Source organism: Catharus ustulatus, chromosome 3, assembly GCF_009819885.2.
Source record: "Catharus ustulatus isolate bCatUst1 chromosome 3, bCatUst1.pri.v2, whole genome shotgun sequence".
Taxonomy (NCBI): Eukaryota; Metazoa; Chordata; class Aves; order Passeriformes; family Turdidae; genus Catharus; species Catharus ustulatus.
This window is the reverse complement of record NC_046223.1, coordinates 24,748,403-25,025,032: the sequence shown is the minus strand read 5'-3', so window position 1 is coordinate 25,025,032 and position 276,630 is coordinate 24,748,403. Positions and strand designations below refer to the sequence as shown.

At 41.1% G+C, this 276,630-nt stretch overlaps 7 protein-coding genes across 13 annotated transcripts; 6 read left to right on the top strand and 1 right to left on the bottom strand.

Annotated features, from left to right (window-relative positions):
- The first annotated feature begins 25,253 nt into the window (after positions 1–25,253).
- TBCC (tubulin folding cofactor C) lies at positions 25,254–27,901 on the top strand. The gene is given in 6 exon segments (XM_033056705.2): positions 25,254–25,410; positions 25,412–25,693; positions 25,695–25,875; positions 25,878–25,945; positions 25,947–26,078; positions 26,080–27,901. Coding segments are annotated over 6 exon segments (1,026 nt in total). The 5' UTR covers positions 25,254–25,278; the 3' UTR covers positions 26,311–27,901.
- A 6,278-nt stretch (positions 27,902–34,179) lies between these two features.
- Positions 34,180–43,188, top strand: PRPH2 (peripherin 2). The gene is given in 5 exon segments (XM_033056036.1): positions 34,180–34,221; positions 34,223–34,666; positions 34,668–34,762; positions 37,480–37,726; positions 42,952–43,188. Coding segments are annotated over 5 exon segments (1,065 nt in total).
- Positions 43,189–54,586: 11,398 nt separating this feature from the next.
- UBR2 (ubiquitin protein ligase E3 component n-recognin 2) lies at positions 54,587–110,414 on the bottom strand. 2 transcript variants are annotated; one of them, XM_033055047.2, is made up of 47 exons: positions 110,265–110,414; positions 105,178–105,437; positions 101,893–101,971; positions 100,349–100,462; positions 97,438–97,565; positions 97,050–97,188; positions 95,306–95,368; positions 93,916–94,036; positions 91,324–91,431; positions 89,734–89,822; positions 88,969–89,067; positions 86,374–86,537; positions 86,184–86,283; positions 85,547–85,675; positions 84,587–84,770; positions 83,478–83,539; positions 82,603–82,713; positions 80,320–80,385; positions 78,881–79,003; positions 78,473–78,536; positions 78,055–78,179; positions 76,723–76,775; positions 76,361–76,463; positions 75,745–75,793; positions 75,185–75,339; positions 73,151–73,253; positions 72,348–72,457; positions 72,035–72,115; positions 71,093–71,274; positions 70,230–70,429; positions 69,266–69,359; positions 67,573–67,734; positions 67,154–67,251; positions 66,876–66,948; positions 65,938–66,086; positions 65,798–65,853; positions 65,273–65,369; positions 63,174–63,241; positions 62,542–62,677; positions 61,837–61,927; positions 60,921–61,051; positions 60,171–60,279; positions 59,866–59,922; positions 58,273–58,350; positions 57,827–57,997; positions 57,046–57,147; positions 54,587–56,268 (listed from the first exon to the last, which is right to left on the bottom strand). In XM_033055047.2, exons 1-47 carry the CDS (start codon positions 110,340–110,342, stop codon positions 56,127–56,129), a joined length of 5,256 nt encoding a protein of 1,751 aa, XP_032910938.1. In that variant the 5' UTR covers positions 110,343–110,414; the 3' UTR covers positions 54,587–56,126. The 2 variants fall into 2 exon arrangements, with proteins under 2 accessions (XP_032910938.1, XP_032910935.1); XM_033055044.2 differs by lacking the exon at positions 88,969–89,067 and adding an exon at positions 88,796–88,894.
- Positions 110,415–117,140: 6,726 nt separating this feature from the next.
- Positions 117,141–117,713, top strand: LOC116993370 (wiskott-Aldrich syndrome protein homolog 1-like). Its single transcript, XM_033053799.1, has one exon. The coding sequence runs from the start codon at positions 117,141–117,143 to the stop codon at positions 117,711–117,713; it is 573 nt and encodes a 190-aa protein (XP_032909690.1).
- An 11,760-nt stretch (positions 117,714–129,473) lies between these two features.
- TRERF1 (transcriptional regulating factor 1) lies at positions 129,474–229,363 on the top strand. 6 transcript variants are annotated; one of them, XM_033055363.1, is made up of 17 exons: positions 129,475–129,502; positions 157,312–157,367; positions 197,349–197,446; positions 206,641–208,276; positions 208,883–208,929; positions 209,670–209,820; positions 210,756–211,004; positions 214,433–214,802; positions 215,358–215,418; positions 216,148–216,287; positions 216,995–217,098; positions 218,280–218,355; positions 223,089–223,177; positions 223,962–224,075; positions 224,778–224,966; positions 225,416–225,624; positions 226,272–229,363. In XM_033055363.1, the coding sequence occupies exons 4-17, from the start codon at positions 206,903–206,905 to the stop codon at positions 226,591–226,593; spliced, it is 3,495 nt and encodes a 1,164-aa protein (XP_032911254.1). In that variant the 5' UTR covers positions 129,475–129,502; positions 157,312–157,367; positions 197,349–197,446; positions 206,641–206,902; the 3' UTR covers positions 226,594–229,363. The 6 variants fall into 6 exon arrangements, with proteins under 6 accessions (XP_032911256.1, XP_032911255.1, XP_032911254.1 ...); XM_033055361.2 differs by having other exon boundaries at positions 208,880–208,929; XM_033055362.1 differs by lacking the exon at positions 129,475–129,502 and adding an exon at positions 129,800–129,824 and having other exon boundaries at positions 208,880–208,929.
- A 660-nt stretch (positions 229,364–230,023) lies between these two features.
- MRPS10 (mitochondrial ribosomal protein S10) lies at positions 230,024–236,353 on the top strand. The gene is made up of 7 exons (XM_033056586.2): positions 230,024–230,098; positions 232,853–232,911; positions 233,012–233,084; positions 234,128–234,267; positions 234,633–234,741; positions 235,815–235,904; positions 236,162–236,353. Exons 1-7 carry the CDS (start codon positions 230,057–230,059, stop codon positions 236,246–236,248), a joined length of 600 nt encoding a protein of 199 aa, XP_032912477.1. The 5' UTR covers positions 230,024–230,056; the 3' UTR covers positions 236,249–236,353.
- A 3,525-nt stretch (positions 236,354–239,878) lies between these two features.
- Positions 239,879–255,088, top strand: UTP25 (UTP25 small subunit processor component). The gene is made up of 12 exons (XM_033055919.2): positions 239,879–240,012; positions 241,166–241,205; positions 242,393–242,642; positions 243,393–243,599; positions 245,696–245,784; positions 247,095–247,505; positions 248,559–248,778; positions 250,765–250,967; positions 252,203–252,385; positions 253,030–253,142; positions 253,551–253,796; positions 254,547–255,088. The coding sequence occupies exons 1-12, from the start codon at positions 239,912–239,914 to the stop codon at positions 254,791–254,793; spliced, it is 2,310 nt and encodes a 769-aa protein (XP_032911810.1). The 5' UTR covers positions 239,879–239,911; the 3' UTR covers positions 254,794–255,088.
- The last annotated feature ends 21,542 nt before the right edge of the window (positions 255,089–276,630 follow it).

Genomic DNA, 276,630 nt, shown 5'->3' with positions numbered 1-276,630 from the left:
AACAGTATGGAGTTCTGACAGTCCTTTTAGCAATGGGTAGGGAGGGAATTTAAGTGCACTGCCCAAGTGAGTGCAAGTATCCATGCAGAGCATTTAAGCCTCACAGTGTCACAACCACCAACTCCTCACACACTGCATACTCCAGCAGGGACTGCTACACCAAGAACTCTCATACTCACTCTCCCCTCCAACTGCTGTTCCTTCAAAGCTTCTGTTTGCATTTCTGGGCTCTCCTATTCATCTCAGAATATCATATCCCTTGTCCTTGTCAGTACCTTTGAGGACCATCCCTCTAACCAGCCAGTTTAATATCAACTGATGTCAGTGTTTCCAAAACCTCTTGATACCCTGCTTCCTTTAAGTTATCCAATCTCATCTTTACCTATTTTCTACTCACATCAAGTTGATCATTGCATTCCATGCTTGTTTTTTGATCAATTTCCCTTAAAAATTGTATTGTCATACTTATCACTCACATGTTTTAACACAGTTTTGGGTTTCAACACTCACATTCACTTAGCTCTTTCTTTCTTCTTGCAAATAGAAATTTATTCTCCCTGACCAGAGATCCAAGTGAATCACTCCTCATTCTGATCTCCATGATTAAAAATAGTGAAGGGACTGAAGCACTGCTATACAAGAGACTGAGAGCACACGACAGCTCTGCCTGAGGAACACAAAACTATGGGAAAATCTTTATCTTGTGTGCAAATACTTGATGGGAGAGTGTTAAGAATACTGAGCCAAACATTTCTTAGTGGTATCCAGTGAATGAACAAGAGGCAAGGGACAAATCAAAACAAACCAAAAGTCCATGCAGACTAAAGAAAAAAACTCTTATTTTCACAACTCTGAGGGTAGCCAAATACTGGTACAATTTTTTCAGCAAGTTTATGGAGTCTGCCTCCTTGGAGATACCCAGGACACAGCTGGACCACAGCCTTGACCTATCTGCTCTGACCCTGAGCAGTCTGCTCTGGTTGGGCCTGCTCTGGGCAGGACAGGGGATAACATGATCTCCAGATATTCGTTCCCACTTTGGCTGTCCTGTGATTCTGTAACCTCTTTGCTGGAATTTTTCTATACTCCACTGTGTCTGAAAATAGCCTATACTGTAGACTAGCAGAGGGTACTGTGTCCTCTATACTGCAGAGCCTTATTCAGGTTTTTTCTGTCTCTGTGGTTTAGTTTACAGTGAGTGTGAAGCAGAAATGGAACCCATGTAAGTGTGAGGATCATTCACTATCAACCTCTCAGGGAGGACAGAAAAACAAACACAGCTACAGAAAACTACCTCGATGTTGACAAACATGAGGTGATTATGCATCTTAAGAAAAGCAATTTCTCCCACAAATCAATGTTCCAGCTGCTTACTCTTGCATAGAGCCACCAGCTTGAGCACTGATATTGCAATTTAATGCTAAGCAAATGGTATGACAAGTATGATGTCATGAAATTTAAATGTAACTGTCTATTACTAAGAACAAATTAATAAGCACTCAGCATCCTGCTTTAATTGATAGTACTACTTACAGAAATTTATTTCCTCTAACTGCTGAGTGCATACTCATGTCTCAAGAACAAGGTTCCAAAGTCTCCCAGCTAACCAAAAGCAAAAATGTATAGAACATAAAAATTATCCTTGTTTTCACACTGCAAACCTACTTTTGAATATCCCAACCCATGAGTCTATGGCAATACTGATAGCATTATTTAAATACCATAAAATGTCTTTGCTTTACATAACCAACTATTCTGTGGGATTTTATTATAATAAGGGCTCACCATTAGCTGAAGTGACACCACAGAACTTCATTCAAATAATACTCCTGAAGGTATTAAAAAACTGACAAATCAAGATAAATTTGTCAAGTTCACTGAATTCTCCAAAACTTGCATAGAATGATCAGAAGGAAAATAAAATGCATGAATACTGGTGTGAGAAATCCTAATGGTAATACATAATCTTCACTATCCACCCATTACTGAACATACACTTGGCTTTACTAGCTAAATGTGATGCAAGAAAAATCTACCAACATACTGTAAACTCCTATGAGTTTACCACCGATAATAAAGTTTTATTGTTCCACATGATGCCATTGGTATGGCACTGCCCTTTGGCCAGCTGGGGTCTGACCTGCTGGCTGTTTCCCCTCCCAGCTTCGTTCACACCTCCAGCCTCCTCACCGGTGTGCTGTGAGAAGCTGGAAAGTCTCTGACCTGATGCAAACACTGCTCAGCAACAACAAGACATCAGTGTGCTATCAGTGACACTCATCCTAAGTCCAAAACACAGCTACTAGAAAGAAAATTAATTCTACCCCCAGTAAACACTAGGACAATATCCATCCCTTTTTCTATACAAACCTCATCATGCCCAGTCCCACACTTTCCAATGCATCCCACATAACCACAACCACCTTTGCTGTCTTTTGACATATATGCAGACATACAGGCCCATAATCTACAGATCATCCCTATAATATGTCCGTTGGGTTCATACAGTCAGCACTTTGGGCTCTGTCATATCAGTCCTTCAAAGTGAAGGAGAGGGTAAATTGGGGAAGCTGCTGGGATGAACATGCTGAAGTCTGGTTCCATCCCTGCTGTGCTTGTCTGGTTCTATCATCATGCACTTCGCTCCATTCATCAGCACTCAGTCTTCATGATCTGAGCAACTCTAACAGCAATACCATTGATATGGCATAAAGCAACCAGAGCAGTGACGAAATACAGTATTATACAGCAATTAACGTCCTCATTGGTTGTTCTACCCAAAATCAAATCCCCTCAAGTACATATCAGACTTAATCATCCTTCTGCATCACCCACTAAGTGCACCCAGGTCTTTGAGCAAGTAATCCCATGGATGGATCTGCATTGCCCAAGAAGGAACAACCCAAATTGCCTTCCACAACATTATTTGCACACTATAGGAACTTTATCCCCTTCTACAGTACGTGAAAGCTTTGATTGGGCAGGGCCAACACATTTAGTAGATTCCCTAGAGTTAACTAACCAGATGGTTTTGCTAAACAGATAACCCAATGCCTGAATGGTCCAGTACCCTTGCTCTCAGAGCAGCCTTTAACAGTCCATTGTATTGTTTGATTTTCCCAGAGCTGATGCACAATAGGGAAGATGATATATCCAACTTTTTGGCCTAGTGTCTATGAGGTTGCTGTGGAAATGGAGTCCTGTATGTCCTGTGGCTTTCATGTACCAAATCCACAGTCCAATAAACCTGGTAATCAAACCTGGTAGTCCCCTTCCTTCACCCAGCTGGAGGCAGGGTCCCTCTAGTCCTGGTCACAGTGTTACTACTTGCAAATACAAATCAGCCCCATACTGGTAGGGCAGTATGAGGAGGAGCTGAAAAGGCCTTGGCTTGGTGCAAGCACTGCTTTGGAACAACTAAAACAGTGTGTTATTCTCATCCTAAAGCCAAAACTGTTTCAGCCACTAGGAAGAAAACCAACTCTATCCCAGCTGAAACCAGGACACTGCAGGTTTAAATCTTTTTAACTGATGCCTATTTTCAACAAGGATTACCAAACGATTAGTGCCTTGCTGATTTCAAGAGAGCAACAGAGGCAGCAGCAGAGTACCTGCACACCCAAAAGCAAATTCACACAAAAGTAATCATCAGTCTACTTCGAAAAGAGGAATTGAGCAACATCTGACCTTGACACAGATGATCATTTAAAAGTGTGTTAAAAGCAAGCCTTTTCTACGGCACAAACAATAGAAAAGCTTACCACTTTTCTTGCCAACTATCTTTTCTAGTTTTCTGCCCTCCTCACTGTTTGCTAACACACAGTGGGCCAAAGTAATGAATGAAGTATGAAGTAGTAATAAACCATTTTACACCACAAGAGTGTGAAAATACAAGCTGCCACCATGAGTGGAGTTAGAGTTGTGAAGCCTAGACCAGCGGTCTTCAAAGTGGGGTGTGTGCAAGAAAATCCAGTGGGTGCAAGAAGAAAATACTCAAACTTCACTAGTGTATGAAGTTTTAATACATATATACCTGTGTAGGCAAATTAATACACATATATTAGGAGCGCATGCTCAAAAATCTTACCAATAGGGGTCTGCAATCAAAAAAATTGGAGACCGCTGACCTAGACCCTTAAACATTGACTCACTTCTGTATTTGGATCAGTCTTTGGAGACTTCAGCCAGTGGAGGCTTTAGGTGAGGCCTGGCTGGCCATTGGGACCCACCAATGCATCCAGGGCCCTGCCAAGAGCCCACACTAGAGACAGCTGGGGAAAATACACTTTGGGAAGAGTCACAGAGCCTGTTGGAGCACTGTTACAATGTAGCCTAACAAATATCTAATTATCAATACTGGTCTACAGTGTCTTTAAAAAAAAAAAAAAGCCACAAAAAAATCTGCTTGTAAGAAGTAGGCCAGATTCAGCCTGCTGGTGCATCCAACTAATTTACAGAGGGCAATCCTCACTAATTAGTCACAACCCAGCACAGATACTCCCTGCAGCTTATTAGCAAAGCCCCTACCATTCTATTTCATATCTCTGCTACCACACTGGTGAATATAGCACATATTTCATTGGATCACATGTACTTGTGCAAGAAGCCCTGCCTATCCCTTCTGGGAAATAACCCAAGTGCCCTTTAGCACATGCTCCCAAGCAGAATATAAAAGAAGTTGAAAGTAATAAAACTGACAAGGAAATCCCAGCTATGCAAGCCAATCCTTAGGGACACTTTTATTACTTGGCCTTAAGGCCTCTGCCTTCATTTCAACACTCTGACCTACTACAGAGCAAAGAGCAATAGAAAATGAATAGAGCAGTCCTGCCCTTCTCTCATCCACTTTCCCTGGGTCAGCTCAAGGCTTTGAAGAGTCATCTGAAAAAAAAAGCTGATCTGATAAAATACATTTGATCTGTTTCAACTTAGGATGAGCTTCTTGATTGGCTCTGGCTTGCCACAGGGCTACAGCAGTGCTAGTGCCAGCACAAGAGAGGGAATGAGCAGATGGGTAGTTAAACACGGGAAGGCAGCAGTGTTTCAGTCAGCTTAAAGCACGTGTGGGGCTGTAGCACACATGTGAAGACAACCACCACCCTCACATCAGCACAGTGCAGGCAGCAGTCCAGTGGAATAATTCTTCCCTTTCTATCAGCACTCAGGAGCTCCAGCTAAATCTGGCTTTCACAAATAGACATAGCTCTTAAAAGAAATACAAAACAACATGAAGGAGTCCAACAGAATGCAAGTAAAATCCTGTGGTCATGTAAAAGAACTGCCTTTCTTCAGCCTGGACAACAGAAGACAAACCCAGTGCTACCTGCAGCCTGCTAAAAGGGGCATTAAGATCTGCCAAGCAGGTATCTTCTCATCAACACAGCAAGACACAAAGCAAGAGCCAAAACATGTAACACAGAAAATCCCAACCTGATGCAAGGGAAAATGCTCACAAACAAGAATGTTCTGCAAGAGAGTGGAATCACCCTCTTTGGGAATTTTCAAAACTCAAATGGCCTTGGCCAATCTGCTCTAACTGTGAAGCTTGTTCTACTTGCAGCAGGGAACAGGGCTAGGTAACCTCCAGTGGTCCTTACCAGCCTACATTTTTAACCAACATGCTACACAATCCACAGTATCATGTAACACATGTAGGGTCGACAACCTGCAGTGTCATTAAAACCAGATTTGCCCAGAAGTAGTCCAACTATTCACACATGCTTCATATACTATCTGTATTCTAAGAACTGTAAATACTGGATTTTAAGTTTACTGAAGTTATATTCAAGCTTGCCAAAAAAAAAAAAAAAATCCTTTCCTCAAAGTGACTTATAATTTCATACAGCCTTAATAGATTGTTTCAGATAAAAAGCAACAAGCCACTATTTTCACTTTCTGGAAAAAGCACAAGCTAATGGATAGCTTAGAAGAGCAACATTTATAACAATATTTTCCAAAAAGTGTGTTATAACCAACATCAAAACTTGGTAAGTCACACATAAATAAATGTATTAAGTTGTTGGAAGAATCAAGACTTAAAGTTCTGTACAAATACATGGGATCAATCCCTGACTGGCAGCATGACTCCTGAGAGTGAACACTGACCTTTGGAAATCAATGCTTCAGAGCAAGGTAATGACTGCTGTAGCTAAACCTTTATAATGGGAGATAATCAAACTTGCACACAGTAACATACACAGCACTTGAAGCAATTACTGTTGGAGTTATGACATACACCCACTAACCCTCACCACTTCAGTATGCCTTTGTACACATCCTGTCAGCAGGAATTCTGACGAGATTTCTCTCATGCTCTATAATGAACCTGTCCTAGCAAATCTGCTGAATTGTTTTGTTGCTCTATCATTCCCCATTCAGAATTTTGATCTACAATCCCAACAGTAATAGTAACTTCACTATGGAATATCTGAAGAAATGCATTGCCACTGGAGCAACAATACAACAACAACAAAACCAGAACAAATCAGTTACTGCAACAGTCCCTGCAGAGAATAACACTGCTGTGAACTGAGCATGCTACACCAAATTCGTGACATTTTCATCCTTCACAACCTTTCTGAGCACGGATGTAAGATAACTCTATTTAACCCAACCCATCCCTTGCTAAATTACATAAAAGGATTGCAGCAGCATTAAGTGACTCCACACTGACTGCAGAGGTCGAACGCCCAGAACTGAAGTCCTTCCCACACAAATTTCCACCATAACTCTCATGAATTTCCGCAGTGCTAATATTTTGCTCCGTGTGCTTCTAGAGGGAAAAAGCCCAAGCTGGGTAACATACCATCTTAGTGTGCACTTCAGGTTGCTAAGGTGCTGTAACCACTGCCTGCCTTACCCTGTCAGTTCTCTCTCAGGTTCCTATCCAACAGGCAGCCTCGGATTCAGTGAAGGAAGCTCCTACACAGGAACAACCAGACCTCATTTGTTCTCTGCAACACAGAAGTGTAAGAAAGGACTATCAACTCAAACCCTTATTACCACATCGTTTATTTTTAAATTTCAAGGCAATACTTCTTTAGAGCAATCTAGTACCGTGCAAAGTGAATTTCAGATTCTTGTAAGTAACCAAGACTGTATCTTATAATCAACTTAAAGCTGCTCCCCATGTCAAGCCCTCTGTTTTCAAGAAATTCATTTTTACATGATGAAATACAAAAATTGATATTAAGAGGTATTTCTACTTTCCCCTCTCATTACTGTAAAAGAATTATATGCTGCAGAATAATGACACAGTACTCAAGGGAAAAAGAGGTAAATAGTGAAAATTCATTGCAAACTAAAACCTCACTCCAAAGTCAGAATTATCCAAAAATGATTTGAGGACAACAGGAGTAAGGAAACAAAATTAATTTGAAATTGCACTTTGTCAAACACAAGGACTTAACTATTCATTTATAAACTAGCTATGCTGTACTTATATTCTACAATATTAAATTACTCCTTATGAATATTTTCTTTTCCAGAGTAATCAAAAAAAAGGAACTACTACACTGTTGCACAATCTACCAGGAACTGTGCTCTAAAAAAGTTAACAAAGTAAGAAATCTGGGTGCTAATCTAGTAACACAATGCATTATGCAAGCATTAATTTCCTAATTATACAAAAATAAGTTTTCATTCCAAGAATTCAATCTGAACAGTATTTCTTAGATGAATTTACAATGCCTGAAATCAGCTGTAGAATTTAATCATCAATATTTCAAAGACAACAGTATGCAACAGTATGAGAAGAAACTGGTAATTTTAAATATCAAAATAATCATGTAGAACCTTTCTAAAAAAAAAACTACAGTAATTTCACACTATAAGCTGCACCATTTTGATTAAAATTTTGGTCTGAACCCAAAGTGCGGCTTATAATCAGGTGTGGCTTATATACGGACAAAGAACAAAAAGTTGCTGTTTTAGTTTGGAGGACAGGTGTCTGCTGAGAAAGGCGGAGCTTCTCTTTGAAATGGAGAAGGCAAACCCCTTACCTCCAAATTATTATAATTTTGAAATCAAGGGGCTTTCAGGCAAAGATATGGGAATTAGGAATAACAGTTCTTTTCTAGGGAAATTAAAATAGAAATACAGCACTACAAAGAAACAAACTCCAAACCCTGACAAAGTCAGAGTACAACCTGACACCCATCAGGCAGGGTGTTGGTAGCAGTCCCATTAAATGGTGGCTGCATCCTCCTGCAGTGACAGATGTGATTCAGTTGGAGCAGTGCTCCTGTAGAAGGTGCAGTTTCCCTCCGGAGCCCAGTGGTGATGTGGAGAAATCCGGTTTTCCTCTGGAGTCCAGTGAGAAAGGGCTTCCTAGTGTCCCAAAACTCTGTTTTTATCTTGGTAAGAAATGTTGGGCTCTTCCCCCTGGCTGCAGCAACTTCCAATGGGATGCAGTAATTTTATCAGTCCACAGTGGGACTCAATGGCCATTAGCAGAAAATGACTGGCTGGAGGAAGGATGGATTGTGAAAAGATAAAGAACAATGCCCTGCCTGGTTTCAATGGATGGCCCATTAGCAGAATATCTCCATGGAGATAAGAATCACTGCCCCACCCTCAACAGATGATAGAATAGATACCTTTTATCACATCCTGTATTGTAATGTGGGGTTTATGTATGGACAAAGAATGAAAAGTTGCTGGCACCCAGTGTGGTTTATACTCAGTCGGCTTACAATCATGAAATTGTTGTACTCTAAAAAATAGAAACTATTCAGGAATCAGAAAAACAGCAACAAGAAAAGGAACAGAAAAGTGGTTCCTCTCAGGCACTGCTAGGCACAACATTATACCTCTTCATGGTTTTTAAGATCTGGCAGAAGAACACCTAAGAGCACAGGCAGGATCCTCACACAATTGTGAAATACCAGCTCCACACACAGAAGGGCAAACCAAAACCACACACTAAAACATGGACAGCCTACAATAGGCTGTTTATCCAACTCCTACATTCTCCTTATTACAGCATTATAGAAAATACTGGTTTGAGTCTGCCAAATGTGGTAACTTATCAAGCTTCCAAAAACTACAGTGATATTTTAGCATGTTAAGAAAAAAAAGGAAATGTGTAGTTCAACTAACAGTATGTATGGTAGTAAAGGCTAATCCAGCAACAGTCAAGTACACATGTAAACCCCCAGTGTGGCTTTCTGCAGTCTGATTTCCCCTCAGACACACATGTTCAGTACAGAATTTCTAATTTATTCAATACAAGCTTCTTCCTGCTGCATCCAGAGCTGCTCTTGGCAATACCAAAATCTTGACAAATTTCATCAGGAAACAGATTTTTTTAAACCACACAGAGAAAATCCAGAGTAACCTCAGCCTGAAGGTCAGGATGCTTCCTTATCCCATGGGATTTCCCAGGCTGGGCTCAGTCAGACTTTCCCCCAGCAGTGACTACCCCCATCACTGTGCTATGGCCTATTTTGGGCTCTGTCTTCCAAGCTGCTCCACCATATACACAATTCCTCAGGAATTTCAACATTCATAAAACATTTTGAAAGGTCCTGGTTTCACCCCAAAAGATGCACAGGAGGTATGATCTCAGCAGTTCCTTAGGAAGGAAACATTCACCTGCCCAGAAGATATTAGATGGTCTTAAGCATTTCTACAAACTACTGTATGCTATTATGCTATAGTACAGACCGTTAGCATATGTTATTTGTGCAAAACAGTACTCCAAGGAATGTTGAGTCAGTCCCTCAGATGGTTTTTACCTTGTTTCTACTTGAGAATACTCAAGTTTGATACTTCTCATGATGAGCATATAGTTTTCAGAGATTTTGAAAAAATATTCTCCAGTCCCATAACTCTTTATGAACTGATCATTTCTCAGTTGATTTATAAACCAATGCCCAATTAGTACCTTTTCATTGCCACTCTAATCCACACTAGTCTAAAAATCAAACTTTGCCATAAGCATGGGTCAGATGAGCTACTATCTGCTACCAACAGCCAGTAATTAGCTGAACAGCCATTTATACTCCTTCCAGTTATTATGTTTGGGAAATCTATGAAAATTGAATAGGATGAATTGACAGATGTCTAACTACTTCAGCAGTGCATTTCATATGGACACCCCAAATCCAAGTGAAAATCCTCCATGCTGTCCTTCTTGAAGCCAATGCCTTGCTAAATGTCAATGGAGATTCTGCCACCAATTTCAGTGGGGCAAAAATAACTTCTGTAGTTGACTTATCTCAATAAATTCAAGTTCCAACACCAGATCTTGAAATTCCATGCTTGGATCAAGTTCACAGCAAAACTACTGCAAGTTCCACCTGAGACATAAGATCAGATTTTACAAAAATAATCAGTCTCTTGTAATGAAGTTAAATCCTCCTCTCCAGACCTTATCCCTCTTCACCATCCCTTCTCTGTACCTTCAATGAGAGAAAGGTTATTGCATTTCATTTTTACAGTGATTTAGCCTGCTTTCTATTCTTTCAGTAAGGATTCTCTTAACTCTGGGAAATTTTTTAACTAGTGCAAGAAAATAAAGAAATAATAAAACTCTCGATAGTCTCTCTGTGCTAGCTAATGATGGTAATCTTTATTTTGTCTAAAACATCAACAATTCTCAAACAAAGCCAAATAATACTGACAGAATAGTTGGGTTTTTTCCCCAACAATAAAAGCAGGAGCAAATTAACACTTGAAAATAAACATACATATATTCATTTAACTATGTGATGACCTGGAAAAAAAGGTATGTTCAGCTTGGTGCTCATGCATTTATGGTGGTATAACAAGGGCCTTCCCAAAACTGCTCACTCTGACTTTCAAACTAAAACAGTGGCAGGTCACAATGAATGTTAGAACAGTTTATTATTGTTACTGCTTTTCCTCTACCAGTAGAAAGGAAAACATACTTGTAGACAATCCCCATGTCTATGTGGAGTGGGTATATGACAATAAAAAAACCTTTCAACTACAGATGCAGCCTATTCCAGCAGAACCACTGCAAGGAATTCTGCCAGCTCTCTGAACAGTGACTGTATTATCAAAGAGGCTCTTACGCCTGCTCTATAGCCACTACTTAGACAGGAATTACACACTTTCACGCTCCCTGCTACATCTACCCTAAAAAGCACCAGCCATTAAGATTTACCACAAGCCTAATGCAGCATGAAGAGGCACAGTCATTGACCATTAGAGCCTCACTGTGAAACCCAACTGCAGTTAGGCACATACAGCTTCTCTGGAACCCATGTGGAAGTACACAAGCAAACTCTGGAAAGACACAGGCAGCACACCCAGGCATCCTTGACTGCAAAGCTCTTCAGCTCTAGATTGGATTTACATCTGTTGGAAAACGTCATGAATACAGAAAGGGACCTTGGAGGAAACTGGAAATGCAGCTTATACTAGCACAACTTTGGGGGTTTCCTCTCAGTATAACTAAATACGTAAACTGTAGTGGAAATGGATATGTGAAGGAGCTGGGGCAGGGGAGCTGCACATCCACATTAAGTGATGTAAATACTTAGTCACAGCACAACCATCTCTGCAGCACTGAACTGAGTCCACACATTTAGCGAGAGTATTTTCAATTCAAGGACACAGGTATCACATACAAAGCAAGCACTCAAACTATGACCAAAACAAGCACACACCTAAACACCCAAGTATCACACTAGTGAGTAAGCCAAGGTCTACGAATGGAAGCACAACCAGGCTACTGTATCAACATGGTGAGCTTTGCATTCCTCCCACAATGTAAACAAGTGAAACCCAAGGCAAAGTGCTACTCACAACAACAAGGACAAACTACTAAGCTCAGCCAGGCAAAAACACACCTAAAAATAACAGGTTGGCATACTTAAGTAGTAGCCAACAAAGATCTCAATGCAAAATGAGAATATACTGTGCTTTAATGCAAGCAGGCCAGTGTACAGATTATATGTAGTCATTTGGCAAGTATAGGCCCTGAGAGAATATAAACCAGTCATTTTTATCCTATTTCTGCCATTTCTTCACTATTTTCACCAATTAAGGAAGAAAACCACACACAGTCTTCCAGACATCAGGGCATAAGAGAGAAATTTTATTATTTAAAAAAAATAATTCACTACCTTGATCCCAAGATGCCTGTTAACAAAAACAATCACTTCAAGAAGCAGACTTTAATGAGGTAAGATTTCTGAAATACGTGAGCAAATCCTGTACTCCACATTAAAAATATTTGTAAACAATTAAAGTTTCATAGCTGGTGGTTTTTTCCAAAGCCAAAATGTTAACAAGTCCCTAGGAGCGTCTTTCAAATAGACGATTATATCCAGACAATTTTTCGGTATATTCCAAGCAATTAGTATTTCACAGAAATTACATTTAAAACCCTTCAATTTCAACAGGCAAAAAATTCAACGAGTCTTAAAATTATTCCTGCATATTAAAAAATCTCCCACTTCCATCTGGAACGAGCAATGACAATGGGGAAGCCCTCCTCTGATGTGTCAAAAAACATAAACCCAAGAACTATACAAGCATTTCACACTCCTTAGCAGGCACAGCATTAAATTGGTCTGGCAGCACACTTTGCTCTTCCCAGGTACAGGTGATAGTGCTAATTAAACTCAAGCCTCATGAGCTTGGAGTGGATGGTAAAGAAATGTTTTAAAAACAAAAACAAAAAAAATGTGGTTTTTATCTAAAAAAAAAAAAAAAAAGGTATTTGCAGTGCTCTTCCTAAAAACAGCACCAAAACAAAACTTTAAAAATACATTAAGGTGGACCTGCCAAATTAGGTGATTTGGAAGACAGCTTCATCTAAGACATAAAGAAGCAATAAAAATTTGAAAATATGCTAGCCCCTCCCCCCACCAAAAATTACAAAATAACAGCAACAAAACGGGCAACCCATCAGCCAAAAAATTACCTATGCTTTTATTTTTGCAAGGACTTGTACAGGTATTGAAGCCTCTCCAATGAAGAATACCTTGCCCTATGCACTACATCGGATCATTTTTAAAGGCGGATTTCTTTTTTAGTATCATGTTTTATTTTTTGGTCATCGTTCAGAAGATGTTCTTTCAAATGATTTTTTAATTCCTATACGCTGAATGACTATTTCAGAGGTAAGAAAGCAAGCTTAGAAGGGATGTTGGCAGGATTGAAGCTGCGCGCATGGGCCCGTGTGAGCCAAGCCCGTTTAACCGCTCCTCAAGACGGTGAGCCAGGACTAGGGCAGGAGTGGGGGGTACCGGAGGGAAGCAAGGCTTTTAGGATTTCGGGGAAAGGCTCCCAAAGCCCAAGGCAGGAACGCTTCCCAGCCAAGACACAGAAATATGGCCCGAGCTGGAGCGACGGCACCGCCCCACACGGCGCGGCGACAGCAGAAAGGACCTTAAAATGGCGCCCGTGGGGGAGGAGAGCGGTGAAACTGCGCAACAAACGCTGGCAGCGAGCCAGGCAGCGCCATCTTCCCGCTCCCCCGCGCAGCCCGGGCTGCCTGCCCGCCGAGCCCGGGCACGGCCGGGGCCCGCCGGAGCCGCTCTCCCGAGCCCCTGCAGCCCTCGGCCACCCCGCGCTGCCGAGCCCGGCCAAGGACACACAGGAGCGAGCAGGGAATGGCCAAAGGCAGAGGCCTCCCCATCTCATTCCTCCCCGCAGTGATTAGGAACAGCTCTAAGTACATATAAACGTGCTCTCTACACCGCCGTTCCATTTTTGCCCGGATTTTAACATCTCTATACTTATTTTCCGCCATCATCTATAACTGAATTTTGCAATTAATACAAAAAAGCAAAATATAATTTACATACTAAATACCACCCATGACTCAATAAATGTGAACAGTGACCATTTTAGAAAATCCCCTTCACAACCAACTACTGTTTTAAGCCACAAGTAAAAAAATCTATTTACAAAATATTGTTCTTTTTACGCAAAATAATCCCAGAAGCACAAAGGATCGGATTCACATCCACTCCACAGCGAAGCCAAAGGGGTCACTCCAGAAAGAGACGCTTTATTGTGTTTTAAAGAGGCGTTACAATTAAATATTTTCTCTCTCCAAAAGAAAAAGTAAAAATAAATAAAATAAAAGGCACATCGAAAAACTTGATCCCGAAAAGGCAAAAAAAAAAAAGCGCATTAGCCCAAACCTACCGCCCGAGCATTTCGCGCACCCACAAAAAGCGGCACCGTTTCCATTCCTCGGTTAAAAGCAGGAGGCACGGAGCGATTCGGAGAAAATTGCAAATAAAAAACCAAACAAATAAAATAAAATGTAGTGGCGACACCGAAAACGAGGAAATGAGTGAAAAATAAATCCCCAGAAGGTACAAATCTGAGACACAAGCTCAAAGAAAAGACACGATTAGGGTGGTGGCGAGTGGATGGGGGAAAGGAAAAAATCAAGCCATGAGCGAAAAAGGAAAAAAGAGAAGAAAAATCCTTCCCAGCTGCACAGCCAGGAGAGAGACGAAGTGTCTCCATTTTCCCGACGAGGAGGAAGAAAAGACTGTTTCACAGACCACAGAGCTTTAGAGAAAAGCAAAGAAACGAGGGGGGAAAAAAAGAGGGAGGAGATTTGAAAAGATTATTTTTCTTTCTCCCTCACACACTCTCTCTATCCCCCTCTCTCCCTCTCACTCTCTCACACTCACACATACACACACACACTCTCACTCTCTCTCCCATCCCTCCTCTTTCCATCCCTCTCACTCTCTCTACTCTCTCCCTCTCACTCTCTCCACTCTCCCTCTTTCCATCCCTCTCTTGATGGCCATCAAGGGGGCGGAAAATTAAAAAAAAAAAAAAGACAACAACAACAACAACTAATTTTAAACCGGCTCAATCAATGAGTCATTAAAAGAGATTTTTCTTCCCTCCTCTCCTGAATTTGCATGGCATCAGCAAGAAAAAAAAAAAAAAAAAAAAAAAAACCCACCCCAAACCTCTCCCCTCTCTGCAGCTATCAGCCTGGACCTGAAACCTTATCTCTCCCTTCAACCCCCCCCGCGCCTTTATTTTAAGAAACAACTTTTTTTTAAGTGCCCTCAGCAGCCACCACCACCAGCCTCGCGGAAAAAAAAAATTAATATATATAGTTCATTTCCATGTGAATCCACATCTGCCCAAACAACAGCCACCCACAAAATATCCCTCTTCTTCCTCCTCGTCTCCCCTCTCGCTCGCTCTCTCTCTAGATATATATTTATATACATAGCCCCAGAGCCAATAGCTCTCTGGGCTGAAACCTAATATCCTGGTTTTGGCAACTCCTGGTTGTTAATTTGCTCCTCTTTCTTTTCTGTCTGTCTGGAGATAGATTTCCCCCTCTCTTTTCCCTCCCCGAAGGAAGGGAGGAAGGAGGTTGTGTGTTTTTTTTTTCCTTGAAATTTTTATCACAAAATTATAATACACTCAAAGGGAAACTCACCGTCATGAAAAAGCAGTGCCTTGTCAACGGGGTTTCTTCGCCATCACATCAGGGGCTGGCAGTGTAGGAGAGAGAGAGGGAGAGCGAGAGAGCGAGGGAGGGAGGGGGGAGAGCGAGCGGGAGAGGGAGCGAGCGAGAGAGGGGGAAAGAGAAAGCGAGCGGGAGGAGAGCGCGGCTCCGCTCGGCTCCGCTCGGCGCCCGCACCGCCACCGGCACCGCACCGCACCGCCGGGCCCGGCTCGGTACGGCACGGCTCGGCACGGCACGGCCGCGCAGCCCCGCCGGGACACAACGCCGCAGACCGGCGCCCGGGCACACGCACCGCCGCCCTGGCATGATGAGTCCCCAGCCCCAGCGCGATCCTCGCTCCGCGTTTCAAGACAGGCCTTTCAATAAACTTGGGCTCCTTTTTCTTTTTAGGGTTGTGCTTTTCAGAAAGCCGAGGGCTGGAGACCTAGCCTGAGCTGCCGGCTTTAGGTTAAAAGTTGGGGTTTGTTTGGCGTTACAGGGAGGTAAAATTAAGTTTATATCCTATTAAATTAACGTTAAAGTCAACAGTTCGGTTAATCTCCTTCATATTGAAGCTGTAAACTACTATAAGCTTTGTGGGTGGGTGGGGGTCCCCAGAAAAATAAATGCAAGGGTAGGGGGCTCCCCAGAAAAATAAAGGCAAGGTCACCTTGAAAAATATAAGATTTGATCCCCTGACAAGCTAGAATATTTTAAATATTTTTAGATATGTTCTTATCAGCCTTGCTGGAAACAAATCGCATTAATTGCAACTGCTTTAAAAAGTTTTGGGTAAACTAAAAAATGTTAATTTGAAGTCAAAGGTTATAGCCGAGAGAGTTCATTGATGCTCTTCTACTTACAGTTTACTTCAACTAAAAGCATTAATAACTTTATTCAAAGCTTTTTCATTATAAAAAAACTAATCCAACTTACACTATTCACTCATTCATTAATTGAAAACAAATTAAGTCTAAAACATATTTTTGCAAATAATTCAGAGAAGCCTGGTTTATTAAAAAAATTATTGAAAACAGATTTTTAGCATGCAGAGATATGTATGGTAATGCTTTTAAAACAACAACAAAAAAATCTCTTTAAGACCCTTTTTCTGCTAGTAATGGTAATTCCCAAGGACTTTACTATTTTATTCCTAAGTAACTTTGTTAAAACTCCTTAGAGACAAGGATTTGAAGACTTTATTTAATAGCACATCCTTCTTTATTAGATTCACACAGCTCAAAAAAAACTCTTAAAATGTTTTCCTTTTTTTTAGCAACTGTATCAAAATGTTTATGGGCAGTACACTAAGTGAACCTTCTCAAAGCAGTTGCCCAGATCACTTATCTTTAAAAAAAATCTCAGCACTTCAGCATTGTTTTTCAATTAGAATCTGGTTATATTATTTTTTTAATTAATCAACCAATTCCAAGTTTCTGCCAAGGCCAAGACTCGCCTACAAACCTTATTTACATGCACACCCACAGTAGAAAACTGAGGTGAAGTTTCAAATCACTCCCTAAGTGGAAGGGCTGGGCCCAAGCAAACAAACCTTAGCACGAGTCCAGCAGATCCTTTGTGCAGCCATACTGAACCTGCACAAGGCCTCAGCCATCAGCCAATATTAGCTGCACTTTTCATGAATACAAGAGCCACAGTATGGACAGAAACATCACATGCCAAAGAGCTCTGGAAGAGATACAGGCCTATACCCTGACACCAGCATTAGAAAATCCAAAAGGCCAACACTTCAAGCTTCCTAACTTCAGTCAGTGCTTCGAGGCCAAACCCTGCCCTGAATTCAAACCTACTCAGCTTCACTGGCTTTGGAGAATATTGCCCAAGCGAGAACTTGTACGGAGGGACACCACCAGCATTCTGATTGGTTAACAGGAAGGAACTTTGCTTCAGAGGTTAAGGCCAAACATCTGATCAGTGTGTGTTGTTATTATTATTACTCTCCCAGTCCTACAGAAACCATAAATAGGAAGTAGGCAATACAATACAAAGAAGGAACTGGAGCAAGGAAGACAAATGATTTTGGATGAATTCTGTTATCATAAGAAACACAATGAATCCTACATAAATTTTCCATGATGGTGCTATAACTTACTTTCCCTGAAGAATGTTTCAAGGCAGCATTGACAATAGCATTGCTAAGCAGGTACAGTACAAAAAGGGAAGGAGAGCTAACATCATCTATACAATGAAGCACCATGCACTAATTAGATTTCTCCATATCTACACACATTTGCTATATTTGTTCACAGGTAGAAATGGTTACAAAAAAAAAAAAAATCAAGAGTTGCATGTAACTTTATATATTGAAGTGTACATTAATGTTACCTGCAATACTAAGAGGTGTGAATACAGTCATCAGCTGTAATGTTACCACTTTCAGGTGTACTACAGAATTTCCCAGACCATGTTTGTAAAGAACTACTGCTTTTTGTTGGCAGGTACTCATGCTGCTGTAAGAGCATCACGTGGTGTTTCAGAACTGGGTGTCACTGCCCCAAGAGGTTGCCCCTCTTCTCACTGCCTTACTGCTTTAATACAAAAGACCCTTGTATGTCAACATTCTTCTACCTCAAGGTCACCTGCTTAAAGCTGCCATCGTCAACCAGAGTCCTAGGTACAATGCACAATCAGTCACTGCCTTTCTTGAGCTTTCACAATCACATTAATACATTTTCCTGTAGCAGCTTTATAAGGAGCAAGGGGAAATAAGCACAAGAAGAAAGGAAAGGCCAGGGTCAAAAGGAATAAGAGAATTCTTTAGCTAGACAGAGAAGCATTGGTGTAAAAACAGCTACTGGGAACATCATGTGCACCCATCACACAACAAACTACTTGGCTGTATTTTGACACCAGCTGTCAAACTGTGACCATGCTGTTAACAAGTACCACTCTCATAGGTGTGCAAAGACACCAAGTGACATTTGGAGTGATCTGATGCATTGCCCTGAAATGACAGACTGTGAAGAACTGAAAACTATGCTTGGATATTGAGAGAGAGAAAATAAGGGGGTACAAAACACCCTCATTCATCTATCTCCAGGTTTCTCCTACATCAAGTCATTTTGTTGATATTCAGCCCATTTTTTCAGGCCTGCATCACATGCATTCCAATTCTTGTGCAATCATAAATTAGTACCCCAAAGAAGGTAAGGCATCAGTAAATTCATAATGAAGAATTTAAAACTAAGCTAATGCATTAAAGGAACTAATTCCACAGCCATCCCAAGATTCTTGCATGAATAGATGGTTTGTAACCTCATCTCACTGCATCCTTTCAAAGATGAATTGCATGGAAAAGAATGCCATTTGCTCCACTGCAGCCTTGCTTCCTCAGAATGAATCCTTCAGCTCTATTGATGCCACTTCTTCCTCCCATGCTTTCTCTTTTCATTCATTAACGTGTTTCTTATGTCAGCTCATCACCAGTCACACCTTCACCCATCTACATATGGCTTTATTAATTAATTATTTAAATAAGAATAAATAACTAAGCTTGGAGGCACAGAAACAAATAGGTCATCATTAAAGGGCACAAGCAATAGAGAGGCAGAGGTCACTTGAAAAGTAGGGCACCCAAATACAGTGGCATGGAGGCAGACAAGGACTTGAACTTGGAATACAAATGTAACATACCACATGAAAAATTCAGTTCAATATCCACATTAGCCACCAAATCTAAATAATTACCACCACTATTCTGATGACTCGCCAGTAAAAATCACCTAAACATTACAATGTTCAGCTTGATACCATGCCTTCCTTACCCAAAACAGTACTTACAAAGCCTGGGTCATAATTGCATGATGTAATTTGGAAAGCTGCATGACTCCAGTATCAATCATCATACCAAAGTCAGGACTACCTAACCAAAGGTATCTTAAGGGGTGCTTGGTAAGGATGTAGGTAAGAGGGGGTAATGAAGAATGAACCTCAGAACAAGAAATTTACACCAATTCCAGAAGACAGACAGGTTTCTATGACTGGAGATTGTGTGAAGGCCAACAGGACTGGTCTGTGATGAATCTAAAGAGCAGATTTTTGAGAACTGTGCTTCACTGAGATGGGAATCTGACATACAGCAGACAATTAAGTAAGGCCAATGAAAACATGGTGACTGGAAGTCCCATTTAAACAAATGGCAATTCAAAATTATTACAGGAACAGATCAAGAATTACTGTATCATTCTCTAGGTTATTTCAATATAGTCTCATTCTTCAGCTTAAAGTACCTTAAAAAGAAGAATTAAGTTTGAAAGATTAATAGCTCTCACTTCCAAGTTAAAATAATCCGAACATATTCAGCCACTGAAATGTATCAGAAAAAAAAAAATCACCTCTGGAGACATAGCTTTACTACAGAAGTAATGGAGAAGGAATCTTGCACAACTAACACTGCCAAAATTGATAGAAGAATTTAAACTAAAAAGGATGGCAGATTGGGACAACCTTCTATCATATTCATAGTTAATTTGGTAACACAGATGAATGGGGGAAAAAAATCAAGTAAGGATACAGAAATAACAGACAAGTATGTGTATTAATGAGTAGATGGACACAGGGGTTTGGGGTTTGTTTTTTTTTTTAAAACATAGTAGTAATTTAAAACAGCAGCCAGACAATGAAACTAACAAAAGAACTATTCCTAATATAACTGAGGTGTTGTAAAAAAAAAAAAATCAAACAAATAATAGGAGGAATTTAAGCAAAAAAGGAGGCCCAAAACATGAAATGAGATGATAAAGGGATATAGGAACAGTAAATTATACCAAAGGAATTTGTGTTCTTGAAAGAAACACAAGCATGCTGAGCTATACTTGTATAAGGACAAGACAAAATGGAGGAACAGAAGGACATTATGAATAAAGCACCACCTAAGTCAAAATTTGAGACAGAACAGCTTTACTTGGACATTTCTGAGTCCCTGCTATGAAATCAACTGGGTAAGGTTTGGATATGAATGAAGATTGCTGTACAAGAAGTCTTTATTTTATCACTAGAAAGGGTATCAATATGAATGGAATTTATTCTCAGATTTAGACTGAAGAACAAATGCTAATAATAGGAGGAGGAAGCCCTCATTCAAAATGATAGCTGACAGACTTTTTCATAAGATGAATAAATGGCAAAAAGTATAGTTTTATCCACTAGGGAATATACTACAGGAGAGCTAATAGGAAAACCTGGATATGACTTGGAGTTAATTCTATTTAAATTACTGAGAAACATAAATGGAATATGTTTTCAAGTAAGATTCACAACTCCAAAATAGAAAACTTTGATATGCTATTGAACCTAGGTGGTCCATTTAACTGGCTAGTCCAATAACCAGAGTTTTCTGAAATGCATTTTAAAAAATAATCGTAAAGTATCTGAAGTGTAAAGCAAGGCAATGAAAAAGATCTCTCAAGAAACTCCATAATGAATAGAATAATTGCCTCAAAGGGAGAGTCTAAAGCAGTATCTATAGCTAACATACTAGGTCTTCAGAATTTAACTAAAGTCAATTACCAAGGTAGGATTCTATACAGCAGTCAGCAGCTAGACCTGGACCAAACCTAAGTGATTTGCTGCTCCTGAGCTCTTGTGTTTAGCATATTTGGGTTTTGCTTTGTTAATCTGGAAGTACCTCTTGTCATAAAATTGCTATGCTTTGAAGTTCTCTGGTTTAGAAGGATAACTCATTTTTGTAGAAACTAATCTGTTTCTCCACCTTTGGCATTGGAAATACCAGGTTCTCAGAAGGGACCAGCTCAAACTAGTTTCAAAACAAGTGCACCTTGACTGGTTGGAATATAATTAGTGTCTTAAGCATTCCCAAGGATTACATTCAAAGCTTTGCATTACTCAGAGCAATTAAGTTTGCACCAAGTAAGTTTCATAGTTTTAGCTTTAACACTCTAATTAGGGATTTTAAAACACATGTATCTTACATTGTCCTGGCTTTCCATAGGGCCAGATACATAAAGCACACCATTTTAATGCAAACAAAAGGTTTTCAAAAAAGCAATCTGTTATCAAACATAACGTTCAAAGAATTTTTTTCCAAATGAACCCAAGATACAGTAACTCAGCATTCACTTTTAATGAAGCCCCATTGCAGCGTGAAAAATGTGCAGCCTACAGTATCTTAAATGAATCTAATATGGCTTACATCTTTAATGCCTGATCACAGTGCCAGAGGAGTTCAAAGAGCCCTTACTAAAACCATCAGTAGAATATGCTGGTTGCACAAGCCACTGAAGTACCTACTTTGTAGCCAGAAGTAATTACGTCGCTCTGCTAATCTCTGCTGCAGAAACTCAATCTAAGAGACAGAGATCACATCTATCAGATAAGAGCTCCACGAAAGGCACAGAGGCTGCTGCTTTTCTTGAAAACACACGCAGCCATTTTGTGTGTGTGATGGTGAAACACACATGCATCACACCCTTTGGAATAAAATTTGTTGGGAATACATGCTGATGATAAGGAATAACTACTTCCTTCCTCTGCTTGAGAGACTACAAATCTACATCTTGAGATCACACCACATCTATGAGGTTCCTGACTTCTTACAAGCACAGGAACCTCAGGTGTTAAAAATCCATTATGATTAAGCTGAACACACAGTTGCCTCTGTGGATCTCCCTTTTATTCCCCACCTTCTTAAAATAATGATGGAACGAGACAGGATCTTGAACCTTCAGCTGAACTACACAATAACATCTCACTTAAAAGGCTGTGAGGTAATGCTGTTGAGCTATAGCAAATCAGTACAAAATATTTCAGGTAGATAGCATTCATGACTGATAACCATGGGACACATATCTAAACCCGGAAGCATTTAAACCTGGAAACTCATGTTTTGGAGTTTCACAGCCCTAGATCAAAGCAAACAAGTGCAACCTGCAACTTCACATAAAGCAAACAACGCTGTACAGTCCAAACAATGGCATTAGGTCATACTGAAATGACTGGTCTCTGCTTTCCTAGCTAGAGAGGAATGAAAGCACGTCCAAGTGGGAAAAAATAGAAAAAAATATAACACAGAATTATGTACCTTACTTTTTTCTCATATCCTATAACAGCCAAACTACTTGTTACAGCTTACCAAAATGACTCCAAGCCTGAGATAGAAAGCTTACATTTTATTCAGGTGGTTACTGTTTGGCACACTAAGCAGCCTCAAAACATAGAAGCTGCTGCCAGCAAAGTCAGGAAGAAAATTGTCAGTCTTTGTATGACCACAAAAAAAAAGAAAAAAAGAAAAAAATAGCATATGCACATGCCAATATCAATTATACAAAAACCTCAAATTGCAGGTGTGGAAAAGTAGTATTGGAACATCAAGATCAAACAGCTGGAAAAATTTTACAGCTTCCCTTTTTAATTTTTCATTTCAGTCATACATTTCACCTCTTGTGTCTGGGTGTTTTTTTGCTTTTAACCAAAAAAACCAATTGTGTGCGTTAGTAAGGTGAAAAGATTCCAGTCTCTCCCTGAAGCTCCCTATTCACAAGGGTATTTGGTCCTTATTTATTTAAACCTCCAATCACCTATAGAAAAACAATTCAGAATACCTAACATTCTAAGTGCCCAGATATAATAAGGAGTAATTATACTACAGCATAAAATACTTAACATTTATTCAGTGCTGCGTACACTAATGTTTGCTTGCAGTCCTTCCTGTATATGAGGTTCTTTTACCCAGTGCACTTCATCTACTGGCTCACATCTGCATAACAATACCAAAGCCATACTCCAGGAACATTTGTGCATGTGAAAAACAGCAAAAACCTTTTTCTGTCACTATCCTCACATATGGGATAAGCACTTCCACTGTTGTCACTTGTATTAGCTAGACTCAGGAGCATAAGGCAAAAAGAGCTTGCTAGCTGAAATTAAACTTTTATATCTTTCAACAACATGGAATAAGGATTTTTTCCTTAGAGAGAATTTAATTGCACCCGTATTCTTGCCTAATGGAACAGTGCTGCAATAACTGCAGGAGTGGATTTGACTATTTATTAGGAAAAAATACCTAATACTTACTACTAAATATATCATTCAAACAAATTGGTAAGTAAAAATATCAAGTGAGAATATTTCAATCCCCTTTTTCATGACTGAGCATATTCACCTTATACAGAGTAAGAGGCTTTAATTTTTAAGGCTCAATCTAATTCTTCAGAATCAAAATTCTGAACATTGCAGTATTGCAACAGATGTAATGCAGCATTAAGAGCTGTAATGCATCAAACATTTCACCTATCCACTGCCCATCCAGTCTGCTCCAAAGCACTGCTGTTACATAACCATCCCTTGCAATCCCCTTGGTTTATATGTTAACACTGTTAAGGAAAGAATATTCTCTATTTTAGTGAGAGCCTTCTATCCTCTGCAAGGATTAAAGGCATTTCACTGCCTTTCCTCTATCATCTGAACCGGACTGACATTAAGGTAGGAAAGGTTCAGATATGTAGTCTAACCATATGATATCACTTCTAACACAGAAATTAAACCCCATTTCTCAGGAAACAGAAAACAACAGCTACTTTCAAGCTAAAGTTACTTTCAAGCACTAACCTTAAGGGACCTAACAACCTATACTTCCAAATGGGAACCATTAGGCAAAAAGCTCATGCCATTGCTAAACGGAATACAGAAAAATAAGCATTAACTACTTTGGGTTTACCACCTTTTTGTTTCAATGGATAGCCTTAGGTCCTGTGTTAATTTGATTACAAGTAACTTAGAAACTACAAGGGAAAGAAGATGGTATTTGTAGAAATGGGCAGGAGTTAAATTGGTTTTCATATTTCTAAAAGAGTGCTTAGTGTTAACTTCTTTGCACAAATTAAAACACAAATAATAGAAAAACCATTCTCAAGTGAATACAGCAAAACAATGGCCACTTTTTTTACTTTGCAGTGTATTTCGTTCCTGGTTCCTGCTGCAAATTTACTTAAAACACGTCTCCTAATTATACAAGCCTTCCTTCCCACGTTTCCATACAGGCCTCTGTGGATTGCTCATACAGCCCCCCTCTGGGGCACAGCAATCCACTGGCACTGCTCCCACTTGTCCCTCCAGAACCGAACTCTCTTCTGGAACAAAACACTCCAGGAACCAAATAAGCAGCGAGGAAGACATCGATCCGCCTGGCAGCACCTTGGCAGTTACCTGCAAGGCTCAGCAGCCCGTTCCGCAGCCGCTTGGCTGCGGAGAGGAGCCGGCAGGGAGGTTTGCCGGAGCAGGGCGCGCACGGAGCCGGCCGCAGCCGCCGGCCGTGCCAGGCTGCCAGGCCAGGGGACCCACCCGGGCAGGGGCCGGGACCGCCCGGCGCCGCCGCACCACGGGGGTGGCTCGGGACGGCCGGACCCGCTCGGGAGGGCAGGTGGAGCTCCGGGCTGCGGCCCCTCCGCCTCCCCCCGGGCCCGCACCGAGCGCCCTCGCCTCGCCCGCCCCGGCCCCCGCCGCCCGCGGGAGCCCCCGCGCCCAGGGCCAGCGGCGACTGGGCGCGGCCCGGGCGGGGAGGTGTGGGCGTAAGCACAGCAGCGGGAAGGAGCGAGCAGCTCCTCGCGGGCACTGCGGCGGGAGCGGCGCGGGGGCTTATTTATATCCCGGGCGCTAATTTGGGAAGCGGGATAACCCGCCCCGCACGGCACCTGCCGCCAACACTCACCCCATCCCGCGGAGAGGCGGCGGCCCTTTAAGACCGCGGGAGACCCCTCCCTCCGGCCCTCCCGCCCTCCCCCGCCGCGCGCCCTCCCGGGCCGCCAATCGGCGGCGGCGACGCAGCCAGGGCTGCGGGCAGCCAATCCGCGCGCCGCTTGGTGGCCGCAGGGGAGGCGAGCGCCAAGATGGCGACGCCGGGCGAGGCAGCGGCAGCGGTGGCTCCCTCACAGCCCGAGGTGGCGGCGGGCTCGGCCGTCTCCGCCGTGGTGCTGCCGGAGCGGCTGCAGCGGCGGGAAGCGGAGCGGCAGCAGGGCGTGGAAACGGCAGCGGCAGAAGAAGGAGGCGCAGGTAGTGAAGGAGGAACAGAGCGAGTTCTTCCTGGCCGCCTTCGCCCGGGAGCGGGAGGCCGTGGAGGCGCTGCTGGCGGAGGGCGCGCTGGAGGAGGCGGCCGCCCGCCTGCAGGCGCTGCAGAAGCTGCTGACGGGCAGCGTGCGGTTCCTGGCGCCCTACGAGGTGCGGCAAGGGCAGGAGACCGTGGCGCGGCTGCAGGGGGACCTGTCGGCGCGGCGGCAGCAGCTGCAGCCCAAGAAGAAATTCGCCCTTCCGCACCCTCAAGAAAGAAGCGGCCCCGGGCAGCGCCCCGCGCCCCGCCGAGCCCGCCCCGGCGGCCCCAGCCGCGCCCGGCCCCGGCCTCGCCGAGGGCGATTCGGGCGGGCCGCCGCTGTGCGGGTTCAGCGGGCGCCAGGACGAGGAGCTGGAGCTGGGCCCCGCGGAGCTGCTGCGCGGGACGTGCTGCTGTCGGAGCTGCGCGGCTGCCGGGTGCGGCTCCGCGGCAACCCCAACACGCTGCGGGGTGCGCGACTGCCGCGGCTGCACCGTGCTCTGCGGGCCCGTGTCCACCTCCGTGCTGGTGGACGGCTGCAGCGACTGCCTGCTGGCCATGGCCTGCCAGCAGCTCCGCACCCACCGCACCACCCACTGCCGGGTTCTACGTGCAAGTCACCAGCCGGGCTGTCATCGAGGCCTGCTCTGAGGTCTCCTTCGCCCCCTACTCCTGGAGCTACCCTGGTATCGAGAGAGATTTCGAGTCGTCTGGGCTCGACAGAAACAGTAACAACTGGAACCTGGTGGATGACTTGACTGGCTGGCGGCTGACAAGCCCTTCACCCAACTGGAGCCTGATCCCCGAGCAGGAAAGAATCACCTGCTGGGACTGACTGCTGCGGGCGGCCTGCTGTGCGGGAGATCCTTGTGTAAACGCACTGATCCACAAACCGTGGGACTTCATCCCGATATGCCATTAAATAATTCCATTCTGTATTCAAAATTTTGAAATATAATATATATGGCTGGATTTCTTAGTTGAAGAATACCAGTCAGATATTGTTTACTATTCTTGCACAAGTTGCTGCTATAATCTGTATGTATCACTGTGGGACTTGCCAATTTCTGAAGTACCTCATTGTGAGTTTTAACTTACCAAGGTGGGGCAGAGGCCACTGATACACAAAAAACAGTGAGCCTCCGTTAGAGCCGTTGTGCTGCTTTCACTCACCCAGGCAGACCCTGCATTAGCTGAGAGTAGTGCAAACTCTACTGGAATGAAAAGATCAAACACCAAATTTTCCATGTTTTTGTGGTTCTCACATTGCTGACAGCAGCACAGCGTATCTTGGGGGCAGTGCAGGGCAGTGAGGTAATGGGCAGAAAAAGGTTCGTTTAAGGAAGAGTTTGTAACAGACTTGAGATGCAGCCTAGGCTATGATACAATGATGAACCAGTTTCTGTCGATTCAGGTTAAATCTGTAAGTTGGCTTTAAGTGAGAGAAGTCTAAAGGAAAAAGCTGTTCTAATAAACATCTGATGCTCTCCTGATATATTGATACTCAAAATTAAGAAACCTATGGAGTCTTTATGAATACTAAAGCTTCACTGTCTTGAGTGCTATGTGAAAGGATGCTGCTTCTCTAAGCAGCTCAGAGGCATGCAGCAAGTGCTGATGAACGTCACAGAAGCTGGGTTAACTGTTCTCCTGCAAGCTGAAGCTTCAGGGGAGAGGAGTTCAGGGATAGTCCCACTAGTTTTCCAGACAACAGCTTTGTGTGCTGTGATCCTGATTTGCAGCACTCTGCTGCTGCCTAAGTGCAGTGTTGACAGAGAGTCAGGAGAACAGAAAGATGAGGTGCTGTAGTCCAAAATTGCATGTTATATTGCATAAAGTGCAGAATAATTCAAGTCTCTTCACTCCTGCTAAATAATAATTGAAAAGTAGCAGCACTGTGGAAAGCAATGTCTTTACAGTGCCCTGTTAGAGGTGCTGAAGTGACCATATATAAAGTATACATAGCAGTTTTAGGTTTCTAAAATATCTCCTTAACTCATGACATTTTTCAAGAAATAATTGTTTATCTTGCCTTAGCATAAAGCTTAATTTTAAAACTTCAAATTGTTTATGCTGTGCAGCCATCATCTGTGTGCCTCTAACAGACACTAAATCCTAGCTGAACCATCAAAACTGCACCTGTGCCAGGAGAAGTACCTGAAACTTCACTTAGGTCTTGACTGGTTTTTGAGCAGAAAATGTTTTTATATAAGTTGTTTTCAGCCTATTTAATTTAAAGGGGAGGGCAAAGGGATTTTTTTTTAATATTCCTGACAACTTTTCACTTTTGTTTACTTCTGTTATTGTATATTTTGACTGATTTGGATTTTTGCATTTCAAATATACTTGTTTTGAATTATTTCAGTTGTTCCTTTACTAATGAGTCTTTTTTGCACTGACAGCATCATAAAATGATTTAAAGAATACACCCTCAGTCTTACTTTAATGCACATAATGTATATCCTTTGTTAGAGGCATGTGATTAGTTGAGGCTCTCAAGTATCTTCGTTTTAACACATCCATCTTGGTACAGAACCTGATTGTGTAGTTAATTGTTCTCCACAGGTCCCAGTAGTGACAGATCAATCCCACTAGCATCCTCTGCCTTGAGGACAGCAAAATGTTCTGCCTGTAAGAAGTGCACTAATGCCTCTGTTCTACTTGCCCAAAGCTCTAAACATCTACCCCTCCTTCCTGTAGTGGATCCAGGCAGGGAGAGACACTCCAGGCTGTGGCAGGTGCCAGGGGTGCACTGAGGCTTCCCAGCACACTTCACATGGGAGTGCCATGTCCTGTTCCAGCTCCTGGCCCATGGCATGCAGTACTGCCTGAATAAACAGAGCAGGAGTCAAAACATGGAAGTTTAAACTTCGGTTTCTTGCTGAAATTGCTTCCTTGGGGATGTTTTTCACAAATCAGTTACTGACATCCCAGTTTCCTAATGTTTTCTTTCCTCCAAATACTTAACTTTGGTTCAAACCGCAGTTAGCAGCTAATACTCTTCAGGAACATGGTGCCAGACAATTGCCCTAAAGATTTAGTATTATCCTTGTAATACAAAACGTGTAACTGGCTCTTGGTCTCAGGCATGGCATGACACAAGGAAATTCAATTTGAGAGCAGCAAGTCCAGAAAAATGTGGTCAGGCAAATACCTAAATGTGATTTATAGTTCTAAAAATACAACTTCATATCTACCTACATATATATATATACATACACAGAGTTTCCACGTTTCCATACGCCTATTTTTAATTATACCTTCCTAATGTAGAATCATAACAGAAATTCAAGGCTGTTTTGAAACAGAAGTCTGTTAGTGTTGTATGAGAATTTAAGCACTAATAAAGGTTTACTAGCATGTCATGGGCCACTCAGTGTAGAAATTGCAACTTCTTGGGGTCTCTAAGAAGAAAAGCCAACTCCCTAAGTATTTCTAATCAGCTAGCAATCACCCTGCATATTGTGCAGATGAAGTGAATAAGTCTCTTCAAGAGCTCTAGCTCTGGTTTGCATCACAGTGCCACCAGTTGCAGAGGAACTTCTTTAAAAATCACATACTTTAAAGAAATTAATGATGCTAGACATCACAAGGGGCTGAAATATACGTGCCTGCCAGAGGCATGGTATAACAGAACATCAGCACCACAAACCTTGTGCAAATTTGCCCTGAAGAGAAGTTAACAGGCAGAAGGTTTGTAAAAACAGTGAGGGGCATTGAACTGCAGAACCATTTTCCACAGGGAGTCAGGAAAGCAGTCCTGTTTCAAACATTTTTGAAAGACAGTCTAGTTGGACAGCCCTCTCCCAGCCAGTGGCCCTCACCAAAATCTTTAAAGCCAGTGAAACTTCCTTAGTCCACCACAGGGCTGTTACTCGGTGTTTTAGAGCTCCCGTGTGTGTCTGTGGAGGAAATAAAACAGTTCCATGCACAGATACACAGCACTGAACCGTTGGGACAAAACTGAGGCCACACAGGGCTTTGAGCCTCGCCATTTGTTGAGGCACTGAGGGGTGGCACAGACCAAGACTTGCCTCCAGAGAAGCAGCCAGGAGCTTTGCTGCTGCTTCCCATGGGGCCATCACCTCTCCAGAGATCTGTCCTGAGAGGGATCAACCCATCCTCTGGTTCCCTTTGGAGTCCATCCAGACATTTCCCTCTGTCTGTCTGCCCGTCTGTCTGCCCCTGCTTCTCTGAGTAACAGGAACAGAAATTGAGTTACTTGCATTCTCTCTTTATCCAGGCCTCTTTCATTTAAATAGATTCTGATGTGAGCTGTAGTAGAATTGTTTTGTGAAAAAAACAGGTAAGAAATACATGCAGAAGACAATTTCCTTCACACTTTTATCCATTGTGTTTTTGAAGGCTTTTTTTTTCCCCTGAAGTTTCTTATTTAAGCAATAGCTGCATGTAGACAAGGTTCAAATCTCAGTGGTTTTGCCTGGAATTGCTTCAGGTTTTACTAAACAGCCAATTTCATCACCTACAAGGAAAGACAGGAATAGCAAAGAAAAAGAATCTATGCAGCTTGGGGAAACTTCAGCATTTCCATTCACATCATGATCTGATTTATCTGAGTGATGGGAGGATCCACCTGTTGTGCTGAGATGTTTTCCAGCAGTAATGACTATCATGAGCTTTTTGTAAGCTTCTTTTAATCCCCAACATATTTCTTTCCTGTTTTTGCAAATGTAAACTTTGATTTCTAACTTATTTTTTCAGCAGTGAATGCTACACCCCAGGCATCACAATAATACAAACACTCATAATGACTATCTTGGAGGTCAAAAAAAAGCTGTGTTTTCTGAATATTTTACACACCCCCACATGAATGATGGCTGAAATTCTGGGAATTACCCAGAGAAAAACCACACCAAAACCCCCACAGTGTGCCCCAGCCAAATCCAGGAGCCACAGAGTCCAGCAGGTCAAATCACCCTTCCCAGGATTTACAACAATCCCAGCAGCAAATTTAGAACTTGCCTCAATTTCCAGCCTCAGAACCTGCAGTCACCTCACATGCCACAAAAACAGTAGCCTACCAAGTTACCTGTGTAAGGAGGTAAAAAAAGGAGTCATAAATCAGACTTTTCTCCACCTGATAATCATACAGTGAGGTACAGCATTTTTATCACATTATTCCTCAGGAGTGCCCCTGTTCACACCACAGAGTTACAATTGAAACAAAACCCTAAGAGAGGGTGCATGAGCAAATCTTTCTATGCAATAGCTTCTCATCAAACCAGACATCATTATTCTTGCAGTGAAATATAACCCCTCCTAGGGAAAGGGAAGCTCAGAAAGGCACACATTTCATATCACAGAGCAGTGTGAAAGAAAGATTGGGCGTCCAGGACTGAGCACCAGACTAACAAATGCCAGATTAAATTGTTTACATTTCTCTCTCTTAACTGATAAATTTGTAGCTTGTATGTAAGTTAGCAGGCAAAGCTTTTTGGAAAAGTATCAATATAGTATTGTTATACATACACATTATAATTTTTAACTAGATTTTGAATTTGAACAGATTCATGGTGAGATCAATAATTCGAATATTTTATTCTACCTTCTTTTTTCTCCAATATTGGCATATGAATTATACAATTGAATTTAATAGACAACCTCTGAGGAGACCATTAACTCAAACATTCTCACAGCATTTAGCTTTTATCTGCTATGGATCAATTTCAGCATTTTCTCTTTGAAATAAAAAGCGGTAGTAAGTGCCAAACTAAAGACGGACTGCGGCCAAGAAGAAGCTTTTTAAGAAAAGCAGATGCCAGGCAAAAAGAGTGTTTCTTTTCCAAACTGTCCCCACCCCAAAACGCTTCTCAATGATTCCCCATCACCTTCCTCTCGCTTGGGTTGCTCTGCCAGAGACAGCCCTTGGTCTGTCGGCTCCGTGTCTGGAATAATGGGACAATTCATTCCCACTTTAAAAAGCGTGACCCAATCCCCTTTAAAACTCCCGAGCACGGCGAGTCAACTGGATGGGTGGGGTAGATTTTGCCACTTTTAAGTCCCCAGCCGGTACTGAGCTATTGCAAACTATTTAAATAAACAGCACTTTTCCTAATCCGGGCTGTTTTGGGGATGGTGATTGCTCTCCGTGATGACTTTAAAGGTACCACCACAAGTCTCACAGGTCTAGTCAGCAGGTGAGTGTCCCTTCCTGAACATCAGGTTCAGGATTTTTGCTGATCATCTCCCAGCTAACACTAGCAATTCAGCAGTGATTTATGAGGGCCGCTCCTGTGCCCTTTATTTTTAGGCAGAAGAGTAAATCTGGAGGGATCAGTGAGCCCTGAAGCACGTCCTGAATGTTCTACTTCAGTATTTTTATTCCTGAATTAGAGGGAACGCTGTAGTGTATACACTTACACGATTTTGCTGCATCAGATTTATCATGGGTATCTAAATGTTAAATTATAAGCTGACAAGTATTCAGATTCAGCTGTGCTCCTGAATACAAAATTACCCATGTCCAGAGCAGCACCAGGCTTACATCTGCTGTGGGCAGGAAGTATTTCACTGTGTATCCTCATGACCTGCAGACCTGGTACAGAATTCTTTTCCATTTTAATTACAGTTTCACTGTCATCACTGTCAAGAAAGGAAATGTTTTCAAGTTTTTTTGTCTAGAATTAACTCCAGGCTGTCAGATAAATACATTTTCCAAACTCAAGTCTCTTAGCTGAGCCCCGAAAGAGTCAGTGAAACACAGTATGTGCTACATGGGATGTGGGATATTTTGCCAGGGGAGATGCTATTTCGGCACCATGACTTATTGCACAAAAACACGAATAGGCTCTCAAGAAACAGCACTTCTCATCCACTTCATGGCAAGAGGAGAGAATAGACCCTGATGGATAATCACCTTCCCTCTCATCTTACACACTCGCTCTTCACCAGCAAGGGCAGCAGCAATGCAAACACCCAGGCTTGCTTTAGAAAACTCTCAATTACCTGCTGCTCTCCAGCACACTGCAATAGCACCAGCATGGGCTGGGAAAGGCCCTCCACAAACATCTATTGGGACCGGAAAAAGTAGTGAGTTGCCAGCCTTTGTCCTTCCTGAAGAAACCTTCAGCATTCCAGGATTCGAATGGTAACTCAGAAGTATCCGTGGTACCACAGAGCTGCATCAAAATGTTATTTTTCAGTGCGTGGGTTTTTTTAATTATTTGCATTATTATTTTTCACACTTGCCTTCCTCCTAGCAGATTCCTTCCCTCTCTGTCCCTGGGGGCTGGTGGCCATGCTGCTGGCAGCCACTAGAGGATGCCCCCAGGGCTCTGGGTGGTGGCAGCAGCAGGTCTGGCTCACAGAGAATCCTCCCAGTCCCTCTTCTGGGGCTGCTCCTTTCTCCCCCGCAGCATTAGCACCCATGCCCTCACACACCTGCAGGATAATATTCCACTGCTGGAGGGTGCCTGAGGTTAATTTTGCATTGTGGTGGCAGGGGTGAGGCGGTGTAGGAATTTCCAGTAGCTCCAAACCGCTGTGGGGTGAGTGGGAGATGATATTCCAAGGCAAGCAGAACTCCTCGAGCAGCGCAGCGAGTGAGAGCCCGGCTCCTCTGCTTGCCTGGCACAGCTGAGTGCTGCAAGGAGGAGACCTCTGCCACAGGAGGGGTCATGCCCCCCTTTCTGCCCACTCCAGCATGAGAGCAGAGCTGGCTCTGGTCCTTGAGCAGAGCCTGAGGACCCCTGGGATGCTCCCTTGCACTCAGATACAACATCCCCAGGGTCCCTCTCCAGCTGCTGAGCTGAATTCCTCCCTGGTGTAAACTCCTGGGTGGGTCTCCTTGGCAGCCCTGCTTGCCTCTCTGGTGATTATCCAGTAAGCTGCTCATGCCAGCTCACTTTTTATAAAAGCATCTCTAGATTTCAGCCCAGGGTTTATTTATTGAGTTTCTCTGCACTTTTCCTTTCTCCTGCTCTCCTGCCAAGACTCAGAGATGGTACAAGCCCTGGAAGTAAATAGAAAATGCCAAGCTTAGTTTTTTTAGGTCACCGTAAACGACACGCTTATCTGCTTTCAGAATACATAAGCCCCAGGATGTCATCTCAAGTCAACACAGAAGGATAAGGACTAGAAAGTGGGTTTGGCTGTGGATATGAATATATCAGGATCATGGTGGAGAAGAGTATGTTTATATACAAGCAGCCTTTTTTAAATCCAGAGCCCTCTTCCTTTTTCCTCAAAGGTTCCATATTCTTCTGGCAACAAAGATCTTTTTATATCTCTGGGGTTTCATATTCCACCCAGCAGCCTATCATAGGAGAGCACAAATCTACTAAATAGTAAAATGAGGGATTACTTCCACTCATCTGTTGACAGACATTTCTCCAAATTGGATCAAATGATTAAAGGTATTAGAATGACGTCTTGCAGATCCAGATCAAATCATTTGAAACCTTGAGAGTGTTTCTTCTTTGCTTGGAAGAAACCACCAGAAATAGTTCTAGGTGCTAATTGCCCATTATTCTCACTAATGTGAAATTGCTAATTGGGACCTTTGAATATTTTACTTACTTGAATCCTAACTGGGGGACTTCAAGATGGAAGGACTGTGTAGTGGCTCGCTTCCCGATATGCCGTTCGGGATCTCTTCCGACGCCTGAATGGTTCTTCCTCGAGTTGCTTACGCTGAGAAGAGGGGTCCAGGCTGTGAAATCTTCCAACAACTCCCACTACAAAGATGGCACTGCTGAAAGTCAAATTCAATCAGAAGAAACGGGTTAAAACTAGCGCAGGGACTATGGCTCATGAACTGGTTTTCGGTGTTTGCTGGAATCCTTGTTTTTAGCATGGGATTGTTCCTCAAAATTGAGCTCCGGAAGCGAAGCGAGGTGATGGACAATTCTGAAAGCCACTTTGTGCCCAATTCTTTGATATTGGTGGGTATATTATCCTGCGCCTTCAACGGTTTTGCTGGAAAGATTTGTTACGATTCTCTGGATCCCGCTAAATTTGCCAAGTGGAAGCCTATGCTGAAACCTTACCTGGCACTGTGCTGCGTCTTTAACATGCTCATTTTCTTCGTTGCTCTGATTTGCTTTCTCATGCGGGGCTCCCTGGAGAGCACCCTGGCCCAGGGGCTCAAGAACGGCATGAAGTTCTACCGGGACACGGACACCCCCGGGAGATGCTTCATGAAGAAGACCATCGACATGCTCCAGATTGAGTTTCAAGTGCTGTGGCAACAACGGCTACAAAGATTGGTTCGAAATCCAGTGGATCAGCAACAGATACCTGGACTTCAGCTCCAAAGAAGTGAAAGAGTAAGTGACTTGGTGGGGCTTGTGTCACGTAGCGTCCCTGTTTGATCAATGCTGTCCAACAGGCACTGACTGGGAGGGGGTTTGTGTAAAATGGGGTCTTGTGTAATAAAGCATCCCAAAAAAAACAGCTAGATTGCTTCGTCCCCTGACAAATTCCTCCAAAGTCATCCGTAATATAAAATAAAATAAACAGCACCAAACTACAATTCCCACTCTTACTCAGTGTGGTGGAAACAGACTTATGAGTTTTTCCTGTCTTTTACTGCTTTATAAACCCATTACCTTGAGCCACACTCCCAAAATCAACAGGAAAGTATCAGAACTTTACTAACCCTTAAGCAGATGTCAATGTTATTTATTAATTTCCTAAAAAAAGAATTCCCTGTAGATATACTGTTGATACCACTTTTAAAACTCCACTTAGATATTGGCAGCTAATCAGCTGTATGGAAATAAATAGAGGCAGTAACAGTTTGCCAATAACTCGTGTGGTTTAGATCCTTAAGATTTAGAATTTTATTTTTATATTCACTCAATGGATCACTTCAATGCTGTGATATCACTGAGCATCAATTGATGTTCCTAGCTTTACATAGTGGCCCTTGTAGCCATATGTATTTTAAGTTCTGTCCTGTGCCTAATTTTTTAAAACCTCATATGAAAGCAGCACTAGTTTATTGTTTCTGTACAAACCAGACCAGGTTGTTGACCAGAAACACCTTAATGGCTTTGATGTCAGTGCCCAAAGAGGCAGTAATCCCAAAATCAGGTTAGGTGCAGTAAGCTCAAGCAGAAAATAAACATGAGAACAAAATGAACCTCTGAAATTAAAAAAATAGCATTAGGCATAAATATCCACAAAACCTTTTAAAAAATTAAGCACTGGAGAAAGAGATGGTTCTTCCAGGTTCTTTGGGAACATCATTCATTAATGTTTATGCTCTGTGGTTGCATAATGGGTTCTGTAAACTGGAAGCAATCTGCCTTTTAAATATACTGCCTGTATTAAAAATGTCTGAAGTAATTTTGGAAAAAAGCTTTGTGTCTCTCTTGGGATCTCTTGGGATCCCTGCCTGACTGTGTAAATGGTATTTCACTTGTGTGTGTCTCTCTGCATGCTCTTTTGACTTGTTGGGTGGTCTGGTTGTTTTTGCAGTTCTGAATGAGGACTTTTTTAGTGAAAACTTTTACAGATTTACCCTGCTGCACTGCAGGGTGTTATAACAAATACATTCACTATTGAATAAGAGGGTGTTTCCATTGCTAAGGTATGCCCCCGGGTATAAATAACTACTTGAAAAAACCTTGCCAGCATTATACGGAGATTTGAGAGCTGTAACTTAATCCAGCAGCAGTGGAAGGGCAATGCACAGAGGGAAAACTGGGTTATACTGTCCTTAATAACTGATGCCTTGTTTGGGACAGAGACTCAAGGTAATTTCTTTGTACTACTGAGGCAGGAAATAGGGCATTAAAAATCTACAAACAGATTTTAATGAATTCAAGGTCTGTATGATGTGGTGGTGCACAATCTGCTCTCCCATTCCTGGTGGGATAGCCTGGCCCCTTTGAAGCCAATAATGAAGGTCTTATTTCCAAGGAAGGTGGGAGTCTGTCCCCCACAATGGGATTTTTATATTATTTGTAGAGCAAATATCCAAATGTTCCAATATTCAATCTCTCTGAAACTGGTGGAGCATTTACACATGAATGGGAATTAGACCCGATCCAAATCACACTTTACATTTAGAGAGAAAACCTCAACTGTGTTTGCTGCTTAGATATGTTAAGGTCATGACTGCAAAGTGGAACTGCTCTTCACCAGGTTGTTGGAATCACCTCTCTCTCGCTATGACACGATTTTAAAATATCCATACAGAAAGCTACAAGGGACACTCAGATTTTTTTTCACCTCTCTACACTACTGGGACTCTCAGTTCTGTGATTTTCTAAGCAAAATGGCCTGTTTTAAAACTTCAGTCTTTTAATTATAGTTTTTTTTGCAGTGTCAGTGGAACTGTTTGCCTTCTATGTTAACATGCATCTAAGTTAACTTAGAAGGCAAACCTCTCCTAAGACACCAGGCTAAATGATTATTTACAGAGAACAACCACAGTGGCAGATGAACAATAGTTGGGGAGCTCCTGCAAGGACTCTGGAAATTTTGCAACATCCTGTTGCTGAAGCATATTTCATGTTTTCAATACTGGCTGCCTTCCCAAGCCAAGAATAAATGCACAACCCCTCCCTGGAGCTATTATCATCAAAAGAAGCTATTAGGTTTGCTGGATCAATGCTCTAGCTGGGTATGGTGGGTCCTAAGGCTGTTCTGGGTTCTTTTCCAAGCTCAGGTCAACTCCAGCACCTCCCTTCCATCCTAACTATGCTGTGATCACTGTTCTCTGATAGCCTCTCCTGAATTCTCTCTGCCATTTACTTTTGTTAAAAATTAATTTATTTGAAGTGACCCGAGAGTGTGCATTTCCACCAGGAGGAGTTGATTACAGACTCAGTGCAGCCTGGACACAGGAAAGGATTTTGGGGAGAAAGGACACCCTGGACAAACACCACTCTGTGAACAAGGGGACACGGAGAAAAGGCATGGTGGAAAATGCTCCTTGCCTTTGCTTTCCTTCCTTGTGCAGATTTGCTGCTGGCTGTCTTTTTGTGTCTGTCTGTCTGTCTGTCTGTGCATTCACACTCCTTCTTGCCCGTAGCCGGATCAAGAGCAACGTGGACGGGAGGTACCTGGTGGATGGAGTCCCCTTCAGCTGCTGCAACCCCAGCTCCCCCAGGCCCTGCATCCAGTACCAGGTCACCAACAACTCTGCCCACTACAGCTACGACTACCAAACCGAGGAGCTCAACCTGTGGCGCCGCGGCTGCCGGGAAGCGCTGCTCAGCTACTACAGCGGCATGATGAGCTCCATGGGCGCCGTCATCCTCCTCGTCTGGCTCTTCGAGGTACCCCTCTCCCCTCTGACCCTCTGCACCGACAGCCAGCTCTGCAGGAGCACCGTGGTTTGCAGCCTGGGCTTCTCGGTCTGAAAATCAAGCCTGTTGAAAATAAATTTTCCCCTTCGTTTGGCTGAGAAAATATCTAAGAGCTGAGTAAGGGCTGAAAGGTCCCAGGCTGGAAATAGACGTGGAGTGGGATCACAGCCCCTCTTAGCAGAGCCTTGAGTACCCCAGCAAGGGGGGGAAAAGGGAGTCATTTTCTGCCAAAGGCAAGGTGCTGAGCAGGGAAGAGAGTGCAAGGGCTCTGCCGTCTGGATGCATTAACTTTACACCATTTGTGGGGAGCAAGAAATACAAAAAAAGCAGCACATGAGAAAGATTAGAAGGACAGTAATTAGTGGGACAGAAAGTGCAGTTACAGGGTTTACACACTGAACAAAATAAGGCTTTAAGCCACACACAGTGGACAATTTCAAGGCAGTGTGTGGACCTTCATCAGCTCCACCAAGGTTTTTGGTCAGAAAAAGTGGTTTAGGTGGAGCAGGTGGATTAAACTGATTTTATTCTGCTTCCTAAAACCACAACACAAACGCAAACAGGTGCCAACACTGCCCAGGGCAGGTGTCTGTGGGCACTATAACCCAAATTTGCAGCTTGGCTGATGAAATACTGTTCATCCAATGCAATGAACCTCCTGCCTCTGGAGATGGGCAGTTTTCAGCCAGGGTTTTTAATCAACACTAATGCTGGGGGAGCGTGGGCTGGCAGTGGCACGAGGGCTGGAACGTGAGGTGCTGATGTGGAGATCAGGCAGGACCTGCTGGTAAAAGGGAGGGTGCAGCTCCCTGGGATGCAGCAGATCCTTTTCTATCCATGGAATGGCTGCTGTAAATGGCATTGCTTATTTTAAATGATTCAGCTGCCTTTTAAAAAATTTAGATACATGCAAATTAAAAAAAGATGAGTTACATTTTGATACCAGCACTGGCCTGCAGCCTTCCAGGAATGAAGATGCTTTTTAGAAAATAAACACCTACCTAAATCTGTGAACTGAAAAAAAGAAAATACCATAAAGTTACTCCATGTTGCGTTGTCTTAAAAATAACTGCTCCAAACTGCAGAGAAATGTACTACCTCTTTGCACTGTTCTTCTAGTAAGAAAAAAAAAGATAAGGTCTTTATTTTAGCCCAGATTGAAGTGCAGAGCTCTTGAAGATAGGGGAATTTCAACTGTATTTGAAAGTCAAAGAAATTTAAAAACTCAGGGGAAAAATGCACAAAAATACCAATGCCAGCTGCAAAAAATCATGACTAGGAACCTGTAACATACCTCTGCTAACTTGCAAGAGATTAATGACAGTGATATGTTAACATTAATAGCAGTGATAAAAATGCAGTATTTTATGTCTAACTCTTCAAAGTACACCTGGGTATTTTTTTCAGCCTGTGGCATAATGAGAAATAAGATCTCTTCTTTTCTTTGTCTCTTTCAAAATAGAAGGCGATACTTTTTTCAGGCAAGAAGACTTTTAGGGCAAAACTTGAAAGAAACAACATGATCCTGGGTTACAATAACTTACCCTACTGAATATTTATGATTTGCCTGATATTCTACCATAAAGGGCCCAGATTTGGGTCTGAAATTCCCTTTAGTTTTAAAGCAAACTTTGAAGGGAGGAAGCAAAGCAGGGAACAGACATTAATTTAGTCTCCCTTGAAATATAACCACTTCCTTTAAATTCCAGTCAGGATAGGAAACAATTTTATGCTGAGTAGGAGGTTCCAGCTCCTGGCCAAGGTAAGTGTGGGTCTGAGCAGGGTGAGCCCGGGGACAGTGGCTGTGCTGGCTCTGTGCTTCTCATTTCCACTTTGACTGACTTCCTGGGAAGTCACAGAGAAGTGCAAAAGCAAAATCCTGGGTTGCTTTACACCTGCAGCCATCGTGGACTCAAACCAGGTACTTCTCCAGCAAAGCCCGTCTGGGGGCTGTGGGTGACTCTTCCTTCTGGGTGGCTGGAATTGAGGTGTGGGAAAGGGGAGAGAACATGGAGGGAAATACTAATCACAGCTGTTATTCTGAGCTGCAGAAAAAGGAAACTTGCCAAACAGGCACAGGGACCTCAGGGAAGGCCATTTCTGTTTCACCTTTCTATATTAGGCACAAGAAAGAACGAACTTATTTTGAAACCTCAAAACTTCTATTTGAAAAGAATGCTAATATCTAGAAGCTGCTTTTCCTAACAAAAGCTGTAGGCTTCCCATGTGTGACAACCAGTCATGAGGATGACAAAAAAAGATCACACCCTGCTCTGGCTAAGCCGCCTCAGGCTAAACCCTGGCAAACAGATGGGCTTCGCTGCAGAAGGTCAAGAAGAGCAAGCCTGGATGTCTTCTTGACCTGCCCCAGCCAGCAAAGAGGAAAAGAGGGGTTCAAGGGTGCCCTGAATAAAGCCCTGAAAAAGGAACAGAGGGCTGAGCCTGGTTCCTGAGATGCTCCAGGTCCTCCAGTTGTGCATGTGGATCTCAATAGGTCACAGCTGCCACAACAGCCAAGAGCCTGGGATTCCCCTCACATGTGGCACAGACTGGGCACAGGCTGAGCTCCAGGAGAGCACTGAGACATTCACAGGAGACACGTGGCATGTCCTGTGTTGGAGAGAAAGCTCTCTGATGCATAAGCAGTAGGGGTGAACTCCTGGTGATCTCCAAAAGCAGCCCACGGGCAGCAGGGACCCTCCAGATGGGCTCAGTTGGCTCTGTTGGTCCAGCTGGAGAATCTGCTGTGCTGCAGGGGATCCACAGCTCAACGTGCACAGCCCTAGCCCTTGAGAAACACCGTGGCTGTGTTCTTCGTGGCACTTTAAAGTTGCTGTAAACTGACAAGAGTTTCCATGAGAGGGAAATCATCCCTGAGCAAGCCTGGCCCTTTGCTGGGGCTCTGACACCCCAGCCTTCTGTGCTGGACTTGGTTAAGCTCACAGCTGCAGCTCACAGACTGGCCAGGGTTGGAGGTTTAGCTGTGGCCTCACCAGGGCTGAGCAGAAGGGAAGAAGGATCACATTCCTCATCCTGCTGGCAATTATTAGTCGAATGCAGCCAAGGATACCAATTTCCCCCTTTGCCACTAGGGCACATTGTTGGCTCAGGATCAGCTTGGGGTCATCCAGAGCCCTTTGCTGCCAAGCTGCTGTCAGCCAGTCACCCCCAGCACATACTGGTGCATGGGGTTATGCCTTCCCTGGTGCAAGACTTCAGCTGAACTGGTGATCCCAGATTCTCTGTGATCATACAGGAGATAGACTAATTTACCTGATACTTGTCTCACATTTCCTGGCCTCTCTTCTCATCTGGCAGAGAAGGCAGGCTCAGATCAGTGGAGGTGACAACAGCCCAGACATTTTGCATTGTTTTTAAGGAATTTCAGCTTCAGGGACTCAAGAAAAGAAAGTCTTAAACTGAGAGAAAATGTCACAAAATCTCATCCAAGGACAGGTCAGATGCTCAGAGCTGCACAAGCACCTTCTTTTTTAAAAGCATGATGATATTTAGTGGCTTAGAGCCATCCAGGGAGTCAGTCCACCTACTTTGGCTGTCAAATAGTGGCACTTGGCAAGTCAATCACAAAACAAACTCCTGCTGACATGCAGCAAGGCAGCACCAAGTAGAGAGCAACAGAGGCCATTTCCTGCACCCAGCCCTGCAATCTGCACCTGCAACAGCCTATGATTTCAAAGATAACAATCCCATGAGTGAGAGCAGCAGTGGAACTCGGAGTGGAAGGAAGATGTCAAAGGCTTTAAATCCCAAGACTAACATGATGGGATTTGTCACTTGTGACTTTTCTAGAATGGTGCTTTAACTGATTTAAGTCATCATATTATTATTGGCTAGATGAGACTATTTCCAGACTCAGAGCCACTAGAAACTTCCTTAGTGACCAAAGTGTGGCTAGACATACATTTCTGTGTTAAGCAGTATGAACATCTGCCTTTGGATATGGAAGTATTTGAGGAAACTTGTTTGTTTGACCAATGTTTTTCCCTTTCTGATCCTGAGTGAAGGCAGAGAAATACAAACATCTGCAAATTTTCAGAGTAGCCATGTGTAGCTTTAGTCTTTGAAGAGTTTGGAGACACTGATCATACACAAGTAGGGTGACCCCAGTAGACAGACTGAAGGATGGTCCATGGAAGCACATCCTTGGGCAGCCCCTTGACTCCAAAATCTAGATGTGAATTCTGCCATGGGCCTTGCCCTGTGGCTGAATCCCAACCTCAAATCTGCCAGCCTCTTTAGCCATCAGGGTTGAGGAGGACCAAAGTTCCTTGGGAAATTAGATAGGGTGATGGAGGCATCGTACTTTCCTTAGGGAACAAATCCTATGAGCTCCTGACAGCAGGAGGTGTTCTCCATCTGAGTTTTACCCAGCACATGCAGAACCAAACCATTCTTACTGCTGCCCCATCCCAACCACCAGCCCTACCATGGCAGCAGGCTGGCTCTTCTGGGAGCTGCTCTTCTTTCCTCCTCTACCTCACTCACCAATCACTTTCTCCATAAGCACCACAAGGGTGAGGTCAGATTGTTCTGAACGGTGTTAGAAGGCAGGAGACTGGCTGAAAACACACTTTCTCTCTGGAGGCAGGTGCTGGGTGTTGCCAGTGTCAGCAGTGTTACACACTACAGTAGAAAAAGTCTCAGGGCTGCTGGGACTAGGTAATATTTAATCAGAAATACAAATTTGTTTTAGGTGGAACCAGGGAGAGACCACCTGCTGCCTTGGTTTCCTTATTTGTACATACCTACATTAAAACATTATCATTAACACAAAATCAGAATCTGCAGCAGGCAAACTAATGGCTCAAATCCTAACGCTGCTCTGTTCTGCAGAGATGCTGATTCATTAATATCTCCTTGATCAGCTTAATATACTCAACAAGCATATTAAGGTCAATGCAAAGCCAAAATATTCAGCTAAAGCTAAGCGGGTGGTGCCCGAGGACGGTGTCTCATATCCAAACCTGGATGGCGGGACATGCAGCGCACAGCAGTCAGGGATGCACTAAAACCTCCTGGGAAGGCACCAACACTGATGGGGCACGCAGAGGGCACGTGGCCCCGCAGAGGTGCTGCTCACAGCCAGCCCAGGCTGGCCACAGCAGGGACAGTGAGGGTGGGACAGGAGCATCCAGGCCTGGCTGACCTCTCTGCCTCTCCATTGCCTGGCACAGATGTCGGTGATGGTCGGCTTGCGCCTCCTGCACACCTCCCTGGAAAGCATCGCCAATCCCGAAGACCCCGAGTGCGAAAGCGAAGGGTGGGTGCTGGAGAACAACCTGAAGGACACTTTCAAATCCGCGCTGGAGAATTTGAAAAAGCTGGGTAAGTTCAACCAGGTGGACGCAGGAGCCGAAGGGGCCGAAGGAGAGGAAGGTGGGAAGACGCCAGCCATCACAACAGTCAGTTGAGCTGCTCACTGAGGTGGACTTTTTCTCAGAGAAAAATAACACAAACTGAGAATTGTGAATATATCTACATTTTAAAAGCTATGTACCAACCACCAGAATACACATTTCTACGCATGTTCACTTTTGTACATGGGGGCATACAACATAGTGCACCTTGGGATAAAACACTTATCCACAATGTGAGTACACCATATCCATATCCTTTTGGGAATATGGCCCCAACTAGGACTTGCAATATTCATGTGTTCCCTTATCAGAGACAGTTAGTTTAAGAAAAAAAAAAATTAAAAAAAACCAAAAAAACCAAAAAAACAGATTGCTGGCATCACATGGCGATCCATTCCATCTTATTTTGAATTTGAAAAGTTAATTTTTTTTGCTCAAGTTGTTTCATCAGCATACTTTCTGTACTTCAGCTTTTAAGGACAAACAGATTGGCTTTCTGGAGCATAACATGATAGAATTCAAAGAAAGAAGGATTTCCAGAATTGTATATAACTTAGTATACAGGTATTTTGACAAACCTCTCATATGTGATTTTTGTTAATGTGCTAAGCAATGGTATTTTCTGCTGTATTCTTAAGATGTACATAGAACAAAATGCAAACTTATGCTGAAAATTTATGCACTAAGCAAAAATTGTAATTTAATGAAGCAGCCAAGCATCATAAAAACAACATTCAGGTAAGATTCAGGGGGTTGTTTCTCAGGGGTTTTTTGCAGGCTGTGTATCTTGGATGCATGTGTCGTAGACTTATGCTTCACCTTGTATTTAAATTCTTCGCAGAAGCTTAGAAGATTCATCTTTTAGTGGGTGGAATCCAGGCTATGAGCATGTGCCAGTTATGGTTACTCTGGACATTTTACAGAGTATGTCATCTCATAACTTGCTCCAGAATATTCAAGCCCAACTATTTTTAAGGCAAGAAAAAGACAAACCCAAATCCAGACAGGCCACTTAGAACTCACACTCTGAATGTTTTCCAGGGGCCTAGAAAGTGGATACTGTTCATCCACAAGTACATGAAGCCTCACCCCTTCAGGCCAGGGAAAATTAAGTTTAAATCAACTTACAATGTGCAAATTTTACTTTATCAGTGAGGGGCTATTCCTCATTATATCTTTTAAATCAAAGGGAAGGCACATTTTGCATATGCTGCATCTCTCCAAACATAATGTCATAGCTGGAGGATCCTGTTCTCAAGCTGGAATAAAATATGGAAAAGAGTTTGCTGTGGTGTGCAGCCTCTGATAAGGGAACAGAGCATCATCTTGAGCTTATTTTCAGCTGCCAGATAATTTCAGCTAAAGGGAAAGAAACCCGAGAGAACAAGCTCCAGCCCCTGCACCAACAATTGCAGACACCTCAGTCCCTCCCTGCAAGCCAGGCACCACACTTATTTTTCCCCTGGCAGTGCAAACCCTCTGCTTCTCGGGGGTGAACCTGGAAGAGTTTTCTCAGTGGGTCCCTTCTCCCTGGCTGGTGGCCAGCCCTCAAAGGGAGCAGTGTTTGCAGCTGCATCACCATTGCACAGCCCACTGGTTTTCCTTCTTAAGCACTTGTGCACTTGCCCCAGCAGCACTCAGCTCCCCCAGCTTCTGTCCAAATTCCTTCTAGGATGGACAGATCAGTTCAAGGCAGGACAAGTAGGGATGTGTCCGTACATCAAGCCGTAGTTTCCATCTCAGTGCCCAGGCTGTCTCAGGCCACCTGCACACGAGGTGTCTGTGGTGTCCTTTCACTTTCCCAAAGCTGGTCAAAGCTTTCAACTTCAGTTATGATCATGAATTCAGTTACAATAATGAATTAAAAAGTCGCTCTCCTCTTCTGTGCATACGACTAGGACAAGGGCACTGACAAAAGGCCAACTTGCTACTCACCACAGCCTATCGTCTCTTGCTCTGCTGAGGGACAGAACTGTACGAGCCAGGGCAGCTCCTCCCTGCTCAGTGGGACAGCACTGGGGCCAGCTGCCCCTCTCAGCTGGCCCATTAGAGAAGAACAGGATTGTGGATGGCACACAATGTGGCCACATGTACCAGAGAAGAGCTTTTCAGAGAGTCACTCCTATGTGGATAGGAGCTGCGTTACAAGGATTAATTACAGTCTTTCCTTGGGAGGCTTCAGCAAGCTGTGATCTATATCAGTTATGTGACTAGACTGACTTTTCAAAGAGATCTAGATTTATTGCTGCCCTAGAAATCTGGCTTAGGCCACTAATTTAGACAGGAGTCTCCAATTATTCGTGGTCTCTATTTTTTATCAGATTATTGCTAAAGCAAGGTAACAAATTTTCAAACCATTCTTTCAATGCCACACTGGAGAAGGCAGTTCCCAGAGCAATGATATCAGGCAGGTAAAGAGACCATCTGAGACAGGTTTATGAAGAACAGCACTGGAACCAGGGGACAAAGAGTATATGGGCTAATGCTGTCTAAAATAAAGCCTCCTGGTTGATGAAGATCTTTGTGATATCTTATGATTACCACAATATTGTAATACAACTGCTTTGTACAATATTACATGTAATATATCACTGGTCCAATCTTACACATACTTACTTGTGATACTGCAAATGCTGTTCTAGACAAACGTATTTCTGCTGACTGCAAATGTAAATTTAGGTATTAAAATGTTATTGCAAGTAAAGATCTCTTTAAAGAAAATGTTTAAATATATACAATTTAATACAGATTTCTTTAATTTGCATTACTGCTGACTTTTTCCTTCTGAATTCTTTTTTTTTTTTTTCTAATCTGTTTTATGTGTTCCTATATGTGGGAAGCTTTTCCCCACCTCTATATAAAGCTCTGAGAGAAAGCAAACCTTCCTCTTCTCATGCACCCAGCTAAACTCAGGCTGTGGAAGCAGACCCCCTAAATCACCTACCTCTTGCTAGAAACAGAATTTTCTGTGCTATTTTAATAGCATCCTCTTGTAGTACATAGGAATTAAAACATCTTCACTGCCATGAATGTGATGTTCTGGTCATGCTGAACCAGAGAAACCACTGGCATCCTCAGAGACTCTGACAATCAGTTGGGTTTATAACCTCTTTTTCTCCCCCTGTTTAACTCTAACTTGCAATGGACATTCAAAAGAGCACATTGTTCTTATTTTAAATTTAAGTCTAAAGCTCACAAAGTCAAATCTCCCTGCAGCAATCCGACGACTTCCAGAGCTGTGCCCTGATTTTCAAACTAATAAACTTCAGAAGGATGTGAACTTAATTCATGCAAACCAGGCCACTTCTTTTTAGGTACCTCCATATGGATTAGCGGCTTAAATCCAAGTACCCAGACCTCAGAGCCAGCCCAAGGCCTTGAAGTGTCAACTCTTAAGAAATATCACTTTTAAAAGAATGACAAAAAGTGCATTATTTTACCGATGACATTTATTTGAAGGGACACAGAACATAACTAAAGTGCTTTAAAGGAGGAAATATAAACAGCTTCCTTAAAGCTATTAGTTCCTAAGTAGCCTTAATACAATTGATAAGATTAGCCTCCATGCATTACATGAGCTTGGGCATTTGGTAATACCCCACAAACACAAGTGTGCAGCTTAGCAAAGAGCATGGGAATGCTATATTGGGCTCACAGGCACCACGGACCTCCTAGCCAATGAGCTGGGAAGAGTTTCAAGGCTGATATAAAAAAAAAGGGATCCCAGCAAAACAGGTACTGATTTACACCCAACTTGCTTGTTTTGTGAAAGAAACCAGTGCTGTTCTTAGCATAACCAATGGAAAATGGGGACGGATCACAAATGCTTATTAAAAAAAAAAAAAAAGAAAGAGCATTATTAGAGATTAGTCAATTAAGAGATAAGGCCAGAAAAATAGAATGGAACCATGTGATAACAGCCCCCTGTGGGGAAGACACAGGCTTAGGAAAATTTATTTCTGGCAACAGCAGTGCAGCTATCTCAAATCTGAAGTCATGTCTACGTGGAACATTTTCTGATTTATATCACACCTATAGTGTTCAGTCACTGACTGAAACATTGAAATAGTAAAAGGCCTCTCTCAAAGCACCTGCATTTGCTGCTCCCATGCCATTTCACAGGCATTTCTGAATCTGGATCCAAAGCACAGCTGGGAAGTGGGGAAGCTGGAAGAAACCCTGGCCTGGAGCTCAGCTCTGCAGTCTGTCCATCAGAGTCTCAGCAGCACCCTGCCCTGGGGAACACCCCTTTTTGCAGTTCCTCCCTAACATTTGGGAGGGCTGAGCAGGGCTCCCACCTCCCATCCCATCAGCCCTCCACAAAGCACATGCAAACAACCACTCTTGCCTGATTGTTTCTAAGAGGATAGTCCACAAACCATGAGGAAGTACATTACCATGGATTGTCCTCAAAGCTCCCCAGAGCAAAGGGTGCCGCAGGAATCAGGAACCAGTCAAACAGCGAAACAAGGACCAAAGGGCAGGTCTGCAGCCTGCCACCAGACTGATGCACATCCCCTGCACCAGGCAACCAAGCACCACATCCCCAGGCAAATCAGGGTCAAGCATTGCAAAGCAGAAGTGAGGAGATTTGGGCATGTGGAACTTGGAAAGGCACAACTGCAGCTGGAGGGTGAAGAAAGGAGGAGAACAAAGCACTAAATAAATCTCAGGCACACAATTTCCCAGACTGACTCCCTTGGTAATAGGGTGAAAATGTTTAGTTCTTGGGAAAAAAAACTCCACAGAAATCACTTTGAAGCCGGTGATGATACTGAATTTAATAGCAGCACCAATGAAATGCTGTCCTTCCCAGCTGGAGACACACAGAGCCCTCGCTCCAGCCACGCATCAGTGTCAGGATACCCAAGCCTGGAAGGAGACTCTGGCTGTGCTCATCAGTTCCAGGGCACACACAATCCCCAAACACAAAACTTTCCTTTTACAAATCACCCCTGCCTTTCCAGGCACCCAAATAACCTGTCCAGAGGGTGGCACTTAAACACTTAGCTCTGCCTTAGACAAATACTTTTTCAGATGGGTATGAGTTTTCCTATTTCACACGTTTTCTCCAGCATGAATAAAAAGGCTAAGGCTAAAAATTACAAAAACACACGGAGGACATACCAACAAGGTCAAGGTAAATTCACAACTTTGTATGAATTAATCTTTCATTAATTACATAAATTAATCAAGAGAATAAGTAAAATTGATTCTGTAATGTTGCTGTTGGAATATTTTAAGTAAATTCTGACAGCATTTCTTGTTTTCACCCCAGAATGTTAAATGCAATTAGGACTTAAAATTCAAATTTATTCTCTACTTCTCAAAGTTCTTTTTTTATTATTATTATGAGAATATTTTAGATTGTTTTTGAGATTAAGTAATATTAAAAATGGATAAAATGTATTTCAGGAAGTTTTTCATTCAGGGAAAAATTTGCAGTTCTATGTCTAGATTTCAAATAATTACTACCACATCATATCCCTGACTCCAGTGGGGGGAAAAAAACTTTCTGTCCCCTCCCTCTTTGCAAGGCAGCACTCCACCAGGAGTGCTACTTACACAGGTAGACATTCCCAGTGCCACACACCCTCCTCAAATACTTCACAGACAGGTCCAGGTCTCTGTCACTGGTGAAGGTGGATCAAGTGGATCAAGTGGATCCTGAATCTCTGACAGCAGGATTCAACCCCATCCTTTCTCACCACATCCACTGCTGCTGCAGCCCTGGGAACCACAGGAACTCAACAGCCATGCCTGGAGCAGGACATCCCACCCTGAGCACCCACTGTGCTCCAGGACAGTGAAGCAACCACATGTGGTCTTGGGTTTGCTGTCCTAAATGGATGTGACACCTTTCAATGCCTGGATAACTGCTCTTCCACATCTGCCCAACGATTTGCAGTGCTGCCCACGCAGAAATGTTTGTCTCACACATGTTGGCACTAGCAGCAGTTACCCCAGCCTCCCAGCTGAACACTCTGTGCTTCTGCATGCTCCAAGTGACACACATGTTGCTAGTGTAGAGCATTTACCACTCCATTAGAAAAAAACCCTCAAAATTCCTCGTTTTCAGCTCCATCCTGTTCAAACTGAGAGTGGAGCTTAAAGCCTGGATTACAAAGTAGTACACAGAAAAAAACCCAAACAACAACAACAACAACAACGAAGTTCTTTGTTTCAGAGTTCATGCTGTGCCCCAAGCTTTCAGCTATTAGACCACTTTATGAATTACCAAAACCTGACCTGGAAGGAGTTATTATACACAGATGAGAAGCCTGACTAGTTCAACAGCATTAACCAGATGCTAAGCAATTATTGCAGATTTTTTTTTCTTCTTCTAGAGTATTTTGTGCTAAATTGCACATTCGTTCCAAGACTCTGATACAATCATTGCAAGAAAACACAGGCTTCTTGGAGCTGTCTTTACAGAGAGCAAACAGAACCTTTCTAATGCAGGCGTCTCTAGTTAGAGGACACCAGTGAATTACATCAGTGAACACATTGCTGATCCCCTCACCCTCGTTATTTTTATATAATCTTCTCTCCTATTCATTAACACACTACCATCCTCCACATTTAAGAGTACTGCAAGTACAGAAATACGTTTCACACATTGTTCCTCAAATACATTATTGATTTCAAATCAACACTTTGGTTTTAGAAGTCACTAAAATATTCCGCAGTGGTCTGCACAGACACCATCCCTAACCTGAGCTCAGCTGTCCCACCCTGCCCGGGGCTCTCTACCCAGTCTGGCTTTTCTTGCAGGATCCCACGCAAAGGACAAGCTGGAAAACTTACCACCTCCGAGCTCACGCTGTCTGAAAAGAGACTGTGAAAATATATATTCACAAACTGATGAAAAAGTAACATTTAATCATTGCTGTCATGGAGACGAAGATCAGTACTTGCCATTTCGTAGCTCCTACACCTGGCGCACTGCGAAACTCCTCATACTCTCCCTCTTCTTTTTTCCTTCAAGAGAGGAGTGTTTGACAAATCTCTCCATCAAAGATGTAAGATTTGGGCATCTAATGTTTGCATGCCAGGAGAGGGGGAAAGGTGGCAGAAGAGCAGGAGCAAAAAAAAAAGAGGATGAATATGCAAAATACTCAAGATAAAAATATGCGAAGCAGTTTTTATCTGTGGAACAAAGATTTGTAGAAGAAATGTTAAAACTGCCACGAATGAAGTATGAATAGAAACACACATGTATGAAGCAGCAGAAGAAATAACTGAGCAAGCCTTTGAAGAGCAGCATGTATGGATAACAAGAGATGTGACTGACAGCAATAAAGTGGGAAGATGCTGAGAAATGTGTTGTTTCCACCCAGCCCAGGAAGCCTGAGCTCCAAATGGCCGTGGTACAGCTGCCTTCTCAGCAGCAGACCTGGGCTTTGGCAACAAGAGGCAGACGGTGTGGTGTGTGCCATTCCTCTTCCCGTTGTTATGTACCAGCCAAGGCACCCAAAACAGGAAAAGACAACGGGAAGCCTTACTTGAGATTTGGATGGGTGAAGCAGGATACTGAGGCAAAACACAGCCCCACAAGTCCTACTGAATCCCAAAAGAATATAAAAGACATTTCCAGAAGCCATTGCTCCTGTCCTCAGCAGCACCTAGTCCTGGCCAGACTGCTTGGACACACACACCTTGGTGTGTGTGGGTGGATACAGTGAACTTCAATGAGATGAAATCACCATGCCCTTCTATAGGGTCTCAAGCTGAAGTGAGAGGATGTTTTAGTACTGAGCTTTCATGAATAAATACAGCATTAACACTCAGCTACTTCTCAGGGACAGCTGCTGGTAAGGGGCACTGAGCAGCATCAAAACACTCCCAACACGAACTGAGGGGTACAAGGCATGCCCAAGTGTGGTAATCACAGGGCTCTGCTTTGTAAAAACCTGAACTATTTTACTGCAGCTTGTCACACATTTAACTAACACACCTTGACCAAGGTGACAAACAGTATTATCAAAAAAACCAGCTCAATGCTGTTGCATAAAAGTCACACCTGAATTAGTCATGAGAAAGCTGATTCTCCCAGAACAGAAGCAGGAATCACTATTTCTCCTGACCCTTAGCCTTGGAATAAAATGGATAATGAAATCCCTTCTTCCCCTTACTGGAAAAAGCTGTGTAACTGTTTGAAAAGCACAGTTCTGTGGGACTTTTAGTCAGGTCTCTTAAGAGTTTTCCAGTGGATGAACTTCTAGAACCTGGTGTGAGGGAAAGCACTAACAGATGGAGAGCCTCAGTCAAGACTGGGATCTCCAAGTTCTTCCCTGTCCCTGACCCAACAGTTCAAACTTCCACAACAGCAGAATTCCCAGATTCCATGAGCACTGTTGGCTGGCAGCAAGGAAAGGTAGGGAGGTTCCAGCTCCTCCTGGCCATGCCTCCAAGCTCCAGAGCAGTCTGTGGTGTGTGCTCTCCCTGCAGCCCCAACAGCCAAGTACACAAATTTATGTAGTTATCCCAGGCTTACAGAGATGCCCTTCCATCAGTCATTCCCAGTTTTCCAAAACAACAAGTGACACTCCCACAGGGTAAAGCTCACTCATAACTTGAAGTTATCAGCAACTGGAGATGAAAGTGTGCTATCCACATGGCTTCTATCAGTCCTTAGGAGATGGACAGCTTTTGTTTCAGCAATACTTATTTACTAAGTCCTTCCCAAGAGATTATTCCTACATTTGCATGAACACAGACCAAAATGAAACACCAACTGTAATTCCTCAACATTCAAATCCCAAGAGGAAAAAAAAAAAGCAAGAAGAATTCATGACAAGAGAGCCATTTCCCTAAAGACAACTTGCCTGTAAGACTTCCCATCGCTGCTAAGCAACCTTTTGTGTGCCTGTCCCTGAGGAGACACAAAGCCATTCCATGCAGCATGAACCAGCCACCCAGAGAAAGCAGAGTCAAACTGCAATGTGTTAGCTGTGTGTGCAGAGGGGTGGCTGGCAGGCTCCCTGGCTTGCACCACTCCTTCAGCACCTGGAAGCAGTCCTGCAGAAGGCAAGCCTGGATAATAACTGAATCCAGTGTTGTTCCCATGAAGTCTGCAACCTTCTCCGTGCAGCATCAAGAACTCTGGGACAATCACAGTATGGAGCTGAGGAACTGAACAGCTAAGGGTAGAGAAGGAGATGTCTCCCTGTGCAAGTTCCTTTAATGCCAGTTAAGATATGAAAAGCACCATTCCATCCCCACTGTGATGCAGGACTGGCTCAACAGAAGCTAAGCTGATTCTAATACAAAAAAACTCAGATCCCAAGACCCACAGAATTCCACAAAGATGAGCCCAGTATCTTTTGCTATTACCAAAAGTGTCTGTTTTTATATATTTTGCTGTTGTAAAAAACACTTTTCTCTGTGCAGCAGATGTCTTACTTTAGCAGAACTTTCAGTATGATTTCTGACATCCTCATGACCAATTTGGGGAGATGTAAACTAGACAGACTGCAAGGTGGACAGAATCTTGGCTGGATTTTCAGGCTCAGAGGGTGGCAATGAACAGTTGGAAGCAAACCAGTTACAAGCAGAAAGCCCCAGGGGCTGATATTCAAGCCCAGACTGTTTAATGCTGTCATATTTTACTTCTATAATCAATAATCTCAACAGCAGAATGGAAATTGAGGGTCACTACTTCCTGCTGGAGGCAATTCCTAGAAGGGAACAGAGAAGAGTCCAGGGCAGAAGGAAGGCTGATTGAAAACTCAGTTGATCATGACACGACACTACTGTGAAGAGATTCGAGATACAAGCCCCCTTGTACAATTTAATCTTCCAGAAAGGAAAACAGCTGGGATTTGATGCTGAAAGTGGGTTAAGCATCCAGTTTCTCCTCTGCACATTCAGGCCACAAAGAAAATTTTCATTACAGAGCTTCCGAACAGAACGCCGTCATTTAACATAAAATAAAAAATAGAATACACTTAAAATGAGATGCCAGGGCTCGAGCACGAGAGCTGGTAGGGGTTCATATTGAATGAGAAAGGACAGCAAAGGGTCTGTGCACACTCCATGTCCACCATCCTATGTAAAGGAGAGAACTGCACAGTGCAGGAACACACTGAACCTTTCAATTTCATGTGGTTCCAGTGCTAATAAAGTGGGAAGGCATAAAATTCACTTGCTTAGTCAGCACTGAAGACTAGTTTGAGGGACATGGGAGGCAGCTGTAGAGAAACAGAGGAGAGCTGAAAATGGAAACAGTCTTGAGAATCCATGAGCACTTCATCTTAGCCAAATTCCCTGTAACATCACATGAAGTGGTTAGAGAGCTGTGGGAGCACTGGTTCTTGGCACAAGTCAGAAGGTATCAGGAATTTGTTATCTTGCTTAAAGACTTCCAGCAGAGTAAAAATGAGCCTCCTGTGGCAGACTGGGGGGAATAAAAAGTGTTATCTTCTAGTATGAACAGAGTAAATAACATTACTGATGTGAACCTCAACCCTCATCCCTTTATAAAATATAACTTACAATCCTTTAAAAAGACGATTAGACTTTTTGGTAGAGGTCAAGAAAGCTTTAGCTGACTGAAGCAAGTGACACTAATAATATAATCATCTTACACTTATAGCCAGGGAATTGCAGATGTTGCACATCCAGGTATTTCTGTCAGCTTGTGATTAACAAGGGGCACACTTGAAGGAACAAGCTCAGCAAAATTCTAAAAACAACATTTAAAAAGTACTTATTGAATGTTGACATGAAAAGCTCATATTTGATGCTTTCAGCTTTGTTTTGTATTTTGTTATGACAGTTTTGTATTTAGGACTTTTTGTGGGTTTTGTTGGATTTTTTTTCCTCCCCCCATACATAATATATTCTAGATTGTACACATAATACATAAATATTAAAGTTATAGCCAATTTATTACAGACATTACTTCCCTGATACTGAAACATTGTTATATATAAATATTTCTACATTAATATAAACACATGCAAAACAAAACGGAAAATGGAAGTCTTGAGTAAAAAATTACCAAACAGCAAAAAAAAAGATAAATTGTGTACTTTGCAACTATTTGTGGTTGCAGTGTCCAACTCTGATCCCAGAGGAAAAACAAAAAATCCTCCTTGCTGTCAGCATTTTGGTTTGCACAGAGAAATCTGTCAGAACCATCAATTATCTTTTTAATATTATGATTACAGCAAAAGAGTTTTTCAATGCAGTTACACATTATTTGAAACTGTGGCACATAGCTTAAAAAGCAAAGGAATAGTAACATCACCAAAAAAGTGGGATTTCTAAGTACATGCATAGAAAATTGTTGGTATGTCAACCACCTTAAGTAGGGAAGGGCAAAGATAAAGCATTAAATGTCATTTTCCCCTGCAACTTCTCTGTGTCTCTTTGTAAAAAGTGACAGCAATATATAAATGATCCAATCTATGACAAGTAATAGAGACAAAAGCAGTCTGTACTGATGTTAAGAAAAGGAAATCCACATTGGCCAAGTTTCTTTATTTGATACTTCACATCTTCACTCAATACTATTACTGAATGTTTGAAAAATTGTCCTGTACACCATGAATATACAAAATTTATCTGAAGCATTAAATCTGTAAAAATAGGAACAATTCAGTCAGACCAAGTGTAACTGAAGACCTGGCAGAGAGTGAAGGGAATTGTTTATCCGGGCTGAGACGTAGTCAGAAATTAAGACTTAACTAAAAGAACCATAGACTATTAAGGAAACAGAACTATGTAAATTAAGATTTTACTATTTTTTCAGAAGATAGGAGAGGGAAAGGTAATTTATTTTATTTTAAATCAGTAAGCATAATGTGATTTTTAGAGACACCTTGGAGGTCTAATTACATACAACTAGAAAACTCACTGCCTTCAGGCACCCTCATATCAAGTGCAAATCTGCGCAGTTATAGAATATATTTATAAAATATACTATATGCAAACATCTTTACAGAGCTTTAAATCAAGCCAAAAAGTAAATATACTTGATGGGACAACAGGAAAAAAAAAATAAAATATGGGCAGTGTGATTGTGGCCCTTCAAAGCCAGAGAAAACCACTCAGCTTATCTGTGACAAAAAGAAGATGAGATTTGCACCTTAAAAGTTGACTGCTAACAAAAATGAAAAAAATGTCTTCTGTGCTTCTGAAAATTAACATAAAATTAGTTTTTGTGACTTTTACTTAGTATTGTTACCTTAAAATAACTTCTAAAGCACAATGTCAATCCTTGAATACCAATAATCCATCACGTAATCGAAAGTGAAAGGGTTTCCCAGCTAAATTCAAATTAAAAACTACATAATTCTAAGGAGTGCAGTGCTCTGGAAAAAGCTTTAAATTAAATTATTTTACTTGTAAAGCTAGTGTTAGGGGTTTTTTTTAGTTAAAAAACAACTGGAAGCAAGAAAGCTGCAAGAGTACAAATGACAGAATCCTTTTTAGATACACCAAGTGAAAGGGTGAATTATCCACTGATGCAGACAGAAACAACCATTTGCTACATTATTTGCTTCCTTACTTCATTCCATTGCATGTACACACAGCATAAGTATTAAAATGCAGAGTAATAAATAAACCGGCTCAGATTACTACTAGCAAGGGGCAAAACACAATCCGGAATTGTGCTCTATCTAGTTTCTGTTTCAGCAGTCTTTTTCTCTTCAGTTCATGAAAAATCATAGACTTCCAAAAAGAGTCGTTCTAATTTTTATCAGAAACTTAAGTTCATTTGCCCAGGTTTATAACCCAAGACATTTCTGTGAAGGAAGCACAGTGCAAATTATAGGACTAATAAAACCTGCTTACATAGAAAGAAGTTTACTTGATTAATGTTAACTGGTATCTTTATGAAATACATTGTAAAACAAAGATTAAGTAACAGGACCGAGTTTGTTGGGGGTTTTTTCCTTTGACATTTTTCCTCATCCCTCCTTTGAAAAGCTTACTGAATTACAAAAATCTTTAATAAAGTTCCAGTCTTCAGCAGATAATCACTATAAATGCTGCCAATCAATGCCAACTAGAGTCTGATTTGCTTCTTGTGCATGTCCAATTTCCTCTGTAATACTGTGCTGCTGCCAGAGTTTTTGAATCTTTTTAAATCGCTCTTTGCACAGATGTAAGGGATTCCCACGTCTGAAAAGGAGATAACACTTATCAGGAATGATAAAACACTGCAACTAAGCACAAACACTCAGGTGTGACATATTAAGTATTAGATAGCCCCATGAAATACTACAATATTTAGATAACCCTTTAACATTATTCTGTAATCAGAGCAAATCAATGGGTATTTGGATAAATAACCTGCAATGCTACCTTGTTTGGTGCCCCTTCCTTACTGCTCAACAGTTCCCTCCTGCCTCTGGGAACCTCAAATCTAGCCCACAGAACTTCACGTGCAGGTTTTTAGCAACCTTTCTTGGCTGAACCAGATCATACTCTCTGGTTTGGGCAGTTTCAGAAATAGCAAGCATTAACAATATCCAGTCCCTAAATTATCCTCAAATAAGAAGCAGAGATAGGAGTTAAGACAATGAACTACCACATTAAATAAAATAATATAATCTTATTCCCACTTGGTATTAAATTAACACAGGTTATAAAAATAAATGCGCTAGATACAAATGAAATTTTCAGCCTTAGTGTCAACTTCACAGATGCTAGAAAGATTTAAAACTTTTAGCATTTTTCAAGACAACTTTAACCTGGGGAAGATCTTTCATGAAATATTTGTGACTTAAACCCACATATTAATATTAAAACATCTGAAGATACTAGATGCAACAGCAATGTCAAAATACAATGTTATCTGTATAATTAAAACAGAAAGATAACATAAAGTTATTTCTCCTAATTACAGATACTTCTTTAATTCCTGTCTTTAAAAAACGTGGTTTTTAAAATATTTACCTGAGTCCCTGGTCTGTCTCTCCATAGTCATCAAGATAAGGAGGAGGATAAAAGCAGCCCTTTGTTTTCCCAGCTAAAAATAGCACCTGACATTCTCGTACTCTGGAGAGAAACAGAAGATTTTTAGGTGTTGATTTTTAGGCGAATACTTTCTCATACTTTCATAGAGACACTGTTTTTCCTGTTCTTACCTACTTTCACTGTGTATAATTTGCACATACAGATTTTTAAAGGCACAATTTTTAAAACTACATGTCTCATTCTCTTCCTGTTATAACTCCTCAGCAGCAGTTAAAAACAATGTCACTTCATGTCTTATTATTTGCAGTCTGTGTAAAATACTCAACAGAACCTCAAGAAAATAAAAATTTTGCTCCTCACTAATCTTTGCCAAAGTGAAAGTAGACATTATCTAACCCTTCCCTGTATGCAGGAGGACAACTAAAATGAATATTTATGTTTTCACCAGGAACTGCAGCAACAAAATCAAAGTATTTACCTTCACAATTTTGTAATACTTGAGTAGAAATAAATGCACAGGCAAAACAAATTCCCTTGAAAATGAAATTTGAACTTTCTTTGAAATTTCATCTTCAAAGAAGTAACCTCTGAACCTAACACCAAAGCATAGGAAGATGAATACACTTCAGTTTTTGGGCAACCCTGTTGTAAACAAAACACCGCCTTTACAAACCACCTCTGCAATCACATATATAGAACTATTAATTTAATGACTATACACACCCTCTAACCCAGCAATGAGAGATGTTCAGCTCCTTACCTAAGGAATATGCCCACTCCAGAACCACAGGTGTATGTATGTGCAGTACAGGCTCCAACATCTTCCCCTTCAAGTTCAGTCTGACAGCAGTAACTCTGAGAACACAGCATGGTCCCACACACAAGGCACAATGTTGGGGCTCTGCTTTTGTCACCACCTGATTTCGGACACCTTTTGTTAGGAAAAAAACAAAAAAGGAATAAGAAAACCATGTGTAAACTCTAGATAGTAAAAAGATTCAGAAGTACTTCTGAACATTTATATAGTTAACAGCTGAAATTACTACTTCACTGTTACACTGAAATACAGGGCAGTTTGGCTGATAAATGCTATGTGCCCTTTATGATTCCACACACAACTTTCTGAGACTTTCAGGTTAAAGGTTTCCCAGCTGATGGAAAGGAGCAGCAGACTTTGGGGTCTCACTGTAATTGCACACAACTTACGAGAAATTGGATGCTTGGTTAATGAGGCAGCTGTAGTCGTCCGGAAGGTCTATTAATTTGTTGGATTCTCTTGCATAGCTAGAACAAAGCAATCAAATCAGCACTCCTATTTCAGTGACTAATACACAAGCAACTTCAGACTCATTCATGTTTTCCTGACTCATCTAAACAGCATCTGTGAGTAATTATTTTTAAGTTTCACTCTTTCCTGCCATTCTTTGAGTAAAATGGTAGCACATGAAAAGACAAACACACAACATCTCTCAAATAAACCACCTCCCCTTTTATTAGTCTTATTCTTTATGAATTTGAGAAAATGCAGAGGTGGAAAATACATGTCATTTGTATGCTTTCAACAAACCTAATTATGAGGTCACTACAATTTAAATAATTTTTTTTCTCTCCTGTGCAAGTTTGTTTATATTTTCTTTTTGTCACTAATATTGAATGGAAAATAGTCTGACTTTCATGGTTAGGGAACTTGTATCCTGAAGAGAATAAAATATGCATGCCATGAAAAGGACCTATTTAATATCAAATACTTATATATTTGAAATATATTTAAAAGTAACAGATACTATACAAAATTAAAATAATCTTCAATAATAGAAATAATACAAATTAGACTGTGGAATGCAAATAGAAATTTGCAACAGAAGCAGTGTATAAGGACATGGTAAGAGGAAAAAGAAATCATCAATGTCAAATTAGACATAAGTTTGGGAAGAGCAGATAAGAATCAGCAAAAGGAACACATGGAAAAGATCCCAACAATCACATGTAGCAAGAAATCAATTACAGAACCAGAATATTCTTACTGTGTAAGAAATTCTGTTAATGGTCTGGTGTTTCACAGATGAAGTGATTAATTTTTGATTTTATCACAGGCTTATTGTATGCACAATGTTAAAAGATTGACTTTATGTATTAAGCACAGGAGACTAAAAAGCAGGGATATGTTTTTAATGATAGCACTGTGAACTTCCCATTCATTTCTTCTAATTACCAGGATAATTGTTAACCACTATTTTTACCCAGCCTTCAGCAAGAACAACACCCTAAATGCTTTTCTACACCTACTAAGTATTAAAAGCATTCTGAATTCAAAGTAATTGTGCTGCAAGAACAAATGTATGAAAAGCTGCTTTTCTTTTCAGCAACTGACTCTGTGTTGGCTTTACTGAAGGAACTGGATTCTTTAAAAATATAATTTAAAAAGCTCTTCAATGCCTGGTATTTTTAAAGAAAGGTTATACACACCTTTCAGCAACATCACATTTTTGGCATCAGAAGGTACAAAGTAATAGGAAACATGAGATGAAATTTTAAGACTTCTATGACTTTTATGACTTCCTGCACATCAGTCTAAATAAAACCCTAATATTAAACTTTGCCTTTAAAATCTACTCATTTAAGCAGTATCTCCTTTTCTTAAAAATTTTTAAAAATCAATTCTTCCTTAATAGCTTTATTACTCAATAAAGCAGAACAGATATTATCTTATTATAAACACCCATTAGAAAAAATATTTGGAGAAAGGTGCAACACTAAAGTTTTTCCCTTTGTCTCTGCTTAAAATCTCTTTATGTTTACCTGATAGCATGTCTCTTGCCTTCCAGGTATCTTTTTACTTCATTGTTACTGCACCAACTACAAAAAAAAAAAAAAATTGGCTTGTAATTTCAATAAAGGACAGAAAAACGAATAAGTAAAAAATTCACAGTACATCTATTAAAAAATTACAACAACCAAAATGGCTTCTTTCAAAACACTTCTTTCATAAACACTTTTCAAAATCTACTATTCACTTCCCTAGGTATTCCTGGGAGAATACTTACACTACTACCTTGTGCAGGATTCTGTATTATATTAAAACTGAGCACAAAAACACAACTTACCTTTCTATTAATGTGTTCAGAATCTCACTGTTTTCTTGAAAAAGGCAAGTGAGGTTGTTTGGCAAGGAAAGATAGCTACATAAGTGTTCAAACTGGTTTGCTCCATTTGCTGAAAAACAAAAAAAGGGATAATCCTCATAACTTCAAATTGAAAATGTTTATTATGACCACCTTCAGGTTTCCATTCTATCCCCACATATGCCACATGTGGAGGACAGTAAAGAATGTCACCAACATCAATTATCTGGGGTGTAACGTAACATAGTGAATTTACAGAGATATCTTAGAATGGTTTGGATTGGAGGGCACCTTAAAGACAATCTCATTCCATTCCCCCTGCCATGGCCAGGGACAGCCCCCACTATACCAGGCTGCTCAAAGCCTCATCCTACCTGGCCTTAATATGAATTATTAGCAGATGCTGATTGAATGAAACCAACGCAAGAAAAATCAGGTCTCATTTGAAAATAGCAATCCATAGGAGCTTTGAAACAATCAAAATTTCCCTTATTAATAGAAGGAATAAATTTCTGTTTTAAGTAATCTAGAATGGCATTTACCTCTATAATAAAAATACATTTTAAAAACAAACAATTTTTTTGCCCTTTTCACTATGCTGATATGATGCTGCACTGGTAACAAGCCCATATCAATGCAATCAGTTCTTCAGATAAGAGAGTTTAAATGTAATTTATTTTGACCATTAATGTTTACATCTTGAAAACTGACTTAATACAAAGCAGACAATACCTTGAATTTCTGAGGGTGCTGGGACTCCATTTAAGTAATGAAAAAACAAAGCAGAACATCTCAGGAAAGGCATGATTCCAGATTTTAGATTCCTCCATAGGTGCCAGCCTGAGGAAATTTCTTTCAAGGCACTTAAGAGAATAACAGAAAAAAAAAAGTTTGCTTTTATTTAATCATTTCAGTTTGAGAGCTATATTTAGTAAGTCTTCAGTTACACTGCATACTAAACTATTGACTTCAGCTGAAACAATCATTATGCAAAGTGTTTATTTCAAAGCAAACTCCAAGAAAAACAACAAACCAGAGATTCATAAAAATGTAACCGACTGGGGCAGTAATTTAAGGAGAATTCTGCATAAACATTTCAGATCACAGAATGGTTTGGGATGGAAGGGGCCTTACAGACCATGTCATTCCAATTCCCCTGCCAAGTGCAGAGACACCTTCCAGTAGACCAAGCTGCTCTGAGCCCCATCCAGCCTGGTTTTGAACATTGCCAGGGATGGGGCATCCACAACTCTGAGCAACCTGTTGCAGTGCCTCACTATGCTCACAGAAATCAACTCTTCCTAACACCTAATTTCACCTAAAACCTACTTTTTTTCCATTCAAAGCCATTCCCATCCTAATAAGTTTTTTGTACTCAAATACTGCCAATTCCAGATTCTGCAAACTGACTAAAAAAACTGTTTCTGAGCACAGTCTTCATGAGCAGGTATCTTCCAGATCACAGATGAATTTACAGGAATGGTTACTTAAATGAATCTAGAAGTGCTGGATAAGAAACAAGATGTAAGAGTTCCCAAGTTAAAAGTGTCATTTTTGACAGCACAGTATACAGAATTCAGTCAGTAGTTAATGTTCAGTTCAGGAGGGAGAAAAATAACAAAATTTTACCAAAAGATCATGGTTTTACCTTCCTGTACACTGGCAAAGAAATTTATACAGTGTAAGCACGGCTACTTCCTCTTCACTGTTAGTGTTTTCTTGGTCCATGCCATTCTCTTCTGAAGAAGAAATAAATAATTAACAAATTGTTTCATACATACATGTTTACACAACAAGAATGTATTTTATCAAGTTCTGATAAAAATGCCCATATGAAGAAGTATTGCACTGGGACAGAATATGATGTACTGCACATTTTATGTGGTAAGGTTTTGCTACTGTCAGCTCCAGTGAGGTGCTGGTTTAGTGGTTCAGGTGGTTGGGTTTCTTGACATACTTGCTTGGAGTTCTTCGCTTTTGGCAAACTATGCCTTATCCGGCTCCTGTTGCCAGGAGATGCCTTGATTCCTTACTTTGCTAACTGCAACTCATTCATCATGCAATGCCTAAGCCAAGCCTGCAATAAACACTCCCAGGCACTGCTACAGCAGCTGGAAAGCCAGGATTCGTTACTAGCTATGCTCTAAGAAACTCACAGAGTAGAGCCAGAAAGACAATGTGACTGAGTTTTGATGAGTACAATTTACCAATACTCTTTGTGGGCTCAAAGACAGCACCAACAATTCTATTTTGTAACTGTAAACTGCACACATTTACCAGCAGCACCATAGCTTTTTCCTAAGTAAAGACTGGAGGAATCTTTTCCATAAAAGTTGAGACAAAGTGGCATTACCTGTTGATGAGGTAAGTAAAATCTGTATTATGTGTGCCATAGTGACAAGATGAAACAGGTGAAGATCTCCAGTGCCAAGACTAACCCCTGAAAAATCCTGACAATGTATGGCAGGGAAAGAGAGCACCAAGCTAACCTGTGAAAGAAAACAAGAAAGTTGGTACATTGCTTTTCCTTTTGAATCTTCCCCTTTTCTCTGCTCATGCTGCAACTACACCCCTTGAAGGCAGCATACTACATAAGGCTAATTTTGAAGCTAATTACACAGATGTTACTTAAAAGAAGAGCAATTCTCTATCAGGAGAGTTTTGAGTCTGTTTGGTTTTTTGGGCTTGTTGTTTTGTTGGGAGGGTTGTTTTCATATATTTTGGGGTTTTTTAACAGACAAGGAGTAGGCATTGTCTCATCTTACCCCTTTTTAATTTATAGAATACTTCTATTCAATACTTTTATTAAGAATACTTATATTAAATTTTAAAAGTCTTCCAAATGTATTAAGTAGTGAAAAAATACTAAAATCCTGAACATTTTAAAGGCTCCTAACCCAGAGTAAAGAGAACATTTTCAATAGTTTTTACTCTCCAGTGCCTACTGGATCAAAACATTATTAACATATATTATGAAATACTTACCAATAAATGAAACATGTCAATATCAAGTATGCAAGGAAGATTCTCATTTTTTTCATTAGGCACCAGTGCTAAGTATTTTGGAGAGAAAAAAAAATATTAATTGAACATTTATACAAGAAAATATTTCTGTGTACTTCATTTAAAAAAATGAGAGCCATCTCCTTCATTAACACGCTTAAAGAACTTAAAATACAAATGTACCTGTTCTGGCCAGAGTCAATTCAGGAAGTGTCAAACATTATTGGGAAAGAGTTTTGCCTACTTTATTGTATTAAAACAAAACAAACTCAGGTAGACTTTCTTTCATTTCCTGGGTATCCAGGGGGAGACAAAATGAGAAAGTATCTCAAGCTCTGGCAGGAATAAGCTCAAACAATAGTGACTAAACAGAACACTGATTGTTGTCTCTTGGACAGCTGCTCAAAGAAAACTTCCGCAAATTGCTTAACTTCACAAGACTGCCTGAACATGCCTTATGTTTGCCTTACTGACTTAAAAATGCATTGCTCCAGTCTCTAGAATTCATCAATTTATCTCTGATTAAGGTAGAGCTAGGTGTTGGTCTCTCCCTCTCTGTAGTATTTACAGTAATCACAAAGTATTAACCAAATCACTCCAGCTGACAACAGAAATTCTCACACAATGAATTGCAAGCACCTTCATCTAAAAGCAAACACAAATTCATTGTTTTGAAAAATGTTACAAGATATTTTAGGTAACAATCAAGGAACAGTTGCTTACTTCATTACTCCAAGCAGTAAAATCTGATTGTAATAAAGCTGCAGCTCTGGGTATATTTTACAATGTAGCTATAAGTATTAAGCTGCCAAGTTTAAAAACACCACTACATTAAAAAATAGTCTCATCATGACAACTTGAAAATACTTCAGTTGAAGACTGCTGCCTTGGTGGCCAAAAAAACTGAGAGCTGAAGACATGTGACATTTGGTAGCTATTTCTATTAGCAAACATTTCACCACGACTCAGATTTCAAATGCTTTTCCTTTTGTCAGCATATAGCCACAGAACTCAACCCAAAAGTCTGAAAAACGTCTGTATTGAAAACACGACCAGAGCAAGGGACTTCCAAAACAAAACCTATTTTCCGTAAGTCATCTTTATGTATTGTTTACAGAATACAGACAGATCAAAGGCTCATAATTTTCATTCCTAGCCTGAAAAATTAAAATAGCAGAAACTTTTCCTTCATAAAAATAAAAGCAGTACAGTTGCTTCTGTCAGTCAGAAGGAAGGAGAGCTTTGAAGAAATACTGATTCAAGCTTTCAAGAAAACTCAAAACACTCAGAACACTATATATTGCAAAGTTCCAGTCAAACAGCCAGCAGCATTTTCTCTTCTGCTTCACATAGCAAACAGCTCAGTGATTACTGCTACAAACTGACGCCAATTAAGTTTTTCCCCATAAAACTGCCAACTGTTTGCTGAAGTAGCTGGTATCCATCTACTAGTAATTTCAGTATATCAATGCATTTTAAAAGTTTCTCTGCTCAACTGACTGGAGATATTAAAGTTATACCATTTTATAATACTCTTTCAGAACAGTCCTCTCATGGGCAATTACTTCGTTAGGCTGAACTTCAGACTTTTCATCTGTATGTACTAATGCTTCAAGCTTGGAACATTTTGGCTGTTCTCATTAAAATTCTCAATTAACATATGACATTACATAGTAAGTCCTGTCTTATCAGAGATCCTGCTTTTCAAAGAGAGAAAAGTTTGCAGATATATTACAGACTTCTGTAAATATCCTTTTCATACTACATTAATTTTAATTTCCTCATCTTTAAAGTTCCAGTGGATTATTTTTGTGAAGGACTGCATTTCCTTCTCCTTTGCTCTATGTATCTTTCTCTAATGAAGAATCAACAGAATTAATTCACAGCAAAATATCCATGCTTGGAGCTGAAGTCCAGAAGAAAATGTCTTCTTTCTTGAATAACACATATAGGTGGAAATAGCAGCTCTTGGCTTAGTACTTAAAACCACTACATAAAATAATCTTTTAATCAATTCTAAGTAATTCTGAAAGCACTTGTGTATCTTCACAAAAAAAACCAGCACAAGGTGGCAAACTTACATGCTAATAGAGTACAAAAGTGACCCTGTACTGCTGAAAGAGATGAAACTGTCCAGTGAGCTGCCGCAAATCTCGTTAGCGACGTAAGGCAGTCATCCTGCAAAAACAAAGAAAAAGAGACACTGCCACAGTTAATGAAGTTCCTCAACATGAAAAGGCCTTCGACTTAACAGCATTTTTTTCAGGCCTCTCAACTGCAGTTTATGGGGGCAGTTTGACTGTTAAGCATATGACAGATACTTATGTTTATGCAAATATGCAAGTTCCTTTTGACATTCTTATTTTGACTGTTACCATGAGAAACTGCAGCATTAACAAGTTACGTGTTTACAGGAACAAAAGTAACTGTTTTGCTAGATGTGATTTTTAAATAGTTTAATAATCAGATACAGATCAACTAAACAATAGCATCCAACAAATAAAACTATCCAATAACCGTAACTTAAAAATGTAGATATTCCTCATTAATGAAGCACAAGTCTCTCTTTGAAAAAATTCAGGGAGGAATTGCTACTTGTTCCTTACCTGTCGGCAAGGTAAATGGCCAAATAATGGCTTATCTTCATCAGCTAAAATTCGTTCTGGAAAAAAAAATAATTCATTGTTGTGAGTTTAACCAGATTGTGAAAATCTCCTATAAAGAAGCCAAATGAGCTGATCAGTACCTATAGTCTGTATTGTGTAAGCACAGCTGCCCCAGCACATTATAGGTACACGTGGGTCTTCCTCATTTGGATGAACCTTCAAGCCTACTTTGTAAGTTGCCGTACCGAAAGTTGTCAGCATCTCTTTTATGCTCTCAGAATAAGGATTCCTGAAACAAAGAAAACAGTATTACTAATTCATTCTTTTCTCCACTGGCAGCATAGTACCTCTAATGATAAGCATTCACCCCATAGATGAACAACTGGAGTTTTAAAATTTAAGTGACAACTCCAACATCCTTCTTTGGATTTAGTATTCTGTAACATCATTTTTTTGTGACAGATGCCCAATTATTTCTTGATTATCTGTTTGGTACCAATCTCATTTTTAGTGTTAAGAATACCTAGTCTTCAAAGACAAAGTCAAGGCTAAATAACAAGAAATATGTGTGACTGAAAGCTAAATCTGTTATGAGCTGGGGTAAGAGTACTGCATTTTGTGTGCAGATGGCAGACCAATGTGTGTACCACATAACAAGTTTTGTTACTTTCTCTTGAAGTGAAGAGAGTGTAGAACCAAACACAAATACACCTTTACAGCTGAAATTACATATTAACATACTCTCCATTTCATAGCCTTCCTTCATGTTTTACATGTTGTGCTGGCTATAATGATGAATCCTTTATCCAGCTACAAGTACAAGCCATAATTTATATAACTGCAGCATGTTTCTGCACAACGACTTAGCACATTCACTTCTGAAATTCTTCTGAATTACTTAGGACTTCTGGGCTGGACTTCAATGTCATTATCATAATAATATTAACTTTTCTAATTAAAGCAAAATTAATATATTTGCCCTAATTATTGAGGCCTTCTAGCAGAGAAGTTACAGTCTATTTTCACATTATGATTTCACGATTAATTTTTAATGATTTGTTAATATGTAAATACATACTTCAGTTTGAAATCTGGTCTAAATCCTTCAGGTAACTGCAGCTGATCCATTTTTTCTGAATGACCAGAATGGCCTGTACAAACAAAAAGTAATAAATCACTGATTATTCCCCTATATGTAATTTCTACATTATAGAAATTCCATCACCAGAAATGGAAATCCCAAACTATTTTTGCCAACATCTCTCAACTCCATTGTGGCAGAACCAAAGTGCTTGGTCTCTTCCATGAATATTGTCGTATTTTCACAAACAAATACACAGATTTCTTCAGACTTACTTGCAGAGTCTTCATTTCGAAGTAACTGTAGAGCTTTTACTTGCTGGGATAATGTTTTGATCCACTGAGTTAGGTTTGGTTGGCCTGAAAAGTCTAACCTGTCAAAAAAAACCCCAAAAAAATTGTTAAAACAATCTGTAGACAGTATTAGTATTCCAACATCATTTATCTGTTTCTCATTGGGCTCTTTTTCTGCTGCCCATGAATTTTTCTATGTTCAGCTCTTTTTCTGCAGGTCCTGTGCCTTCCTAATAAACAATAATAAAATAAAACCCAAAAACCTAAATAAGCATACAGGCAATCCACTTGAGTTTATCAGAGCAGAAGAAAACAACCATTCAATAAGGTGTTCTGAGGTGTAGCTGGTTTGGCATCTTATTTTTTTACATTTATTAAGGACATTTATAAACCAAACTGACCTGTTAAACAGAACTCTTGGTGGAGGAAGCAGAGGAATAACAGTGTTGCTCAAGCATTCACAAAGTGGGCAAAGGAATTCACCATTTTCTACATCATAACTTGTGTGTACTCGTAGTCTTTGTTGTCTTCGTTGCTCTTTTGCTTGGACTGCATCAAAATACCTTTAGAAAAGAGCAAGACATTAGTGGCAAATCATTACTACTTGAACACAGACATTAAAAAATTCTCAGGAAGACACAGTTTTGTCTTTCCCCAAATATAGATAAGAGTATTATCAGAACAAAAAAAACCTCTACCCTCTACTGATAAAGAAAGCATTAGTGCTTTTGGTTGCCAAACTCTACCCTAAAGTGCTGAAGCTCACTGAGCTGTTAAAATCATGGTTAAGTCTGAACATTACACTTAGGAAAAAAGGGGAAGAAGTAGAGTGAAAGTTAAAGCATTGAAAACCCAAAACCAAGCCAACAAACAAAAAACCTCAAACAAAACAAAACACCTCAAACGAAACAAAACACCACAAGCAAACAAAGACCCCAAACAAATAAAAACTACTATGCAACAAACAAACAAACAAAAACAACTAAAAGCCCAAACCAAACTCATTTTTACAGAAATTTTTAAGGAAAATGACACGAGCATTATCCTTGGGTTTTTTCTATTACAGGCCACAACCAAAAGAGCAGCAGCCGAAAAAGCTGTTGGCTGCAAAAGGAACTGAATTCACTGCTTTGCTGCATGTAACTGGCTATTCCAGAAGCTTCTGATGTGGTTTAAAGCATGCCCAGCAATGACCCCAAAATGATCAGAATACAAGCACCTAAGGGCACTTCCAGGAGATTATGGCAACCACAAAGGACTGTACACGAGCTACACAAGAAGATTAAAAACCTATCTTCAGTGAGCAGTGACATCAAAGACCACAAATGAAGCCTGTGCTATTACCTGTGTGGTAACAGCCACAGAATCCCTGGGAGCTCCTAACACTCTTCATACACAAGGCAGAATTTGAAATTAGGCATTTCAGAAGCCCATGCCAAGAAGCAAAGCAAGGGCCTAATTGAAGTCAGAGGCATGAATGGTTTGAATTTGTCATGTGGCATTACCACCACACAGCACTAAGCAAGTTTATATGCCTCCAAAAATCAAAGAATAAAAATAACAGCAAAAGGCTTTCTGCAAATGCTAAGAAACAAAGGATAAAATAAGAGCTTATGCTGAAGATGAACTTGAATTAGGTCATAGATGTTTCTGCTTCAAATTAAACCTGTTGGAGGAATTAAGAGTGCAAGGGATGCACTGTCATTTAAAACTTCAGTAGACAGCAGAAGCAGCAAAAGCATGTCTAGCAGTCAACTGCAAAAAAGCCAAAAAAAAATCTTGAGTTCTAGATACATGTACACCACAAGGAATTATGCATTAGGATAAACATGGAAAGGGAATGAAAGCTGCCATATATGGCTTTCGACTGTTACTTACCAAGATGACAATAAATGAAAATTATTTTGATTATGTTTACAGTATTTTATTTCTACTCCCTTTTTTTCCAACAGAAAAAAACTGTTTTAATCACTTCCTGAAATTCCTTTTCAAATTTAATACATTGTAGGAATTTTGCCATTAAAATTAGAGCCATTAGGCAAACTGCATACATAAATCATTATTTGAACTAAAATCTTAAATATTACTTTTTACCTTTGCCAACAATGAGCATGCATAATATGTCCACAGCTACCCGTGTGTGTTCCACATGACAGATCTGGGTGCATGAATAAGGGGTCATACTTTTCTGTATTTAAAAGAAAAAAAAACCAAACAAATTTGAAATAAATATTTATCAAAAGACTTGACTGCAGATAGATGTTACCACATTTACATTATTATTTAACTTAATCACAGAAGTGTAATTTATTTGATGAAGCATAAAACACATTATTTATCCATAACAATCTAAACTGTTTAAAAAATTCACAAGTATCACCTGACTTTGGTTTGAGTGTATGTACTGTACTTAAAGGCTTCAAACCACACTTTCAGAGGTGTTGGGCCCTTGTAAAAGTCCCCAGGATCGACCTGCAGTTTTGGTGGTTCAGCACCATCAAACAGTGAGTTCAAGGACATTCATCTTCAGAGTGAGAAAGCAAAACAATTCAGTGCAAAGATTTCTATGTGTTTACACACACAGAATTCAGAGAAACCTTAGTAACAATGGTCTTGCTCACTGTGATCTCTTTCAAAAGTACCTAACTCTGACATTTTTTTATTATCACAAAGAGGTATTTCAGGTGACATAACTGAGAGGAAGTAAATGTACATCTTGTGCTCTTAAAGCACTCCATTAACACCTCCTCTCTCTGATGTTACAGGCATGGTTTAAGAACAAACACTTCTGATTTTAAGGGTTTTTTCAACAGTTATAAATAATTTGTCACAAATGAAAGGCAGAACATTGAGCTCATGCCTCACAGTGATTTACATTATTCACTACACACATTTCTACCTCACCAAAAATATGGTAGTTTTGCCACTGATTACAACGAAGCCATTCAGAAACAGTTAACATAAGAAGGCTATGTCACTGTCTCAGATGAAAAAATGCTGTTGTCACAGTAACTCCAATATTCTTTAATATTTAAGAGAACTATGAACATTTACTTACCAGGATCTGGAGTAGTTTTGTTTCTATTTTTAGACAACACAGTTGATCGCTGAATAAATGCTGCCAAGACCATGGCCCTGCTGTCCACTTTAACTTCTTGCTCCTCCTGGCACAATATACACATAACAACCTGTCTGGGTTCAGCTACTCTTGTTTGCTCTGGACCCAAGGCTGTGAGTTTTGCATCTGAAATTACAGGGCTAGAATATTCAAAGAAAATTAGTAAGCAAATTATTTGAAAAACATTGTAATTCAGTTCATTATTTAACTGTGTTTAGTGAGTTCCCTAAATTTATGATAAATGCTCTCTTAAAAAAATAATTTTGGCATTTATATAACAATTCCTATGTGTCCAGAGGTAGCATGCATTTTCCAGAAAAAATTTATACCCTCCCAATAGTATAATCAACTCTAGTTTAATAAAGAAACTGAATCTGCAGCCCTCCATCATCACCATCTCTTAAGTGTCTGATATGAATTTTGAAAACACTCAACTTCCCCACAAAATCATTAGCACTCTAATTCATATTTTCAACTACCAAGCAGATTTTCTTCCAAATCTTCAACAGACATATAATCAGCCATTTCCAATTTACTATGTTTAATCGCATCGTCTCTTCAGTATCATTAATAATTTACTGGGTGATTTTTGTATAACAATTATTTGTTTATGTTTATATTTACCCCACAATTCTGACAGAGAGGGGGAGGGAAGCAGTCCATTTACTGCTGGTTTTCTGTCTCTGAAACTAATGAATAGTTTTCCATCAAGATAGGGGAAAAAAAAAAGAGCTTTTGAAAGCGGTAACAATAGGACAATCTGTAAACATTAATGGGAAAAAATTTAAACAAGATGTTTTTACCTATTTTCATGGACTCCGGAGGCTGAAGTATCCAGCTCCTCCAGAGTTTGCTGAAAGAGTTCTTTGTTTTCATTAATGAAGTGTCGTTGCATCTCAGACATCTGGGCCATGATCTTTTCCCTACGCAGTCTGGCAATCTCAGCTTTTCGCTTCCTTTCAGCTTTGTCTTTATCACGTGAACTCTGAAATTGTGTTGTTCACTCAGTCATTTTTCAAGTCTTGTTACAACAGATTATTTATTTTAGCTACTGCCATGTGTAACTTGTACTAACCTCCAAACAATGAAAAATCTCATAAAAGACAAAAGAAAAGTCTACTAAAGAGTAATTTTGTGCCCTCTTCAGCTTGCGTTCAATGCCAGGCAGAACTGCAGGTCTAGAAGGGGAACCTCTTCCCCTCAACCTTTAACTGTATTTTGTATTTCTGTTCCCTTCAAGCATTCATAGGATAGAAGGATAAGAGAGTGACATGTCTCTGGTGCTGCTCTCCCTCCCCAGCAGCTGCATTGCTAAATGCACTACAGTGCTCCAAGGTTTGCGTGCAGTACTTAGAATGTCATGCCAAGCTATACACATCAGCAGAGCTTATCTGGAATGACCTGCATGGTAAAAATATACAGACACCGTTTCTTTTAGCAACTTTCCATGGAGTCTGAAATTGTGGGAAGAGCAGAAACATTTAATACTGTGACTGTACTACAGACAATCCTATGGAGTAGAATTGCAAAAGAGTTGGGGACTGCAATATATGAAACAAAGAAAAAACATCTTAGGGACTTTACCAACAGGTTCTTCAAACAAATGAGTTTCATTTATAAACTGAGAGATTTTCAGAAATCACTGATGTTTCCCATATTTGATTTAGAGCTACAATTAGAAATACAGTCCTTTGCTAGTCACCACCCAGACCTGTTCCACATCAGCTGTTACAGACTGCTTTTACCTCCTCCATAATATTTCCTTCTGTCTCGGCCACAGGACTTGAAGAGGAGCTTTCTCTTAGCTTTTTAATAGTATTAAAAGTCTGTAAGAAAAAAAAAAAGACAACTTTCATTTGTTTGGAACATGAGAATGTAACTGTATATACTATAATCCTGACTACACAATGTGCAGTATTAAAATCCAGAAGAGTAAAACAACAAATCCACAGGTACAACAAATCCACATGGAAAATAAAGAAATCATCCCAATGTAATTAGGAAAGCTTCAAAAATCTTATTTCCATGATTTTCAGTGGCGATATAAAATATATTTACCTTCAATATCCATCTGATCATGTCCTTGTGCACTTCCAGATGAGGCGCATTTTGCAGTGTTTCTAGCATAGCTAATATGCTGGGGGAGTTATTGGGTGCTTCTCCTGGTTCTGAGAGAAAAATTACAATGAGGATTGATGATACTGTTACTGGCAAATTAATCACACACTAACATTAAAAACACGAAACCCCAATGCTTGTTCAGCAACTGAAGAATTCCTTCAACAAACAGGCACAATGTGTAATTTTTAATTCTCCCCCATTACAAACCTTTTCATGAATAACTTTTAAATTCTGGAAAGTTTTGCTCACTGACTATATTTTCTTACACAAGAAAAGCACTGTATGTGCTGCCTGGCTGTTTTCATCTTGGGAACCTCCAATATTTTATTTTCAACTACTTTAGAAGGAACTTTCATGTGTTAGCAAAAATAGAGGCATTAGTCAGAGAATACAAAGGAGAGTCAAGATTAAAAGAGTATTTAAGAATGCAACTATGATTTTTGCAATTGCATCTGATCATGTACAGCAATCTTTATGGAGATGTCACTTAAAGATATGAAGAATCAGATCTAGAGGGAATTATTCAACTTCTGGATTTCTCCTCTAGAAAATGCCTTTAGTATTGTACCATCATAGAATCTACACATGTAGAAAGCATTTATCTGTAGTCAACTTGATAACATTTGGATGGATAAGCAAATATACTTTTCTGGTAAATACAGTTTCAGAAGAATAAAATATGAGATCCTGGCATTTTCAGTTAATTCAAATTTGCTATACATTTGAAAAGAAAGGCATACTTGATATTTTCTGAGTGAAGGTAAATGTTACAACATTCTCCTCACTGAGATTCTCCAGATGTTGTTTTTCTTCTTGTAGTGCCATTCCAATCAAATGCAAAACCTAGGAAAAAATTACAAATGTTAGTTCTTTTCTTACATAATTCATATAATCTTGTTATATACTTTGAGTAATTCATTAAGAAAGAGGAAAACCATATAGTACAATTATATATTATGAATATATTTGAAATTATTTCTATACACAGAATTCCAAAGCTACATTACACAGGAACAACAGTGCTTGGTTTGAAACTTTGTCACATAAAATCTGCATTAAATACTTGCCTCTTTCTGTTTGCTGTCCTGACTAGTGAGTGGGAAGTCAGTACTTTTTATCTTTCTCCCTACCCCCTGCACGTTACTATTGTAAGTCTCTGGACAGAAGCATGAAGTAGACTTAAAGTTCTTTTCATACACAAAGTTCAGCAACAAAAAAACTAAAATTTTTAAGTTAGATTTATTTTCTCCAGAAACACATTTTAAAATAATGTCAATTTTTAGCTCAGTGTAGAGTTGTAATCTCCTTGAACTTAAAAAATGTAATTACCCTATTTAGCACGACGATAGTCTGAATGGCATTTTGAAGCTGAGATACTTTGCTCTTGGTGGCAAACTCTGTCATGTTCATCAGCCATTTCACAGCCCTACACAAATTGGCAGCATGCTCCAGACACAGAGGTTACTGATGCCTGGAATCAACACTGACACCCATGTAAGGAAAGGGTAATCACCTGAAAATTTGTAACAGAACTGGAACGCAACAGACCAAGTATCTATAGAAAAAGTGGCAAAACCTGATGAGAGTCTTGACTTTTTCATTTGTTTTAATAAACCACAGTAAATTTCTACTCAGTTATCACATCTATTTAACAAGATATCTCACTAGAATTGGGCTACCTTTTGCAGATATCTCATATCCACCTTTGCAAGTACTTCCAAGACAAAAATGGTTGAACTGGGAAAGATGCAGTACAACTGCATGGCACCATCACAGAGCAATGCCACAAGTTTCTGAGCAAGTGATAGGTCCCTAATGAATTTCATGCTTTTGAGAATGGCTGAAGACATTTTAACTCAGTCAAAAAAAACCAAACCAAAACAAAAAAAACCCCAACCAACTTATTTTAAACTTATTTTATTCAGTTACTCCAAAACATAGCATTCTTACATTACCTAAATATAACTACATCGTTGTGATTTATAGTACCAATATATCATTCCATTTTCAACTTTTTCTGTGTTATACAGAACTGCTTATGCTAATTTAAACTTAGCTGTAAAAGGTAATACATACTCAGTAAGACTGGATATCAAAAAAACAATACTCAGTTTCAAAACTGGGCTTTCAGTGCAAAATATTTGATCCATCAATATTTTTAAAAAGTTTGAGTTGGACCCTAAACCAACAACCCTGTCCAATATAAACAGACCCTGGATGGCAGTCCACCACTCACCTCTGCACACTCCAGGAAATGACCATCGTGACCAAAATCTACAATAACCCTCTAGGTTTCTAAAGATCATTATAAATTGCAAGGAACAAACAGCTCAGTTAAGTTTTCCAAAGTGGATACATTTTTCAAGTTAAAAAATTCTTCTGTGCACCTCCATGGTTTTTTTCTAAAGTGATTTAGCCTAAACTGAAAATAAGCGAAGGAACATCAAGAAAAAAAATCAGTTTCTGCTTAATATGCAACGCCTCAGATCAATGGGTTCTGTACCACTGATCCAAGCTGAATTCTTTTCCCTCTCATGTGCATCCCATTAGAAATTTTCCTGGGTCTTCCATTCACTTTTAGAAATAAACTTGAATCAGAGGCAGAGGGGTTTCCCTAGTTTTGCATATCAGAAAATACCACCTATTTCTCATTCACAGTATTCTGGATATTTCAGACACCAAACAAACAACTCAAATCTACAAAAACATGTTAAAATGCTCTAATGAACATTCCTCCATTAACATAAGCATTAGTTTAAATAAAAAGCCCATACCCTCTGCAGCATGGACTCTGACCAGGCATAGCCATTGTGCTCCACTGCCCACTGCAGTATAGTTCCCATGATGCACAGCATGACATCAGACTGCAGGATATTCACCAGGCTGGCAAAAAGCGGGCAGAAAGGAGGAAGAGCTGGCGGTGGAAGTGCTGAAAGGGAAATTGGTGTGTTTGACATTTCTCCAAAATTTGCAACACCCATTTAAAATGCCTGATTTAACTGCCCAGCCCAAGGCAGGGGGTTGGAACCAGATGACCTTTATGCTTTTTTCCAACCCAAACCCGTCTATGATCTTAAGGCAGAACACAGGTACTAGATAAACAGTGTTACCAATACAGGCTGCACCATTCAAGGTGGCTCGTGTGTAACAAAAAAGCCACAGGAATAAGCTCTTCAGAAGGCTGGTTCCTGATAAAACCAGATCAGGGGGACATAAGGGAAATTGCTTCATTTCTAACCAACTTCTACTCTAGCCCTGGAACAGACTGTTAGTCTAGACATCAGGGCAATACACGGCTTGATATGTGATTCCCTCTCCTCTCAAAAATAAATACCTGTATCTTCTCTGTTCTGTCTTTTCAGCTTTCTCTGTGCTTCCTCTGCCTGAAATAGAAGAACAATACCAGCATTATTCAAAATCTGTAGCAATATAAAACTAATAAAAAAAGCATTCAGACATTACTACATCATTACTGTTTTTTCCCAGCCTTAAATAAATATGAAAGCTTTCATGTCTTTTCAGTTTGTCTTATGTTCTACTTGCAAAGTAGGGCATACAACTTCAAAATTAATCTTCCCTCTTGAGCAAGCCTGGATTCTTTTCCTAGCATAAAACTGTAAGGCGAGTTTGAGCCAAAATGGCAACTTCCATATAGGTAAGGGAAAATACAGATTGTTTTAAACACTTTCAGTAAAATAAGATGCAAGGGAACCCACAGACAAGCTCCTGAATGCCCGCTGATTTCAACAGCTCTATATAGGGCACAGGATCCAGTGGCACACAAATCTCTGCAAAAACCTGGGCAAATTTTGTTAACATTCTCAAGTATCCAGTTGGTAATACTTCTTCACAGAAGCAAGTTTTGGAAAAAGGCAAACAAACAAACAAAAAAAGGCACAAACTACTAGTTACCAGGAACTAGTAGTCAAGGAAGTCAAACTACTAGTTACCTTTGATTGCTCTGCCCTTGAAAAGTGATAGAAATACAGATTGAAGTTCTTGGCACATTCTGGTTTTAACTCATACAGCCCTCTGCCTGTTAATCCAGGTTTTCTATTAAAAAAAGCAAAGCAAACAAAACACTTTATGTCAACTGGTTCTTGATACCTGAGAATAAATAGTTAACTAGAACAACTAACAAACGGTGCCTAACAGGCATTCTAGAAATGAAGTGACAGTATTAAGAATTTTGCACATGATTAAAGCCATGGGAAATCACCATGACTCAGCCCTCTTTCTTCCATTCTCTCATTTTCACTAATTTAAACATTCCATTTCTAAAACTGAACCATTAGAATAAAGGGAAACATACTTGAAACATGCCACTTCTTCAATCACACTTTCCATCCCTGTCTCTCTGTTCTCCTACATGAAGTGAAAAAAGTAAGACTGTGTTACTGGAGTTCTTGGAATAAACACATTCAAATATCATACAATACTAGCATAAGCATGCAAAATGAATCCAGTACAAAGTCATCTGTAGTCGAGATAACACTAAACCACATAACCTGAAATTACATTCAGGAATGCCATCTCTGCAAAAGGTTCTTTGAAAAAGTCAGGCCATTCTAAGTGCTTAATTTGTACTGCTTCTCCCTGTCATAATGAACTCGTATGTTACAGTAGCAGAAGGAAACTCTAAGTTAGCTTACTCAGCACATTTTTACAATACACAGTCAGTATTTCTGGTTTCTAGGCCTTTAAATTGAAATAAATACTGGAAAGCTAAAAAGACCAGTTACTGAAAATTGCTGAAACTACAAAAGGCAGCATTAGACATCAGCTCAAATAAGTAACAATAGTTCATACACCAATTATCTTTTATTATTCCCATCCCTTCCCTCCAACATATATTCATAGCAGTTACCAGGCCAGGGAAAAAGTTTTTAGAACTCACAATATAATTTAGAACTCCAGCTTAAATTGAATTTGCTCTTTCATGCAACCCTAAATTATTCTTAAATAATATTAAAATTTGACTTTTCAAATTGTTTCAGTTGAAAATATTTAGAAAAAAGAAAAAAAAAGTCATAATTTATAATTAAAATTATTACCAGTACACTAAAACATTGACTTCGGAATTTTGACTGTCTTCAGAAATAATTTTTAAAAGATTGCTTCAAAAATATTCAAAGGAGAAAGGAAAGCAAGCTTTGCTGTCCTACAGAAGTACTTATAATAGAATTCAGATAAATGATTCTGTTCATGTAAATGAAGCATTCATGTTACACAAGTCATAATACAGTGTCTGATTCCATGTCTTTTCACTTATTGTTAGGTTTTAAAATATAACAGCTTACATTTCTGGATAGTTCTAACAACTCACTTCCATACATCTAATTCAGCGTGTGCAAGCAGCCTGCAGAGACTGCTGGCCAGATGGCCTGATGAGAAACAGTATTAAAAAGAGAAAGGAGCTGAAGAAGCTCTCAGACTCCTGCCTCTTTCATAGGTTGTTCCTTCCTTACCTCTCCCCTACCCTTGCCACAAGAACTATTAACCTCTACTTGTGCTAACCTTGCTCGGAGCATAATCATGCTGCTGTCATTCCACATTAAGTGACACGGACTCATATAAGACAGTTTTTCAGCAATCAGCCTTATAAAGTGGAACTTCGTTCTCCCATCCACACCCAGTTACTTACATCTTCAGGGAGTGCCTTTACCAATTCACTGTGAGCCATTGGCCTGATGCTCAGCTGATGGATGATCTCTCGCTTGATTTCATCTGTTGCGTTTACCTGTCCTATTCCAGGGCTGAACCTTTCACCTGTAGACATAAAATACACTTTTTCTTTTTGCATTTTAAACATTTTTTTTTTAATCTTTGTCTCTAAATTAAAGGTTGGAAAATAAGGTGGCTTCTGAAATCCTGTGTTCACCCACCAGTGTTTCAAAATTCATCAAATTGATTTAAGCTAGTTTCAAGGTTTTTCTCCTAGGAAAGCAGTCAGAGCTACAGGAAGTTCACAACAGGACTGAACCTGAGATAGCAATAAAAAATTGCCCAAACCATTAAAGAGCCTAAATTTTAAAAATTAATTAAATATATTCTGAACTTACCGACAATCATTATAATGAGGTATAGCATCTCTTCTATAAGAGTGTTATTTTGTTGAACAACATCCTGAAGTAAAACAAGAAAAAAAAAATTACATTCCTCAATAATTATTCCATATGCTGAAAATACTTTTTCAGTGTTTCAGAACATTGCCTGTTTTCACCCTTAGTACTTCCAAACTGAGCTATGCTGAAACACAGTCATAAGTGCAAAAATTACGCAATATTTTCTGACATTTACCAGTTTGACAGGTAAAAACATTTATGAATACTTCAAACTGGTCAAATGAAATGAAAATAGGATAGGCTTTGCTTTTTTATCAAGAAACAGCTCTGTCTCAGTACAACAGCATCTGATACACTTTGAAAAACAAAACTGGAGATTTTCTATTGCAGTAGTGCATAAAATACCTTGTTAGTGTTTTCTGTGCTAAATCTTTTGCCATAGTCTGGAGTACTAAATATCTGGTAAAGTTCAAAGCGACTCAGCATTATCATCAGGAAGTGATTTGGATCCATCATAGACACACCTGTCTATTAAAGAAAAAGAAGATTATAAAGAGAACACAGATTGGGTGTTACCATAGCATGTGTGTATATTTATATACGATATTCATTGTATATTCTTTATAAAATTAATTCTTCTCTCAATCCTATGAATGAAGACTTAATATTAAAGTTTACTGTCTTAGGACACCAAAAACAGAAATGTAAACCCATTTGATAAGCAGAATCCTATGCTTTATCAAGAATTTCTGATGCCCTTTTAAGGGTATCATGCAAAATATTCAGGGTTACTCCTTCTATCTTAAGCAGTCAAAACAAACTTCAGTGAAAGACTTTCATTTGGTTGTTTTTATCTCAAAAATTTTGTTCCTGCTGGCTAATCTTACAGCAGGCATAATATTACTTAGTATATACCACTGAAGATTTTAGAAACAAATTCCAATCCTCTAAAGAAAGGCTGAAGATTGTAGAACACAGCTTCCAAAACCTTCTTGAGAAGAAAAATACTAAAGTTTCAATGCAGAACAAACACTGACTTTCAGAAATTTCCATTTCTGAAAACTACTGGTTGAAGTTTTTTCTGTTTATTAAACAAGGTATCCAAGTTTGCCAATTACAAATATTTGTTGTTAGTTTAATGTTGCTAATGGGACCGTCTTTAAAACAGAATAAATTTCCAAGAAATCTGTAAGATGTCTACCCAAATAGGCAGCTGAAAATGATCATCAGAAATTAGTGGCAGATCAAGCCTCAGGGAATTATGTTTGAAAGCAGAAGTAACTTGGGGCATGTTTATCCTATTGGGTATTGCTAACTCTAGTTAAGATTTGAGGGACTTCCTGAGAAAATATTTTGTTGTCCAGGTGAACTATGCACCCCAAGCTGCAAATTTTAGCTTATATTTCTCTCAAGGTAGAAGCATTGCATCTGTGATAAAGCTGAACAGACTGCAGCATTTGCAAAATCTATTCTGAAGGGGAAAACCAAAAAAACTAACACATACACTGAATGCATTTCTGACAACATGCAGACTCATGCTACTGCAAGTACAGCACCACTCATCAGTTAAAATATTACATTCTTGAACATGTGGTATATATACTCTAAACAGAAAAATCTGCACTTTATAAAGTGTAATTGAAAAACAAGTGTTACAACAATAGTTATTTCCTTTAAAAATTATTCCATAATTATGTAGATAAAATAATAAAACTTAAGTCCTTCCACAAAAAAATAGACTTTTTTTCCTTAAAAAAAGGAAATTTTATCTGATGAAGATAAAAATAAACACAGAGACATCCTGAAAATACTTGAAAAAAATGCAAATGGATATACATGGTTACCTGAAGCATTACTATGTCCTTGTCGAACATCTCCCTCCGGCACTTCACATTATGATAGTAATAAATCTGAAAAAAATACCCAAAATACTACATCACAATCATTAATAAAGACAATATTTCTAAATCTAAATCTAAAATTATTTTACTTCTGCAAAAAATATACTTTTCTATATTGTGTTCATAAACAAAAAATGAATGTGTAATTTGAAAAAAATTATACAACTACATCTGTATGCAAAAAGCTTTTTTATAAAGCACAAGACAATCATAGCTGCTGGCTGGGTTGGAGTGATGCAATGTCTGGATTGCATAAACTTACAAGCAAAACTCGTTTTGACCTCTTAGCTTGGTTTTAATATATTTGTTTAGCAATTAACTGAAATTCAGAGGAGAGGAAGCCCTTGCAGTTGGAGAAATGTTTTTTTTCCACTCCATTAATTGCTCTTTAATCATTTGAGATACCATCTTTCAGGAATTGCCAGTGTCAGCAAAATGTTAATATTGTGACAGAACTATATTTATCCCAAACCATCCCAGGAAGGAACTCAACAGGACTGACCCAGGCAGCAGCAACATCACAACCACTGCAGACACTGAAAGGTGGGAAAGTTTGATTCTACCACAATTGAAGAAAAATAAATAGGGCTGACAAGTTTCTACCTAGGCCTGGAAAGAACTTCAGCATGCTAGTGTGTCCTCTAGACATTTTCACCAGAATTACATGAAGACAGCTAGGTATGCCTTCCCTTTCTTCTCTATCCTAATAATCCATACACATAGATGCCCATTTCTATTATTTGGGAAATACCTAAAAGAAGCTGAACATGAGCTCTCCCCACAGCCAAAGTAAAGAGAGAGGACTTGTAGACTGTGGGAGTTATGTCATCTCAGCTAAAACAAGCTCTTCAAGATCTTGACAACCAGGGGAAACTAACACAGAGACTTATTTCATTACCAAAAGCTATGCTGAAATTCCAGATTTGATGTGTGTCTACAGCACTATGGGCACTGCTATAATTGTACATAACTAGAGTTCTTTTTGTGTAATGACAACAAGGACACCACCTTATGAAGATCCTTCAAGAGTCAAGAAGTGTCAAAATATAATATATTTGAGCAGTTTAATTCATACTCCTAGTAAATACACATTGCAATTATCTAATGGAGATGAGGGCTGATGGGACTGAAGGAATTTTCCTGTAAATAAATCAAGTTAACACCTCACAGAATTAAACCTTATTCCTGTTGTAATTTAAGTCTTGCTGAGAAAATCACTTGAGACAATCACCCTGGTGGGTGATACTGACACCACAGTATGCATTTTATAGCTGTTATGCTTGAAACACCTAATTTATACAAACACTGAGACCCTAAGTTTAGAAATTAAAGTCTCAAGAAACATTAGAGCTAAAAGCCAAGAAACACTTAATTCTACACTGCTTCAATGCTTCTGTGGGGTGTTCAGATTTAAATTACTTTATAAACAGCCATAATACCATAATGCTGCGTATTTTTATTTCTGAGACACTTTTATGTGGAGGTGATGAATGCATTACCACACATGCACAGATCTAATTCTGCACTTCCAGGACAGCACACAGTAAAAAGCTAGGAGTCATTTACTGCATTAGCTAAAACTCTACATGCCAAGCACTAAGTTCACTGGCTACTGTAGCAGTCCTGAAATAAAAAAGGAACTTCTGACTAAAAAAAAAAAATCAAAGATCAGTTTAAAAGCAAAAATACTCAGATGATGCCAGTGCTGTTAAAAACACCTATCTCACATTGCCTTCCATAAGACTGACAAAAGTAAAATTTCAAATCAATACAGGAAAAGAAGGTTTTGAGGTCTGAAAGACCAAGAGCTCCCTCTGCACTCAGAACTGGTGAGGTTCCACCTCAAGTGCTGTCTCCAGTTGTGGGCCCTTCACTTCAAGAAATACATTGAAGTTCTTCCAGGCAACCAGCAACAGGACAAGTGAACACAGCCTCAGGTTGTGCCAGGGGATATTCAGGTTGGACATTAGGGGAGAATTTCTTAATGGAAATGGCTGTTAAAAATTGAAATGGACTGTCCAGGGAGGTGGTGGAGTCACTGCCCCTGGAGGTAAGTGACTGGACATGGCCCTAGTGCTGCAGTCTAGCTCACAGGGTAATGTTGGCTCAAGGGCTGGACTCAACGACCTCAGAGGTCTTGTTCAACCCAATCGATTCTCTGATTCTGTGAAATTATCCTGAGGGAGTTCTCAGGAAAGAGTGATTCTACAGCTACTGTGCACTTACCTGATTAACAAGAGAGAAGCCATTCCTTCTCCACATCCCTGCATGCACTTGGGCACATAGGACTAGGCATCTTAGAGGATGTTCTATTAGCATGGGTGGGCTAAGTTCACTCTGCATCAAGAAAATGCAATATTTTGATGTATACAGAGAAAATAAAAGAAAATGGGACTGAAATGAAGGAGGATGATATTTGTGATCATTAAAATATTTGGGCACAACAGAAGACAAGCAAATCCAACAAAAAAGTTAGATGAGCCTATTCACAGTATTTCAAATCGTTGTTATTCACCCTTACATTGTCTTTGCTTCACACAGCTACTGCACGAGGGCTTTAGTTTATTCCTGAAGACAGCAGCTTTCATATTTTAAAACATCAACACCAGAAATTTAGTAATTTCCTTTCTTTCATTCAAAGGTTAAGTACTCTTTCTTTCCAAAGACACTGAGACTTCTTCTCCCAGTTAGGTCTTATCCTCTTTTATTTTACCTTTTTTGACTACCCCTTAAAGAAACAGCATATCAATAAGAAGAAGTAGAAAGCAAGAAACAGCTGGGGAAGAAAATTAGAACCCAGTCCGAGGAGAAGGAATCAGATCCTGCCTGGATACTATAAACAGTTTCTACTACAAAAAAGAGGTTATGCAACTTGAGTCTTAGTTATTTTAGAGAGCAATACTGACTGCCTATGCTCCGGTCATGAATATCTAGATATTAATCTTTTAAGAGGTAATTTTACATACTAAAGATATTCTCTCTGAGTAGAATTCACAGTACAAAGGCCCTTTGTTTTGTTTAATAATAGCCTACACTTACATGACCAATTTCTTGTTCAGCATTAATTATATTTAATGAATATACAACATTTAATTACATACCAGGGGTAGCAGCTCTGGAAACTTATATGCCACTTCAGTTTTACTCAGCAAAACATGCAAGCCTACATAAAGACATGAAAAAACCACACAGAATATTATATACAAATATTATATGCAATTAAAATAGGACAAAACAGGTCATGTAATTTAATCTCAGACCATTTTCTGGACACAGCTACAGGTCTGCAAATTCATCACCTTGAAGCTACACATCTATTTCCTGAAGAAACACATTACAAAGAATATATTTTAAGCTAATTGAAGTTTTCCCATTGTATCTGTATAAGCCTAGCAGTACAAGTGAGATTTTTGCGGGCTTTTTTTTTGACTCTGTCATGTCCCCACAGTGAGAGCCAAGAGTCCTTGGTCTGTCAGAATAAAAATCCATAGCAGATACCTCATCCTTTTTATCAGTCCTTGGAGGGGTCATAAAATACCTCAGGAACTAGAATAAGGCCCCTAAAAGCACATGAAGGTTTTCTGGTTTGCTTTCTTTTGAAGTTACAAGGACATTGCTCAAAGATTCAAATACATTCAAAGCTATTTGACACTGAGCTGCATGGCACTTTACCTATGAATTACCTTTTCCTTTGTATTATTTGTAAATTTTTTTTTATCACATTCTTTTTTGATTCTGTAAACTAGAAATCACAAAGCTTTTTTCAACACAACTGCCGAACAAGATAGACACAATATGAAGAGAAAGGCATAGTTCAATCTTCTGGTGACACATCTGTTTGATAAATCTGTTCTCTAGTAGAATGTTGATTAGTCTATACAATCTGACAGCTAAACATACTCCAAAACAGTCAACCACAGTCCGTATTTTGTCACAGTTCTTTTGCATCACTTCAGTGGTAAACGCAGCAGTAGCTGCCTATAATACAAATTCAGAGGCATGAGACGATCTCCACCAGACTGAATGATAACAAGTTCTCTGGTGCTTGAGAACATTTGGCCTAGAAGGTACCAATCAGCTAGAAAATGGCCAAAATTCATCCCATTCAGCCCTTAAACAATGCTTGTGCATGTCTTCATGTACACATAAACACAAATCACATTTATAGAACCATTTTTCATTTCCTGAAATATTTTCCAACTGTTCATACCTGCAAGTAAACGAGAAACTGGGAGATGAATGCTAACTTTTTCCTGAGAAACGCAGTATCTGATGGTCTCAACTGAATGTCCACACATACTGAGGACAATAGGCTGTTCTCCATCAGTAAATCCACTGTGACACTGCATCAACACAGTCAGGCATTTCTTGTAAGCTTCAATCAATACTTTTTCCTAAAAGAAAGATTGCAGTTTACAGAGATTATGAAAAAACCCACATCTCTGAAAAATAATACAGACAACGTAAAAAAGACCCTGAAGGCTTTGCAATTTTTACCTTTAACAACAGTCCTGCAAAATTAAGATAAGGAATCCAACAAAAGAGCCAAATTAAGGAGGGCACAAACTGCAAAACTTGTACTGGTATGTCTGATTAGAAAAATACCACTAGGATGTTGTTTGGGTTTGGGGTTTTTTTGTGACTGACATTATAGTAACTTTCTGAGCAATAATCATGCTAGGCCAATAAAACTTACACATTAACTATCAGTAACAGATTACAGTCAGTCTGAAGGTTCAGCTATTCCAGGATCACTTATTCCACAGACATATTCCCATGCTCAGGTTCTGAAATCCTGAACTTTGAAACACTTACGGAGCAGAAACATGATTTCTAATCAAGCAGCATTTGGTAGATTCGGGGCCCACCCCTCCATTCCCTCCTTTTTGAAAACTGGAATCTGATAGTGTTGTGATAATCACAACCTTCAGATGTGTGACAAACTCTCTGCAGTATTTGTAAAAGGCTTAACCATGTTCTTATGAATTGGTCAGTACAAACCACACTTGTGTTTAAATACAGAAAATATTTAAATACAGAAAAGATTTGCATTTGCTCATAGAAGATGTCCTTGGCTTATGGTGAAGTTGTGTTTAGGTCCACTTTTACATGTACTAATATTTGGGTTTTATCCCTTTTCACACAGAAAAACAATTCAGAAGGAACTTACATCTAATGCACACCAGTCCTGCATCATTGAAATAACAAGTGTTAATTTCATCTGCAGTGTAAAGGCTGCTTCCCACTCTGGTTCCATTTCAATGTGCTGTCCTACTTGACGAGTTATTGGATCCATACCCTAGAACAAGAAGAATTATACATTTCAACATGTATCACTGAAATACACTGACAGTATTAGCAGATGTGTGAGACAGTGGTTAGCTGTGCTTATAAACATTTTGTTGCTGCAACAGGTAAAAAGAACCTTGGAGAAATGAAAGGGAATGAAACCACAAGTGAAGAGGCCTATTTGTGTGTCAGGGACAATTTATTCCTCAATACATGGAGAAACTCTGCTGACACTTTGGATTAATCAGATTTTGCTCACAGAATTAATTGTCTTGTCTGCCTCCACAAGTGCAAAATAAGCCCCAAATTATACTTCTCATTTTGAACTGCTCTTCCTTTTCATTGTCCTCTACAACAAAATTTTTAAAAGTGAGGCAAGAAAATGCAATGGTTCCAAAAGTGATATTGCATTGAAGTTACAAAATGAAAAGTAGATCACATTACTTCTATTTTGACATCGTAATAGTTAACTTCCTGCTTAAATTTTGCCAAATTTTGTAATTCACAGATTTACATACCTGCATACATTTGAGTAATTCTAAGAAGGCATCAAAACCCTCCAGGAACTTGCGTCGCAAGTCATCTGACCATTCCGTGGGCTTACTTATCAACACATACCTGGGGAGATTAGGAAGATGCAAGTGTTCATTTTTTATTTTTTTTTAAACTCCTCAATTTCTCAAATCAGCACACAGTTAGTATACTTACTTGAGGTCCAAAATAAGGCTCTGGACTCGTCTGAATTTGAAAGCCTGCAGAGCAGTGTAACGTTCAAACTGAAACCTGCCTTGGATGTCACGGTGCCTTAAGTGGTCCATGAAAGTTTTGATGATAGTGGTCATGAGATTCTCTTCTGTTATTAGCATTCGAGCCTATGCCAAAGTACATTGAAATTTGCTGTAATTAACAGACACAGCTAACAAGATTTTCACACTGCACAATTAAGTTTATAAAATAGATTTTTTTAAAATCCAAAATAATTACATCAATAATTAGAACAGAACACTGAAAAGCACTCTATTCACAGAATCACAGAAGACAAAAAAAAGGAATCTAGTCAAAAATTATCACAAGCCAGATTTCTTTTTTCACATCCTTTGTGTACAGAAGTCTGTCTATGGTAAGGCTCCTGCTAACCTATATAATTGTGGCACAAGACATGTTATTATGTGTCTTAAAATTAACTTGTACCTCCCTTTAAGTATGTGTTGTCTCCTCTCAGGTAGTTTGAGCCCTTTAGGGGAGCAACAGCTCTTCTGTTTTCTGTTTACAAACTGTTAAGAGCTGTGGTGAGCAGAGCCTCCTCTGAACCAGTAAGGAACTGCACATGCAATTTCCACATGCAAATTTCATGAAATAACCTCTAATTTCCCTCAAAGTCTACTACATATATCCAGGTGTTGTATGGAACAAATCAGCCAAGTCTGACAAAGATTGTTTTCATCACCCAGCCTAACACAGCCCAACTTCACAACAGAGCAGGGGGCACTAAGTTACTGGCAGCCTAACATAGCCCAACTTCACAACAGAGCAGGGGGCACTAAGTTACTGGCAGCCTAACATAGCCCAACTTCACAACAGAGCAGGGGGCACTAAGTTACTGGCAGCCTAACATAGCCCAACTTCACAACAGAGCAGGGGGCACTAAGTTACTGGTAGCTCCTACTCATGAACACTTCCACAACTCCCCCATTCTGCTGGTTCTCCAGGTTAAATGGGATGAGCCTTGAAGTCCTTGGATCTTGCCAGTAGACCCAACAAGATTGGCCATTCTGATCTACCACAATGACATTGTGGCTCTTGACTAGAGCTTCCAGGTCCTACAACTGCTAATGATAATCCAAAATAGTTTCAAAAATGCTACTGCAGTGGGGGAAAATAATCTAATGATTAACATTTTCCCCCACAAAAATCATCACCAACAGAGCTCCCATCCACCCTCAAACTGAAAAACCACAGTTCCCTGAGAGCTCAAACTCTTAAATTACTAAGATCAGTTTGAAAATACTATTGCAGGATGGTGGGGTGGTTTAAATTCTTTAACTTATTCATTTAGTCAAGAATGCGTGGCTATAAATATCTTAAAAAATAATACTTAGTTCCTATGATAGAAGCTTATCATAATTACTTTCATGTCATCAATCTATTCTATCATTCTGCACAACAGTCAAAATGCATTTGCTTTGCTTTTTTTGCATGCTTTTAAAATAGAACACATATAAAAGAGGCACTTCAATTACTCTGCCCTGGGAAATGTTTGAAATTACTTTTTCAAAAAGTATGTACTGATTCACATATTGTACCACCCCATCTGCCAAAGGGAAAAATACCGTAACCATCTGAATAATATTAGTTGGTTAAATGTAATATAAGTCTGAATATTGGCAACATTCTTATTGAAAGCATCAAAATTAAAATAGGAATACAATATTGTCCTGAACCATGGTAACAAAATCCTGAGCTCCAAATTTTAGTTCATAATACAAGTCCAAATTTCTAGTTCATAATACAAGCAAAGACAGACTTAAATGGAGACTGGAACAAAAAAAAAAAGTTTTCCAAACAAGCTGGTGAAAGAGCTGGGAGAAATCACAGTGCTTGTAGCACTGAAACAAAAGTTAACTGGAAATCTAAAACAAGGCAGTCTTGAGACTCAAAGTACCAAAGGAAATAGGGTGTATCATGAGACAATTCTTGCTTGCACTTGTGTTGATTGGAAAATGAACATGAAATGGATCACTTATAAAACTGCACCAGAACGGTGCTCTGAAACCATGATATGCAAACCATAATACAGATTTCTACAAACAGTAAATGTGGCTCAGTATGATGAGGAATTTAAATGTTATGTGTATATATCTCTAAATAAATATGAAAGCATGTTTCTAAAAAAAAAGTAAAAGAAAAATGTAAAAAGAAAAAAGAAGAAGCACTCAACCCACTCTGGGAAACCAGATTGAAACTTCCCAGTGTTGAACGCTTTAACTTCTAAACCCATAGCAATGTATGCAAACAGTCTGACTGTTCTGCATTTCCACAGTAATGTAAAAGAAATCTGCAGCCTTGATTTATGAACCTTGAGAGGCTTTTAACAAATAAAGATTTCCTTTTTTGGTCTTTTAGTACTTACAAGAGAAGGCACTGTGAATATCTGTATCGAGAGGTCAGCAATTGAGAACTCTCTGTCGTGGTCATCTTTCATAAAATCACTCTGCAATCGCTCATAGTTCTATTAAGAAGGAGGCAAAAAAAGGCAAGGAGTGCCAACTATCAGTTTTTAAAAGAAAGACAGGCACTACTCACCAGAGTAGGTACAGTGAAGAGTTGGACAGACAGAGCAGCCACCGATACTGCCCGTTCGTGATCATCCTCCATATAATCTCTCTGCAACTGCCGGTAATTCTAAACAACAAGGGGAAATTCACCTCTAATCCACACTGACCTGATTTTTTAACTTAAATGTCTGCTCTGGGAAACTTTAATGCCACGAAAAAGAGAAGAGTAACTCTAAGGGATTATTATTATGGGTATTTTGTACAAAGAATATGACAACTTAATCAGCTCACATGCGAGATCTACTCACTCTCATTTTCACAATAAAGGCTAGTATTTTATTTTCTACTCAAGAGTCTGCAGCAGAGTGAGTAGAATTTTGCAGTGCTGATTTAAAGCATTTCAAATACCAGTTACTGCAGAAATACTAATCAGCATAACTGAATTTCAGCACTATTTCTGAGCAGTGCTGTAACAGCTTACACTTCAACAATGAGTAGCGATTAGCTCTGAAGAAGTGATAGCCTGCATAGCTGATGGTGAAGACAAAAACATCTGAACTGCTTTAATTCTGAGGTGTCTGAAAGGCCATTTCCTTCCCAAGAGATGAGATGCCATTATAACTAATACACCGAAGAGTAAAATAAGATTTCCAGCATTTCATTTCAAGTTTTCACTTCCATAAAAAGGCAAAAAAAATTAGGTAACAGTTCATTTAAATCACTGTATGCTAACTAGACTCTCTCCACTAGACAGTTTTAGCATTTAATGGCTCTTTGTAAGAAAGATACTTACTCTTGCAAAGCGGATAGCAAAAAGTTTCTTGTATTTCAAATCCATAAGAAGACTGCTCATGAATAACTGGTGATACACATTTCTAGCTCCTGTCAAGAAAAATGAATGAAATATTGCATGTCACTATTTTCTATCAATGCATAATGGATACATTTAGAAAAGTAAACTTCAACAGAAAGAGGTAAATGTGCATTTCAGAGTAGAAGCTGCTTTGATTACGTCTGTCAGGTGGCAGCAAAGGATGAAGAAGAATAATAAACCAAAATTCTTCAACAGGCATTATTTATTACTCCTGTAAAAGATAATGCTGTTGAAGGGGAATGTATATCATCAAATATAAGGGAAGTCAGCAAAACAGGAAGAGAACTCTTCCTCCTCAGTATAAGCTAGGGATTTAGATGGGAAAGAAGAGAACACTATCATGAGAAGTCTTGGGAACTGCAACAAATTTTCCTAGTTGTGAACATCTCCATAAAATAATCAGCTAAGCCATCTCTGAATTTCTAGTCTGTATGGACAGGCTCCCAGAAAGTATTATCAATACAAAATGATATTCATCTCTATGTAACTTGGAAACAAATGCACATAAGCATAATTTCTTACGTAGGTCACTTTTAAGTCAAAAGCCATGACATATTTCCTTAATGCAGAGAACTGTGGAATATAAGAAAATGTAGAGAAATATTGATGTGGAAATACTAATGCAAAAGTTACTCCTTGCTTACATGAAAGACATTATCCTAACAAAACCTGTATTAAACATGTTGTAATGCTCCACTAAAGCAGCACCTCTCAGATTACAAAATTTGCAGTACCAGGACTTCATTCTTAAGAGAAAGGTATTATATAAACAAAATTTAAAATAATAATTTTCTCCATACTACATCCACTTTCCACCTTATTTCTGACTTATTTTATTGGTACTCCAAGAAGTTCCCTAGGTGGACATATTGCATCATTCCCTACCTGTTCTTTGTGCTTCTCTTTCTTACACCTGGCCTTACACATCCTTTCAGGATATCAAATTAGACACAGAATCAATGAGGGAATAGAAATTAACTACCTCCCTTTCCTCAAAATTACAACTTTTCTAGCTAATTCCATTATATCAAACAGCCCTTCAAAGTTTCAAGAGCTCTAAAACAACAGAACAGTAATTTTCACTGAATGTTCTCAGAACCCTTAAGAACCTCATGAACAAACACAAGTCAAAGCAGAAATACTCTGTCCCTTAAAAATAGGTATTTTGGTAGATACGAAATGGATGCTGAGATCCTATAAAGCAGACAATTTCTCTATAGTTTACTCAATTTCCATTAACTATCATTATCATTTGCATATTCAAATCAGTTTTTATTTCACACCACTTTGAAAAATTAGACCTAAAACCAACTCCATATCCAAATGGTCTCTGTATGTTCTCATCTTAAATACACTTGGGAGTGTATCATGAAGGAAGAGATTGTAACAAATGAGGCAAAATTATCCATAATAACACCACAGTAAAAATGATCAAATGCACAGATAGAGAAAAAGGAAAACTTAGGCATAGCACTCTCCAGCATTTTCCAGGACTTTGAGAAAACTCACCTTTCCACAGTTTAGAATCATACAGCATCAGCTTATCTACAAGAGAAGAATTTTCACCATCTGGCCCTTCTTGCAATCCAACCTGACACAATATTCGGCGAAGGCCATCTTAACGAAGAGAAATGGTACAAGTTAGTTACAGCTCAAACACAAACGTGTGCTATTTTGATGTCCTGAATACAGAAGCCCTCACACTGCCCCCTTTTCCATGACAACTGAATAATAGTACTCCTATTTTGCCAATATAAACACAAATATTTCACACCTTGCAAGTTTCACACAGGCCTTATGGAACATAGTGAACGCAATGATTTGGTTGAAAGTTATCAAATAAATATGTGCTTCTTTAAAAATGGCTTACTAAAATAAGAAACAGTTATACAGCAGACTCATTTCCTAGGTTTAGTTCACCTGATTAGACTCCTATGAAAAGGAAAATATAATCTATATAAGAAATGACTCATATATTCATGCTATCATTTTAAGGCTTCTCTGCATATTTTTTTTCTAACGAAAAGAAGAAATAACTGTAACTATATGAACATATAAGTTATATGTTTGCAGACAAGCCTGCATCTGAAACAGAGCACAACCCAGACATGCTCCTGTTAAGACTGTTCAACCTGGCTTTGCACTGCAGGTAATGCATATTCCCTTGGAACCATGAGAACACAGAGCCCTTACTTCCACATCCTCCTTGGCATCTCAGCTCCTCAGGGAGAGGGGGTAGTGACTTAGTGCCATGTACACTTCACCATGTGCTGCACAGTACAGTAACACACTCTGAGAACCCCTACAGCAGTCTGAGATCATTCCTTTTTGCCTTGCAGAGTTCAATTCCAATTACTGTTATTACTGTTATGAAGGACAACAAATTAATGGAAACTACTGCATTGTTCAGTGATTGCCAAACAGAAACTCATTCTGGAGGAAGGGATATTTGCTAGGAAGGATAGTCAAACTTAAAGTTCCATAGCAAGGTTTTTTCCTTTTATTTCGAAATTTGTCATTCTTTCAACAGCCATCATCTAACCTAACTGGCACAGCAGAAGACCCCTCCACTCAGCCTTTGTTCAGGGACATTTCAGTGTCATCACCCAAGCAGTGCAACTCTATCACCCCAAGTTACAGATGAAGGGTAACAGACTGTTTAAAAGATTGAGCAGAATTCAGTTGTTTGGGTGTGTTTGTTAAAAAGGTAAGGGAAACCAAGTTCTTTCAGAAGTGCACTTCACAAAACCAGACTCAGAGCACAAGATTGCATCCCAAGACATGGAAGGCAGTTCAACTAATGAGCACGCTGGTCACAGACAAAAATGTTATGTGTGCTGTTTACAAACAAACATGCCTTTTGCCCTTCACTCAGAGCTGAACTCTTCAGAACTTCAGAAACACTACACAACTCAAAATTCAGTGCTTTCTTCTGTAATATGAGACACAATTGACATATGCAAGTTACTTTTTTGCAACTGTTATTTAGTGCTGAAAATTAACAAGCGTGGCAACTAGCACACATGACGTGGCACAAGACTGGGCTTAAAATGAGAAAGTGCCTGCCTATATGTCTTATTGAAAGGGACATTTAATCACAGAAAGAAACTATCTTCATAACTCCTTTCTATTAATACCTGCTGTTTACCAGCAACACTGGCAAATAGTTGAATAAATTACTACCATAAGTTTTGTTCAAGTTTGATTTACTTATCTTTAAAACTTAAACACGAACTACTTATGTTTCAAAAATGAGGACATATTTATAAAGACCCTGTGCAAGAAATCGTGGCTAGTTTTCCAACTATCAGTCTAATAAAACATACAGTCTCTGAAGAAATGTTGCACTTATGCAGAACATATGTGCAATATGACATCTGAGCGTACTTTGCTAATACTTCTTGCTAACATTTCCAGATGAAAAAAATACAGATTGCAAGGGGGTCTGTATCTACATTTCTCCATATCAGCAGTTTGTCACTTTTCCTTTTATTTCCCCTCATACCCTACATCTTCACAATCTTATGATTTACCAGGACAAAGTCAAAACAAAAACTGAGCATTCCTGTAAAATCTGATACTGTACATCTTGATTGCTTTGAAGAAACCTCTTTCAAAAAATCTGATTAAGACTTTTTCAGCTTTTATAGTTACCAAAATCCTCCACAATTCCTTGCATTTTCTCTGTTCTACTTAGCAAAAAATCTGAAGCAATCACTTTCATCATCATTCATCAAATTACTTCTGAATAATTTTGTTTTATCTAATCAGACAGGTTATTTTCAGCTTACTGCATTCATTTAAAAAGAAGTAGCGACTGAAAAAATAGCTTTTTGGCATACTGCATTTGACAGTGAGTCTCAGCTTCTGTTCAACAGCAGCTAAACAGAAAAGACTATGTGAGACTGGTAGCACTTTCACATGGAAGTTAGAATTCAGAACAGCACTCCAGTAAGAGAAAATAGAATGAAGTCTGACAAGTTATTAATAGCTTTGCCTTATACATTACATATCTGAAATAAGTAGACAAAATTGCTTTAGAAAATCAGCTCCTCTCACAAATATTCTCTAACTTATCTCAAGAAGGACAATTTTCCCCACCTGAATATCCAATAACACTGCCAAGCCAAGTTAGGAGCTTCAGACCAAAGCTCTGATGAGCAACAATAGATGAATGCATAACTTGCACTTTCAATGGCTTTGTCTGACGACTGGTATTTCTCTTAAAAAGAAAAGGAAAAAGGAGGCAATGCATATTTAAGTGAGGACTGGCACATACTTCTATACAGAAATGCAGCATTTCTATGATTAATTTTGACAATTTCGAATATTTATATGTATTATAATATTTATATATATTATAATATTTTGATAATTTATAATATTAATACATAAAACACCTACACAGCAAAACCCAAAAAAGTCTGAACTTTGTTTATCCTATTAGTATTTGAAGGACATTATCATGCAATATCAGCATATATAGGTCAATCCATTTTCCACTCTTGGACTGTTATCAATGCTCACACTGATCTGCTGCATTTTACTGATAAGCAATCCCACGTTCAACCCAAGACAGCTATGCATGTTTGTCCCTCTCAACATGACAGGAAAGTCACACAGTAGCCCATCATGGAAACTGACTGTCCACAGACTATTGCAAAAAAATACAAATTGAATACACAGTTAAAACAAGAAAGAATTTACCCTCATCTACGTGTCAGAAAGCATAATAGTTAGATGTTACACAGAAAGGCTGTTTGTTCTTGGCCTGCATAGGCAGCAAGTTAAAAATAAGCTAATGCTTTCAAAATAAAATAGTTAAAAAATAGGTAAAGAACATCTAGTTGCAGCATTTGTTTTTCAATGGTTGCAGTATCATACAAAAACTATATATTTCATGTGATTAAGTACTGCACTGCAGCAGTTAACAAAACCTTAAAAGAAAACATTATGTTCACATTTTTATATGGAAGAATCTTGCAATATATAGATATTTATATATACATACATAAATCTATAGATTCAAAATGAAAGTATTTGCAGTTTCACACTGGGATTCAATAAGTAATAATTTCCATAACTGTTGCTGTGAAAGACATAAGTAACTTCACATACCAGACAAACTATAATAATTTAACTTCACTAATCTGAACTAGCATGTAATTTTAAAAGATACATGCCAAGTTACAGGCCACATCTGTTTTACGAAGGAAAATATTGTCGACAAACTTCTTCTTAGAAATTTATTTTGTGTGTCTGGTAGGTCATAGTAGGGGAAGAAAACCCAGCAAAATACCAACATCAACAAAAACCCCATAAACCAATATTTTGATAGCTCTACTGTATTGTAAATAATATCTCCAATGCTTTGTATCCTTAAAATAGAATGAGTCATTATGATAACAGTATCACAAACTGGGTAATAAAGCCTCCTTTTGCTAAAGATGAAGCAAGAAAGCAGATAAGATCCCTTACCACCATTACTTACCACTATTACTGATTTTGCCTGATCACAGTATTGAAAATCTCCATATCGAACAGACCTACGGCCCTGCAAATTCAGAAGGATGGAACATTACCACCAGCTCCTAAAGAAGTCTCAATTCTGTGTTTTACATTAGTATAAAAAACACAGTAAAAGCTTCAGATGCATGCTAAGTACTCTGCCTTTCATGTTATTTTCACTTTAAGTACTGCATATAGTTAGATACTTGGATTTCCCAAATGCATCCTTGTACTTTTTAACAGATAAAATTGTGTCACATGTTCAGTTACCTGTTTCATTCAATTTTCTGCGTCTAACATTGTTCCTAAGATGAATAATGAAAAGAACTACACTTCTTTTATTAAAACACTGAAAACATTAGTACAAAGGCATTATTCATTAGTTTTGATATAACTTAAAGATATTTCAGATATTTCAGTGCCTTTTAAAAAGCAGACATTAAAGTTAATTGGTCTTTTAAACATACAATTGGAGCATTCGTTTTATTCCAAAAAGAAGGCTTTCAGTCTTTCTCTACTGTCAATCCATACATCAAAAAAGACAGTTGACTGAATTTTTAGTGCATTACAGACAAGAAAACTCACTGGAATTTTAGATCTGATGCCAAATCACTGTTTCAGGCATAACATTCTCATTTCTTTCACATACATGCTCATGTATATATGCATTCATATATGTATGCAGAAGTAAAAGGGATCAACAGTAGGGAAAAATCTGAGTGTATCCCACAAAACACAGCATGTGCTCAGGTCAGCTCATATTCAGGGATCAGATGTGAGTCTTTTGATTACTAGTATCACAAAAGATAAAGCAGTGATAGCACAAAACCAAATTCTAGTTCAGTGCTAAGTAATAAGAAGAGGTTATATTTCCTGCTCCACTGACCTCTTTGAAGTACTTTAACAACCCAAAATGGCGTTCCCATTGCCATTTTGGAAAAGATTTCCTCTCTACACCACCCCCCCCAAAAAAAGGCACAAGCTAATAAGCCAGGTAAAAAAGACATTCATTTCTCATGCCAGCTGCTTACAGGCTCATTGCAAAAATAACAAGGTGCAGTTACCCAATGAAGTATCCCTTTCTTCTAAAAAATGCATACGAGCCACACTACAAAAACAGCTGACAGATTGCTTCTGAAACTGAAATACTAGTTACAATTATATTGAGCATATAGTGACTCTGAACTCACTGTTCCTCCTAAAAACTATGTTAAATGCTTTTACCTCTTCCTGACACTATAATCTGACAATTATGAAAAAGAAAATTTAATTAAATTTTAAAAAGAAACCACAAACCATGAATAGTTCCACAAGTACCAGAACAAAAGCAGTCACTTTTGGATTTTATCCCTCACACTTAACTGGTGTTACTCTGAGAAGCATTTTCTATGTTTGGAGCATATTTAGGGGCTCCTTCAATGTCAGCTCCCTGGTTCAGTAATGGAAGGGCCAACGCTGCTGCCTGATCTTGACTTTACATTTACAAGACTTACTAGAATAGATTTACATTGAAACATATTCAGTATCAGGACTAGTTTGGACTGGCCAAATAGTATTTAGGCACTGAGACATTTAGTATTTAACATTAAGGCATTCTAGGGTATGACACACAGAACTCACAGACTCACATTAACCACATGCTTTGGGAAAACAGACTAAAGTAACTACAGTCATAAAGCAAACATTAGGTCAAGGTAATTAAAAGTTCTAACAATTAATTCACTTACATCTCTATCTACTGTTGTTGCAAAACCAATGGCTTCCTTCTGTGTGCAGTTGACAGCCTTCTGAAGAGTATAAATAACTTGTTCATAGGTATGGACTTCATCATTAAACAGCATGCAGTAGTAAGTGTCACTCTTCTCACTTCAAAGCAAGGATTGAATTTATGTCATTCAAAGCAAGGATTGAATTTATGTCATTTAAAGCAATGTTAAAAGTAAAAGCAAGAGCAAAGGAAAAATATGAGAAATATAAATCTATTTCAATTATTGTATACAAAATATTTCTGACAATTTTAAGAAGGGCAGAAAAGATTCTTAAAATCAGAACCCGCATTTACAGCTGTGAATATCTATAAGCTTTTAAAAGTCTGAAGACAAATATAATACTTACATCATTTCTAGTCCAGGCAATTCATTTTCCTTTTCCCATGTTAATATATCTACTGCATATTTAAATGTAATGGCAAAAATATTATAAGCTCTTGCTACCATATCTTCTGGTAAGTGCACAAGAGGATCCTGGAAAGTAAACATAAATAGCAAATGAGAAATTAAATGAGATTCAAAACAAACTGTCAGATTTGCACGTCTCTTTATCAAAAATGATGTAAGTATCTTTAATGATGTCTTTCTTTAAATGACTTTTCAGTTGAAAGGAACAGAGGCAATAATCATCCCATTTTCTTCTTCCAGTTCTATACTGACAGTCACCAAACTCTAATCTAACATTCAGTACCTGAATGTTAACTTGCCTCTGATCACCCATTTACATTTTCACACATTATTCCATTCTCACTCTCCTTGTTCTCACTCCTGCACACCTTTTAAGATAGTTCTTTGGAAGACCTTTAACCTCAGCTGTATTAAAATCTGCTTCATCCGCTATGCCTTCAAAACCATAATTTCAAATCCCTGTATCTTTTGTTCCACTTATCAATATTAGTAAACTGCAGAATACAAATGCCCATGCATCTCTTGTCCTATTTTATATGCAGCATGCATTAAAAGGCATAAGTCTTATCTCTCCAGGCTAATACAACATGCAGCACACTGGCATCATGATTTATGATGCATGTCTCTTATATGCTGTGGTATATAAATAATTAACTCTGAAATGTAAATAGGTGTTTCATAATGATGTGTCCACATCTCAGTCGTGCTCACAGAGAGCTGCTCCCCTTTTGTCTGTAGACTGCGCACCCATTTGCGCCCATTCTGTGCTCTCCATTTGACAACTGCAGCAGCCCTTACAAACTCGTCCTGCTCTCTGTGCCAGAGCAGAATGGAGGCTGCTGCAGGCAGGGAGTGGGAACACAGAGGAGGAGGAAGAGGAGAGCTGCCCCAGTCTGCCAAGTCGAATGGACTACTTTTTGGAGCAGTAAATGAGAACCACTGCCTACCCTGAATAAGATAGTGAAGGTACCACTGCCATTTCTCTCCAGTCCATTTCAAGGATGGTGAACAGAAAACATTATAAACCTCTTCTCTTAAGGAAGTTGTCTTTTATTACATCAAAATTTCGAGAACAACTAGTTCCTCTTCTACAAACCTGGAAAGGGAACTCTGTATGGCCTGCAGGTCACCTGGACATTCACTACACACTGGGTCACTGACTCAATTCATCATTTGGTATTTTGACACATGTGTAATTGTTAGACAATTAAATATTTACCAGTGGCCCAATTTCTGGTTTAGGATTACCTAATACTAAATTCTGTGCTTCACTACAGCTTAGGTTATATAAAAATGGCTACAATAATCTTTTCTCAAATCTGCATCATCTAAAGGAGACTCTTGACAGTCAGCAATTCATCTGTACAAATAAAGTTTATCCCCTACACCCCAAGACTCTTCAGGAATATTTGAAAGCTTTAAGAGAGTGGCAGTAACGGCCACTTCTCTTTTTTTTTCCCATTCATTTAAAAATTATGGGTATGAAGAACTATCAGGCACCAAAAGCAAAGAAATCGTAAGCAGCAGCTCTCCCTCCATTTCCAGCACTTTTAACAAAGGCACACACCTTGCCAAGGCAGAAAACACGCTCCAATAATGCTCAACAAACCTTCCTTAATCTATGTCAAACACAACACCGCATAAGAGATCCCAATCTCCATGGCTCATGGGGAAAAAAGCCTGCCCAGGACCTCGATTTTTCTGTCAGGCACACTCACTCTGTGAGTATCTTTGGGCACAGAAGTAGCAGTCCACCCAAGATTTCACAACAGGAGTTTCCTAAGGCTGCTGACTAATGTAAACTGGCACGTAGATCAAGTGGTGAGTCCAGTAGCCATGGTAGAGCCTTAGGGTTGGAGTGAGAACAGATTTTAAGAAGACCACTGTCACTGAAAATACAACTACAGTTGCTTCAATAAAACCACCAGATGAGCAAAATTACTACCAATGCTTGCCTTAGATTTTCCCTTTTAAAAAAACCTCACAGAAGTTACACTATGTAAGAACAGATGTGAGTAGTTAGGTCAGAAGCCCAATTAGCCACACTCAATCCTGAGATGCAATAACAGATAAGAAGAGTATAAGCAGAGGACAAAATGCTTCTCTACTCTTCAGTAACTTAAGCACTAACACTTCCTGCACCAAAGATGGTACCCACAGATTTAAACGGCCATTGGTAATTTTTCCCTCCACAAGCATGTTAAATTTCCTCTCAAACACGTATAAACTTTTAACAAGGGTGTTTTTACAGTGGTTAGTCCAACAGCTTTATTTCCTCCTGTAAGATGTGGCGTGTCTTTTTGCATTTAATATGTCCAGGTTGTTATGCTATGAATGTGTGGTGAAGATTTACCTATTCCATACCAAACAAGCTCTTTTAGAGACCTCTGCCTTACATCTCCATTATGACTTTTCCTGTGACAGCAAGGTATTTTGATTTTTAAAAATCTGTGCATTTCCTTTAGTAAGAACCAGAATATTTGTTGCACAGACAGCTGACTTTGGCTTCTTGGTGCACACGATTACATACAGTTGTTTTTTTTTTTTTTTGCACGTGGCAGAATCCCTTGACCTCTCAGAATTTACAGAAAAACAAAGAAACAGAACTAAAGCTGCAGAGGTGACCTAGAACATATAAAATGAAGCTTAAAGTAGAAAACATTTCAAGAAACTCTTTAAGATATAAATTTTTGTCTAACACTGTGGTTCAAATATTACTATTGAAGTTCCTACAGCATCTCATGCAGAGTATACAAGACTAAAAATAACCTCACATGAATGATTTATATATACACACATATATACACAGTTAACAATGTTTTGAAACATGATGCCTCAATTGTAATTACCTCTTCCTCTGCAGTTTCTGAAGTGTTAAGTTCATGCTTTTGACAGTAAGGACCTTCCTTCCAAGCTTCTGTATCACCACAGTCACAGAAACCTCCTCCACTTGATGTTGTCATCTGAAATTATTTAAAACCAGAACAGTTCATGTGAATACACATATATATCATATATGCACATTAAGAAATAAGTAGTCACAGCAGTACTACAAAAGCATGATCACAACACCTGATAGCTTTAGACAGAAGAGCAGTGGAATCATGTCTACTTTTATGACAGCTTAAAGTTTGTCTACCTCATCAATGTGCCTATGTCAAAAGAAAAAACCCCGAACAACAAAACACCTTCCAACACTTCCATTCTGCTCCACCTGAAGTTTTCAGATTTTCTGAATCCATTACTTGCCATTGTATCTGTACTATGCCAAATTCTCAGAGTTTTAATTGGAACAAAACTAAATCAATTCACGTGGCACTATTATACAGTGAGTAAAAGATGAGTTTTATGACAAAAGGAATTGAGAGACTTACACTTTTCAAATACGTAAGCACAGAAAAAAAACATTGGGAAAATTTAATGGTATATTTACACTATTTTAATAAAATTTATTTTAAAGACCACCTCAAGTTAGTAAGTGTAATGGTACTTCTTTTTTGAATCACAAATTATTAACTGATGCACAGAAGAATTCTTCTTTCACCTGTTTTTGGCATACTTGATATACTCTATATATAGAGGCACATCTTACACTATCAACAAAATTAGATGGACATTAGAAAGAGTGTTTGCTTACACTTTTGGATGTTACCTAGATTTGCTAATTCAATAGGCTCTAAAAGTAAAAACCTACATACAAGAAGTAAACTGATATCAGCAAATTTGGCTTCGTTTCTTGATAAAAGTTGTGCTTGGAGCTTTTTTCCTGAATCTTAGTGCTCAATGTAACCATGCAGTGAAGTAGATTCACATTAGCAGCAGTGCAGTATTGTTAAAAACAGATTTACAGAAAGGCTGCACTGGTAGTTTTCACTTAACTTCTTAGTTTAAAAACACACTAAGGTATTCTTGGCTTTGTTTGCAGGGCTTTTTAAACTAATCTCTCCTACTAATAACAGTATATTACTAAAATAAACAGCATTTACAGTTTTTGTTTTCTATTGTAACTTTAAGTTTTACATAGAAGTGGCTTCTTAATAAGGTTTTTCAACAGCTTTTAACAACAGTCAAACACAAAAGTCAAAACTATTCAAAACCCAAGTCTAAACCTGTAAAATTCACTAAAGGGCATGTGTTAAAAATAACATACATTTGTAAGCTTAACTGTTGCAAATAAAATTTAATTGCTCAATATTTTAAAGTGTTAACTTCCAGAAGTTACACTCAGATCTAACACTCAAGTTCAAATAGGATTACTGCAGACATTCTGAATTTTGTGTTCATTCAGCATTTGGAAATACTGTATACACTCTTAAACTTGAAACTGTTTCACTCACACACACAGAGACAAAAATCACCAATAACTATGTCATTATCCTGAAGGATCACTAACCCTGTATCGGTGCTCTCTGTGAATGCTTCCAAGAAAGCATTCCATGCACAACACACAAGTTGGGTCAACTGCGCAGTCTCTGAGAACAGCAACAATAGAAAGAAAAAAAAAAGCATTAAACACTTGCTTTTGCCTGTAATTACACATTTTACAACAGATACTCTTCAATTATCACCAATATAAATCTTCTAATGAATGTATATATTATTCTGAAAGAGGAAAGGGATGGCTTTAAAGAGGATAAACAAATTAAATAGGAAAAAATCTGCTCCCACAACAGAAAAGCCTTTAAAATACTGTGTGGGTAGTATGTCTAGCTGGGTAATACAGACATTGCCTTCAAGAGGTGAGACAAGTATACAGGCAAGTAAACAGATGAACAGATAAACATAACCCAGAATAAACCCAAGTAAGTTCTCTCAAGTACAGAGCACCAGCATTAATGATCTCCAGCAATCAGAGAAGACATTTTTCACTGAAGGCTGGGAAGAAAGATCACATGCAACAGACTAAATCAAACCTCTGCTTCCAAGTTCAGCCCTACAAGCTCACTGGTGAGCTGCAAGAACACAATTTTCTCAACCAGGAGATCAGAGAGCATAATAAGGTTTTGTCCACAACACTCCTGTATTAGACAAAAGGAATATTTCTAGTAAGAAGGGCTAAAACAAATGAGACAATTATGCATTATATTTAACTGCCTCCCTGAAAAACAATGAAAATGCATGAATCATGTAATGCAACTGACTTCAAGGCACCTCAAGATTAAGGCAGCTGGAGTTTGCAATTTAAAAATAAATAGCAAGAGAATGTCTGTCTTATGATGATGATTATTATTAAAACCAGAATTCAGAGAAACAACTTATTTTGTTTAAAAGAAAACACTAGAGATCACATGAAATCTCATTATCAAAAATTCTCTTAATTTCATTTACAGTAATTTCATGATTATAAGCCGCACTGAGTATAAGCCGCATCTCCAGGCGCCAGCAACTTTTTGTTCTTTGTCCATATATAAGCCGCACCTGATTATAAGCCGAACGTTACAATACAGAGTGTGATAAAAGGTATCTGTTCTATCACCATCTGTTGAGGGTGGGGGCAGTGATCCTTATCTCAACAGCAAATATTCTGCTAATGGGCCATCCATTGAAACCAGGCAGGGCATTGTTCTTTATCTTTTCACAACCCATCCTTCCTCCAGGGAGTCATTTTCTGCTAATGGCCCATTGAGTCCCACTGTGGGACTGACAAAATTACTGCATCCCATTGGAAGTTGCTCCAGTCAGGGGGAAGAGCCCAGCATTTCTTACCAAGATAAAAACAGAGGTTTTGGGACACTAAGGGAGCCCCTTTCTCCACTGGACTCCACAGGAAAACCGGATTTCTCCACATCACCACTGGACCTCCGGAGGGAAACTGCACCTTCTACAGGAGCACTGCTCCAACTGAGCCACATCTGTCACTGCAGGAGGATGCAGCCACCATGGAATGGGACTGCTACCAACACCCTGCCTGACGGGGTGTCAGGTTGTACTCTGACTTTGTCAGGGTTTGGGGTTTGTTTCTTTGTAGTACTGTATTTCTATTTTAATTTCCCTAGTAAAGAACTGGTATTCCTAATTCCCATATTTTTGCCTGAAAGCCCCTTGATTTCAAAATTGTAATAATTTGGAGGGAGGGGGTTTCCATTCTCCATTTCAAAGAGAAGCTCCTGCCTTTCTCAGCAGACACCTGTCCTCCAAACTAAAACAGTAACTTTTCATTCTTTGCCCATATATAAGCCGCACCTGATTATAAGCCGCACTTTGGGTTCGGACCAAAATTTTAGTCAAAATTGTGTGGCTTATAATCATGAAATTACTGTAACCAAAATAAATTATGGACAGATCATCAGGCAACCATGACTTATTATGCATATGTGTTTTCTTCAGATTTTAAATAAAACAAACAAACCACCACTTAATTCAACAATGTGCCTGCAAGATTTGGTAGATCAGTTCTACAATACTGAATGTTGATTCTTCAGAGCTCTAAACTTGTGGCAGCGTACTTACAAATTCAGTACCATTTGTCAAGCTATTTCTCAGACAAGGCACTGTGCCTATACCTGAAGCAGAAGCAGACCTGTAAGATGCACAAGTGCACAGAAAACCCACTGCTTTTAATGTGGACTTGGAAAATAGTATTTTGCTGTATTTCACAAAAGCTTACATTAAACTCCCATTATTCTTCATTACCATACACAAGTTAAAGAAAATTAACACACAACAGTACATTAATGATCAAATACTGCCCATGAGGAGCAACAAAAACGTTGTCTGTCATTTTCTTCTAAACACACCTGCTTTTCCAAGACCAACAACTCAATATGTATCTGAAGTACCTGCCAGTTTAATCTTATCCCTTTAATCTTATCCCTCCCTTATTATAGAGGTCTCAAAGCATTTCCAAACCCAAAGGCCATTAAGGTATCATGCTTCCAGAAGAGGAGAGCACTAGAAAGAAAAACTCTTCCACTATCATTCTTTCCTTGTAAATGAAGGGGATGGAAACCCAGACAAATAAACCCTTGAAATTAGAGAAACATTCTGTCCCCATGTCACCTTACAAAGTATTCAAGTGTCCCAGTGAGTGGTAGAAACCACACAAAAGAAGATAAATTTGTGACACAAACTAAACTACAGCAGTTCAGAAAACAGAAGATAAAAATGACTCTACAGCTAATAATACAATGGCTTAAAACTTAAAGATTCTTTTAAATGTTTGTAATTGATTAGGAACTTCCCATTTTCTTTCAAGCAAAAGTATTTTTAGAGAGATCTAGAGATAGAGGCAGGGAAGGAGACATGCTTGTTTTATGCATCTGATAGATTGGTTAAGCAGGTCATGGAAAGAAAGAGGTCTAAACCACAGGCTCAACACTAACAGCTGATATTAAATACCCAATATACACACACACATACACTTGCTCACTTATTTCTGATTAATGCCCTTAAATCACCCTGAAAGGTCACCCCAAATTCTTTCTTAATCTTGTATTTCTTTTGTACAGAAAACACTCTACATTATACTAATTAATATTTTTCCTCTTATACATCTGTAGTGTGTTAATTTTCCCCTGATTCATGAAAGGAATCTCTTTTACCTGTCAATGAAAAACTGCAAGGTTACTTTAAAAATACATTTCAGCTATTAACTTTTCATTAGGACAGTACATTCTTACTGCAAAACGTTCCATGACTTCACAAATAATAAATACTTTACAAGGTTAAGTTGAACTACCTGCAGGAATACGTAGGCTCTCCCACTTTAAAGACACGGCCACAGAGATGGGAAGGTTTGTTTGCTTGCTCCAGCTTTGGAAAACCAAATGCAGGATCTTCACCACAGAGATACCATTCCATTGGTCCCAGCAAAACGTGTTGTGCCAGCATGTCTTCTCTTTGAGGGGCAGGGTTGGGACCCCTGCAGTAAATTTTTGGTACATAATAGGCCAGATGCTGGTATACCTCTTTCTGAAGGTCATTTGCTTGCAGCCATTTCTTTCATATTAGAAGAAATGAGAACACAAATTCTTCATTAATAAACACACCAAACACAGTTCTAGTCGTTTAGGTTATTTTATTTCTAAGTGAAATATCTAAAATGCCAATGCAAAACTACAAAGACATGCATCCTTCTAAGTGTTAAAGCTAAATGATCACACAAGACAGATGTTAGGAAAGGAATAATTTGTTTTCCTGCTCACACACTTTATGCTTTTGAGATATAGAAGACTTAAGAGAAAAATGTACTAAAATTTTCCTCCAGGATAAATGACCAGTAAAATGTTGGCAGTGATGTTTAGGACATGGCCTAGACTACATTGGTCACATTTCTCTGGAGTGCAGACAGATGCTGCCAGCTTGGGACACAGAGGATCAGCGGGAGCCTGGAGTTGGCAAGGAACAGAGACAAAAAAGTACATGGAGAAAAGCAAACACAGCATTAGGTAACAGTCCCTTTCTCATTTAATTTCAACAAATCACCTGTGAAAACGTGGGAGTTTTGGTTTCTCCTGCAACCAAAATAACTCATTTGAATCACTATTTCAAGTTAATGTTAGATCCATGAATTCTTGGACTGGGTTTGTGAGGCAAGGTTTTGGTAGCAAGGGGGCTACAGGTTGGCTTCTATTAAAGCTGCCAGAAGCTTCTGCATGTCCAAGAGAGCCGACACCAGATGGTTTCAAGATGGACCCACAGGTGGCCAGGCTGAACCCATTGTAGTTAGCAGCAGCACTTCTGGGATAACAGATTTAATGAGGAATAGCATATTTAAGGGCACAAAAAGAGAGCAACGCAGCTGGGAGATGTGAGTAATACAGGAGAATAACAGCTCTCCAAAATCAGTGCAGGAAAAGGGGCAGGGGGTGCACTCCCTGTGAGAGACCCAGGCTGGAGCCCTTCATGAGGAACTGGAGCCCATGGGAAGCACTGACACTGGAAAAGTTCATGGAGGACATCTCCCATAGGAGAGACCCCATGCTGGAGCAGAAGAAGGATGTGAGGAACCCTGCCCCAGAGGAGGAAGGAGTGCAGAGACAACATATGAGGAGCTGGCCACATCCTCCATTCTGCATCCGCCTGTGCTGCTCAGGGGAGGAGGTAGGGAAAATGTGAGTGAACTTGAGCCAGGGAAGAAGAGAAGGATGAGGGGAAGGTGTTTTTAAGATTTGATTCTGTCTCTCATTACTCTGATTTGATTGGTGAGAAATGAAACAATTTTCTCCCCTAGCTGAGTCTGTTTTGCCCATGACAGTAATTGTTGAGTGACCTCTCCTGCTCCTTATCTCCACCACAAGCCTTTTGTTGTATTTTCTCCCCTCTCCAGCTGAGGAGGGGAGCGAGCGAGCAGCTTTGGTGGATACCTGGCACTCAGCCAAGGTCAACTCACTACAATTCTCTTAGTCAATCAATTGTAAAAAACAATGTTGGCAGTTTTTAAAAGGTATCAAACTACTGAACTGCCCTGAGCTACTTAAAAACTCACAGCTTCTCCTAGGACCTTTTTTTTCCCCTGGTACATACATACAGAATTTAAAAAGAATACTCTAGGACAACATTTGTTTTATTTCTGCCTTGTGGATAACAATTTAGAGAGGTTTAAACTGTAAGTTAAGACTGCAAGGCTTTTATAACGAACAAACAGGAACAAGCAGATACTGCAAGTGTCCACTGATTAAATCCTGTGTTACATAAACAGCCTCAGCATGCCATTTCTCATTGTAAATGTGACAACCAGATACCCCCTGGCAACTTCCAAATAAAGAGTTCAGAATCAACCTAAAACTGTCATGAAAACATAAAATTAATTATGCCAAAATAAACGGGTTTAGTGATCAAATGTTAGAGCTTGATTTACTCTGAATTATTTATAACTTACTCGAAAGAACTTATGTTTGAGATAACACAGTTGTAGTAAGTTCCTCAGGATACAGACATTCAGAGTCAGCTGAGCATCTGTGCAGACTGGCTGCATTTTTGCCATTTTTAAAAATATATTGAAATAGTTTCATTAACTAGTTATGTTTTTTGTAAAGTAGAACCTGGTATTTTAAAAAACCCTAATTTGTCAGGGTGCTTTCTTCACTTCTTCTGTCCTAAGTTTGACTTCTTAGAAACATGACTGATCTGCCAAATCTTTCTACATTCATCTAGCTTTGATAGTCAAAGCCCATTTTTTTCCCAAGGAAGTCCATGGTAAAATGTTCCAAAAAGCCATAGCAAAGAATCTAGAAGTTTACAGATAATCTCACCATTCCCACCAGGATTCAGGGAATACCATAGAAAAAAAGATTTAAAAGTAAAGTTTTCAACAAGAATTTTATTTTTCCCACCAGTTCATTCATCTTTTCCTCTCCTTTCATCAGTTTTGCCACATAGCTACTACTGCCAGGAACTGACCCAATCACAGTGGCAGTGACTTAATCTTTTCCATTATTTCCATTTAATATGCTTGTTTTTGCATTATTTTCTATAGCATGTACTTGTTATTAAACTGCAGGATTTTTTCAGCAAAATATCTTTAATTTCAGTCTTTTAATTCAGCAGTATATTACTAATTCTATCTAGAAAACACACAGTGCATAGCTACACTACAAGCTCAAATACCTAGGCAGAGAAAATTCTCGTTCCTTGAGTAAATGGCTTTCCCATCCCAAAAATTCTGGGAATAGTTGTCTGAAAGTTAGCAGTAGCAACAATGAACATCATCACACCTACATCTGTTTGTGGAGCCAGTTCTACACATATGACTGTGCATACAGTTTGGAAAATCAGATCCTGGATGAAATATTATCAGAAGGAAATCCAGGCTACCAGGACAAGGAAACAGATGTGACTCTAAGAGCTGCCAGGAAGGTCTGTTGTGCTAGTAAGACTGTTAACAGAAATATATACATAAGTATACATTTGTTGCACTGCCTTTCTAAACCAGGGGAGCACTGAACTACAGAAAAACTACTCAAAACTTTGTTCTTTCATAAAAAAGCATTCTGCATTTAGGCAAGGTTCCAATTAGTATTTGTCTATCTTCTAACCTGAAATCACATGCAAGAAAAGCTAATATTCTACTCTCCCAAGAGAGGTTTTTATAAAAAAGGGAAGTGTATTCCTCTTCACTTCCTCCTTCCTCACTCTTACTCTCCTGCAACAACTTCAACTGTCCTGAGAAAAAAAAATGTGCAAAGCATTGATCAAACAACACCTTAGATAAGTAAATACCTAATGGTTTATGGGGGTTTCTATTAAATTCCTATCTAAGTAAGAGATACCAGGAGAACAAAATGTAGAATACTAATAAGCCATAAAACAACTCACTTCTCTGTTTCAAAACCTAAAAGGTATAATTTATGGGTTTTTTAGCTACACAGAAAAATACTTGCAATGTAGGCTCTCGTTATGTTAAAGAGAACTTATTTTTGATTTTTCTTCTTTGGAAGTTTAAGTTGTTGCCACAAGAAACTGTAGACTTAAGTGCTGCAACTATTGCTTTGGGATGGTATTTGTTTTGTTAATACTGGGCTATCAGAAAGTAATGCTATCAGCAAAGGAGGCAGAAAAACCACACTAGATTTGAGTGACAGATTTCAGAATTGGAGCTTGTGCAGGTGATGACATAATAAAAATGAGAAGGAGTTGACTACATTTAAGTTGGCACTTCTACCTTCAGCAAATTCCTAAATGCATTCCCCTGGGCACATGATTGCCTTGAGTTTACCTACAGTGTGACCCAAAAAAACCATCTGCTATTCACACAGACAAGGTAATCTGGACTACTTTATAAATGTCTGATGGAATTATTTGGTTTGCTGTAGAGAAGAAGGAAGATGAATCCTGGAGCTAAACTAGCTAGGATATAGTTAACTGTGCACATTTGCCCATCTAATCATACCTTTGTCTGCACTGAATATATACAAGCATAATCTAAGAATAATCTGAATTATAACAGTCTTTTATTTTCACTTGGAAAGCAGCCAATGTAATTCCCATTGAGACAGATAAAGACAGCTCTTCAAGGTTTTACTCTACAGATACGCACATGAGCAGTTGCAATACTTTAACATATACATCCAGTTCCTCAAATGCCCAAGTGTCTAAATGGACAAACATTCATGCCAAAAACAAAACTACCTCCAAAGACTTTACCCTCGAGATTACATTCCTCTTCTTTTTAAGAGCAGGAAAAGTATATAAACACAAGCAGATTTCTTCAAATGTTACACTGATTTTACTAATGCCTCCTCTATAAACACCCCATTCTAATAATCCTAAGATTAACTACCACAAGTTTGTCCAGAATCGCATCTTAAATAATGGGGAGGAAGGAAGAATCCTGTAATGGCACTTCAACACTGTAAAGCGTATTTGGGGTCAGACATCCACCTAAATTAACAGGGAGGGGGGATCTCCTCAGCTCTAGGCGTGATTGCCGACAGAGAGAGCCGAAAGGGCAGCAGAGGAGGAGGAAAGTAACTTCGGGAAGCAGCTAAGGAAGGGGCGAGATGCCCGGCCGCCCCCGGCAGGGGATGGCCACGTCCAGGCGGCTTCCAGGCAGCCACCTGCGCCAGCCGGCACAACAGGAAAAGCTGGCTGATCGCTGCCATGGATTTCGGCTGCTGCAACAGCGACGCTGGCGACAACAGCGCGCTGAGGCCACAGCGGGACAGCGCTGCCGGCCGGGGGTGCCCTCAGAGCCAGCCCGGCAGGGACACCCGGTCCCGGAGGGCTCGCTGGCCTCGCCGCGGCCCCGGGAACGGCTCCCCAGGCCGGTGCCTCCCGCGGCCTCCGAGCCCCCGCTCCCTCCCCGCGCCGGGCCCGCCGCCTCACCACGGCGATCTCCTCGGCGGAGCACTCCAGCAGGCTCTTGTCAATGGCCTGCACCTCCGCCTCCAGGTCCGCCGCCATCTTCTCCCTCCTGCTGCCCCCTGCCCCGCGCCGCCGAGGCCGAGGCCGGGACAGCCGGAACGGGGCCCGGGCGGCCGCCCAGCCCGGGGAACACACACTTCCGCCCCGCCTCCCGCACGTCACCGCCCGCCGCGCCGCGTTCTGGGGGCTGCAGTCCTTCCCCGGCGCCGCTCGGCCGAGACGCGGCGCTCCGGGACCCGCGGGGCTGGGCCGGCGGTCGGGAGCTGCCCCCGCCGCCTCCGCGGGCCGCCCGCCCTGCTCGCCTCACGGAAGGCCAGGATCACGGGATGGGTCACGCTGGAAGGGACCACGTCTGGTTCAACCTCCCTGCTCAAGCAGGGTCATCCCGGAGCACGTGGCACAGGTTTTAGTCCAGATGGTTCATGAGTATCTCCAGTGAGGGAGACTCCACAACCTCTCTGAGCAATGTGTTCTAGTGCTCGGTCACAGCACTGTAAGGAAGTTCTTTCTCATGTTCAGGTTGGAAGTTCTATGCCTCAGTTTCTACTCCTTGCCTCTTGTCTTACTGCCCAGCACCACTGAGAAGAGCCCAGCTCCTTCCTCTTCACATCCTTACAGACATTGATGAGGTCCCATCTCAGTCATCTCTTCTTGAGGCTGAACAGCCCCAGCTCCCTCAGCCTTTCCTCATGGGAGAGATCCCCCAGTCTCAATGACCCTCATCGCCTCCACTGCAGGAGCTCCACGTCTCTTTTGTCCCCAAGAGCCCAGAACAGGACACAGCACTCCAGATCTGCCTCACCAGAGCAGAATAGAGGGGCAGGATCACCTCCCCTGATTTGCTGGCAATGCTGTCCCTAATGCACCCCAGGATTTTGTTGACCACAAGGACACTGCTGACTCATGGACAGCTTGCTGAACACCAGCCCCACCAGCTGTTCACCAGTCTCCCCCAGTGCGAAGCGACATCTGGGACTGGGGACATCTCCAGTGAGGCTGGCAGAGCTGGGTGCCCTCCTCAGCTGAAATGCCCTTGTCAGTGCTGCCAGTGGATGGTGAGGGCTTCCTGGAAGGCTCCCACATTTCATGAGGGCAGAAAGAAAATAAATCGGTGAATTATATGAATGCAGCAACTATGGCTTTAAGACAAATGTTTCTAAATAGCAAAATAGCAGAATCTATAAATTCTGTTGCTCAGCTTCCAGGGGGCCACCCAAACTGAGGCGTGGCTTGCTCACTCAAGTGGGGATGCCAGTCTGCATCTCAAAAACAAGTCACCACCACCAAACCCAGCAAGCAATCATCCTCCATGACCCCTTTTCAGCACGTACAGGCTCGGCATCTTACGAGGCCTTTCTGAAAACCTGTTGTACCACTGCTGTACCCATGGGCTTGCCTTGCACCTCTGTAATTACAGCTGGGCCCAAACCAAGCAGACATGTCTGACCATGCGTGCAGCCACGGGGCACCTGAGAGTGCTGAGGTTTCAAAACACACCTTCCATCCCTTGCTGGCAGCTTCTGCATGGACCTAAGCATTGTGCACCAACTGAGTATTACTTCTACCTCCCAGCTCCTGTCAGCCTTCATGGTTGAGATAATGACCCACTCAGCAGGAGCCTAACCCAGCAAATCCTGCTGAGGAAATCTCTGCTCTGGAGAATTTACACTTCCAAATCTAGACATGCATGGGAGGGGAATAAACAGGCAGGAAAGGGAGACCAAGTCATAATTGCCTGCAGTACTGGCTGAAAGCACCTGTAAATGTCACCTTTGCCAAACAATGCTAAGTTACAGCAAAGCTGCACATTGAGAGTGCTACTTCACATCCTACATTCCTTAAAACTTTGTAAGTATTCTCACAGTGAGTATGCATAGTTGCTTCTTTCCTTTTATGTTTCCTTCCTCTCCCTTCTCTTCATTCTACCCTCAATAAATAATTTACATATCAAGTTTCCCAAGAATAAGCATAATTTCCTTTTGTATGTACCCCTCCTATATGCAGGGTACATATTTTACTGTATTTATTTTTATCTCCTTTGCCACTTCTTAAGCAATTGTTCTTAAAATGCAGAAAATAATTATAGATTCCTTAGAAGATCAGTAAAGCCCACACTGTTTCTTATTCATGCACAGTGCATACCTACGGAATACAGAATATGAATCCCCTTTGGAAAATAGCACAGGGTGAAGGAGAACTGTATGATTTGTTTCCCTTTCTGGGCTGCATGAAGAAAATTTTAGAAAAATCCTGGACTTCAGTAATGTCAAAGGCATCTTATTTTACCTTGCAAAGTGGGCAACCCAAACAGAAATTAGCCAGTAAAGTCATTATTTCAATATGAACATAACAACTTCCTGAGTATCATTTTTCACAACTTTGAGAAGAGTTTTCCATAATATTTAGCCTTGCCATTTACTTCATAAGCAAAGATACTGTTCAAATTCAGGAGTAATAATTAAGGTTGAGGAGACTGCCTTTATCTTCTGCCAAAAAGCCTACCTCTTACCAAGTCTATTATCAGATAGAAAGCAAAAAAGAGAAAGCTAGACAATTTTAATGTTTCAGCAGGGTTAATAGTAAACCTTCATTGGCATTTCTCTGCTCTAGCTGAAATGTTTCTGGGTCTCACTATGCTTTCAACACACAAGATAGCCCATAGAATGCTACAGACTATGGTGATGAAAGATGCAGATGTCATCTATACCTCTTTCATCTCCTGACCTGTCTGTTCAAGCACTGCTTGCCTTTGCCATTAAAACAAACAAACAAACAAAAACAAGAAAAAACAAAACCCAAACCTGAGTTTGACTGGGGATCAATTAACTTAATTGAGGTCCAGTATTTTTAATAAATGCTGTGTCTGTTAAAAACACAATGTAAAAAGGTGCCCTGGTTTAACCCCAGACAGCAACCAAGTGTCAGCCGTTTGCTTGCCCCCTAGCCAGTAGGATTAGGAAAAGAATTGGGAGGGTAAAAGGTAGAAAACTTGTGGGTTGAGATAAAAACAATTTATGGGTAAAGCAAAAGCTGCATTCACAAACAAATAAAAACAAGGAATCAATTCACTGCTCCCCAAGGGCAGGCAGCTGTTCAGCCATCTCTAGGAAAGCAGGGCTTGATCACATGTAGCATTTATTTGGAAAGAAAGACACCATCACTCAAAAAGTTCCTCTCTCTTCTTTCTGCCCCCCACTTAATATACTGAGCATGACATCCTATGGTCTGGAATATCCCTTTGGTCAGCTGGGGTTACCTGTCCCAGCTGTGTCTCCTCCCAACATCCCATGCTTCCTTACCAGCATGGTAGCACAAAAAGCACAAGAGGCCTTGGCTCTGTGTAAGCCTCCCCCTGCAAAAACAAAAATCTCCATATTATCAACCCTATGTTCAGCACAAATACAAAATATAGCCCCATACCAACCACTGGGAAGGAAATTAACTCTACCCCATCCTAAACCAGCACAATAGGCATAATTTAGGAAATATTGTCACAGTGAAGACTGACAGTTCCTTTCTAAAATCTGTTTTAGGAGGTGTTAATGAAACACTGCTTCTTGATGCACCACAACTCACCCATGTCAGTTAAGCTGAAGCCCAACTGGTTTGAAAGAGAAAGGGCCTCCAATAGACCAGGCTCAGCATACAATAATTCCTGTTATCCTGGCTGAGTGCTACTTGAACGTGATCATCCTCAGGGCCTGTTGCATTTACAACTAGAAATGGACGAAATCAAAAGGTAAAGGCATGTTGGGGGAATTTTTAAGCAGCTGGTTTGCTGGTGTGTTCACTGTACCTTAGATGCAGTCGATTTGACATCATTGTATTAATTTGAATGTAAATAGAAAAATACTGCATATCTAGACTGCAGGGATAAATATCTATAAAGAAGACTCAGAAAACAACAAGCTATTTAATAGAGTTTTCTGGAAATCATTATGAAAGGTACAGTAATTTCACGACCATAAGGCACACCGGACTATAAGGCGCACCCCCCAGGAGCCGGTACATTTCACAACTTTGTCCATCAGATAAGGCGCACCGGACTATAAGGCGCACTTCCAGTTTCGGGGAAAAAATTTAGTCAAAAGGGTGTGCCTTATAGTCGTGAAATTACTGTAAGTCTTGTGAGAAGGATTCAGAAATGTTTCTATTCTCTGTGAAATGTTTCCTAGTACAGCTAAAAAACATTGTAAAAGCATTTCCATGTCTGGTCACTGAAACAATGACGCACTTGCAACTTAATTTGAGGTTTAACTATTAAAGCAAATCATCAGCGTTTTGCTGCATGAGGGTGATATTACATACCTATATCTAAAACCATTACTTTGAAAAGACATTTGTATCTCCTAAATCTTCCCTAAGTCAGCAATCCTTTCCACCAAATAAAGCATGTGTCTCAATGTAGGATTCAGGTTTGTATTTTCAGTAACAGTAATTTTGATGAAACTGTTTGCTTAGCAGATACTGAATGACCAAAGTAGTGGTTTTTACATAGCAAATGCAATTTTTAAAGTCATTATCATTTACATGGTTTCCCTCCCTTCCTCTTCAGTGCCAGACGAGGTAGGTTTGTAGTCACCATCTCCTTCATAGTCTTCAGATAAATTCAGATGGTAATTCTTTTATTTCTGTACTGCCAATTCCAATGACAAATTATGCTGACCAAAATAGAATTTTCCCTGTGATAATGTTAATTAAAAGATGAATTGTGAATGAGGTGAACAATGACACCCAGTACTTGGTGAATTGATAAGACATAGTTCACTAAGCAAGACATTATTCAGAACAAAAGAGCACACAGTAATCTGCAAACACAGGTTATTTTAGGAATTTGGTTCTGAATTAGAGTATTAAAAATACTATCTGACAAACTGTAGGTGATTCTTTGTTCCTCAGAGGCGCTGGTGCTATAATATCAGCCCTTTTAGCAATAAATCCAAATAAGCTTATTTCTTTTTCCCACTCCGTCTTTGCATGAACTTAGATTATAGGTGTATAATATTCTAAACATGATGTCAAGGAAAATCATTTTTAAAAAGACACTGAAAGCAGAGCATATTGCATAATAACAGTGAACATAGGAAGCATAATGAAAGCATAAAGATACTGTGGCCATGTTCCCATCTGGTGAATGCTCTCTGCAAGTCTAGCAAAGGCAGTTACATAACTGATTTTTATTGCATTAGGCAACAGCAATATTGCTAAGCAAACCAATGAGCAGAATTAGAAAGCTTCTTCCACAGTGGAAATGAAGAAAAAAGACAGAGGAAGGGCTCTCACTTACATCCAGTAAGAAGGCAGGGCAAGAGGATGTGTATCTTCATTAGTGGATCATGTCAGGGGGACAACATGATTTATTCTCATCACGCAGTGCCTTAGAAAAAATACAGTGCCAACTCAGTCCATGATAATTTCACTGCTTTCTGCAGCGTAACGTGCCAACAGTCTAGAGCTCAAGCTGGTAAGTTAGAGCACCAGCCTCTAAAAGAGATTTAACTGGAGCTGAGATAATAGTCTCTAATGAGTTGCACAGGGGGAAAAATTAACAAGGGAGCAAAAGAAAAAAAAACCTACACATGCAAAAATGTGCCTGATCTCATCTGTTTTCACTGTAAATTCAGAGCACTGCTACTGTGTATTTAGACATAGCAGTTAATACAGGCTGGGGGATAAACAGATTAAGAGCAGCCCTGCCCAGAAGGACTTGGGGGTGCTGGTGGATGAAAAGCTGGACATGACCCAGCCATGTGCACTGGCAGCCCAGAAAGCCAAACGTGTCCTGGGCTGCATCCAAAGGAGCCTGGGCAGTAGGCAAAGGAAGGGGATTCTGCCTCTCTGCTCCCCTCTGGTGAGACCCCTCCTGCAGTGCTGTGTCCAGATCTGGGTCCCCAGCACAGGAAGGACATGGACCTGTTGGAGAGAGTCCAGAGGAGGGAACCAAGATGAAGAGAGGGATGGAGCACCTGTCCTATGAGAAAATGCTGAGAGAACTGGGATTGTTCAGCCTGGAGAAGAAAAGGCTTCAGAGTGCCCTAATTCTGGCCTTTCAGTACCTAAAAGGATCCTACAAGAACGATGCAGAGGGACTTTTTACAAGGGTGTGTCATGACAGGACAAGGGGGAATGGATTCAAACTAGAGAGAGTAGATTTAGATTAGATACTAGGAATAAATTATTGTGAGGTTAGTGAGACACTGGGACAGGTTGCCCAGAGAAGCTGTGGATGCCCCATCCCTGGAAGTGTTTAAGGCCAGTCTTGATCTCTGAATAACCTGCTCTAGTGGAAGGTGTCCCTGCTAACAGCAGGGAGTTTCAAAATACATGATTTTTAAGGTGACTTCCAACCTGAACCGTTCTATGATTTTAGGATACAAAGAAAGTCTATGTTTGTGGTGCAGGGGTGGTCAGCTTTAACACCTAGGAATGCGCAAGAACCACTTGAAATTTGTTCTGTAGCTAACATCCCCTGCATTTATTGATGCCAGTGAACATACAGGCTTATGTTGCAACCTTCCCCTCCACAGGACTTTCTTTCTCGTGGTTGACTATTTTTCAAGTTTGAACAAACTTAAATATCCTTGAAACTTCTGCCTCTTGTATTTGCGTGGCAAACAAAGTGGCAGGAAGGGGTTTATACAGAGGGGCAGTCAGCCATACGAAGTGTACGAAGTGCAACTGTTGATGCTGTGTCGCCGTAGGACCAGACCTTTAGAACCCTTGCACTGAGCAAGAGCAGTCACGGCATTTAACATCCATTGCAGAGCAAGCAAGTGCACTGGCAGAGCTCGGGGCGTCAAAGCTGCTCCAGCGGCGGTGGGATATGGTGAGGCAGGCATGGTGAGCCATGCCCGCTGCGGTGGCTCCACAGGAAGGGAAGAGCCCGGCTCTCCTTGCTCTTCCCGCTGCCGGCGCCAGGTGTCGGCAGGCGGCGCGGGCACGGCGTGCAGGAGCGCCCCGCTCCCAGCCTGCGCTCCCAGCTCCCGCCGCTCCCAGCCTGCGCTCCCCGCTCCCAGCCTGCGCTCCCCGCTCCCAGCCTGCGCTCCCAGCCTGCGCTCCCAGCTCCCGCCCGCTCCCAGCCTGCGCTCCCAGCTCCCGCCCGCTCCCAGCCTGCGCTCCCCGCTCCCAGCCTGCGCTCCCAGCCTGCGCTCCCAGCTCCCGCCCGCTCCCAGCCTGCGCTCCCAGCTCCCGCCCGCTCCCAGCCTGCGCTCCCAGCCTGCGCTCCCCGCTCCCAGCCTGCGCTCCCCGCTCCCGCCGCTCCCAGCCTGCGCTCCCAGCCTGCGCTCTCCGCTCCCGCCGCTCCTAGCCTGCGCTCCCAGCCTGCGCTCCCCGCTCCCAGCCTGCGCTCCCCGCTCCCGCCGCTCCCAGCCTGCGCTCCCAGCCTGCGCTCTCCGCTCCCGCCGCTCCTAGCCTGCGCTCCCAGCCTGCGCTCCCAGCCTGCGCTCCCCGCTCCCGCTCTCTCCAGCCCGCAGCCGGAAGGGTGTGGGTGGATGCTGGGCTGGAGCAGCCGTGCGAGTTCACTTCCCTCCCCCAACCCTCTCAAATCGAGCTTTAACTGCTTAGTGACTGATAATTCGGGAATTTCAAGGCATTTTTGGAGTCGGATGTTAGAAGGAGAGAAATGTGCTGTGCAGTGGCTGGAGGCCATGCATAGGACTTTGGGTGGTAGGAGAAGCAGGACAGGGAGAAAGCAGAAGTGGCCAAGGAGTTGCCTGCAGAGGTGGATGGGTGGATGGATGGATGGATGGATGGATGGATGGATGGATGGATGGATGGATGGATGGATGGATGGATGGATGGATGGATGGATGGATGAGTGCTGCAGTTATCCTTTGGGAGAAGAAACTGGAGCAACCTTCTGCAGCAAGGTCCCTGCCTCAGCATTGCTGTGGAGCTTCTGAGTGTCGGGAGCAGCTGGGCACCCGATGGTGACACTTGGTGACAGTGCTTGTTCTTGGCTGATGGAGACCAGAACTGATACTGAACCGCTGCAGAAAGAGTTCTTGACTCCGTCTGAAGCCACATTTATGTGCAGTTATGCAAGGGATGCACAAAGGAAATGGGAACATACAGCTCACAAGCAAAAGCAGAGGGGATGAAAGATTTATCTGGGAATATGAAAATGCTTTGAACAAGTGAACTAACTCTTCTTCTTTTCCCCTTCATTCACACAACGGAGCAATTTTAAATTAGAACAGGTTGTAACAGATTTAATTTAGATCACCATGGTGCCTAGTATAATGCTACAGCATATTCTACTTTATCTTCTTCCCCGATTTTAAAGGGCTAAACAGTTTTTAAATTGTGGATTTGTTATAGAATGTATGGCTGCTAGGCAGTCCTAACCAATTAGAAATTTTTTACTGCACTATGATTAATTTTGTTAGATAAAACTACTGAAATACAACTGAAGGTAGAAATAAAAAGCATTTAAGTGCTCTACAGCCATGATTTACTCTTCAGAGATGCATTTAATGCTGTCTCCGGCAGAACAGCTTCATCCATTTTCCAAACATTCATTTGTTTATTTCAAGATTAGTCTCAGTTATAAACAGACATTAAATCACCTCCAGGCCCTAATACATTGTAATGAAGTATTGTAAACCATGTAGTATGTTGGTTTAAACAATGTAATCAGAAAGCAACAAAACCATTTTCTCCTGGTTCTTGCTGGCTCCCTGACTTCTGTCTGTTCAAAGAAAAGTTCTTTTTAGTCTATAAATGTCAAGGTCACTCAGAGGTCAAGTTTGTGCTTTTGAGCTGTGGTTCCTTTCAGGTTATTGGCTTTGTTTTATTACTGAAAGGAACCATCCATTTTGGCATATAGAGCAAAGAAGTCATGTAATCCTATTAAATACAAAACCAACATGTACAAATAATGGTGAGGGTTTGACAATCGCACAAAAGCCCCCTTTTTCTGCCCGTGGTTAAGCCTGCACTGAGTAATTAATGGTCCTTCCACGAACCTGTCTACAGTGGGAAAACTGCCTAACTAGTTTTCAAAACACTTGCTCACAAACTGGCTGAGAGCCCCTTTTGAGCAAGCTGGCATCCTTCTACTGCGATGCTCAGGAATGGGAGGGGGACAGAAGCGCCTACCTGTCACTTTCCATCTCAGAGCAGAACATGGCACAGAAGGAGACAGGCATAGTCCTAGGCAGAGGAGCCTTGGAAACAGAGAGAATTAATTAACAAAGAAGGAGGAAAGCATCTTTACAGAGTTAAGGATAAAAGGAGGTACTTTAAGTTATTAGAAAATAAACTTGCTTTGTTGGCAGGAGAGAGAAGTCGAAAGTGGAGGTTACAGCATGCAAGTTGAGATGTAAGTGGATCATTATGTACTGGGCACAAAAACTAAGACATAAAAAATTAACAACAAATAGCTCACTAATTTCCCTATGAAGAATGTTTATACATAGTGCAAGGTCAGTAGAAGACACCATTAGGAAGAGGAAATAAGGTATAATCAGAGTTTAAAATGGAGCAAAGAAAGTGTAGAATGATTTAAATAAAACTGTCATCAAAGTGGTATCTACCTAGAGGTAACTGAGGGAAAATGCTGAGGATTTTCCTGGTCACTTAGGATCAGACGTGAACGATGGGCTTGCCATGCTGTCTGTTCTGCTTGTCACTTCTCTGAGGACAGCCAGTTATAGCATGTGAAAACAACTGAAGGTTGCAAACCCCAGTTTTCATAAACAACATTCATAACACTATTTTCACTATCCCTCAGACAAGCATATAGGTTATCACAACTTCAAAATCTCTGTCTGCTGGCAAGACAAAACATTACCATCATAGAGTGTAAGCAAACATAAGAACTGACTGGATCTATTACTAATAAAGAGAGATAAGCTGATTGAGAGTTTAGATAGCAATTGCAGATAAGATGAAAAACTGCATGAAAAGTAGGCAGGAGCTGCAGAAATATACCCCAAGACATACAATTGAATATAACAAATATTACACAAGTGGAAATGGGAAACTGAGGAATCTGTATTACCCATATTGTGAAACAAGACTTAGAAAAGGCCAGACAATAAAAGTTTCTGGCCTATCACATTGCAAGGACAGATAGACAATAAAGATGCTTGGAGTTTAAGTGTGGAACAGGTCCAAGATCTTCAGATAGTCTTCCAATAGGAAGGAAAAAACACTGGCACACCACCAGGGAAGGACCTCCACGCAGGACTGCTCCTTAAACACAGACTCAAGAGGTTTTTGGCAGACACTTCAGCAAGAACAGCTTCTAATGGTGCAGTCTTAAAACAAGTCTGGAATAAGTCTCTCTCAACCCTGGGTTTTCTTCTTGAGTTAAGCTTAGTTTAAGAAGGCCACAAGTTCAATATGAGTAATTAGGGCTGAATTTATTTTTTTGCCCTCCTTTCTTCCCGGCGCATCACTCAAGTAGTGCATGAAAAGTGAAATACACCCACAACTCCTCATCTGGGGATTTCCTCAAGTGATAGACAATCAGAGTATAATTAGCTCCTTTGCCCCTGTCTGGGGTGCAGAGGAATTATCATTACCTCAATCTTCAGCTATTGCTAGCTACTAGATTAGTCAACTGGCATGGGACTCAAAAATCCATAGAGCTGTACTTGTCCTCCCAAGGGAGTTTAGAGGATGTGTTGGCATGATAAGAGGACACATAAGCTGTAAAATATATACCTAGAGAAACACAAATATATGCCTTGTTGTTGTTAGAATTTCTGAATAAAGTGAAATGGATTCTGCAGACCAACACATCAACTAAAGCAAATGTTAATTTGAGAAACCTTCTTTCCTTCCCCGTATTTCTTCAAGCTTTTCCAGCAAGCTGGCAATGCTGTAGGTACTGCAGACATAAAGATGAGCCTTCTGGTCCCTAGGTTATCCAGTCATTATTAGTGGGCTCCCAGGGAGCTCTCAGATATGGGAGGACAGTTTGTACTACCCACAGCTAGAAGAAAACTTTGGAGACTTTTATAGGAAAATTCCACACTTTAGTGACCCAAAAGAAGGTTCTTTTCACTCTGAAAAAAAATCTCATGCTTAATTTGCACCATTACCTCTTTCCTCAGACCCAAAAGACTGAGAACTTTAGTCTCACAGACCTAAGCTTACATCAGGAGCACTACAGGAGATGGTTTTGGGGATCTCCTGTTTGATTTCTCAACTTCCATACTAATTTGGAGATCCACAGGCCATTTGAATGTGATGGAGATAGTTTCTTTTTCTCAAGAAGCAAAATCGGTCCATCAGAAAGACTTTACGTGTTTATATATGCCTGGATTTGTCATCTGCTGCTCTTCAGCTGCTGCAGGCAAAAGTCTCTAACTATAGAGCAAAGTGGTTTGCCTCTACTATTAATTTTATTAACCAGCTTTATAGGTGTTCCTTGCAGTTGCCTGTCTCACTGCGGCTCTACAGTAACTTCACTGCATTTTCTGCTTTCTGTTTTCAGTGCAGCTCCCACCTCCTCAAGTGTTTTGGGGCCACCAAACAAAAACAGTGACACAGAAATGTAAAGGAGCTTGTCTTCTACTGTAAGTGCATTCCCATCACTGTAAAACTGTTAAACTATACAGCTTATTTCTATCTGATGATGTAAAGTGCCCTACATCACTATAAACAGAAATACTGTGTATATGTTGGATATAGAGTATGAGTCTAGCCATGTGAGTTAACAGCATTTTTAAATCTTGACAGCTGTATCCCTGTTTAAATGCATGTCTGCCCACTATCACATATATAAGAAACAAATAAGTAAGACAGAGTGAGACCTTGAAGTAACTGGTATATATGACTATAAAATATTTGTATAAAGATTCATGTTACAGGTCTGAATGGGAAAGTTCAGAGCAGAAGATGTGGATGGCTGTTTCAAACTCCTTCAACAAAATCTACACAGGGTACATTCAATTTTGAATTAAATCAGCAAAATAATTTGCTTCTGTGCTGAGGAATACAAAATAGAAAACAGAAATGTAGGTAATGAAAAGTAGGGTGATGGGATGACGGATGACAGGGCTAGTTCTGTTTAGAGGTGGCTGTCTGTGCTTTTCCACACAATATGCAATGTGCTATTGCCAATATTGCATCCGTTTCCAACAGACAAAATTCTGAAAAAGGAACAAAACTTTAATCTTGAGCTCAGTTGCCAATGTGGACTTAGACACATGGCATGTTGCAATAGAGAACTGCAGTGACTTAATCATATCTGTATTTAGATATTATCCTTCTGTTACAGAAAGTTAGTTAGATTAACTGTAACTTAAAGTTAATATGCATGCCACGTTTCCTTCTACTGTCATACATCTTTCCTAAAACCTTTTATCTTTAGAATTTTTTTATTGTAATCAGCTTCATTTTTCCTTCTCTATTCAAAAGTAGGATTTCTCTTCTTCAATAAACACATTAGAAGTTAATACAGCTCTCTGTAGCTAGCCATCCTCTTTTTTATATATCAATATTACCACATAACAGATTTTTAAAGCCAAGATAATTAAGAAACACTGGTGGGCCATTCAACAAAAGTAGTAGGAGACAGTACCTTAAATCTGTCATTTCACTGGATTTCACTGTATTTCAAGTTGATGGTGCCTCTGTAAAGGCAGTTTTCATTCAACAGTGTAATTGAATTGAATCTTTGTCTGCAAACAGGACTACGTATTTCCTTCCAACAGTACAACAGCAGCAGATTTAGAGTGAGGTGTGCTTCTTCATAGAGCAGTTTTCAGCTGTTACCACTGGGAGCACGTACAAAGCCAGTGGGATAAAGCTTCTTGCATGTCAGCCAAAGCTCTGTACATTTCAAATAGGGCATAAGATTTACTTGAACAATACTGGTCAGTCTTCAAGACATAACAAGGTGCAAAGACAAGGAGAATTTTTTTCATACTTTACTTCTGCAGCTACATTCCTGGATGACACTGGACCACTTCTGTTCCCTACTTTAACCATCTTTAAAATGGAAACAGTATTACTGGCCCCTGATTGCATCCCCAACTCAGATCCACAGTCAATGGTTTTAAAGTGCAGAATAGCTCAAACCACACCATCAACTTAAAATCTGGAAATTATTAAAAAAATGCACTCGTGTTAGTTTTATGAAGATATATCAGTTTTATATATTTATGCAATCATAATTTACAAATGCATGTAATATAATTTATGTAATCTGTGTATATTAAACAAATTTGTAAATTTACAAATACACATGTTGATGTATTGTACAAAATAAAACATTTCCTCTTTTCTGGCATGCGAAAAAGCCACACAAACTGGGGCATTGCTCACTAGGACAAGATCCTGCAAGATGGCCCATGTCACTGTGTCTCTTGTGTGTGTATGCACATACCCACAGATTATTCCTGACAGCATGATGGTATGAGCAACTCTTCCAAGAGGAATAGGAACTGCCACAAACCGAATGAAGCAAGAATGTCTCTAGCACCTTTTCCTCTCTAGGGCTCACATACAGTTGCAAAACACTAATAGTGCTACTGAAAAAAAAGTCTTTAAGTCATCATTATTTCTCACTTGCCTATCTGTAATTTCTTTACCAAAATCTTTCTAAACACTTTACATGGTTTAATTTGCTTCAGGGCATCCCTGTTAAGGGGCATTGTATTTCCAGTGTGCCCAGCTGTAGGGAGATGCAGAAAGGTGAAAGCCATGTCCCACCAAGAGCTGCCAGGAGGATCCCTCATCCAGCAGCACCCAGCTCCACCAGCACTGGGCCAGAGCCCCAGGGGCTCAGCAGCTACTGCAGGTTGTGCTGAAGGAGCAGCTCAGTGACTGACTTAGAGATGGGCAGCTCTAAACTTTGTTAAAACGTTTCTGAGGTTGAAGTTGAGAGAAAACTAGTGCTTGTGGATTTCCAGAGCTCACTGCAGTGCAAGTAGCTGTGCAGGTTCAGTTTTCCTTTTGACTGTGCACTACCTGGACTGACCTTCTTAGAGAGCATCTTATCTGTCATATAGGATAGCAGCTGTGACTTTGAGACAATTAGAGGCAATTTAAAGTGGAGTGGCTGCAAATCTCATTTTTAAGCACACAGTCCTGCCTCCTTTTCTGCTGCTTGTCTGGCTGACTCAGAGAAGTTATCTATGGGAAAAATGATAGGACATATCTTCTAGCACTGGGAGGTGCTCTGGCTCACCAGGGAAGCAGTGTCAGTGTTGGGTGCAAACAGGAGGCAAACTCATGTAGTTGGAGGCAGTAACTTGCATAACAAATAGCAGGACCCTAGCCATCACAATTCACTTTTGTTTTAGCCTTTATGGAAAGATTCATAGCATCATTCAGGTTGTAAAAGACTCTTAGGATCATTGAGTCCAACTATTAACCTAATGCTACCAAATCCACCACTCTCCCTTAGCACCACATCTTGCGTATCTTTTAAATCCTTCCAGGGATTGTAACTCCACCACTTCCCTGAGCAACCTATTCCAATGCTTCACCACACTTTCCATAAAGAAATTTTTCCTAATACCCATTCTAAACCTCTTTTGGTGCAGCTTGAGTCCAATTCCTCTAGATCCACTGCTTGTTAATTGAGTGATGGGACCAACCCTCACTCTGCTACAGCCTCCTTCCCAGTAGGCTGTGGACAGCACTGAGGTTTCCCTTGAGACTCCTTTTCTCCAGGCTAAATAATCCCAGCTCCCTCAGTCACTCCTCATAAGACTTGTGCTCCAGACCCTTCACCAGCTCTGTTGCCCTTCTCTGGACATGCTCCAGCCCCTTACAGTGAGGGGCCCTGTGAGCAGGGCTTTGACCAGCAGTCTGAATGAGAGCAGCATGCTTTCATCCTCTCCCCAGCTTGGCACATTTCCTGCACCATTCCTTATGTTCTGCAATCAGCAAACCAATCTGGCTGAAAGAAAAAAAATAAAATTAAAAAGTCTTATTTCCAGGATTAGTTTTCAAATGGCAGCAGCATGATCTGAGATCATATCAGGCTGCCAATGAAATCTGTGACTTCACCTCATATCTGAAATCAAAGCAGCCACTTCACTGGACAAGAGGCAACTTGGACCAGCAAGGCTGGGATGTTGCTCTTCTGACACATGCCTGCTTCTCACCTGGCTGGTGGAAGTGGACAAAGGGAAGTACGTGGTAGTTTGCAGTATCTGGGGTCCTGATGTGCTTCTACTAAAAATTACTCAGCTCCATTTCAACCCTTGGCCATTTTTTCTAACTTGCAATGGACGCAGTCAGAAGTGACACTGAAGAGGGCAACCTATGTTATCCTGGAAGCTCTCCATGTCCTGAGCTTCCAGGTGACAGGATCTAAGAGGCAGAAACACCACACCCCAAGGTACGTGAAGGGAAGAGCACCAAGAGAGCAGGGTTGTTAACATCACCTTGAAACAGAGCAGAGACTGTTTCTTGAGCACAGGGACAACCTGGAATTATGCATTTGTTGTTTTCTGAGCAAGCCCACTGCCGATAATAATGTATTTTTTTTGTGCGTCTTCAGGTTGTGGCTACTTCCCTTTTGATGCTCAGGGAATGTGACCACAGAAAACACATTTGGCTTTTTAGAACTATTCTACCAGTGTCACTCCTGTAGGACCCCAGTGTGTGACTAAATCCAAGAGATTCACATGATACTAAACTTATTTAGAAGGGAAAGAACCAGCAACTTCATGCCACAAAACCCACACATTGAAAAGAAAAATCAAGGTCAAGCATGGGGTGGATCAGTAATTGCACCAAAACAACAGGTACCAAAGGGCAGATTTGTCATCTCTTGAAATTTCCATAGCAGCTTTTATTTTTTCTGAAAATAAGGCCATAATCTCAATTACAAGTATAAAGGCCGTATTATGCCGAATCTCAGGTTCTGAAACTGAACTTGATTTTAAACCTAAATCTATCTGTACACTTTATAGCTCAAAAGCTCCCCCTTGAAACAAATCTAAGCCTGTCATTAGTCTTGTTCAATGAACTCAGATAACTACAGTCTGACTATTTTTTTTGGAGGGGTTAACATCCACAATTCAAAATTCAACCTGGAAACAGGCATCTAGAAACAAGACACTGGATGAACATCTGTATTTTGGCTGCTGTGACTTTGACCAATAAGATATTTGCATAAATGTGATTTTTTTTAATGTGCCTAAATGTTTTTAATGACTCCAGTTGTTGACCAAAAAGGTATGTTGCCTCCTACCACAGCCATAGTATGTTTTCTTCAGCATTGTCTTTCTTGGAAAGCCTACAAATTCAAGGCAAAGCCTTCTAAAAAAACCTAAGGTGTTTGGGAAAATAATGACACAGCAATTCTGTGCCAAAAAGGAATGAACCAGGAGGATGATCAGAGACCTCTGTCACTTCTAAAATTCTGTAATGATTTCATTTCTGAAACAGCCCCGCTTACAAAAAAAAATGAAAATGCATTAATTGCTAACAAGGCTCTGACAGAGTGATGGCATTTACCGTGAGACATTCACTGCTTTTGTCAGCGGTGGGAGTTTTGGAGGCAGCTGAGCCACCCTGCCACCTTGCTGGAGGGCTCCCCTGGCCCTCCCTGCCCCACGGCCCCCCAGCTCCCCCTGTGCTGACCTCCCAGCGAGCTCACCAAAATGGCAGGAACTTAGCCCAGACAGGGAATGCTATTCTGGCTTGGCGAGCTGAACCAGCTCGGCGGGCAGGGAAGAGAGGGCAAGGTCTCCCTCTTCTGACAGCAGCAAGCGGGCGGCTGGGCCGGCAGGGACCTCACCCCGGCTTGAGAGCTCCCAGCTCACCCACTCGCCAGGTATCCCTGCCACATCCATCACGGCAAGCCCAGAGAACTATTCTGAGGTTGAATACTGTAAATCGCAGTCTGGTTTTTTAAAATTCAAAAGTGGGAAGCTTGACACTCAAATCCTTAAAAGATAAGAAGTAGGATCAGGAAAACTGAGAACACAAATGAAGGTTTTGTGCTTTTGATGGAGACCAACTCATAACTGGCAGGATAAACACAAAGAATGCAGTCTGGCTATAGCCAGCCCACACAATTTTATGGAAATGTTGTCCAGAGCTGAGAGCTTTGTGTAGCTAAACTTGTTATGGCAGAGAAGATGGGTCCAATTTATAGCATGTCAGAAGGCTGCTTGATAATCACAGAATATTCTGGGTTGGAAGGAACCCACAAGGATCAAGTCCAACTCAAGTGAATGGACCATACTGGAGGCATACACACAATCTCGGCCTTAACTAGCACCATGCTCTAACAAACTGAGCTAATAATTCTTTGTTCAAATTTAAATTAGACATTTGCTTCTATTTTGAGTCATAGCACAAACCCTTGTGTTACGCGTAAATCAAGTAACACCTAGCTGATTCAACAGAGATTTGCTTGTATTGATAAACTGGACAAGCGGAGATGCCGAGACAAACCTAGAAAGACTGTTAAAATCCATTGCTTATTTTCAGAGGTCATTTTGGAAATCACAAGTAATATGGGCTATTCTGGGGTTTCAGACTAGACACAAAAAACAAACAGAGGCAAAGCACATGTTGAGTTGTGGTTTTAATTCTATTTTCATCATCGTTTATACGACTTAGGACTCTAGCAAGCAAACAAGCCAACCATTGAATCCAAAACTCAGCATAGATTTTGCATTGCCCAGCACAGAGAACTTATAATATCTCTATAGTATTCTTCAGTTAAGTAAAAATAAAATTAGGAAATTAGTAGCGGGTTAGGAAAAAAACAAAGCCTTTCTCACATTTGCGTATAGTTCAAAGAAATTTAATAGCCAAGGGGTGATAGCATACTTTTTCTCTACACTGTAAATCAAAACAATCTCATAAAAGGTTAAATTATTAAGAACAGTGGCCCGATGGAAGTGTCACGCAACCAGGAAACCAGGATGACCATAAAAAGAAAATGAGGCTGCTGGTAACCATTATAATGTAAGGCTGAATCACAAATGCTAACACCAAAGACCTTTTTCTGTTCCAGTTATAACCCTTGAGAGTTTTATCTGTTGGGGTTTTTTTCCCTCTTTGAAGGCAGAAGTAGGCCTATAACCATCCCCGTTTCAGTTTCTCTCTTTCCAGCTATGGTTTCTTACAGTCTGTCATTGTCCGTGAGCTTAAACAGAGCGCTGCATAAGCTGTATGCATCACATATCTGTCCCCAAGATGTAAAATCCTTGCCTGCGAGGGAACATTTTGGTGCAATCTAATGCAAATGCTGAGCCCGAGGGAAGAAGGACCGATGAGGTATTTCACCAAAATGTTTCTGTAGACTTAAAAAGAAATCATTTACGACGACCGGTGGCAAAGATCAGTGACCACAGGAGCAAGTTCCTACATCGCTCGCTGTATTAGAAAATTCACTTCTAAATTAACCCGAAGCGGAGGAGCCGCCTGGAGCCGGAGGCGGCCACGGCAGGCGCAGCAGCCCTTCCCCGCTCAGGGCAGGAGAGCTCCCGGGTGAGAGAGAGCGCGCCTTCACCGCGGCCACTTTCCCCCTCCGGCGCCCCGGGGCTGGGGGAGGCCGGGCCACAGCGCCCGCAGCCCCGGCACTGCTGCCCCACTCGGCGTGACACCCCCGGCGCCAGGGGAGCAGCCCCTCCATCCAGCCCCTCGGCGGCGGGACCCCCTCGGCCCCAGCGCTGGCGCGCTGTCGTCCCCCGGCGCCGCCGCCCGGGCGGGAGCGGGAGCGGTGCCGGCCCCACCGCCCTGCGGCATGCGGCGGGATCCCGCGGCAGCCCCTCGCCCGCACCCCGCCGACCCGGCGGGAGCCGCTGACAGGTCGCCGCCAGTGGCCCCGGCACCTGCGCTGCGCTCACCGCCCTGAGAGGAGGGGCTGCCGGCCAGACCGCGGCGCGGCGGAGCGGGAGGGAGAGAGGGAGGGAGGCGGCGGCGGCGGCGCACGGCCGGCGGCGGGCGGGCCCCCGGGGGCGGCGGGCGCCCCTCGCCCCGCCGCGGGGCCGGGCGGCCGCGGCGCCACCGACACCTTACTTCCTGCTTCGCTACCCGGGGCCAGACCCATCGCGGCGGAGGGATCCCGCCGCCTCCCGCAGCCTCCTCCCCCTCCTGCTTCTGCTTTTCCCGGCTCCCTGCTGCAAGGAAATTATTTGACAGCGATTTGCTGACATCGGTTTTTTTTTTTTTTTCCTTTCTCTCTCTTTTTTTTTTTTTTTTCCTTCTTTCTTTCTTTTTGCATCACGGACTCGGCAGCGCGGCGGGCGGGGGAGGCCGTGCCGGAGGTAAGTGCCGGTGCCCGGAGCCTCCCCCGGCGCGGGGCCCCCGCCCCGCTCCGCTCCATGTGCCGCCGCCGCCGGGGTGGGTGCCGGGCAGCGGGGCCGCGCCGCGCCGGGCCGGGGGAGTGCGTTTCCTGGCGGAGCGATATTTGTTTACAGGATGGGCGCCGTACTGTAAGTGAAGTAGGACCGAGCCCGGGGCAGCTCCGTAATAAATTAATATCGCGATTTGCTCCCGCCTCGCCGACACCGCCACGAGCTCCGCGCCCGCCCCCCCCTCCCCCCTCCTCCCTTCGCCCGCCTGCACTTGTTGCAGACTTCGCGCCAGGTAGGGGCAACGCTTCGCAAGTTTCGTTTTTGCAGGAGCCGGGGCTGCGCTGGGAGGAGAGGAGGAAAAAAAAAAGGGGGGGTGGGGGAGGAGGCAGAAAAAAGTTTGCAGCTCGCAGTTGACTTTCGGTCTGCAGCGCCGAGGCCCTGCCGGCCGCCGCCGCCTCCTGCCCGTCCGGGCGCGGGCGGGCGGGGGGCGCTGCCCGGTACCTGCCCGGGCCGGGCGGGCGGCGGGGCCGGCGCGGGGCGCCCCCGGCGCGGCGCTGCTGCGAGTCCCGGGCGCCGCCGCGCCGTGCTGGGAGCAGAGGCGGGGAAGGGCGGCTCGGCGGGGCTCGCCGCGGAAGTTCTCCGAGCCGCGCTGCCCGTCACGGCCCCTGACACGAGTGGGCGACCCACGCGCTGCTCCTCCTGTCCTTCGTCCCGCAGCGCGCTCGGTGCCGTCTCAGTATCAGGCTGCGAGCGGAGCGGTCCCGGGGCTCGGCTGTGGAGCCCTTCCCGGGCGGCACCGCGTGGGGCGAGCTCGTTTTGGAGGAATGGGAATTTCTCCCTCCATTCCCGCGGGAGAGCAGCGCGCCGCGGGCTGGGCGCTGGCGGGGCGCTCCGGTTTTCTGGCCCGTCAAAATTACGGGGTGGTAAGGAACAAAAAGTCTTAGCCAGGTATTTAAATACCAGAGAGGCGATTTGCAAGTGAAATTAATCGGCAGTTAACCAGTTAATAAATGGATAATGCCTATTCATCCTTCTGCTGACTTTACAGAGTGGTTTTCACGTCTACCTGTCAACTAACCAGGCTTGACTGATCGGGATGTAAACCTAGCCGGGTTATTGCCTTCGTCCAGTAAAATCTGACCTGCACTTGCTGTCCTTGCGTATCAGTGCTGGTCCTCATTCAGATAGTACAGGTGAGGTTCATGAATTCTTACAGACCGACACGGTGGCAGCAAAATACATAGGATGACCCATAGCTTAAATATTTATGGGAGATTTTGTGACGTGCATAGCCGCATGATTAATGTTTTAAGCAGGTAATCACTGAGGGGGGAGTTTTATGCCTTTGGTAGCTACGATTTTACTGTCGGTACGGGAAGAGGAGGGAGTTCACCTGGCGAGGTTGGCCTGGCTGCTCAGCAGAACTCTGCTGCCCGTACCCATCCTGCTTGGGCCTCTGGCCCGCAGAGCTCCCCTGGGGACCAGGGATTTGTCTGCCATCCTCACTCAGGGTACAGTGCCATGATGAAGTGACCCATCCTTACAATGTCAGTGTGTGCATGAGTTGTTCCTGCATGTGGTACGTGCAGCTGTTCGCTGTCATTGCTTATCTACATCGTGGTCTTGGATGTTCAGTTGGATTCGAATGGAGCCATTGCATTAATAAGGTGTATCTATCTAGAAATTATCCATTTTGCTGTGTTGTCCACTGAAGTGGCTGCATTTAATATGCCCTGGTTGGTATCTTACCTTTTTTCTAAATGTTGTCCAATGCATGCACAAAACAACAGAAGGGCTGCTCCATGAGTGTTCTACGCATGCATACTATGCAGCTTTGCATAAAACAAATAAAGATTTTTCTAGAATTCTAGATAAGTGATTTTTCATTAGAAGAAAATGTGTTGCGTGCATTTTTCTTTCTTCTGTAGAGGATACTCTGATAAACTTTGGAAAAATTAAAGGCCTCAGTATAGCCTACTCAAAAAGTTTGGGTGCAAATGAACACTCTAGAACAATCTGTTTGTTCTACCATTGATTAGCAGCTTGTGTTTCTGAAGTTGAAGACCTCAATGAGGACCTGAGCAGCGCTGTGGTGCGGTCGTCAAACCCATGTATCTTGAAAAAGCAAAAAAACTCAGATACAAGTAAGGCAGTTCACTTGGCCTGAGTGCGGACTGGAGAGCTGGCCTCTCGTTGGTATGATAAGAGCAGAGCTTAATCACGCTGCTGTATCAATGTATGTCCTGCTCTTGGCATCCCTCCCTGGCAAAGAGGGATGAGGCCACAGGTAGCTAGGCAGGCATCCTGCCTCCAGTGTTTAATATCACGGGCCAACATGAGCATAAATAAACCACAGCATGACTAACCTCTCTACCTAACATTGACTCATGTTGTATTTCGATAGACTGAAAAAGTCTCCATGCCTAAGCCATGTCGTTTTCTCAACCTGTATATTACTGATGGTGACGTGCCTAATAAGCATCCTCCAGTATTCATTTAAGACCATAAAGCAAGTTCTTGCTTTAGGTTTGTTTTACCTTTGAGTAGTGCTCAACTAACCTAGATAGAAAGAATGAACTCTTAGGTTTAAACTCAAAACTCTGTTGCTTCTCTTCTTCTGGCCGTTTTAATTCTTCAAGTGATACAGTGAGGCTTGTTGTTATAAACTGGGCTCGTAACTTGGCATCTGGCAGGGCATGTGAGAAAAGTATAAGAAGTGCACTTCTGTAAAGTACTGTAGGTTTCCTAAAGCAGTAAGTTAATATTTTGGTATGAATATTTTCAACTTATTTAGGTTTTTTTTGTTTGTTCTAATCAAATGGGGGATATGTCACCTAAAAACTTACTCAACCAAGTGTTTGAGTAGGCCCTTCTCTCACTTTGCCAATATTGTAATGGGACAGTATAAAAAAGAAGGACCCAGCGTTGTGCCTCCTTATATGTGTCATAATAAGTGAGGTAAGACAGTTTCATTTCAGCTTCCTTAGAAATATGTGTTTGTTTTTTGGTGTTTTTGTTGTTGTGTTTTTTTTTTTAAAGCAAGCCCCATTTGACAATGGTGTGGTAAAGAATGGTTGGTGTGGTAACAATTTATTTCCTCCCTTTGCATTCTTTTGAGAGCTGCATAGTTCCAATGAAAAATTATCATCATAATTGAAATTTTTTTCTGTCCCAAAAATTGGAAAATTCTGTCCCTAATGGATTCTTTTGCCTGAGAGACATAGGCAAAAGCATCTTCAGGTGCACATGTGAATTGTGCCCGGAGTAGCTGCCACACTTATTGTTACTTAGGAAAGTGAGGAGCACAAATGGTCACATTGACTTCCATACCTTAGAAGGGTACAGTTACTGTGTATAAGTGGGGGGCTTTTAGCTCAAAACTAAGGAAAAAGGAAGGCAGCGAATTCCATACGTTTTGCTGTATGTGATGTTACAAAACCTCTTCTTAACTTGTCCATCTCTGAGAAACCTATTACTGTAATCAGTTGCAGGGCTGTGAGGGGAAATCAGGCCTTCTAAGATAAAGACAAAAATAGCACATTCAAATATATTTTAAGAAAGGCGACTCTTCCTCCAAAGAGAAGGTCTGAACCTGGTTCAAAGAGCAGTAACAACACTTTTATTGGGTTGTTTTTTTGCCTTTAACAACTCTGCTTGAAACCGAACAGATTTAAGAGATTCACAGAAATTACTTTTGAGCGCCATGCGTTTAGGCACCAAGGTAACTTGTGGAGCTTGTGGGAGTTTCTCCTGTTAGATCTGAAATGCTGAGAATGTCTTTGCACCATCATCTGCTTGCTGCTGCCACTGTATGTCCAGGCTGGCCAGGAAGACAAAGTGGGTGACAGTCAGGCAGCGAGTCATATTGACACTGGTTCTTGTTGGATGTTGGTCTCTGCGGGCAGAAGGAATAGTGTTTTTGATAGCAGTTTCTTTTCTCTCTTTCTGCCTTGCCTATGTCACTCCATGATTGTGGGGATGTGGGCTCACCTGGACCTGTTAAAAACAGCAACAGAAAAAAATCCCAAACCATTGATTTGGGTGGGGAAAAACCAGAAAATGTGCTCAGGTTGCAACCTGCTGCCACAGAAACTTGAAGGAAAAGACATAATTTGTATTATTATTATTACTACTTTCTTCTTGAGAGGATAGTGGATTGGGGAACCCAGGACATACTCTTAAATATATGCCCTATTACTGAGAAATAGTGTTTAATTTTTATTTTTTTTAAGTTTAAGCTCTTCACGTTAGGGAGGGGGGTATTGCAGGGTTTTGGAGTAGTCCTGTAGTGTTAGGTATATTTTGAGGTTCTGAGTGAAATGAATCTTGTGGTTTCAGCTTACTCTGTAACAAAGAGTAATGTGTGGCACACAAACAGCCCACCTAAGTTTTCATAACTGACTGATGATTTGCTCTGGAAAGACCCAAAATCCTGATATGAGGCAGATTGAAAAGGTAGTTGATTTTAAAAATTTTATTTTATTTTTAGTTTGTCATTTTCCAATTTCCAGTTTAAATTGTCTTAGCATTTTAGACAGATCTCTTCAGCTTTCCATCCGCTGCTCAGGTGGGCTGTTGTCACTTCCCAGGGTGACAAGTGCTGAGTTTCCATACCCCACCAAAGTCCAAAGCAGCCACCCTGGATCCTGTCACAATTTTTCTCCTGTCTGTTTAGTTCAGCAAGAAAATGGTTTCTGTCTTTCCCCTCCCTCCCCTCATCAACTGCTCATGGTAAGATTTTTTTATAGAGCCCGCATTGTGATATGTCCTTGAAGTTCAGAGCTGCAAGGTTTTGTTTTCATTTGCCATTTTTTCTCTTCATGTTTAGAGTTCATTGCAACTATAGCAAAGCAAGATTGCTGTAGATGGTCTTTTTTGATTTCTTCCCTCTCCCCTGGACCCAGGCCCCTCACCCTGTCAAAAATCTCATACTCAGTAAAAAGGAAGAACTCAGACTTACATACTAGAACTTATTCCAACTAACCCTGGAGTGTAAAGACTGCAAAAATACAGATTGGAGAAGGATTGCCCCAGTAAAACAGGTAGGTGTAAGTTAAATGTTAAATTATCAGCACCTCCTTTTTAAAAGATCCCTGATGGTGAAGTTTTTGTTCACACCATCTGGCTAGAACAAGGCTTACCAGGACTCTTAAAAGGACAGGGGCCATTTGAGGTGCAGAATTTATATCAGGTACTTTATTTTAAGTGAATGTCAAGTCTTAAATAATTTCAGCATCAGACTGTGCAAAAAAAATGTGAAGCAAGTTTAAAATTTGAGAATGGCTTAAGTGCTCTGTCTTAAAAAAAAGTAATTTTGTCTTTGTTCTCCACTCCCTCCTCTCTTCTCCTCCCCCCCCACCCCCCCCAATTTTCATTGATGGGGAAGTTTCATTTCCTTTATTTATATATTTTTAGTGTATGTGTGTTTGGGGGGGCATGAGGGTGGATAGGAAGGAAGTCTGTGTTCTAGTTTTTATATTTAAAAATATAAAATAGCTAATGCTGGTGTGTTTAGAAATTACTTAAAATACATTTTTCCTGGTAAGCCAAAAATTCTACTGGTGAGAAGGTTATTAGGGCATTGTAGGGTCTTGCAACACTTTTATGTGGGTGAGGGTCCTGCGTTTCAGTTGTACTAGCAGGAAAGTGTTTTTCCAACACTTAGAACCTGTTAGTTGTACTAACAGGAAAGCGTACTGTCATGTTTCACGTGCCAAATCAGAGCTAGAAGTGCATTTTCCTGGAAGGATCTCTATTTACACTTGGAGGGTTATGCCAATTACAGCTACATTAGGCTTTAAAAAAAAAATTAATTCCACACTTGACCTACATAGTAGCTTCTTTCATTTTCTTAACAGAACACCCACTACAATCCTGGAATGTCAGTAGGGTAAACCTGCTGTCCTGTGACTCTAGTGCATATGGGTGCTCTTGTAAGAGTATGATCTTAAGTGGGTCCTCATGAAATGAATGCTGCTAGAGCTTTGCATAACTTGAAATAGCCCTCTGTTCTCTAGGCAGAATTAAATACAGTTTATTGGGTAGCCGGAAATACATTATGAAGTATGTTGTCCATATGTAATAATATTTTTTCCTCAAAGGATATCCCATGTACTTTAATTCTAAATACAATTTTTAAATACTGCAGGCTAGGAAATACTGCATTGCAAATCTGTGGAAGTTTAGAGACATAAGATGAGGTGATTTTAATAGGTGTTTTGATCAGAGACTAGAAGTTATTCACTCTTTTGGACTATGCAGCAGTTCATGAAGAAGGAGGAGGTGAATGGGGTTTCTTTGGGAAGTATCTGTAGGTGCTGGGTGTTGGAGCAGGAGTGCAGCTGCCTCCTGGACTTGTACCACTTTGCTGTGCTGCTACTTTGCTGTCTCTGTGGTGCTGGAGAAGATGTCCTAGTGGAAGATCTTGTTTCTACCAGAAAAAAAACCAACCCTGAGTAGTAAATAGTGCTGTCGTTATTTTGTAAGCAGATTTACTACTTATTTGCTCTTTTTGTGATGTTAAAACTAGCATTGTTAGCAACAGTAGCAGTGTATTAAATAAAACAATGGATGCTGACCAGACTTTACATGGTTCACGAGTATGAATACTTGGAAGACCCTATGCAGCTAAAACTGAGTTTTCTTTTCCCTAAAATGTAGGCTGCCAAAGCCCTGAAATATTTAGCATATTGACTTAAGTTTCTTAAGGATCATCTCAATTGCTTCTTTTTTGGTCTTCCTCTTTTATATTTTGTTTTATCCCGAGTGTGGAAGCCGGGCTTACCTTGCAGAGAGGTGGTGGTGGTTGAGTTGGCCCTTTGCTACTCTCAGCAAGGAGAGGGCTGCATGTTGCGCTCTTTTGAGATGCTGAAAGCATCTTCAATGTCTTCTAGGCCACAGTGGGCCTTGAAATAACCCTGACCTCTGTGGCCATTACCAAAGCAGAGCTAGAGCCTGTAGTGACCTGAACCACAAGCTATACATGCCATGTATAGCTCAATGCTGAGCGCAGCTTTGTCGCTGCTTGTGGCCCTAGTATATTTGGAGGGAAATGTGTGGAAGCAGTTCAGATGTTAACTCACTAGCATGATTTTGGGGTTTTTTTTGGTTACCTGTCAAAAGCTTATATTCAGTCTTGCAGAGGAACCCTCATGTGTCTTGCTGAAACAGAATAAATGGTTAATGTTCAGCCGCAATGAGTGGTACAGCTTTGCAAGAACACTGATGCTTTGCCCTGCCATACAGTTCAAACTCAAACAAAGGTCTCCCATGCTTGCATGTGTCCTCCTATCTCTGTTTTGTATCTGCAATTTCAGTATATGCTTCCAGAATGATTTTTTTATTCGTTTCCAATCATTCTTCAAAGATAACTGGCAAAAACCATCAGGCTGGTTGTGATTTTACAGCAGTAGAAGGTAGACAACTTTGATCTTGTTAAATTAATTTTCTTCATGTGTGGGCTGAGTGTGTAGTGAGCTGATTTAGTTTTTATTGATCACTGTAAAAATGTGAATTCAGCATCAGAGCAATGATAATAAACAAGTACTTGCAGTGATATTCTAATGAGTTCCTGGCAAAAATGAGGTGGAAAACCATCTCTGAGACTGACGTGCTTTAGGTGAGGTGCTGAACTAAGATACTTTATTTGAAAGGGTTGAGTAAAGCTGTTTGAAGTTCTAACTCTCTCTGGCAACGCATTTGCTGCGAGCAGGAGCATGCCAAACGGGGCAAGATGCAGTCTTTTCATGGAGGCATTTGAGTGTCAGAAATGGCATTCTTTCCTGTTTCTGGAAGGGCTCTCACCCCCCTGATCACACCAAGGTAAGACAGGTATCTGCTTTGGTAGAAGGTGTCTCTGAGCACAGGCAGTGGAGCACTAATGACCTTTCGGTCCCCATCCGCAGGGATGCCCTGCAAACCATCACCATGTGTCTCAGTAAGTCTGCATGGCAAAGCATCAGGTACCGAGCGGGGGAGTGGAGAGAGGTTTCTAAATTAGCAGGCAATTTATGTCTGGAGAAGTGAGATTCATATTCATAACTACATTAAACAAAAATTTCTGAATATGGTAGGGGCATAACTCCATTTACGGTGGCAGTAATTCCTCTAAGCCAAAATATTTGCAAAAGTATGGGCAGGCAAATTCATTCTTCCATTGATGCCGCATTTCCAAAACTTGAAGGAAGAGGCTTCTCTGTTGTGATGGTGAACAGTGATTCTCTGTATTTTTTTTTGTCAGTTAGGCTTGTTTTACGCTGTCAGAGTTCAGTAAATTGGTATGTGAGCAGCATGGATCACAATCAAGAAGTATTGCTACTGTCTGTATGAGTTTGATAAAATTAGAAAATGAGAGGCAAAATATTTCTAAAGTGAGGAAAAGAAGGTTTTTTTAGGACTATGAAATTTTGAAAGAGATGGCTTATAATGAACTTTAATACTTTTCTAAAGTTGCTGCTATTATAATGAAAGAGCATGAATAAGAGAATATGCCTTGCAGGTAAAACGAAAAAAGATTTCACTGTTTAAATACTTGAAAACCAAAGATGCATTGCAGAGGATGAATTTTACTGTTCCTATATTGCTTGTAGTAAAAAGTTAGTCTTTGAAGTTGAAAACTGCTTTAGATTTAAAGAAATAATACACGTGAAAAGGGAGGTGCACAGAAAAAAGACATTGGATTAAGTACTGTTTTGTTAATGAAAAGAATGTAAGGTAAGCCAAATGTGGTTTCCTACATAGTAAGGTACTGCTTAACATGAGTGGGAATGATAAAATAAAGTCTTAGCAGACTTTTTATTTCAACGATTTCCAACTTTCAGAAGTTTTAATCTGGACGTTGCATGCACATACATAAATGATAGACTAATACCACAGAATTACTCTAATTTATGAAAGGAGCTGTACTTTGATGCTTGAAGTCTGTCAGCATACGATCCCTAGGCTAACTACTTGATCGTTAGTTAAAGTAGGGGTTCATTAAAATAACATGGGCTCATCTGGTTTTAAAGGCCACCTCTCAGCCAGTAGGCGATGGTCCAAAACTAGTAAGGTTGCAGTGCAGACATTATATGGCAATGGCACATAGATTGCTGCATAAAGCTGTCTGATGGGAAAGCTTCTGTCGGGTTGCGTGCTCACTATTGGACCAGACTTTACAATTTTTAGTCATCTGTAGCAATACCTGCTCTTATTATAGTCATCTGAACTACCTGTGTGACTGATTGAAAGAAGGGCAAGGTTGGGTCTGCGTATGACGGCAGTTCCTTATTGTAATTATTTTACTCTGTTATAATTGTATTCTTCTAGTTGAAGTATCATAATTACAAAGTGGATGATGGGCTTCAGTTATGTAAGGAAAATTCTTACATTTAAGCCCCATGCTGTCCTTAGCATAAACACCTCTTTTTTTGCCTTTTTTTTTTTCAGGTAGAACTTTTACTTTCAGGTTATTTCTGGAAAATCCGTACTGCTAATTATGTAAATTGCAAGAAACGAAAAAAGAGAACAAAAGAGTGGGGCATTTTATTTTGGGCTTCAGCAAATGCAAAGTCATATGTGGCCATTACAGCCATCTAGAATATGTACCTGCATTGTTCTGCTGCTGCTTTTGTTACGAGTTAAACTTAAACTGGGCATTTCTTGCAGGCTTTGTGCATTAGATTGCCAAATGTGGGAACCGGGAAGTTTTTCCAGTAGCAGGGTCAGCTTGTGCCCCCTGGAGAGTCCCTCCCTGCAGGGCTCCTTCCTTGCATACACAGAAGTTACTTGCTGAAAGAAAATGTAGGGCTTTCTTTTTTTGGTCTGTTTGTTTTTATGCTGTTGTGTAGGCAAGTGTGCGTTTTCTTAGGGCAATCCTCTACAAGAGCAGCAAGTTTTTGTACCTCTTGCCTGTTCAGGTGCTAAGAAGCTGTCCTTGACTGGAGGAAAGGCAGATTTCAGAGCTGCCTGCCGATCAGAGAGAGAGAAGAATGGAAGAAGTGGTGTTTGAGTGAATGAACAAACTTTCAAGCTGACTCAGTGATCCACGTACAGGGTAGGCTGTAAGGATTAGTCACCAACTTACGGTAAATCTGTGTGGTGCTTGCTGGGGATGTGTCTCTATGGAGCTGTGCTTAGCAAGCTTTGTAGACTGAGAATGCAGGTGAATGTTATTTCCACAGTATTTTCCCAGTGAACAACAACAACAAAATGCCCTCAAACTCAAAGGCTTGTAAATTACTAAGCTAAAGGCAAAAAACATCTTTTGCCTATCTCATGGTGCTGCTATCTTCATCTGTGAAACTAGTAGGAAAATTAATAAATTATGCAACTACCTTTTTTTTTTTACTGTTTAGAAACCTGTGCTTACATGTTATTAGTACTGTTCTACCCTGTTCTGTGCAGGTTGGTTTTATCTCGGGTTGTTTTTCTTTCAGTGGGTAGGTTTTAAGCTGCATTTGTGTAAAACACCAATTTACATGATGGCAACAGAATAACAATTGCAGGGAAGGATATTCATCTGTTGAAAACACTATTTTCATTTGCCAAACAGAAATTTCAGGAAAATTACCCTCAAGGTTGAATTTTCTTATAAATGTTCTCAAGTTCTGAAATTATTTACTGGCATAATAGGTAAGCACAGCACTTAAGCAGAGTTCCTATTAAGTTACTTTATTTGGGAGAAAAAGTGAGGGGTTTAATTTAAAAAACGTTATTATTTTAAAAAAAAAAGGTTAAATTGTTCTGCAGCATTTCCTGAGTTACTCAGGTTTAGTAAGGTTTTTTTTGTACTTTCAGGTTGTTCTTTCAGCAGTTTCTTCTATTTGGATGAAGTTTATTTTTGTTTGTTTGTTTGTTTTTTTGTTGGTTTTTTTTTTTTGTTAATTTAGCTGAGCATCTTTCATAATTCTAAGATGCCCTTTCTCTCTGATCTTCTGACATGTTTTGCTTGGCTTGTTTAATCTGTCCTTAGAGAATAGTTAATTTCAGATATAATCATACCAAAAAATCCTTTAGAGCTGTTAGAGCAAGATTATTTTTTTTTAATACATATACTTTGTTTAAAATTACTTCCTCCAAAATAAAAAGCCCAAACCAAACATCTTGGTGAAGAGTGAGAACCAGACTGTGCTGGCACAGCTGGGTGGGACGGCGCTGAGGGTGCATGCCTGTACAAGTGGTTTGGCTCACTGCTCTCCCAGCAAGCTGATCCTGTCGAAGGGTTTGAGTCTTCTGAGGAGCAGAAAGCTGAAAGCCTTATTAAGTTTTGGGGTTATCTCACACTGCTTATTTGAAATGGAAGCCAAGCAATTTATGTATCTCTGTATCTTGGATCTGAAAAAAAAAAAAAAAAAAAAGTTTTTTTTTTTAGATTTTTTTTTTCACTAGCCTATGTGTGGAAATGACATCACAGCTTACATCAGCCATGCTAAATTCAGAGGTTTTTTCTCGTCCCTGTTGGGTTATTAACTGAGCATTAGCTCTGCGCTGCAAGTCTTCTTTTGTTGACTGCGGCGCATCGATAACTTCATTGTAAATGCTCTGAATTTTGTGCAGTGAGGAGAAATGCAGATCTGGTGTAAAGCCTTTTGAAACTGGTGGGAATGTAGCTCGTTTCCTTGCTGTGCGTGCAGCCAGGCTGGGTGGCCACCTAATGCTGCATTGTTCCCAGGATCCCTGCTGCAGCAGGAGCAACCCAAGGACGGCACTGTGCTTTGTGGCACTTCTGGTGACCAGGTCAGGAGTTTGCTGGGGCACATTGTTGGGTAGGTTATGTCCTCATAGCCCTGCAGGTCAAAATCTACCCTTGTGAGACTGAGTAGGTTTTGAACTAAAGCTCTTATGTTGTGGCTGAATGTCCCATATGTGAAGATCTGTGTCAGGCCATAGAGAGTTCCTCATCCCTCCAGAAATCCAAAAATTTGGAGCTGCCCTTCTGGGGTTGATGTAGGGCTACAGCTGTGGCGAAGTATGAAACGGAGACATGAGGGTTTTGCCTGTGAGAACCTGAGGGCCTAGGAGGAGGGAAACAGAAATCAAATTAAAGTTGGCATTTTGAAAAGTTGAATGCTGGGTTTTTTAATCATAAAGCAATTTTTAAAGTAAGTGACTTTCCAGAGGAAAAATAAATGCATTAAGAAAAGGGAGAAATGTGATGTCGAATTTTTGCATTTGAGAGCAGCAGACTTGGTAGCGAGCTGGTGGTGGTACAGCACAGAGACAAAGTGCACAGTGTGCACAGAGACAAAGCGAAAGGACAACCATTATCCTCACTCTCCTGCTAAATGTCCAGCCATAATGTCCTGTATGTAGAGCATTTTAATTTATCTTTACTGTTTTGGGAGGGCTGAGGCCGAGGAGATGGGACTCATCCCAATAGCTTTAAAAGAACTCCAAAAAACACAGCGGAACAAACTTATCTGACAATTCAGTGGATGTGGAGAAATCTCCCTTCTTCTTGTGTCTCAATCAGCTCCCTCTGCCCTGGGAGAAAGGCAAGGAGGCCTCCAGGTACCTCCAGCAGGAAGACTTTCAGGAACAGCTTTGGATTGGGCTCATGGCATGCGAAAATTACCGATATCCATTCACACGCTTTGTGTTTTTTTACGTCTCATCATCTACCCTAGTCAAGAGCAAGGGGATGCAGGGGGAAGGGTTGAGGGATGTGCTGGTGGGGCACATGTTGGTGTAACCCTGAGTGTTTGAGTGGTCATACACGCCATGGAGCTGGTGAAATTACTTTTTTCTTTTAGAGCTTTTGAGGAGCACTTCATTGCTGTAGTTATTTGTATAGCCATATGCTATTTTTTTTTCTTACATATGTTCTCTGGTAATTGTCAGTAGCAGGTGCCTGCGAGCCAAGGCGGAGCGGTATTTAAAAATCAGATGCTTAATGGGATTAAAGAATTGTGTGAGTTAAGTACTAGCAAAAAGACCAGGTTGAAAGCGTTGGCCTCTGAAGGTTACGGAGCAGCAGCATGGTTGGTAGCAGTGCTGGTCTTTCAGCTCCACCATCCACTTGTAGAGATGTGACCTTCAAGAAGTTGTTAGGAGGTCACAAAGTCCCCTCTGATGTGTGTACCAGCCCCCAGAAACAGAATTGGATGTGTGTTGCATCCCTGCTTGGTGACTTGGGTGGTGCGGGGCTGGTTGGAGATGTGACATGAAATTTCTAGTCTGGCAAACTCCCACCCTTTGAACGTGCCTTTCCCCTGTGTTTGTCAAGCATCCTGAGCTGTTCAGGTTGCATAAGTGTACAATTGCGTGTTTGTGCGTTGGGTCCCCATGGATCATTGCTGTGATAGTAATTGCTGATGTTGCATCTCTTTCCGTCATCTGAGAAACAGCCACCTAGAGGAGGATCTGGAGAGACTTGTAGTCAGTCTGGACTTGGAATGATGCAACTGTGTCCACTGAAAATCATTTTGGAGCATTGTATGACCAGAATCCCCAGTGATTTTGATATCCATGCATCCATGATATTGCTGTCACATCATCTTCGCATCTCTACAAATAGCTCTCTCAATTACCACTCTTTCTGTGTTTCAGTTGGGGGGAACTTAGAGCTGGGTGTAACAGATGTCTGGGTGACCAAGTCAGAATTATCTTACATTTCAAAGTGTCAGGAAAGACATAATACCCCTAACACTCTTTTGTGGGGGGGTTGTTGGTTTGGGGTTTTTTTCTTCATTTCTGGTAAAGAACTAGTAAAATATAGAGCACATATGGAAATGGCAGACGTTGTTGGGTTTTTTATTTTTTTTGTTGTCCTTGTTTCTAAAATTAAGCAACATGAGTTTGTGAGATCTTGCAAAGAATTTAAATCATATTGCACAGTCATGTGTTCAGGGAATCTTTTTAATCTAGTCACATATATAGTGAAAATATCAAGATTTTTAAAAATACATTGCAGTAAGGAGAGATAAACCAAACAGGATAAAGACAAAAGGCTGCTAAATATTTTTGACTGTGCTTACCTAGTTTAGTTTGCTGCCAGTATTCAGTTTCCTTTTTGTTTGGTTGTCCTTCATGTTCTTCCTATGTAAGAAAGAAACCTGTGGTATGAGCTGTTCTGCTTATCCCTTGTATGATGTTGGCAACTGAGAATTGGATCACACGACTTAAAGTAGGTCTGTCTCTGTGTCAGAATGACAGTTTCTCCTTCCTGTGGGTGGGCATCCATGCACAGGGGTAGTAAGTTTTTATTCTGCCATGGTGTGTTTCTGTAGTATGTTTCTGAGCTGGATTGTAGGAGGAGTGATCTTGCAGCTTGACCACAAGTGCACTTGGCAGCGCTCACATGGGCAGAGCTGGTTGCAGAATTTGGGTCAGCGGGACAGTATCCTGGTGAGCTGTCTGGCACAGGACCCTCTAAGACCAACTAACTGTGTTAATTTACCCTAATTCTTCCTCTATATACCATGACAAACTTCCTTGGATGTTTTTCCTGCTGCATCTGCAGAATGTTGACCTTGGACTAGTACAGAAGCTTTGAAATAATTTTGATGGCGTGTCCTACACCACTTCAGGGCACGAGCGACTCAAGTCAGACACGCTGAAGTCAGGTTTAGGCTTTGTAACTGAGAGGATGTACAGCACTTCATACAGCTGTAGGTGACATTGTTTTACTTGTTTCTCACGGTAAATCTAATGAGGAAGTCTTGGCAGATCGTACATACGCACGTGCACAAGGCAGATCTGAACAGTGAACACAGGCGTATATGCATTGTGTTGTAATTGTTTTCGCTTGGGGGTTTTGTTATTATTGTCCCTTTCACAAACTGTGAACCTGTAATTTTTCGTGTGCTATTCCTTGGCCCTCTCTGCCAGAGAGGCTCAATCTATCATGTTAAAAGAAATCAATAAAAAGTCTAGAGGTTTATTTATAAAGTAGAGCATAGAGAGAGGGTGCAAAAATTCCATTAAAATGGCAGTTTAGCACTAGCTACATCTCTTTGGGACTAAACTCCGATATTTTAAACTATTAAAATTGTTACAAGAGTGCTTGTAAAGTACCACAAATCACTATAAAGCTTTCTAGCTGAAACTTGCCTTTATATAGTGCAGTAGAATTTAGCTTATATATGTTTTCGGAGTGTCTGATGCTGCCCTCAAACACCATTTTAGCATCCACTTTAGAGCTTTATTATAGTTAATAATCTTACAGGTTTATCCTCAAGGGGAAATACATGAATGTAAGAAGCCAGAATTTATTTTTCTTCAGAAATGTGAATGTATGTATGTCTTTGTGCAGATGCAACTCTGAACAAATTAATTATTTCTGAGAAGTCTATAGGCTTCTAATGTAATTCATCAGGATTGCCTGACTTGGCACATGCTACTTCCTTACAGGAACTTATAAATTCCAGCAGCTTTGGGCTGTTTTATGACATAGCAGTTTTCACCAGTGATGTGATGGTCATCTACTCCATTTTTTCTATCCAAAGAAATAAATGTGTCTGTGTGCTCATAAATATGATGCTGGAAGGTTTATGAGATAGTGTCTGTGCTGAACCTCTCAAATATCAGAAGCAATGTATCTCAAGTGTAAGATTTGCCTCTACTCAACATGTTTTTGAATTTTTTGTAATAGCTGAAGAAGATTGATCTTGAAACTGTTGAGTTTAAAATGCAAATAGCTCTGTATAGTTTTGTGTTGTACCATCTTCTATCTTGGGATAAAATTTTTTCTAGTAAATCCCCTGTATTTATTTCTAAAAACACCCAGGAAAAAATGGTGAATTCTTATTTGGACCAAAAGTAAGGCTTCTCCTTCTCCAGGAGACTGTGCAGGCTGTTGGAGAGCATGGCTCTTGGTAGGGGCTGTGGGAGTAGGCTATGTAAATGAACATGGCAGAAGGCAAATGAGAAACTCCAACTTGCCAAACATTTGTGTGTGATAAAAATATGCACCCTGTCACAGCAGTCATGTCCATACATACAACTCAATAACCCAATTCATCGTTCTTGCATTGCTCATCAATTTTTTCCTTTTTTAATGACCCACAGCCTAGTTCTAGCTTACTTCTTGCTCTTGATTGTGAACATTTTCCTCTTTCTTTGCTATGTAGAGTAAAGCAAGCTTAAAAACAGCAAAGCTATTAACACTGCCCTTTCACTGTTAATTAACATCTGAAGTTTCAGAAAAAGGGCTCTAGCCTGTGTGGGGGAGATGCTAAAGGGAAACCACTAAAGATTACTTTTCTAAGCACAGATAGCTGAAATGTTTTCTGTAAGGTGCTTCTCAATGTGGAAGAGGAAAGCTTCTAGTTGTGTTAATACAGCCTTGAGCAGAAGGGATAGTTAACATCTCTGCTTTTGCAAAAAAATAAGCAAGTGATATTAATGAGGATAAAGCAGAATAGCACCACTCAGGAAAATGGAGTTTCCCATGAAGTCTGGAAGGCATTTGTGAGGTCTGGGTGCTGCAGCAGTGTGGAGCCTGCCTGAGGTCATTTGGGAAGTATGATGTCCTTGAGGAGAAATGAGGTCTTCTCTCGCCGTGCCATGCTCACAGAGCTGTTATGGCTCTGGCTCCTTGGCTGTGTCCCTGTGGGCAGAGCAGCTTTGAACATCCTGTAGTGCAGGCCTTTAGTTCCCATTTCTCCCCCTTCCTCCCAGTGGTGGACATGTCCTCAGTCTAGCAGGATGTTTGTCTCCTTACTTGAAACATTTACCTTTTGCAGATGGTAGGAAAAGAGTCTTGCTGGAGTGTTGGTGGTTGCTGGAGCTGTCCTTGAGGAGACTGCGTACAAGGTGCGCACTGAGCTGGCTGTGAGCAGCTGGCACACACTTGGTAACAGGTTAGATCTATTGGATTGGATTGCTTCTGCTTCTAAAATTTCCTTGGGAAGAGCGCTGCTTTTAGCCAGCTGCTTTTGGGGTGAGTCTGGTCATAGGCTGCCACCTGGGTCATAGTCTTTGTGCAGGGCTGGGGCATCAGCCAGCTCCTAAAGAAAGCCCCCAGCCTGCCCCGTGAGATTTACCTATTCGAGCAGTTTGGGGCACGGCGCTGCCCTGCTTTATTGGGACGGTGTGAAACCATTTGTGTGGGTTGGCCATAGGGAAGAGGTGCTGTGTTCTGGGATGTTGTGATGACCTTGCTGAGTCAAACAGCTATCATGTAGCTGTTGGTGACAGCAAAGGATTGTCCTCCTGCAAGTGTGATCCTTTATCGGTTTGAGGTCTGATTGTCGTAAGAGCAGTTCTTTTGTGACACTTAAGTCACTATTTAACCAAACTAAGTAAAACCATGTGTCTTTGCCTTCATGGAGTTTTCCCCACCAGCTCTGTTGGTATTTCCCTTTCTCAGGATGATGTGGGAATATCTGCACTGGCCCTCCCCTGTGCTTGGGTTGAGCCCACAGTAAGTGAGGGAGGATTCTCTCAGCTTTTCTAATGCTGGTGGCAGCAGGGAGGAAGTGGCAGATACCAATCTTGCCCTTCACACAGCCTTCCTCACGCATCTTGCTGGTGGACACTTAAGCTGTCCCCTAGAAATACTGCCCTACCGTGCCCTACCTACCTAATTTCCTGGCTTTTACTTTAAAAATACAGTTAGCAAAGTTGTGCCAAGTTCCAGCTTTTGTTGTATCTGAAAACCTAGAAAGCACAGTTCTGGGAACAGATGTTGGTGATTGGTTGGGTTTTGGGTATTTCTGGTTGTTGGAAGGCAGGAAGGGGATTAGTGAGTGTTGAGGATTTGAATTTAATTTAACTGGTGCACCTTGATTTCAAAATCAAGACTAAGTGCATTGGAAGTAGTAGATACAAAGTCTGTCAGGTACAAAGACTAATCAAAGCTATGATTGCTAAAGATTTATACTGTCGCTTGTAATGCCATAAAAGCTGAATATGATTGGTGAGATAATCAACCTGTGTCATAGACAGGTTATCTTTCTTCGGTTGTTTATACGAATAGTTTTGTTTGTAGTATTTTGTGGATGGCAGTATTTAATGACCATGCATGTTAGACATAACTGTTAAACTTCCTTGGGAAATATTTTAACTGATAGATGTACAAGCATGTGAATCTAGTAAATTCTTTATGCATTGTTTTCCCAGCTATAACAATGTTCTAGTTAAGGGAAATAACTTTTTTTAGTAGGTAAATATTACTCCTAAGGAGAAGATTTTGTATTTTTTTGTGTGTTTTCCTTTGGGATATGATTGTGTGTTTTAAAGACAAATGCTGAGTGAATAAAAATCCTTGCTTGAAGTATTGGTGAGTTGGTAATGCAAGGTCAGATATTTGTATTATTTATATGACCACTTGTTTAAAAATAAACAAATTCTAATGTGCATTTCATGTATATAAACAACTACAGATGTTGTAAAATACAAATACAGAGCAGAATAACAGAAGTAAGCTTTAAATGGAGATGCACTGAAATAACTGAGATGCCTGGGATAACAAATTTAGAAAAACAGGTATTGAAATGGCTCCTTTCTTTATTTGAGCAATTCAAATGTCAGAAATTGTCTAGAAGGAAATTTTTATGGCCTGAACAGTTTCAATATCTGAAAACCGTTTTTACCAGATTTTGCATTTATTGGTGGAGCTATAAATAAATGTAGAATAATTTTGCTGGGCTTCATGGAGTTTTTGCAGATCAGTATCAGCCCAAAAGCTCTCAGGGTCTGGCCTCACTTCCTCCTTGGCTGGAAGAGCCAGCCCAGTTCTTAAAAACTGTGGCAAAACTAGCGGGGCATTTACCTTAGACAAGCTGGCTAATTAGGGGCTTTTTTGTTGTTGTTTTTAATTAAAAATATTTTTTTCAGACAGACAGTTTCCTGGGAATGCTGGGAGAAATGCTTAACTAAGCAGTTTCCCATTACCAGTCTTAGTCCCAGAGTTTGAAAAAGCAAAATACAACCTCCCCCCTGCCCCAGCCTTTGAGAAGCCCACCAGACAGAAAGCCTTTGCTTTCCAGGGGCCACCCCATTCTGAGCACCTCTGAGGGAAATGTGAAGCACAGAAAACTTAGCAGCTTGGTAAATTAAGTAAAGGGGGAAAGCAAAGTTCTTGCTGTTTCAGTGTGGAAATCAAGAGAGAAATAAGAAGGTTGTCTGTATGTTCGCCTAAAAATCAAACTATCAAGCTTAGGAAGTTCCTTGGATAGTACGAACTCAGATTTTTTGCAGGGAACTCTTAAATTGCCTGGCTCTTTAGGAATTGGTTGATAAATTGTAATTTTAGCAAAAAATGAGTCAGTCGGTTACCTAAAATAACATTTTTGTTAATGTCTTGCACCAGTGTAAAACATTTGAAGTTTTAAAAAAACCAAAACAAAACCACTTTTTTTTTTTCTGGATTTCTTCTGTCTTTAAAATTGTCTCTATGATCTGACAGCAAGCTGTGAAATGGTTGTGACACTCACTATCTTGACTTCAGCCCTGCATCAAGACTCCATGCCAGGCAGTGCAATCATGCGATAAGCAGAGTAGTGAAACACATCTTAATTGCTGCCTACTCCATTTAGTTGCTTTTTAGGGCCTTTTCCTCATGGGGTTTTGCAGGATCAGGACCACGAATTAGCTTCTCCATACACTGCTTGTGACCCTTGACTGAACAGGGTAAAGGAAAGAAAAGATAGGCTGTGTACTCATAGAGACATAGCAAATAAGAGGACAGTTCACCTTTTATTTTAGCTTCTGGAAGTGCAACTTTTATTGAATTGCTGTTAAGGAGGCTTGGTGAGATGTAAAATGGACTTGTCCTGACTTCTGCAGTGATCCCAGCACTGCAGTGCTGTGGTGCCTGCCCTGTGTTTCTTGGGTTAAGAAAAGTGAAACGAGGCAGCAGGAAGCAAGGATGTAAACTTCTCAGAAGCTGCAGGAAAATAATGACATCACTGTTTTTTTCAAACTTTGAGCAATCTTAAAGTTCTAGAGCTCTTTTAATCGTATCTATTTCATGAGGAAAAATGTGTATTTTTCATCGTGCTTGATGTGATCATATTCTTAACTTTTTACAGTGCTGGCATTTACAGACATGGCAACTGCTCTGAAATAGTGTTTCTTTTATTACAGACCTGATTAGTTGGGAGGGAATGGGAATTAGAAATTTTTATAACAAGTACTGGCAGTATCTCACGCCCCCCCCTTTAAATATCTTCTGCTTTTATTTCTTTTTATTTGAAGTTATTATGTGAGGTGCATGTTATCCACTGAAATAGAAGTAGATGAGGCAGTTGGAATTCAGCATTTTTGTGAAGTAATCTGTTTCAGCAAAAAAAAAGCCATGAAACTTTTAATAAAAAGTAAAGAAAAAAGTTCTGAAAGTTTCTGACTCTGGAAATCCACTTTCTTCTGAAAATTTTACTTGTTGGTGTAATTCTTTAAGGAGGTTGTACTGCTTTTGAAAAAAAATGGCTGAATGAATATCATGGATAATAAGAAGCCTTTGTAGATGTTCACTGACCTACCTAAGAAACCCAAGAGAGATAATTACAAACTTTGGTAGTCTACATGTAAATGCATTTTGCAAAGGATTTTCCATGGAAAAAATGTAAACCAGTTACATTTTGGAATCTGTACATATGTGGAAAATGGACTGTAAAAGAGAGGCCTATTTCAGGCAATTTTTGATGAGTTCCAGATTAAAAAAAAATAAAATTATGGCATATTTAATTATTAGGCATCTTTACTAGGGTATAAGGAAGATTTATGGTGCAATGAAATATTGCTGCACCTAATTTAGAACTTGACAAATCTGGTTTTATAGGGTTGAATTATAAGGCATACCGCATTACTTGTGGGGAAAACTTCTTTTATTGTTATTTTTGGCACCCTGGTCTTCTCTTTGGTTGGGCTGTGCTCTGTAGAAGCTGCTTTGGGCAAGATGTCTCAGCTGATCCTTTTTCAGGGGAGCTGTGCAGGATGAAGTCATAATTGAGGATCACATCCTGGCAGGCCTTTCTTACCACGTGTGGTTGCTGATTTCAAGTTAAATGCTTGCAGTCCTCACTGCTTGTTTCAGTCAGAGATGTAGTTTTTTCTTAAAAGCACAGAATAGTACTACATTGTCAGATATTCCTTACTGATAATGAATATCAAATCCTGTATGTAGAGCATCAGTAGTTACAGAAAATTTAACTGCACCAAAATTACGTGTGCTGCCTTTTTTTTAATCCTCTATTCCTTTCTTTTGCATGCAGGCCTCTTGATTGTACAAGGGCATGCTTTGAGCTTAAAGTTTAAGAGGCATTATGACTTGCAGGAATAAATAGAGAACATTAAAAATAACACATTATTTTCTGAGTTTGAGAAGTCTGTGAAAAATTTGGGGTAGCAAATACTTCGATCCTCTTTGGAGACTGCTGACAGTATTCTTACAGTGCTGTTTACAGGTTCCCAGGTGAGAAAAAAACCTGGAAACTAAGTTTGTGCATTCATCTAAACCAAAGAGGACATTTTACATGGAAATAGTACTTCTTCATAGCGTAATATAGAGTTTCTTGTGTACATTGTTTCCCCCACTGCACTGACATACAGAATGATTGATCTTACGCAAACTGCACACAGGTGTAACTACAGCCATCTATGTGCACATACAGGAGCATGTGACAAAAGAAAACAAGACCATAGGCTTTGAGTTCAGACAGTAAATCTTTTGAGGACCTTTTCTTCTCATTTTTGTGAGAAAGAAGTCTCAGCTTCTCTTGATGCTGTGTTACCTGACCGTGTGGCTCCACAAGTGTGCCTTCAGACGTGGTGTGCCTGCCACGTAGGAGGAGTAAGGCATTTCTGGATGGCTTATGTGGCCAGGTATAAGTAGCAGAGGAAGTGTTTACATTTAGGAATCTCTCATATTGAATACTTAAATGACTTACTGGTAAGCACAGCTTCAGAAGCTTAAGGAGAGTCGCAGTTTGGTGTGTGTTGAATGTGCACTATGTTAAGCACTTAGCTTCAGCTGTAAACCATTTGCTGAGTTTTAGTGACTCTGATGTTTAGTCTTTGCCCCCCTATTTAGACATTAGTAGCCAAGTGTTTTGCCTATGTATGTAGCCTTAAGTTGCACTTTTTTCTGTTGTAGTCATCAGATCAAATTATTTATAAAATGAGGACATCCTTTTGGACTTCATGTGTAAACAGTCTTAAATATGCGCACGGGCAGAGAGATTCTTCTCTGTTTATCCACAGTTGAAGGCTAAACATTAATAAAAGCTAACATTAAATAGTGGATTTTTCCTTCCCTCGTTCTCCACTGCAGTTTTCCCTTTAAGGTTCAGATTCCTTCTCTAGATTACCCAAAGAACTTTCCCCTTACCCTTGAACAAGATACTGGTTGCAGTCTCTGCTACTGTGATTATTGTGAGCTAGAGCAAGCAAGTGGTTCTTCTGGAGTGGTTCCTGCTGGACAGGTATTAATGTAATCAAAACCACGTCTGCAATGCTGGCACGTGTGTTTGAGGGTAGATCTACTGTCTTCAGGAAATACAATGACTCCAGGACTCTTAATTCTGGAATTATTGGTGAGAACTGGGAACATGCCACCAGCTCAGCAGAGTACCATTTGAAATTTCGTTGGAGCTACTTTAGTCTTGGGCTTGGCTTATTTCTAAGATATCTCAGTGGGCAACAAATTTGTAATATGGATTTGGGGTTGGTAGGGAGGTAGTCTCAGTAAAGACCAGAGGTGACTGATGATGTCTCAAAAACTGCTGCAGCAGACAGACTCTCCTTTTGCTGGCTCTTCTTTTTGAATATGTTTTGCTGGAGACCTAGGAGGTGCCCATCCAAGAGGCTGCCTTCAGCTGGAAGGGGAGATGGAAAAGCAAGCTGTAAAATGGGGTTTCAGAAATGTGCATCTTGCATAGGTTTTAAAGGTACCTACTGCTGCCAGGGTAATTTCATTTGTGTGTTTGTTTCAGCTTTCTAGCTTTTCTTTTTTGCCTATTTTAACAAAACTTGAGACATCCTCTTAACCAATGACAGCAAGGTTTGCAAATCAAAACCAAATCTGAGCATAGCACTACACTTGAGTGAGCTGTGCTAATCTAAGACAAGCTTCTGTTTCCTGCTTGGAGCTTCTCCCCCATGCTCTCGTTTGGCACATGTACTGACAGGCACCTTTGAGGCACAGATCAGTTAAAGAAGTGTCTGTGGTGGCAACTGCTCCAAGTTGTGCTCATTGGCTACCTACTGGTGGTGAGGAAGTCAGTGTTTGGAGTCATGTAGGCTAGAGAGAAATCCTACGTTTGTGAATTGACATCCGTAATGGAGTGGTGTCAAGTCTTTTTTGTGTTCTTATGATCAGACAAAAAGCTTAATCTTACAGTGGAAGTATTTCCCATAAGAAGTCAGAGTGCAAGCAGAGTGTGAACAGAATATTTTCGGCAGCGAATTTGTTGAACTGATAGAGTCCTGCATAGCCCAGCTCTGCGGTTTGCATAAAAGCAGCCCCTTAAAGACCCTGTGGTCTAATGTTCTATCAGCAGCTCTATGACTGACTTTCACTTTCCCTACAGTACGAGAAGAGATAGAGAATTTGCCATCAGTTTTCTCTCCCTGCATTTTTCCAGACAGTTTGGCCTCAACAAATTGTACAACCTCCCTCTTGTCTGCGTGGGAGAGTACAGACTGCTGCTGGCGGCAGGGAGGAGAGATTAACATTCATCTGTTCTCTCCCCACTTGCTTTTCCATCCCGTGGGCACGAGAGACTTCTGAATGTTCCGCTCCTTTGGGGTGTGTTTCTACTCATTGCCCTGATGGGAAGACCACAGAGACGCCAGTAAGGTTGTGCAAGTTTCACATCGCTGATTAAATAGGCCTATGAGGAAGTCAAGTGCAGTGTCTCCCTAGAAGGGGTCAGAGAGGAAGATGGGAGCACTGACATAAGGCTTAGGTTGATCACTTGCTCAGAGATCTCCTTCTCCAGAATCGGTGCATATTGAGGGCTTCATGGAAAATCTGCATCCTCACTTGGTCTTCCATGAAAAGTGTGTTTTGATGCACTTTGAAAAGTCTGTTCCAAGCAGAGTTACTTACTTCTTTGATCTTGACTCTCTCTGTTAATGTTGCACAAATAGCCAGAAAATCTGATAGAGAGTATGGGGAAAGAAGTGATGGGTGGGGTTTGTTTATTTTTTTGGTTTTTTTAAGGAAAGTTTTTTCTGATGTGCAAGTTGAAGTTGATACTGTATAAATGTCCACATCGGTACATAGCAATAGTTGATAACACTCAAATATAGGATGAGGAGTTTTGCTTTCACTTTGCGGCATTGTGAGGGACAAGGGAGGGTTTTGCAAACACATCTTTCTGAATGACCCTGCTGCAAGGGGAGCTCTTGGCTGCTGTTGTCCTTTGGTTCCTATTTACCTACCCTGCCTAGGAGTCAGGTACCCAGGTGGGTGCACATCATGAGGGGTGATGGATCTGCTTGCTCCTGCTTCCTTCTGCACAGCACCAGCCTGCCTGCAGGAACAGCAATGGCCTCATTGTCCCCAGCACCTCCTGCTGCTGCCCAATTAAGGGGTCTCTCTCAAGTAAGAGCCAGGTACTCTTTCTCCTGCTGCTCCCCATCCTAAATGGGTAGGGGTTGATAGTTCAGCATTTACTAATTTAGCAGTGTGGAAGGTTTGTTCTTGTGAAATGGAGTTGGGAGGTCTTGCTCTGTCTTCAGGAGAGAGGACAGGAGGGCTCTTCCCATCATTTCCAGTGCTGGCCACTGCTTCATGGGATGTGATGAACCAAGTGCCACTGCCCCTGGCCTGGAGGTGATGGAGCTGCCAGTGTGGACAGTGGCTGTGACAGTTGCAGGATCTGGGGAGCCTTACGAGTGGGCAGCCAGCACCTTGCATTGAGGTGGTGGAAGAGTACAAATGTGGTAATTTTTTGAAAGGTACAGTGAAGATTTTACCTGGGGTAGCATGTGTATTGCTTACAGTGGCAGGCAATTTCTACAGAGCTTGTTTGAACTACTGGAAGGATGTTGCTAACAGGCATCAAGTATGGTGAGGTCAGTACAAGAAGAACAAAACCTCCCATTCAGATAAAAGCGGAGAAAGGGGAATACTGCCACGTGTGGGACTGCTTCAGGCTAAACTGGTCCGTGCAGTAATCAACTCCCCTGAAATGCACTATGGATTTGAGCTTCCCAGCTCAGACAGGTCTATGTTCATGTTTCAGGCTTTGGGAAAGCAGGAACGTCACCATCTGTGTCCTACTTCATTTGAAAAAGAAAATTAAAAAAAAATCTTGAATGCCAGCCATCTGCTGATATTGCATCCAAACTTTATCCTGGTATCTGAGGGCAGAGGAGGAAGATAGTTTCTGAGGGGAGAGGCGCTGTTCAGAGAAAAAAGATCTGCCTGTACCTGGGGTACTCCTGGACCCAGAAGCCATCAGAGGAGCATGTGCAGCATGGCTTGGCATCTCAGTCCAGCCACTTTCTGTAGTACCAAAACAGTCTGCCCTAGAGACAGTGAATCTGAGTCCCATACTGCTGACAGTTTGCACCACCTGGTTTATCGATTAATAAGAGGAGATTTGAGCATTTCTGTGAAGTGGATGCCCAGTGATGGGTGGTGAAGAGCCACCATATTGATGTTTGACGCAAAAAGATAAGTCACTTTTTCCATATAGCCTGGTCATTGAGCATAATGTTGTTTCACAAATACATTGGGTTGTGATTTTCTACAAACTGCCTTTGAAAATAGACCCACAGTCTCAGTGAGAACTAAAATGGGCCCTTGGCTGGACAAAGAGCAAGAGCAGACTTGCTTCTCTTAAATTCTTAAAGCAGATCTCCTCCAGAAAATGCCCCCTGGATTTTGATTTGGTTATGAAGGTACTTTTTCTGAAGTCAGCGTGTCGTTTTTCTGTGTTGTATTTTCTTCTCTGTATTACAGCAGTTGAGTGGTGCTTCTGTCCTGATGGCTCTGTGTGAATGTGAACACAAGTAAGGCAGTAGAGAGTTAAAAAAAATTCCACTAATTAAAATATTTACATTGGAAGCTGCAAAACATTTACTCTTTGAGTAAAACAAACTTCCCCATTGTTCTTGTATGATTGCTACAGTTGCTCTGAAAATAGCCAGGAAGAGGTTGTGATCTGAGGAATTTTACTGGGTTGGCAGGGGAATAGGAGGGTAGGGATACAAGCTGAAGTGGGCTCTTGGTCAGTGGCTCTCTTCTGTTCAAATCTTTCTATAACATGGACAGAAAAGCTCTTCTTCCTAAGGAAAAAAACCAAAAAAACTAACCAAACAAATTTTAAAAAGAAAAACAAAGCCCACAGCGGTGTAGCTATGTTGTAATATTATTCTGGTGATGCAAAAAAAAATTAATGGTCATCAGTAGAATCTGAAAAAATAGTATTTACAGGATGAAAGGTTTATTTTTACCACTTAATATGTACTAGTGTACACTTAGGGGAAAAAGGAAGCGCCCCAGAGCTGGCAATCTGGACCCTGGCTGGGGACCCCCATGCTGCCATCCCCATTTTGGTGGTGGGGAAATGGCAGTGCAGTGTGGTGAAGGATGTCACTTCTCTGTGGTGCTGAGCACCTCTGGGTTACTGCTGGGGTCTGTTGGCATCATGGCTGCAGCTGCTCGGCATTGAAAAAAAAAACAAGTGAGGGTCCACCTGTTTTTTTTTACTTTAGGCCCAGAGATACCTTTAGTAGCATTCCTATAGGAGAGGTAGGCAAACATGAAAACTGTTTGCTTCAAATCTTTTAATTCCTGCTGTATCTCCCCACAGATAACTGGATTGAAAAATTAAGCATTATTTGTTTGGTTTTTTAATAGTATTCTCTTGTGTGCTGTTTCACCATTGCACATTCCAGACCTGTTCCACTCTGGCACTGGGCTAACAGGCTTCTGGACTTTGTGGGCAGGATGCTGGAAGGGCTAAAAGAGTGCAGAGGGATTGGTCTGGTTGGTTTTTTGGGTCCTTGATTCATACTTCTCACTCTAGGCAGACTCTTAGAGCTTTTCAGGTTGCCAGATGGGAAGTCTCTCTTCTGCCCTAGTGACTCATGGACTGGCTGGATTGCAGGTCATGTCGTCTCTTCTTAATAGTGCCGTGGCAAAGTGTTTGTTCAAGCCTGAGTCTATCCAGACTGTAAATTTTATTGACAATTTTAAGGTTGCAAATATGTTGGTTAGGTGTGTGGTATTCCTTCGTCTGATCCCAAGTATGCCAGACTGTGTCATGTTTACCTATATTATAAAAACACTTAGGTTGCTTTGAAAGATTGGTCTGTAAAGGAGTTAGGAAATGAAATGTTCTTTTTTGGGGTGGACATAATTTAAACTTGCGCATGAGAGTTTTGTTCCATCCGTTTCTTGCATGCTTTACTGTTTTTTAAGAGAGGCTGCATGCTGACAGTTTCTTGGCCTGGAGATAAAAAGTGCTGCTTACCCGGGTTTGATAGTCTGATGGAAAATTGTCTCCACGATGTATAACACCGCTGGGATTATTTCTAGCCATTACCATTGGTCTCATTTTACAACTGTTCACATTATGTAATTTGATGCTCATTTAATTTAATGAGAGGATGCTGCAGACTTACTTATGACTCTGCAGGACAACCTGTATGCTTTGGCCACCCCTGTTAGCCCTGCCAAAGGAGGAAGAGCATATTTCTTACAGGACATGTTACAGCATCTTTAATATCTTTATTATCCACGCTTCCCAGATTGCTGCAAATGGGAGGGCAACTTGCTTGGGGTGCAGATTATAGTGGAATGGCAGGAGAAGTTTAACTTTTTTTTCCCTTGAACTGCTTATTAGTCTTCTGTTGTAAGGTTATCAGGAGGTATTAATGGGCTCTTCCTTTTGTTGCAGATGGAATTTCATGACTTGCTGTATTTTGAATAGGACGAGGAGATGTGTCTGATAAGGTAAGAGAGAGGGTAAGATAAACATGTTGCTACACGAAACTGTCACACGAGTTTGTTTCTTGGGTCGAGGATAATTTTTTTCTCTGGCAGAACCCTGCAAATAATTGTGATAATTATTTTTAAGTTAAATCTGCCTCTAAGCCTCTGAGCAGAGACCATCTCTGTTCTATACAGCTTCTTACCAGTTCTTTCTCCTGGTTAACTGACGTACAAAGGCCAGAAGACAGAAAGCGATGCTCTTGCAGCCACAGGGGTTAGCAAGATAGCCATGATATTATTTTAGAACTTTCTTTTTTTTAAGTAACAGAGGATGTAGAGAAGTTTTTCTTTAGTTTTGATATATTGTCTCCCCCCACATCCCCAGCCCAGATATTTAGAAGTTCAAAAGATCTTCGAGCTGTTTTAACTTCTGCACTTTAAAACTTGTTTTTCTTGTTGCAGTATTTTCAAATTTGGACTGTTTTTTATTAGGGCAGAGTACATATGAGTAGAAATGCTCTAGATTTGAGTTTGAAATTAATACTTGCCATCACTAACGTGCTGAAGGAAGCTGCAAGTTTATTGATCTTTTAAAATTTATCTTCTAATACAGTTTTTAAAACATAGTGTCTAGGTGGATACATTTTCCTTTTGGTTTCTACTTAGAGGTTTCCGCTGTTAGAGAGGAGTAGATGTCTCTAAAACTCTTAGGTGTTGGGAGAACCGTGTTCAAACAACCAACAGCCAAGCACAGAAGTCGTATTACCTAGGCATTGTCACTGTCTTTCGATGTACAATCCACACTGCAACTCTCCAGCTCTATCACTTGTTTCATTTTTGTCTCCTCCTTCTTCCTGAGTTGTGTACCATTTACAGGCCTCAAAAATCCCTATTGTTCTTTTTGGCTCTTGGTTGGAAAATGTCATGGAAACAGCTAAATGCATGATGCCATTGTATGAGGATCAGGACTAAATGATGTTTTCCTTGGATTCAGACATTTAGCTCTTGTAGACGCTCTCGAGTTTTTTTTGTTTGTCAGGGTTTTTTTATTCCTTTCATTTAAATTTTATTTTCCAAGTAGAGTTAGCCTTTGGAGGGTGGCTCCTCAAGCAAGAGCAAAACTTTGAATTACTCTTGGCACTGTGTGGTGTATGCAAGAATCAAAAACTTGGTGGCTGCCTGTTTTTTTGCAAGTGTTAGACATTTTGTCCATTCAAACCACCCTCTTTCATGCCATTGTTGGATCATGTTATGAATATTTTATCCAAAGTCTTAGTCTCTACACGAAGGTGGTCTCGTATGTGTATAGTTGGTAAAACACAGCTCTCCAGGTGAGAGAGCTTGCAGTGTGCAGCACTGTTACACAAAGCACCTCACAAGCATACCTCCTTTGTTATGTAAACAAGTTGCTTCACTTGCACGTGTTCCAACCAGTCCTCCTGTGCTCCAAGAATGGGTAATTAAAATTGTTTTCAGGACATCTTACAGATTTGAGCCAACGTGCACTGGCACCCCTCTGCAGCACCGTGTGCCAGCGGCACGGCTGTGGCTGGAGGCTGAGCAGTGCCCACTGCTGTGTGTGTGTTCTTATTGAGAAGAAGCACAGCCAGAATGGGACAGGCAGAAGTGCTCTTGTTCATCTGCTTTGTTCAGTTCAGTTCACTGAGAAGTCTGTTTGTCCAGTGTCAAAGCATTGCTGGGGACTTTGGTATGCATCAGCAATTGGGATGGGACAATTTGGTGAGACGACAATTTAGTCGTTCAGGTGTTGGTATTTCCTGAAGACATTATTCTCACATATTATGTATGTATTACATAGTGTACATATATTACATTTTTGAATTTTATGTACTGCTCTCTTCTGGGGAGTAAATACTGACAAATTTGCATGCTGTAGCATGGGCAGCTCTTGTAGCACAGCAGCTGATTGCTGTTGTGCTGTCTCTCCCAGTGCAAGTTCACTCTCCCCTTGTCTTGTAACACTACTGAGGAGGTTCTGTTTCTAGCAAGTTCTGCAACTTGAAGCCCTGACACCTCCATGACACCTTCTCTCACCCCTGCTTTATTCCTAGCCCTGGGCATGTGCAAATTGTAAGGTAGATCCAGCAACTGGACTGGCATTAAAATGAGATTCTGTGATGAAGAAGTAGCACTTTCCACTGGCTGTCATCTTTCACCTCTAAAAGGAAATACTCTGTCCTCGTTTTGTGTGATACCTTCTCAGTGTAAAATTCAATTCTGAGCTAGGAATTGGTGTATCTTGCTCTCCTTTCTCCAAGAGGGCTTTGTTTATCCTTTTCCCAGCAACCTGGGCTGGAGTAATGCTACTGTCCCACTCCTGGTCCTCATGTGTTTGCAAGAATTGTCTCTCCTGGTCATTTTCCTTCTCAAGGCTGCAGGTGTCACTCATTCTTTCAACTATCCCTAACTACTAAAGATGTCATCAGTGTTACTTTGTTTATTTCATTTTTTGACCTCCTGCTCCTTTCTGCATTCTCTCTCCTCATTTACATTTAGGTTTTTATCCTTCCAGACAGTCATCTGGATTCTGCCCCAAATATGCCCTCAGGTCTTGACTCTGCCTCCTAGCAATGCTTTTCCTTGGTGCTTAGTTTTAATAGATATTTCCTGACCCATTCCCTTCTGTTTCTTCTTCTGGAGGACTCAGTCTGAAGCACTCCCATATTTCTTGCTGCCATTGCAATTGAAGGGGTTTAGATCCCATTTAAAGCAACAATAGATGGTCCAGTCTGTGCAGAAATGATCTTGTTTTAATGCTAGCCGTGGTGACTTCCTTGTAATGGCTGGCTTTTGGCATCTGTCCTACCGATTACAAGACGGGGTAGAATAAAAAAAAAATGAATAATAGCTCTTTTGATATTCCTGAAGCCTAGTGATGAAATTATGAGACTTGGCAAGCTTGTAATGATGTTGATAGGTGCCAGACCTCTCACCCAATATTTTTTTTCCTTCCCCCATATTCCCCCGTGCCTTTATCTTGCTTCCTTCCGAGCAACCTGGAGCCCTTATGAATTGCAAGTCCAGTTTTGCGTGAGGTCTGCCCGGCAGCTCAGATCATAAATATAAAATTGTTCTATAGGGCCTCATCTATTTTTGGAGGGACGCTTATGAGATAAAAATTACTTTGATGGCTGAAACAGTATTGTGTCATTTTTGAAAGGAAATGACAAGGAAGTAACTGTTATCAGCCCTATTTTCACCTACCGTTAGCTTAGACCTGACAAATGGTGTCTGCAGGGTCTCTTGTCTTAACAGTTCCAAATTAGGCTGCCAATTAATACTGACTGTCTAAAAAGCAGTAGGTTGATGTATATTCTATTATTTATAGTTGTTAATGCCCTTCATAATAGTAATCTGTTGTGCAAACATTTTCTAGTTGTTCTTTTCTAACGAGTCTTGGCAGTGAAACCCCCGATTTTACACATGCAGAACCACAGTAACTCGTTGAAGTGTTTGTGTGGGTTTTGGTTTTTTTTTTTCATTTTGGGTGTGTTTGTCTTGTTTGCTGGGAGTAACGCTTGATTTTGATGAGGCCAAATAGAGGCAAAGTCCAGGAATTACTTCTGTCCAAACTGGTACATTGTGGTTTCTAGTTGTGTTAGTGCAGGTCAGCACAAAACTCTTGCACCACTGCTGAATGGATTTTAATAATTTCCTTTGACATTGCCAGTGAATACTTTTGTCTCTACAGAAGCCATCTTAGGGAAACTTTCACAATAAGAAAGGTAATTTGAATAAAACGGTAACAGGTAATTTGAGTTTCTTTTCTTGTGTTATTTAGCTGTTATATCACAATATGTGGAAAGTACCTGGAAAGCACAGGCAGAAAAATGGGAAATCTCATGCATGAGGAAAAGCCTCTAGATAAGAGTGTGTAGGGGGAGAATATATACATAAATGTAGACATCAAGGTAAATGCTTTTTCCTTTTCTTTTTCTTCCAGAAAATTTGAATATTTGCATGATCTGATGTTGCAAGTTTTAAATGCTTAACACTTCTAAAAGAATAAATTACTTCAGTGCCTGAATTTGTAGATAACTGTCAGCTTCAAAGGATCAAGTTGGAAGGAATGTCTGGAGAGCTCAGTATAGGCAGGCATCAGGCAGAATATAGAAACAAGGGGAGTATATCCAGCTAATTTAACAGAGACCTAAGTGTAATTTTGTATATGAATTAAGACTAATTATTCTACAAAAAGCAGATTTCTGTGGTTCTGCTTTTTGTGTAAATGTAGGATACTCACTTCCCCCTCCACATCTTTGTCAGACTGGGTTTCCCAAACTGCTTGTTACAAGAATTGTATTGCTTCTGTAAAAATTAAGAATGAAAATTCACCTATTTAATACTTTTCCAGCTACCCTTACAAAAAGAATTACCTTTGGCTTTGGAATATCCTTCTTGTGAGGTGACTGGCTGTGCAAGATAGAAGTAAGATTGCACTCTTGACTAAGCAATTAAGAAAAACTGAAATCAGTACTGTGAAATGCACATTAAAGCTATAGGGATGAGATGGAAAGAGCCATTTCATCTTCTGCTTGAGAAGTGAACTGCTCTGAAGTTCCCCTGGGAGTGCACCAAGCGCAAAGATGAGGAGTAGTTGAGGTGTGCAGTCTCTGGGGTGCTTGTTGTCTGTCTTTCACCCCATCCAGGGAGCCAGGGCAGGGTACTAAACCTGGCCAGAACCACTGGCTTAGATTTCTCCCTAGGGTTATGTTTGTGACCCAAGTTCTCTGGGCTTCAGGAGGAGCGTGGGCACAGCGAGGGTGCCAGGGCAGCTCCTGGGGCTGGCAGCTGCCCCTTCATGGTGGAGCAGGACTGTGGGGTGATGGGAGCATCAGTGCTGGTGCTGATCCCTGAGCCCACCCTCCTTTCATCCTTCCTCGGTGCTGGTGGTGTGATTTGAGCTGGGAGACCGGGAATGGGGAGCAGGTGACCCTTCCCTGGTGAGCACACAGGGTACCAGCTCTGTGCACTGCCAATTTCAGGGATTGAAAATAGCAGCCAGAAACTTCCAACTGCAGCTCTGCTAATGACTGGTGTTGTGGTTTTGGGCAACTCCCTTGGTTGTCTTTGAGTCAGCTCCCCTTTCAGTAAAAAGAGGATGATACTTGCTGTTGAAGTGATTAATTATTGCTCTTCAGATGTCAAAATCCTGCCATGTATTCTTACCCTTGGTATGGAGAACCTTCTCTGCTTTTGTTAAGCCTGGCTCTGAGAAGGTCACAGATTGTAGAGACTATTTTGTTTTGTTTTGTTTTTTCCTTTTTTTCCTGTTAATTTAGGAAATGGATCTGATTGTCTCTCAGCACCAAAGTGCCAACTACCACTACTGATCTTTTGAATCTTGGCCCCTCTTTTCCTTTCTCTCTCTATCTCCCTCTTGACTGTTCATTCTTCATATCAAACTTTTCCTGAATTAGAGACAGGGTGCCAGATAGAGTTAAAAGGAAAATTTTAGTGGAGGTTCCAGCAGTGAGGTTAAAGGTTTGCTACTGGTGTAGTGAGATACAGAAATGTTCTGCTTTTTTCTCTGAAACCCATTCCGTGTGAAGGTTGTGCAGTTTCCAAGCTCAGACTTGGCTGCCAACTTCAGACATGCTAGTAACTTGCTGTGCTGTTTTTTAAAAAATATATAAAATAAGTCCAAAAATAATATTTGGGGGAGTTGCTGAGTGAAAAATTGCAAAATTCACATACGAGATTAAATTTAACTTAAATTCATCCTAGATATTTAAGTATTAGTTAAGATACCCAGACAGAGCTCAAAAAACAGCAAAAGCTAGTTTGCAGTTCATCTCCCACAAAAAATGTGCTGTCTGGGTTCATGAGTGACCTCCAGCTGCAGGTGGTTAACTTCCTGCTCCAGGTGGGAAAGAGGATGTGCTGAAGGGGCTGAGTGCTCTCCCTGTTCCACCCCCTGGCGTGGTGGGGCTGTAAGGAGCAGGCAGCTCTCAGTGCTGCTGCTGGGTGCCTGTCTGCAGCCCAGGCAGCCAAGCACACTGGGTGGGACTCTCTTCGCTCTCTCTCTGGTGGTCCTCCTGATGCTCAGACAGTGGCCAGGGCTCTGGTGACTTGTGGACTTCATAAAGCCCAAGGAATGGGCTTTGGGTTTAGGAAACATAGTCTTTGAAGTACATTCATAGGCTTCTGTCCCCAGAATGGGCACCTGGTGTCTGTTCATCCTGTCCTGCTAGAGCAGATCATGAACTTTCACTCAGTGATTTCATAGTGAGTCCATAAGGTCTGGTGTTACCTTACAGAGATGTCCTTTCCTGACTGTAAACAGTTGGAGGCCTGTCCCATTTCTGTTTATCCATGGAGAGATGTAGTATAGTATCTGGATGTAGTATAATGCAGAGTGCTTTTGTTAAATACAAGTTGCTATCAGTTAAAAAGTGGAGAGAGATATAGATGGATATGATGAACTTTGTTTCTCAAACCTGCCATTCTCATACCTGGAAATCCCTTCACATGCCTCGTTTATCCACACAAAAATTTGAATCTCCAGCACCAGTTAGCATGAGGTAGAGCAGCAGAACAGTAGATCGCTGTCTGACCTGGAGCTCTGGCAAAAGCCTTGAATACCCTGAACTGAGGCCTTGGAGCACTTTGAAGACAAATGAACTGTGATTTGAATATTCTGACGGTGTGTAGGGAGCAGCAGGTGCTTCTGAAGAGCTGTGCTCCAAGAGCCATACTTGTTGGAGTTGACTGAGTGCAGAGGTCTGTATTTGTGAATGGATAGCACTGCTGCAGTGGGAAAGATGTAAGTGGCAAAGGAGTTGCACGAGGTTTTAGTCAGCTGGATAAGATAGATAGTGGTTCTTGGAGAAACTGCATTTAGCAAGCTTGCTGTCAATGAGTTTCTGAGCATACTACGCATTATATCAATCAACTGTAATTATGTACTGTCAGGCAGAGAAGGTTAATTCTGAATTCTTGAAAACCTTTTCATCTGACCAGAAGCATCTTTTGGGGGCCTAGCTTTGGCTAATGTATTCTTTATCTTCTGAGTAAATTTTGGTAGAGACATTTAGCCATTTTGTTGGTAAGTCACTGATAACCATTATCCTCTTGGATAAGCCAAATATGCAGACTGTTTAAACTCTTGATATGAGATGTATTCTCTGAATCTTTCACTGTTCTTGTGATGTTTTCTTTTCCAAAGTGAATAGACCAAAAATGCATGTTGCCCTTGTTGTTACTGTTTTTCAGATAACAGTTCTCCCTCCCTGCCTTGCCGTATAGGAAATAATGCTCTTATCCATCCAGGGGTTACGCTTCCGTGTTTAGCTGCAGATTTGTGCAGGAAATTTAGTGTCTAGATGGTGTCTGCTGTAACCCCCAGTCATTTTTTGCAGGATTGTTGTCTTCCCAAATGCAGTTACCCAAGGGTATCTCTTGGTGGTTTTTTTTTTTCATTTTTAATTTTTTTTTAATTCCAAGAAGTTTGGAATTTTGTGTTATAACTGCATTAAAACCAGCTGCTGCTCTGACAAACTATACCTAGCTAAAAGTATACTTTACCACAAATTACCGTACTAGTTTTTTGCTTATCATTGCTGCAGGTTTCATGTTCTGTACAGATGACAAGAATTGATTTTGTATTTTCCTTCTGATCCCTGGTAATGGCAGTGGACAGCATCCCATCAGGCCCTGAAAATACCAAGAAAAAAATATAAGAGGAAGTACATGGTGTCATTGCAAATAATACAGGATTTTGTATCACTGAACTTCTTGTACTCTGCAGTTTAGGTTTGTGTGAACATAATTACAGCTTTGAATTCTTTCTTTTAAATATTGCATGTATGTGGGGGAGTAGTTGTTTTGTTTTTGCTAAGTAGCATTTTTCCAGACAATTGCATTCATACCACTTGTGTTCTTTTTTGAAGGTTAAATTTAATATTGATAGGGTTTTTTTTGTCTAGTTTTTATATGAGATTAAGTACCAGACAGTTGCACGTTTACCATCAGCTAATAGTCAGAAGGTACAGTCTCACAAAGACTTGGCTAAAACTAAATGAATAGCTCTCAATTTCCTGTGGGTGTGGGGTTTTGTGTGTGTGTGTGTGCACTGCTTACCAATAAAGAATGGAGCAACTTTCTTCTGAGATAGCTATGCTGCCAACTTTTATACTGCTGAAGTAATTCTGTTAAACAGGAGGAAGAAAAAAAGTTCATAAATTGTCAAAAGGAATTTGAGTGCAAAGTGTGCCAGCAGGGTTGGGTCTGTTTTTCCTCCTCCATTTTATCAGGAGGAGAGTAGGCTCGTTGCTTTTCTACTTTATTGGCCTTTTGCTTTCAGACGGTGAGCCTTAACAGTATTCTGCTTTCATGGTCTATTTCAACAGTTGCCTGTGAGTGTAGTGTTTGAACACACCTCGTGGAGATTAAAAAGGTCAAGACTTTTATTTTCATAAAGATGTTGTACACAGCCTCATTTTGGTCATCTCGCTGTGAAGTGACTCAAGTAATTGCCTTAGGGCAGTGTGGGAAGGCTGTGGGGACTTGAGTGGTGGTACCTCCCACCAAAGCCGTTTTCTGCTGGTCAAGGAATGCTCTGTTTGGTCTGTCTGTTACAGGCTCAGATGAATTTTACCTCTAATATAAACCAGTGTTGTCACTTTGATCCTGTGCATGGCTAAGTGTTGTTCTACTGGTGGCATGCTATTTCTTCTGCAAAGGGGAAGTGTGCACTCTCTGGCTCTTACCCTAAACTATGCTGTTAAGAGACAGGGAAGCGAGTACACCTGACTGTGTCCCACTTAAATTTCCTCTGGATTTCTCGAGTAGACAACTTGGAAGAACAAATTCTCTCTCAAATTTTTCTCTCTGCTTTCTTCTCCTGGCTTGCATATCATCCCCTTAAGGGTAGCCTTAAGAGAGGTAGATGATGAAGTCTTCATTAGAAGTATTCTCAGAACTTGAATTAGTTACACCATCAATCCCACTCACAAAGCTTACTGGAAGTAGAGCTTTTTGACACCATGCCAGGAGGATGTCCAACAAACTTGTACTGATTGAAAAACATCCTTGGGCTATACCTGTGCAGCTTACTATGTAACTTTTCCTTTTATAATCTTTTGGATGGCCCATGCTGCCTAGAAAACTTGGCAATTCTACCGAGAGAGATTGTTGGAGAACTTTCCAGGAATGTCTGCATTATCTCTCTAGCAATTGTTAAATGTGTGTTCTATGTGTCACTGACTCAGGGAGCAGCTGTTGTTTCCTCAGTTCTGGGTTGAGGGTTGGAGCCAGATGAGGGTGTGTTCTTGCTTCTCCAGTTTTCAGATGTGGTGTGAGGGAATGAAAGGAATAAGACAGCATGCTCTGAATAACTCTGATGAAGAGTGAGTCTTGAAATAGTTTGTAGTTCTGATTACTTAACACACAAAAGGAGGTGAAAACTCTTGTGTAATGTAACCTTCAGCAGGATCAGTAGTTAAGGATCATCTGTAGGATGATCTGAATTTCTGACGTTGGTTTCTGGTGAGACCTGGTATTACGTGAGGTTTGAGTGAAAGTAGCAATGACCACTATTCAGCAAACCATAGGTAATAGTGGTTAATGCAAAGTATTCTCTAACATTATTAAAGTGCTTTTATTTTAACAAGAAAGATGATTGTATGGCCAGATGTTGATGGATCCTCGTGCAAAAATCAAAGCAAGCAATACTCTTTGGGCACTAGTGAGTCACATACAGTTTGGAGATCCTGTGCTGTGTCATGCAAGACAAGTTCACGTTTGCATAGGCTGCCTTTTTTCGTGCATGGCTTTGGTTTTCACTACCGATTAAATTTGAAATTATTTCCTTATGTTTTTAGTTGTTGATGTAAAGAGTTACTCTTTTTCTGATTGCTTGTCCTCTTTCATATATGTGTATATTTTCTTCTTATTAAAGAAATACACGTTTACTTAATTGTAGAATAGCACCTGAAGAATAGTTGAAGGTGAGGGATAGGCCTTCTATGTTTCTTTTCTGCAGTTTAAAACAAATTGAGACTTATGTGATATTTACAAGCAGTCTCTTGCTGATCCAGGGAAATAACTTTTAAAAGACCAGGTCCTGAGAGTATTCTTTTCATTTGGAAGGGGTTAACATGAGCTTCTCATGTTCAGGTGGTGTGGCTGGGACATAGAAATACAACCATACAGATTGCTGTAGGTGGGAATGTGGTTTGTATAAATAGTTTTCTTAGCAGGTGATGAACTTTTTCTTTAATCATTTAATGACTTAATCTCAGGAAATCTTTGGGAAAAGACAATGTCTGGGGAGCTCTGCCAGACACCTACATAGGTGTGGCAATAGAGAGAGTAAGGCACGATGACATCTGAAGTTGGATGCAGGGCAGGAAGTGCTGGAGCAAGGGTTGACCAGAAATGCTGAAACAGAGGTTTTGGGGATGCAGGACATAAAGATTTCTGGTGGTTAGCCCAAGTTTAGCCTCAGAGTTTCCACCTGTGTGAGACAATTTATAATACAAGCTTCAGAAGCACTGTGAAAGTTCTAAATTAATGCTTTCAGTTGAAGATCACAGGATGCTTTGAATAAAGCTTCACAAAAGTGCACAGTGTTCTTACACACAAACTATTTGGTATTAATAGTATCTCTTAAATGACAAGGAAAGTGAGATGTGCCAGATTTGTGAAGCTGGAGAAATGTTTGCTCATTACTTTGAACGAGATAGAAGGTGCAGATGGAGAAGGGAGGATTGAAACCTAGGTTTGGAGCAAAACGTCCTATGGGCTGTCATCATAGATGTGGCTTGGAAATCCTTCATTTTGTTACTTGGTGTCTGTCAATTGGCTTTGTAGGTGGCTGAGCATGTTTCTGAGCAGGTTGAGAGGGAAGAGGGTGTTCACCAGTGCAGAGTGATGCAGGCAGAGGAAGCTGCTGCGCAAACTCGCTATTTGAAGATGTGGCAAACCAGGAACTGCTGTAGTCCTTTTCTTAAATAGGAAATACATGCAGCCACAAAAGACAAGTGACTGGCTGGAGCCTATAATAGAAATATGAAGTTGCAAGAAGTAGTGTTTCAACCTACTTTGGTGTTTGTATAATACTTCAAAAACTGAAAAAAAGGCTGATGTGCGGCCTGCCTGCAGAATAACAATTCACAGCATTTTAAGCTGTATGTCCACGGTATGATTGTGCTTTCATGAAATCACGGAATGTTTTGGGTTGGACTTAGGGATCATGTCCTTCCAACCCCCCTACCATGGCCATGGACACCTCCCACTGCACCAGGTTGCTCAGAGCCCCATCCAACCTGGCCTTGAACACTTCCAGGAACAGGGCATCTACAGCTTCTCTGGGCAACCTGTACCAGTGCCTCACCATGCTCACAGGAAAGACTTTTTTCCAGAAGTATAGTGATGCCTTTATCCATGCTGCTTGGTGTCACTGAGATGAAGGGACTCTTCATAGTGGGGGTATCCTTGCAGCCCTGTCCCCGGCTTCAGAGTGTCTCTGTCCTGCCTGTGCTCCAGTTCTCCTCCACCACAGGCTTGATGTGGGCTTACAAAATTGGTTTGGTTTGCTTGAAAACAGCTCACAGAGAGTGGGAAAAGTTCCCATTGTCTCAGGTGGTTGGAGCTTCTTGCTGTATTTCAGTTGAGTTGCTAATAGTGAGGTGTGACCTTTCTGTGAGCAGGTGAGAAGTGAAAGTTCTGCCTCTCCTTTGCTTGGATACCAGCATGCTCGGAAATGAGGAAATAGATTTAACTTTGTGATGGAGGCCAAAACACTTTAAAAAACCCCAAAGCCACTTACTCAGAGAAGTGAGTCCTCAGCTTGATTATTTAGGAACGGCTGTGTGATGGTCAGGGAGTGTTTTCCTGATGGACAAGTTGGCCATCCTTTGTTAGGTATGACAAATGAAATGTTTCATTTTTAAATGAGCTGTGCTTGATATGTTCTAATATCCTGGGGAAGGCTTTGTGGCTAGTAATTAATTGTGATAATTAATTCTGCTGTTGGGCTAGGGTTCAAAAAATGGTTGCACAGGTTTTACTTAGGCAACACTAACCTGAGGAGCTGTGTTGAAATTTCTTTGACCTTTGTTAAAAAGTTAAAGCCCTATTAAAGTTTAGCCTGGGAGAACACCTTTAGGCCTACATTATATTTCTCTTCTGGGAATAAACCCATATGGGTAGAATAGCACTGAGCACTTGGGTCTGGCATCTAGACCCTTCTTTTAAAGGGAATCCTCTCATACAAGCTGTAACATCAGCTGACCTCACCACCTCTGACTCTGCTGTGACATTGGCTTCAGATTCTTCTGCCCCTGCTCCCCTTCATGGTGCTTTTCCAGCACACCTCTGCAGTGCTATTTGTCTAAAAGATAAAGTGCTCTTACTCTAAAAAAGTGAAAGTAGTACAACTGAATTTTTACTTTTGTCTATAAATATTACTGCTATTTAATAAGGATTATAGGAATTCTCTTTTTTGAGCTGAAAGCAGAAGCAGCACTATCTATATTCTGACTCAAGTTCAACCACAGAGGGTTTTTTTATAGTCATTAAATCCTTTATTGTATTTAAAAAACCAAAACAAATATTTTTGTTTTGGAAGAATGAGTATCTGATATGACAGCATAGAACAAAAGTTTATTATGCATATACAGTTGAAATAAGTTAACTTGTTTAAACTGTATTGTAGAAGCAGTGCTTCTGCATTTGAAAAAGTTTCATGACTTCATATAACCATATCAACATGTTTCCATAGTTAATTTCCAGCCTACAATTGTATTATCCCTTGTCTAATGGAACATCATAATATTAAGTAAACCAATAACCCTAATGTTAATGTTGCTGATGCTTTATTAGATACTACATAAAGAAAAAAAAAACAACCAAGCACCAAAACAGCAACAAAACAACAAACTGCAATCCTGCACTGACTTAACCAGGGTACGTTTTAACTCGTTAAGTTTTCTGTGAGGGGAAAGTGGAGGTCACATCTAAAAATGCTGTATCCAATGCTCAAAATGGACCAGCACACAACAATATGATGAGCTGTTATGTACTGTTGCTTGAGAGGACATCAAATATGCACCCAGTGCTGTTCAGTGCTTTTCTGCAGAGAGGAACAGACTTTATGCTGGGACTTCCATCTCGTTTATCTATGCCTACATATGTGCAGCAAATAGAGAATTAATGTAGTGAGTATGAATGGGTGATGAGGCAATGTGCTTTCTTGGAAAGGGAAGGAGAAGTAACAGCCTTTAGTTGGTAGAACTGAGGTAGTTATATTTCAAGGTCACTGGTAATTGTACTGAACAAAACTATTTCTTCTTAAATTTGAAAACACCACCAAAAATCAGGGATGTGGCAAATATGTTCTCTGTCACACAGGGAGTTAATTTCCTTTTGGTGTGGGCTTATTTGAGTAGTCTGAATGTTAGCACAGGCCAGTCCAGCCCTGTATGCTATGCAGAGGGTAGGGCTTGCTGCATTCATTGGGAGCTGGGGTGATGGGAAGAAGCTAACAAAGCACAGGGGTCTTGCAGCACTGCTGTAAGACTGGATACATTTCTTGGATGCAACAGCCAAGCGTGTCTTCTAGGAGCATGTAGTGTTTTACCAGTGTGTGATGGCACAGGATCATTACTGGAATACAGAGTCCAATTCTTGCATGCCTGCAGAAACCTGAGAGATTGATTACAGTTGGAAAACCTGTTTTACTGTTAGACTTTTCTTTTTTAAATAAAAAGCTTTGCATGCTTGCTTCAAGTGAAGTGGATGAGTTGCAAATAGCTATAGAGGAAAAAAAGTACAAAACTCTTCCGTTTAGTAGGAGGAGATGTAATGAGATTGAATAGCTGAAAGTTGAAACCAGATGAATCTGGGCTACTTGTAACACACAAATTATTAAACAGAATAAATTATTCTCTAAAACAGCTCCCTTTGGACATGATGGATTCCTGATCACTTGCCTGGGAATTAGACTATGTGTTTTTAGCAAGGGAAAGTATGTTTATTGCTGTGTGTATGTTTATAGCAAGCCATATAGCTGCGTGTAGGTCTGTGGCACACCTTGGGTGGAAGGTCAGACTGGTGATTGCAGTGGTCTCTTCTGTTTTCCTCATCTCTGGGAGGTGGATAGAGACTACCTGATGCTGTGAAATACTCTATCAGCCCAATCTCCTAAGTATCATCTCTAGGAGGCTGGTAAGGTTTTCTTGGTTTGTTGTTTCTTTTCTCTCTTTGGCAAATCTGCTGGGTTTTGATTCGTGACTCAGAAGGGAGAAAACAGCATTTAAGTCCTGCCTACCCATCCGTGTGGGGAATGGCTTCTGTAGCTAGATTACAGGGAGTCCTGAGGGGCTTTGGGGTTTTTTATTTAATAGTTGAGAGTGTGGGGATTTTTGGTTTGTTTCTTTGAGGCAGATTAATGGAGTCAGATAAGTCAAGTTTTGCATGGGTGCATGTATATATAAAAGTATGGGACAAGCAGAATAGAGAGGAAAATGAACTTAAAATTAAGAGTTTTATTCAATTTTTGTTTGATCTTATGGGAAATTTGCACAGGTCATGGAAAAAGAAAAGCTAATGCACTAGGGAGCTTCCATCATTAGGTTGGTTTTCCAGATTCACTCCATATCAGTAACAATGGATTATTTTTCTTTTCCTGACTGTTTGTTTTGGTGACTCTTTGTTCATCCATATGAAATAAAATCTGTGTTAATCTAATTGCAAACATAGAGGGGTTTCCATCTCTGTGTCGAACTTTTGGCACACTTTTTACAATGTGTTGCCATGTATTCCACAGGGAGAGGGAGATCAGCACTGTTTGAGTTGCCTGCCTGCCTCTGGATGTGCCTCTTTGGTTTGGAGTAGAGGACACAGGGTAGAGCTATGCAACACTGCAGCACCTGGGCACTGGACCCAAAATGGCAATTCCATATTATTCACAGAGGTGAAAATAAAATTATTACACGCAATTTAAAAGCAAAGGAATTGCACTTCTTGTCCCCAGAGTAGCAATGCTTGTGTAGAAGTCTCAATCTGAAGATATAGGATATATTAATACATCCTATATATTGTGTTGGTGGAGAATGAAGTTCTGTGTTTTAATGACAATCCAATGTTCTCATTGCATTTGTGATGTTATAGCAGAGCTCTGTTTCACTGAATATAGGAAGCTCCCTGAGGATGGCGGAGAAAATGCCACTGCCTTCACTTCTGACACATATTATATGTGAATTATTTATGGTACTTCATTGCAAATGGAGTGTTCTGTAGTATATTTGTAAATAATGAATTCTTTATGACAGGACATCTGTGTCTGTACATCCTGTGTGATGGAAATAGTTTTCTAAATACACTTTATGATAAGATATCTATCCCTTTTCCCAGTCTGTCCTGTAATAAAGTATCTTTGTATTCCTGCTGTATGTTATCTATTCTGACTCCTAAATGATATATGGATAGATATATAGACGTTTGTACTGTTTCTTTGGGTTGATACGGTGTTAAGTTCACTTTATATTTAGTAGGTACCTTTATAAGTAAACAGTTTGATTTTTGTGTTCTGTAAAATGAAGTTAGTGAAAGACGTACGCACGTCATAAATTAAGTTTGCTTCTTCTAACTTTCCTGAAGAGAACATATTTTGTAAGACAGGACTCACTAAAAAGAAAAAAAAAGAATTATTTTTTAAATTAATAAGAACTAGTTTCTGCTTATGCCAGTAGTTTGTGGCTAAATGCCATGTGCAGTTCAGAATGGTGAAACAAGAAATGTGGGATGAATACCTGTTTGACCCAGTAGGTGACTTTGGGGATAACGTTTTCCCTGGTTTTTGTGTGCTGCCACATTGAGGGACTTGAGATTCATCACCCAGTGGGTGGCTGAAGGGATTGGCATTGCCTGTGCTGACCAACTGGCTTGAGCAGCTCTCTGGTGAGCCAAGCCAGTGAAAAGATCCCAGTTGGAAAAACAATTTTCCACAAGGGAAAGGCCAGTTTGTCGGCATCCCACTTCAGTAACCTGGTTTTCTGTGAGGTGCACATTGGATTGGGCTATCTCAGTGAACGGGCAGCTGCCTGGGGTCAAGGCTGGGAGCTGTTCAGGGCAGATGTGCAGCAGGTCCCTGGGCCAGGTGGGAGGATGGCTATGCATGGTCAACATTGGAACAGCTTTGTCAAATTACCCACATCTGCTGAGCCGGAGTGATGTGCTGGTTACAGAGCCACATGGATGAGAAATGTGCCAAGAGGGAAACATGCTAAAAAAATTAAGGGATACTGTATTTTCAACATCCAAAAAGGATGGGGAGTCTTCCATTGAGTTGTCTTCTGCACACCCTCCCTCAGTGCGAGCCTTGCTGTCCTCTCCTCATCCCCCCGTCACTCCTCTTCCCTTTCTTCTCTCTGCCCCATAATTACTCTCAGGAGCTCAGCACCAGTGACCAGTTCTGCAGCTGATGTAGTGCTGTAAGCCTTCTGACATCTCTCAAAAGGAGAAGTTGATGCTGGGCGCCGGCCTGGCCCCGTGTGCTCTGCAGTTGCTTAGCAGCCAGCGGGAGGCACCGGGAAGGAGCTCTGGGCCCTCCCTGAATCATCTGCGGGGAGACAGGAGAGCGCAGCTATTGCTGGGGAGCTCTGTTCACATCCTGCTTTCTGCCTCTCCTGCCTGCTCACACACACCCTCACCTGCCTCCAGCAGCTCCTCTCCAGCTGGGGAATGGAGTCTCCTGCATTCGAGCAGCCCTTGCATTGCAGGCTCACGTGGAAAGAGGCAGCAAAACCATCCCAGGCAACTCCAGAGCATCACGAGTGTGCTGCATGGATGTTCTACCACCTCCTGAAAGAGTGGTCTTGGTTAGGCACTTCAGCTCACAGGGCTGTGGTTTTGCACACTAACCCCTAAATTTTCCATTTTTAGTTGTAGGTTGTTCATCTCTTCTCATTGCTTTTCCTTGCAGGCTCTGACAGAGTAGTTCTGCTCAGTGTTCCCCCCTTATCCTGGAGAAATCTCCAGCTTTCAGCCAAACGTTGTGGCCTCTTATGTCACCAGGAGTGGTAGTAATGGACACGAGCCCCTGCCTTGACCACACTGCTGCAAGGTGGTCGAGGTCTTGGATAGAGGATGGGCTGTGACTGGGGAGGCTGAGGTGTGCTGGATTACTCTGAGGCTACCTCAGGGTTAAAAAACTCCCTGAAAACACAGCAGGTGGCCAAAAATGATGGTGTCTGTTCAACTGCTATGGTAGTTCTGTTACACTTCAGGGCTGGAGGCACAGGTCTCTGAAAAAGCCCGGGTACTGAGATGTCATTTGTACAACTTCAGCTTTGTTCCAGAGGGTTTCTGTAAACCTGACCAGAGAAGAAAGAATTAAGAGTGCCTCAAACCCCTGGTCTGTCCAATTAACCAGCTCACTGCATGTCTCAGCCTGGTTGTAAATGTCAAAGTAATGGACTGTTTTGGAGCAGAGGCTGTCTCAAAGCTGTAAGTGTCCACTGCAGTGGGAATCTTCCTTGCTTATTTCTTCTTTAAGAACATTTGTTTCTGATGGGTACCTCAGATTTCAGAGATGTGAATGATGCAAACAGAGCAGCTGTTGGCTGTAACAGTCACACATCAGCCAGTTTGGTGTGTCATACTTTTCATTTTAATGCAGATTCCTAGATAGCCACAAACCTAGATTGGCGGAATAAGCACATGATTTATATGAAGAAATATAGTAGTACTTGAATTTTCTTTTTATAAGGCTAATTGTGTTAATTTGCTTGAGACACAATTATCTCAATGGGATTGATTTGTTTAATTAACTCGGGATGCCTGCAGGTGAAATTGTGAGTATAAATAGAAGGACAGTGGGGAATGCATCACTAATGTTTGTATTGCAGAAGGATTGACTCATATGTAAATGAAGTGCTGCAAGCCTGCCAGGCTAACCTAGTTCTGGGGTGGTTTCTAGATACAAAAAAAATATCTCATGCTGTCATGCATAACACAGGGCTCGTACACTCAGGAATGAGTTGGTGAGGAGTGTACGCTGTAGTACTAAGGACAAACATACCTTGCTCCTGTTGTAAATACCTTGCGTAGGAGCGCTTCCGTGAGCACTGCCAAGGAACCGTGTCTGAAGGATGTAGTTTGTGCCAGACCACTGTGATGGCTCTGCCCCAATGCAACCCAGCAGCTTCTTCAGTGTGTCAGTCCTCTGTGCTGAGAAATCAGTGCAGTTTCTTGTTCCAAACGTTGCAAGGGCCACTTCTGAACAACGCACACGAGTATCCTGCGTGTAGCATTCCTGGGATGAAAGTCTTGTGGCAGAGCTTTGTGTTCTGCTCCCACGTTCCTCTGCCTCGCCATGTGGACATACCATTCTGCTGAGGATCAGGTGTCTTAATAGACCAGTTCTGCAACCTGTGTGTGTGTTTTGCCTGCTGTTTGTCAGGGCCATAACCAGCACTCTTAATGTGTCCCTTGTTCTAGGGTAGGTGGCTATGTTCAGGGCCTGAAGGGGAAATTCTGTGTATTTTCTGTCAGTTTGGTCCTGTGCTGTAAAAATCTTCATTCCCACAAATACAGAGGACAGATTGGAATTTCTGATCTTTTCCTACCTAAATTACAGATTACTAGTTTTCATAAAATTCTAGTCTTCCTCTGAATCTTTCGGAGATCTTCATTGTAGCTTGTGGCAAAATATTGTGCAAATTGAATGTTGAATATAAACAAAATAAAACTGGATCAACAGAGCACTGCCACAGAACCAAACCAACTAAACAAACACACATTTCCTTTTAGCAGATCTAAATGTATTGCTCTTTAAAAAATGCCTTTTCTTCTGGATGACAAGAGTGTATAGGAATACTGTTGTCTTTACCAAAATTCCTTTTTTTTACATCCTTAATAGTTTATCCATCTCCCATTAGTGTGGTTGCTTCAAGCGTCTCCATTTCCTTCTGTACAGAAATCTGTCTTTGTTCCAAATTATTCTTGTCCCCATTTTCAGAGGCTTTTACTACATCTGCTATCTCAAGAAGAGATCAGATGATAAGAGCTGAACACAGCACTCTGATGGAGAACACGCTTCTGATTTATGCTGTGGCACAAGTCTTGTATGTCTTATCCTTTAGATAATCATGTGAATGCTTTCGTTTTGAAAATGGAAAAAAAATAATATTTCTAAGTTGTATCCGTGTATATCTAGCAGTGTGTTTCCTTTATTTGCTGAACATTTGATTCAAATATTGAGTTACTCCAGAACTGTTAAACCCAGCAATCAGTTTTGAGTGCTTCACATTTTTCATTTAAATGCACTTTACTTTTTATTGATCTGCAGTGGATTTAATTTGTCCCTTGGTCTGGCCTTGCATGGTTCATCTGGAATTCTTTCCAGTCTTCTCAGGTTTTGGACAACTGTAAATTTTGTCATCTGTAGGATTTTAGCTGTTTATATTTTTGGTGGGGAAGGGAGAGAAGGTGTTGTCTTCCTGTTTTTCAGTTCATTCAAGAGTATATGATATGCTGCTATCCTGGTTAGAGCTGAGGGCATCCCTCCCTTGAACCTGTTTTTTGAAAGCTGTTTGTTTTGTTCTCATGCATTTTCTGTGTCTCTCTGCTGCTTTCAAATCTACATGCATGCTCTCCCTAATAAACCTCAATTTTCTTAGCAGCATAAAAGGATTTTTTCAAATATTGTTTCAAGTGCAATTCTCAGCCTCTTTGAATCCATACATAGGTTAACAAGCCAAAAGTAATCATTAAGAGCAAAGAGAAAAGTATGGAAGTGTTTATCTGTTGGAGAAACTAGGCTTGGAAAATTGTGTTTTGTCAGAAATATTAGAGCTGTGTGCATGAAGTCTGTAGCTCTTCCACCTTCAGGACACTCTTGCTCCAGCCTTTGTTTGCATTGGTTTTTGTTATATCCTAAATCTTTGGATAGACTTGTTTTGTTTTGAATGCAGAGAACCCTTTCTGTCTTACTGTCACTTGAAATAGTTTGAAATTGTCCTGCTTTATTATTTTCTACCTGAAGGAAAACTGTGGTTCGGGATTTTCGGGTGTTGGGGTGGGGAGAGTGTTGTTTGATTTTTGTACCAAGACCCTCAGCTTTTCCTCCCTTGCCTTGTTCTGACAAGATTCCCTTTCCATACATGTCACTCAAAGCCAGGACATCTATCTGTGTTTTAAATGGCTTACAAAAATATTGTAATCCTCAAGAAATGTCACACTTCTTCCATCTTGCCACCAGCCCACCAAGTGCTGGTACTCTACTGTCAAGGTAGACTCGACCCTTGTGGTGTTTAACACAGATGCTGTTTTGCCTTGGCTTGCAGATGTGTGTTTCTGTCCTGTCTGTCATGTGGGGTTTATTGGACTTTTGACTAGAACTACGTTTCCCCAGTAATGCCAGTTTATCTTTTTCAGGTTGATACTACAAAGGCAAGTGTAGGGAGCCTTTGTAGCTCACATCACTGATCTCCCAGCATCTGTGTTGTGAAGAGGGGTTTGGTTCCCTTTTGCCTGTTCTGTTTGGGTTAGGGTAAGATGGCAATATCTGAGGATGATTTGACATCTGTTGAAGGAAACATTACAAAGAAACTTTCTAAACTTTCTCTGAAGCTCAGGAGTTAAGGAATAACAACTCTTCTCCCAGGGCACAGTTTCTGACCCAGTTATGTAGATTTCACTTTCAGGGCTTCATTGACGTAAATGAATTTTGCTTCTGCCTTAAAACTACTGCAAGAAAAGGTCTTTGTGTAAGTTTCAGTTTATGTTTGGTTTTTTTAATCTGTTACACCATTGAAGTATTAAATAACTTAATACTGCAAGAGCTTATTCTTTCCAGTCCATGGCTTTCCCCTGAGGAAAAAGTAAACATGCCTCCTCAGAGACACTTTGAAAATGATGCTACACAGATGTGCAGGGATGCGTACACACATGTGTGCACCCAAACAGCGCCGTGAGCTCCGCGCTGGAAGCCTGTGGTGTAAGGGAGTAAGACTGTGGAGGAAGCACTGGATCTGACTGGACACTGTCTTAATACTGAATTTCATTTCAGAAATCATGGAAGTATGATGCTTTTACCATGCACTTATGTGTTCAAAACCATTTTTCCAGTGCATGTTATTTCTGAATTACGCATTACTTGCGCGGAAAAGTTACAGTGTGCGTTTCTACAGAATTGCAAGGAAGCTTTTTCCAAAGTCTGCGGAATAGTGAATTAAAGTATTTCTAGTCATTTTGTTCCTGTCTATAACTTGAATCAGGAAAACACATCATGTGATTGGTGCATTTAATGGCCTCTTAGGTTTCTTAAAGTTAAGTTCAGAAACTTGCACAATAGATTATAGTAGATTACTGTTGACCAGATAAAGAAAACTGATTGTGAAAGCCACGTCAAGCACTTCAGAGGAAGTTAAATTCAAATGGAAATCATTATTTCTCTTGAGCTGGATGTTTGCAGGAATACAAACTGAGTAGTGTAGCTGGGTGGAGAGCACAGGTTGCATCTGCTGCAGGAACTGCTTGGGATAAGGCAATACTGGTATGAAAAATATCAAAGGAGCCTGGACATGGACTAAGGAGTGTGTTGATTCAAATTCTGGGTTTATTTTAAAAAGTCCTCCAGGTTGTGAAACTCTGAAGAACCATCAGAAATATAATGAAAAACTAGAAAATACATCAGGTAGGGAAAAAAAGAGAGCAGGGACAGTTTGGCAAAGGTTCAAGGTTTTTGATACAACAAAGGCGATATGTTGGTGCTCTTGAAATATGCCATGCAAAACTCCAACTGTCTCTTCACTGCAGGAATGCCTTTCTTTTCTCTGTGGTATTTTAGAAAGCCACATCTTTAAGTCAAATTGAATCTGACTTGCTTTTGTCTTTATACTGTTGACACTGAATTACTTGCTTATTGGATACATGCTTGTCATGCAGACCCTCTAAGACGTCACTGAGGGTTGGTAACCTTGAAGGAGATTTTCTGTGTGGTTTTAACGATAATACATTCTGAAACAAAAAATGCCTTTCTCTGTATTACTTTATAAGATTTAAATATTTTTCCCCCGTTGCCCTCACTGGAGTGCAGAAAATAGGTTGACTGAAAGGCTGACTATCAAATTAAATTTGTTCATGTTTTAAATAACTTTTCACATTGCATCTCTAGAGATTTTTATCCCTGTATCTGCAGAAATGTCATTTGAAATTCTTCTTCTTCCAAGATTTTATCAGGGCAAAATTTCAAAAATGTATGCATTCATTTCCTTCACCCTCTTTCTTCCAGTTCTACGCCAAGATGTGCCCCTCGTCTCCCTTCTTTTGGGTGTCCTTTCCTAGTGCTACTCATCCAGATGAGTTTAAGCTTGAGATACACAGGCATACCTGCTTCCATGAGCTCTTACACTCTTCTGCATGTGCACGAATTTTTGATTGCAGTAAACCAGCTTGTTTATACCTACCGTGAAAACATGGCTGGTGACTGGAGGAGCTTCTTAGCACTACATAATATTCTGTGTGAGGGGAGGTGGTTAGAGTTAGGAATAACTAGTCCATAAAGTAGGACGAAGCTGTTTTTGCAGGAAAACTTGCTCTATTTTGCATCTTTTTCTTTTGAGTGATAAGTCGGGAAAAAAATCATGATTTTTGCTCTTAATTCTGTGAATTCCTGTAAGGTTCAGGAAAGATGTGAGTAGACTTTACAAGATTATTGAAGATTATGCAATGGTCCCATATCTGTGAGCAGTTCAGGGAAAAAGAGTCAGTGCTACTGGTACTGTCACTTAAATATGATATGAGAGAGACACTTCCCTCCCCTGCTTCCTGCCTCCTTTTATGTTCTTTGCAATGTGAATATACTAACATCTATTTGAAAGTTATTTTTGTCACCTAGGCCTTCTCTTTCACATCCACCTCAGAAGCAACGCTTGCATCTTGTTGGCGTGTGTTTGTTTAATCTAAGGAAGAGCAACTTGTTCAGATGACCACAAAAGCAGAAACAATTATTTGCCTCAAGATCATGGAGAGCATTTGCTTATCTCACCTTTAAGGTATTTTGTAATCACTTTTTCCCAGATCCAAAAGATTATGTCCGAGGAGATAACATTTAATAGATGCAAATACTGTGTAAATTATACTTGCACCTACTTGCATCAGTCACCCTGTGCAACAACAAAGGAAGAAAAAGAAAACAGATAGTGGTCCTTGTTCTGCGCTGTGTTGAGGGCCCTTGACTTGCCCTGAGACAAACAAACAAAATGGATGGATACAATAGAGTAGAAATTACTTTATTTTTTTTCCACTCTCATCTCTTCACCGCGTCTGGTTCTGCATAGATGTGATGGAATGGTTGTTTTCGAGTGTTAAATAATATACATACTTATATAAGAACAAGCTCAATCCCTTTTTGGTGGGAGTGGTACTGTGCATTAGGATGGTTTTTTTCTAGACACGACAGCAGCTTTAAGGGCTGCTGAGATCCTGGTAAATTTTTTCCTGGCAGTTCTGTCCAGTGGAAAGGGCCGTCTGGTCGGTGGCGCACTGGGGGCTTTGTTCTGTGGCGTTTGCTGCTGTGGTGCCCTGGTACGTTCTTCCCTGCTGATGGAGGTGCTTCTCCAGGTGCTGTGCTGTGCTGTGGGTGGGCAGCTCGCTGTGTTTGGGGGCTTTCAGCTGCGTGGGTGGGTGGGCTTGGTGTGTTTTAGTGTTAAATACAATTCAAGAGGTGACTCTCTTGTGGTTCGTTGCTAGAATAACAACAGGGAAGTGTTGGATCTTTGATGTTTGCCTGGCAGAGAGTTTTCCCTCCTCTGTGTTTTGTACCACTTGCATCTGCCTCATCACAGCCTGCTTCCCCATAACCTTGTCTTCATTAACAGCGTGCTGTAGCCCCTCCACAAACGAGATGATGTCCCTAATATGCTCATAAAGACTAGCTGTAAAAAAGGCTTAACTGAACTTACTGCTGTTGCAGTTTATTTCAAAAGACAGAAGTATCAATAATGGAATGTTCTGAGTTGTCCTAAGTTTATGCTTCTGACTGGACCAGCTGATTTCCTTAGACAACTGACTTGTCCTTGCAATCAGTAGAGACAAAGGGTCTTTTCTTTAGGGCAGCTCAGCAGAAACTGAATTTCACTACTTTGGTCACATTCTATTCTAGAAACGTTTGTTTCTTTGTATTTTCCTTTTTTTGTGTGTGTTTTTTTTTTGTTTGTTTGTTTTGGTTAAGTGGGGTTTTTTTGTTGTTGTTTTCTCAGTTTTTATATTGGCTGTAGAAGAGACCTGGAGACATGAGCCAGCCAAGCTGTTGGTGGTATCGGTTGCACAGTTGTACCCACAGTTACCAGGCAGGGCATCTTTGGAGGGTGACAGTGAAGGCATTAGTTGGAGGACCCATTTAAATAGTTTGCCCAGTGCAAAGTGGTTTTTACAGTCTTGAAGGAATGCTACATCTTAAAGAAATAAAGATACGCATTTCTTGCTCTTCTAAATGCAGGCCTTTATAAATGACAGTAATACAAGATTGTCTCTAGAATCTTCTCTCTGTTAAGAGCAGAATACAGATTGAAACTGTAGTCCTGTAGTCAGATGGGTTGCAGAAAGTGACACATATCGCTTTTAATGAAGTGCTTACTAGCATATGAGCATCTGCATACAGGTAGATCCCTCCTTTGATGCTGATGGGCATTTTCTATGGTATTAGAAACTCCTTCAAAGTGTTCTGTCAAATGGTAGCCCAAAATGTAGGTGGTTCTTTCCTAAGTGAACCAACAAGCCAGGGAAGAGAGTAGCATTTGAGAGAGTGTGCAAGTGCTTGACACCACCTTGTGAATTTGAAAAACTTGAAAATTCTTTCTCTGGCACAATTTCGGAAAGTGCTGTTAAACCAGGAAAAAATTATTTTGTTTCCATTTTAATAATTAAATTTAAAATGGCTATAGGAATTTCCCCCTATGATGTTACATTTTGAGTAAAAATTTAGCTGGACAAAAATAGCTGGACAAGGCTGCTGGATGAGGTCCTCTGAGAAGGAGAAACTGTGGGAGAAATAATGTGGTCTGAGCCTGTGTGAGCCCTTGGACTGGGCACGCTGATCTGCTGTTCACTGCTGGAGTTGGTTGTTCTGGTTGTGAATTGTGAACTGAGGGCTGGAAGGGTGAAGGTGGTGTCACTCCAGCCTGGGCTGGTGGCATCTGAGGAGGGAGTAGTGCCACCTGTGAGGGGCTGCAGCTCAGCCCTGTCACCGAAAGGATTGCGGTGACAAAGTTGTGTTGGTGGCTTGAACATGTGAGGTCAGTGCTTGGTGAACCTGCCTGGTTTCAGGGAGAGACATTTCAGCCATTTTTGGGGGGAAATGAGTTGCATGTTGCCTGCTTGTGTGCACTAGCTTCTCCCACACATGGATTTTGTGGGAAAAACCACAGGGGTTTCCCTACACTTCCTTTCACCTCCATGTATGCTGCTGCTGCAAATAGTGCAGAAGGGACTGCCTGGGCAGACCTCAGCTTTGCCTCTTACAACTGTTCTTCAGTCTGACTGAAGTCAGTAAATGTGATCTTTCTGAGCAGAAAAGGCACGTTTCTATCTCTAGTGGTCACTTCTCGTTTTGGGAGTGGAGAGAATGGGTTCAACTTTTTATTTCTGTGGAATGTAGATCTAAATTATTATTAAAATGAGATCTTAGCAGAAAGTGTTTATATATTTATGGGGGAAAAAGAACTTTGTTAGATAGCTCTTTGAGGTAAATGTACTTGTTAGAGAATTTATTATTTGAGTCCTGTGGTCTTCCTGAATGCATTTGACATGATCGTTATTCACTTGAACCATTTGTTTCCTGTCTCATTATATAAGTTAGCAAACCACTCTAGGGTTGCCTTCACTTTTATTTGCATTAGAAACGGCACCATAAAAAATGTTCTCCTTGGGTTGCCTGCTGCTGAGCCAAGAGCCGTAAATAAAGTGGTTTCTAATTGAAATCCAGGAGAACCACAGAACTGTCATAATTAATGTACCCTCAGTTTTGGGTTGGTTTTTTTTTTTTTTTTTTTTTTTGATATTGCCACATATCTTTTTCTTATAAAGTGAACCAAGCTTCTCTTCTTCCTAGTTACCGTTAACTTAAAATGGTCACTTCTTGCTGTTACTGTTTCCATACACACTTCTGGATAAATGAATTCTTGAGGCTGGGGGATTTTTAATTTAAAAATTTTTTTTGTTTATTTTAAAATTATTTTAGTTACAGAAATTACTTACCAAGAAGAACAGTTATGAACAAGAGTGAAGAAAAAATGCTTTGTGGGTAAGCTTGGTGTGAGCATGTTGTGATCTACGGGCAGATATTACAGAGAAGTGGTTTTCTGCTTTTGACTGGGAGGGTGGGCACATGTTGCCACTCATGTTTTAATGGAATACTCCATCTGCTGTCAAGCTAAGTCTCTTTCTGAACATGAAAGTTTTGTGCCAAATGCAACATCAAATCCAGATAAAAGCGGTGGGGTGTTTGCTTCAGCAGTCTGTAAATGTTAAAACCCAATGTGTCTAAGAGGGTGGGCAAATTCAGATCCTCTTTTGTATCTGGTTCTTTGCTTATTTTAAAATGGCAAATACTTGTCATTCCAGTTGGTTTTAAATTCGAAACACATAGGCAGGTATTCTTTTGATCTGTAAATGGCTGTTTTGTTGGGGATTTTTTAGTTTAACTAGTTTGGCATTATCTGCTTTATTCGTAGAGTTCTCATCACAGATTACCTAATGTGTTGGATTCCTGTCTCTTGTGCTGCATGTTATTTTTACCCTTTTTGCAAAGGCTGGTGCTATGCCACCAAAGAGATATTTTTTTTCTCCTAATGTTAAGGAGATGCAGCAAGTCTGTCATCCATTAAGGTTCAGAATCCTTAATACTCATGCATTTTGCTCTAATCATCTGCAGTGTAATTTTTATATTTTTTTATTCTGCATATTGACGGGGTAATTTTTTGTTCAGATATGACAGCCATGAATCATTCGGCAAGTTGCTTGATTCACATGGAAGATGATTTTTTTTTTTTTTAAACACCTTGGGGGATGGCAAGAACTCTTTTCTTGCTGTTTCACCAGATTTAGGAGTGGGAGCTGTGAGGGTCTTTGCTTACCTTGCTTATTAGGAACAAAACAGATGCAGACAGTCCTCTGAGCCTTGAACTGGTTGTCTATGGTGGTTCTTTACGCATTGGGATGGAATTCAAAATCGCGAATTATGTTAGGATTTCCTATCTTAGCTAAATTCTTTCAGTTTAGGACCTTCCAAAAGGCGGGAAATGCATTTTGGTCTAATAATCTGCAGTGTAATTTTTATAATTTTTTATTCTGCATATTGGAATTCTGGAAATTTTGGCATTCTCAAGTCCAGGGCAACTTCCTTCTGCTAATGACTGAGGCAATTTACCCATTTGAGGATATGGCTAAAGCTGAAATGGAAATGAGCCTACTTGCCAAAGTCTTGCCAAAGATTCTGTTTTTATTGAGCATCATCTTGTTGTTAAGAGCCTGTTGAAGCTGAGATGTAGAAGTGGGATCTAGAAGTAGGTGATGGTGATTTAAAATATACTTAATTGTTCAGGTAACATGAACCAGAAACTTATCCGTGGCTCAGTGTTCTATTATTGTGGGCATATAAAATACATCATTTTTGTGCTTGTGTGGATGATCTATACCTGGGACAGCAAAGTAAAGACATGTCCACAGAGCTACACTACCATTTTCATCTCAGGTTGAATGGACTGTGTAACCTCATAAAGATGTAGAAATAATCATCAACCACTGAGTGTAGAGTGAGACTGTGTGGAGAAGTTGTACAGACTGCTCTCGATATTTGTGCTTTGAAAAGGATGGACATCTATGAGGATTGCCAAATAACCTCTTTCTCACCAGGCTCACCAGAAACCTTGAATTAAAGAGGTCTAAGGTCTGTCCATCTGAGGATTTAATGTCTTACGTAGTCCTGTGTTGTCCAGAGAATATTACTAGTCCTGTGTGTTTTACTGTAAGAAATATCTTTCAGTTCAGGACTTCATAGCTCACACTAGTGAATAAATCATCAGAATCTCATGTTCAGGTTTTCCTGACAAGAACAGGTGTATCTATTGGAAATAAGGACATAATCATTTATCAAATGGATCTCCAGAACTATGCTGTGTACTTGTACTGTGGTTTGCTGATCAGTATAGAGAGCATGACCAGCTGCCTCAGCAATGCCTTGCACAGAGTACCAGAGAGGTGTTTTTCTTCCTGCACGAACACAGAAAGATTTTCTCCATTCATCAGCAGATCTTGATACATTTGTGGGGAAGGAGACCACTCTTGGGTTGTGGCTTCTGCTGATATAACAGGAGCAGAAAGAGGAGGCTGAAGCTGGCTGTGGAATTAAGGCACACTAGACCAGCATTCCTCTGTTTTCAACAGGTGTTTGTACAGTGCAAGGCCACTGTAATAGTTTTTGAGAAGAAAACATTATCTGTGTGTCAGAAGGTCACTGGGGAGTGATGGCTCACACTTGCAGGGCTTCAGAAAGTGTCAGACTTGTTTGATAATTCAAGACCTCTCTGTGAAGGAAGATGACTATGCCATCTCTCTTCCAGAAAAGGGCAGGAGATTTCGAAGGAGCAGGGCATTGCAGTTGGCCTATTAAGACCATACCAGCCTTGCAGAACTCAGGGAGGGTTCTGTGAGAGAGAACTCTGGAGTTATGAGATTGCAACTGAAACTTTCAGTGTGCGGAGGAATTTCAATCTGCTCTTGAATCTAGACTTGGTGGCATGGCATGACCCCAGCCAGCAACTAAGTACCATGCAAACACACCCTGGTAGGGATGGGGAGGAGAATCAGAAAAAGTAAAACCCATGGCTTGTGATTAGAACAGTTTAATAACTGAAAGAAAGTAAAATAAAATAATAATAGCTGTAAGGAAAAGGGAGATAACAAAAAGAGAGAGAAGAACAAGTGTTGCACAACACAGCTGCTCCCCCCCTACTTCCCCATGCCTAGCCAGTCCCTGAGCAGTGATCCTCCCCCTGTGTGTATACTGGGCATGATGTTCTGTGCTGTGAAATATCCCTTGGACCAGTCCAGGTCAGCTGTTCCGGCTGTGCTCCTGCCAGCTTCGTGCGCACCTCTGCACTGGCAAAGCACGTAAAAACTGAGAAGTCCTTGACTAAGAGTGAGCACTACTTAGCAACGACTAAAACATGAGGGCTGATATTCCATCTCATCCTAAATCTAAAACACAGCACTGTACCAGCTACCAGAAAGAAAATTAACTCCATCCCAGTGGAAATCAGGCCACTGGCTACAACTAATGTAGAAACTGTAGAGACATGCAGCATTTGACACAGGTAGGCATTGCTAGAAAATACACCAGTAAGATAGCATGAGACTGCATAAACTGTTTTGTGTGCTGCATTACCAGAAACATTAATGAAGGAGAAGCTGAAGTAGAGAATGGCTTAAGATTTTTGTGTCAAATGGTTTTCCTCCAAGGTAATGCCCTGTAAAAAAACCCTATAATTCAAATCAAATATATACAGGAGTTCTCAATATTTAAAAAATAAAATTAAAAAAAAATAAAATTAGACTTACTGAAAATCCTCACTTTTCAAAGATTTATATATTCATACTGTTGTTACCTGCTTCAGCAATTGATACAGACTTTTCTCCTAACCTGAATTTGCAGTCCAGAAATGCTAAGAACATGACAGAAACAGTACTCTTGATTATCTTTTGTCTTGTGCAGTTACTGCTTTTCCAGAAGGCTTGTCTTCAACTCTCCTATAAGGACAATTGGATTTAATTTTTTTTAAAATGTAGGACCATTGCCTATTAAAAAAACCCACATTGTTTTGTGCAAGCCAAAATCATATTACTGTTGTTCTAGCCTGATTCTTGGCATCTGAAGGAAAACAAATCTTTGTGCATTAGGTATTCAGAGGCAACTTAAAATCATATGTGTAGTACCTTCATTATATGCTATCCATTCTTACTGTCTTTTAACTGAAGAACACTAATAAGAATTTTTCATTGCAAGATAAAGGAACAAATGTAAGGTTGTTCATACATAGGAGAAAATATTTTAATAGCCTTGTAACCCTGCCTGGGAGGTCTCTGCGTGAAATCTTTATCAGATGAAGCTGGTGTTGAACACCTACCTAACACTCATGCAGGTTGGTGCTTTCCTCCTTTGGGTGCAGTTTTGGGGGAGGGCTGTTTGGAATGCCCTGGTACTATGCAGGTTTTGCAGCCTGCACCCGAGTTAAAGGCCATGAGGTTTGGCCAAGAGGAATAATGGTGTTTCCTTAGCATGAGTGCAGGTGTGCCATTGGAATTGAGCACAGGCAAACAAGGACAAGGCTCAGCATCTCTTCAGGACCTGCAGGCCACACTGTGGTACCACCACTTCCCTCTGACCTCATGTTTGCAGAGTGGGAATGCGTGTCACTAGGGCAGGGATCCTCAGGACACTTGTGCCCTTGCTCTGCCTTCCCTTGTGTCTGGCTGTGTTGAAGCTGTGAGGAGGTCCCAGAGCTGCTTATTCGGGGTGAGAGAAGCTGAAGCAGTGTCTGCTGAGGTCTGGCTGGTGTTGCCCCAGCTGCTTTTTCTTCTGATTTGATCAGCACACTTCAATGTCTCTCACCTTTCATCTCAACCAACATCTGCTGAAGTTGGTTTTACCTCCTCTTTTAGCTTTTTTAAAATCAACTCACAATCCATCCTCACTCCCATTCTTCAGCTCCTGGTTATGTTATCTGTTGTTTGCTGTGATGAGGGGTGTTAGAAATTACATTTTTGGTTTTATTTTTTGGTCATGAAGTCCACAGTCAGAACTAAAAATGCCTGAGGTCCATGGCATTACTTCTCCATCTTCTGGTTGTACTGCTTGTAGCCACTGTTGCTTGGGCAGTCCCGGGGTACTTCAGTGGGGAACATCCATGCTGCTCAGCTGAAATCACTTTACCAGTCAGATGTCTTGAGTGGATAATCCAGGGGTTTGAATCTGCTGTAAATGAGAAGTGAACAGAAGGGAAACCACGAGTGTGTCAGCATCACCATCTTTTTTCCAGAATCCTGTGATAAATCTGATAACACTGTTCTGAGAATTGCTTGCCTAGTAATTATTGGAAAAGCATTACCTTTTTTTTGTGTCTGTAATTAGCATCTCAGCTTGAGTCTAAGGCCTGATGATAAATGAGTCTGGTATGCCATAGGTTCAGTAAATGATGAAAAACTGAAGTCTGTGTTTGCTTAGTTTCTTTCTCCATAAAACAAACAAAACTTGAGCTGATCTCTGAGTAGAAACAGTGTCAGAAATTATGTGGTCTAGAGGAGGAGGTTGGTTTTATTTCTCCATTTCCTCATCGTGTGGCTCACAGTACATGTAAACAATGCAATAAATAAATAGTCCAAGTCCAATCTTGGCTAAGATAACCATGAAAAATCTGTTTATGTGTTCCTAAATCAGAAGACAGAAATGCATCTCCTACAAACTGATAGGAGAATTATAGAGTAAGTCTTTAAAAGCATGATCCAGAGCAGCCAAGATTTCCAGATAGCACACTCTGAAACTTAATATCCATGTAAAAAAAATTGATAATAAATGTTGATGTACAAATATTATACATTGAGATGTCTTTTAGGGACAGAAAAGAGACTGAAAAGTTAAGGCAAGCTCTGTGAAGTGGTAGTGAGGTTCTGTCTGCTGTGCTGGCTTGTGGGGTTTGAGATGCAGAACTTGGTACATGGCCATCTGAGCAGCAGCATGTCTGAATGTAAGACTTCTCTGAACAGGATTTGTGCTAATCATGTTATCTGGTTTGTTTAGAGATACGAGCTTGCTCTGAAGGTGTTGGAGGTCTTTTGCAGACTGTTTGGAGAGATAATTCATAGAGGCTTCTCTAAATGACAGCAGATGGGAAATCACAGAATTTAGCTGTAATCTGATGGCTCAAGGAGGGATAAACCACAGTGGGCAGACTGTGGAAGGTTATTCCAGAAAGAAAACCCCAATGGCTCAAGTGAGCAGGACTTGAGAATATGTCCACTGCTACCTCCTAGCAGTCAAAATTTACGAGGTTCAGTTGGCGCAGATCCACTTGCTTGGAGGGTGATTACGCATAATTCATGCTAGATTCAGGTCATTGTGACCTCAGACAAAATTGGGTCTTGAAATGAGACATTATCCTCTGTCTCCTCTTGTAGAGCCCCCAGTTCCTTCACCTTCATGCAAAACACTGTGCCAGTGGGATCATGGGGAAATGTGGGCAGAGCCTGTTGGCTCTTGAATTGTCTGGGACAGTAATTCAAGCTCTGACTGTGATAGAGTTGAAAATTGTATGAAAAGGTCAGGCATACATTGCTTTCAGTTGGAGGCATGATGCTTGGTAACATTTCAGTAATCCTAAAAAATTTATTGGTCAGTTGGTGAAACAGAGACAGAGATGACAAGCAAGTTTATAATTATCTTCAAAGTGTTTCCTACTTGCAATTCACCGGAGAAGAAAGATGCTGAAGTGTGTACTGTGCCTACCACAGAGAAGGTTTCTTCCCTGGTGCTTGTTAGGCACTCACTGGAGACTCCTTCCTCCTGTTCTGCTAAGAAACAAGATGGCAGTTTGGTCAGAAATAAAGCTTTAGCTGTTAAGTTATTTAAAAGATCCTTTTCTTACTTGCTCTTCTGTTCTTCTTCTCACCCTTCCCCCAAAGGTGTTCACAAAATAAAAACAAACAAACAAAACCCCAAACCAACTGAAACAAATAAACCGCTTCTCACCAAATAATTATCTTTAGCCTTCCCAGAAAGGGAGGCATTACTCTAATCTGTGTGGGTTTGTTTATATTTCTCTTAAATAAGCATTAAGCAGGATGAACTTGATTCTTGCAGAATGATATGTGTTTTACTTTGTCAGTTGTGTATCAATAAAGCCCCTCTTTAAGGTTTTCTTTGTGTTTTGTTACCAGTTGGCAAACTGGAGAGAATGTTGTGCAGCTGGACCTGCATTTAGAGTGGGCAGTACCTTGAAGGTGAAGTTCCAGGGCTGGGAACACTTCTGCTCCAAAAGTGAGGTTTTCTTTGAGGAGGAATTGTAGAAGCCAATACTGAAAGCTTCAGAGGCTGCGTGTCTGTACCTGGAGGGTAAATGGGTGAAACAGTCATAACTTAGCTAGGGGTTCTTTTTGGGAGTATTGTTATATTTTTATTTTTTGAAAGTATTAAATACAAAATCTGAATTTGCTACAAAGAAGTATCCATAAATTGTGCCTAGCCCTTCTTCCTTGCTTGCAAGCTGGAGGCACCAAGGTATTAAAAAAGCACTGCCCTTTCCCCTCTTCTGTGCTGCTTCTGGTTATGTGGAATACTCAGAAAGGAAACTGAGGATTGGCAAATAATACCCACCCTACAGGAAAGTCTGTGTTAAGGAGAAGATTACTACAGGGATGGCTAAGAGCTTTTAATGTAATGAAGAAGAAAATAGTCAGTGGAGCTAATACTTGTGGGGAATAAATTCTTCTTAAAAAGCTGAGAAATGTTCTTCTGAAAATGGTAAAAGTAATTGTAAAAGCTGAATGGCGTGGCATTTAATTATGTAAGGAACGAAAGAGGCTAAAAAAAATAATAACCTGGTATATCAGAAAGCAATTTAAAATATAAGCTAGGGAAAATGGAATATTTCTGTCACAATAAGATGAATTCCACCACTGGCTGCATTGATTTCGTGTCGCAAGTTTTGTTCCAAACAGATCTGTAACTGGAGGGGAATGGGGGTGTGGGAAAGGCATATTTTTGTTCCCTCAGCTTCCCAAGCCAACCCATTCCCCTGCTCAGCAAGAATGGTGAGAAAGATATGGATAAAAATACAAACAGGGTTTAAGAATTTAATTAGCTCTGATGGTCATCCAATCTCCAGTTGTCTGGTAATTGTCTCTTTCAAAGGGATCATTTGAAGCAGAGCTTCATATGCTTTGTGAATGTCACTAAACTAAGCTTGTTAGTGTACAGTGCAAAGGCCAAAGCTGAATTCTCGTGGGTATTCGCAGCCTTTAATAAATAGCGCGGCAGTGCCGGGGAGGAATCATTCCTTACACCCACTCGCCCTTAAGATGTTTCCCTTCAATTCAGAAATTAATATTCAGTTGAAAAGTTATTATGCATTTTGTGTCTTTCAAAATATTCTTGGCAGTGCATAGGAGTCAGTCTGCAGAGGGGTGGGATGGGTTGGGTTTTTTTTTTCCCCCACCCACCTTCTGCAGGGAAGATCTGGAGCCAAGAAGTAGCTGTTAGACTTTTAGGTTTGTCTTCTTGCTTGTTTGAGGTTGGGGGTTTTTTTTTGGTCTCATAGTGCTATTTCCTGAGCTGTGGAGCTCCTGCTGTATCTTCTTAGGGCATGGTTGGCATGCTAGTGTGGCATGAGAGGTCCAAACATCAGGTTATCAGGATAGTGACAAAATCTTGCTGTGATGTGTCCCCAACTCTGCCAAATTGGAGCAATTGAGGCTAAAGCTCATTATGAGGAGTGCCCACTTAGAATTTTTTTTTTTGACCGATTGGGGAATTTCCTTTAGGAGAGTGGCTGGTTTGTAGTAATTTTGAAAGGGAAAGAGCAGTTTGAGGTTTTTCCAAGGAAACAGAATTGTTTATTGATGTCATTTTTGGCAATGATTTTTTTTGAACAGTTTTAATCACCTCATAGTTTTAAGCAAGAAACTGAAATTTTACAAAAGTGTGGGCTTGAGGTATTAAGAATAACGAAAAGAAGGGCTGGGCTGAAGTATGTTGCAGGGCACCTTGTATTGAATGATTGGATGATAAAATGCTGGAGGAAAATTGCTTGTAGATAAATGAAAGCAATGCATGGAGGAGGAGGAGGAAGGCCGTCAAAATACAGTTCATGCCTGATGAGTGCATCACCAGGTGTTAACTGCTCTGGAAGAGACTTAGTGGCTGTCCTGTCCAAATGGCAGTGAAATGATAGACAAAGCAGGTGTCAGTACTTGTTAGTGAAGGAACAGAAAACAAAACAAAAAGCATGAAAGTGCTGCTGAGTAAATGTGTGGTGCTCCCTTGCCTTCAATACCACATGCGGCTCTGGTCCTCCCTGGCTCCCATTTCATTTCCCCCAGTCCACAAAGTATAAATCCGAGGTATGGGGTGACAAAACGCCACCAGAAGTCCTTGGTCTGGAAGGAGAGGACAAGAGGTGGTTATGTGGTAGGAGGTTTAGGGGAATTTTCTGCTGGGTGGGCCAAGCTGAGCCCTGCTGGAGGGAGCTGGACTGTGTTCTGGCCAGTGCCAAGGCAGGACCTCCTGGGTTGTTCAACTTGTGGTGGGACTGAGGGTCTCCTTTATGTGAGCACCCATTTGCTTTGTGGATGGGAATGAAGCTGACAGTAGCTCAAGTCAAAGACTCTTTAAACATGATCTCACATTGTGCTGTATGTGTTACCTGAAGGCTTGGACCTTACACATCAAAAAGTAATAAATTTTGGAATTTGTGATCCATCTGTGTAATAGCATCTCATCTGTAAGATGCTCCGTTTGTCTAAGCCATTTTCTCTGAAAATAAACGTCATGCAATATTCCTGAAGCATTTCAAAGATGCAGAAATGAGCACATAAAAATAATTATGCATGCATGGAGAATCCTGTCCTTAGAACAGAATTTGAATTCCTAGAGTTTTTCTAGGAAGGTGCAAGCAAGAAGCTGAACATGACCAGGGAAAAGGAACACATTCATGAGGCTGATGGTTAAGAGAGGACTTCCAGCATGTGAGGAGAGACTCTGCTCAGATATAGTTGTGTTAACTGAAGTAATGGTATATGATTGACAATGATAATTCTGGTACTGGTAACTATTTTGTTGCTGATTTAGCCAGTTGATATTAAAGTCTTTGTTGGTATTGCTTGTTTAATACACATACTCTGTTGTTGTTCTTAGGTTTCTTATTTTACGATAGCTAACTTTTCCTTTTCTGCTGCAAAACTAATTAAATGCTGTTTAATCATAACCAAGCAGTTTAGATAAAAAGATGCTCTGATGATCTGCAGAAATTTTGAGTTCCCAGCTGTAACACCTTGGTTAAGTTCTTAACATCAAATGATGCAGAAGTTAATGCCATTTAAATAAATCATACAATCGCGGAATGGTTTGGGTTGGAAGGGACCTTGAAGATCTTCCAGTCCCAACCCCACCTGCATGGTGTCTTGGGGTGGCTTTACGATACTGCAAGCTCTGTTGTCTGCTGTGTGCCCAGACATGATCCTGTAGCTGTGAGCCGAAGGTGGGGAAGCCGGGGGAATTCCTCGTGCGCAGTTTGTGCGCTGTGCTCACAGATTGACCCACGTTCACTTTGCTGTGGTGTCTAGCACTGATACAGGGAGTCCAGCTTGGCTTGTTAGCAGGACACCTCCCACTGAACCAGCTCGCTCAGAGCTCCATCCAGCCTGGCCTTGAACACTTCCAGGGGTGGGGAAGCCACGAATTATCTGGGCAACCTGTTCCGGTGCCTCACCACCCTCACAGAAAAGGATTTCTTCCCAATATCTAATCTAAACCTACTTGTTTTCAGTTAGAAACCATTCCCCTGTCAGTCTCTAAATTTGCTTTGTGAGGCTCCTGCAGGACTAATTCAGCTTTCATCTATAAATCTTCCTCTTGTATGTTGCAATAACATGCAAGCACGTTGAAACTTTGATTTTCCTTTAGTGTAACATGACTGGAAAAAATCCCTGTCTTTGTTGTGATGCCTAGAGTTCTACTGCCATCCTCCATTTTATTCCTGGGCAAATACCTACTTTAACTTGCAGTGTGAAGCTTTGCTGATCAATATGTTACAAGCATAGTAAAGTTCAAGAAATTGCCTCCATTACATCTTGAGATGAGAAATTGATTCAGCTGCATTCTCTTTCTGCTAATTCATCTGTGCTTTACATTCCCATAAAAGGTATTATGTGCTCCTTATTTTCCAGCAGCGTCATCAATCCTAATGAAGAGAGAAGACTGAAAATTTATATTGTGTATATGGGATAGCTGATCTCTGACTTAGCTCTTAATTTGTAAATGTTGCTGTAGGCTTCACTTCCCAGCTTCTCCTTACTGTGCTTTATTTGTATGCAAAATGTAAGGGCTGGGATGGAAGCAAAACTGAAGAATATGGCAAAGGAATATAAAGTTAGATTGCTTTCTAATCTAAACCTCAAAAAATGGGATGGTGATTAAAATTTGATGGAAAGAATTAATATCTCACTTGTAAATTTGATGTACATCTGCAGTGTTTGTTCCTGCATTAATTACATTGGGACTGTTTTCAGTATTTATCAGCCATCAGTTCTGTACCTCTGGCTCTAAAATGTCCAGAGTTTTACTTTTTAACTGTGTTACTATGTATGAGACCTTTGCACTTGTCTGATGATTTCTGTAACCATGTGTAGGGGTGGTATTGTAGCTCTAATGATGAAAGTGATACAGTGGGAAAAGCAGCCAGAACAAATATGAAAAACAGGAAAGGGCTTTCCTGGGTATTCCAGTTGTTGTTTTTCCTAGTGTCCATCAGCCTGGCCTCTGTAGGAAACTACTAGGAATGGTTTCTCTGCACAGTATTTTGGCATTTTTAGGCTTAACAGCATAATTTGTTCAAAGCGATGGATAAATGACAAAGAAAGCAAAACTATATATCATGACTTCGATCATGGCTCATGATACAGCAGTCATTTTTAAAATTAAATTTAAATGTATTGGCAGGTTCTAAATAGCTGTGTTAAACTGAGACAAAAAACCCAAACATTTTCCTGCTTGGCTCCACTGATGTTAATCTCAGGTTTTCTCTGTGTGCCTGAGTATTTTTTCTTACAAACAAATGGTACTCAATTCTTAGTCAACTGTAAGATCCAATATACCTCGTACAAACCCAGAGGTGTTTAAATAGCAGCGTGAAAACCAAGTCAGATAAAGGATTAGGTAGATGTGAGTTTATTAAACCTTATTTCAACAAAGATTCATGGATTTGCTTAGGAAAGTTGTGAGCAGACAGGATGCAAGTGGGTGATGAATGGTTTGTGTAGCATTTAGGCTCACATTTGTTGCAAGACACGAGGTGTGCACAGGTTTTAGTTACTGAGGCTTGACATGATGATGTTGTAATCAAAAACTCACTTAGATCCAAGAAAGTCCATGTGATGCTACCAGCATTTACCATCAGCTGAGGAATTCTGTTAAAGGAAGATGTTTTAGGCAGGTCAGGCTCTGCTGTAAGGGGCTCTGCTGTCTCTCATGATAGGTTGATGTCTGGATTGTGCTCTGCTGTTTTCTGTGGGCTTGGGAGGAGGATGGAGGGGGAAGCAGAGACTGGTGCTGGGAAAGACAAGAGATTGCTTGGGTTCTTTTCTCCCAGCCTCATGGAAGCTAAGGGAGGGCACTTGTTCTGTGCAAGGATCTGCTGGACTTGGGGGTTGGCTTTTTGCTGTATGTTGCAGCATCACAGTGCTTGGGACCCATTACCAGAGATTTTAAAAGAACCATTTTAACTAGTGAATGTAGCGTGACAGTGAGAGGAAGTAAATGTTGGTTGCTGTCACTGAGGTTATCTGTGATCATTGCTGCATTTTCTTCTCAAGCCTGGAATGACTTTCCAAAACCTGGCAGAATGAATGCAGATGAAGTGTTTTCCACTCATATCAGGGAGCTGTGAATTGCACCCCAAGTTTGCAGACCTGTTTCACTGAATCATAGAATACCAGGTTGGAAGGCACCTCAAGGACCATCTGGTCCAGTCAGGAAGACCTTGCATGTGTTTGTTTTACTCCATAAGGTTCTTGTTAGCCCACCCTTGCAGCCAATTCAGGTCTTGCTGCAGGATGGCTCTTCCTCCTAAAGTGTCTGCTGCCCTGTTTACTTTGGTATCATTGGCAAACTTCATCAGGGTATATTTTATTCTGTCTTCCAGACCACTTATGAACATACTAAACAGCAGTGGGCTCAGCACTGGGGGACTGCACTTGTGTCACTTTGCCCTTGGTGAATCCATGTTGGCTTTTCCCCATCACATGCTTCATCTGATTTGTGATAACCCCCTGTAGGATTTGTTCTGTAGCTTTCCCTAGGGACTGAAGTATACCTACAATTTCTTGGGTCCCTCTTTAAGCTCTTTTTGTGGATGGGGTGGCATTAGCCACCTTCCAGTCTTTTGGGATGTTCCCCAATCCCCTTGACTTCTCAAAGATCACGTAGAGTGGCCTCGCAGTGATTTCAGCCAACCTTCTTAACACCCTCAGGTGCTGAGGGCCTTCCCTCAAAGCCATCCAGGCAGCAGTGTTGACAAAAAGAAATGTGTTGTTTTCTTTTAGGTAATTTAAGATGCCTTGTCTAGATACCTCTTCTGCACTGGGTGACAGCCTGATGGTATCTCCCACATCTTTGACTTTCATTAATCCCTCCCTTCCTGGTTGCTGTACCTGCACTTGTTTGTGTGATAGTTTTCATGTAGGTCGCAAGCTCTGGGCCGGCAAATCTCCTCTCAGGGAAAGCATTCACCCTGCCTGTGGGTTCTGTCACAGCAGCATGAGGTGCTGCGAAATCTTTATGGTCTCTGCAATAGAGGAAAGGTGTTTTATTTATTGCATCAACATAACCCATTCCTCATTTTGCAGTAGGCGCCAAGCTGGATAAGAAGAAAAGATTCACTTACTTGTATTTCAGTCTGTAATTTGAAGGTCTCTGGATGTATCCATCCTAGAGATTTGACAACAAAGCAGTCTCTCACAATCAATAAGGGAAAGGGGTTCTTGGTTGTTCTTTAAAGAAGTTGGAGTGCTGATAGTTGCCCTCTGCCATAGTGACTTAAAAGATAGAGTAACCTGGAGATACTGTATTGAATAGAAGTTAGTTTTTTTGTTGTGTTGCAATGGGAAGCTCATTGTCACAGATCTGCTCATGCTTTGGGGCAGGCTGGTGCTGGGGGATAGTGACATGTAGGGAAAATCTAATTTCCATTCTTTTGCTTTGTTTAGATATGTCACTTTGAGGTCACAGAATGAAAGCAGCATGAAGTGTTATGGCAAAGACAGCACAAGAAGATACAAGAATCTCACAAATCCTCAAATATCAGGTAATGTCAGAGCATCATATGTCCAATTTTTCTAAGGCTGTGTTGTTTAATAAGGTTCAGAGCTTTTTGGCTGTTTTTCAAAATTTGGGCTTCTGAGTCCCTGTGAGTTTACTAATGGACTTCTCAAGTCTGGTTAGTTGTTGGCTGTGTATCTAAAATATTATTCTTTGTTCCACAATATGAATGACACAGGAGATATACACACATATCTTAAATGACAACTTTGGCTATACTGTCTCATGCAAGGAAAAGGACATTAACTTAAGAAAAAAGAAGCAGTAACCATGGTGGTTAGGTTTTTTTAGCCATTGGATTTGACTTGGCTCCATTGCTAGGCGCCAACATGGTGTATTTTAGAGAGATGGACTTTTCAGAGGGTCATGCAGCTGCATTTCTCAAAACTCTCTCCTTTGGGGGAGATACCAGGCTCAAAATAGCTGTTCCCTCCCCACTGAAAGCTTAGCCATATGCTATTTTCCACATACTACCACTTGTGCTTGGTTTTTTTGATTGTTTATCTGTCTCAGGATGTTTCCTCCTTGCCTGTTTTTGCAAATCCTAGCATATGTTCTTTGACTGTTTCGTAGCACTTCCAGTTACACAAAAAGGCGATCGCATTGCACTCTGCAGAGCATAAACACTACAGAGGTCAGGAAGAAACTGCTTAAATTCATTACAAGGGTGCTCACCTTAAACTAAACTTGCAGGCTTATCATGGCTGTGGTCACAGCAATAGCTGATGGATTAATGTTTGAAAATTTCCTCTTCTCCCCCAAATCAACAGCAGTGACCAGAGGTTGTAATGTAGCCACATACAGTGACTGAATGAGGTCTGACCTCTGTGTCCTAAGTTCTTTTCATGTTTGCAGAACCAGGATCTTGCTGGGGAATAACAAGTGGCTCTGTTCAGTAATAGAAGTAAAGTAAAATATGAAGCTGAAGACAATTTTGATGATAGGACATGTTTATTTTCCAGGAAGCATTTGAGAGTATTGCCCTTGATATAGGATTCGGCAGAAGGGACAGCAATTTGTCTCAGCTAAGCAGTCAGTAAACCCAGGTTGGCTGAAGAGATTTCAAATCAAGTTTCACTTGATCTAATATGCAGTAAAGCATCAGCATATATTAAAAAAAAACAAACCTACTGTGTTTATCACAGGTGATCAACCCCTTTTGTTAGTGCTGTCTTTAGTATGCTTTTTAGTTGTTTAGTCATGGAGTGTGCAATTCAAGTGCCCTTCTGGCCTTAAGTCAAGGCTTGTATTTTATTTTTATTTCTAATCAGTATTGTGAGGAGATCACATTATTTTATGTTTGCCATTTTTATGAAGTAATGTGATACCTGCTTCTGCTGCAGTTCTCTGAACCCTTCAGAGTACCTTGAAAATGCAACACCAACTCACCAACAGCAAAGATAATCAGATTTGTTGAAGCAACCTTCTTTGTTTCTTTGGGACCCATGAAATTGTATCTTCCTTAAACTAAATTCAGTTAATGGCTTTATAAATCAGCCTCCTCTTCTTAAATAACCAGAGTTCTGCTAGTTTAGAGGAAAAACCATTTTGAGTAAATTACCAGTGCCTCAGAATGAATTTTTTACATAGATCAAAGCAAAAGGAAGATGTTTCTGGTTGTTTGTCTTCCTCCTTTCCTCTCCCCCTTTCTAGTGACTTTCCTGAGATGATCAACTGTTGTTTTTCCTGTTGGATTCGTCGGGTTAGGTGTTTGGTTTTTTGGGGGTTTTTTTTTGGGCTGCCTTTTTTTAAACTTCATTGAAGTTGAGAATTGCTCGGTTCCTCTTCCAGTGCCATCGTTGTTCTCCCCTCCCCCAAGTCCAATGTGTTTTTTATTAAACTGAATTAGGACATTCTAGTCTCTCTTAAGAGTGGAAATGGGAACAGCTTAAATGAGCAGCCACATGAGACTCAGCCCTTCCAACTGCACTGCAGAAGCTTAGCTGCAAAGGGAATGATAATTTTTGAAGGATTTGTGCAACCGTTGAAGAACCACCAGCATTAATATTAAAAAGCAGCTAATCTGTTTTTCCTTTTCCATTTTAAGAGTATATAGCTTTCTTACTATGCTTGCTAAAAAAATCAGTCTACTAAATATTTTGCTGCCTTTCAATCCTCTTCCCTTTTGTAATTCCTCTATTTGCATACTTTCTCATGTACTGAAGTGGGTTTTTTGTTGTTGGTTTTGCCTAAAAACGTCAACCTTTGGGTTTGAATGTAGATACGGGCGTGGGTTTGAGATCCCTGCCATTCAAAACCAGCCAAAACTGAAGTGCAGCAGAAACCATAGGAGCAATTATATCCAGGATTGGGATGAAAAGGTTTTCATCCCTAAAAACATTTGTCCTTGAGGTAGCTGTAGAAAGTTTTTGGTCCTTGAAATCCATATTGCTACTTCAGTCTTTATTCAAACCAAAGCAGCCATTAGCCTGATACCTTCTGACCCTTATTTTCAGTCTCTGCCTCTCTTTATTGCTGTATCAGATGTCTTCAGGATTTCTATGGATACTTTAAAAAAAAAAGAAAAGTAGGTCTTTGAGTTACCATCTCACCTCTCTGTCGCTTTTCCACTCTGCTGGCTCACCCAACCACCTTGCCTGGAATTGGAAATTACTCATTCTCTTTGACTACTATGCTGATTTTTTCACAGGCTTATATTCTTTGCCAAGAATAAAAATTAAAACAAAACAGAGCAGAAGCAGGGGCTTGATCTCTGGCTGCATGAAAAGTTCTGAGGGCAAACCTGGTATCTAAACAGTACACAAGAGCACAGGGGTCTCTGAAGTATGCCACTCTTACTCTCCCAATTCTGTGCTTCTCAGCCTCCCAGCATTACTCTGGTCTGAAAATGTAGGGACAGTGCAGCTGGGCACCTGAGAGCTGTGTGTGTGCAGTGCAGGTGGGTCTGTTCTTGGGTAACACTCCCTTGTTTTCCAAGCTGCTGCTCTGGGTGGGGTCACAGTGGTGCAGTGGCCAGCTGAAAACTGTGCCTGTCTGTGCCCAGCTTAAAGGCTGTGTTATGGTCAGCCCATGGCTGGGCTGCTGGTAGCACTGGTGTTAGCAGAATGCAGGCTGTCAGGGAAGGAACTGCTGTTTATTCCTGTGCCTATCCTAAAGGAAATCAGAGAGCAAGATGATGTGAATGATGGCTGTCTTGGTTTAGGAATAGCTTGGCAGGAGATCTGACAGTTCTGAATAACAAAACAGGTCAATAAAAATATTGCCATAAAAAAAGACTGGAAAATGAGTGAGAGAAACACCGGTTTGTTTCTATGGAAGCTAAATAGGGGAAAAAAATTAAATGAAAGAAGGGAAGGGAGAACTTGATTTTGGCTTTCATATTACCTGAAATTAAGAATGAAGCTTATATTCCAGTGGCAGAAAGACAGTCACTCAAGAGAGCCCTGTCAACCTGTGTGACTGAGGGGTGGTAATGCACGATTAAAACATGAGCACACAGAGCAATGACACATTTCTAAGCAAGCCTTAAGTGTTAAAAAACACAGTTTAGGCTGCTAAGGGTGGTGCTTAACTTCGCTTTAACAGATGTTTTACCATCCCAATGGGAGGGACACAGCATCCCAGTGGGAGGAGGGATGGTGCCCAGCAAATGAGTATCTGCTGATGCTGTTGCGTGTGAGTAGCTGCAGATACTCTGTCCTGCAAAACCTGGTTGAACATGGAGAGGTATGGGCTTTTTTGCCATCTTATCCAGTCGTGTTTTTTTTTCAGGCTAACTAGTAATTAATCTATAAAAGCATGTAGATTTTTAGCTTAAATGGACAGCTGAAAAACGAAATAAGTTGGACAAACTGTAGGATCCAATTCCCTTTTGATACACAGCCATGCAGCCTGCTGAGATGGGTTAGATTAGTGCTGTAATAACTTTACAGCCTTTTAGTGAGTCTGCTTCCTTCAGCATTTGCTCTCATAGAGTCTTTTGTCATCCCTCTCCATTAACTCAGTTCTGAAACTGGCTCTGGCTGACATTCAGCTCTGGTTTTACAGCACACACCCAGCCCAACTTTTATGCGTCAACTTTTTTGGAGTGGATGTCTTCTGAAATTCATGTGAATCCAGGCAGTTCAATTGTGTGACTGTCATTTGAGCTGTAATTTTACTTGAGTCAAAAAATTCTGCAGGTTTTGGCTTCTGTGGTGTTTGATGGAGCCAGAAATGTTTATTTTATGTAACTATCATCATCTTAGTATTTCACTGCCTGTTGTCTTCTCTAAGTTTATGGCCTGGGTTGGAAGGGATCTTAAAGGCCATCTAGTTTCAACCCCCCTCAGCAGGGACACCTTCCACTAGACCAGGCTGCTCAGAATGCCATCCATCCTGGCCTTGAACACTTGCAGGGATGGGACATCCACAGCTTCTCTGGAAAATCTGTTCCAGTGCCTCATCACCCTCACAGTAAAAAATTTCTTCCTAGTATCTAATCTAAGCCTACTCTCTTTCAGTTTGAAGCCATTCCCCCTTGTCCTGTCCCTACATGCTCTTGTAAAAAGCCTCTCTCCATTGTTCTTGTAGGCTCCCTTCAGGTACTGGTAGGCCACAGTTAGATCACTGCAAAGCCTTCCCTTCTCCAGGCTGAACAATCCCAATTTTCTCAGCATTTTCTCATAGGACAGGTGCTCCATCCCTCTAAGCATCTTGGTTGCCTCCTCTGGATTCACTCCAACAGGTCCATGTCCTTCCTGTGCTGAGAACCCTGCAGCTGCTTCTACACTGATACAGTTTACAGAGGAGAAAAACTGAATCACCTTTATTGAAGACTGATATTTTCTTCCACTTCAAGCTTACCAGAATTAAGTTATGGCAAGCTTCCAGGAGAGACTATTTGTATTGCCTTTCAGTTAGTTGTGTTTGAAGAGGGAGACAGCTGTTGTGTGTAAAGGCATTTCAGCCAGCTTGGTGGGCCCCTGGCTTTCAGTCTGGAGAATGGAGCAGTGGAAGTTGCAGGGGACCTTGTCGAAAAGAGTTGGGGCAAACCCTTGTCTCTGTTGAAATCAATTGAACTACCATTAGCATGAGTCCAGATTTCATCCATAAACTTAAGTAGGGTATTTTTCTTTCTAGGCAGCCTACAGAAACGTTTCTGTCTGTTGGCATTTGTTTTTGTGTTTCTTTGTAATGATTGTGTAATTGGGATGTATCTGTAATGTCAGAAATGTAATAGGTTAAGTAGCATGAATGACTGTTAGGAAGAGGAGAAACACAAAACTGCAGAACCGTGTTTGCTTTAAACTCCTACCAATTTAGTTGTTCAGTTTAACCATTTAGTAGTCAGAGCTGTTGTGATAAATGGCAGTAATGGGTGTTTAGGCACCAGTGCTAAACACAGAGGAGAAAAACCACCCTTTTTTCCTTTCTCTTAAATGGAAATCATTCAGTATGCTGCTAATGGCTTCTCAGTTGGCCAGAGACTAGCTTTGGTGCCCCTGAGCCTTAATGATGTCATGATAGACTCTGGTTTTAATCTGACAAGAAATGTATACTGTTAGCATTTTGTTAAAGCTGATAGCAAATGCTGTGTATACAGCATCAAGCCCTTGAATTTAAGGCTTTAGTTCAAGTACTAAAAAAACATTTGGTAGCTAAGGGACTGGTTGATTACTGATTATACTTTTATCAATGTGCATATCTGGGTTCTTTTTCTGTTACCTGAAGGTAGAATAACAATGCTTTTTAAACATTTGCATTTTTTCCCTCTAGATCAGTGATGCCTTTGAAAGGAATGTTTTCATGTTTCTTTTATTTTTATTTTGGGAAAGGGGAGGTGGGTGATTGAAAACAATGCAATTTTTTTTCAAATGTGATTCTCATAGTGACTAAACATTCCAGTCCTTTTGTGACTTGATTGATACTTTAATATAATATCCCGTTATAATTTTTTTCAGCTTTTTTACAAATGTTTCTGTATGATTCTGATGAAAACTCTGTAATCTGCCTGACAGCAGCATGTAGCACATCTCAAACCAGAGCTGAGTTGAGGATGCTAGAGCTGCTGGAGAGGAAATAATAATGAACCATTTAAATTTTTTTTTTATTCTGAGAGAGGGGAAGAAAGGTGTCTGTGCTAATGCCACAGATATAAAACCTCCTGACTGCTTTCCAGTGTCCTGAGACCTGCGACAGGTGACCCCCAGGTGAAAGGGTGCAGTAAGTGGAATTTGATGCATGCCCAAGCACTTCTTGTCGTGACTACAACACTGCTGTGGCTGCTGGTACAGTCCACAGCATCTGCCACCATGGTGATTGTGTCTGCTCCTGAGAAGGGGTCAGGGGTCTGGCTGGCCCCTTGATACAGTTTTGTAATGAAATCAGGTTGTTTGCTGCCTTAAGACTCTTAATGTACTTATTGCTGGAATTTTTGTGGTCTATTAATTGTTTCCTGGAGACATTTGTCCTCCCTCACTGGTTTGTATTGTTTCTTGTCCTTTGACTAATACTTGTCACTGCAGGCTTTAAAAAGAAGGGCCAAAATCAAGGAACTTGATTACAACTCTGTTAATAGATGAAATGGGACATAGCTCCTATGCTAAAGGTGTACCTGTAGATCCAGTAGAACTGTTTTAATGGGAAGATGTGTTCTGAGCATCTTGTCTGAGCTTCTTTAAATTGGCAGGCATAAAAGGAGATGCACGTTCCCTCTCTTCTTCTAAACGTTGATGGCCTTTCAGTGTGAAACACCACACAGTGTTTATTTTTATGCCCTTTTAATGTTTTGTGGAGGGTTTGTTTTGTTTTCCTTCATAATTTTTAATAGGAAGTCTTTGAAGTTGGGTTGTGGATGAAAAATCCTGTTGGCAGCCTGACTATTCATTGTTGACTCCTATCTTCTTTAATTGTTCATCTATAAAAATCTGGAAGGGAGTGTGTTCAGAGAAACTGTGAAGCAATGTATATTTCTGGAAAGGGGAAATAAACTTGCAATTATTCTCAGCTATTATTTGTCACGTGAAGATGTTACATACTAATGGCTGCAGATGGTTTACACAAAAACTATACACACTGCAAGCCCTCTTCATTGGGAGCTATGGTTTTCTGTTACACATTACGCTAGAATGGAAAAGGTTTTTTTGTGCCTGCAGCTATGTATTACCCTTATTCACTGTTGCTAGCACAAACTCTCCTTAATATGCATCCAGCAATGGTTAAAATTTTTCTCTGTTGGTGACTTCACATTTATCCACATAGATGGAGGATTCTTCCAAGGCTAAAAGGTAAGGACATCAGTGTGCAGGAGTCCTTGGTGGAGAGCACGGCAGAAAATCACATGTGAAGGAGGCAGTTATGGTTCTGGTTTAATATTTCTGTGTTTTTGTTCAAGTTCAGGATCTGCTTGTATTTTACAATGTATTTGTGAGTGCATAAGCATGTTGTACCTTGATGCATATGTGTGACTGTAGACACAGGGATTGCTTCATATTGTGGAGTAGTAAAACAATCTTATCATGTGCTTATGTATTTTTTATTCTTTGAAAACAGTACAGACATCTGTAGAATGTTATTTGAATTACAGTTTATACAGTAAAAATAAAAGGCTGCATTCAGTATAAATTTGCCTGTTAAAATCATGCAACACAAAGAAGGAAGGGGGAGAAGGTAGAGCAGAAGTCGGAGTTCAGCATTCCTGATGCAAGGTGACTGGTCAGAAAGGATACCAATTGACTGGTTTGGTCTTAGCAGATATACTCCAGGTCAGCCAGCCTCACCTGCATCCCTGGAAAGGTGATGAAACAGCTCATCCTGGATGTCAGCTCTAAGGGTGTGGAGGAAAAGAAGGTTATCAGGAGTAGTCAACAGGGATTCACCAAGGAGAAATAATGGCTTCACCTATCTGATAGGCTTCTGTGATGGAATGTCTGGCTGTGTGGGTAGATGAAGGGAGAGCAGTGCCTACCTCGACTTCAGCAAAGCTTTTGACACTGTCTCCTGTAACATCCTCATAGGTAAACTCAGGAATTGTGGCTTAGATGAGTGAAGTGGCTGAAGGGATGGTACCAGGGTTGTGGACAGTGGTGCAGTCTGACTGCAGGCCCACTGCTAGTGGTGTTCCCTAGGGGCTAATACTTGGTCCAGACTTGTTCAGCTTGTTTCTCAGTGATGTGGATGAAGGGACAGAATGTACTCTCAGCAAGTTTGTTGCTGATACAGAACTGGGATAAGTGTCTGCTTTGCCAGAAGCCTCTGTAGCTGTTCAGCAAGAGCTGGACAGGCCAGAGCGTTGGATGGAGAGGATCTTAATGAAGTTCCATGAAGGCAGGTGCAGAATCCTGCACCTGTGGAAGAATGACCCCCTGAACCAACCCAGGGGTCTCAACTGCTGGGAGGCAGCACTGTGGAGAGAAACCTGGGAGTTGTGGTGTACAACAAGCTGTCCATGGGCTAGCTTATGTGCCCTTATGTCCAAGGAGGCCAGTGGTATCTGGGAAAACATGAGGAGGAGCATTGCCAGCAGGTCAGGAGAAGTGATCCTGCCTCTATTTTGCCCCACTTCGGATGAGCAGGGCCTCATCTCAAGTGCTGTGTCCAGTTCTGGGCTCTCTAGTTCAGTAAAGGCAAGGAAATACTGGAAGAGTTTAGTGGAGGGTTGTGAAGGTGATGAGGGGGATTGGAACATCTCTTATGAGGAGAGGCTGTTTAGCCAGGAGAAGAGAAAACAGGATTTTGTCAATGCATAGAAATATCTTAAGGGCAGGTGTCAAAGAGGATGGTACCATGCTCTTCTCTGGAGGTATGCACAAGTGAACCTGCTTTAGAAGGGGATTGAAGAGATGATCTGCAGAGGTCTCTTCCAACCCCAACCATTCTGTGATTTTGTGAGTCTCTGACTTGGCTTGATAATCAACTGTCTGACTAAAACTAGTCATGAGGGCACAGTATATGGCCAACTAAAACTGCTTGATTGTTTATATACTTTAGGGGAAAAGACAGTTTTGAAGAATAAGCTTTTATTGGTTTGGCAGAATGATTTTATTGGAGCACTAGAGGAGAGGGAAGATAATAGGATGAGATGAAGTAATCTAACTGCTCTGAAATAGCCCAGCTGCTACAATTTTGCATCTGATTATGTATTTCAAACTAGAAGATTTTATAGTTTCCTTTGAGGCAATAACAATAACAGTTTATGGAAAGAGCCAGCACTTACCTTGTCTTTCTCTTACTCTGCAGGTGCTTGGCACACTGAACTTACTGATCTGTGTAGGATTTGTGCTGTGGTCCATTTATTGAAGATGTGAAACATCGAGTCTGAGATTGGAATTATTGACAGACTGGAGGAAATTTTAGTCCTTGTGATGCACATGGACATGTTGAATTATAAGTAACTAGCTTCTTCTCCCCTCCCCTCCCTTCCCCTCACTCAGCTATCTCAGGGTTCATAGAGATTTCAATGGTTTGTGTGCCTGTAAGTTTGGAACAGAAGTGACCAAAAATGGGGGACCAGCAATTGTATAAAACTAACCATACTGCCAACAACAATGAGAACTTGTACTACGAACAACACCAAATGAACTCCCTTCCACCTCTAAACCATAGCTATGGGACATCTGTTCTGGATGCTCCCCAGGCGTCCCCCCTCTCCCCTCCATTTCCCCAAGATTCAAGGGACAGTATAGCTTTGCCTGTAGGTTCAAAAAGTCTTGGGTCGATGGATACACCTAGACAAACCAGTTGGACACATTCTGGCTCAGGAAACCACGTCCCAGCGAGGAACAGTTTGAATAATCAAAGCGCAATGTGGAGCCCCCTCGGGCAGGGGGAGTCCCATGACGGATACCAATATTCTTACCCTCAACCCAGTGAAAACCGTTCGCAAAAAATTACCAGTGGGGCCCTGCACAAATTGGACTCCTTTACACAAGTATTTGCTAACCAAAATCTGAGAATTCAAGTCAGCAACATGGCTCAGGTTCTGCACACCGAGTCTTCGATGGTGGATAATTCTGGTGACAGTGCGCTCAGGCAGCTGCTGTCCCAGAAGCCGGCTGTTGAGCAACAGCCCGTAACTTCCACCGTGCAAAGATACCAACCACTGCCACAGCAAACACACCAGAATTTTGCAAGCACACAGCAAAAGCAACAAATGCAAGTCATGCAGCACCAACAGTTGTACTATGACTACCAGCAGCACTTATCACAGATGCAGATGCATTCTGCGTTCCAGCAGGGACAGGCGCACGTTCCGCAAATGCAGTCCCAGCAGCTCCTGCCGCAACAGATGCAGCACTTGCAGCAGCCTCAGTACTACGCTCAGCCCCAGCAGGGACACCAGCGCCTCTCGATCCAGGAGATGCAGCAGCAGCAGCCAGCTCGGCAGCAGCGGCAGTGTCCGGTGCAGATCGCTCAGTATTACCAAACACAACCTGTCATGCAGCAGTTACAGCAGCAGCAGCAGCAGATGCAATTGCCGCTCCCTCCGTATCACAGGGAACCCGATCCAAAGACTATGCATGAACCACACCAGTACTCTCAGGATCCCAGTCATCCTGTGCAGCTTATCCAGCTGGGAGCAGTGCCTCAGTATTGCTTCCAGGATCCCCACGAACAGTACAGGCACTTGTACCCCCAGAGCTTACTGCAGCAGCAGCAGCAGGATCAGCAGAAGCAATACCTGAGTGAGAGCAGAGTGCCATCCCTGAACTCCCACATTGGCCTCACTCCACCAGAGACCGCCGAGGATCCCGCGCGGCAGGACATGAATTCTGTAGGTAACGCTGTCCCTCATCGAACTCTTTTGCCGCCCTCGGGAGTTCATCTGAACAACAAAAGCTCTCAGCAGGACTCGCCCAGCACCACGTGGCCTCAGGTAGGTGGTATTTTAGATCCACACCCAACCAAATTTGTTTTGCAGAAGAGTAGCAAAGTGTGGAAATGAAGCGGTTTCGGCAGAGGCAGAAGGTTAGGATGTGAGCTGTGGGCATCTCTGCGATGGGGAGCTGTTGGGAAACTTCATTACCAGACTTTTGTCTACAGCTCTGGGTTGGCTTTGGGCCAGGCTGGCAGCAGCACAGAGTTGGTGCTGCGAGGCTGCTGCTTTCCTTGTGAGAGGCTTTGGGAAGTTCTGCCTCAGTTTCTGAGAAGGAGGGACCCAGTTACAGCAAAGCCTTCCTGCTAGTTTTTCAACACTGCAGGCTCACTTGTTCAGGAGCAGTTAGTCAACTCTGTTTCCAAAAGTAGTGCTTCTGGGTCAAAGCAAAGGCTTCAAACAGAGGTGAGTGAAGAAAACTTGAACTAGTAGGGCTCACAGAGACAGATTTGATGCCTGGCTCTCAACTCAGAGGCTTTCAATACTAGTAGAATTGTATGCAAAATGCAGACTTAATGCTGTGAGGACCTTCATTTACACAATATTTCTTGAAATTTTTTTTCTCAACTTTTTCCCCTCTTTTCCATACTCCTGTTTTGATATCAGGTGCAACTGTCAGATGGCAGACTGCAGCCACTGTCCCCAGAACAAAGGTATTTTAAAAAGATTATTTTTGTCTTTCTAATTCAATATGAGAAATGCAAAGGAGATCTGTATTTAGGGGGAAAAGCACACAGTCTGGGTGTGTAATAATTGTTGTAATAATTGTATAATAATCTAGAAACACCTTTCATTTTGTGCTTTGTGATTTTAAGTTTGTATGATTTCTGGCATCCCCCCCCAATAGCAATAGCCTCAAATAAATAAAGAAAAAAAAAAGGAAGGGAAGGGAAGCAAATTAAAACCAAAAGCAGGGGAGGTCCAGTGTTGCATTTATAAGAAAAGGAATGCTGTGTGGGCTGAATTTGTATATTTGGCAGCAGAGATCTACTGTTTGTTTCTTAAGGTCTCACCTCTGACGGGCCAAGATGTCCATCGGAGTGGTTGCCTACCATAAATTAGAGGCATTGTGTTCAAATACTTGTTAGTTGCTATCACCCGTGGGGAAATGCAGGTCTGTCATGGTAGGTCTCATGGGTCTCAGATTCTCTGTATTGATGAGCATGTCCTGCTCAAAACTTCCCTTTTCCCCATCTTGGGAGCAGCTGATCTAGGCTATTGGCCACGTATTCCACTGCAGTCACCATGTGCTTACTTGTGACTTCATTACCATCTAGCTGTAAAATTTTATTAACTTCCTTGATTAAAAAAGCTCCCTCTGCAACAAAGGGAACATGCCAAACTAATGTTTTTTCTTCTGTTCCATGCTTTAAAAAATTGAAAATAAAAATAGTGGCCAGAACAGAGAAACACTTCCTGAGAGAGCTGATGCGAAGAACAAGCTAATGTGTTCAATATGCTTGAAGGAGTTTAAGAGTTTGCCTGCTTTAAATGGTCACATGAGGTCACACGGAGGAGTAAGAGCATCTCCTAACTTCAAACAGGTAGCAGTCCATTTGACTTCAGTATTTGGCACAGTCCTTTTGTGTTGATGTTTGCTTGCTTTGCCATGCTTTGCTTTGCTGTCAAAACTTGTTCTTCTCAGCACTGTTTTGTTACGTCATCCCCCATGGAAGTTGAAATGCACATAATTGTGTTAGTTTATAGGCCAGAAGTCCTGATTTGGAGACAGAGGCAGTGGTGGAGAACAGATCAGTGTTTGTCCTTCTCTGTTTCTCTGCACGTTAGAGAACACCCTACCAAGTCATGTCAGGAGTGTCTAATATTTTTTCCTCCTTATGTTTGTTTATTATATTAGAAATACCAAGAACATCAAGTCTTCCTTATTTTCATTTGAACTACTTGGATGACTAAGGAATATTTATTGGAAACCTTCCCAGGCTTTAACTGGAGGAGCAGAATTGTTGAATCTTTGACAGCTTTCTTCCAAAGTGTTTTAGTTATATAGGTATCAACAAATACCAAACCAAAAATGTGTTTGAGTTGTTCTGCATAAAAATAACTTGCCCTGTCAGTCAGTCTTTATCCTGATATTTTAGAAATTCTGTCCTAACAGGGAATACCATAGGAAGGCAAAGAGCTACCAGTTCCACAGATCATGTTTTTGCTTTCAGTTGGGTGATGGAGAATTCTGTGTTTCTAGTGATAAAAAGAGACATGTTTGTCTCCCCTCCTGCAAGTTACCTTGTAAAGATGCTTCAGGTGATTATTTGTCACCTGAAGAGTGAATCCTATGTAGGAGTCACAAGTAGCCAGCCAGCTTCATTTGAGGCAAAGAAAGAGTCCCAAGAAGGAGCACTGTTGTGTGTTTTATAACCCTGGCCACTTCTTTTCAGCCACGGTGCACACGTTGCGCAGTGCATCGATCCAGAAGCAGCGCTCCCTCACTCGGGCTGAAAGCCTTTAATTGTCTGTGCAGGATGAAGGAGAGAAACCACCCCAGCAGCCGCTGTCTAAAGAGGTGGATGGCCTCGCGCCCATCGTCATGCCAGTGTCTGTCCCTGTAAAGCTTCTGTCACCTGAGCCCAGCACGCAGCCCTCTGCCAGCACTGCCACAGTCACAGACAAGCCTGCCAGCTCTGTGTCAGATGACGAGATGCCCGTTCTCGTGAAGATGACTTACTCTCCACCGTGCAGTCCAAAAGTGGCCAACCCCTGCTCATCCTCTGTGAGTGCTGTGTTTCTTGCCACTAACTGTCCTGTGCTTGTTAAATCCCTTTGCTTGTAGTGCTGCTGCTTTCTAAAACATCTGTATTTTAGAATATTTTCTGGGATCTTTATGATTCCTAATAAATAAAAAACGTTCTGTAGCATCAGAGCATTTCTTCCTCAATCATTTGAAAATACTAATTTTCCTTTGCTGAGGAATCAAGATCTCAGTTGAAAACAAATAATTTGACATTTGGAATCTGATATTCTTTCATCCCACTAGAACAAAGGGATTTACTATCTTTTTTACTGGTTTTGTTTATTCCTTTTCAGGCTGCTTCATTGTTACGTTATTGCTTAAAATCGGCAGTTTTATTTCTTCCTGTTTTCTGAAGTCAGATTTATGTGCTTCTCATTTCAGCCAAAGAGAGTGCAGTGCTTAGGCTGTGTGCTCTAAGCAATATGAAGCTCAGAGTTTTGCAGTGAAGTAATTTTTCCCTTTCTCCCTGCATGCATCAGCTCTAAGGGTTAATCACTGGGATTTCTGATACAGGAAAAACAGCTCTGCTTAGTGCTTTCACTTACAAAAGTGAAATAGGCAGCATGAGGAATTGATGAGTGCTTGAATGAGATGTGAGAATGCTCATTATTATTTTCCTGAAGGAGTCCCGGAGCAAGCAATATTTATTTCGTGTTCCGGTGTAGAAATGGATTCTGCTCATTCCTTCAAATCCATTTTGGCAGACTACGCCATGATAAGGATTACTGGGGAGTATAAGTACTGTTTGGTATTATCTATACACTGCAGAGAAATATCCTTGTGATATTTTTGATTTTCCTTCTTCATGTGAGGCTGATGGACAAATGAGGAATCAGCATTATACCAGCATGGGTGACTCCTTACAATATTCACTCCTGACTCTTCATTCAGACATACCCACTAATTTAAAATATATGTAATATATACATGTATATATAAAATCTTTCTTCTCTTCCTTTAAGACAGAGGTTTTACAAACTTCCACTTTACTGTGAAAGCAGTCATTTCACAATACTTAGTAACTCAGCAATAGAATTTTTCATTTCTATTTCTAGTTCCGCTAAAGAATAGGGACAGTCTTTTCTGAATCCTCAAGCTCTGAGTGGGAGATCTTCTCTAGAGACACCAGAGTAGGTGGCTTGGGCTTGTGTATTTCTGCAACGTATATAAAGTGACTGTGATTAAATCTGTCAGATTGGCGAAATGCACGTTCATTCCCTCAAAATTATGCTTGTGGTCTTTGTTACTGCCTAAGTAAACCAAACTCACGCAGTTTCCTCTCTGGACCCTATCCTTTATATAAGCAGTAGCATTGGAAACATTAAAAGATCAAAAGATCCACAGTTTCCTCCTCTTCTGTAAAGAGATTGTGCCATTGAAGAGGGATTTGATTTTTTAACAGCAAAGAACTGAAGCTGTGTTGCATTTATTTATACTGTGCTTTGAGCTGTCCAGAATTGCTCCCACAAAACTCATAGAATCGGTAAAACGAAACAAGGAACTAAAGCGAAAAGAAACTAAACATTCAGTGAGGCTACAGGATGGTGACCTGAGGCCAGCAGTCAAGTGAGGTCCATTAGGATCTGTCCAGAGTGGATCTATCAAGGTGCAGCAGCAAGGCCCAGAAATATGCATTCTGTCTTGGATAATGGGAATCAGTTACAAGAACTACAGAAAAGTAGGGTGGTTCTTCAGTGGTGGTTCTGCACTGAGAGCCCATGGAGACCTCTATCTCCTGTATTGCTCAGTGTGACCCTTTTTAAAAGCAGTGTTAGTGAAGGTGAAGCCTAGGTGAAGCAGTGTAGGAGATGGAGGTGTTTGGGATTTCTAAGGTGTTGCATTGGTTTGCTTTACATTTGTCAGAAAGGAGTACCAGCTTTCACACTTGGGGAGCAGAACAAAATGAGCCCTTAATCAAAGACTTGGATCTGGCCTTCTGGTTTGGTTTTTTTTTTTAGGTTTTGAGTTGTTTGGATATTTTTTTCCTTGAGTTCTGGGTTTTTTCCCCCTTTCACCTTCATGAACACTAAATGTTCAACATCTTGACGGACTTACAGGTAAACGTTCACTGTTCCGAATGTCCATTATCAAAAAAATCCTCTGCAAAGCTGCATTTTTTTCCCTGCAGAAGCAAACCTCTTCCAAAACTAATTTTTTTTACAGAGAAAAAATGTCAACAGCTGTTGGAGAGGATGCAGCCATGATCTAACAAAGAGGACAGGACCTCTGTAATCAAAAACATTTCCTCAAGCTGGAACTTATTAACATAAGGGATAAAGGGTGACAGTGGTAATGCTTGTTTAACATAATTTTTATTGGGTGAATATGATTCTCAAGAACCACCCATGGTGTAAAGATGTATGTTGTCTAAACATACATTGTAGTAATTTGCTTTATGTAGTAGTAGAATTTACCAGATGATGCAGACATTCTGGAGTAATGCTGTCAAAATTTTCTTCTGCTTCCCAGATTTATTTTAAAGATGGCCTACAGCCTAAGTACCTAAAATCAATACATTTAATAATACTGTGTTCATCTACCAGCTTCTGTGTGTTCTTAAAGCACAACCTGAAGACCTGTTTCTTCCTACCTTATCCCCACTCCCCCACGAAATCCAGATTCCAGGTTTGCATAACTTCTGTGCCTTCTGCTTCTGTATACTCTAGGGATTTGTTATTGACTTATTTTTAACATTCAAATTCTAGAAGTCTGGGCATGTTAACCGTGTGTGAATTTCCCAAGTGGTCATCTACTACCCTTTTTTCTCTCCAAGGAAAGAGGAGAGAGTTAAGTTCAAGATTTGTAGCAGCTGGACTGTAATCAAGCTGATGGGAATGTAGTGATAAGAGGCAAAGAATTTGAATTTATTACATTTTTCTTCGTTTCCTGCTGCTGAGTACTGCAGTAATTTCACTGAGCTCATGTGTCCTTCCTGGTGTCACTAAATAAATGCATTAGAAAACCTCTCATACGAAGTTTCTAGTAAACTGTGACTGGGTAATGAAGTGTCTCCCAGCAGCCTGCGTGCATGTTCAGTGCAAACAGAAGTGCCCAGAGTGTCTGGGTAACGATGAAGAAGAGTGTGGGAGACTCATGGTCTGGGAGAGCAGTTCCCTGCCCTTTCAGAAGCTGACAGAAGGCTCTCCATGTCTGCCTCTGTGGCTCAGCCCTACCTTCACCCAGAGGGCTTGCTGCTGGAGGTGGAGGGTGATTTGTCCTGGCTTTTCTCACTCCCCTGAGGTTTCTGTGTAGTGCCAGATACTGTACTGGCCAGGGTTATAGTGGTACCTGAATAACTGCCTGGTTTTAACAGCTTTTCTGTGGCCATTGCCCAAAGCTGTAGAGGATTGTGTGCAAACCACATTTAAGCATACCTGAATGATGACATTCTCTGTGTTTTCATCTAGGAAACTAGCAAAAAACCTCATCCAGGTGCTGTAAAATTGGAAGAAAACTTCAAGCCGTTGCAGGACAAGAAGAAGTACCGGCACAGACCCGAACCTCTCTTCATCCCTCCTCCTTCCTTCAACCTCAGCATGTCCCACTCGGGTGCCACCCTGTACCAGAGCCAGCTTCGCTCTCCTCGTGTCCTGGGCGATCACCTGCTGGACCGGACGCACGAGCTGCCCCCCTACACTCCACCACCGATGCTCAGCCCCGTCCGGCAGGGCTCGGGTCTCTTCAGCAGCGTTCTCACTTCTTCTCACAGCACAGCACACGCTCAGCTGCCACTTACTCCACTGACACCCACTCCACGGGTGCTCCTGTGTCGGTCTAGTAAGTATTGCATTTACAGAGCAGCAGTGCAAAGGAGAGACTGCTGTCCTCTCTTCTCGTGTCACCACATTGATGGGTTTTGTGTGTGCTCACATGCATGGCCGGTTCTGCTGCCTCACAGGAAAAGTCCATTTTAGTGGCTTTGCCTTGGATTTTGTGAAGTTAGGAATAGAGGAGCCTAATCTGCCAGTAAGGCTGTAATCATTCCATGGGGTCTGCCTCAAGAAAGGACCACCTTGCCTCTCACTACATCTGGGCCTTCTGAAGTGGAAGAAAAAGACCCAGTTTGAGACATGGGGTTCATGTTAAATATTTGTTGTTCAGTACTTCACAAGAAAAGGTTTGTGATCACTCAGAATCAGGGCAGTAGAAACCTCTGCTAGTTCAGACATTTCTATTACCTATAAAAATTCAGACTGTTTCTGAATACCAATAAAGGGATGGTTTTGCATCATAGACTGGGGTAATGTTGGTGTTAGTAGGGAGGTGGCACTGCAGCCTGGGAGGGTCACCAGCATCAAAACAGCGATACTCAAATTCCAATCTGTGTTTCAGATAGTATTGATGGAAGTGTCATTCCAGTGACGCCTGGGCCTGGAGAACAGACTGTTGAACCGTAAGAAAAACAGTATTTTTTGTCACCATTTTTATAGATTAGCTCCAACCTCGAGCCTGTGGCCTGAGGTGTTCTGAAATACTTCAAAAGTATCCAACTGCCTGAAATCATGTTGGGCTGGATGCATTTAATGTTTCTGTGCATGGTGGCTAAGGACATTTGGAGCAAAGTGGCTGTGGAAGATTAAGGTGTCATGGCTCAAAGTTAGGGATGGCTGGGAAGAGTGCTGTGAGGAAAACGTGCCAATCCAGTACTCTTGCTTTTGTGTATATATATATATAAGAGTGGAGCTTTAGAGTGGTGGTGTTACCTGTCAGGTTCCCCAGGGCAAAATGCAAAAAGGGCTGTTCCTCAGCAGTAATGGCTCTTTTTGCTCTCTGCTGAAGAGTACCATTCTCTGTGGAACAGAAATTTGCTGTTTCTGATGTCTAGCCTCTTTGCTAGTCATGCATATAAACGAGTTTGGGTTGTCCCTGAGGTATGATGTCTCAGTATGGCTTAAATTGCATATTGAAATTTTGTTTTTCCCCAAGAGATCAGTTCTCTCTAGTATTCAAAATACTTATCCCACTGGGAGTAAAGCATTGCATAAAGCAATCTGACACAATTTCCTGCCACTTCAGTGCAATAAAAGTTTTGTTGGAAATAAAGTGAACACTAATCTGACTTTTGTTTTTTCTACACATTGTGTAGTTGAATATTTATTTATTTATTTCTTCTTCTTTATAGGCGAATCAATATTGGGTCCCGGTTCCAGGCTGACATTCCTGAGCTGCAGGACAGATTGCTAATGGAGAAAGATGTGCACAAGGCTACTTTGGTTTGGAAACCGTGGCCAGAACTGGAGAACAAAGTCTTCCAACAAAGAGGTACAATGACTTGTCATTTTAGAAGTTCCCACGTCAGCCTGTGCCTGTGGAAGAAATACGCATTGATTTCTCGTGTCTCTACTGAACAAAACGTTCAAGAGACTATTAATTGCTGAGAGTGCAGAGCAAGAGACTAGAACTACATGGTATAGATTCGGAGCAACAGCATTATAGAGTGGCATTTAAAGGGAAGTCTGTATAAATTGTTTTCTGGCAGCCAAGGGGGAAAGGTCATGGCTGGGAAGTTGGGTACTGAACTGCCTGGTAAATGCAGGGGTCACACCTGAGCGGCAGCTGATGGATCCTGGGCCTGTCCTGTGACCATAGTTGAGAGGAAATTTGGGAGGCTTGGTGGGTTTTACCAGTCCTGAGCAGAATTTTTTCCTGCTTCTAACATGGTTCATTCTGTTTCTCCACTCTGGCTGGAGCTTCTTGGCACAGCAACATCACTGGTGTGTGCAAGACATTGCCTCACAGGCAGATCTCTGGCTCTGGAATAGCCTGTCCCATCCCAAGGATGTGCTCCTTTACATCCTCTCCTCAGTGATCCTAAAACAAGGAGATATGAGGTGCTGAGGAGAAAAAGTTGAAAAAATCTGCTGGCCAGAACTATGTAGTCTTTGAGGGGCATTACAGAATCCTTGGCTCCAGATGTTTGACTGACAGGGTACTGTATTAGCAGTAAAATGTTGATTTGTTTCTGACAGTGGAAGACCTTTTAAATATGAGCTGTTCCAGTGTGTTACCTGGTGGAGGAACTAACTCAGAATACGCTTTGCACTCTCTCTTTGAAGCAAAAGGAGATATTATGGTAAGATAAAAAAGCTGAAAGGGGAGATATGATCCTCTTCTGCAGATAAATTAGCATGCTTTATTAAATGGATTTAGATATGGTTATATAAAAAAAGATTTCTGATTGATTTGAAATGATGCTTTAAACATCCTGTAACATTTTTGGGGAATGACTTTTCCCTTTATTCTCTAATAAATTTAAATTTCAAAGCAGTGCCTCTCTGAAGGCTTACTGTATATTTCATATAGATAAGATTACTTAGTTTATAGCCTTGGGGCTTTGAATGTCTCCCAGTGCTTGCTCCAGCCCTGATATTTCACAGGCTTTATATTTGGTCACAGAGAGCTTAGTCCTCCTCTAGCCCTTATAAAAAAGCCTTTTTTGGAGCAGCAATCACATCTACTTATTTGTTCAGGACTGTGAGGTAATTGCACACAGTTCTAATATAAATAATGCATTTCAAATATTTGCATTAGTTTAGTGATGGGAATGTTACTAACTAAGGGAAAACATCCATTTTGCCCAGTATTAGTGAAAGGCAAGGCTCCTTGTACCAGTTCCTGGAAAACCAATATAAAACCAAATGTAACAAAACATGGGGCTGGAGTGAGTCTCACTGGCTTGGCTAATACAGTGAGTTTTAGCTTGTGTCCCAATTTTCTTAGGCCCTGTTAGCTGTATGTGAGGGGTTTGAGAATGTCAGGATGTGGGAATTTGCTTTACAGAGAGTCTGCATTTTCAGGGGAAAAAATTCAGAGATTCATAAATCCTCTGTTTTCCTGATCTGAAGGATGATTATCTATACTTGCAGTCATTCTTGACAGATGTTGACCTACACAGATATTCTGAAATATTTTATGCTATAAATATTAATGCTGTCAAACCAGCCATTAAATATTAGTATTAATTAACATTATCAAGTCAAACACTATAAATGTATTTGTTTGTGGCAAGCAGAAGGGAGGGAAAGAGCTAAGTAATAGTCACATTTGTGCTCATTAAGGCAGGACAGGTGCACGTTAGGTGCTCTTCTGTAAGGTACAGTGTTAATGGGCCTTGCAGTAATTTGATGTGATTTTATAAGACAGAAAAAAGAGAAAATTAACTCGTATCTTCATACCAAATAGTCTTCTAAATGCACTTTTATGCCACAGCTGATTGCTTTTCCTAATTCTGTTTTTCGCTGCTTTTTCATTTAGGTTGCTCTTGAAAAGCTGCTGTTGAGAAAGCCAGTGAGATTGAAGTGTCATCCTTTGTCAAATTACCATTATGCCGGTAGGTTTCCTTGGGATCTTTCTATCTGTTACACAGTCCAAGCCTGGCATCTCTCTGTTGTCTGCTGCAGGGATGGCAGCATTTAATAGAGATGATGTGGGCAGTGCCAAGGCTTCTCCCAGAGCAGTTTGTTGCAAGTTCAGCAGTTTTATACATGAGTGACAACGTACAGAAGCTTTGCATCCATGTTGCTGTGTAGGATTCTACAGATTTAAAACTGCCTCGGGTGATTCTTTTTCACTTTTAAACTGAAATTTAACAATTTAATCTCCTTTTAAAACTGCTGCTATTTGTAATTTATAATTTAGTATCACTAATGTCTTAATTTTCTGGTACATAAACAATCTGCCATCCTGCCTGCTTCTTCCGAGGTGATGGTGCACAGTAAATGAATATGATAATCATGAGCATCCTTCCAAAGAGGCAGGGCTGTAACTCTTACTAGGATCTTAGTGCTGCTTACAGAGGCTCTGTGTGGGGATCTAGTCAGAAAAGTCTGGGTTGGTGACTTGTTTCATAAAACACAGCAAGAACTACATTGTGGTGTGAAACAGAAGTGAAATACAAATGTGGTGTTAAGCCATTGGACTTCAGTTGTGTCACCTGAGCAGAGATGGCAAATGTCTCTGCTCTGCAGTCCCCCTTGCTATTGCTTAGTGCTTTGTAGTGGCTGACAACTGCTGAGACACAGAATAGGGTTTTACATAAGACATTTAGAACTTCATCTCCAGGTCAGGCTCAATAGGAAACGAGCCAAGAATCTTCTGGTGATCAGTCAATCACAGTGTCCAAGTTCATGCTCATTCCAGTTAACAGTCACTTTGTAAAGTAGGTGTAGAATCAGTGTACTTCTGGCTGTAGCCTACTGGAAAGACTTCCAAGTAACAAGAAGTCTTTGTAAAGCAGCTCCTTAACCCCTTGGCCTGAGAACAAGAACAGAAATGTGTTTGATGGTAGCTGATAATGACAGTGAATAAATATGAACGTCAGGTTTTCGATTTTGTCTGAGGGAGGTGCTTGGTGCCTTTGATAGCAGCTCTTTTGCAGTCCAAAGGGTGGACATGGGAATGGAAGGAGAAGGACATCAGCCAGGAATTTTGATCAGGGTTTCTTGCCTGAAGAGATGACACCAAATCATATTTATGAGACAGTTCAAGGGCATGAGAGCAGGAAGATGAGGAGATATCCCACAGCCTCTTCATCAGTAAACAATCAAATTAGCAGAGCAGATAAGAAATTTCTGCCTGTGTGGCAGAAGAGGAACAGTCTTTACTAAAGCAACTTCACAGTAGTTTCAAAAAGAATTCATTTGGATTCAGGGAGGAGCCAAGAGACTGTTTTGTTTAATCTTTCACATGAGGTGATGCTAATCCTTGGTAACTAGCACTGAGACCTGTGGACACCTTTGACTCCCTATTTCTTAAGCAGAACAGGAAGTTTGATTGTGCTTATCACAGCATGAAGTAAAATCTCACCAGTCTGGATTTAAGTGCCATAAAGTAACAAGACAAAGCACTACTTCCTAGGGCTCTTGCATGCAACATGTGATTGCAACTTGACAGCATTGCTCTAGCACTGTGCAGCAGCTCTTGGATAACAGTTTATTTCTGATTGATAATGAGCCACTCGAGGCATATGAGAATTTTTCACAATCTAGTGCATGAATAGCTTTAATATAACTTCACGTGGCATCAGTTTGGGATAACTTCATGTTTTCTGCTCCATCCTTAGAAATCATGGCTCTCAGGCTTGCCACATTGAAAGGTAGAAAACATTAAAACAGAGCATGCCACTTACTCATAAAAATTAACTCATTAGAGTACCACAAGCAACAGATACCCAAACTCATCCTTAGCATTGTCTTTGAATGAGGGTACAGGAAAATAGCTCACCTTTGAAACTTGTTGGCTTCTGAAGGAAGCCACTTGTAAAACTTGAGGATTTTCTGTTGTGTGCCAAGACAGCTGGACATACTGACCCAAGGCTCCTTGGAAGAACACCCTAATCTGTCCTAAGACTTTGCCATCTGTCAGGATGGTGTTTCAGGAAGAGAGAGGGAGCACACACCTAATACAAGAGGGGCACTGTTGCAAACACTTGAATTGTTCTCCTTTGAAAGTGGAGTTTCTCAGGTCTGAAGTTCTGCAGTGAGAACTGCAGGAGAGATGGTCTCTGACATGGGACACTTCAGGCAGTCTGGAAGCTTCTTGTATTTGCTGAGACAGGGTTGTGGGTCAGACCCAGCCTATGCTGTACGTAGTGGATTTCAGCTGCCTCTCCATGGATCTCCCTGGGTCCATGTAGCCCCCTTGAAACCCACAAACTGGGCCCAAAGTACACAAATGAGTAGAAGATACTTCATGTCAGTTGATCAGTGCACAAACAGTATGGCAGGTAAAATAAAATGTAGAATAAATATCTAAACATAAAGATCAGCTGTAAAATTTGATCTGTATTCTAAAGCCCCAAATTCTTTTTGCTGCATTGCAGATCTCTCTCTATGCACGTTCTCTGTATCTCCCTCAAGCTAACAAGAGCAAAAGTGGTTTCCCAGCAACCAGAGTTAAAAACAGCTTTTCTTCTGTTTCTTTTCCTACACAGGATTTATTCTATTAATTAGGTTACTTCCAATTAACCCGCATAATCTTATAAGGGTCTCTGCTAATAGCGCAGCTATTGGGGAAAGTATGCAAGGCCCAAATATTCCATAGGTGTACAACAAAATCAGTTCATGGAAGTGATTCTGTGTTATTATTTTTATTGTGTTGTCTTTTTCGGAGGGTGGGGTAGAGGCAGGAGATCAAAATGACTAGAAAAAAAGAAAATCTCTCCCGGTGTTGTCATGCTTTTTGAAGTTATGTTTTAGCATAAAAGAGTGGCCTCCTGGACTGAATGAGTGCATTTACCCCTGCACAAAGGGAGGGTAAATGCAAATGACTGACAGCTTGTGTAAGAAGGAAATGATGCTGGTTCAGGATGGGAAAAGATGGAAAGGCAGTGTGTCAGCAGAAAGATCTCTGGGTGATAACAGAATAAGTAAAACTTGTGGCTTGAAGCCAGTGCCTTTCTGTGATGCTTAAGAGAGCTTTAAGTGTAAATCTCTGTGGAAATAACTAATGCATGCTTCTATCCAGTACTGGAAGAGCCTACAGAAAATAGGTTGCAGAAAAGTTTTGTAGTTTTTAGCACATGAAGGAGTGATGAGATACCTGCTCTGAGCTTGTAAGCCTGGGAGCTGATGCTGGAAAACAAAACATTTGCAGTTAATAACATAGCTGATTTTTTTAGACAAAAGTAACTTGTAGAGTTCAATGCCATGTGTGGTGCCAAGACCCGAGTTAACTGAAATCAGTGCAGAGGAAAGCATTTCTATGGAGAGCAGTAACACTGACAGGAATATTAGGCATTTCTTTTCATAAAAGTTTTAGATGTTTCAGAAATTCTCAGACTGAAGTAGAATCTTCTCATAGTGTAAGTCATTTCAAAGGCATCCACTTGATTACTTCTTGCATATCCTTCCTTTAATGTATGTAATGCTGCCCACTCGTAACAAACAGAACACTGCTTTGATGCAGCAGAGCAATCCTGTGTTCCTTCTGTTTGCCTAATATTGAAAAAGCATAAATGCAGTTCAATTTAAATGTTGATTTCACATTTTCATGGGCAGTTAGGCCAGGGGACCAAACAGAGAATAACAATATTCAGAAGTTTTATATACAGCTTCCAGTAAATGATAAAAAACACTTTGTGCATATTGCACATTGCTACAGTCTCTACCTACTTGTGACCTCTGCCACAGAGGATTTAAATGTCTTATCCCAAGAGTTGCAAAAGGATCTTACAATAGGGGAACAAAAACATCAAATGTAAAGTGGCATGAATGGGAATAAACAATTCAAGCCTTACATAGGAAATTATGAGCTCTGTGGTGGTACTTGTTAATTAGAATGAAAGTTTGGGATTGTAATGCTAGTTCTAAGAAAGTATCAGCTGTATTTTACAACAGCTAAAAAAATAGTCAAGCATTAAGAGGTTAAAAACATGGTGTTGCCACTGAGAAAGTCTGGATTTTATGTGGAGTTCTGTGTGCCTTTCTGGTCCTCTTTATCAGAATGTTTTAGTACTGGAAAAGGTTCAGAGGGAAACAGCAGTAATGATCAAAGGTTTGGGAGTGATAGAAAGGGCACACAGTTCTGAATAGCATGGAGATGATGGTCAAGGTCGAGTTCACTTTCTCCTCCACTTGAAGAATGAAGGGTCATCCAGTGAAGCTACTGGGAGCTGGGAACAAAGAAAGGGAGGTGGCTCTTCATGCAGAGGGTCCACTGATCTGTGAAACTCCTTGGCAAGGGATGTTTTGGGAATGACAAGTTTAATTGCTTGAAAAGAAGAGTGGCTCAGCACTTACAAGGGTAGTTATAAATAAGCAAATTGCAGCAGACTCAGGAAATCCCCTGTGCTCAACATGGTCAGAGGTTAGGAAAAATCAGGGAGAGGCATTATATTAGGTTGTCCTGATCTTAATGTTTCCTAGGCAGCTGCCTGTCACCACTGCTGGAGACCAAATACTGGTTAGATGGACTTCAGGTCTGAGTCAGTACAGCCAAGCTTGTATTTGGGTAGCAGCAATCACTCCTGTGAGCTTGAGATTTCCTGGTTCTCATTTCAGATACGGCATCAACATAAAGGTGGTGAGTTTCTATTGTTCATAACGATTTCACTTTCTTTTTAAGGCTCTGACAAATGGACACATCAAGAAAGGAGACTATTCAAAGAGGCACTGTCCACCTACAGCAAAGATTTCATATTTGTACAGAAAATGGTAAGGTTATTTCTATTCCATCAATTGCTGGGATTTTTTTCCTTTTGCTCTCTTCTGGTCCTCCTCATTTTCCCTCCAGTGCCAGACAAGCTGATTTCAGGCATAAGGCAGCAGTGGTTACAAGAACACCAATAGGAGTGGTATATTCATTAGGTGTACCTGTGCATTAGATACCAATAAAAAACAATTATAAATAAATAAAAGTTGTTTCTCTTGTTACATGTGAAAGTTTGCACACCTAGAAGCCAACTCATGGCATTTTATGTGTGGGACAAGTATGGTTTTCCATTATCATCTTGGTGTTCTCTGGCAGTTTGTTACAAGGAACCAGAGTCACTGACACTGAGCCTGGTGCCAGAAAGGGTTGAAACCTGTTAAAAAAGAGGAAACATGTTTGGGCTTACATTTCATGTTCTGCCACAAAGCAGAAACGACAAGATTCTAAATCTCAGGGCACAATACCCTACTTGTTAGCTCAAATGTTAAAATTATGTGGGTTTATGTGAGTCAAGTCTTAATTCCTAGATTTCTCAGTGGTACTGTACAACTGAGCTACAAGAGTGCATTCTGAGTAATTTTCTGTCTGGAGTTTAGAGAATCACAGAGAAATCTACTGAAGTTGAAAAAGTCCATGCAAATTTGCCTGAATTTTTTTTAAAAATAATTATTCTACATTTTTTTGGTTTTTGTTTCTCCATTTGAATGTTTGAGGAATATATTAAAATTGTGTTGAATGAAAGCAAAAAATTAGGACTGGACTATTTTTGCAATTCCTTAACTACAGGTTAAGTCCAAGACAGTTGCACAATGTGTGGAATACTACTATACCTGGAAGAAAATCTTGCGTTTGGGACGGAAACACAGAACGCGTTTAGAGAAGAGAAGAGATGAATGCTTGGTAAGTCTAAAAGAAGATGAGAAAGTTTAACACGTGATAATTTTTGTTATCATGTTTTGAGGAGGAGGTTGTATTAGGTGACAGGTATCTTCCAACAGAAATTATTTCATAACTCTGAATTATGTTCTGAATGAACATTTTGTTACCTCAGCTACACCAAGATTTGAGTGGCTGGACTGCAACCAGATAAAAGTGCATTATGCAGCTGTAGTGCAGGGAAACCTCTGTAAATTATGCCTATGCCCATGAATGCTCCTAAAGGCTGCTCTAACATTCCAGTACAGCTACCACTTGGGAGGTGTTCGTTTGTGGGTTGGGGTTTTTTTGGTTGGTTCTTTAGCGGTTTTGTAGAAGTGACTTGGCTACAAGTACAGCGTACATGGGCTTTCTGATGGCAGGAGGACAGCACTGCACCTGGCATCTGTAGATCTGTAGAGCCACAGCTCCATAATACACATGGAGGCTGTCTTGAGCACTGCAGAAAAGTTTCATGTGCTATAGCTTATCCATTAAGGGCTGGTTGCTCCAGTAAGACCAGAAGTTCATTCAGGATGGGAAGAAATACTGACACTGGGAAGCACACTTGACTAAACAACATTCAGTTCCAGAACTGTGTATGCCCTACTCTCCAGTGCTGTCCATATTTCTAGTGTTTCTATTCACCATATTTCTAGTGTTCCTTAAATGCACTGTCTATTTCAGACAAGTGGAGAAGAGGAAGTGTTAGAGGAAGATGAGGAGATTGAAGAAGACAGAAAGGAAGAAAGGGAAATGCAGAAATCACCTGATCCACCAGCAATCTCTCTTGTTGGACCTATAGATCTACCTGCCGTTCAGGGTCTTTCACTGTCTTCATCCTCCTTCATCTGTGAAATGCCAAACTGTGGCGCTGTACGTGTTTAGTATCTTTAAGGGGGAGAGGGTGGCGGTTGTGGTTGTGTGTGTAAACTAGTGAATTGTGATTTTGACTGCTTTTAATTCGCATCCCACAAAATATAAGCAGTTTGATTTGTACAGAAAACCGAATTCTGAGATGATGTATACCAGTTAGAAATACTCTGTGGCAGCAGCTCCAATTAGGTTACACAACTTTAATGACAGGATAGCTCACTGCTTTGTTTTATTGTAACTGTCTTCAACTGTAGTGGGATATTGCTGAAAGCAAGCACCATTTGAGCGAGTAGATGGTGCATATTAGACATGTACACTTGTTCTGTTGTCACGTGCATTCAGCATCCTACTTCCTGCAGTTCCAATGTTTTCTTGTGATTGCTTGGGGTTTATTTTTGTGTGTGTGTGTTGTTTTCTTTCCCCCTCCCCTCCACCCCGCACCCTGCCAGGTGTTCAGTTCCCGCCAGGCGCTGAACGGCCACGCTCGCATTCACGGAGGTACGAACCAGGTGACGAAAACACGCTGCACAATTCCTGGCACTAAGCAGAAATCTGGTACGCAGAGCGGATACTGCTCCATCAAGAGCTCACCCGCCCACAGCACAACAAGCGGCGAGACCGACCCGACGACAATTTTTCCTTGCAAGGAGTGTGGCAGGTAAGTGTGACTGTCTGCAGTACGGTATCACCTTTGCCTGTTTAGATTTAGATTCCACATCAGCAGTGCTGTGAACAAACTTAGTATTTTGCTCTGACTGCCTTGGAAGAAGTTTTCCCCCTAGATGATTTTCTTTTACCAAAACTGTGCATCTGCAAATCACGCATGACATTTTGGATGCCCCCTGCAGTATTTGCTCCTATTTTCCACTTATCTGCTAGAATTTCTGTATCTGACATTCCAGCTTCCTACTCCATCACAGACTTGGATGTGACAGTGGGCAACTTTTTCTGTGTTTCTGTGCTTGAGTTTGTCCATCCCAACGTGGTAATCCTTCACTTTTTCCCTGTTGTGCAAGATGGTTGCGAAACTGATAGAGGGGAAAAACAGGATGTGCATAGATACTGAAGCAGGTGTGGCAGCTACAAACTACCTCTGGCAAAATCAGACTAGGCCATTTTTGATACCATCAGGATGTATAAATCTGGTAATATGTCCCTGAAATTCGCACCATGGCATTGCAGGCTTCACTGACTTCTATTTTAGGACAAGGAAGCAAATGTACTGATAAGTTGTTGAGTCTTTTTTGGCTCATTTCATCAAAAGCAGTGCATTTTAATCTGATTTTTGTTTCCTTTAAAATTTAGGGTCTTTTTCAAAATCAAAAGCCGCAATGCTCATATGAAGACTCACAGACAACAAGAAGAACAGCAAAGGCAGAAGGCTCAGAAAGCTGCTGTGGCAGCAGAAATGGCAGCCACTATTGCAAGAACTACTGGGCCGGCTGGGCATAGTTTGATCCCCCTGGATCACATGAGTTTGGTTAAACACGTTGAAAACGTTGGTGACATTGATGATGATGTCGTTCCGGATCTGGGTGATGTCATGGAAGAGAATGAAGTCATGGATGCTGACCTCTTACTGGATGATGAAGATCCAGATCTACTGCAGGATGATGCTGAGTTGTAAATAAAGTTGTTTGATAGACAGCTACTGAGCACACCCTGAATGGATCAATCAGGAAACCTGGACTGCTTGTTTATTCCCACTGATTGTAAACTACCTGTTGAAAATTACAATTCTTTTATCCAGGTCTAGAAAAAAAAAAAATCTGCTTTTTTCCCTTTTTTTTTATTAATTTGTGTCTTGGGGGAAGAAATAAATAATTGGTACAAATATTCTTATAAGGTGTTTTTATCTGAGCTCTTTTTGCTGATAATTTCCAAGGCCACTAATTACAGAAGTTCATGGTTCTGCTATCAGTTCCTACCAGATGGTCCTGGTAGAATCTTTAGACTTTAACTCTTCCAAGTTTCATTTTACCCCAATTACAAGAATACATTTCACACACTTCTGATGAGACTTTTTTTTTTTTGGCCTATATTGGATCATTTCCAACATCTTCGAGAGAGTAAATGTCATCTCTTAAAGATATGATTACAGGATTTGTCTTTGTGCTGCCATTTTAAGCTAAATGGGGGGGAAAAAAATCTGGTTTAACTGTGAAAGAGTTAGTAATATCACAGTTCATTTTCAGTTCTGTCTTGGTTACACAGGACATTTTAGACCTTCCATTTTAGCAAGGTTGATTTTAAAATGACCTAATTTCAAAGACTGAAGAACGAAAATGATTGTTCTGTGGTTCACATCCCCTGATGGGAACACTGAATCAGGAACACTGCCTTGGTAATCAGATTGCACTGGAAATATTGTCCTGTGACAATAAATCACACTGTGGAATAGCCATTTTGGTGGTTTTAGGGGTGTGTGTGCTTGAGCTATGCTTACTCTCTCACCAGGAAAACACAGGGAAGCATTCTTGCCATTGGAAGAGAGACTGATATGCTTTCAGCACCTAGATATAATGTGCTCTTCTTGTGCCATTTTCAGACCTCCTCATTACATCAAATTCAGCTCTTCTTTATTTATTATAAACATGCTGCAAAGGTGAGTTGATGTTGCTGTTTAATGATAATTTCCCCTCCCTTAGGTTCAGATCTACATGTTGGACGCCTGACACAGTTTATATAAATTTAGATTCGGTTCTGTGATTACAGGATACGGAAAGAATTGTATGTTGCAGAATAAAACAATTAAGGAAGGAATGGAGTCAGGTTGAGAGGACCTTTAATGCTGATTGCAGAGCTCTCACAGGCAGCAGCACTAATTTTCTTGTGAATTTTGCACAGTAGAGTATTGTTAACTTTATAAAATATTTTGTAAGGCTTATTTCAGATCTTCCAGGCTTTAGGTTTATTTGGGTTTTTTTTAATGGGTTGGATTTTATTTTATTGGGTTCTTTTTGCTATATTCCTAATACCTTCACCAGAACCTGAGGGATGGTGGGTCTTATTTTCTACTTGTTATCCTTGTTTAACTATGCAAAATGAGGGTAAATCACGGCACTTTTGTAGGAGTTACTGGACCACACAAGTTCAGAACCAGTGGGACCCACTGACAGAGAGAGGTGCCTTCTCTGTCAAAGCCAAATATGTGAAGCCAAATGACCTCAAGTTTCTACTTAAGGTCAAATGTTCTGATACTAAAGAACAGCCCTTCAGGAGAATGGAAATAACTTCTCCATTTCCAGTTAGTGAACTTCCTGTGTACGTGGTTGTGTTGGGGGGTTTTCCAGAGGTTTTTGCAGTAGGGTTTGACCAGTAAGTGGAATTTCACTCCTGTCACATAAGGGGTGATGTTCTCAGTCATTGTACCCTTGAGCTTCAGGAGATCAGGCAGCAGCAGCCTTTTCTTTCCCAACTCAGCACATTCCCCAGCAGTTCCTGTCCATGCTGTGACATTTTACTTTGACAGGGGCCATATGCAACCCAGCTTCAGCAGTCTGGGTGCTCAGCTGTGTACCACCAGACAAAAAATCTCATGGGTAGTGCAAGTCTTCATGGTGAGCATTAAAACGTGTTGTCTTTCAGGAGCCTCTGTTAGGAACAGCCCAGCAGAGTCTACTCTTCCTCTCCCAAGCTTGTATCATTTTGAATTTTTAAGGATCTTTGTGAGAAAGCTGTACGCTGGAAAATGGACAGATTTTCAGGTTCCCAGTGGTTAAAAACTGTTTAAGAAAATGAGGATTGAAATCAGAGTTCTGTTTGAAGAACTGAGTGAAATGCAGTAGAAACTTAGGGGCTTGATTCTGAAGAGCAGCTCTGTATTAAAGAATCCTACAGTGGCACTTTTTTAGTAACAACTGGACAGGACCTGTGCTGAACTCAGTATCTATAAATATATATGTACACATACATATGCCTGGTTAAGTAACATTAATTGGGTGCTGTTTTATTGTGCAGCCAAGAATATAATAGAACAACGATAACCAAAGAAGTTATTCATAAAGGAAAAGAAAAAAAAGAAATGCACATTTCCTAAGCAGTACACGATTTAGGCCTCAAACATTGACTTTGTCATTATTAAGTGTTGCATTGGCTGATGTTAAATGTGCTGTTCTGCCTATTTGTACGTGAGTTGAACATAGTTTTGTTTCAGAAAACTTTTTTCTTGATGATGGTTGGTGATGGAAAACTATTCAATATTGGATCTAGTCCTCTTTGATAAAACGTGTACATACAGAAAACATATTTTATGAGAAAAATCTTATTTTCAATATTTAACTGTTATTTTATTAGAAGATGGTTGTGTAAATATTTTAGGCGTTTTAGTGTAAAAAGCGGATTGTAATTTTAGGTGGCAGAGGAAGTAACAAAATAAAAAAAATATACACATTTGATAGAGCTTGTGATCTATGCTGGTTTCAGGTTCCCGTTGTTAGCATTTGACTTGCACACAGCTTAATTTCGGGTTAATCTCACTCTACACTGCCTGGTTGTGTGTATTTAAGGATGGTTTAGTGGCATAAATTAGTACTCGTTTAAATTTCCCTACCCCCTTTAAAGATTCGGTGCCGATCAGCAGCTGTGTTGTGTTATTAACAACTATTTGTATGTGTAAAAAGCAAGGGGTTTATGTGCCATTTCCAGGGATTTTTATATTTCGGTAAACTACAGTCGGATGGGCTGTACTCTAAGGGGCTTGTATCCCTTTTTCAAATACTTTTAAGAGTGGGAAGAAGGTTGAAAAGTAGGGTTCGTGGAACTGGTTTGTTTTTTTCCAAAGGATTCCCAGAGAACAGGACGGGAGCGCTGTGAGGGGGCCGGCGGCGCCGCGGGCGGGAAGCGGCTGAAGGGGAGCTGCTGCTCCGCGGGGCTGCCCTGAGGCAGCGCTCGGGGGAGGCGGGGAGCTGAGCTCGGGGCTCGGCTCCTGGGGCTCCTTCGGCGGCCTGCCAGCCCAGCTCGCCTCGCATCGCCCCCGAGCGCTCCCCGCGGCCGGAGCCGCCCCGAGGGACAGGAGGTGCAGGGCAGGAGGTGCGGGCCGCGCCGCTCTTCTCCTTCCGGGCGGCAGGGCGGGCTGGGGCGGAGCCAAGATGGCGGCGGGCTGGCTGCGGCTGTGGCGGCGGCTCTGTCAGGTGCGCTGTGTGCCGGGAGAGGGGACGCCGTAGCCCCGTCCTCCTCCTCTTCCTCCTCCTTTTCCTCGGCCTCTTCATTCTGAGGGCAGTGGGCAAAGGGGACGTGGGAAATGCTGTCCTTCGGGCTCCGGGAGGGTTGGGGCTGTACGGCGTGGGACTGTGTCTGTGCACGCCGTCATCGCCTGGCGGCTCCTCAGAACTCTTCCCTGCAGTTCTGTGGCTTTCCCGCAGTTAGTCCGGGTGCAAGGGAGAGTGAAGAATAGGTGCCTTGGAGGCTAAGGGGGTTTCTAGTCTTAAAAGTTTCAAAACTTGGAAGTTACAACGTAAAATAATAGCATTTTGCACTGATGATGTTTGCTAGTTTGGACTTAAAAGCAGTGATTGCTTTCTCTCAAATTGAGAAAATGGGATTTTCTGAAGCCCTAAACTCTCTTCTGTGTATGCAGTGTGTTCTGGACTTGCTTTTCAGGCGTTTATCTCCCCAGAGGCTCTCAGCAAACAAAATTAAGGCTATTTTGCCCTAAGAGACGGGTAGTAATGTTTTGTGCAAAGTCTTGGTTCTGTTGTGTTGCAGTCTTTGAGTGTCATTTCCACCTTCTGTGATGGCCATTAGCCAGAGCACGTAATTAAAACAGACAGTGAAGCTGTTTACTAATTCCTGCCCATTGAATGCCATATCTACCACCTCAGGTATTCAGTGTATCATTTTGTCAACATTTGCATGGAGCACCTTTAATTTAATGTTACAAAAACTTTTGACTTGATGTATATCTGCTTAATTAGTAACAAAGGGAGGTGGCATGTGGTAGGAATAATACCTACAATCATTTTATATTGGAAAGGCTGCAGACCTTAGTGTGTGGGGTACGACTTTACTGCTTCATCAGTTTTATTCATTTTTATTGCATGAAGACTGAAATTTTTGTATCTAAAACCACATAGCACAATATACTATGAGTGCTTATATCTTTGCATGCAAATAATAAATCCTTATTACCAGGTCAAGCAGTTATAAGTAAAAGAATACATAGCATAGACCTCATAGGCACATGCATATAAAAACCCAAAACAGATTAAATATTCAGCTGTGATTACAATTTGTCATCTGGGGTCATATTCTGTGCCATGTCCTTCCACAAACAGCTTAAGCCCTGCACTGAATAGTCTTTTTATGCTCATGGGTCTGCCTGCTTCCTGCAGTGGTGTCAGGTGATTGTTACTGTACTTCATAATGGCATTGGGCGGAAGGAGGGCAGCATTCTGACTTCAGGGAGAGAGACTTGAGGTGCAAATGTCCACCTGATTTTGTCATAGAATCATAGGCCTGGACTGGATGGTCTTAATGACCATCTGTTTCCAACCCCCTGCCATGTGCAGTGACAGCTTCTGCTTTTCCTGTCATTATGTGCTCTATTTTATTAGATGTAGTTAGGCAATTAGTAGCTGTATTTCACTATTTTAGGTATTAACGCTGAGGTAGTTCCTAACATAAACTTTGAAACTTTCTGAATGATTATCATCTACAGTGACAAATATTCAGTGCTCCTAAAATTGCCTGTTTTGTTATGCACTTAAAGAACATAACAGTAGTGCCTCTGTGAAGATCTGGATTTGAAAGGATTGTTTAAGGGGAGGCATTTGTACCATAGTCAGCTCTGTAAACAGAAATCTCCCCTGCCTCTTCCTGCAGTCTTCTTCTTTATTGGAAGCAGCATTTGGAGGAGAAATTGCAACTGAGGCAGGATTACTTCAGAAAACAGCTTTGCTCACTGCTGATGTATAATGATGCATACTGGAAAAAGTTAGGGACGTGGTAGCATCAGAGTCAGTTATGTACATCCATGATCAGCTGCAGTAAGATTACCTGAAAAAGTGTGAAGTCTAGCTGTTTTATGATGATTTGATTAGACAGTCACCTGTATAACTCTTGGGTGGGGTATCTGACTTCTCTCTTAAAGCTGTGACTCCAGGACATGTTAAAAAAGAGCATCAACAGGCAAAATAATTAACTAATTTGGCTTCAGCATTCTGCTGCAACCCTGAGGTTCTGCTAAGTGAGAGTTCCTTTTTTCCCCCCTCCTCAAGTAGTCTATAACTTTGCTAAATTAAGAGTTAGTGGAAGGAAGCCAGAAGCCACATAATGTTCAGAAGGGAACAATTATTCTAGTATGAAAGATAGTAATGTTACATGATTAACAACTGTATTCCTTTTCTAACACAGAAAATCATGTTGTCTTCTAAACATGGTTCATTTACTTGTAAGAAGTATTTCTACTTAAATGTTCTCTTCAAAAGAACAAGTGTCAAAATCACGAGGAACTTTTTTCTCAACAGTAAATTTCCAGTTGAATTCAGACTAAATTTTTGCATTTATAGGATACAGTTTTCAATTGCCTTTTTAAGTCCTACTTTGACAAAACTTTTACATATTGTACCATGATAGTAAACTGATGCCACAAAAATACATTTTTCTGTTAAAAATATGCTTTGTGATTGCTGTTCAGGTGCCTTAGTAGTAAGTGCATACTGTTACTGTGCCTTTAACGTGCTGCTTTTTTTAGGTGCTGTTGGATACTGAAATATATTTCCATGCTCCTATTTTCCTGTGTTTTCCAATGAGCAAACTTCCTAGTTTGTCAAATCAGTGCCTAGGAATGTACTGTACTTTGGTGTGCAAAAAAGTAATCTTTAATAAACCTGTATTTCCCTGGTTTGGGGAAAAGCCCCACAACATAACCTATCTGTTTTATACAGGGATCAGCTTTTCCTGTCAGTTATGCAAGCAGAATTATGCAAAAGCAGTATTTTCTTCCGTAAGTGTAACAGCCCCTCCTCCTTCCACTGCTCCTCCATAGTCCCTGAAAAACAACTTTAACAACTTACTTTATGCTTTCCCCATGGCTGTGTTTCTAGGAGCTCCAACTTGATGGGAGCACGGCTGGCTGGATCCCGTAGTGATACACAGGAGCCTAAGACTAATCCTTTGGTGAGTGTTTTGTAACACAGAATTTATCTTAGTAATGAAGAGGACATCCAGAAAACTTGAGTTCTTTTCTTGCAGCTTTTTGAGGGTCTGTCTTAGTGATGTCAAATTTCTCATAGAGAAGGAAATAATTTAGATTACTGGTATTTGAGATCTTCTGCTTTTTGGTTTTTTTTTCCAACAAGATTTCTGTAGCTCACAGTTGCCTCTCAGTAACTTTTCCCCTTTTGTATGCTGCTGTAACTCTATGAACTACCAACTTTTTGGCCATATTCAGTTCAATGCCTGAGGCAGCTTTAGCAGCCTTTTAACAAGGGCTTCAGAAACATCTGACAGACAGTGTTAGATCTACAGTGCTGATCCAGCCTTCCTGCTGTGGCTGGTACATGCTGGATTTAGTGTGCTAAACTGCCTAGGAGTGAACCTCTGGGAAAATCAGAACTGCTGCACTCATTAAGGCTCTTCCAGTTGATCAGCGAGCCCAGGCCATCAGAAATTCAAGCTCTTACTGAAAGTCATAAACTTGCACTTGTACAAACATGAAGGATAATACACCTGGGGAAGACTAGTGTGTTTAAAGTAGTCTTAGAGCTTAGTAAAGTGAGAATTCTAGTTGCTGTCCATAATGTTCTACCTAGTTTCCATACCCAAGCAAACTCTTGGGTATGTGCACACTGCTATATGAAATACAAATATTTCTCCAGATTCGTTTCAACAATGAGTTTTGTTTTCATGCTGTTGTTAGTGTTGTTCTCCTTATATCTATCTGGCATTCCTTTTTTGGATGAAGAAATTTTACCTAAATGTTCACAAGTTAGCTGTCTCTTCACACTTTGCCTCCCCTGGTAGAGAGAGACATGTCAGTCAAGGTAATACGTCAAGTAATAAGTCAGATTCTGTTAGATAAACTAAAATAAGCAGCTCAACAGTTTGTGGGATGTTTTTGTTCTTTTACAGATGGGGCATGCAGGCTAAGGAAATATGCAGTGCATGCATTAATTAAGGAGAGCACGGTGTGGTAACTCCTCCTTTCTTCCAAAATGCAGGTGTCTATTTCAGATGAGCCAGAAACGCTGTACAAGAGGTTGTCCATTTTGGTTAAAGGCCACGATAAAGCTGTGTTGGACAGCTATGAATATTTTGCAGTGCTTGCAGCTAAAGAACTTGGCATCTCTGTTGAAAAAGTGTAAGTAACTGATCTGTAGAGTGATATGGAGTGAGATGCTTCTTCTGTCATCTATTGTAATTTAGGTCCTCTGCTTTGAAGTTTTTTAGCTTTTTTTTAATGAAATGGCTATAGTCTGATTGTAGACCTAACACTTTGATGGCAGGACAGAGAAAGCAGCAGCAGTTCTGCACTCAGCACTGCCATAGTGGAGGTGCTTTTTATCTACATGAAGGATACTGACAGTACTTTCAGTGCAGCTGTCAGTGCTGTAGCTTCCCTGACCCAGTGCTGGTTAATACCTGAGATTTCAGCATAACCTTTCAGATAAACTTGTATTATCATCCTTTACATAACATGAAAATTTCTTTTTCTTCTTTGCTCAGAGATAAACCCCCAAAGACGATAGAACGATTTTCACTTCTCAAATCTGTACACATTTTCAAGAAGCACAGAGTTCAGTATGAAGTGAGAACACATTACATGTGTTTAGAGGTAAGAAGGAAACAAAATTGTTCTAGGTGCACAATTCAAAGGTATTACTACATGCTGATACACAAATGAAAATGTTTTGGGGAGGAGAATGGAGGAGAATATTGGAAACAGCTGACCTAGTTACATAAAACGCAACGCGAGTTATTGTGAATGCACAGCCCACATCATTTCTGGACCAAAAAGTTTATTTTGACCATCATCTTAACAGCTGAAATAATTGCTAAAGAAATTAAGGTAGAATTGAGGGTTACTTTTATGTGTGCTATGCTCTTGGTTTCCGAAAATCATTGGGATGAGAGTTTTCTCAGGAAAGGAAGAAGATGCAGTTAAATCATTGGCATTGCCAGTCACTAAGGGTTCTGTTCTCTGAGAGTTGGTTTGATGTTTTAGAGCAGACATACTTTTCTCCTACACAGCATCATGTGGCAAACTAAAACTGCATGTAGGAAACAGAGGAAAGGAAGCATACACAAACCACCAGCTCTGTGGCCGATGACACAGACATCTGTATGGTTTAGAATGCAGCTGTGGTTGACTTTCTTAGAAGAAAGGTTTACTGCCAGCATTTTGTGGCTCCTGGGTGTCTTGCTGTGTATTTGCACAGTGCTTAGCAAAATGAGACTTTTAAGTCCCCTGACATGAGCACAGTACAAGTGGCTGCCCGCAGACCATAAGCACTATTTTTGCCTTCCAGGAAAAACTAAAATATCAGTATTTCAGTGAAACTCTGGAGTTGCGGGATTTATAGCAGGTTTGAACTTTGGGAGTATAGAAAAACTGGTGATTCTTGCATAAACTGTAATTAATTTTGTCTGATACCTGCAGTTCCATCATTATCAGAGTATGTGCTCCCAGGCAGCAGGTGCAGTTCTGTCGAGTGACGTAACTGCTTTATACTTGCATGAGGGTTGAGTACAGATGAACTGCTTCTTTTCAGACTGTTATGGAAGCTGGCTTCCTGTAAGATGTTTGGTCCCATAGCAAGGGCTAAAGAAGCTAGGGCAGCTTTTTGTTTTATTCTATTTGAAGTATTATTAATAGTAGTTCATTTAAAAAAATTCTTTCTGTTTCAGTTAAAGTACCTAACAAGCAGTACTGCCGCAGTTTACTTGGAGTATGTGCAACGAAACCTACCTGAAGGGGTTGCCATGGAAGTGAAAAAGGTCAGTTTCCACCGCACATTATTAACTGTTATGCAAATACCAGTAACTACTGAAGTCTTTAGAAAAGACTGAGAAAATGGGTGTAATTTGATTGGAAAATTTTCCAAAGTATTGCATGGTAAAGAGGCTGTATTGCTTGGAAGTGCCACTAGATGGCATTTTAAATCTGAGTCATGTCTCAAACCAGAGTAAGTAAAGCAAAGTAGTTAGATGTTAGCTGGCTGGTACAGTAAATGGTTGTTTTTCTTTCCTTTTAGACTAGGATAGAGAAAATACCAGAACACATTCAGAAACCTGTTTGGGATACACTACCTCAAGTAGAAGAAACTGAAGTCAAGTCATGAACACACCAGGTACTTGGCTCCATTAGTACTGAAATTCATTGCTCCTATCAACCTCATTTACTGAGACAGTCCATTGTTAAATAAAGGTTCGTATATAAAGAAATTGTATAAACTCTTGTTTCATCAAGTTATTCTTGCTCATAACTCCAGCACATGTAGACTGAACTGCTATATAGTGAAGAAGTTTGACTGCATTCTGTGATCAGTGACTATGGTCATTTATAAGTTTGTAGAAAGGTGAAGTTTAATTGTACTTCTATGTGTAAAAGTATGTGCATATATACATAAATTCATAATCTCCTTTTGACACTAGATGGCTTCTGAATGCTGAAATACTTGCAAATCCACTATGTGTTTGTGTAATGGTTAATATTATGGATGCCAGATCAGTTTATCAGTTTTGGATAAACTATTTCCCATTTCCTTTTCTCCTACTTACACCACACTTCTCCAGTTTTGCTTCCTGCCACGTTTCTTAGTGAGTGCCAACAGCAACACTCCAGCCATTGCTTCAGGTTTTCTCTCAAGTAATCTTCCTTCCCACTGACCAACTCCTCTGATTTTCAAACAGAAAATTTGTAGTTGCAATAAAAACCCCATGCTTCATACTATTTATTGACATCAGAGTTTGAGCATGCTCTGTTGTGTTCTTAGGAGTCAGACATCCAAAGTTTAAATGATCCCTGTCTGAAGTGCCCTCTTTTGCATCCACTTAGGAAAATTGTCAGGATCAGCAATTTCATTTCCTTAAACAAAGGCAGTGTATGCTACAAGGGATGTTCCCTGCATCACAGCAGAGCTGTGTGCTTCACAGGAATGAGCATCACATTCTTACCTTACTAGAATTCGAGTTTGGATATGAAAGGAGTGATGTGCGGAGAGGGAACACATTAACTCCTTTCTCACCTTTCTCTTTGCTGCAAGTCAGTGTTGTAGCTTACACATCTTTCTTTTCATTATATCCACAGTAGTGCATACAATATAAATACATAAACAAACATTCAGCTTCATAAGCTATATATAACAGTCCATCGTGTAATTTACACTGCCTAAATAACTTAGGGCAAAATGATTTGAATTTTTAGCTCTCCATTCATGAATTTGGATAGAAAGTGTGTGATCAACGCATTTGTTCCAATTAGAAGCATACAGTAAAATGAAAAAATCTCACAAGGGAAAGGACAAAAACCAGAGGTGGAAAAGCAGGTATGAAGAGAGGCACGAAAGGGAGTTGCTGCGAGACAAAAGAGTGAAGGCAATAAGCCAGCAAGGAGGAATCTGTTCTGTTCAGATTAGTAGAGTTCTCTGAAATAAAGGAAGTGGCTTTTATAAACCATCTGTCTCTGGAATGCCATGCAGATAAAAGTGCTGGAGAAACACAGGTAGCAGCAGCAGACTTCCGCTGACAGGGTTTAGTTGCAGTTGCTGACAGAATGGGGTCAGCAGAACAGATTTCAGATAATGCAAGCTCTTCTCCTTTCTTTTCTTTCCAGTGTTATTGCTGGAATCAGATATGATGGTGCATAAGAAATCTGTAAAAAGAACATATTAGCAACTAGGCGCTCCAGGGTGATTTTATAAGTTCATTAAAAATTTTGATCTAATATTTTCAAGTGGAGAAATCTAATTTAAGGAGGAGATTATAATCTAACAGTGATTACATGTTTGCTGGTCTATGGGATGTCAGCATCAGTGCTGCTTTACTGCCCATGCCTCATCACAGAGAAGCTGAGCCGTTCATTCCCTGGGAACTACACATCTTAGACACACATCCATGGCACCATAACGTTTTAAATAGTTTAATCCTAAACGCCAAATACTGCCCAAGTAGGATCCTTCTCACACGAGGAATGGGGAGGAGGGAGGGAGGAGTTGAGCAGAAAGAGGGAAACAATCCCCGGAATATCATTGGTTTCAATGGGTAAATTGAAGTCAGGATGGAGAGAGGAAAAAGGAATGAGAGTAGACTTCAAGCTACAGGGCCAAATCTTCTAAGCTGCTAGAAGAACTTTCCCATTCTGGTGAAAAGAAGTGTAAATAAGTGGCCACAGAAGCAAATGCTGGCATTCAGAGCATCACAAAATAATGAGATCATTTTTAATTCATAAGGCAATATAAAAAGCAGACTGAAACAAAGTAGTGTGAAATATCATCATAGCCAGAATTTTGGAAAGTGTACAAACAACATTGGAGTCCGAGCTACAGGCTTACTGTCACCGAGGTCCTCTAATTTTGCCTTTTTAACAATGCAATCCCCAAAGAGTTCTGAGCTCTCCTGATTCAGCTCTGAACAAATTCCTGCTCTTCCTGCTGTCTCCCATTTCCAAATTATAAGTCAACAAGAAACAATTTTGCAACATGTACTACCTTTTTCACGTTCCTGACAGAAGTGGGATTGATTTGCAATATTTTTCCTCTTACAGAGCGTGACTGCCAACTTCACCAAAAAAAACCCGGTAGCTGGAAATTGTTTATTTTAGTGTTGTTACATAACATGTTAGGTTTGACAGAACCTGCCAAGGGAATTTCTGCTGCTGGGCACAGCCAACTGCTGCTGCTGTCTGTGTGCTGCAGGGTGCTGGGTAAAGCAGGTCGGTAGAATGGTTTGGATTTAAACAATTTCCCCCCAAGACAGAGGAGTTTATTGAAAGGACAGACCGTGGGATTAACAACACACAGGAGTAACTTCTGGAGATTTCTGAGTAACTGAAGTGCAGTCAATGTGCTTGCTTGGTTCAGTCAAATCCATGGGTGCCCACAGGTCAAGATAGCCAAGAAGTTACAAATGCTAAACTCTTTCCCCCTAAAATATTCCATGCCTCTGTCCTGTTTGAAATTACATTGCTCTCGCTTAGTTTTGTACTCGCAGAGACAAATTTAAACCTATTGTGTGTGCAGATTTCAACACCATTATAGCCCCTCATTACAAAAGATTAGAGAATTCATACAGAACCACGAAGATATAAGGAATACAAACAACTTTAATGCAAATAACTGAGAATTAATTTATTTTATTTGACACAATTTATGGTTGTTCCTGAGAAACTGTGTGTCTCCGTTGGCAGTAAGGCACACTTAGGCGCTCAGTAAAATTCAGCAGTGACAGAAGAGCCAGAATTGAGTGTGGTTTAACTTGGAGCTTTTGATGGCACCTTTTGGAATAAGGCAGTCTGAACACTAAGGACTTGTGTTGCGTCTCTTTCGCTAGCCTGATTGTAGAGGTTTTCCCAGAAGATGCGTAGCGTTGAGCAAAGCAGTGCAGCTCACGGGCGAGTCGCAGAAGGCGCCGTAGCTCCAGCAGTGTCAGGAGTGCCCATCGAGCAGCGCCCGGCTGCGGGTTTGCGTGCCCGCCCGCGCCGGCCTGGCCGCGGCTCCGGCAGCGGAAACACGTCACGCACCGAGCCGGGGCCGCAGCTGCGGGACGGTGTTGGATTTGGGCTCAGTCTGGGACGAGCGTTCCCTGCCGCAGCCGCGGTGAGGCACAACACGCGGCACGAACACGCCCTCGCTCCCGGCACGGCACGGCACGCCGGCCGCCCCGGCGGGGCGAGGCCCGGCCCCTGAGCTCCCCCTCCCTCCGCCGCGCCTTCCAGCCGCCCGCGGCCCCGCCTTCCCCGGGTGCGGCGCCGGGCGCCCACGTGGAGCGGAGCGCAGCGGGCCGGCATGGGCAAGCGGCGGGCCGGGCGGGAGCTGCTGCGCAGCCTGAGCAAGAAGCAGAAGAAGCACCTGCGGGAGTTCGGCGAGGAGCACCCGTTCTATGACAAGTGAGTGCCGGGCTGGGCCGCGGTGCGGTGCCGGCGCTGCAGGCCCGGGAGCCCCGCTCGGGCCCGGGCCGGCCACCGCTCCCTCTCACGCTGCCCCTGCTCTCCGAGGGAAGGAGGGGAGCCGCCGCTGCTCGGCTCGGGAGCCGGGAATCTCGGAAGCAGAACGGAAAGCAGGAAATGTCGGCTCGGATTTTCTTACGAATGTGAACTCTTGTGGTGCGGCCCGGAGGCTGCCGCGAGCAGTGGGGAAGCGGAGGGGAGGGCTCCCGTTGTGATACCAGGCCGGTCTCTGGGCTGTCAGGGTTCCAGCTTTCCCGCTGTTTACTCTGTGCTCGGAAAGGCTATGAAAGCAGAGCAGCGAAGATCTGTGACAAGAGCCATTCTCTCCTGGGCGGGATGCCCGCCCGTCTGTCAGAATGACCACCTTCCTTTTGTACCCACGTGTAAACTTGTGAGGAAAGAGCTGCTTGGTCCAGGTGCTGTGTGATCTGTGGTGTACAGCCTTTAGGAGCAGGCACACACTGTTAAGGTCTGCTGTTCGTGTGTCCCCTCCTGGCCTGTGTAGGTTGGGATGCAAGGCCTGCTGGAGGGAATGTCCTGTGTGTCACCTGTGCAGTGACGCTCAGTCCCACACAAGACTCTGCATCTTTTTGAAGGAATTGAGGTTAGTTTAAGCCCAGCTTGCACAGAGGCTTCTTTGAAGAGTTGCAGTCCCAGCACTGTTTAATTAATGCTAGTGTTCCTTTAGTTTGTTTCTTTTTCCCACTTCACAGACCAATATTTAGTGCTAGAAGTAGTCTCTGTCTCTGGTTAACCTTTTTGCAAACTACCCATGTAGCTAGATTCTTTTAATTCCTTTTGAGACCTCATCTGATTAACGCTGGATTTTACTTCAAAATTTTTATTGATCAGTTGTAATGCCTGAGGACCCAGGCTTCATGTACAGAGGGGGTCACATCACCTGAGAGGGTGACCCTTAAAGGTAAAATGCCCAGTCTGTTTTCTTTGGGACACGTGTGTGATGGTTTGGTTTTAAACTTTCTTTTAACTTCTTTAAACTTGCATAACTGATCAATTCACTCTTCCCCTCATTTCTTCCATACTGTATGTAACATCATTGGCAGAGTAAGGTATTTTAGTGCTTTCTTTTCAGGGTTTCTGGAAGACCAGAAGCAACTCAAATATGTGAACTGGTAATGTATTTTTATTCCTTCCTTACTTTTATCTTTGTATGGTTCAGTGAAGTGAAAAACTTAGCATTTCATGTTTCCATCTTATTCAGGCTGATTGAGTTGTTCCACTTAGAAAACCAATATTTAAGAGGAAAAAAATGAATGTGATTTTTGTGTGGCTCTGAATTGTTCTCTGTGGTCTAATGCAAAACTGTAATACCATGAGAGGGCAGAAGCAGCAGGAAATAACAGCAGTTCTCAACTTTGTTGTGTATTACTTAGTCACAGTGAAAATTAGATCATGCTTTAAGTTGTTTTAGTAATGTTGATAAACTCAGTGTTGCATGAGTTAGGAGACTGTTCTCTGTTGAACAGAGAAATGTGTTAATACTCATTCTTCTTCAGGTTGCCAGTGCTTTACTTTTCTTTCAGTCAGGATTTGATTTATTTGATTTGACTCTGATTTATCATCAGATTAATAAAAAGCTTCAAAGTTTTAACTTGGAAAAAATAATTACTCTGTTTCATTTGTTTCCTTTAGCAATTTTGTGCATTAATATAGTATTTACTGTTGTTTTTTTTTTTCTTTTTGGGCTAAAATAAACTAAGAAAGGAGTAAATGGTGTTGTGTTGATACTCGTGGTTTCACTCTAGTTTTGGCTATAATCTGGACATTAGTTTGTGCAAGCCCAGGACAGAACTTGCTCAAGTCTGGTTTGCTGGAAGTGTAGAGCTGTACAGCTGAACCAAACCTGACCAACTCCCTGGGGAACCACTGTCCACTGACAGCTATTTCACTTACCTTCTTGAAAGCCAGAAGCATGTCCAGCATGCTCTGTCCCTTTTATGGGTGCCTTTCTACAGCTTTCAATCTGTGTGTGGTTTTCTTAGAAGAATCTGTTGCTGGTTCAGTAAATGCCTTGTTTGTGGAGATCAAATTCCTCACTCAGCTGAGACTGAAAGCCTTTTGTGATGCTCCAAGTCAAATTGTTGCAGAAAGAGGCACTTCAGTCTGTCTCCCAAGATGCTTTCAAAATCTGAATGGAGGTGTCCAGCATAATTATTGGCATAAAGTGGTGGGGTTTGAAAAATTCCATTGCATCTATGAGAGGGGAGACATAATAGTGCAAGTAGAGGTAAGGGTATTTGCCTGCTGCTTTATAGGCTGGTAATGTTGTTGCTGTTTACACTTGTGTTTTGCTTTGCAGTCTGATGATTCTGATAAATCGAGTGCAGAAAGCGATTCAGAGACAGAAGTGGAACAGGTCTCTGGGTATCATAAACTCCTGGCTACCCTGAAGACCTCACCTGAGTCAGAGAGTGAGGAAGAGGAAGATGAAAGTGAATCAGAAGAAGCTGAGGAAAGTGAGGCAGAAATGGACAGTGAAGGGTCCCAGGAGACTGGAGAAGCAGAGGAAGGTGAAGAAGATAAGAATGATGCTCCAGAGGAGGAAGAAGGTAGTTTGTCGTTCCCCATGCTTCTTTGGGGAATGTTGTTTGAATAACGTATGTTTTTAGCCAGGATCCTGGTGTAGACTGGCTTGTTGGCTGGGTGCTCTTCTGCCTTGGAGACTCTGTTGTTCTATTGGCTCTGTGTGGGTGGGAGCAGCAGCTGCTGAAGGATTTAGCAGGGGAAAGGGTAGCTGTGCTCATTTTCCGCCAGACAGCCTGCTGCTGCTTCCTCAGATGTTGTTTGTGCGGCAGCACAGAGGAAATCCACATGGAGCAGCAGACCAGGGGTTCTCACCCGCTCCTGGGAGATGCAAGCTGTTCTCTGAGCAGCATCTGGCTTGGCTGTGCCACACCAGAGAGGAGGGAAAGGTTTGCCTCACAGCACAGGAAAGAATATGGAAATTGGAAGGAAACCTCCGGCTTTACTGTGAGGTATTCTCATTCATGGGGTCTGCAAAGAAATGCTGGGAGAGAGGAGTCAGCCTTTAATCATTTCCAGTTATTTGAGGTCTCTGGAAACTAAAAGTTAAATTCCCCAGACAGGTTGCTGCTTTAATTTTGTCCGGGGAACCACATTTTGTGTTATGTAACATTTGGCATGCTAGCCAAAAGTTATCTTTATGGTAGAATACAAAGCCTGCTTTTATCTTTTTTGATAGGAGTTTTGAGAGAAAAACATCGGTAACTCAAAGGCAACATCTACAGATAGTAACTTTTCCAGGAGAAAATAACCTATTTCTTTCTGACAATTGACAGCCACAGACACGGCAGAGCAGATGCTCAGCCAGGAGCAGGCTGATGGCACAGATACCTCTTGTGACCCACGTCATGGAGTAATTGAAGAGTTTACTGATGTGAAACACGAATCTGAATTTAGCTTGGAAACCAATTTCATGGAAGAGGACAGTGGAGATTGCAATGCAGATAGGAAAGACAGCAGTTCTTCACAAACTCTTCCAGAAGGTAAAAGACTGTGTGTGTGTGTGTGTGTAGGGATCTGCCTTTAGAGGAGCATCTGTAAAATTGTTTAAATTGTCCAACACCCCAGCGGTGTTCTAAGTTCTTCCACTGCATTATTCATGCTGCCCACATGTCAACTGGTTACATAAGGGACCCTTAACACTAATTCAGATGTGTAGTTGGACCATTTGTTCTCTGTAGCCCCTGGCAACTTGGATTGATGTGGGGTTTCTGCTGTGACTGGTAAAGCTTGAATTATCCAGAACTAGAGAAAGTATGTGGAGTGTGTTATCTTGTTCTGCTGCTTTAATAGTAGTTGTAAAAGCCACTGTAATACAGAGGTCTGCAAGCCTGGACTTGACTATGGAAGATATTCTTGGCACAAACAGCACAGGAGATAATCACAAACCTGACCTGTGAGGGCATCCTTCACATCTCGGTGGAGTTAGAGGTCAGATTCTGAGAAGCTTGGAGCAGCCACAGTAATTTAGACAAATGCTCAGCACTCTCAGAATTTTGAAGGTTATGCAGAGGAGTCTGACTGCACCAGGATCAGGAGAGAATGAAGCATCAGCAGAGCACAAGTAGTGTTTTTTAAGGGTGTATCCCAGAATTTCAGTGCACTTATGGATGCATCTGAAGCTCCCGTGTTGGAGTTGTCCCACCATATGTAACAAAATAACTCTGTTGCACGGGCGTGGGATCCTTCAGCGACGTGGCACGCACTGGCACTTGCACAGCTTCTGCTCATATTTAATGCTCTGTGCCTTTAATATCAGATGGCATAATTTGGGAGAGAGAAATATGTTTGTAGCATCCCTAGTGATGCTGGCTTGTCATCTTGGAGCAGCAGCTGACATTAGATCTGTGAGGCAGCCTGGGTGATACATGAAATGTGTGGAAGCATCAAAGGGCCATGTGATAGAAAAAACAGCTCGTTCTTGTTACCATGAGAATATGACTTAGGCTGCTGGCATTGCATTTTAATGAGAACAGTAGCTCTCCAACTGCATGCTAAGTATCCCAACAGCTTTGTTCCACCTATAAATGATGCACTACTTCTCAGTGGGTTCTTGTAGCTTGGAAGTGTCTTTATAATCCATTGCAGAAAATTAATCACCTAAGATAGCAGAAAGGGGATGGATTTCTACTCTGGTCCTGGGGTCACTAAAATTCCTGAAAATGCATCCCATTACTCTCTCTACTTTATTGGGAAGATCCTGGAGTTGGTAAAACTCAACTGAGGAGAGACCCTGCAGTACAATTAAATGGTATCCAGTTCATTTGCATTTCTGGAAAGATTTTCTCAGGTTTTTTTCAGTGTCATGATCAGTAAATGCCTTGACTTTTGCCTGGGTAACTTGTGTGTGGGCTGGATATTTGTTGGCAAGCACCAGTGTTCCCTAATTAGTTTTCTTTATGCAGTGAATGCTGCTGTGCTGCAAGCAGGATACAGGGCTTGGCTTTCAAAATTAACTTTGCATGTGACTTTGTACGTGCCAGTATCTTTGAGTATAATATGATTTAACAGTTCTTTGTCTCTCCTTTCCTTTCCAAAAAGAAATGCTGATTAGATAAATTAGACTTTTTCTCACTCCAGGCAATTTTCACCCCCCTTCTCCAAAACTTGCCTGATGTTTTTCTGCTTTAATACAAACTGTGTTCATATCACTGGCCAAAGCCCTGGGCAGAACTGTTTGTAAATTTGGAAGGTTAGCAAGTTCACTTGAGACTTTATTATTGACAGCCTGCGTGCAAGCAATGGACGTGTCAGAGCTTAAGGCAAAAAATTGCCACTGTTTTCCACTACATATTGTTTTCCTGTCTAACATTTGATTAGTGCTTGAAAATCCTGGTACTTCCATAAGTGCTTCTTTTTCTTTTTCAAAAGCAATCTGTCAAATCTGTTCTCTCTGTTCTTTGCAGAGAGAATTTGACATCCTTTCTCTCATCTCCAAGTGCTTTGAAATAACTAGTTTTAATTGTGGTGTTGGCCAGCATGGAAACTGTTCATCTCATTTGCATATCCATTCTGCAACTTGATTCTACTATTAGCTTCAATAGTTCTCAGGCTATTTTTTTGTTGTTACTGTAAATAGATCCATTTAAACAACACATGGACAAAGAACTTGAAGAAAAGGAAATAGAGAAAATGTCTACAATTCCTAAAACTTCAAGTCAAAGCCAGGTAATAATGTTCTGTAGCCATCCAGCATTCCTAAAGATGCCTGGATTAAAATAGTCCTTTTTTTTTATACAGATGAAGTAGATCACTATTGTAATTATTAGCTGCTGGAACTAGAATTACTGAGTTTTGTTGTTGTGTTGTTGTTGAACTGTTTTCTTTACTTCTGCTGAGCAAGTGTTGAAATATGGGGTCTGCTGTTGTTGACACTTCTGAAACATGTAGCATTAGAGTTTGAGCTGTAGTCCCAAAACCCTGATGAGGAGTGGAAACAGGGCTTGTTTCTGAGTGGTGACAGCACAATGCCAGGGATGGGCTCTGCAGCTGAACTTCTGAGGTGACCATGTGCACTTCTAAAATTTTTTGTGATGCACTTTCACATTCTTGCTTCAGGATGGCTCTGTCCCTGTACACATTTACAAGCCAGTGAAGGGGAATTTATTACTTATTTAATTCTGGCTGTAATATGTGAATTACAGTACCAGAAAACCACCTCGTTGCTTGACAGAAAATAAAGGTTTTCAAAAAACTCATTCTTAGACAAACCTTTGCTTCATAACTTTTCCACATCTGATTTTGTTTTGGAGAGTTGCCTCCCATTCTGGTCAGCCATATGCTGGGTGACATTCATTGGAAGATATCCAATGGTTAGTTAGTCAAAGAGAAAGCTGTGAGTTTATTTTATTTTTTTTTTTTAACTTGATTTACTTTTTTGGCACATGGTAGCCAAAATTACCAGTGCCACCTGAAGCAGTGCATGATATATCTTTGCTTAAATTGGTGTAGCTGCTTTATGGGGACAGTTGGGGACAACTTGCACAGCAGAAGGCTTAAAAGTTTAGAGTTTTCCCCTACTACACTGATAGCTGTTCAAAGTCAGACACCCAACAAGGCTGCATTTAACAACTGAATCACAGCTTCTGAGATTAGCCCCTAATGGCTTTTTTTCTTCATTGATCAAAGTACGTACTTCAGTGGGGCCAGTTGATAAACACAGTTGGACCCTGGTTTGAGCCACTGATTTGCTGGGTGGGTTAGGCAGATCCTTAGTTTCCTCTGACATGGGAACAGTTACAGACACATCACTGCAAAATCCATCCAAATCTACCGAACTGAAATTTATTGTTATTTGTATAGGCAGACTCTAAACGGGATTGCATATTGAAAAAAAGGTTTCCACTTGTATTATGAAAAGATGATTTCCTTAATTTTGTGAACTTGATTAAATATCACCAGCTGTGGTGATATGCTTTCAAGCATGCAAGGTTTGGTACACATGACTCCTCAGTGTTGTTGGCTTATATTTTTTTCAGTGGCCAAGGCTGGGTCAAGTAATTTTTTCTTCCACTTTGGAGAAACAAAAATCTTTGAAGGCAGACAAAGAAGTTGATGTGAAACAGCTTCATCTCCACAAGCCTTTGGAATCCACTTGGCCAAAAGTGAATAAACAATTTCTGTCTGCAGTGGACAAACCAACTGATTCCTCTTTTACCCCATTACAAAGAGAGCTCTTCTGTATCATGAATTCCTACCGGGACTTGTTCTATCCAGAAAGAAATGCTTTAACAAATGGAGAAGAGGTCCGGCACACTTACTGCCTGCATGCCTTGAACCATGTCCTCAAGGCCAATGCCCAGGTGCTCAGCAACAATGCCAAACGGAGGGATCGGAAGCCAGGGACTGACACGGATGACCACAGGGATCAGGGGCTCACCAGGCCTAAGGTAAGAGAGCTCTGATGCCCTGACCCCCACCCTGGCAGCCTGCTCAGGCTGTACAAACATCCTGGTAGTTCATCCACAAGTATTTCTGTTGCTTCTCTCTCAGGTGATGTGTTCCTGGTCATATGCTTTTCTACATCCCTTTATCATGCCTGGAAGTTGTCCTCCATGGCCTGGGAAAATGCTGTGTGAGAAGCAGTGAGCTCAGGGTTGTTAGCCAGCCTGGTTCTGTGCAAAGCCATGAGTTTGATTTATCTCTTTTTTGTCCCCCTATCACCCCAGACTGACAAGTTGTCCTGCTTCCATATTTAAATCTGCCAGTGCAGACAGGTGCCTCCACATCAGTCTTCAATATCAGTGAAGGTAGTGTAGGCTGTTGCTCAATTTGGTATGTGCCAGAAACTCTTTTGTCTTTAGGCACTTGTAAGGACTTGCCTGCATGGAAGGATCTCTCTCAGGGAGTCCCAGCTCCACTGTCAAGGCTACGTGTTGTAGTTGGGGGAGTGGGCCCCAAACCAATCCTCCCTGGATTCACAGTCTCCTGTAGTTAATAACCAGGTGGATTCAGCTATGGCAGCCTGTCACCAGTGTGCCAGCTGCCTATTGAACAGTTCCAGGGTTTGCTTTCAGTGTTTGCTGCATGCCTGGCAAATCTTTGGTTTCTGTGTTGACTGCCCCATTAGCCATTTATATTTTGGACTTCTGTGCAGAAATTATTGCCACCCATCCAAGAGCCAGCCCTTGACCCTGTCTCTGTGTCACGGGGGCTCTTGCTTGCCTGGGGGTTAGGGAGGACAGGAGAATGTGCTTAGTTTTCAGTTTCCCTGTACTGGTACCCTGAGTGAACTGGGGAACCAGGCTGGGCTGCTGGCCACAACCAGTTCAAGAGCACTGCATCCCAGTGCATCCCTCCCTGCTGTTCATCAGAATGGTTTTGCTTTGGTTGTTGGGATGCTCTGCATGGGCAGCCCCAAGCCAAAAGTTTAATTAACGTACCTTTAATGGCAAATATTCATATTTTATGGGTTATTCTCTTGTAACTGTTGATCTGCACAGGTACTGATGATAGTGCCCTTCAGGGAATGTGCCCTGCGGATTGTGCATATTTTCATCAGTCTCCTTGAAGTGAATGACAAGAAAAAAATAGATGTTAGTAACAAAAAGCGCTTCAAAGGGGAGTTTGGCTCTGACCCAGAAGAGAAGCCCCCCAACCTGAAAAGACCTGAAGATTATGAAGCTGTCTTTGCTGGCAACATTGATGACCACTTCAGAATTGGTAATAACCTATTGAACAGACAATTTTTAGCTTGTACAGAACTGCTAAGTAACAAATTTTCCCAAATGCCTAAGAGCTGTCAGGGCTGGAAGTTCTGGTGATACTCTAGGCTGTGTGGTGTTCCTGCTGGTTTTGCCCTGGCAACCTGGATTTTTCTGAAAATCTTTCTTGCCTTGACAGAACTTAAAAAGGAAGAGAAAACAGAGAGGTAATTATTTTCACATCAAGTTCAGAAACATTTAAAATGCAATGACAGCTTTATTCTAGCAGGACTGCCCACACCCCATTTTGAAGATAGCCTTGATTATGCAGCAAAATCTTTTCGTGTTATAAAAAAAAATCTTTTGGGTTTAATTAGCCTATTCACAGTGTCTCATGTAATGGCTGGAACAAAATTAAAGCTCACTACTGAGCAGCTGAGGAGTTTTCTGCTGTATTTCCCATGGTTTTCATGGAAGCAAATGGGTAGCCAGCAAGTAGGAGTGTTGGACAAGCAGAAAATGTGAGACTGTTTCATATAATATTGTAAACTTATGCTGATTAGTAACTCCTGAAGCAGAGAACTAGCTGGTGGCTTGGTTCCTGGAGCTGCTAAGATGAGAAGGCAGTTTTTCTAACTGAACTTGACAGATCAGAGGCTTTTGAAATACTGCACCTTGAAAGATAAATTGGCACCCCAAGAAATGTAATGATGCAGTGGAAGATGTGAGCAGGTTGCACTCCATCTTTCTTCCTTCCCCAGTGAATATCTCTCAGGCTGAGAACATCTTACTTTCAGTGGCATAATAATTTTCCTTTTAGTCCTCTCCCATACCACACTCTGCTTGTTCCACTTACCAAGTGTTAAGAAATGATTGAAGAAACTTTCAGTACTGTTAACTTGCAGAAGCAAATTATAGAAGCAGAATAATTTCTCTTTCTTACTGTGCTGCACACCCTGTTACTTCTGCACAAAGATCTAATTTAAAGCACATTTGTTATGCCTTACTGAAGCCACCACTATTTCACATTTTTAAACAGAAAAAAGACTTGATGTTTCTAAACTGTATATATGCTGTGACAAGTGATATCTTCTTCCTGGAAATTCAACCAATTGAACCTTTCTTTTTTCCTTTCCGTTTTCATTTTTATCCTTGTGTTGAAATAGACAGCAGGAAGGGTCCCTACTGGAAGGGCCTTCAGCTGTACCCATGCTATCTGCCTTCACATGGACAGGGAGAGGAGTTGGAGAGACTTTGTTGGGCAGATTGGAGGGGGTGGTCTGGACTAGCTGCATTTTTAAGACCAGAAAAGTGTGGGTTCTAGAAATACTGCCATGTAGTTATGACACAGACTCCTTTGATTCCTTCTCTTTCGTGTCTATAACGTGAGAGGTGATGCATAAGCTGGTTCAGAATGTACCCTGCAACATGTGGTGTGAGAGGCAGTGTAGGTGCAAGACTTTAGTCACTGCAACATGAAGAACCTTGTCCTTTGTGGTTTTTTTAGCAAATCTTTCAGCCCTGTGAATACAGGCAGTTGATAGTCGAGAGGTCCACCCCAAATCTTTCAAGACAGATTAAAGTAACAGTTACTATAACACCCAAAGGCAGAGACCAAAGTTCAGGATTCAGGGAGAAAGGAGTAGTTAATAATTTCTGCTTTTTTTTTTCTTCAGTTGTTCAGTCTCCTCATTCCCCTGTTCAGCAGAAAATCAGAAACAATATGTTTCAGTTAAAAATTTTTGTTCAGATTATGAAAAATCTTTAAAAAAAATAGTACAGAAAGGCTTTGCCAAACTATATGAAAATTTTCCAAATGCTTGTCAAATTGGTGTGGAGTGGGTAAGCACTTTTTGGGGAGAGTTTCAGACAGATTAGTTGTGTCCAGCTACATTCATCAGTGTGGGGAGAGGAAATAGGGGAAATTACTGTTCCAGAGCCTCCTGGAAGAATGTGGTTGATAACTGATGTTAACTGAAAACTTGCTGTTGGTATTGTTGGACAGGAGTTGCGATCCTGCAGAAGAGCATGAGGCTCTATGCACCCTTCTACTCCTCAGACATCATCATTGCCTCTCCCCTGGGCATCAGGACTGTCATTGGTGCAGAAGGGGAGAAGAGGAGAGACTTTGATTTTCTGTCATCAATAGAAATCCTCATAATTGATCAAGCAGACATTTATCTGATGCAGAACTGGGAGCACGTTCTGGTGAGTATTCCAGATATGTGTTCATTTTTGTGCTCTGCTCTGTCTTGCAGGTCTGATATTACTCAGTTTTGGCTGTGAGCAGTATTGCTGTTTTTTACTGACTTGATTCTAGACATGGATGTTCATTTCTTTTCCTCCACCCTAATATTTTCCTTACAATAAGAAAATTCTTTCTACAGATTTTGGGTAGTGTTCAGGACATGTTCTCTCTAAAACTTAACTTGGTGCTTCAGTAGTATATTTCATGGAAGGATTTTTTTTGGACAGTTTTAATTATCTTGCATCATGAGAATGATGATTCTTTTAATCACATCTGGGAGAAATTACACCAGCTGTCTGACTGCCCAATGTCTCAGTCAGATTGCAGCCATGTGAGGAATCTGTGCAGCCTAATTCAGGTTCCCCCAGAAAGCAAGAGGAACTGGTGCATGTCTCCAGTGACTGCAGAGATACTGAGCATCAGTCATGTCCATGATTGTTTGGAACAATCATGTTCCAAACAGTATGAAGGGTTTCCAGTGCATTTAATGCAAATAGAGCTCTTGTATTGTGGCTAGTCTGCAGCAGTACCCCTGCTTTTTTACTTTAGGTTAATAGAAGTTTTCAGGATTGAAAGGGTAGGGTTTTCTTTTCCATGTAAAAACACCTCAGAGATACCTGGACTGGAAATTTTGATGACATGATGTCCCTATGCATTTTGGATGAGTCCAGAAGGTCTTCTTTCCTCAGGAGTCTCAGAAAGGACATGTGAGCCTACACAATATCCAAGGAATGAGTCTTGGAGCCTGTTTTCTGTTTTTCCCTTTAGGTACAACTGCCTGCCAAGTGGTGGCGGAGATGCCAGTCCTAAGCATTGTTCCCTGAGGGCAAAATGCAGTGAATCTCTTGAAACTCTCCCCGAATGTGATGAGAGCTGAGCTGTGCTTGGGCTTCTTTTAGTTCAGAAGCCTTGGGCCCATTGACTTTAATACAAACAAATCCATTATACTTGCCCCAGGAGATTAGGTTACTGTTCCTGGTGACTAAAGAGATGGGAGCTTTCAGCTCTGTGGCAGGAAATCAAGTAAATTGCTCTTGCTGTGGTCAATAAATTCCGGACAGTGGTATCTTAGGAGATGCTGCTTGTTTATATTCTGTGCTGCCTTGCCGGTCCCTGCCCTCTTTCCCACTGCAGTCAAGGCTTTTGCAGGCAGTCAGGGATGTCAGCAGTGATGTGTCTCCATCTGTCTGTGCAGCACCTGATGAAGCACATTAACCTGCTCCCTCTGGAATCCCACGGGGTGGACTTCTCCCGGGTGCGGATGCTGAATCTCAACAACTGGTCCAAGTACTACCGGCAGACACTGCTGTTCAGTGCTCTCCAGGACCCCCAGATTAACTCTGTCTTCAACAAACACTGCTTCAATTATGCTGGGCAGGTGAGTTCACAGGGGAGCTGAAACGCTGGTGTGAGAGGGGGAGAGGAAGGGAAAACCCAACATGTGGAAAAATTCTGTAACTCAGTTGGTGAAAGACTGTGTGTGCCTGTAATTTCCCTCACCCAAATGTTTCAGTGTGAATCTCCATGACATTACATACTGTGCCAGAGGCATGAGGCACTGCTCCTCATGCAGTGATGCTTATTTGATACTTTTCTTTCACAGTAGCTGCTGTTTCACGTCAGAAATTGGATTTGGGTTTTTTTTTAGTTTGACAGACTGAAGTTATTTTGTTTTACTTAATTTGTTGTTAAATAGAGAGTTCATCTGCTTCCTGTTTTTTTTAATCTCCTACTGTGTAAGATGCACAAACTGTTAGTATTATGAAAGAAACAGGAAAAGTAAAAACTTCAGGAGACCCTCTCAAATATCCAGGATTCAGGGCATAAGCAGTCATGTGTTTAACAGACCTGGTTTGTCTATCATGACTGTAGTTTTGTATTGCAGCTTTCTTAAAAACACCCTTGTGCACTGTTTTTCTTAAAAACAACCTTGTGCTGTCAAATGTGAGCTGCAGAAAGCTGGCTGCAGTGTGCCTGCCTTTGGAATGCTGCTTCCCTAACCACCCTACTTCCTTCTCACAGGTGGCTGTCCGCAACGTGCCGCTCACTGGCTCCATCAGCCACGTTGTGGTCCAGCTTCCTCATGTTTTTCGGAGATTAGAAGCTGACAGTGTCACTTCTGTGATAGATGCAAGGTACTGTGTGTCTCAGACTGTTTTGCTGTGCCCTAATGACTGCAATTTCAGGTTTAGTGGAGCGTACTGCAGAGCACACTGTGGGTTTACCACAGAAGTACATCTTCATTAGTCCTCAGGTGTAGGCTGGGCTCTGCACAGGTGGAGGGGAATACTGACCTTCTCCTTGCCAAAGGCACTGCAGAATACACCCTGGGGAAAGAATACCAATCTCTACCACAGTTGTGTAGTGCTGGTAAAGCCTTTTATCTTCTACACATGTAGGAATCCTGTGAAGTTGAAACAAGGAAAAATGCAGTGGAAATCTTTGGCAGTCTGTTGTTTGATGATATTCCTGTCTGAGCTCATACCAGTATTAGAAAGCTGAAGTTTAACTCTGATTAAAACGTTTTTGTTTTTTTAATTGAGGTTTCAGTTTTTCATCGACAAAGTCCTGCCCGAGTACCGCGACGCCATCATGTCCCACACACTCATTTACGTCCCGTCCTACTTCGACTATGTGCGCCTTCGAAACTACTTCAAGAAAGAGGACCTGAACTTCACTCACATCTGTGAATACACCAAAAAGGCTGCTGTCTGCAGAGCAAGGCGCTTCTTTCTCAAGGGAGAGAAGCAGTTTTTGTTGTTCACTGAGCGTTTCCACTTCTATAAAAGGTGAATTGTGGACCGAGTTTTCCCTCTGACTTGCGTGTGTGCTGTTCTGAAGGTAGAGCCTGACCTTAGTCATAGATGGGCTGTGCTGCTTTTTGAATCTGTTTAATCCCTCTGAGGATTTCTTTGACCTTTTTGCCTGTTGTCAGCAGTCCCTTGTAATATTTTGTTATAAGCAAAGCTTTATTCAGGAAGGTAAGTGCTACCAAGTTCTAGTGATGTCAGGACAGTATGATATAGCCTGCAAATGGGATTCATTGGGCCTTTTATTTATGTTCATCTGTGCCACAATAATTTTATCAAATTTTGGAAGGGGTATATAATTAGTTCAATAATGCAATACAGCAAGCTGAGGCTACTTGGAAAATTTGCTCCTGACTGGAGCTGTTTACAAGTTCCTAATGGAACAGGATTTTTTTCTATTAGCAGATGTTTTGGCCAATATGTAAAGTTTCATGAGGCTTAGTGTGATCAGGTTTCACTGATTTTAAAATCCAAGCTGAAGAGGCTCATTACTTCATTAATTGGTGGTGGTTGGTACTTTTGAGAAAGTCATTGTGCCTGGCAGTGTGAGATATTCCCCCGAAATTCTGTTTCTCTGTTTAGTCTTCAGCCTGTGACACAGGGTTTGTAAAGTTGAGCTATAGCTCATGTGGATTGGGGTTGATGGAAATAGGAAGACTTCATAGAGGATTGATTGATACTTTGTGAAATTTGCTTCAAATTTTTTGGTTTTTGTTTTTTCTGCTACAGGTATACGATAAAAGGCATTAGGAACCTCATTTTCTATGAGTTACCAACATACTCCCACTTCTACAGTGAGATTTGTAACATGCTGAAGGCCACAGACAATGGGGTGGATGCTACTTGGACTTGTACTGTGCTCTACTCTAAGTATGATGCTCAGAAATTGGCTGCAGTGGTTGGCATAGACCGCACAGCTCAAATGCTACAGTCCAAGAAGAATGTGCACCTCTTTGTTACAGGAGAAAATGATTGAAATTCTACTGACTGGATGATTGGATGGACCTGCATTTTACTCCTAATGCAGATTTTTATATTGCTTTTTAAAAAAGTGTTAAACTTTTTACTCCCTTTTATTAAATATTCTGTTGAAATTGTTCCTATAGTACTAAATTTTGTATTTCAGTACTCTGCCCAACAGGAAACAGAGGATGTAATTCAAAAAAGCCAGGCTTAGGAGGTGTTTTCTGTGAAATAAAATCAATCCAGAACTATTTTTCTCATGTATTAAAAAACTCATGGGTAAGTAAAGATTCATGCAGTGATAAATAGCTTTTGATTGGATTAATTTTATTTTCAAGTGGAGCAAACTCACCTTTTCTCCAAGGGAAGAAGGATAAGAAAAAAGCCCAAGTATTTAATGAGTCACTGTGCTGTAAGTCTACACAAGGGAGGTGCAGGCAAGGCCTCTACAGCACAGGTGTGGTGGTGAATGAGAGTTGGACTTGCTTCAAGTTGACACCTGTGAGAATCATTAAATGTGCTTGGATAGGAGCTATGGGTTTGTGTTTTTCCTGGAGTGACCTAAATATCTCTGGCTCCTATTTCCAACAGACCCTCTTGCTGGTCAGTTTTACCAGGGATAAGTACAAACCCAGGGAATGCAGTTACAAGTGCCCATGGAATGGTATGTGGCACCACAGGTGGAGATGAGGTGTTTGGATTGTCTGTTTTTCCTCCTGATGGTTGCATATGGACAACATAGAATCATCATGGTGCTGCCTTTTTCCTTTTATTCCAGGAAGCTAAGTCTAATTTAAAATGAGCTAAAAGTGGAAGGATTAGTTTTTGTAAGCACGTGCTAGGACTGCAGGAAGATTGTTCGTCAGATGGGCAGGTGAGCCCTGTGTCAGCCCAAATGCAAGAAGGAAACATCCTGTAATAAGCCTTGAGGGAGTTCTTGTCTAGGAGGCTTAGGTAAATACACCAAAGTGAAATATACTCCTTGAGTAAGTGAGGTGCATACTTTCTGCCAATTATTGTCATATTCCTGATTCCTTTGTTCCTCAAAGGCTGTAGTTACCCCTTAGTAGACATGAAAATCCATGCAGTTTCTTGCTTTGCATTTTAAGTAATGTCTGTTAATTTTACATACCTCTGCTGTAGCACACAAGAATTAAGAGCCAGCCCCAGCAAACTTTTCTGGTGGACATCTGTCTCCTGTACAGCATAGAGCAGTAGTGGCAATCAAGGATTTTTATTATATGCCCCAGGCTGGATGTGGGAGAATTATGGCTGTGCATATGAAAACAAGCACACAAAATAGGATTAAGGAATTTCCTTTCTACACCGGATGTACTTAGCAGAGATAATAGCTGACCTCTGAGGGAGCTAAAGTGGGATAGCTGCTTAGGGAGATAACATGATGTGGTGCAGCTCCTGTTTAAAGAAGCAGCAATAGTTTTGTGCCAGAACCTTAACTCTGCAAGGATTTCTCTGCCTACACTGAAATTAAAAGTGAAGTGCCTTGATGGGAGTAAGGCCAGACTGTAGACTGAGGCCCTCATGATTTTTTTATCAGCTACCTGGGTTTGTTCCTAAGACAAGCATACTTGGAAATTTGAAATACCAGTGTCACATTTCTGATGTTGATTACTCATTATAACTCCCTGATTGCCAAAGCAGTGTGTAAATGCCTCTTCACTGCCTTCAGTAGGTGCTCAGAGCTGCCAGCACAGAGCCTTAGAGAGCTTGTGCATGAGGAGGGTTTTGTGCCCTCACAAATTCTTACTTGCCTTAGTAGGGAGCCTCATCAGCCAGCACTGATCCTAGGCAGGAATTCTGTGTAGGAGCCTGTGGCAGTGGGTCAAACAGATTTGCAGATATGAGGAGCTCTTCTCTGTACTGGTGTGAAGGTCCCTTTTTTATCATGTTAAATAATTCTCTGGTGCAGGGGCTTGTCCAAGACTGGTTCCAGAGAGAGTTACTGGGGCATGGTGAGCACCAAGGTCAAGGTTTAGCCCATCCTGGATGCGTGCTCAGAGACACAAATGCTTCATTTGCTGGGACAACTGCTGGCTCCAAATGAGTTACTTTAGAGCCCATCCTCCTGGTGATAATGTGGCTTTCAGGGAGGTGGCTGAACCTAATGCATTTGTGTGGGGACACTAAGTTTTAATGGAATTCAAAGGGTTGGGATTTTTTGAACTGTTCAACCCTTGTTCAAATTCTGACACAAATGGAATAAGGAAGGTGTTAGTATTTTACCTATTTTTACCTGACAGCATGCAGTCTATGCAGGGTGAGTATTTTGCCAATTTTTTCACAAGAATGCACCAATGATGAGTAATTACTCATCTCGACAAAACACATGTAAAAACAATTACCTGTTCATTTTGACCTCAGTACCATACCTTTGTGAGGGTGATGGTATTTTAAGAATCCATTTTTTGTCATTGTTTTAGGAGGATCTCAGAGTACTGGCAGCTAATCCTGTATTCTGTGGGAAATGTGCTGTACCCTAGCATGAGAGCTGACTGCCTGTTCCAGGCCCTGGCTGCTAACATGCAGTGGTGTCAAAGCATTAGCACCTAGCTTTGGGAAATTCAAACCCAAGGGTAAAAATAACTGGTGTTAAGATGTTAAACAAGAATTTCTCCTTAGTATCTCCTGCCTCAGGAAATTTCTAAGGAAATCCTACTAATAGATGACCAAGAGAAAAGACATACCTGTCTCTGTAGGAAAATTGTTCTTGCAGCTAATGAGTCCATGTTCTAATGGATATAATTTTTTCACTAGCAAAACCTAATCAGGATAAGAGGTCTATTACATTTTGTTGCTCCTTTCAAAGATGACAAAGAGGCAATTTTTTTTTCCTCTGAAAATGTGTTTGCAGGATAGGAGCCAGCCTTCTGCTGCTGCCTGTATTAATGTGGAGGAGGGAGGGAAAGGTGACTTCGGGACAGTCTGTCTCCACACTGGAGAGCTGCCTCCTGGGAAGAGGCAGGTTGTTGGGTTTGCAGCAGTTATTGGGAAACACGGGACGAATCACATGAGAGAGAAATTGGAGCATTCCTGTTAACAACAGCAGAATTAACAATTACTTTACAGCTGTGCTGTCACAGCCTGCCAGGGTTTCTCAGCTCTGCATTAGTCACACTCCATGGCCTCAGCCCCTGCAGTTACTCTCCAGGGTTTGGGGTTTTTTGGGGCTTGGTAACCAAGCGTGTCTGATGAAACAGTTTGTGAAGGGGGCAGCTGAGAAACCATCATGGGGAGATGTAGGAGCAGCGGGTGCAGAGAGAGAGGGAGAGGGGTGTGAGCAAGAACAGGATGCATTCAGTCCCTGCTCCCCGCAGCTGGCTGAGCTGCCCCAATGCTGACCTGTCTGGAGACAGCAGAAGGCTCCTCCCTTCACCACAGGGGTCTGGTCACAGTTCTGCACTGGAAGGGAGCAGGTGCCCTGGGGAGGTCACTGGGGTGAGCCTTCATCTTCCCCTCTGCAGAAGCCAGGTGACCCTTAATCCCATAGGGAAGGTGAAGGGCTGCTGGTGTGCTGGCTGAGCTGGGCCAGGGTGCAGCCCGGGAGGCACAAAGCCAGAAGCCTGGCTGGAGAACACCACAGAGGATTTAAGATACACGTGTTTTACTGGAGCCAGAGCTACTCCTGGCCAACAGGGTGCTTTTGCCCACACTAGATCCAACACATAAAACCCTGTGGGTTTAAATCTCATCTTCTGTGCTGAGCTTGACAGTAAAGGGTAATTAAACAGCCCAGGGCAGGTTGTATTTTAATTAACCATTAGCTTCAGTGGTGCTTGAGGGTTGCTTGTTTTATCAGGTGGAGTGGGAGTTGGGCTGAGACCACCAGCTCTGGGATGGATAAACAGCTAACAGGCGTGAGCTGGCAATGGGAATTGGTTACCTGAAATGGAGATGAGGGAATGGCCATAACATTGAGTGGTACTTCAGGAACAAATATTTGATTATTAGAGGGGTGCAGGAATTTCAGTAAAGGACATTAAGAGAGATGAAGGTAAGGTACAGAAAAACAACACATAGGACAAAACCAGGATTGTAAACATGGAGCAGTTGACAATATAATTATGTAGCCGCAAGTAAAAGCAGAAATTTGGCCTTGTTCTTTCAGATAAAACAGGAAAATCACACTGAAGTCCTACATGCTGTGCATGACATGACATTTCCAGGGTCAAACCCTTACCACTGCCAGTGGTATAAATCTAAAGAGATGTTGCCAGAATTGCTAAAACAGAGGTTTATCAGGATGCTGTAAGGTCTCTTATTAGCCCCTCCTTTATGCTCTTACAGAAGGGGAACTTGATAGCTGGGACCATGACTGAAAAACCATTACCAGTACCTTGTTGATAAAGAAGCAGAAATTTCCATTTTATTTACTTGCCCTGGGTGTCAGGTGTCAAAAGCCCTCACTGACGTTTAATTAATATGTCAGTAAACAATATTTCATTTTTAAAATGTGTATTTTTTAAATCAAAGTAGGAAAAGCAGAATCAGTTTTGTACAAAGTCATGAGACTAGATCTGACATGGATAAATGGGAACCAGTTAATGTAATTTATTTGTACTTTTACAAGGTTTTTGATAAGTTCCTTGACGGGGGGGCTTCTAAGTTGTTTGGTGAGGCTGGAAGGATCATTGCAGCTCATTGCAACAAAAACCTCTAAGTTACACTGTGCTATATTCTCTGCTGACTATCTCTGTAGCATGAACATTTCCCTCTCCAACATTATTCTGTGTGTTGGTCTGGCCCCACTCATTAGCTTAACCACAGAATTAATGCTCCTTTAGCCTGTGGAAGAATTTGAAAGGAGGGGGACATACCTGGCTTTGCAGCTGTTTGGAACTGGGCTTAATAGGTAAGAAGACCTATCTAGAAAAGCCCATTGGAGCATCAAGAAATGGATGATCAGTCAGGAGGTGTCTTTGTGAAAAGAAGCCTTGTGGGTTCCTCTGGTGCAGCCAGTGCTGAGTAACTGGAGAATAAACCAGATTTTCTGACAGCTCATGTGTCTTAGACATCACTGAACACAGCACTATGACTTAAATATTAAAATTGCCTGCCCCTAAGCATGGTCTCACCCTTTCCCTGTTCAATTAAAGGACGTGTTTAACTATAAAAATGACATTTGAGGTTGCAGGTCTGTAGTTTGGGTTACTTCTGCTCTGTTGCCCTCTCCCAGAGCAGGGGAAGGGCCAGTGGTAATTTGCATCACTTCTTCTGCCATTCCAGATCCTTCAGGCTGCTTTGTGCTTAATTTCTCCCTCCCCTTCTCCCACATGGGTATTGTCAGCAGAGTTGGGTGGAATGCAGTTAAATGCTGGTAAAATGCAGCTAACCCAGGAAAAGAGCCCCAAAGGAATAAATTAGTGTCTGAATTAATTCCTGCTACAAGCTGGAAGTTGTCCAGTAACTTCAGAAGCTGCTTGCTTGAGTCCAAAGGAAGGGGAGATCATTCAGAGATGGAGGTGCAGAAGCTCTTGAAGTGCTTTGTTTAACTGCTCACCCAAACTGCAGGCATGGGAATGTTTGGTGGAATTAGCCTGTGGGCATTAAGGCCACCTTGTCCACAGGGACGAGAACTGAAGCAGAAATCAGAATCCCAGTAAGGTCCTGTTTCCAAAGAAAGAAGACCAAATGATAGTGCTCCAAATTTGAGTACCTAATCCACCACATGAGGTACTTCTGGGAGGTAAAACAGCAGGGCAAGTCTGTGTTACTGGGAGGAGCCTCAGTGTGGGACAAGCACGGGGGTCAGGCTGTTTCTGGCAGAGCACAAGGAGCTGTCAGCACCACCAAGGCAGAGTGACTGAAGCAGCAAAGGTACAGAGCACCAAGTGCAAAGCTTCCTCCTGAAGAAGCCTGGACTATAGGAATTTTGCTGCACTTCTTTTAGAGGTACAGAACAGAGTGTGAAAGACACTCAGATTCAGGCGTTTTTCCCCCAAAGCTTTGCAAGAATGAAGGAAATTAATGCAACAAAGTACATTTTTTTTGTCAGATGCAGATGGTATCAGATGCAGTTAGGTATCCTTTCCTTACTGCTGACTTCTGCTTAAGGGAGAAAAACAGCAAAGAGCCTCTCTCCTCTAGAAACCTGTGAGGTCTGAGGCCAGCACAGAACAAGCAGTGGAGGAAGGTGTGGAGTCTCCACCAAGCAGGAGATGTCGAGCAGGAGTCACCCTTCAGGTGTCACCCATTTACAATAAACAGATTGCTGCCAATTTAGGGAGGGTTGCACCACAATAGGCCACTGTAGGTCTGGGTTTGCACATGTGTTGCTTTTTATTTTCAATTTCCCCCTAGTCTTTCCATCTTTCTTTTTCTTGGAGGAGGGGCTCAAGCAGAGTTTAGCAATGCACATGGGTATGGTGCAGAAGTTTTGCCTGTGATGGGGAAATGACAGTAGTTTTGCTCTTCTAAAGCAGAGAAAAAGAGCAGCAGGATTTGCCTGGATGTCTTGGAGCAGGAACCTCAACAGACTCTTGGAGAGTAAGGTTAGTCTTTTCCTAGTATTGTATTTTACTGAAGTTGTGGAGATTAAAGAAAATATATTCAGTGGGTAACAGAGAAGCATCAGTGACAATATTCTGGGAACCTGTATCCTTAAACTTCTGGTCTTGTGGCAATTTTTCAATTTTTTTCCCTTGGTCAAAAAAAAAAAAAAGAGTCTTCAGCAGCCAAAATGCTAACACATTTCATTTGCAAGAGGTGAGGAAGGGGCCAGGACTTTTCAGCAGGTTATAGAGCATCTAATAAATAATTTATTGGCAAAGTTTAGAGCAATTGAACAAACCTGAAGGAGAGCTTTTTGCCTGGACCCACCTTCTGTATGAAATTTTTCAGGTGCCTGTGCACATGTGTATTAGTAAATTAAACAGATACAAGCTCCCAGCTTATAGAAATGAACAAAACATATATTTGGAATAACTTGTTTCAAACTCTCTGGCTACATGTGTACATGTGTGTACAGGGGCCATTCTCATGTTAAGAAATGACACTTCAGCAAGTGGCTCAGTGCTGAGGAACCAATTCCAAAGCCAAGTCAAAGGCTGTGTCAGCCTTTAGGCATCTTCTGTTACCTGCAGAGTAACTCAGGCGTTTTCTTGTGCTGTGCTCCCTCTATTCCCACCTTTCCCAGTATGCAGATGAGTTCCTGACTGACCTGGCACATGGGAATGGTGATGAGGAGTCCCAGTCATTCACAGCTCCATCCCCTGCTCGTACTGTGAGGCAATTAATGCAATTTGTGCTGTTTGGCTGAATGAACAGTTTGAAATGAACCATTGAGCCATCTGTTCCTCCAGCTGACATCAGGCGTGGCAGGAGTAGCAGTCAGCTTTCACTGGGAAAGAAACATCTCGCTGCCATTAAGGAAAGTTCAAGAAAGGGGGGCGTGGGTTTGCTTTTTTCTTCCCCTTCTACTATCTTTAAAACAAACTCTTTCTTTCATATTTTCTTGTGGCTCAGACTGTGTACCCCAGAGGCTTTTCTGGCCTCTGGTCAGTGGCTTGGCAGGAGGGAGTGACTACACTGAGCACCGCAACCTTTTCTGACTTCTGGCATGCATTTGGTGAGAGGGAGGTGCTCAGAAGCATTTGAGTTTTACAGAATTGTTTTGCTTTTCCCTTGTTGTGTCCATCTCCATATGCTGCTTTCTTGAGCTGAGGTGTTCTAGAAATAACATCCTTTGAAACCAGCTCGCATGAAGGTTTTCAAAAGGTCTTCTGGAGGTCATATTTCATCCCCTGAAATTATTAAAGGCTACCTGATACAAGAAAAAAATTATTATCCCATTAGTTGTAGGAAGACCAGGAAAAATTTGACCTGTTCTTCATGGAAAAGAAGTGCTATTTACAGATGACCCTCAGGAATTGGGTGTTGGATGCTTATTCTGTGTTCATGCTCACTGAAAGAGAGCTAAAGGCAACAGATGCTCATGGAGTTAATGCTGGTGGCAAAGGGATAAGATGAGCTTAGGGCAGGGAAAGTGTCAGCAGAGACTTAAGCAGAATATTTTAAGATTAAGTAGGCCTGGTGGACTGCATGTCTGAGTAATACACAGAGATGTGTTGCAGGATTTCTCTTAACAGTTGTGGATAGGCCAGCAAGACTGGGGAAAAGCCAAGACAGTGCTTCTCTTTAAGAACAGCATCTGTGGGGAGTAGAGCAAAATTAGGGAATTTTTAAGCCTTTGCATTGGCTCAAAACTTTTAGGATGAATTCCCAAGACAGCCTGAAGGCACTTTTCAGAGAACTGACTGATCTAAAAATGACAACAAAGGGGAAAAAAAAAACCCCAAAACCCTACATCACACCAAGCTCATTTTGCTCTGGAAAAGAGTGGCCAGACAAGAAGCCGTAGATGTGCTTTACCTTGATTTTCAAGGCTCTGGCAGTGTTGTAAACATGCTGGTTAAGGAAACTAGGAAAACACTGAAAGGCCTGAGCTGATGCCCAGCTGGATGAGAAGCATCTCTGGAAGGCAGCAGTGGCAGCAGACATTACATCACAAGCTTTCCATCACTGTCTGCGCTGGAGCATGTCTTTTAATGGATTTGTTAATAGCCCCTGCTGTGCTTATTGCATCTGCAAATAAGAAGCTTCAGGATCTGTAAAGGGCAGGGTTTGAATGCCAGATGTTATCAACAAATAGGAAAAATGATCTGGGAAAGAAAAGCAAAAAACCAAAGAAATTCAAATAGAGCAAGATCAAGATCATGGTCTTGGGCTAGAATAAACAAATGCACAACACAAGGTAATAAAATATGATGCTTAACAAAAAGATCTGCAAAAACACAAGATGGTAATGTCACATGATAAACAGGAGTCTGCACTATAAGGATACGGATAAAAAAAAATTTTAGAGTTCTTTACCTTTATAGGAATATATTAAAAACATCTGTTCAAAACCACCAGATACTGGAGTATGCATCTAATCTGGGACACTGCCTTCAGAGCAGGTATGGGGGCCAGTTAGCCCAGGGAAGACTGAAAAACAAAAGAAGAGACTGAGAAGTGAAACACTTTGGTCCTCAAATGCACAAAAGCTTGTTCAGAGAGCAGGAGCATCTGCTCTTTATGATGCATTGGGTAAAAACCAGGGAAAATTAAAGCTCCAAATCAGGAGAAACATTTTAATGGAGATAGTATAAAAGCATAGGAACTCATTGCTCAAGAAGGTGGTTTTTGTGCGACCTTTCTGCCTTCTTGGCATGAATAGAAGCAAAAGTGCTGCTGCCATTGCTGCAGGAAGAAAAACTACACATCAGTGCCAGGGAGAGGGACAAACAGCACAGAGGGTTTGTGTCTGAAATGGGAGCGTGGTCAGGGCTCTGAGGGCACCAGCAGGCTCTGCCCCAGCTCAGCTCCCCACCCTGCTGCTCTCCCCCGTGGGAGCTGGTGCAGCACAGCCTGGCTGAGCTGGGTTGGCTCTGTGGATGGTTAAAGGGCACCTGCAAGGCTTGGGCTCTGGATTGAGTCAGGCAGGGGAGTCCCAGGGAAGCCCATGCTCTAAGGTAACCCTGCCACAATTCCCTCAGCTGTGCTTTCCCAGTGGATGCCATCTCGTGTTGCTGGACTTCTCCGTTTCTAGGAAAGAAAAGACATTTTTAGCACAGTGTTTTCTTGGAAAAAATGAACCAGGATTCTTCCTCTACTGCAGAAAGCATTTGTGCTAAATGGACAATAATTTTGCCAATTTTATGGTCCATTATCCCTTATAGCAGAGGAAAGCAAATAACTATCTTAAGCAAATAGAAAACAAAATAATTTCTTTTTTAATGCAGACTGAATGTTCACCAAGCCCTGTGCAGTCATTTTTTTTTTTCATACAGCAGGAATTGTAGCCAAACCAAGTTATGTGGCTCATCTCTGTTTTGTGATCATTTCATTTGTTCATAATTAATGTCCTACATCTTGCAAAGCCAAGCAATAGCATCTGAGAGCTTCTTTTCTCTCTCAGTAAACAGGCATCTGGCTGAGACATGCTTGGCATTGTTTAGCCAATAGACAGTTGTGTTTTATGGGAGTGTGGCACACTGGGCCAAATTCCAGTCCCACTGGAAATCCTTGGGTCTGCTCCAAGGAATTCAGGGTAAGGACAACAGAGACGTCTGGGCCCATTTTTTTTTTTTATTCTGGTAGGTGGCTCCATCCTTGCCTTATCAATGGCTCTCCCCTGGTACAGGGAGCATTGCTCTAAAGCTGCTGGCTGCCCTGGCAGGTGAGGTATGGACTCAGGTGCTCCATGCCACGCTGTGAGACAGAAGGGGTGAGGGAGTGACTCAGCATCAGCCTGCTAAGTCATCCATCAACTAAAGATGGTGGGACTCTTTCCAGAAACTGCATCTAAACAGCACCCAAAGACACTTTGGCTGCCTGTGTGCTTGGTATTTGTCAAAGCACATGAAATCCTTGTACCTGTTTGTTTGGATTCCTTAATAGGTTGGAAAATAATGAAGAGGCCAACTGTGCTGCACTTCTAGCTGAACAATTTAGGATGAATGTCGTGATTGTGTATCTATCTTAGTAGTTAAAAATGAAAATGCAAGTAATGTTCTCCTTTGGAACAGATTTCATGTTATTCAGTGCACTTTGCAATGTTTCATGCTTAATTTTATCTGTTCAAGGTAAACATCCCCTTAGAATCCAGACTTACTAAACAACCTTTCCAAAATCCTTTCCCTATAGTATTTTACCAGACTCTCATGGTCAAAGCCTGTTGTTTCCCTGTTTGAGACAGGAATTGTCTCTTTCCCTTACAAAATGCATACCCTGAGAGGATTTGCTGTCTAGGTGAAGGGTGAGAATTAATAAAGTGAGAGGGTCCTTTTCCCAGAGTTAAGAAGCAGGTCCCCAAAGGGTTCCTGATGGGGTCTGGTGGGGAGAGCACTGGGTTCCAGTCTGAGTCCATCCAGGGCCAGCCCAATGACCAGGCAGGAGACTCCAGAGGGGAGCGCTGCTGGAGCAGAGAGGATGAGAGGAGCTGGAGCCTCCTCCCCTCCTTCTCTTTCCCTCTCCTCGCTGTTGCTTCCCACGCTTCTCCAAGTGACAGAAATTTTTCATTAAAAGGAATGCTGAATCCCAACGTTTGGCTTCCTATCCATTAATGAAACTATTTTATTATTTGAAATTCAAATGGAATTCATCCATTTCTCCAGAAGAAGGCTAAGAGAGAGCAGGAGATTTTTTGAATACCCAAAGTTCCTCAAGCTTTCTCAGGTTCAAGACATTCTAGTGTGAAGATGGTGATAGTTTCTTGCCAGCTAAATATTCTTTATGTTGCAGGAACATTTTTCTGTGAGGGCAGATGGTGTTCGATTGGTAGTCAGAATAATACATGAACAGCAGAGAAGATGTGGGTTGATTAAATAATTAGCATACTGTGACATTCTATTGCTTCACTGTAACTTAAAGCTAGGTCAAAATGTTTGTCTATATTGCACCTCCCTCCCTCCTTTCTTTGTTCTGGTTGTTTTTATGCTTACTCCAAAGCAAGGTTTAACAGAAATCAAATAATTTCCTGGTTGCACAGTGTTTGAATCTGTTACTCAGCCCTGTACATTACCGAGTAAAAGTAATATATAGGAAATTAAATTTTGCTAAACGAATTTCAGTTGCCCAGCAACGTATCATACCCAGTGTGGGATCCAGTCAAGCATCATTGTAGCTTAATATGTGGCACAGATCAGTGTTCAGGCCAACACGTGTGGCCTTGAAAACCAGGACTAGTGGGAGGGCTGAAGCCTGGTTTTCAGTCACCACGTCTGCCTGAACAGCTCATTGCCTTCAGAGTTTGTTTGCATGGCCACTAGAAGTCTAATTAGTTAATCTTATCAACTCCACTGCTTCCTGTCCCCCTGCTCTGCAACGGTACAATAACAATTATTACAGGCAGTTTGCCATCAGATGAGGAACAAACATAGGAAACATGCTTCTCTAAGCAAGGATATCATTATTCACTTACTAAACACAACCCACTGAATTACTCATCCTCCTCTTTAAGTCCTGCTATCTATTCTGGGTTTTTTGGAGACTTTCTGTGAATAAAAATGCCAGAAGTTGTCCCACTAAGAAATCACTGTACTCTAAAATGTTAGTGCTGACTAAAAAGCGAGCAGTACCTTTGGCTGCTGTGTAACCACTAGCCAGGGTTAGGGGAGAAGTTGCTGTAGTACCTCACAGGTTTGGGGGTCTGAGGCTTTGGATGGTGGGGTACCTCCACTAGGAATAACAAGACAAGAGGTGAAAGAAGTTATCTGCTACCTTCTATGTGTTACTGCTGTGTCTAGAGTAGTATTCTGGATGTCCCTAGTGCTGCAGGCTCTAGTGTCTCAAAACATCCAGGAAGAATCCCACAAAATGGGTAAATCTTCTTTTCTTGTTTTGCCATGAAATCAATTTAAAATAAGGATTAAAATCTAATGTTTGAGAACCATCATGGTAAAATTGACCAGTTCATAACCTCTGCTCAGGTGGGCTGACACTGTGAAGGAAGAGCAGTAGTGCTCCTGGAGCAGCTGAAGGAAAGAGTTGGATTTGTCTGTGTCAAAGTGCTCCAGACCCAAACTATACAAGAACTGCTAATGTGAGTAGGTCCCCTCAGATATTACACTTGGAAATCAAATTTCTTGATGTTCTTTTGCTGCTTTAGAGAACAAATGTTCAAAAGTGATAGTAAAACAATCCAGTCTATTTATATTAAATTCTCTGGAAGACATTTTAATACAAATGCTACAGTTAACTACTGTTATTTCTATGACAAACACGAAATATTTGTTTAGTATGGAAGCAGAATGTCAACCGGAAGTTTAAAAAAAAAAAGATAAATCACATGCTTACTAATATGTATTGGGAAGGAGAAAACTGCTGCCCTTAATGCAAAGGGGTTGATGGCACCTTCCACTCTGCACCTCAGCTTGAGGCTCATTTGCCTCCTCCTAAAGTCTGCAAAGCCATTTGCTGCTCAGGACTGAGGTGTAAAGACTGGGTGCTATTCCTGAAGGCACTTTCTGCCTCTCAGATTTCTGGGTGGATGTTTATTTGGAAATTACATTAATCGATTCCTGTCCTAAGTAATTAAATTCCACTACTGTGAGAGATTATTCCAATATACTCCTGTTTACCCTACAAAATACTACATGACTTAATAAATGCGTAATTTTAGGGTCTTTGAGTAATTACTGCTATTATTATTTTTTAAGTAGTTTTTTTATAAACTAGCCAGGATGTTGGAGTCATTGATAATTGATGCCCTCCTTGTGCTTGAACTTGAAGGAATGACATGATGAAAACACTGCCTTAGTCAAGTATTGAGACCCACAGCTATATTGCAAGATGCAAGATAAATTGATTTAAATCACATACCCCACATTCATTTACTTTTTTTAATTTATAAAATGCAGCTTGACAAACATATTTGCTTAATTTAGAAGCTCAAAGTCAAATAAAGTAGACCAGATTGGACAAGAACAAACATTTCAAAGCTGGCATCCCTTTAACTCAGTCACAAGCGGCAAACTCACAGTGTTCCTAAAGTTCTTATTCTCCAGATGAATTATGGGGTTAATTTTCTGCCTAGCCTAATGGAAGGAAGAAATCCAATTATATTCAGAACCCTCAACAAGAACAGGTATAGCTCTTCAGCTAGTTATTAATATTTACAGCCGTCATCAGAGGGATTGCTTAGAAACACAACAAATTCTCTTTCCTTTTTGACCTCTGGAAGGTTTGAAAATTTGCTGTCCATAAAATATGAACAGAAATGGTCAGTTTTATAGCAGGGTGCTGAGATGCAGATAGTGAAAAGGACTGGCTGAGAGTAAGAACCAGATGATTTTTGAATAAGAATAATTTTGGAAAAATATGTTTATGGTATTAAAGCTGTGATTTTGAAGGTCTGGTAGGGCAGTGGATATGCAAATCTAGTGTAAAGTCAGAGGGAGGGTGGCAGGATTAACACACTCAAAGTTGGCTGGTGATGCTCACCTCAATTTCATAACAAAACCCCAACCAAACAGACAGAATCACATAGCAAAACGTTCTTACAAGCTCTAGATGTAAATACCTCTTAATTTTGCTCTATTAACCATGCTCTTATAACAAGAGAGGGATCATCCTACTAGTAAGAGGTGAGGGTGGTTCAGGACCAAGTGTCATCCCTTGGTTTGGAGGCGTCCCAAAAACAAGCAATAACTGTTATCAAACATTATTGATATGTGTGGATCATAGTCCACACAGTTAAAATGGCAGAAGAGGCCTAAAAACCACAAAAATTTTCTATTTGAGTGTACAGAAGTAAAGAAGCATGATCATGCACCATATGACATTTAGCAAACTGTGCCTGCTATGCTACTTTAATCTGAAGAATTTATCTAAAGAAAAGTTCAAAGGATGAGGTCGATATAAAAGCTCACAAAGACACCAGTTACTGTGTACATTCATAATGATTCCTGGCTGTTTTCCTTTAGCTAAGTAAATCTGTTTTATTGGAACCTTGATGCTGAGATTATTTCTCAGTGGCAAAAATCCCCAACCAAACAAAAAATCTACCCAATGCCACCCATGTTCCTTAAAACAAAGGCATCATCTTGAGGAGACTGGGATTCATGTGATGTTTTTATACCTCTTCCATATTTCATACAAATTATAATGAAAAGGATTTTTTACTCTTTTTATTGTATCTGCATATATTTTTTCCACATTAATTTGGAATATTACTGTTAACTGCTGCAAGAGCTCCTTGTGTGAAAACCTCTTCCTTATTTCCAATTGCTTGTTTGTCTGGATTGTAAGGGAGAAGTTGCCATCTGCTATTACAAAATACGCTCAGCCATCAGTATCAATAAAACCTGCTAAAAAAAACAGGGGCACTTTAAAGGTTGCTTTGTGGATTTTAGCATCCATCTTCTGATTTACTGAGAAGGTAAATGATGTGCATGAAGCATATGGATGATGTACTGTTCTGAAAGATGCTGTGACTAGAAGTGCTGAAACACGAGATGCTGACTCAAAGGTGAATTTATATAAACCATTATATTTCTTTGGGTTTGTTCCAAATAACATTGGAATGGATTTTAAAAGCTGCTCTTTCTATCTGGAGGAAAGAACAAAAACATTCAAAACCATCTTCAACTTGTTGCCTTTCTTTGGCATTGGCAAGTACTACTTCTTTTACAGTTAGAAATATGAAACTTCATTGTAGTTTAGTTTGTGCTGTACTAAAAAAAAAAAAACAACCTAATTTTGAAACTATTTCTATGCAGGAAAGAAGTATCCAGCTTCCTCTCTGGATTGACCCATGGACTGCACGAGAAGAGAAGCAGGTCCTGGTGATCCAGCCCTGCCAGACAGCCTGCTGGAGAGCTGTGGAAAGCTTCCAAAGGTAAACTTAATGCTCCCCGGTTGTTTGTCAGCTGCATGAAGGCCCAGTCTCTCTGAATAATTTAGAGATGTTTTAAGTTACTCTCATTACAAATGGCCTTGAAAAGGAAAACAAGTAGTGATCTGGTGGGGCCCAAAAATATCCTGCCTGTGTCCTTTACGTGTCTCCATGCATTCCCTCCCTGCTAGCAGGGTAACAGCAGGCTCCCTTTGCATATTCATGCTCAGCTTGTGCCCAGTAGCAAGCAGAGGTCTGTTTTGTACATCAGAGTAGACACACCAATGTCCAGAGAAGCACAGACTCTTTTGAGGCCACCCCACACTCCTTGTATTAACCTTGTTTCCTTCTGGGAAATTTGTTTGATGAAAGGTGGCAGGTCAGGTCCCACATCATAGTGGTGCTTTGTGTGTGTTTTGCTCAGTACTGCCTTTAGCCCACCCATTTGCTGTTGTGCTTCAATTATTCCTGTGGTGTTCATCCCTTTTTGGCCATATAAGCTGAATCAAGATAATTAAAGACTAGATGTTATGGGTTTTTGTGGCTGTGGAAAATGAAGTGAGAAGTGTTTCATAGTGATAAATAATACCAAAACTGATATTATATAGTTCCTTTTTCAAGGTATAATTATGAGTTTATTGCAAATATCTTCAGTGCAGTCTCAATCAATTGTATAAGTTCTGCTACAAACATAAAACCATTTTCTTACGTGAGTTTAAAGGAATTTTTTTAGATTTGATATGAATGCTGTACCAGTGCCAAATGGATGGTTGAACGTGTAGAGTGTGATTGAAGGAGACAGGCTGAGGTTTGGGGGATTGGCACTATCTAAAATGAAATTTTAATTCAGTCATGCATAGTACTTATAACATTTCATGTCAGTAGCTTCAAAATTAAATAATAAAAGCTTTCCATTAATAAAACTCCATCAATCAAAAAAGTTGGTTTTGCTGTATTTCTCATCACTGTAATCAGTTCTAAAAGTGATTAAAGACCTAACCTGCTGATTTTTAAAAAGCCACCGTGATGGCAAACATATTTATTGCATGAATAAATTGCCTGCAGCTTTTTGTGTTCTGCATGTTTGAAACAAATCAAGGCAGACTTTCTGTGTCAGGGTAAATTGATTTCTAGAGCATGTATTTCAGCCATTAGTACCTAAAAATGGCTGAAATGTAGAGATCAGTGCAATACAAGTCTCCAGAAAAAGGTATCTTTGTCAGGGTAAATTGGGATATTGAAAACTAATACAGATTTTTAAGACATCCCCCAAAATCAATATCGGAATATTATTTTAAGACTTGTTTATTTCCTTCTCTCTGTAAAGCATTTACTGGAGATCTGGTAAGCCTGGGACAGTTCTGTCATTAGTATTACCATCCATGAGATGCTGCCACAATGTCCTGATGCCAGCAGAGCAAAAGACAAAACAGCAAAGAGCCCATGGCCTGTGCTGGAAAGCAGCCATCCATTAATGAATGCACAGACACACACATATATATGTATATAATATATATGTATATATGTGTGCATACCTTTAATAACATTGGGAGAAGCAGCTCTGTTGGCTACCCAGCGATGGAAGCTCAGGCACAAATGCATATGTAACACAGATAGTGTAGATTTAAAGAAATAGGAAACGAAAATCTCTCTCAGAAATTCTTTTATAGGGTAATCCATCAGTTTACTGGAGCTAGCATCTCTGCAGGATCTTACCTGCACTGATTCTTTACTGGATTCATTGCTCCTGTATTTTTAGCACATAATTCATATTAGTAAATATAGGATAAGATCAAAAGGGAGAAAGTTGCAAAGAAAGAGAGAAATTTGCCTGAAAATCTTTTATCTTGTGAATCAGTGGTATGATGCAGCTCTGGAGGAACACATTCTCCAGTTTTCTGGTTTGTGTTTTTGACTTCATAAACTGTATTGTGCTTGTAAGCAATGCATAATTGATAGGGTATAATACCAACCTGATAAATTCCTGGCAGTGTTTGTATACAGTTGGTGAGTGAGAGAAATTGTTTAACCAAGAGCTGGGACGTGACAAGAGCATTGGTGCCTGCCCCAGTCACCCTAAATCCCACAAAAGCTGGGAATTATATTTCCAAGTATTGTTTCTGCATGTATAGCAATGGTTCAGTCTGGCCAGCACACTAATGGAAGAGGTTTCTAAATGAATACATAAAACAATACAGGTCAAGTGGAAGATCGATTTCTAATTCAATACAAAGCTTTTATCTTAAATAAATACTATAATTGCAATGTTAGGTGGCCAGTGGATCAGGTTAACAAATATTTTCCCTGTGTTACAAAGTGGCTCGAATCTGGGACTGTGCTTGCAACAAGTTAGGTATGTAAAATAAAGCTTTTTGTAGCAAGGTAAATGAAAGCAGGGTCAGATTGAGTTATGAATAACTGTATGATACCAGGGGAACTGAAATTATTCTTTTGGTTACTTGGTGTCCCTCAATTACAGGGACTCTGTGGGGTAACATAGCCAGGCATAACTTTTGTTTTATTATAAAAAGATGGACTTTAGATGTTTTCTGTAATGCAAATCCTTTACAAGAGACTTCAGCTTAAGCTAGGAGGGCCATATGTCTCCTGGAAGACAGAGGGAAATGCTGTTTCTTCAGGGTTTGTCCTTTAATTGCTGGAACAGCTGCTCGTGATTTGTTGGTGGCATTCTTTCCCACCTAAGCTGCATCTCCTGCCTGTGTTTTCCAGGGTGCAGGAACTCCTTTCTGAGTTATGGAAATGCTGTGCATAAAAATGTTACAGAAAATGTGAAGAGTGGTAAACAGAGAAATGAGCAGGAGCAGAGCTGGAGGTGCATACCCAGTGGTTGTAAGCAGAAAAAAGATTTCACATGAAGGACACGAATATGAGGGAAGGATTGTTTTCCTGTCCCCAAAACAGTTTTCAGTGGCCATAGGGATAGGGACAGGGTACCACTTCTGTCTGGGAGCTAGAGAAAGAGATTATTGAAAATTATTTCTGCTATATCTGGTGAACTGAATCTCAAAAGCATCAATTTAAGTGTTGCATAGCTTACTCGTGATGTATGGGTATGTTTCTAGCATCATATTACAAACACTATTACCTCGTGTAGCAGAGTTAGCAATCAGAATCTCATTATGGATGGCATTTTACAAATGCTTCATGTTTCTTGGGCTTGTAGCCTTTGAGCACATTAGTGTTTTACTGGAAGTTTTCCATTAGGAAAATATTTACTCTCCTAATTCTAATATAATTAAGTGCTTTGCTTGGGAATTTTCATGGTCACTAATTAGGTTAATACTGATCATTATAACAAAAACATAATTAATTTCCCATAGTAGTAAAATTAATTACACATTTCAAGCTAAATTGAATCCAGTCAACAGTGAGAATGAACAATGGTTGTGCTTCTGATTTCAGTCTCAAGGTTTCTGAAATAAAACCTTCACTTACATAATAGACTGTGTGTGTTTCCACAGCCATCCAATAGCAATAAACTAATTAGAGGGTAAAGAAGAACAAGAGCTGACAAAATGTGAGGGAATCACTTAATCTTTTGGGGGGATGAAGGGAGAATTTGAGATTACTTATATGCTTTTGTTTCTTGTATGCTGAACAAAAATAAGCAAGGGAGAATGAAGAGTAAATCACCCCTGACCTGTGCTCAGCAGGGGAGATTCTCTGGGTTTGTTGGCTTCCTCATACCATTTAGGATATAATTTTCCTTGAGGTGTCTTCTGCACCTGTGGACGTGGCGTTGCCCTCTGCTTTTCTCCAGAGAAAATAGGAGTGATGTGCCCTCTCCTGCAGCCTTGCTAATTGCCTACATCCAGTTTCTGCAACAGGGTTGGGGCCCTGGGCTCTTTTTATCAGCTGTGTCAGGTGGATACATCCAGTGGGTTCTCAGGCCAAAGAGGGTCAGCAAAGCTAAATATTATTGCTTCAGGACAGTTCCTATCCTGATGTTTCTGATTCTTCAGCTTTTTTTTCTTTCAAGGGAAATAGGCAAGAACTCAAGAGACAGAGTTTTCTTCCTCAGGTCTTCCCCACCCAGAAGTGGTGTGACAAAACTTGAGAGACCCTTCTTTGCATGTAAGCCTCACCATGTAGTTCTTCCCACTGGAGGTGGGAAAATCACTGCCTGGATTTAATAGGAAATGTAATTAGGGTTAACCTTGATTTAAATAATTGTTAAGCTATTAAAATAGCTATTAGTATGCCCTATCATTTGCTATCAGAGAAATGCAAATATGTGTCACCGCATCAATTCATGAGAACACAGATTAGAAGCTGATAATTGTTACTATAGTTCCCACCCCGGAGATCCAGGAGGTTTTTGTTATTATATGTCAAACCTCAGCATTTGCAATAGCCTCTCTATCAGCAGCAGTAAGCTAAGGTGGGTGTAAGCAGAAGTATAAAGGCATTTTCATCTTCCTGCCTTCGCAAAAAAGATTTACCTTCAGTGATGCAAAATGGAATACATCCAGAATCAAACCTCTGTACAGTTTTACACAGTTTTATAGCAATGATCCCATCCTGTTTCTATTAAAGATTTAACATTTTAATGAGCAATGGATGAACAGATCTTTTGGCCTGGGCCCTAGAAGTGCACTACTGTCTATAAAATATGTGTTGTTAAGAGCCACTGCAGTCAAACGGAGCATTATGTAATTCCTTGGCAAATGGGCTCCCTGTGTAAGTACTTGGAAGTTATAAGTTTGTTAACTTTGTCTTCCCAAGCTGTAAAAGGGTCCCATAATAGCAATTTCTCTCAGCTTGCCAGGCACTGAAATTAACTCTAGAAAACTATGTAACAGAAGATTAAACAGAAAGCAGTATCTAAAGATGCATTATCCTGTTATGTGTGTTATTTACCTCCAGAAGAACTGAGTATCAGGTAAATAAAAACCAGATTTTTTTCCCCTTTTTTAGATGAAAATAATGTAAGTTATAGTAGTTCTAAAGACTGATCTTAAGATAAAATTCAGGAGGTAGGTAGTTCTAATCCATGACTATTTTTACATGAAGCAGTCCTTGTTTTTGAGAACACTGTCACCATGTATTAAGAATATGGTTTGATCTGTCTTTTAAAAAAATAATTTCTTTGAACATAGATTAAATTTCTTTTCTTGGCATTTATTCTTGTGCCACCAACGTCAAAACAGAAATGGCAAGCATTGTGATAAAAGGAATATTATTCAATTTCCCTGCAGCCTCTGTAATTGCCTTTGTGTCCTTTTTTGAACCGCTGTTCTGCAATTCCTCAGTCCCTTCCTTGAGCAGCAGATCATTGTTCAGAACTTCTATGCCTACTATGGCAACAGAACCTTAAACACAGTGGGAAAACTCAGATATCTCCAAATCATGTGGTAGAAAAGAAACTGATTATTTCTCTGCTCATATTAATAGATTCAGCTCTCAGAGCTTAATTCTGATCACTGCCCGGAGCACAAATGAGAGCGTTCAGCAGAGTTATTCCATGCTGGTGATGAAGCCACCCCCGATCTTTTCCCAGGTTGGGCAAAATTAGCATAAGTACTCCATGCACACAGCTGCAGCCTCCAGCATGCAGGAGCTTCTGCAACAGCTTCCCTTCCCCAGGAGGGGGTTGTGCCAGTGGAATGGCACTGGCATGGATTCATAAACCGTACGCCTCCTCTTGCTTCCCACGCACTCTTTTGTACTGGCACCACGGATCAGTGTAGAAGCGCAGCTTCACAGGTCAGAGCCTGCTTAGACTCTGCTCAGTGTGCTTCCTGAGTGCTGTGCTCTCCCTGTCCCCAGAGAGCAGAATCTCTTTCTCTGGGCAAAATGTAAGCCAGATGGGATAATGCATCTGAAAGCTTGAAAGTCAGATCCTTTGAATTTTTTTTGCTTTATGATCTTAATTTATGCACATATGAAAGTGAAATGTGGCTTCTTTTCTCTATCTCCATGTCTTTTTAGTCCCTAAAACATAAAAAAAAATCTTTTCCAATAACATGGTTTTAGAATCAAGAAAATTTGGAAAGATAACTCATGAAAAACTGTTCCAGCAAACAACTGTAAAACAAACCATGAGCTTTATTTGTAATTTTCCCTTATAGCTGCATAAGGAACACCTAAAAAAGTGTTTTACTGTGTCTTCCAGGGGACCACAAAAGTGGGTTGATTTAGATTTGACTTGTTACAAATCCCAGTACTGACTCAAGGAAGTAATACAGCCAATAGACATCAGAAATGTAATCATTAATAAGTAAACTTAATTGAAATTTTCTTTTACCCTAAACATGGTCTCACAAACAGCAAAAGTTTCATCTAAACTTTCCAAGCTGAGGCTAAAAATGGCAAATCCTGGGCAAATGTTTTAAATTTAACAACTGTATAGTCAATTGAAAGCTAGAGGATGAAATTTGGCAACTGAAATAATGGCATGCTAAAGGCTCACCCCCATTAGAGTTACTATAAAAA

Excerpts from the sequence above, each read along its gene's own strand:
- UTP25 (XM_033055919.2), top strand. The coding sequence starts at position 239,912 with ATGGGCAAGCGGCGGGCCGGGCGGGAGCTGCTGCGCAGCCTGAGCAAG. Across the intron at positions 240,013-241,165 it reads GAGCACCCGTTCTATGACAA|GGTTTCTGGAAGACCAGAAG; the intron begins GTGAGTGCCGGG and ends CTTTCTTTTCAG. Across the intron at positions 241,206-242,392 it reads CAACTCAAATATGTGAACTG|TCTGATGATTCTGATAAATC; the intron begins GTAATGTATTTT and ends TTTGCTTTGCAG.
- MRPS10 (XM_033056586.2), top strand. The coding sequence starts at position 230,057 with ATGGCGGCGGGCTGGCTGCGGCTGTGGCGGCGGCTCTGTCAG. Across the intron at positions 230,099-232,852 it reads TGTGGCGGCGGCTCTGTCAG|GGATCAGCTTTTCCTGTCAG; the intron begins GTGCGCTGTGTG and ends TGTTTTATACAG. Across the intron at positions 235,905-236,161 it reads TTGCCATGGAAGTGAAAAAG|ACTAGGATAGAGAAAATACC; the intron begins GTCAGTTTCCAC and ends CTTTCCTTTTAG.
- LOC116993370 (XM_033053799.1), top strand. The coding sequence starts at position 117,141 with ATGGTGAGCCATGCCCGCTGCGGTGGCTCCACAGGAAGGGAAGAGCCC.
- UBR2 (XM_033055047.2), bottom strand. The coding sequence starts at position 110,342 with ATGGCGGCGGACCTGGAGGCGGAGGTGCAGGCCATTGACAAGAGCCTG. Across the intron at positions 73,254-75,184 it reads CAGAGTCCATGCTGCAGAGG|GTTTTGCATTTGATTGGAAT; the intron begins GTATGGGCTTTT and ends ATTTTTTCCTAG. Across the intron at positions 57,998-58,272 it reads AACCAAGCATCCAATTTCTC|GTGTCCGAAATCAGGTGGTG; the intron begins GTAAGTTGTGTG and ends TCCTAACAAAAG.
- TRERF1 (XM_033055361.2), top strand. The coding sequence starts at position 206,903 with ATGGGGGACCAGCAATTGTATAAAACTAACCATACTGCCAACAACAAT. Across the intron at positions 209,821-210,755 it reads CATCTCCTAACTTCAAACAG|GATGAAGGAGAGAAACCACC; the intron begins GTAGCAGTCCAT and ends TTGTCTGTGCAG. Across the intron at positions 218,356-223,088 it reads GTCAAATTACCATTATGCCG|GCTCTGACAAATGGACACAT; the intron begins GTAGGTTTCCTT and ends TTTCTTTTTAAG.